Source organism: Brassica napus, chromosome C8, assembly GCF_020379485.1.
Source record: "Brassica napus cultivar Da-Ae chromosome C8, Da-Ae, whole genome shotgun sequence".
Classification (NCBI taxonomy): Eukaryota; Viridiplantae; Streptophyta; class Magnoliopsida; order Brassicales; family Brassicaceae; genus Brassica; species Brassica napus.
The window spans coordinates 22,593,171-22,839,816 of record NC_063451.1 but is presented as its reverse complement, the minus strand read 5'-3'; the positions used below and the strand labels follow the sequence as shown (position 1 = coordinate 22,839,816).

Sequence of the window (246,646 nt, the reverse complement as noted above, 5' to 3'; positions counted from 1 at the left end):
ATCCTGATTTAGTAGAATAAGAGCCTGATTTTGTTCCTAACCAAATGAGCTTATCCGGAGCCCCGGTTTGACTTGGCTTAATGCGTAGAATTTTCTCTTCATAGTCAGGTACCAAACGTTGAATTTTGAGAACATCCCACTCGCAGGATTCTGGGAGCATTAGATCAGAGACCAAAATCTCCAGATGAGCCTGGTTCGGCGGTCCCATTGGGCGCTCTTGGTTGCTTGTGTTCAGCCACGCATCATGCCATACCTGAATAGACTGGCCATTCCCCACTAGCCATCCCAAGTTTTTAATGAGTAAATCTCGGCCGAGGAGGACACTTCTCCAGCCGTGGGACATTGTAGAAGTTGGGGAGGCGAGGAGTATGTTATTATTGTCAGGACAATACTTCCCCATGAGTACTCGACTGAGAAGGCTATCTGGGTTTTGTAAAAGGCGCCAGCTTGTTTTCGCAAGCAGAGCGGTGTTGAAGGTTTGAAAATCTCGGACTCCCAGTCCTCCCAGTGCCTTCGGTTTAGCCATCGACGTCCACGAAACCCATGCCATTTTCTTTGTGTGTTCATTGTTGTCCTACCAAAATCGTGTAACTGTTGATTGGATTCTGCTGCAGAGGGAGACTGGTAAGGCAAAGTAGGACATAGAGTAAGAAGGAACTGCCGAGAGAACACTTTGAAGCATGACTAGTTTCCCGGCTGAGGAGAGAAACTTTGTGGAGAAACTTCGAGCCTTTTGTTTGATCCGATCGACAATAGAGGAAAAGAGATCCCACTTCTTCCGGCCAAAAGCCTCCGGTAGCCCCAGATATTTCCCGGTGCCGCCCTCTTTATGTATTTGTAGCTCATCTCTAACCATTCGCTTCAGGTCCGGCGGTGACTTCCATGAGAAGGTGACTGCAGATTTATCTTTGTTTATGGACTGGCCAGATGCTTCCTCATATTTGGCTAAGATAGTCTTGAGTGCTGTACAATTTTCCCGGTTTAATTTGAGGAAAAACATTGTATCATCCGCAAAAAGGAAGTGGTTGATCCTAGGGCATGTCCTAGCCACACGCAATCCTCTGAGAGAACCGTCCTCTTGCGCCCTGTTACATAATCCCGAGAGGACCTCGCTACACATAATGAAAATGTAGGGGGAAAGAGGGTCTCCTTGACGGATACCTCGACTCGGTACTACCTTCCCTCTAGGCAAGCCGTTAATAAGGAAGGAGTACGTAACAGATGTGATGCACTGCATTATACAGTCCACAAGTTTTTGGTGGAATCCCAACCGAAGTAACACAAGAGAAATGAATTCCCATTCTAGGCGATCATATGCCTTACTCATATCCGTTTTGACAGCCATAGCACAACGTTGTTCCGCCTTTGAAGTTTTGAGGTAATGAAGAACCTCGTGGATTATCAGCACATTATCCCCGATTGCTCGGCCCGGTACGAACGCTGATTGGTTTTCAGAGATGAGCTTTCCCAGCAGGGGCTGGATTCCTCGCGTGAGGAGCTTAGAAGAAATCTTGTAGTACACATTACACAGCGCTATGGGGCGATAATCTGATACCTTCTGCGGATTTGTAATCTTGGGAATAAGCCGGATATGTGTGTCGTTGATGCTTTCTGGGAGGGATTGTCCATCGAAAACCCCCTGCACTTCGTGAATAATATCCGGTCCTATGTTCTCCCAGTGGGTATGGAAGAAGCCCGCCGAAAATCCGTCTGGTCCTGGCGCTTTGTCCGCATTGATAGAAAAGCACGCTTCGCGGATTTCCCAGGCAGTTGGGATTGCTGTAAGGAGAGAGTTCTCTTCGTCGGACACTATCGGTCGGAGCGCTTGCCTGACTGTCTCTTCTCTTTCTCCCGGGCAGGCGGAGAAAAGCTTTTGGAAATAGGAGTCGACCACTTGCACTATTTCATTTTCTTTATGCACCATTTGTCCGTCCTCTCCCTCTAACACTGAGAAGGCATTTGCGCATTTGCGGGCTTTGGTGATAGCGTGAAAATAGCCAGTGTTTCTGTCTCCGAGCTTCAGCCATAGAAGGCGGCTGCGCTGCCTCCAATACTCTTCCTTGGCCAGGTAAGCAGCATTGAGCTTCTCGGCAATGCTTTGGATAAGAGAAGTATCATTTACTGGACTTGCTAGTGCCACATCTAGCTCTCGTTTCTTCTGTTCGATGGTTGCTTGACTATTTCTCTGCTGGGTTTTATTCCATGCCGAAATTGCACTCCGCGTAGAAGCAAGCTTAGCGCTCACCGCAGTAACTTGCGTATCACGCCATGTATCTGAGATTACTTTCTTGGCTTCCTCGTTTTTGCAGAGACGACGATCATAGCGGAAAAGACCACGGCGTCTTCCCACTCCATTGTCGAAAAAGACAGCAGGGGTTTATGATCAGACGTCAAGTCAACCTCCAAGTATTGGCATCTAGCTGAGGGAAATCGCTCTGCCCAAAGGGTATTAGATGCTGCCCTGTCCAGCCTGCAGCGTACTAAATGGTCTCCTCGTTTGCCTCTCCAAGAAAGCGGGTCACCCGAGTGTTGAAGATCGAACAAATCGCCTTCGGAGAAGAAGGTTCGGAGGTCAGTGAAAGATCCTTCCATGCGGTCCGGTCCTCCTTCCTTCTCAACATTGCATAGCAAATCATTAAAATCTCCGGTAATGAACCAAGCATCCTCACGCATAAGGTATTTGGAGACTAGTTGATCCCACAAGGAATTTCTCAGGTTCCTGTCTGTGCTAGCATGAACAAAGGATGAATAAAACTTTTTCCCTTCAAATTCAATGAGCGTGTCGATTACATGAGCACTAGAATCTAGTATTTGAAGGTTTAGCTCCTGCTTCCAGAATAAGCCAAGTCCACCAGCTCCGTGTCCGGTGGGAGAAACCAGATGGTGGCAATCGTATCGGAGGTGCTGTAGTTTCTTGAGCACCACTTCGTCGGGGTTTTTTTACTCCATTATGAAGATGATATCCGGTAGAAACTTTTTGGATACCTCTTTCAATCTTCGAACTGTCTGGGGATTCCCCAACCCTTGACAGTTCCAGCTCAATATCACTAAGGAACGGGGTTGGATGGAACCCGAAAATCCATCCTTCGTCTCGCAGCTGGTGGGATAATATGAGCTATCGGGAGATTTTCCGAGGAGGTTGGAGTAGCTGGGCGTCTGGTAGATCGTGGAGTCCTTCTTCTATTCTTAGTTACTCTGACCACTCTCCTCGGTCGTACTGTCTCAGTTGCTGGTTTGGTTCTCCCCGATGGGGGTTTGTCATGGGGAGCCTTTCTCTTTCGAGAGGAAGATTCTGGCGCTGGAAGGAGACTTGGAGTCACTCTTTGTTTACCTGGGGGCCTTCCCGGTTTTCTCTTTATTGGCATCGAGGGTTCTTTTTCAGGTTGTGCTATCACCATCGCCGTATCAGTGTTGACAGGTCCTAGTCGTGCAGCCAAAGGGACCCTGTCACTTTGCTCACCAACTTCAAGGTTACAGACTTTTTCAAGCTCCATTTGGTCGTCATTGACGGGGCCTAGTCTGGCGAATATAGGGGTACGCTCAGTTGGATCAGACACTCTGTTAGTTGGGCCCATCCTAGCAGAGATGGGAAGCCTCTCCTGGGAAATTGGATCTGATGTAATCGGGACCGTCTCCTCTGAAGCTCGCGCCAAGTTTGCCTTTACTATCTGAACCGCTGACTCCTCAAAATCCCCTTGCGCCCCAGCTTGTCTCATGCGTTCTTTGCGAGCTGCGCTCTCCGACGGGTCTGCACAATTGGTATATTGCGTCATGGCTTCTCTTATTTCTCCTATAGCAGCATTGACAGCCTCTTGAGGTAGAGTCGAGATACTCCTCCGAAGGGGAGTCCCCCTTACAGATGGATGTACTTTGTTTCTTGTGTCTGAACCAATCTCACGAGGAGAGTAGTGATGGTTCTGAGGAGTGAACAAATCATCAGCTTGGTTCTGCTCAATATTGTGTCGTTCTTTTGGCGACGAGTGTGAGTGGGAATCCCCACGAAAAGATGCAGAATTCCCCTGAGAAACTTCCTCATAGGGTCCTCTAGAGGTATGGTCTCTTGGGCGCCATTCCTGGGCCTTTGAGAGTCGTCTCCTGTGGTACTGGTCCAACTGATTGCTACGCGAGAGGGAGGGTCCGTGGGAGTGGCTAGGATACCGTCTCCCCTGATCTCGATCCACTCGTCTGAGGGGCTCTCGACGCCTTGATTCTATGAGAGAGTCTGCCCTTTTCGCAGGAGGGGCAGTGATCATAGAGTCTCCCGTCTTCCGTTCTTCATTCTGATCAGTAATGAGGGCTCTCCTTTGTGCTTTAGCTAGTAGGCAGTCGCGTAGTTCGTGGTCTAATTTATTACACTTGGAGCAGTGCTTCTCGAGTCGCTCATAAACTAGTGTGGCCATCACCTCATCTCCATTTGGATATTCAATAATTGAGCTCTTGATGAGGGGAAGTCTGCCATTGATATGGACCTTCATTCTTATGGATGTAGAGGTGATTTCTGCCTTCTCATAGGTTCCAATATCTTCCCCTATGCTGCGGATCGTTTCTTCTCTCCATAGATGGATTGGTATACCTTGGACTTTGATCCAAAAGGGGATCATAGATGGGAAGTCGGGTGAGACAATGGGCTCCCATCGTTGGAAGATTATCATCCACCGGGCATAGTGGTACGGTTGTTTCTCAAGCACCGTCATTAGATCAGACTCTAATTCAAAGTGAAATTGGAACATTCCTAGGCCGAGGTCTGATCCTACCGGAGGGATGTCGGCTTTCCAGTGTTCTGTGAAGAAGGGGATAAGGGACCACACCTTTTGAACTGATGGATTGGTGACCCTTCCTATGATAGTAAGGCCATGTTTCTCTTTCAGGGCTGAGATATCTGGGTCTGAGACTCGGACTCTTTCTTTCCGGGGGGCTGGTAAGTGTTCCAGCGCCACTGCTTTACCCTTGTCGGAGGAAGATAATCTTCTTTGCATTGCAGAGGTCATTCAGGTTGGGAACCAAGGGTTACTGTTGTTCCGCTAAAGGCAGAATCAGAGGCAGTCGCCTTCAATATAGAAAGACAGAGGACTCGTAGAGGAGGTTAGGGCTGGTGGTAATTCTATGGGAACAGGTAACCTTCAAGTCTTCTGATATCAAAACGGTGAGCACCAGTAGCCACTGGTTAAAGGATGAGGAAACCCTGTATCTTAAGAACTTAACGCCAATGCTCTTGCAACAATGGCAGAGCGGCAGAGCGGTTTACAGGTCGCCATATCAGTTTCGGGGAACGTACTCCAGTGATCTTTCACGGCGGCGACGGTCCCTCCGACCTGGGTCGGGGGAAGAACCCGGTGGAAGATGTCGCATAGTAGGGAACGGACCAATGGATACTGCCACTTAAGGGAATAATTTGAAAAAGGTATGGGAATTGCAGTAGATCTGACCCCAAAACAAGCAAAAACTGGCGGGTAAAGGGGTGATATCAGAAAGTCAAACAAACTAAGGACCTTTCTAGTAAAAAGTGCCTGGGAGAGAATTTATATTTTTAAGAAACGCTATATTACATTCATATTTGTAGACGTGTCTAATTGTGAGAATAAATGAAGACTCTAACATACATTTATATATCTACTAGGGTAAGGGCGGACAGATGTATAAATAATATTAATTTTGTAAGAGTATTTATAAATGTAAATATAATTTCCTAACATTAAATTTTACTATTTCATAAGTAACGGTTAACGGTTAGATGAACCGCAGACACTCCATATACTGTGGCATGTGTCTATTGGCTATAGGTGAAAACCAAATCGTTCCTTCTTCGACCATAAAACCAATACTATAAATAATTAAATATGATTCATGTCTCATCTAATCGAAAAATGTATCACGTTTTCAGCTCCATATTCTAATTTGAAGAAGCATGGTGGCTCTGATACTGGTTTTAGCCAGACTTACCATTACCAAGATGGTCCTGTCCAGCGTCTCCTAAAAGTAAACGACTCTTGAACCTTGTAAATAAGGCAGACTCCTCCTTGAACCCCACCACTTCAGAAGCGTAAGCAGAAGACTCTCGCAAGTGGCTGATGTATATATAATTGGCAGTTCTGATTACAAATGCAACTAAACTAACCAAACTGGAATACAACTGATGCTGCACAGATGCTGCACAGAGGAACCTTTTATAGAAGGAGATGACTTAATATTCTTACATTTACTCGAATAATTACATTGTAGTAATACTGAGAAAAAACCTTACATGAATTTCATCAACACAGTAATGAGAGCAAATAATATAACTGACTGCAGATCATTTTTTTTTGTAAGAAAGCATGCATTACAACTATGAAATGGTACGTTCCACCAAAAGGCAAATCACAAAAATGTTCATGGGACTTTGCATATTTAGCCACAAACATGTATATATGTATGTAGTATACATATATAGATGATCCAAACAAACAATCTCTTTATCAAATACACTAACACTAAAGACGTACATTTTAAGTCTTTTATTTTGGTGATTCTCAAATGTGGGATCCCATAACTTCATTATCATCATCATTAACGAATGTTTTTTTTATCAGCTTTAGTTTACTTTCTGCTTTCTCTTCTTAACCCGCTATTTCAAATTTATTTGTGTGCTTGATATTAACAAAGTCAACATCCATGTGAAGTAAGCTAAAGATTCCCACTAATTGACAAATAATTTGGCTCTTTTTTAATTTTTTTTTCATCAGATCAATGATAATTTACTTGATCATCTTGTTGATGTAAACATGAACTATTTTCCAGTGGAGATCACTTGCAAAGGTAACAAAAGCATTAGGCAAAATATCCAAGAAGTAAAACGTAAACTAAATAAAAAAATAAATGAAAAATCTTTACTACTGTTGGCAAACAAGTTTGAGACACAGCCTCTTGTGAGCCATTATTTGCTACCAGCTCCTAAGAAATTCTCTTGTATAAGTTCGCCACTGTGACTACTGTCTACTACTCGAACTTCCACTGCCACCACTATTAAGTCAATGCATCCTTCAGAAGTAGTGAGTTCTTTACCTACTGGAGTAACTGATGCAATGTTCCAAACTTCCTTTATATACCTCACTTTCCATTTTGCCACTCCTCTTAACACTGCACCAAATACCCAAACATTAGCTTTGATCTCTTCATAAAGTACCAATCTGAGTTAATCCCCGAATCTAGCTTTACATTTTCTTCATCAAAATAAAAACTTTAGCAATGATGATTACATTGTCAAGAAGAATTAAGCATGCCTCACATAAAATCAGCTCATTTGATTTTCTTTATCAAAATCGAAACTTTATCAAAACCTAAAATACATTTTGAAGTTACTTTACATGTGGCTTTGCCGGCAGTGAGTGTCATGATATCTCTGGAAGTACAGAAGTATAACATATATGCCTAATGCTCTTTCTTAGCTCCAATCACTTCAGCAACCTGCATTGACCGAGCGAAGGTCCGCCACAACGGTTTTAGCCATTTGCTCATCCTTCCCATAGCTAGAAGACGCGGCGGTGGCTCCTGCGATATCAGCAACAGCTGCATCCACACCAACTAAAGAGACAGCAGCGTGAATCTGAGTTTTGTGTGCTCAAGTCTCCTCTTTCTTCTTCTTCTCCAGTGAACTGTGTTTGCAAGTCAAAATTGTTGCACAGTAAATCCTATCTCTGGAAACAATTCCTGCAAGCAGAAAAAGGTGAGAATCTATTGTTTCACTGAAGAAAAAAATAATGGTCAAAATTTTAATCAAACTCATCTCTCTTATAAATAATTAAAATTTCAATGAGTTCTCAAATTTGAACAACCAAAGCTTATTTACTCGCATAGGAAACTCAATGATATACAAAAGCCTTCATTTGAACACATTTAAAAATTGGAGAAAACATACGTGAGAGCTCACAAATGGTCACGGACATAGCCATGGACATGTTTCAATCCACGACTCGTTGGGATATTAGAAGCCACGTTGCAGATGACTTTTTGAGCTACATAATTTAAATCAGAAACTGAGTAAATCTTCTACTAAAAAAGATTCACCACATCTGAAAACAGAGTAAAGCTTGCTCATATCACATAGTGTTTGATCCGCTGGAACATAAAAGTGAGGGATCTTCCCTATTCTTCATAAACAGTAAATGAATTGTATATACTTCACTGACCGAGACATAATTTCAAGGGGGAGAGATATTCATACCGGTTAAAGAGAAATACATGAACCATACTTGCAGATCTTTTAATGTTATGACTAGATTTAATTAAGAGGCTCTTTGTAAGGGTTAAGAGCAGACTCAATAAACGGATCATAAATTCATAAGGTCACCGGAAAAATAACATCACTATTATCAGAATCTCAAGAACGGACTGACCTTTCAATCAAGCAAGAGCATGTCGACAGACATGAGTTTAGCGCCTAACATTCCTCGCCTCCCAGAAACGAAGCAACCGAACTTCAAATCGGAAAGGAAAACTTGTGAGCTAGCCATTTTCCAGAAAATAAATGGATTTATTTGTTTGAATAGATTGGTAGGATGGAGTCGAGAATAGGGATGCTAACCTTTTTATAGTGAGATTTCCACCGCCTTGAAAGAACGAAGCAGACAATAAATATAGACTCTGGATGATGGAATCAAAGAGGACTTTAAGAATATGAATGTGAAACTGATGAAACTATGGGCCAGAGGAAGAAGATGAATGGAAACCCTAGAGCCTATATCGCTACGGCTGAGAACGATGAGGGTTCAATCCATAAAATAGAAAACGAAGCGTTTTGATAATGATGAGTTTCTCTTATTCAGGATAGGCTTTACCAAGTTTTACAAAAAAAAAAAATCTTGTGCAATCAAAAGCCCAAACGAAATTTAAACTCGAATAAATGAAACGCAGAGTTTCAATGAAGGGGACACGTTCCCAGAATACACGAATTGATGACGTGGCATCACAGGAGGGTCACCAACATCTTTTTATATATATAGATATTATTAAAAGAGAAGTACCCATTTGAAAATGTTCTTACTTCATTAATTAAATTTCCTATTTTTTTGCTTGTCTTTTTCAGTTTCATTTATGAAATATCCTAAAACGAATAAAATTGCCTAATTTATTATTTGTCTTTTCAGTTACATTAATGAAATATGCTTAAATAAATTTAAACTTCCTATTTTATTGTTTGACTTTTTTAGTTACTTTAATGAAATATCCTTAAATAAATTTGGACATAATATCATTTAATCAACCAAAAAAACTCATGAGTTATCCTTACGTGTATAATTTTAATAATGGAGATTTTAAAAAATGAGCATCATTAAAATGATACCTAAAATATGCAGCACTAATATATAACATGCATCAATAAAACTAGAATTTGACTCACACAACTGTACGGATATTATTTTAAGTTGATTAAATTTAAAAATAATTATTTATTCAAAATATATTTAAGAATGGCTATGCTTTTAAAAATTATATTGTATTATTTTCTCATAACTCATTTGTCATTTGCTAAATTGTTAGAAAGAAAATTTTAGCATAATATAACTCAGTTGTCATTTGCTAAATTTATGGTTTTTATTTATATTTTTTATTATTTAATTATAATATTTTCATTTTATATTTAAAATATAAATGAATTTTCTTTCAAATAATATTTTTGTAAATGTATTTTTTTAAAAATAATAAATTTAAAATAATTTGAGTTTTCGTTTACATCAAAACTTATCATATTTTAGGATAATTTTAATTTAAAATGTAATTTTCATATTTTTCAAACAAATTCTAAAAATATTTTTTAAATATATTGTTATAATTTTTAAAAAAATATTGAGTTGCATTTCAAATAAAAAAGGTAAATATATTAAAAATATTCTAATTAAAATATGTAAATTTTAATATAGTTTTAAGGAAATGGTCAAAAAAAATTACACATAAAAAAAATCATGATTTTTGTTAACTGGGTGGATCATTATTTATATGATATTGCACACGAAAAGAAAAATTTCTGTTTTTACAATTATCTGATTAACTCTATATACTCATTTTTTTATATGATATCGCACATTCGTAAAAGTATAGATAGTTTAAGATGCAAAAAAAAATATTTATTTAATAAATATAATATGAACAAATATTACAAATAAATCATTTAATAAAATAAATAATTAAAAAATGAAAATTCATATTCGCGCTGGCGTGTGGGTCAGGATCTAGTGTATATTATATAGAGATACATAGAGTGGATTGAAGTTGAGGATCTGGCCAGGGGATATATTATACTAATATAGTATGTATGGATATATGGACGCGGCAATGTGTAAATCACTTAGTTGTATGAGTATGAAGTAAAATGCAGTTGGATATCTGTATTCGCATTGAATGTTTGATGAGCTAACTTCTTCTAATGAATTTGATCCGTAAAGAATTTCTAATTAATATTCTATCTTTATAGTTAGCCGAGAATCTTGAATTATATTCTTCTCTCTTAACACTGATTAGTGGGTTAGTTTTTAGTACCTTGCGAAAAGTTGTATATATTCGGAAATTTGATAATTCATATTCCCTGGATTTTGTAACCTTAATAATAATCCGCGCACTGTTTCGTAAATATATTGTGCTTAAATATTATAAACAATATACATTTTGTTATTAATAACATTTTTTACATTTGATTAGAGGTGGACATTCGAGTACTATTTGGTTTGATTCAGATCCTTGAAGGTTTAGTTCGGTTCGGATCTTTGCGGATTTGGTTTCGGTTTGGGTTCGGATAACCTATTTAATTTTTTTTTCAAAAATTAAAGTTCATATATACTTTAAATTTTTCAAAATCTAAAAAGAAAAATAATATATAACATATAAATTTGAATAATGTATTCTAAAATACTTAAACTTAACATAAAAATTGGTTTAGCTTAAATATTTGGTTAGGAAATCAATAGACATTCTAAGTATTTTAGGTATTATAAGTATCGTTTAGCTATTTTAAACATGTATTTATAACTATTTGTATATATTTTCAAGTATTTTGGACTACTTAAAAACGTCTTATACATTTTGTATATTTTTTAAATATTAAATTTAAAAATAATTAATATATTTAAGTATATAAATCTTCGGTGTTTTGACGAATAGAAATGAGGTTAGGGTTAGGACAATAAATTTGTTGTGCAATCCATGTTTTCGCTAGGTGATTTCAATAACTTCTAAATAAAAGCAGTTGTATCGATCTCTTGTAAGATTTTCAAACAATATTAATTAATAAAATCTTACACTTTCTAGAGTAATCAATTGTTTCTCAATTAATATATATGAGATTGTAGTAATCACATAAATCAAAACAATACATCTTATTTGTTTACAATATATTTATGGTAAATAAATTAAAATAATCATTTCATTTATTTTATATGGTATATAATTTTATTTCAAAGATATTGACATAAATATATAGTATATTTTAATATAAATATTTATTATTGAGGCTTCCTACTAATATAGTTTTATTAACTTTTGTATATTTAATGTAACAAAAAAATTTAAACCATTAATCTCAAATTTTTGGATATGTTAATCATATATATGTTAATCATATTAGTTAATTCTGTAGCTTTTATTTAAGAAAATAATATATGTTTTTTATATTTTAGGTTAATATAATATTTTCTATTAATTGGATTTTGGACCAATATTTTTTTTCAATTGATTCTTAATATGTCATGTAATTACAGGTTAAATTTTTTTAAATGTTTCTCTATTAATATATAGAGGATTATCATAAATAAAACAATATCGGAGAACCCGAACCGTCAATTTGTCTTCGTCTTCACGGTGGACTCCATGTCTTATGGATACAGAGCTGTCCTGAAACATCGTCACGAGTTGCTCTAAATGAGGTGACTTGACTTAAACCAGAATGTACTAATTAAGATGGGCTTTTTGCAAAAGTGACTCAAAACTTGAAGTCAAACAGAAAACTAACCTTTTCTTTTGACTCTTTTTTTTTTGAGATTTTAACCCCACACCTGCATTTTATCTACGAAAATGCCATTAACATTTTTTTTTTTTCGAAAATGGCTTCTTTACTGTCTCAACCTCATCTTCTTCAAGTATTTACAATATTGCCACTGCAATGAATAGTGGCAACAACCTTGTACGAACTGTTTGGAGCTTTTAATGCCCTTTAATGCACGTAAATCTCTTTACACTCTCTCTGTTTCAATTGTTATGAACTAAAAACAACATTTCTTTCACTTTCTCTCTATATTCATCCAAAAAACTCAAGCTTTTGATTCAAAATATGGGCTATGGTTGACAGAGCCATATTTCTTTCGTTTTGACTTACGGTTGCTTTCGTTTGAGGTTCTGGGTGGTTGGAGAAGACCCTGTGTGCAAACGAAGTCATCTCACCTAGTTTAAGGTACGAATTTGAATTTTTTTTCAAGATCTGTTCGCGTAGAAGACTTACTAGTAAGTCATCTGTATGTAGAAGACTTACTGATGAGTCTTCTGGTCAAACGGACGACTTAAATTAAGTCGTCCAGCTTTGTTTGTTAAAAAAAAACACTCCAGACGACTTATATATACGTCGTCTACGAGAAACGGGCTAGTTTTGCATTTGACCGAATCGTGTCAGATCTTTGACTATTTCTGGACGACTTATAATTCAGTCGTCTCTGGGAAAGTTAAAATTTCAATATTTTATGAAAACTTGACGACTTACGTGTAAGTCGTCCTAGGTTAGTTTTGTAATTGAAAAATAAAACTTCATAATTTAACTTTAACCAGACGACTTAATATAAAGTCGTCCCTCCAGAAGACTTAATTTAAAGTCGTCCGGGGAAAGCAAAGTCGTCCAGAATTTTTCCCAATTTTCTGGTCAAACCTTGCTTATCCCGGACGACCTTAAATTAAGTCGTTTAGCTGGACGACTTTCATCTAAGTCGTCTGGAGAAAGTTAAATTTCAAGTTTTATTTTTCAATTACAAAACTAACCTAGGACGACTTACACGTAAGTCGTCAAGTTTTCATAAAATATTGAAATTTTAACTTTCCCAGAGACGACTGAATTATAAGTCGTCCAGAAATAGTCAAAGATCTGACACGATTCGGTCAAATGCAAAACTAGCCCGTTTCTCGTAGACGACTTATATATAAGTCGTCTGAAGTTTTTTTTTTAACAAACAAAGCCGGACGACTTAGAATTAAGTCGTCCCTTTTAATTTTCAATTGCAAAAGTGACCTCTTTAGACGACTTACCTTTAAGTCTTCTGGACGACTTAATGCTAAGTCGTCTGCGGCAATGTTTATTGAACTTCTTCATTTTCTCTATGTTTACTAATGTGTTTTATTTTGAATATTTGCAGATGATTTTTCAGTTACATGCAGTGTATGGAGAATGGTTGTTGAGAGATTTCCGTTGGGATTTTGTGGTTGATGATCTCAAAGGAGCAAGATTGTTTTTATTGAATGAAGATTCAACACATGCTGAACTTGTTGCAATGGCTCAAGAAGATTATAACCTGGACATGAGAACAGTGAGTGTGGAGATTAGCTACTCATTACCAGCAGAAATGATGATGGCTCCAGGCAGTCTTCCCATTCATGTTACAAGTGATAGACAAGTTCGAAACTTGCTGGAGATACTCAAAACCCATAGAGTATGTCTTTGTGTATCAAGCCGCAGCAAGGTCGAAACGGTTTCAGAGAAAAGGGATATTGATGAAGCTGGTGAATGGGAAAAAGATGTTGGTGATAATGATGAAGCTGGTGAATGGGAAGAAGATGTTGGTGATGATGATGAAGCTGGTGAATGGGAAGAAGATGTTGGTGATGATGATGAAGCTGATGAATGTTTTGAAGATGTTGGTGATAATGAGTTTGTTGAAGATGAAAATCAAGATGGGGAGGAGGAAAATGGGGAGGAGGATGCTGATAATTCTATTGTTGGTGAAACGGATCAGAATGGTGGGGATTACAGTCTTTATGGAAAGGTTCCAGATGAGGACGAGGAAGATGATGATAATATTTGTTTTGAAGAAATCCAAAAGACATATGCTAAGACAAATGCTATTGAAGGAGGAAAATCGAATGGTACCAGTATCTATGTCAACCAGAGTTTTGTTAGCAAGGGTGCACTGCTTTCAGAGCTGCGGTTGGCAGCAGTGAGGGGTAAGTTTTCTTTCAGATTATACAAATCAACGAAAACTCTCGTTGTGGCAACATGTCCGGTTAGCTATTGTGGATGGAAGGTCAGAGCGAGTGTCAAACATGGGACAAACACGTTTTGGGTAACAAAGTATGTGGAAAAACATTTATGCTCAGCGGGAGACCGAATCGCTCAGCGGAGACACTGTACTCCGAAGTATGTAGGTAGTCTTTTCATTGATCGTGTTGGAATCATTGATGGGATAACTCCGCAGCATATCACTGATGCAATGAGGAACATGTTTGGCATGGCGCTTGATTACACCACTTCATACAGAGCACTGTTATATGCACAAAGATTGGTGAGAGGATCAGCAGAAGAAGGGTATTCGCGTCTGGCATCATATCTCGAGCAAATCTCCATTGCAAATCCTGATTCTATCACGGCGATAGAACTTGATTCTATGAAAAGATTTAAGTATCTATTTCTCTCTTTTGGAGCTTCTATCAAAGGTTTTAAGTATCAGAGAAGGGTCATTGTGGTGGATGGAACTCACCTAAGTGGAAAGTATGGAGGAACTATGTTAGTTGCAGCCGCACAAGATGGCAATTTTCAGATATTCCCATTGGCTTTTGGGATCGTGGATGAGGAAGATATACCTTCTTGGGAATGGTTTTTCACAAAATTGGCTAGTTGTATATCTCATGACAAGCCTCTGGTGATAGTCTCCGACCGGCACAAGGCCATTAAAAGTGCGTGTGATAAGGTGTTTCCTTGGGCAACCCGAGGAATATGTTATTATCACCTTCAAGATAACATTGTCAAAAAGTTTAAAGGGAAACATCTCATGTACTTGGTGAAAGGGGCTGCTTATGCTCACACGGTTTACGATTTTGACCGGTACATGGCTGAGATACGGAGTGCAAACCCGGAACTTGCAACGTATTTGGAGAAAGCCGACGTCAGGCTATGGTCAAGGGTTTATTGTAAGGGGAACAGGTTCAACATAAAAACAAGCAACATTGCTGAATCTATTAATTCCGCACTGAAGCGAGCAAGAGGATTTCCGATTACGTTCCTGCTGGAGTTCATAAGGCAGAAGTTAGGAAAATGGTATTGGAAAAGGAGACAAGATGCTTTGAGTCTCACAACTGAACATAGCGGGGGTGTTGAATACTTGCTTGCTGTTCGAGAAGAGATAGCGGGTACGATGACGGTCGAACCAATTGATGGATGGCATTTCTTTGTCAAAGGTGGCAAAATGGACTGTGTGGTTGATTTGGAACATGCAAAGTGTGATTGTGGTGTCTATGGAGTGGAGAAAATACCTTGCTCTCATGCTATAGCTGCTGGAATACATGCTGGTTTGCATATCTCCACACTTGTATGTCCACTGTACTCAAAGAATTATCTGTATGCAGGATACTCAGAGAATATATATCCTATCGTGTCACAACATATTGAGGAACGAGAATGCTTTCCTCCAGAACTAAAGCGTGGTCGGGGGAGACCGAAGAAATCAAGATGGCAATCTTGGTTGGAGCTATCTAGGATGAGAGGACACAAACCCAGGAAGAAACACAGGGCACGGAGATGCTCAAACTGCAAGGAAACTGGCCATACGAAACCACAATGTACACAACCAGTTGACTAGTTGTCCAGACGACCTAAATTTAAGTCGTCCAGTCTTGATTACCCGTCCAGACGACTAAATTTTTAGTCGTCCAGTGTATTTTATTTTTAGACGACCTTCTACTAAGTCGTCCAGTGTATTTTATTTTTAGACGACCTTCTACTATCCCTTCAAGTGTATTTTATTTTTAGACTACCTTCTACTATCCCTTCAAGTCGTCCAAACCTTCTAGACGACTTATTTGTAAGTCGTCCAGTTGGAAAACCTTCCAGACGACTTATAATAAGTCGTCCAAACCTTCTAGACGACTTATTTGTAAGTCGTCCAGTTGGAAAACCTTCCAGACGACTTATTTCTTCCAGACAACTTATATATTTACAAATCTATACAAAGACAAGCTGAAATACAAATACTTCGCTCGTTAAGACAAGTTCAAAAATCATGTTCAAATACAAAGACAAGTTCAAAAATCATGTTCAAATACATCTAATCATACATGCCCACGAACTTATCACCATCCACATTTTCTTTCAGATGCTGATCAACAAGCTCCTTCCATATATCCACCGCCATATTATCCCTCATTTTCTTCGCGTTGCACCTAGCAAAGTCTTTAGGGTCAAAGGAGACCCCAAGAGCATGACATTCAATGTACTTTACAGCGTACACGCCACAATCACCATTGTTGGCCGTGGGTACACCTTTCAGCGGTCTCTCATATGTGTATGGCTCCAACCCGTATTTGACCCGTATTTCGTCGGTGGCTGCGCACTCAACAAGCAGATAAGGGACCATCTGGAGAAAAGGCTCCATTATCGCATCCCATGCGTCTGGTACACTAGATGAAGGTATGCTGTCCCAGACGACTATGTGCCTCTTAGGGATCGATATCCAAATAGCAACCCAATGCTTGTCGTCCAAGTTCACTGGCGCATAGATATCATCAATGTCCTCCCCCCACTTCTTGTTTGATTGGCAAAATGAAGGTATTGATCCGTCATAAAAATTCGACGCCCCACCAGGTAGAACTCTTCCTAAACCTTTGTGATCAGGTTCCGATGTTTTGAAGAGCTGATACTGCTCTCTCCAAGACTGGGAAAAGTTGTGATCCAGGAAGCACATTCGCTCGCTCCTGAAAGCTTGTGGGTTCTCCTGATACCTCTGCCTTAGCACATTAATCCAAGCATCTATATGCTGCATATTAAATATAACAAGTTAGAAGTTACCAGACGACTTAAATATAAGTCGTGTGCAGAAGACTTACGCAGTCTTCCAGCCATCCTCTGGCTGTCCGGAGGAAGTGGTACCACCTTGTTGGTGATGTACGTGGTTTGTCCTCGGTCTTAGTTAAATAATGACTGCAAACAAAAAAGCAATCAGTTTTGGACGACTAAATCAAGCTATTATGGGTAAAGCAATCACTTACGGATCAGTTTTCAACCAATCAGCGAGTTCCTTCAACTTATCTTTGTTTACTGGCGGAAATGGATTATAGGCTGCCACTTTATCTTTTTTTTTCTCTGCCGTATAAGGAGATCTCACAGTGGGAGCAGGTTTCTTCGCTCGTTTACTCTTTGCACGCTTGTCCAATACAACCAGGCTCGGTTCTGAAACTGGATCGCTTGGCTCGGTGGAAGCGAGGCTCGGTTGTTGATCGGTGGAAGCGAGGCTCGGTTGGTGATCGGTGGAAGTGACAGCAACAATCTCTTTGGAGGTGACACCATCTGCTTTATCCTCCGGCAAGATCTTATTTACCGAGTTCGCCTCGGTTGCTGTATCCTCCGGCAACCATCTCTGCAATAAAAGTTGCACACAAGTTAACCCTGGACGACTTAAATAAAAGTTGTCTGGACGACTAGTTGACCCTGGACGACTTAAAATTAAGTCTTCCGTGGTCAACTAGTCGTCCAGACAACTTACGTTTAAGTCGTCCAGGGTCAACTAGTCGTCCAGACAACTTTTACAGTCGTCTGGACAACTAGTTAACCCTGGATTTGATACTAACCTCTTTGATTTGAGGAGGCTGTTTCTTTTGAGGAGGAGGCTGTTTCTTTTGAGGAGGAGGAGGCTGCTGCTGTTTCTTTTGAGGAGGAGGAGGCTGCTGTTTGGTTTGATGAGGAGGAGGAGGCTGCTGCTGTTTCTTTTGAGGAGGAGGAGGCTGGTTACTAACCACGGTTTCATTGGCATGAGGGGTAGCCTGTTTGTTTCTACCCCCGGTTTCTTTGGCAAGAGGGGTAGGCTGTTTATCTTGAGGGGTAGCCTGATTGGTTAGAGGTGGAGGGGTAGCCTGATTGGTGACACCAACCTTCTTCTCCACAGCTTCCAATCTATCGGACAACTTCCTAAACTCCCTCATGCACTTATTAAACCCTTTTTTCATGCAGTCAGCTACGCCCTTGAACATAATTTCCAACTCCTCTCTGGTCACCCCTCTAGCCTCTTCTCTAGCCTCTTCACTAGCCACTTTAGGAGCCTCTTTACGAGCTTTCTTCCGAGGTCTTGGATTGTCTTCCTCCTCCTCCTCCTCCTCCTCCAACACAACCATCTCTTTGGCCTTCTTCGATGGAGTCACAACCTTAGGTTTTGTATTGACCTTAGTACCAGTGACTTCCCAGCAATCCATGGTCCACTTCCACGGTCTCCGCTCATACATGACTTTAATGATGTTCTCCGCGGGCAGGTCCTCAACCTCAGAGTCCCATTTTGGCCACATTTCACTAATGTCCTTCTCAACAAAGTTGATCACGCGGGTCTGCAGTAAATAGAAGAATCGAGTTAGATATTTGAAAAAAAATACTAAATAGACGACTTAATTATAAGTCGTCTACTAAGTCGTCCAGCTGGAAGACCTTCCAGACGACTTATAATAAGTCGTCTAATAAGTCGTCCAGATGGAAGACTTTCCAGACGACTTAATTAAGTCGTCCGATAAGTCGTCCAGCTGGGAAGACTTTCCAGACGACTTATTATAAGTCGTCCGATAAGTCGTCCAGCTGGACGACCTTCCAGACGACTTATAATAAGTCGTCTGCGCAGTCTTTTGGATTGAAGTAAATACCTGACTCAAGATAGCAGCTTTCATTGATCTGCGGCCTCTGCTGCCCTCGTAAGCCAGTATCGGTGGAGACGGACTGTCTGCTCTGGGACCACCAATACTAGCACCCAATTCCGGCATAGCTGTGTACGTCCAGACCTGAAGAACTTGTATAAACCCATCCACGGTGTAACAGCCAGCAATTTCTTTGTTCCACAAAGAGTCCATCAGCACCTTAAACGCGACTCTCCCCCATGGATAATTCTCAAACCGTTCTAAATCCATCACTAGCCTTGCCAGAGTAGATCGTGTAGCGGTTGAAAACTTTCTCCCTTCAATGAATCCAGTGAAGATGGAGAGGTACGCGAGCCGCTTGCGATCTTCCCTGGACCAATCCCCGCATCTCTTCAGTGCTGCTATTATCTGATCAGTAGTTGGCCCAGCTTCCAGATGAACTCCCAGCATCCCCCAGAAAGAAACCATCTCTGGGGTAACGTCACATTTTGGTGTCTCAAGGTCCTCGATGTACTCGCAGTTTAGACCAGTGAGGTTTTCAAACTCTAACAGTGAAAACCTCAAAGGTTCTGGACCAACGAGAGACCACATCTCATACTTCTTCTTAATGTCCAGCTTGAAACTGAGCATGTAGTGAACCAGCCTTGAAGCCCAACCAAATCCCTGCTCCTTGAACTTGATGAAAACTCCCAAACTCGACTCCTTGAGCTCTTCAAATTCGTCATCAGTAAGAGCTTTCCTAAGAGCAGTATGCAACTTGCTGTTATCCGTATGATACGAAATGCTATTGTGGGCTTCTGGCTCTTCCCCTGATGTGTATAACCTACGGGGGAGTTCTGGAATATCCATCCTTTTTGTCTGCAAAATAATCAAAGACAACAATATAAGTCCAGACGACTTAGTAGACGACTTAAATTTAAGTCGTCTGGAAAGTCTTCCAAATGGACGACTTATATTTAAGTCATCTACTAAGTCGTCCAGTTGGAAGACTTTCCAGACGACTTAAATTACTTACAAGTCTTCCAGTCGCAGAAGGAGTTGGAGTACTCGTCATTGCGGTTATAGATCTGAAAAAATAAACGTGAAACGGTGAGAATGAGTAAATTGATAGAGACAACGTTTTATGTTCATCTTTTCCTCGAGATTGATGACTTAGCGGCGTTAGGGTTTACAGAGAAACGGCGCTAAGGTTTACAGAGAAGAAGCGGCGGCGCTAGGGTTTAGAAGAAGCGGCGGCGCTAGTGTTTAGAGGAAGCGGCGGTGAGAACGTTGGTGACCACGGTGGCGAGGGCGACGGTTTGTTCGGAAATAGTGGAAGCGGCGGCGCTAGGGTTTAGAGGAATCGGCGGCGCTAGGGTTTAGAGGAATCGGCGGCGCTAGGGTTAGAAGAAGCTGCGGCGACAACGGTGAGAATGAAGTGAGATAGATAGCTGACGTTGAGAACGATGGTTTGTTCGGAAATCGTGGGAATTCGAAATCGCCTTTGAGAGAGAACTGTTAGGGTTTCTGAATTTCGCGAAAAATGAAACAAAAAAAATAAAAATCACCTTATATATTGGGTAAATAATCCGGTTAGCTTTAAAAGTACATTGGTAAACTTTAAGGTTTGGTCCGGTTTAGACGACTTATTCTGGCTGATAATGTACAACAGACGACTTAATATTTAGTCGTCTGTTTTCAGACGACAAAATATTAAGTCGTCCTAGACCCTAAAATGAACCCCTAAACTAAAATGACTAGATTAACTAACTAACCACGTTATAAAATCAAATTATACTTAAATAGTGTTTACTATACACAGAAATGAACACGCATAAGTAATTTTAAAAATTTTCAAAAACGGTTTTAATGCTTTCCAAAATCTAACCCTAAGAACACATACAATACTACAACATATGTTGATGAAACATAAACTAAAGAATATCATGACTCACTACTTTCACTCATCTATGCTGAAAACAATTGAAATTTGTTATATCTTAATTTATACCTCCTAAGACATATGTTAATTACATAATTCCCATTTTTCACTTATCAAAATATTTTTTACAAAATTTTTAAATTATGTTTAAGACTAACTGTCCAGACGACTTTCAGTTAAGTCGTCTGGACGACTTATTTTCAAGTCGTCTAAACAGACGACTTGCGAGGGGTAGAAACGTAAAAAAAATTCCGTTTTTTTGTTTGGTCACAAGGGGATAGTTGTAATTTCAATAGCCTTTTAGGTTACTTTTGCCTTTGACCCAAGTTGGGTATTGTTTTGGGTTTGACTCCAAGTTTTGAGTCACACTTGGCAATTCTCCCAATTAAGATAGAAAGTGACAAATTTATACAATCGATTCTCTTCAACCATTTAAACCTAGACTTAAACTTGTGTTCATTGTTTTGACCTCTGTTCATTATCTGTGAATTAAAACTGGTCCTTTTAGTTATTGTTACTAGGGATCGTTACCCGCGCCAAAGCGCGGAGTTTTTGCATTTTTATCTATTTTTATCTTTTGTTTATTAATCTAGCATTCAGTTTTTCAATGCATTTTATCTTCACCATCTTCTCTTGTCTTGTTTACATTTGTTTTCACGTTCTGTCGTTTGATTTGTCTTAGTTTTGGCTTGTGTAATAACTTAATTCTGCTCATTCTTCTTTCATTCTTTATTGATTGATATTTTTATCTCGCTTAGCTCTGTGTTGCCACTAATTTGCTCGAATCATTTTTCATCATCTGCTTCGTATTTTTTTTCATATTCATTAACTATTGTCTCCAATCTCTTTAAATCCTAAAAGTCCTACATGTTCTTTTATTTATTAAATCACATATTAAATATTATTGAAACTGTTTATTTATTCCAATAAATTCTTACGATTATAACTAAGATGATATGAATAAAAGACTGATTATAATTTAGTTGAAATTAAAGTCTAAAGTAGAAGTTATTAAACTTGCAATTCTTCTTTTTGTCATCCAAAATAGCTTTAGTCAAATCAATTATATTGATTTAGAAAACTCATAAGTTATTTCAATCCCAAACAACCAAAAAACATGCGCATTTGTTATTGACGTTGCGGCGGGTTTCCTTTACTATAAACATAATTTCTTGTCACAACTGTTAATAAACCCAAATGTGTTTACAAAAGCTACCCATATAAGAGTTTCATACTCATTTCTCTTTCTCTAGTCATCTCCTATGTTAGTAGCTATCATAATACAATCATCAAACAAAGGACATATCTCTTGGTTCCATATAGAATATGCAAAAAGACTGTTTTCTGCAGACTTCATGATCACTGAGTATTATAAATATCAAACTTTGTCTATGGTCTATTTATATGTTGAGGAAATGCCTCGAAATTTAGCTTCCAAATAATGATTTCCAGGTAAACACATTGAATGTTAACCTCCACAATGGGAACAGCGGATCTGCAGATACCGCTACATGTCGAGTCGAATACACATATGTTTCCTGCTTGTGCTTTTCATTCACAATCTGCAATTCTCCCAGAATCTATGTTAAATGAGGTAAAAGTTTTAGAGTCACAACAAATTGTGTATAGCCAAGCCCAATAAACCAAGCACCCAACATAACATCTCCACTTGCCTATTTGTGTTGGAAAAGGACTTGATCATTATATAGTAGCACCAAGAAGTTAGATGGAGAATGAGGTATGAATGCAAAGTAGACAAAACAGTTAAAATCTTACTGATTATGGGAAATATAAGAAATCAATTCTCTTGAAATGGCGTATAACTGTCCAATAGCGTGACAGAAGTACTTGTTCATGTTCTCACCAAACTTCCAATTCTAAATGTATATATAAATCTATAAGAGTTATTGCCAGCGCTCTGTTGCGATATTTGTTAGCTAAAATAATCCATCCAATATAATAGGAAAAAGAAACCAACGAAATTGTAAAGCTAACCATCAGCTAAGATGCTTTTGATGTCCTGACACATTGCAAACTTAGTGATTTCACTGTCAAAAGCAACAAACTAAGCAGTCATATACATCCGAGACATTTATTTACAAACGGTTCCTAGCACAGAAAAAGCATATTATTATGTTACGGATGATAAGTTTGATGCATAAATACAGTTTAGAATTTTTTTCAACTGAACATTTGTGCCTACTGAATTACCTTACAACACCCACTGCATTGTGATTTTGGCATGTTAAAGCTGAGAATCAACATTGGAGCTTGCGTTAGCATTTCGAACATGAAATATAGCACCATCAATTTCCAGTGTTAATTCCATTGACAATAGCTGTCCAAAAGAACTCTGCTAGTAAGATAATCGTGATTAGTAATTCTTTACATCTTAGTGTCGTACAACTTCAAAACGATAGACACTTACAATCGACGTCTCTCAAAGATGGACCGCAAACCATCTAATGATATGCTTACCTCGTCGTATAAGTAATCCATGTCACTTTCCTCCTACAGGTAATGTTGCTGGTGCAGATCAATTCCCTCCACCTCTTCCTCATCATTAGGATGCTCTGCAATATACCCTATGTAAGGTTCAAATTTATGTCGCTAGAATTATCAGAGAAAGAAATATGAAGTACCCTCCAAATCTTCAGGAGCATCGACATTTTCTTTATTCAATGATCTTCATTTAACCTAACAACCATCAAAATAAAAAGAGGCACATAATCTTCAAAATCCAAGTTTAATGAATGGAAAAAAAACTCAGAAAGACAGAAAATGTCAAACACTCACTGGTTTCTTCTTCTTTTACTTCTTGGCTCCCGTGAATGAACTGTCAAAGCCATCATTATTTGCAGGAAAAAATATTAAACAAAGCAACTGATGAAAAGAAACAAATATGTTTCACAGCACATAAACTCTTCTTGAACAATCAGGCAACAGATAATATGTCTTCCGTGTGAATCAGCTGAGTCCTCGATGGCATCCAGAACGACAAATGTCTTCTTCTTCTTCTTGGTTAGATCAAAGGGTGCAAGCTAAGGATGACCAAAGAAAATTAAAACCACACAATCATGATTTATCAGGCAAAATAAAAGAACCGATGATGAATTTATTAAATATGGGGAGATGTAGAGACTAAAGAAGAAAAACTGATTCATGAAACTCAAAGAGCCAAACTGTGTTTCTTAGATGAGTCATGAACCGATGATTAAAAATTGAAAGTCCTAAAATTCTATTGAAGAGAACGCTTACAGACCAAAGAGGTTTATTGAGCTTTTTTTTTAACGAATCCCATTTCAAAACGTGAGTTATAAAGTATTTATTAAATTTTTAGATAAAATAAATAAGTGTGGATCCCACAAAGAAAACCGAAGAAGCAAAGGTTTCCGACCTTCATAAATATATATTTGTTTCAGCCATCAATGTACAAAGAATCTTTTAACTCAGTGGTATAAATGTTGTTGTTTAGATCTCAATAACTCGGGTTTGAGTCACAGATTTGATATTTTTTTACACTTTTTAAAAGTGGAATCCACATATTGCTGACGTGTCGCATCAGGAGTGATGCAACTGCCCTATTATAACGTAGATTACGGATAATTAGATAACCAATTGTTTGGACATAAATTCTCCATATCAGTAAATTAGTATATGCATTTTCGGAAAACGCTTACATAATTGAATCCACGTCACTTTCTTCACTTATTCAACAGGTTTGGCTATTCAACCGTTGAAAAAAACTTTCGACAAGCCCATTGTAACTAGTCTAACAAAAGAAACATCAATGTCTAAATTATTCATTTAAATAACTTCTCAATAACTGAATATCCCTTTCTCGGCATATGAGTAAAATGTTAGTATGAAGTCTTGAACATTAATTGTGATCCTGAAAATGTAACTGAGTTTTTTTAATAGCAAGTAACTGAGTTATACGAAATGAAAAATCCTGGATACTGAAAATAGAAACTAACTTAAAACATCATTGTCGTAGAGGAAGTGAATAGGGTATTGAGGCACGTTCTGTGCTGTAAATTGGAGTCTGGACTGTCCAAAAAGATCATATGCTAATAGTGAGTCTTAAAGCCTTAAATGTTATGCTGTATTAGTTGGTTTTATATTATGTGAAATAATTTTACTAAAATCAAAGGCTATATAGATATGGTTTTTTAAAAATATAGAAAATTAAAGATTGGTATCATTCAAAAAACCCAAGTCGGTCACACAATAGGTTGAAAATATAAAAATATACAATATTGAAAGAATATACAACGAACATATTGGTAGGTATCATTAAAATTATTTGATTCATTTCATTTCATACAGGTCTATCTCCACTGGTGTGGGACGGCAGGATTGCGAGTTACGCAACTTGGTGGGCTAACCAAAGGCGGTATGACTCCTCACTAACCCACTCGTCTGGTCCATACGCTGAGAACTTGTTTTGGGGAAGTGGCTCAGACTGAACACCGACTTTCGCAGTGGAATCATGGACCGTGGAGGCTAATTAGTCCTATAACCACATGACCACTCGTGTGAAGGTGATATGTGCGGTCACTACACTCAGATCGTGTGGCGTAACACCAAACGGCTATGTTGCGCTCGAGTTGTCTGCGAGAACGGCGCAGGAGTTTTCATCACTTGCAACTACGATATCCACCAGGTAACTACTTTGGAGAGAATCCTTACTAACTTTGTCTAACACTTTGCTTTCATATCTAAGAACATCTCCAAAAATACACTCTATTTTAGATATTGTGGAGGTTTCGGATCAAATTTACCTGACTATTATCGTTGTTATAATATTTAAATTTGTGTAATAGTTATATCTTCATGTAATTTTTTAAAAGATTTTTTTGTTAAGTTTCTTTTGTATATTGTTGTTGTCTAAATCTAGTTTTAAAATATTTTAAATCTTATTTTAAAGTTTTATTTAATTTTATGTGTAAAAATTAAATTTATAATAAAAAGTTTGAAAAATTTATGAGATATTTAAGGATTAAAACGATAAACAAAAAAAAAATTTAAGAATTATAAATGTGATGTGTAATTGTAGGGACCAAAATGCAAACAAAAATATGAAACTTCAAATTTGAAGTTTTGATTAGAGAAACTTCAAATGTAAAGTTTCACTCCTCATGAAAAAAATATTTTCACAAATAACTTCTTCATTAAAGAGACAAAAGACCTTTTTATCCTTGTTTATAGATATATAAAAATAAACTATTGTTTAAATAAATAATAATAAAAAAATTAATATAATCTTCAAATCATACGTTTGAAAATTTGATTTTTTTATAAATGTTTTTGAATTGTTTTACAAATTTTTGTTCAAATTTTCTTTTTGAAATTCAAAAAAAAATTAAAACTATTTATTTTAAATTTTAATTACTTATTTATATATTTATAAAAATCCAAAACTCCACCTTCCAAAACTCCACCGTTCAAATATAAATCTTAATTCTAGATTAGTTAATCTTAGGTTTATAAGTGTCTATTTTCCTATTTAAAATTAATGGTAAATGTGGTTAAGATAAACATGAAAAATAGTATTAGGAATCTGGTAATTTAAGTAATTTCTATTATTTCTTTTTGATTTTAATTATGAAAAATTCTCTAGGATACCCATTTTTAAGTTTTTCTCACAAAAATAGCCCTCAAGGAGGAAAAAGACCAAAAGAAGTTTTATTGAAGGGGTTAACTAATCTAGACTTAAAGTTTAGAGTTAAGGGGTGGAGTTTTGAGGATAGGGTTTCAAATTTTAAAAAATAAAAAATAAATATTAAAATTTTCAAAATAAAAAGGGGTTATTTTGGTCATTTTCTTTTTTGAGGGCTACTTTTGTGACAAAAACTTAAAAATGGTTATTTGAGAGAATTGTCCTTTTATTTTTGTACTAGGATAAGATATGCACCTTGCGCATTGTGAATTTATATGAAAATTATTTAAGAAATATCGTATGGAAAAATAAAATTTATATTCTTGATCGAATTAATATTTTTGACTCTTAAACAATTTTAAAAATTTTTTTTGTTAATTACATAATTTATTTACTAATGAGCTGATTCCATTTTTAAAAACATTTTAGGTCAAAAAATCATTTATCACATAAGAACCTAAGGTTTAGGCCGAAGAATATCAGGCCTACTTTTTTTTTTGTCATCAACTTATACAGACTCATACTGACTCTGTGAACCACATCGAGAGATCTGCATCCATGTGAACGACGAAAACCGGTTGTTTCCTTACACAACGTGCTAGGCTATCCGCCTTAGTATTTTGCGTTCATGGTACATAGATGATATCTGATCGGATGAAACTTTCTTTCAGGATTTTAAAATCTTCCAAATAACTTGCAAAAGCTGGTCATTTTTCTGGTTCTGAAACCGTCTTCACCAATTGAGAACAATCTCTTGCAAACGTGACCCGAAACTGCCGTAAGTTCCTCATACATTTCATTGCCCAGTGTAGAGCTTCCTTCTCTGCATGGAGAGATAGACTAGCTCAGACCAACTATTTGGTTACAATAAAACTATGTGAGCTTGGTGTTGTACCATTATTTACCAATTTAAAAGCTAATCATGGTTACGAGGAGTTTACGTTCACGTGCCAATACTATCTATCTTCAATATTTTTTTTTTTTTGTGTCGTTTTTTTCATTTTGATTATTGCTCGATATAAATATTAATTTTTGAGTTTATTCTCATTTCGTTCTTTTTATTTTGACATGAGATTTAAAAAATTTGCTAGGGTAGTTAACAAGAAGAAAGATAACCATATATATATTGAATAAAGATCATTGATTAATGTTTTATATCAAATGAAATTTTTTTTTATTTTTAATATTAGGTCTGCTTCATATAATTTTTAAATTTTGATGGACTAGTTTTCATCAGAAAATTCTGACAATTCTTATTTTCCAACGACTCTGAATCATTGGATTGAAATCCATCAGACATGAAACATATAATCTTCTATATATGTTGTATATTGGGCATTCTAACGGATATATAAGTAACCGTAAATGCAGTTACAACCTTGATGTGAACAAAATCACGTATAGAGAGATACAAACGTATTCAATATCACAAACTCCACAACACACATCTATTTCTAGTAAAATACACAATACATCCACCTAACTTCCTTTAAAAAGTCATAAAAACTTCTAAAAATAAGATGAATGATCGATCAGTAGGGTTTCTGGCCGATGTAGTTACCGGGAGGATCATAGTTACAAGTCATGAAGATCCCACCATTGTCGCACACCACACGTGCGCACCCGATCCTCCTCGTGTTCTTCCACACGAGCTGCGTGTAATGCCCACACATCTGTCCAGAGTCGCACGAGTTGGAGCCATAATGATAAAACCTCTTCTCGCTAGCCCACGCGACCACAGCGTCGGCCGGTGACCAGTTGGCGCCGTATCCCCAGAAAATATTCTCGCCGAGAGTAAACTCTCCGTCTTGAAAGGAGTGTTGTAAAGCACAATCTGACTTTCTTTGATTAGCCCAGTTTTGAGCGTAGTTCTGGAGTGTTTGATCCCATATCAAAGGAGGTTCGAATCTCGCGGCACGGACCAAGTTGTGTCGGAACAAGAACTGTAACGAGTCGTGGTCACATCCCGGACATAAACTCCTACAGATTTCGAATACTTGACCGAGTGTTGCAGCTTTGGTTGTTGATATTGAAATGAAGAGGTTAATGGCACCTAAGAGTAATATTACTCGCAAAAAGGATGAGTTCATCATCCTTTTTTTGTCGAGATTTTATTGTCTTTTAGGTGCTAATGGTTTTCATGAGAAGTATGGTATTTAAATATAGAGCGAGAAAAGGAACAGAAATCAAATGTATGGATATAAATTTGAGCTATTTTTAGCGGCTCTTTCTATTATTTTAACCGTGTAAACTTGCATTACAAATGTGATCATTGTAAATTTGGCAGATTGCAAATTTGAGAAAGAAAGAAAGTGACTGAGGATAGGGTTGTATTATTTTATTTTATTTTTTGCTAGGGATATGGTTATATTATTGGAGGGATGATATGATTAGACATGTCAATTAGGGCCGAAGCCCGTAGCCCGAGCCCGCCCATCCCTAAAAATTACTGGGCTTGGGCTTAGCTTTATAAGCCCAAAAAAAATTGGGCCTTTCGGGCTAAGCCCATTTGGGCTTTGGGTATTTTGGGCTTAAGTCCGTTTGGGCTAGGGCCGGCCCGAAAACCCGAAATTTATATTTTAGCGTAAATATTATCCTTCTTTCTTGTAATCGAAACTATTATTAGTATTGATATATTATTTTAATATTTTTATCTAAACTCTAATAAAGCAAATATAAAAGTTTTTAATGCACTTTATTGTTTCATCATTACAAGTGTTACATTTTAAATTTTACAAAAGTACATTCTTCTTTCATGTACAACATGTTTTTATTTTCAAAATATAAAGTATAAAACGTTTGACCATGTTTATCATAAATTTTGTTCTCTTATATTTTTTGTTTTAATTGATATTTGATTATTTAAATCTTATTAAATTTGGTTTGTGTATAAAATGTTTTTAAAACATACGAAAAAATAAAAAAATTGTGATAGACAAGAAAATTTTAAACTCACTTTATACTTTTTTTATTTTTTAAAAATGAAACTCTTTTTTTAATGAAAATTCACATGTATTAAAACGATGGAAGTGACAATGACAAATTATTTTTCGAAAAGCCCACAAAAGCCCGAAAAACCCTGCAGCCCTATAAGAGCCGGGCCGGGATTTGAATTCTAGGCCCAAATTATTTTCGGGCCGGGCCGGACCGGGCTCAAATATTTACGGGCTTAGCGGGTTTGGGCCGGACCGGGCCGGGCCAGCCCGAATTGACACCCCTAGATATGATTATGTTATGTATAAGTGTTGTCCCGTGAATGCTAATGTTGTCTGTATTAGATAGGCTGATTTGGGAAGATAGTGGGTCGTTACTGGAACACTCCAATAAGTCAACATGCCAGCCCATTTTTGCACTCACAAGTCCCTACATTATTTCAATGAATTCTATAAGAATCTACTACATGCCTTTATTTGTGTTTTATAATTTAAAGAGAAGTTTACTAAAATGATACAAATTAATTGTGTTATTACTATAGTGACTCATATTTTCTTAAAATTATTAGAATATTTTTCTGGTCGAAATTGCTCTTGTCCATAGTTATAACAAAAAAACACATTACCAAAGTACCCTTTAACATTTGATCGACGGCAGATTTATTTTCAAAAAAATAAATCTATCGAGTAATAAGTCTATTTACAAAATCTGTACAAAAAAATAAATCTACCGTTAAAGTGGTGACAGACTTTCTTAAAAACGTCAGATTTGTTTCTATGGCAGAGTTAATTGTCCGATTTGAATAGAAATTTTTTTTTTTAAGAATATGTCTGTCGAATGAGATAGCAGATTTTTTTGGTCAACTTATTTTCTTATGTATCGATTTATTTTCTTATGTTCGACTTATTTTCTTACGACAGAGTTATATATTCGATTTAAAATTGTTGGTAGGTTTTTTTGTTTATATGGTGATAGACTTTTTAATTTATGTTGTGGCAGATTTATTGACAGAAATATGAGTTTATGTAAACCAAACTTAATTTAATATTTAATTTTGACCCGATTTACATTAATTTCGAATCTGGTAATTTTTAGGCTAATTAATATCAGAATTAGGTAATTTTTTGGTAACTGTCATCATCTTTTTCATCCCTCTTTTCTTCTTTATCAAGTTACTAGGTGTTTTCGTGCACCATGTGCAGTAAGGAATTTTTTAAATCTAACTTATATTTAAAAATAAATTTTATTAAATATTATAGATTTTACTATTTTCTTACTAATATTTAATATAGATTTTATATATATTAAATCAATTTTTATAAAACTAATAAAAATGATATAAAATTGTATAATTATCAAAATTTTAGCCTAAACAATATTTATAAAATTTGTAGATATATAAGAAATTAATGGTCTTACGATTAGATATTTAAATTTTTTTAAAATTGTAGAAATTTTTGAAAGATTTAGTAATACAAATTGTATAATTACACAAAATAATAATATTTCGAAATTTGAAATGTTATATATGAATATATTTATTTTATAGATGATTTATGAGCTATTATCATATTTAAAAAAAGTTTACCAAAAAGAAATATCAATATTGAATGTAATATATGAATTATTACCATATTCTAATAAGTTTGCCAAAAATATAAATCAACATTAAATAGAATTATCCATATCATTTTTTTCTACAAGCCATGTCATCAATTTTACTATCAATTCGCAAATATAGTCTAGTGGATTCTCTATCTCTTTCATCCCTCTTTTTCTTCTTTATCAAGTTATTCTCTTTAATGGTGATTTAATCACTTCTATAGAGATAATGAATTTGTTTAGAGATGCTCAAAGCAAAAATAAGTTTAACCTACTAAAATTAATTGAAAATACTATACTTAGCACCGCGAACTGTCAAGGATGCAGACAATTCATTATATAATACTAGTGACCACTTTCGTCTTGGTTGATTATAGTAATACACGATACACAACTAACTGTGAACAATATGTAAATAATTAAAAATACATAAACAAACAAGACGACAAAAAGTTTGGCAACCAAACACTCCAGTATAGATAAAAGTAAAAGTTTTCATTGGTAGCATGAATTTCATAGCAATCAATCAATATTCAGTAGCGTGTAAATGTGATAATCGATCACTGACTTCAAGAAAAATAAACGAAACAGCTCGACTACATGAATGTTAGATGTTGAGAAACGGATGACATAACTAAAAGAAACAAGAACAGATTATCATCGAAACGAGTTTCCACATTCCTAATACAAGTATAACATTCTCTGGCATATCTCTTAGCACGTCAGTTAGTGATTATTTATGTTTCCCATTTCAAGATGCAAATTGTAGAAGAGCCTTTCTCCATGATACCTTGAAGATGAAACATCAACAAGAACAAACCCATCTTCTTGCGAACCTGGGCAAAGCATAAACCGGAGGACATATCATAGAAGCACCACGAACTGTCAAGCGATGCAGACACAAAGTATTTATTCGTTGCATGGACAGTGACAGCTCGCACCTGAGAAGACATCATTGTTTTTACGTTATAACAGAACAAATGCAGTACTACAAGTAAAATTGTATGCGACTGTCGCCTAAGTTCTTCAATTTCATGCTTACCTCTGCAGAATGATATTTCAATATATGTCTACATGCATACTTCCAATCCTCAGAACTCCCCCAGATATGAACTGTCTGCAGAGTGTCAAAACACCAAAATCAGACGAACAATGATTCATATGATCATGATCAAACTTAATATAGAGAGACCACGAAACATCAATGATACAAAAAACAAAGTTATGTATGAAATGCATCAAGCTAGGTATTAAACAAACATTGCTTCATATCAATTTTACGGGGACGTATAACAACAGGGTCACTTTATATCAATTTTCAAAGATGATGACTTTACAAGAACTAGATTTCACAGTAGCTGCTTGAGCAGCAACTAAAAAGATTCTAGACTTTATATAGAGTTCATTACCTCTATACTAGGAATTAGGTCTACAAACTTTCACGATCAATAAAACAATAATCAAACAATATGTCATAACCAAATTAACTACGGAACAAAAATGTTGAAATTGAGATTTAGGATTTTCGAAACTAAACGCTCAATCAAACAATATATGTTAAAAATGTGTGATAACAACTTTGGAATTGGATAGATTTAGCACTTACAGTTTCAATTTCGTCAATTTTAAAAGGAAGACAAATCAGACCTAGGGTTTACACGACAGGGACGATGGCACTTGGCGAGGAGGTGTCGAAATCAACGACGGCTGTGACGGAGGAGATGTTGCCGGAGTGGGAAAGGGACCGACGGCAACTCTCAATCGGACATGGATCCACCTTCGGTTTCGTCGATGTCATGAGAGAGACTCGACAAACTATTTTCTCCCTTTCTAATTTCTTTTTCGTCACCTTCTTTTCTAATTATGTTTTTTTTTTATTATTTTAACATATATTTTCTAATTTTTTAACTTACTATAATGGCAAATTTATAGTTGTTAACCAAGTTAGAGATGGGCTTTTCGTAAATTTGCTGGTATCTCATTTTAGTCCAATAATTAAAATTTAATAAGAATCATTCTAGTAATTTTTAGATTAATTAGAGTTATTCTAATTAATTTCTCTAATTTAAATGGCCCTATATTTTGTATATTAGTTCTTTTTTTCTTGTTTGCTGTTCACTCTATCTATCACACATTTCACCATTGATTGCGATAGAGTTGAAAGTTAGCATTCTACGATCACATGGCATTTACCCTCGTGAAATGCCTCAATCGATCGCTGTTTATTTGACGAATTGACATGTTTTCCCAAATTTCTTAACATAAATAATAGGTTGCACAAAAAACAAGAATGTTATAATCCACGTTACAGTGAGGACTCACAATTTTTAAAAATAATTTTGAACTTGGAATTGAAAATTTGAATTCAAATCATGGATATGATGACAGTGTTGGTGACGTATACGTACGCGGTATCTGGTTTGTTAAGAAACTTGAGAAAGAAGCAAGATGTTGCTATGTTTCTTGAGATGCCAAGTTTGTTGGATAATTCCAATTAACTTGATTAGTAAGTTAACTCATTAAGCTGTAATTTAGGAATGTTTCCATATTATTACTAAGAAAAGATGTAACTTCGTCTTATATAAAGAGTTCTCATGGAGAGATGTTTCATCAAGAGAAAACATTGAAATGTTTAGTTTTGAAAGAGTTTCTAAATCTAATAAGAAGAGAAGTTCTTATAGTCTTTGTGTTTGTATAACTTTAATTGGTATCAGAGCTCCAGGTTTCAAAAATCGTTTACAAGAGGAGTTGTAATTCGATCAAAACATGGAAGACGATAACAATTCTCAAGGACGTGATAAAGATCTTGAGATGAAGAAGGACATACGATGTCCGATGATATCATCGACCAACCACACTGTATGGTCGATACGGATGAAAGTGATGTTTCGTTTATATGAAGTATGGGATATGATTGATCCAGGGAGTAACGATGCAAAGAAGAACAATATGGCGATTACTCTAATCTTTCAATCAGTCCTGGAGGTGCTAATACTTCAGATTGGGGAACATGATACATCGGAGAAGATTTGGGAAGCTATCAAATCTCGTAACCTAGGTTATGATCGTGTAAGAGAAGCAAGGTTACAGACTTTGATGTCTGAGTTCGACAAACTGAAGATGGCAGACACATACACGGTGGATGACTACGCAAGAAAACTTTCAGGCTTAGCATCGAGAGCAGCCGCGTTAAGAGAGATAATGGAAGAATCGAAGATGGTAAAGAAGTTTCTGAAGGACTTCCAAGAACGAAGTTCATTCACATCGTAGCTTCGTTAGAACAAGTGTTGGATCTAAATTCAATGGGATTCGAAGACATTGTTGGGAGATTGAAGGCTTTCAAAGAACGCATAAAAGAAGAAACCACGATGAAGATCAATCGAAGCTAATGTTTGTAAAGAATGATACGCAAGGTAGTGGAAGCCATAACAACTCGCGAGGAAGAGGCAGAGGTAGAGGTTATGGTGGAAGAGGAAGAGGAAGAGGACGAGGAAGGTCTAATGGTTCTGATGGTCAAAACAAAGGAGGAGAAGCTCCAGACAAGACCAAGAAGGACTACTCTAAAGTTAAATATTGGAGATGCGGCAAGATGGGGCACTTCGTGTGACATTGTCCTATACGACCAAGAGAAGAAGCTAACCTAACGGAAACACAAGAAGCAGATGCATTATATATGCATGAAGTAGTATTCCTCAACGAAGAGAGAGTGCTTCCTAAGAAGTTTGATGAATGCGATGGAAATATGAGTATATGGTACCTTGACAATGGTTTAAGTAACCATATCGCATGCAAGAGAGAGTTCTTCTCAAACCTAGACGAGAGCATCAAAGGCAAAGTAAAATTCGGTGATGGATAAAACATCGAGATTGTTGGGAAAGGTTCAATCACGTTCATCGGAAAAACAGGGGAGAGAAGAGCACTCATAGATATCTACTACATCCCAAGTCTTAAACACAATATCATAAGTCTTGGACAAGCAACCGAGATGGATTGTGAGGTTAATATTAAAGAAGACTTACTGATGCTGAAAGATCTCCGTGGAAGGCTATTAGTACAAGTCGTAAGGTAACTAAACCGATTGTACAAGACGCCAATGGAGGTTGAATATCCGAAGTGTCTTCAAATACAAGAAATTGATGTTACATGGACGTGGCATGCGCGGCTAGGACATGTGAACTTTGTAGTCCTGAAGAATATGGTAGACAAGGAGATGGTAGTAGGGATGCCTCAGGTGATACACGAGAAAGATGTGTGCAGCGCCTGCTTAGTTGGGAAGCAAACTCGGAATTCTTTCCCGCCCAAAGCAAAGTATCGAGCATCACACGCATTGGAGTTGATACATGGTGACTTGTGCGGTACGATATCACCACCAACACCAGCAAACAATAGATATGTATTTGTCTTAATTGATGATTACTCAAGATATATGTGGACGATGATGTTAACAGAGAAGAGTGAAGTGTTCGATCGGTTCAAAAAGTTCAAGGAGTACGTGGAGAATCAAACGAAGCTAAAACTCAAGACTTTTCTCACCGATAGAGGAGGAGAGTTCACATCTTCTGAATTCATTTGTTTTTGTGAAGAAAACGGTGTAACTAGACATCTCACCGCACCGTATACACCGCAACAAAACGGTGTGGTCGAGAGAAGAAATAGAACACTAATTGAGATGACTAGAAGTTTAATGAAAGCTATGAAGATTCCTAATCAGCTATGGGGAGAAGCAGTACGTCATTCAACATATCTCATCAACCGCATTGCTACAAAGGCTTTGGAAAAAAAGACTCCATACGAAGGCTTGTATGTTAAGAAACAGAACATTGAGCATCTAAGGATCTTTGGATGTGTAGCTTTAGCAAAAATCAACGGTCATCATCTCAAGAAGCTGGATGATCGATCAAGGATGGTGATCAACCTAGGCATAGAGCCTGGCTCAAAAGCTTACAGGCTCTATGATCCGGTCGCGAAGAAGATAATTGTTAGAAGAGATGTAATCTTTGACGAGAAGAAAAGTTGGGATTGGTCCACACTATCAATAAATGTAGACGAAGAACCAGGATCATTCAAGCTTCCTCATATCGATGTTACAGAAGAAGGAGATGGTGATGCGCATCAAGATCACCAACACCACGAAGAGCAAAACAATAACGAAGAAGAAGAAGCTATAGACACGGGTGAACAAGAGCAAGTAGCAGAGAACAACGATGCAAACCAAGACCAGCATGTAACATCGAGATATGGCTGTAACATCAGAAAACCAAAGCGGTTCGATGATTACATTCTACTTGCCAAAGTTGAAGGTGTTAGACTCTTGCTTACCATTGATGGTGAACCAGAAAGTTACATCAAAGCTGCAGAGATACTAGCTTGGAACATCAAACTCGACCGTGTTCTCAAGGAGATGGAGTTCACGAAGTGCACCAAGGAACATGCGGTATATCAAAAGAAAGAGAAGGGAGAGCTTCTGGTCATAGCTATATATGTTGATGACTTGTTTGTAACAGGGAGTTCGCTCAACATTATCCATCAATTCAAAGATGATATGTCAAGAACATTTGAGATGTCAGACCTCGGGAAGCTTACATACTATCTTGGTATAGAAGTAACGCAAGAAGCTGATGGCATTCGAATCAAGCAAGGAGGATACACGCAAGATATACTTGTCAAGATGAAGATGGAGTCATGTAACTATACTCACGTTCCGATGCACATGAGTTTGAAAATATCAAAGGCAGAGGAGGAGCCTGAGATTGATGCGACATCGTATCGAAGCACCATAGGATGCTTAAGGTATCTTCTTCATACACAACCGGACTTGGCGTTTTTCGGTTGGTGTATTAAGCAGATATATGCAGAGTCCAAGAGAGAGTCATGGAGAAGCGGTGAAGCATCTATACTCACGTTCCGATGCAACATCGTATCGAAGAAATGCGATGCACCTATTAATGGTCTGCGAAAGTTCATCGGAGTTCAGAAGATCAACATACCTAAGATTCAAGTTGGAATTAAGAGGGAGAATGTTGGATAATTCCAATTAACTTGAGTAGCAAGTTAACTCATTAAAGTAAAGGTTGATGGGTTAAGGAAAAAATGAAAACATATCGAGCTTATGAATGTTTTCATATTATTATTAGGAAAAGATGTAGCTTTGTCCTATATAAAGAGTTCTCATGGAGAGATGTTTCATCAATAGAAACACATTGAAATGTGTAGTTGTGAGAGAGTTTCTAAATCTAATAAGAAGAGAAGTTATTATAATATTCCTTGTGTTTGTGTAATTTTAAAGTTCTCGCTTGTAGTGACGATTTCTTAACACATACACACACCTCTATGCTCATTGATCTTGTACCGAATCCTATTTACTTTTTGAACATCTACCAAATACTGTGAGAACCGTGAACGATATAATTTAAATCAAGTTCAACCAGTTAAAAAGTTAAGGTCTAAACTCTAAAATTCTAAACTTAAAACAATCCATCTCAAATTGACAGTTTATTGTCGTTCAGTGTTAAGAGTCAGAAATCTAATTTGAAACCGGAAATCGAAATCAACAATCCAAAGCCCAACCTTGCATCAAACAACCATTACGATTCTTAGCCCAACTCAAGCCCAAGTCCATAATATATAAAACTCATTTTTTTATCAACAGAAAGCCCTAATTTTCCCACTCTCTCTTTTGACAAAACAAAAACAACTCTGTGTCTCATTGCAGCGAAAGCTCAACCAACAAGACAATGGTATAGACTCTGCTTTTGATCTGTTTCTCTATGTTTTACATGTTGTAGTGAAAGGACTTATCCGATTATGTTGTTCGTCTTCTTGCCAGATTATCACAGAGACCAATCGCAGAGAGATCTGCAAATACCTTTTCAAAGGTTTGTTGTTTTACTTAATCTAATGTTATCCTTGGCACACATTAGATGAACAATGTAAATGCTAGATCTAGTGAAATTTTGAATCTTGAAGATTATGAGGTTTCTGTATGGTTTATCTATCATCTGTAATGCTCTGCGATGTTTTTAAAAACTAAGTGATCTATGTCATATGATTTTTACAGAGGGAGTTTTGTTTGCGAAGAAAGATTTCAATCTTCCAAAGCATCCGTTGATTGAGTCGGTACCAAACCTGCAAGTGATCAAGCTCATGCAGAGTTTCAAATCCAAGGAGTACGTTAGGGAGACGTTTGCTTGGATGCACTACTATTGGTTTCTGACTAACGAAGGGATTGAGTTCTTGAGAACTTATCTCAACCTTCCATCTGATGTTGTTCCCGCTACTTTGAAGAAGTCTGCTAAGCCTGGTGGTCGTCCCTTTGGTGGCCCATCTGGTGATCGCCCGAGGTGATTTTTTAGAGCTCTTTTGTCGTTTTTTTTTATCCAGTAGAACGTGTCTGCTCTGAGGAATTGACTAATTCAGTGACATTGGTTTTGTTTCAGAGGACCACCTCGCTTTGATGGAGACCGTCCCAGATATGGTGACCGTGATGGTTACCGTGGTGTGCCACGTGGTGGTGATGCTGGAGGGGAGAAGGGTGGAGCTCCTGCTGATTACCAGCCGTCTTTCCAAGTACCATCCCTCCTAGTTTACTACGTTGCCTCATTAACTAGGAGATGAGTCTCTGACTCTGATATTGCGTTGTGTTTATGTTGGCAGGGAAGTGGTGGTAGGCCTGGTTTTGGTCGTGGTGCAGGTGGTTACAGCGCAGCAGCACCTTCTGGTTCTGGTTTACCCTGAAAGAATTGTTATCTTTAGACATTGGAAAGACAGTTTTGTTTTTATTTTGGCTTTAGTTTGTTTGTGCTAATGCAAATCCGGATTTATAATATATGTCTCTGACTTTGGTCTTAAGAAAAGTAATCCTATAGTTTACAGGATTAGTGTTGAAATGCATGCACGTTTATTATTCTTTTTTGTCCTTGCGCTGTCTCCTAATTAGACATGACTCGCTTAATGAGAACAAAAGAAGATGAACTTGTTTTGGGTTTCGAACAAAATCTGCCTTGTTAAGAAATGAAATTCAGGCTTGGTAAAATAAGTAGCGTCAATGTTTGTTGGACTATATTTTTCTAGCTGGTTATTCAATGTGTTAATTGGTTCAAAGTCAAGTTGGATTCCCAAACCAAACTGAATTTTATAAATTTCCAAATGTATGTTATATCTTAGAATTGAAATACTGAAACTAAACTCAGTTATCCGAGTCTTTCAAATGAAAAATATATATCTAGAAATATCGATTATATTTAATTTTTAAATAACCAATTTTTTTTTAAAATACTATTTCTAATCTGAATCATCCGAACATAGTTGATCCAAATATTTAAAATAATTCAAATTATCTTATATTTTTATTTGGATACTATAAATTATTTATATTTAACTTGGAAACCCCGAATTATCCGATGTTTTTATTTATATTATCCAAAATTATCCAAAAAGTTAGAACCGAATTGAAACCAAATTAGACTCGAATATTTTAGATATTAGCCGGTTTACAATTTTGCTAACACAATCAAACTGAAGACCGAACTGATTTTCACAAGTAACCAATGGTTTTAAAATATTTAATACTGAAACCCCGAAAATCAAAATACTCGAATCGAGACCGAATAAATACAGATACTAAAGGGAGTACATTACCTTTTAAGACATTTTCTTGTCTTTCTTTACTTTTTAAGACACTTCTTGCTAGAGAGACACTTTTCTTCTATAAAAGGCTGAAGTGAGACGGAAATGCCATTAGCTATGTAATCTGAGAGAGGGAATAAGATGGTGTCGTTATTCGTCTCGTGTCTAGTTGGTGTGGGGATCAAACTTAGTTACCTTTTATGTTTACTTTATATGTTATATTTTTTGTTTTTTTATTCCCTTTATAATTTCATTTACTTTTATTTCAATTTCTAACATATATAAAAGAAAATAATAATCAAATTAAATTATATATAAAATAATCTATTTTTTAACATTCATTTTCTATATATATATATATATTAATATCTATAAAAAATGTGAAAATGGACATTTAGATAATAAAGTTATAAACTATATGTGGACATGTATATCAAAGTTGGACACTGACACTAAAACATTAACATCTATACTTTCACCAAGTTTGGTCTATAGTAATTACATATGTTGACATAGTTATGAAATACAAGACCAAGTGAAAGTAGATACACCACGTTTTGGAGTCTGGATAGGAGGTGTTGAGCTGCATCATCCATGGACTCTTAATGGGTGGGAACAAGATTGATGTTTAGGACATTGTTGTTGTGGACCACATCATAGACTCTTGATGCGGTCATGTAGTCAAAATATCTTGCTGCATCATCCATAGATTCTTTGTTGTGGTCATGTCAAGTTTGGCCCAAAAATTCATCTAGTCATATAATCAAAGTATCGATGCAGAACACTTGTTGTGGGAGACCAAAAAATATAATTAAAGAAATGCTTTAATTAAAGTCAAGCACTTTTACTTTCAGATCTCTGATAGGATATACAAAGAAGAAGTGTTCAACATTTAGATCTCAGAGATTTTGATATGAAGAAAAGAAGTGATATTGGAATCTGTAAATGTCAAAATTGAGCTCTTTGTAAGAAAAGGAATGAAGCTAACCTTCACACCACGAGAGCTTGTCATCTTCTTTTCCACAACGAAGGTCGGACCTGCTCGTCTCCGCGTCATCTCCACACCGGAGCTTGGATCTGCTGGCCATCCTGTCATCCTCTCCACAACGGAGCTCGGACTTGCTCGCCGTCGCGTCGTCCTCTCCACACCGGAGCTCTCGGATCTGCTCGTCATCTCTCCCATCCACAAAATCTCAGAGATTCGATTCAATTGGAAAAATTACAACATAAACAAGAAAAACAAGAAAAACATAAAAAAAAGTTAAGGATTTCAAAAACTCTTGAAAGTCAAAGAGAGTTAAGGAATTCAAAATATAAACCTTCAATGTCGATCTGCGGTGAAGAAGGTTGACTATGGAGGCTCTCTTTCTTCTTCGACATCGATTTCACCATGGTTTCTCGAAACTGAACGAGGTTCAGGGATAGAGGATGAAAGGGGGTCATCGTAATCAGGGTTTGAGAAACTAAGAAAGTGATTTCAAATTTTTTTGTCTCAAAATATGAGAGATAAGGGATGAGATGTGATTGGACAGATTGTTGTTTTAGTTAGGAAAAGTTTAGTTACGAAAGAAAGAATGTTGAAGAGAAACAAAATTGGGGGTATAAGAGACAATCAACATAGAGAAAGTGTGCCTCCAACAACATGTGTTTGATTGTGTAAATCAAAAGTGGAAATCTTATATAAACTATTAAAACCGGAGTACATTTAGTACTTTTAGTACTTGACCCTGATTTTTCCTAAAAAATTACAATAGAATGCCATTGACATTATACAATGTCGTTTTATAACGTATTAAACCAGCTACTTAGATTGACATGCGTAAGAAATATCTTTAATAGCGTTTCATCTTCTCTCGAGAAATTTCTAGATCCATATAGAGTTTCAGCGGCCGGTGGTTCTTACTCTGTCGGTCGCCACCCCTTTTGTATTTTGCTCTTGTGATTCAGCTCGGATCTATCTTCGGCTTCGATTGTAAATCCCGGTTTATCGGACTCTTTTCTCTTTTAATTCTATGTATGTTATCTTATTCTCATTTGCTATGTTCTAAAAGATTAAGCCGAAAGATGAGATGTCTCTATTTCAACGGTTGCTTGCTCCCTCTCTCAAGCGAGTGTAATTCCTTGCTCGGTCAAAAGATGAATTATCGAGCTTAGGTTATCCTTGGGTGAAGGATCGAGATGATGTTGATTCAGAGCTTTTGTCGTGTTCAGATCATGTTTATGAAGAGTACTGTGCGACTTTCAATAGGGGTTATAATCACCGGTGAGATTTATGCTTCTCAAATTTCTTTTGGTCATCACTAGCAAGGAGATATAGTCTGGTACAATTAGAACAAAAGAAATCCTGGAGTTTTTATGAAAAGAGATTTACAGCTACTACAAATTTCTCCGGAGAAGAAGGACCTAGCAGGAAGATTTGTTCGGAGATGGCGAGGAAGAGTTGCAGCGGTGAATTCCAGATTTTTCTTTACAGACCACAAAATGGTTACCCGTAGATCGCACTTTCTTTTGAACCTTATTTTAAGTGTGTACTAGATCTCTACCACTGGATCGCGCGATTTTTTGTTTTTATTTATTTTTATATAAATATTTTGTTTTCAATTCTAAATTGGTATATATTATAATATATATATGTCCATCAATTTTTAAAACATAATAAATTTACTGTATATTTTTTTCATTAAATAGATTATTTCAAACTTTCACATGTATTTGTATCTTCTTCTATATATATATATTTTTTTAGATTATTATTTTATTATTAAAATCGTAACCATATATATAAAGATTAGTAAAATATTGATTTATTGTCATATTCAAAGATATTGTAACATTTCACAAATTTAGAAAGTTTTTAAAAAATTAAACCTTTCGCTTCATAGATTTATATTATCGAGTAAATAATTAAACATTTAGCTTTTATTTAATTTTAAAAATAAAATATATAGTTTAAAATTTGTTTCATTGGTTTAAGGTAGTAAAGATTAATCATTGTTAGATATATGATTTTTTGTTATTTAAAAAAATATCTTTATAATTTTAAAAGTTAACATCGACAAATATTTAAATATTTAGCATACGGATGTATAGTATTACAACATTAAATTATATCTATTTAATTTATATTATCTATAAATCTAATGAATCATCTATTGTTTAAATCCAATTATTGATAGCCCAATAAAAATTTTGGGATAAAAATTTCTGGTAGACCCAAAATTTAAATAATAAGATTAGAGATTAAATGTAACTTGACTTTATAGAAATACGTCCATTAAGTCTATTTTTAAAAAATATTACACATAAATCAAGGTTGTGATTTTTGTTTTAATATATAAGATTTGATGTGCAATTCCAACTAAATCTCCCGTCAATAAAATATGTTTTCACGTTCCATAAATAAATTTATGCATTTATTTGTTATAACTGATTCAATGTATTAGAATGTAAATATAGTATCACCAGTAACGATGAATTTCCGTATTTGACAATTGTTGATCTACTATCTTATGCAAAATCTAGAAAATGATTTAGTATATTACTATATTTTGAGCTAATTATTTGACTTAGATATTTTGAATGAACAAAATGACATAAAAATATTTGGATATTTTAAAGTTGTTAAGTCGAAAAAATAGAAAATTTGTTAAAATGTTATTTTTTACATTTTAATTAATTATAATACATATTTTAGATTCACCAAATGTTGATATGTGAAAGTTTGAAAATATATAGAACCATTTTTCTACCTAAACAGATAATCCATGAAGAGTATATGGTTTTTTTTTTTTGCATAAAAGGCTGAAGAGTATATGGTTTCGTAAATGATAACATTTTCGAAGCACCAAGTACATGATGCCATTATCAGAATCATCGCCTTTACCATTTGAAGTCGTGTAGATATTTATTTTGTAACACCAAGCTTCAAAGAATTATTAATATAGACACAGTGAAGCAATAAATATTTATTTTGTGAGTCTGTTTCATGCAGGTATCTTTTGCTGAATGAAAAGTTTGTATCAGCAGAAAGAGAACGAAAGAATATACGTGTTGAAAAACGTACTTATAAACTTTGGTTATATATAATAGAAATAATTAATAATGAGTAGGTAGATTTTTCGACTCATGGTAACAGTATTAGTGTAGACATATAGTCAGAGAAATATATGGTAAGATCTTAATAGTCAGAGACTAGGTGATAATCCGCGCCCTGCGTGGAGCGAGTAGATCTAAAAGTATTATAACTTTTAATATGTAAACATAATAAAAATTAAAGTCATAGTAAGAAAAACATATGTAAGAAAGTACGTGTTATAGCTAAAAATTTTAGTATCTCAATATAAATTTATATGCGATGGACTTTAAAATTAAATTGTATATTTGTTTGCATAAAGGTAAATTATAAGTATAATATTAAATGAAACATAAGCAATAGTCTAATAAAATATAAAAGGAACAATGTATCAGAAAACAAAAGAAAATGAAAAATAGAGACAAAATAACTGCTGTCAATAATGTCTTCAAAAGTCTTCGTTTGCAATCCTATTATGAGCAATAGCAAAGAGATCATCTTGAGAAATTAAAAACATTATTTAACAAAATATGTGAATGCATGTATTACATCAATCGTAAAACATTAATTTCTGGAACACCAGTGGGGTCGAAGACAATTTTGGAAAACCCATCAATGTTAGTAACCTTCTTAAGTCGGCTTTATTATGAAAGATGAAAAATATTAGCAAGATATACATATAATATCAGCTCCAAAAGATTTATTATATACAATAAATACAATAGATTACTTTATCCCCAATTAATTTGCCAACACTGTAAAACACATAACACTATGTCTGCATCTATATAATTCCATAAATCATTGAAAACATGAGCAAGTGCACCATAAGCGACACACTTAATGACGACGTTACTGTAAAAAAAAAGGGATCAAATCATGTGATACTATACAAGTTCTGGTCACGCAAACTTTATTTCACAAATATTCTCCGATCGATTAAGGTAAGTATTTCAATTCTTCGAATTTTGTTTCATTGAATACGTTAACATTCTCATTTTTCTTTTCTATAATATATTCGATCCCGTGATTAATTCAATTGTGTTTCCTTTTAAATTTGAAGCATTAAGTTTTGGGAATAAAAAAGGGATTTTCGATGACTTGAATCTAAAAGATCATAAAACGATTTGAAGCTCATATTAGTTTTTCAAAACATTATGATAAACATGGTTTACTTGTTGCAAGATTAGATATGAACAGCAATACATGTTATGATATTTTATTACAAATCGGCATATTAAGATAAAATAACCAATTCAAACCGTAAAGAACTTAGTTGTATGAAGTTTAAAGAATCAATTATTTACTCAAGCGTAAATGACTTAAAACACACATATATTTTATTGCCTTATTTAAATGAACCACTTCCAAGTTTTCGAACAAACAATAAAGTCTCTTTTTGAATGGTAATAATATGTTGCCTTAGTTAAATCCCCATTTTTAAAAAAAAAATCCGAGTGTAATGTTGATCGAAAATCTTATAGTATAATGTAATGACCAGTGGCATTTGTTTGTAATTATTCTTGTTGAGAAAGGGCTTTTAAAAAAATAAGGTGAGAGTGCATGTGGTGATGACATCTAGGAAATGACACACATGTAATAAACACATGAAGCCAAGGTTATTTTTTATCAATGCTCCTCAAATAATAAAAAAAGGGATAATTAGAGAAATATAAGGTGAGACCAAAAAATAGTTAAGTCTAATGAAAGGATCCAACAACTTTTCATAGGTAGATTTTTCAAAACTCCTTCCCTTTTAATAGTATAGATGTGGTTTAATTGAACCAAATGGTAACAAAACCAATTTCAAAACTTTTATGAAAATTTTATTGACAAAAAAAATTAACAGACTTAAACCGGCGAAATTAATTTGACAAACATAACCAAATTCTTACAAAACCGACAAAACATAAGTATATTAAACCGCTATCGATGATATTTTTTTAAAAGATATTATAGTTAGCATCTTTAGAATATATTGGTGCACTAAATTGGAAAGAGAGATAACTTCGTATTTTTTACCATTCAGAAAATTTACATATTTTTACGCTAGCATCATAACTAATACGATATCAATCATGAAACTACGAAGTTACCATGGAAAGTGTCAAAATTCTATATATTGTGTCCAATATTAATTATATGTAACACAATTATGTATTTAAATTTACCTTAGGTCTTATAAAATTCAATTTTTATAATAATATTATTATTAAATATACGTAGATATAAGGAATTCTATATATAAATATGCTAAATAATGTTAATATATTATATTTTTAATTTTTATTGATTCTTAAGAATAGAAAATTAATGTATGTAGTTTTCAAATTTAAAATGTACTTAAATAATTTCTTAAAATATTTCATTTTATATATTATGGGTGTTTTCGATTTTGTTATTTCATAAATTTTGTGTGAAAAGTTTGTGAAATTTGTTGGTATGTATTACCAACTGATAAAAAATTAAATTACATATAAAAATAAATGAAATAAGCTATATTTTGTAATAGATTTACATTATATAAAAATCAAAATGTATACGATATATTTAAATAGTTATTGCAAAATAAAAACTAGACATATATAAATTAATTAAATATATGTGGAGACAACCAAAAATGTAATTATACAAAAAGTGAATTACATATGATATCGTTATGATTGTTGAATATCCAAAAATGTTATTATGCATAAGGGTTGGGATAAAACTTGGATTCGGGAATCCGAAGTTCACACAAAATTCGGTCCAAAAAGTAGTATCGAATCCAAACCGAAACTGTTTAAATATTTGAAGGGATTCAAAATTTTGATATCTATAAAAAGACTAATGATCAAACCAAAATATTACGGGTATCCGAATATATCTAAATCATATTTATATATTTAACTATGTTTAGATTTAATATCTAAAATATATAAAATATTTTAAAATTGTTCAAAATACTTAAAAATATATACAAATAGTCAAAAATATGGTTGAATTCTTCAAACTCAACAATCCGAAATCCGAATAGACCGAACCAAATCTAAATGGGCATCCAAACCCGAATGGATACCAACATCGTAGAAATACTTTTGAAAAATATAAACAATCATATTTGATTTATAAAAAATAAAGCAAACACCCGCGCGGACACGCATGTCAAAATTTAGTGGGGCTTATTGGATTAGGGATTTCATAAAATTTTAGGTTTTTGCCAAATTCTCCCTTATTGGATTAGGTATTTATAAAAAAAATTACAAATCCTCCTTTATTGGATGTATCATTTATAAAAACTCTTTTAAATCACCCTTTATTGGAAAATATGGATTTCATCAATGAGATTCATCAAAAGTTATTTTGGATTATTAAAAACTATCATTTACCCTTCAAATCCAATAGAATAAAATACCATCTAAAGAGATGGAATTTAAGAAGAAAAAAAAGATTATTTCATATTTACTACGATCTCCACGAGATCTTTGCGCCATATCAAAACTATCGGAGCTTGTAGCCACAACATCGTCCACAAAAAGGTCTGAAAATGAAGATGGCGTTGAAGGCACGGAAGAGTTATAAACAAATTGAGCGTTGGTTTCGACTGATGGGGACATAGACTGAGAGGGGGAGGTCACAACATCCAGCTGTATATCTTCTTCTAACATGGCTAGATTAGCAAATCTGTTTGATCCTTTTGCATCACTTAACTGTAAGCAACTATCTCGGAGGCCATCTACACTGGATTTACATTTCAAATCCACCACAGGGGTAGACAGTGGTAGTTTGCAGCAGCAAAGACTAAAGGAGCAGAAGAAGTAGGTGAAACAGAAGTTGATGTAGTGATGTTCCCAATGAAACCAGAATCCGTGTTAAATTGTGTAGTTTCCGGAACACATACCATATCAGATAGAGAATCGCTAATAGATGTGGAATTATCTGCTGGTGAGCTTATAGGAGGGACAGAATCAGTTTCCATTGAGTCAGAATGAGTTATTTGGAGGGTTGAGACATTTGCATCAGTGTTGTATGCAGTAGCTTCAGATGGTACATGGAAACATACCTCTTCAGCTAACAAACCTTACTTCTCTTGCCGTCTTCAACATCTCCTAAAACAATATATCAGGCAAAAGATGTTGACGTAAAGTAGTTGCTATTGAACAGGAACGTATCAGAAGTTTGCGATCTGAAGAAGCGGCCATGCTCCGCCTTCAAGAGCTATAGCTGGTAGAAAATCTGTCTTGAGTCCTTCTTTAACTTGAGATGTGTTCTTGCCCGTAGCTTATCCCATTATGTGAAGAATATAAGTAGATCTATGGGGCCAAATATAAGACCATCCATTGCCACTTTGGCTGCCACTGTGCCACAAAACGTGTTGACTTCGGTACATATCAAAGCTTTTATATCAAGGCCTCCGTACCTGCGATACCGCAAGTATAACAGTTTTGCTGGATTAGGTGAGATGCAAACATGAGCATTTATAGCTAAATGATTATGAAAGAAGCAGGAAAGAAACCAGAAGTGGCCAACATTACCAACAAAACCAAGTCCAAACATGCTTGTGATAGCTACTCGCTTCCAGTTGAGCTTGAAATCTGCATCTTTATTTGTGTCCTGTTATATGGAAACATAGATTAGCAATATATTAACAGATCTACTCATCCGGCAACCTATATATATGTCAATACTTTAGCCACAAAATCAGAGCAATATATAACAACCGTAAATATATATTTTTCCACTACCAACCTATATCCATAGACCTTAGATACAAATAGGAATAGAAGGTTGTGGCCGAATTTATTATTAAAATATTTTAGAAATATCTTACCAACTCCTACCAAAGTTTCCTTTTAAATCTCCATCAAAATCCTTGAATTCAACAAAACCCTCCATCAAAATCATAGAATTCAACAAAACCCTCTAAATCTTAAAATCTTGAAAACCTTCTCAAACCCCTAATTCAATAAGCCCCCCTTAGTGTGTCTTAAAGGGTAAAAAATTCTACTAAAGGGGCAATCAGAATGAAAGACTCTGCCTGAGTCAGCAGGTTTTTTTAACTACTTTACAACGGCTCGCGTAAAAACCCTAAGGGCAACATTATCGGGGTATGATAGAGGAAGTCGTTAGGCTTTATTTGATTTTATCTAAATAAAAATTGTATAATATCGCTGGGACGGACGCGGTTTGTCGTTGGCTAACATATTTTTTTTTTTGTCCTTAGGTGATACGTGTCGGCAAGGGAATGGTGGAAGCGTTTTGGTTTGGGCAAAACCGAAAAGAATCGAGAATCAACTTTTCACTTCTTTCTCTTTCTCTCTCGCGGTGATCGAATATGCGATAGAGCTCTCATCAACGGCGCATCTCCTTCCCACCGTCGGATCTCCCCCCGATTCGATAACAGAACCACAGATCTCCTCCCGAGCGTCTCCTCTAGACGGTTTGCTTGTGGAGCATCTCTTCTGGACGCATCTCCTCCCGAGCGTCTCCTCAAGACGGATCTCCTCTCGATCGTCTCCTCCCGACCTTTATCGCTGCGAATCGAAGGTGAAAGGGTGATTTTAGGGATTTGCATGTATTTATACTTTGAATCATTTGCTTGATTTTCTATAGATTTAGGGATTTCGTATTTATATTTTCGTCTCTTTAGTCTTTGATGATAAATGATTCATTTGTATTTTGTGATGTTATCGTGTAGATTTAGGGATTATGATGTAGATTGTGTACGTGAGGTGAGATGAGTTTATCGATTCAGTAGACGTGTAATGTGTTCTTCGCATCTGGTAAATGTGTTCTGTTATAGACGTGTAGCGATTCAGTAGATTGTGTATTGTGTAATTATTTGTTGTTTAACTCTTGAAACTGAGAAGTGTGTTCTTATGTTTCCGAGTTTATTAGGTGAGGTGAGGTTCGATCACGAGGATTGTATTAGCAAGGAGATCAAAGAGAAACAACCATTTCCTCCACACTTGAAGGTAAACTTATTTCTCTTCAGCTACCAAGTAATGTAGTTTGTACAATAGTTAAAGGCGTCTAGTTTGTTTGCAAGGCCACACTTTCTTGGTAGTGTCGAGTCTGTTTTGATTGTGACTATAGTGTCGAGTCTGTTTTGATTGTGACCAAAGTGTCTAGTTTGTTTGCAAAGCTAGTTTGGAAAGTAGTTAATGCACTTGTAGATAGGTAATTATGGTTGTGTAATATACAATAACTGAGATGTACTTTTGTAGTTAGGTCATTATGGGAGTTTTAATTATCATTTTCAACTATTTAACCCTTCTTTCACGAGTTTATCTCCATCATCTTCGTTATCTTTTTTCTCTTGTATAACTCTGTCACATTCCTTCTTCTATCTTCTTTATTCTCTCACATTCCTTCTTCTATCTTCTTTATTCTCTCACATTCCTTCTTCTATATGGATCCAAAGAATCCGTATAGCCAGTCTGTTGGTTATACGGGCCTTCTTTACAGTCAACACGAAAGTGTTAATGATGGGAACTCTCCTTATGAGAGTTTTCCTTCTGGATCTTCACAGATCCCTCAATTCAGTTCTCAACAGTCTGTTGCTCCAACTCCACCCACAGATCCACCCATGGAGCGTGGGAGGAGACATAAATGGACCCCGGTCGAGGACGAGATGCTGATAAGTGCTTGGTTAAATACCTCTAAGGACGAAGTGCTTGGTTAAATACCTCTAAGGACGCTATAGTCGGCAATAACCAAAAATCAGGTACTTTCTGGAAACGTGTAGGAGATTTGTTCTTCGCAGCTCTTTGTGGTGGAGATTGTGTTGAAAGTAGCCAGCATCTCCACTATAAACAGAGGTGGCACAAAATCAGTAATGACACATCAAAGTTTTGTGGTGCATATGCGGCTGCAAAGAGACAGATATCCAGTGGTGAACATGAGAACGATGTACTCAAGGTGGCCCATGACATTTTCTTCGCGGATCAGGGGTCCAAATTCACACTGGAGCATGCGTGGTGTGTGTTGAGGTATGAGCAGAAATGGCTCAACCTCAACAGCACTAAAGCTTCTGATAGTTCTAAGAGGAAAACCGTTGAATCAGATTCCCAAACTGAAACCACAGGTGTTGGTGAAGAAGAGATACGCCCTGAAGGTGTAAAGGCTGCAAAAGCTAAACGTAATGGGAGTGGGAAGTCTGTTGATTACTATACAACGGTACTTGAACTGAGGAAGGTAGATTTGGATAGGAAAGAAAAGCTCCAGAAGCTTGCCATCTTAGACACACTCCTGGCCAGAACGCAACCACTCAGTGAGGCTGAGGAAGCAGCCAAAAACAAGCTCCTCGCCGAGTATATTTAGAGAAATATCTGCTACAACCTTTGTGTGTTTTCTGTCAGTTTGTTTTGTCTGTTTGGTTATTAAATCTAGGTTGGTTATTATGTTTTAAATGTGTACGGTTTCTATGTTTACTTGCTTGTACTAAACCCTTTATCAATTAATCTACGTTGTCAAATGTCTCATCCTTTGAATGTTTACTTCATTGTATGTATGTTTACTTGCTTGTTAACATGTTTACTTGATTGTATTTGTGTACATGTCTAATTCTTATCTTGTATTTTTTTTTGCAGTTTTCGGATTACACATGGGTCTTCACAGCTATTCACAACCTTCACAGGATGAGACATTTGGTGGGGCTGAGTCGGACAGTGACTACAACGAAGTAGAGTCTCTCATTCAGCAAGACCAAGCGCAGTTAGACCAAGCTCTCATTCAGCGAAACCAAGCTCTCATTCAGCAAGACCAAGCTCAGGCGTTTGTGTATCCTCCGCAGCCGGAGGTTGAATTCGGATTTCCACAGATATGCTACTGTGGGAGTGAACCGAAGATAGCTACGTCTCGCATCGAACCAGGTCGCAGATACTACACATGTACAAATGCAAACGATGGAGAGTGTCATGTGTAGAAATGGTGGGACGAGGCTGTAATGGAGGAGATGCGCGCCAGGGACAGATACACACTTCAGTTAGCCGAGAAGGTAGATTCTCTGACCTTCTGCAGTCACCATGATACTGAGCAGAAGCTCGTTAGGTTAGAGAACATGGCGTGTGAGTTGTCCAATAATAAATCTAAGTCTACCTTTGATTACTTAGTTGCGGGTATGATTTTGGTCTTAATTTTCATAGGTCTCATCCTTGTATTTCTCTATTGGCTTTGATTATGGTTATGTGTTTCTGAGAGACAATGTCGCCAATATGCATGTTTGTAATGACTTTCTTTGTAAACAATATGCATGTTCATCACCAACTTGCCGTTTTAAGTATGTGTTGTTGTTGCATTTTAAGGTCGAGTATTTAATATTGGTAAGCATATTTGAGAAATATTCAATTCAAGCATTTTCATCACCAATATGCATGTTTAAAATTCAGAAGAAGTGTACCTAAAAAGTAGTTGAAAGGTTCACATGTTGTGTACCTAAAAAGTTGTTGAAAGGTTCACATGTTTAAAATAACAACTCCTCTAACTTCATGAGCCTATAAATGTGACCAACATATTCTCGTTAAAATTACAACTCATCTACTTCCTTCTCATATTAAAAACATTGCCTTTTTTTTTCATTCAAAATGGCTTCATCTTCACATTATCATTATAACCAAAATGACGATGATGATGATCCATTTGAAAATATTTTACTAGATTTCTTACAAATCCCAGATATTATTCCTGTACCGAGAGAGCGAAAAAGACGTATCTTTATTGAGAGAGAGCGGGAAGAAGGCCAAGACCAGCTTTGGAATGATTATTTTAGCGATACTCCAACATTCCCACACAATGTTTTCCGGAGACGGTTTCGAATGAACAAGACACTGTTCTTGCGTATTGTGCATCGTCTCGAGCAAGAAGTGGATTATTTTAAACCATCACAAGATGCAACCGGTCGGTCTAGCCTAACCGCGCTCCAAAAATGTACCGCAGCAATTCGTCAGTTGGCGTATGGTGGTGGTGCTGATACCGTTGACGAATATGTCCGACTAGGTGAAACCACGGCAAGAAAATGTTTGCACCATTTTACCAACGGAATCATCCACTTGTTTGGCGATGAATACCTTAGACGTCCTACACCGGAGGATCTGCAAAGACTACTATATATAGGAGAACAACGTGGATTTCCAGGAATGGTTGGAAGCATCGACTGTATGCATTGGGAGTAGAAGAATTTCCCATCCGCTTGGAAAGGAATGTATTCACGAGGAACCGAAAAACCAACAATTGTGTTGGAGGCGGTGGCTGATTACGACCTTTGGATATGACATGCTTTTTTTGGAGCACCAGGTACGATGAACGATCTTAATATTCTTGATCGATCTCCAGTTTTTGATGACATTATTAACGGAATAGCACCAGAAGTTAACTTCTATGTTAATGGTCATACGTACCATTTGGCCTATTATCTCACTGATGAGATTTATCCTGACTGGGCGACTTTTATTCAATCTATCCGTCTACCACAAACTGAGAAACATTCATTATTTGCTAAGAAGCAAGAAGCTGTACGGAAAGATGTTGAACGTGCCTTTGGAGTTCTGCAAGCTAGATTTGCCGTCGTCAGAAATCCATCTAATTTATGGGATAAACACAAGATAGGAAATATTATGAGAGCATGTATCATTCTCCATAACATGATTGTGGAGGATGAACGGGCATCAAGGACACAATATGTGGTTCCTGGATTTCAAGAAAGTGATATGGAAAGATTTTCCGTCAATATGCCTTCGCCGGTCGGCAATACAATGGATCGTCGGACGAGCGTTCGCAATATACAAACCCATCATAATTTAAAATATGATTTGATTGAAAATATATGGGTAAAATTTGGACATCGTCCAGATAACATGTAATTTATAAGTTTTTATGAATTTAATAAAATATTTGTTTCCATTAAAATTTTTTTTTTTGTTGTAATTCTATTTTGCTTTCAATTTAATGTTAAACTTCTCTTTTATGTTTTATTTAAAATGTATCTTTTATATCTAATCACACATTAAAATAAATGTGTGAAAATATGCTAAGGACTTTTTTTATCCTACCAATAATCAACAAAATTAAAAAAATCCTTATGCATTTGTCCCTAACTAAAAAATAATACTAATTTATTCTAAGGACAAAATTTTGTCCAACCAATAATGTTGCCCTAAACCCATGTCTTATATTCTTCTCTCCGAGTCAGAACCAAGAACTAAACCCTAGAAAAATCTCATCTCACCATGGGTAAGGCCAAATATGACCGTCGTTTAGATAAGTACTACCGTCTCGCCAAGCAGCGCGGCTTCCGCTCCCGTGCCTCCTACAAGCTCATCCAAATCAACGCCAAACACTCTCTTCTCCACAAATCCCATGCCGTTCTCGATCTATGCGCCGCCCCCGGTGGTTGGATGCAAGTCGCCGTCGAGAAAGCTCCCTTCGGCAGCCTTGTTCTCGGGATCGATCTCGTTCCCATCATCCCCATGCGTGGCTGCGTCGCTATCCAGCAGGATATCACGCGGCCCGAGTGCAGGTCGAAGATTAAGCAAGTGATGGAGAAGCATGGTGTTAGGGCTTTTGATCTTGTTCTTCACGATGGGTCTCCTAATCTTGGTGGTGCTTGGTCTCAGGAACTTGTGAGTCAGAACGCTTTGGTTATCGATTCTGTGAAGTTGGCCACGGAGTTCTTAGCTCCTAGAGGAAACTTTATCACCAAGGTATCTGCTTTTGAAAGATGGTTTCTTGCGGCTCAAGTAATATGTTTTGACTGTTGTTATGCCTGTCTTGTGATGTTAGGTTTTCAGGTCTCGAGATTATCACTCTGTGCGCTTCTGTCTTCGGGAGGTACTGTCTTGCTTTATTAATCATGCGGATTTGTTTTTAATACTCTTTCTTCTGTTAATGGTTGTTTTTGTTTTTTGGTGAAGCTATTCGAGAAGGTTGAGGAGTTGAAGCCACCGGCTAGTCGTTCAACATCTTCAGAAACGTATCTTTTAGGTTTGAATTACAAAGCTCCTGCCAAGATTGATCCTCGTCATCTTGATTATAGACACCTTTTTAAAGAAACAGCAGAACCCACGAGAAAGGTAATTATTTTATTTTTTTCTTATTTAGTATTTGGGTCCCCCTGAAGTGTTTTGTAATAATTGTTATGTTTTGTAGGTTGTGGATGTGCTTGGAGGATCAAAACAGAAGAGAAACCGTGATGGGTAGGCAATGTAAACTAGCTATTTTTGTTTATTGGTATATTTGAACTTTTTATTAACTGTGGATTAGTATACAGGTATGAAGATGGAGAGTCCATTTTGAGAAAAGTTGCATCTGCTGCTGATTTCATCTGGTCTGAAAATCCTCTTGAGATTCTTGGCACAGTTACTTGTATATCCTTTGATGATCAAGCCTCTCTACCTTTAAAAGAACATGATTTGACTACAGAGGAGGTACTGTTCTCTCTAATTAGCCATACTAAACTAATCAAGGATTAATGACCAATACATGGTTGGTAACGTTTGTTTTCTTTTGGAGTCAGATTAAAATTCTATGCGACGATCTTCCTGTTTTGGGGAAGAATGACTTCAAACACATCCTAAAGTAAGAACTCCCTCGCTTGCTCCATCATGGAGCTTTTAAATCTTTGGAGTCTCACTTGCTTCATCTAAGTTATTCCAGTATAATGGTAGAGCTTTGATTCTAATCTTAGAGTTACTTAGCGCTCTATATTGGTTGGTTTAAGAATGTTCCCAGCATTTTAAGTTTTTACCAATGCTGTTCCGTAATATACTTTGAATTCTCAACCAGACACAGCATTTTGTGTAAAGTGGGTCAACTGGTGTACATGGATGTTAGAATTGGCTTAACTTATATCATATGTTGTCAACTATCCATGTGTGTGGAAATTATATTAATTTCATAATGGACACTAAATCCCCTTGTCTTGTAGATGGAGGATGCAAATTAGGAAAGCTCTGACTCCTGAAAAAAAGGAAGTGGCTAAAAAGGAGCCTGATGTGGGAAAGGAAGACGAGGAAAATGAGGATAATAGACTACTCAGTGAATTGGAAGAGCTCACTAACGCAGCAGACCGCAAGAAGAAACAGGCAAAGAAGCTTCTTGCAAAACGACGGGCCAAGGTTATTATTTTTAAACCTTTTGTTACATTCCAAATGGTCGTTTTCTCTGGTAAATGGTCAAGTGGACTTTCCAACTAGTTGCTTTCCCATCTATTACGGAGAAATTAAACTTGCTTTAGTCATGACAAGGTCGAATTAAGCAGGGCTTAGCCCATTTAAATTCACTTGCAAAACCAACTGATTAGAGTAATCATTTGATCATAGTACCAAAATAGATATTAGTATTCCGGAAGTCATGATTCACTTAATTAAGAGCACTTAATTTAGGTTGTGGCCAGTGGTCTTTAGTGATGGATCTTTTAGACCTCATCCTTATTTTTGCTTAATTCGATTTGATTTTGCTAGGATAAGACGAGGAAGGCGACAAATCCACAAATAGATGCACTTGAAGATGGTTACGTAGACCATGAACTGTTCTCTCTTGCTGCTATCAAGGTACTCTATTTTTGTTTCCAATCTCTGCGTTAATTTTTTTTTTTATGTCTGCACCAAAAGGAAGCTTGTATTGCTAGAGTTCAATTATTTAACATATGATTCTACTCCGAATTAGCGTGTAAAGACGTAAAGATCTTCATTTATTTATTCTTTACAGGGAAAGAAAGATCTAATGGCAGTTGACGAAGATGATAACGCCAACGCCAATGAAAGTGAGAACGAAGATCGTGGTGATGGAGCTTCAGATGACTCCAAAGACGGTGACATAGATTCTGATGAAGAGCGTCAGAGGTCATGCTGCCTGACTTATGCATTTTTTCTGTAGATTATAGAATGTTTTTTTCTTTCAAGATTGTCATACCTTGCCGAAGTTTGATTGGTAGTTATTTAATATTTACAGATACACTGAACAAATGGAAGAGATGTTTGACGAGGCATATGACCGTTATATGGCTAAGAAAGAAGGAAGCGCAAAGCAAAGGAAGCGAGCTAAGCAGACACACGTTGAGAAGCTTAAGGTACCATCATTGTTACTTTACCCTCATGTTCATGGATCCTACATATTTTTTTGGAACTTGCTATGTCTTTGCAGGAGGGTTATGGAGATGAGGAGATGAAACTCGATTATGATTCAGATATAAAGGAAGAGACGGACAAGGCAAACCCACTTGTGGTGCCACTGGATGATCGAGAGACCCAAACAAAGGAAGAAATCTCCAACCAGTGGTTCAGTCAGGATTTATTTGCTGAAGCCGTGGAAGAAGGAGACTTGGGTGAAGATGACAGTGATGACGTAATGTCTAAACAAAAGGCATCAAAAGCAAGCGTCTTGACTGGTCAGAGTTTACCCATCAGCTCCAAGAAGGAAGAAGATTTCGAGATAGTTCCTCCACCAGCCACTGATTCAGACTCGGACTCATCCTCTGAGGACGACGTTCATACAAAGGCCGAGATGTTGGCATGTGCCAAGAAAATGCTAAAGAAGAAGCAGAGGGAAGAGATGCTTGACGATACTTATAACAGACACATGCTTGCGGACGAAGGTTTACTACCTAAATGGTTTTTGGACGACGAGAAACACCACAGGCAACCGATGAAACCCATCACGAAAGAAGAAGCTAATGCAATGAAGGCTCAGTTCAGAGAAATCAACGCTCGTCCAGCCAAGAAAGTGGCGGAGGCCAAGGCACGGAAGAAGCGAGCGGCTGCGAAAAGATTTGAGAAGGTGAGGAAGAAGGCAAACGTAATATCCGACACGGCTGATATATCGAACCGTTCAAAGGACAAGATGATAGACAAGCTATACAAGAAAGCGGCAGAGACGAGGAAGGCTAAGAAAGAGCTGGTTGTGTCGAAGAAAGGAGTTGGGGTTAACGTTGGGAAAGGTCAGAAGAGAGTGGATAGGAGGATGAAGAGTGATGCTAGGCAACGCCGAGGAGGCAAGCCTGGTAGGAAGGGGATGAAGAGTGCCTCTGGTAAATCAGGCCAGAAAGGTAAAAAAACCGAGGGGTAAGAGACCCATCGGCGGCGGGTAAGTCCTCAGTGGACGAGAAGTAAGTTTTGTTCCGTTGTGTTTAGTCTGATTGATATTTATGCAATTCTTGACTACTGGTCTTTGTTTTTGTTTTGTTTTTTTTTTTTTTTTTTTTTTTTTTTTTTGACAACAACTACTGGTTTTTGTTCTTCAACTAATATCTATCTTGTTTTATTAATAGGTGGTAGTGGAAGTGCTTTCAATATGTAACATGGTTCTAAAATTCAAATCAGTATTATCTGAAACAATTTTTATAAATCCAAATTCTACAATTCAACTCAGTTTAAACTGTTTTGAATCGGTTTAAATCAATGTAAATCTATTAAATCAAGCAATAATATTAGTACAAATACATAAATTTGTCTAATTTTCTTTTATTTCGTATATATAATTTTAATAATTCATCAATATATTTTTATAATTAAAACTAAAACTATTAATATCTTATATAAATGTGAAATATATATAAACAAATCAATAATTTTAGGCTCCCGAGTTATCAACTTAACTATTTCTTGAGCATTGATATGTACCATTTGTTGGACCCAATTTTGGTTAATACCGAAATGGGCCACGATCCAAGGCATGGGCCGAGACAGGCCGAGGCCCACAACGAGATTCGAGCTCGAAACAAGAGTCGCGGAGGTCGCAGAGATCATATAACAAGAAGCTGAGATCACGGAACTGCCACATGAATCTTGGAGTCGACTTGCTATAAAGGAAGGAGAAGAAACATGGAAGATGACACGTTGAAAACCCTAGAGAGAGCTACACATTCACATCGATCTTATTGTCTTCCCACTTTTAGATTCTTCCTTTATCGATCTCCTTTGTATCACTCGGTCTAGTTCATATCATTGTATTCGATCCCAGTTATCAATAAAATCTATTTTCGCCTACCGAAAACTATTTAAACATCGTTGTGTTCTAAAGATATTGTTGCCTACATCATTTGTCTTCCCTAGATCAACTCCGATCACTATCAAATACTTTGTGTAGAATTTAGGTTCTACATTTTGGCGCCGACTGTGGGGAAGATAAACGAAAAACATATTTGCTAAGAAATCGATCTAAGTTTCCTAAGCGCGACTATGGATCCCAACCAAACATCAGGAACCACTCCGTCGGGAATCAACGACATCGATCCTATCAGATCCAACTCGCCAGCCGGAGTAACCCCAGTTGGATGAACGGGAACCGCTGATGCGACCGGAACGGCCCCAACGCAACGAATCCCTCCGATCGGGACTTCGAGTCAAGATCAACGTCCTCCGATCAACCAGACAACAATTCCGGAACGAGCTGGAGCTCGAGTTTGGAACCGTCCCGGAGACAGACCACCCTCTGACGATTCGACTCGATCCTAATCTAGACCGATTTCGCCGATTCCTCTAGCCCAAACTCGAGGAGAACTGACCGAACTACGAGGACAGATGACAACTCTAATCGACGAGATCCAAAGTCAAAGGATCACCAATCAAGCCCTTGTTAACAGGCTGGATCAAGCCGAAAAGGAACTCGCAGAATATCGAGCTGCAAACGTTCGAGAAAGAAACCGAACACCCCTCGATTCATTAAGGACGACGTCCAACGTACAAAGTATAGGACTGTTCGACACTCCAGAAATCCCAAGCGCCCGATCTGGACGATACACGGGAGAAAATTCGCAACGACCCCCACCGCAAGGCATCGCCCACCGAAGTTTAAGCTACAGTGGATTGGACGAAATCGAATCCGAACTCCAACGACCACAAAGCACCCCGATCCAATTCCATAATGGATCAACAGAGAGGCAAGGAGAGCCAAGGACGCGAATTTAACCTCCGAACCATTCCACCCCCGAGAATCGAACTCCATCCGCAACGAGGACCTTCCATCAGGCAGGGCTCGACAACCTAGCGGAATAAACTCGGAGACACGATCCCCGCGGTCCCATCAATATCGACCCCCAAAGGAAAGGTATGAGAACCCCGAGTGAAAACGGAACCTTCCAGAATTATATTGAAAGGAACGACGCCGAGCTCAAAAGAATACACGCGATCGTACACATGGCAACAAGCTCTGCTCCCGACATCGACATGGCCATCGAGGAAACAAGAAGGACCCCATTTACAAACAGAATCGCCAGTGTACGCCGGAAGCACGGACCCAAAAGCCCATGTACGAGCCTTCCGTCTAGCGATATCAAGGGCACACCTCACCGACGACGAAAAAGAAGCAGGGTACTGCCGTTTCTTCGCCAAAAACCTCACTGGAGCCGCACTAGAATGGTTCGTCGGACTAGAAGAAAACTCTATCGACAACTTCACCCAGTTGGTGTCCACGTTCCTAAAACAATACTCAGTCTTCATAGAGACCAAAGTTACCGAGGCAGACCTTTGGAATCTCAAACAAGCACCTTTCGAACCTTTAAGAACATACATAAACAAGTTCTGAGAGATCAAGGCCAAGATTTCGCACTCAAACGAGGTCGTCGCCCTAGCAGCATTAAAGAATGGCCTTTGTTTCTCATCCAAATTTAGGGAAGAACTGGCAGTTCGAACACCTGTGTCATTGGACGACGCCCTACACCGAGCTTCATACTTCGCCACCCACGAAGAAGAGGTCGCAGCATTAAAAGAACAGTATAGAGCAAACAAGAATAATGCAATCAAAAAGCCGGCGAAACCACCAAGGGGCAACACTCCTACTCAATAAATAACTTGCAGCAGAAATCATTGACATACGACCTCAGCAAATACTGCCCCTTCCACGACTGCAAAGGCCACTCGACCGAGGAATGCCGAGCCGCACTTCGCAATCAAAACAAAAATAAGAAAACTAACGAAGAAGCCGGAGAAGAAGAGGAGGAGCCAGTGCACCCGAAATCCACCCGAAAAACCAAAGTCCCAACGAACAAAAGAGGAAGAGAGATCGAGCAGGAGTCACCGAGCTCCCCACCCCCGGCTCCGAAGAAAAGAGTCGATATGATTTCATGGGGGCAGAACAACAAAACAACCGACGAAATCAAGAGCCAAACCGAGGGGAAAATCTGGTTTGAGATCTCAGTGGCGATTCGCACATTAGAAAAATCCGACGAAGACACTCTCCCTCCCCAGGTCGCGAAGTACAACCAAAACACAAGAACTCCTAGCGCAAAATTGCCCAACTCCAAGAGAAAGAATAAAGTGACCAAAATTCGCGAGCTTCTGGAGAAACCGATTCAGAAAAAAAGACAGAGTGCAGACTTTCAACTGCAATCTATCTGGGGGGCAGAGACATTACCGACCAGCACCGACTAAGAGGTGGAATTTCCAGAAGCACAATGAGGAAAAAAACGGATTGACTTCATTTACGGAGGCTCCAAGTTCTGCAACTCAGTCAACTCAATCAAAGCATACCAACGGAGAGCAGAAAACAGCGTAGGTATTAGAGAACCCTTGATAGGTCCTGATCACGAAATCACCTTCAACGAAAACGAAACCGCAGACCTCGATAAACCACATGACGACGCTCTCGTGATACGAATCGATGTCAGTGGCTGCGAACTATCCCGAATAATGATCGACACCGGAAGCTCGGCCGACGTCCTCTTCTACGAAGCGTTTAAGAAAATGGGATTCACCAAAGCACTCCTAAAACAAGAACGAACCCGCCCCCCTCATCGGCTTCGCAGGAGAGACAACTTACTCTATCGGATCGATTGAGCTCGCGGTAACATCTGGAGAAGTCAGAAAAATCGTAGAATTCATCGTGATAGACCGTCCAGCTCCATTTAACGCAATCCTCGACAGACCTTGGCTATACAGCATGAAGGCAGTTCCTTCGACATATCATCAATGCTTGAAATTTCCAACGTCAAAAGGAGTCGAAACTATCAGAGGAAGCCATAAAAACTCCATGACATGCTACCTCGCAAGCTTTAAAGACATCGAACAACAACTTTAATCACACAACCAAAATTAAACGACAAACGTACCTACGTACACGAGCAATCGAACAACCGACCCTTTCCTTGGGGAAACAATCGAACTACGTTATGACTTGATCGCTCGACGAGGGTATGTAGGCAACTCACGACACGAGTTCAGTCTCCTCCCACCCACAGAACTCAAGGTGGGCACACTGCAACACCCGAGGAACAGCAGCTTAACAATATCAAAAATTGTTTTCTTTCATAAATATGTAACGAAACAGAATCCAACATCTTAACGAATACAGTCCTTAGACGTTCGAACACAATTGTTTTCTCGTATCAGAAAATCGCATAACTTCACAGTTGACCAAAAACCAGGACCCTGATCAAGTCCTCGGTTGCAGGCGACTCTGCCAACAAGCGCAGCAAAACTAATTAACAAAATCTTTTGTTACATCAAAAGTGTCGATAAAGATATTTACAACAAATCGACACATGCCCCCAAAAGATCGGCCTTGCACGAAACATAAAGTGGCGACAAATAAATCGGGACCCACGATCACTTCTTTATTAAAAAAAAAAAGAAGCAAAAACAAAAGAAAAATCCCTAAATCTATTCTTCGATGCCAAATTCACCATCCTCAAACCGGTCATCCGAGCACTTCGCCGCGCCATCCTTCGCAAGAGAAACCTTAGCGAAGAAATTTTCTGGCAGATCCTCCGAAATCAGGGGTAAATCGAGCTTCCCGATTGAGAAATCCGAGGTCGCCATCACATCGACTTCAGATCCGAGCTCGACCTCCTTTGATTGGAGCCACAACAACTCGTCTGAAGCCAGGAGGTTGTTGTTCATGATCTCCTTCAAGAGATCTATGTTGGACATGACTTCCCGAAGACGAGCCTCACAATCAGTCACCGCCTTTTTATTTTCCCATTTTTCCTTCAGAGAAGCCAGCACTTCCAGGTAGCTGTCCGCCATAACCCTATTGGCATCATAGATCGCACGACGAAGGTCATCAGCGAACTTGTTGGTAGAAGATTCAACCTTCGCCTCCAAAATGGAAACTCACTCGAGGGCCGATCTCCTTTCATTACTCACAACCCGCAAACAAGCTTCGAGCATAGCAGCCTGATTCCCCAGCTTCTCGGCGACAACAAGCTGGGCAGCATTGGCACGCTTCCGATCTTGAGCCATCTTAAGACCGAGCTTTAGCTCGCGAACAACCTTCTTTATTTCGTTAAGTTCGTCAGAACGCAGAACATCCTGTAAGCGTTTTTCAAAAGTCGCCGCGAACTCATTGTTAGCCTCCATAGCCTGAAACACGGCAGATCAATACAGACAAAACGAACCAAAAATTCAACAAGGATCATATTTCAAAAGAACCACCTTAGCATGGGCCACGACCATCTTTACATAGGCTTCGCACTCCGTCATATTACGCAGAGAAGGAAGCGGACATCCAGCAGGCTTGAAGTGCCTCACCAAATGAGAAACACTATCTGGATCTTCAGTAATAGGGCAATCCTTGGAGTGCGAGAATTGCCAATGAAACGGCTTGGCAACAGCCGTATCATTCAGGACAATGAGACGACGGTCCGAACCATTTGTCTTAGCCTTCTTCGAAGGACGATCACGCCCATTCGACTTAACACGAGCAACAGATGTTTCACCTTCGGGATCTTTGATCCCTTGGGATGAAGACCGCGGAAGTCGGGTCTCCTCGCGCAGAACCTCTGTAAGCTCATCGCTCACATCTCCAGATCGAATACGTTCCACATTGGCAACATCAGTTCGAGTTCGCATCCTGTCAGAATCACGAGAGTTAGATCTTCTCGAAGTCATGTCTATTAGCAAGGAAAAACGAGACTGAATGAAATACTACGAAAAATCTCAGAACAGAGCTGAAAGCTTTATAAAGACCGAGACCTCGCAATATCCCAACAACTCGAACAAAAGAATCTCGAAAACTAGGGAAACTGGGATATTTCAAAACTTTATACTTATCCATTGGAAGATATTCAAAATATCGAGATCAAAGATCGGTAAATCCCGAAAGATATTAAACAAAAAAATGGCTAACTAGAAACGGAATCATCGGGGACAGACGACCCCCCGACTCGATCCACTGAATCATCTGAGACTTGAGGAAGATCGAACTCAAAGATCGACCAATCCGGCACAGCGGCCTCTGCGAGATGATCCACGCAATCTTTTTCCATTTCCTTTAAACGAGCAAGTTCTGCGTCCACAGTCAAGCCTTCATCCTTGAGCTCAGTCAGGAGATCGATATTCACGACCACTTCCTGCAGCCGAATCTCAGCAGATATTTCATTTTTCTTGCTCTCCCACCTACCCTTCATGGATTCAAGAACCTCCCAATGCTTGGCCACAGTATCGCGACGAGCATTACGAGAAGCGCGGCGAACGTCTCGATCTCTCTCGACCTTGAGCGCCGCAATTCTTTCCCTTTGAGCAACCATCTTGGATTCGAGAGCCTTATTTTCCAGGTGAACTCTCTTCCAGTCTTCGGTTAAAGCTTCGATCTTTTCAGCATCTTCCCTCCCTTCTCGCTTGGTGACTTCAAGCTCTTTCGAAAGCCTCTTGATCTCAGAACCAATGCTTTCGATTTCTTTATCATTCCGGGAAGCCGCGACATGATCTTCCATTGTCACGACATAATCGTTGAATGCCTCCATCACCTGAGAAGAAATCAAGATAAGCAAGTATTACAAAACAACTTCTCAAAATAAAGTAAACAAGAAACGAACCTTAGAGCTCGCTACAGCGACCTTGGCGTAGGCTTCCCTCTCGACTGATGAAGCAAGAGATGGAAGACGGCAACCCGCGGACCTCATACGACCAGCAAGGGAAATTAGATCACTTTGAGCTCCAAACGAATAACCATATCCCTCAGGAACAAACCTAGGACGAGATGGACCAGGCAAGGACCCCTCCGACGATCGACGTCGCTTACGAGTCACCACCCCGGTCTCGTCATCCAAACCAGGACTCAACGAAACAGGAGGACGACTCTCTTCTGAAGCATCTTCTTCGTCGGAGTCATGGATCGAGATTAAGGGAGACTTTCCTGAAGCTCGACTTCTCGACGCAGGCCCGAAAGTTCGGAACGACGACCTCCTCACGAGCTGTCTATTTAACCGATCCGAAGACTGAGCCCGGGCAGAAGGAGCCCCCACGACCTCTCGGGAATGCCCGGCCTCGTCTTCAGACTTCTCGATTGAAGTAGCTTTGCCAGTCCCCACCGGCGAGGCAAAAACAGTCTGGATCCGAGTTCGGTCAAAAGTGAACCAATTCGAGCGACCTCTCCGAAGGATCCTCATCAGACCGCGGATCTCATCCGACATTGAAGAACTTCCAGAATGAACTACATCAGGCAAAATAAACGAAAAATTTAGTCTTCGATCCCGAAAACCCTAGATACATAGGCAAGAAAAAAACTAACCGATATTCTCAGCCCAACGCTGAGAAAGCCGGGAGAAATCGAAGTCACCCATGGATGATCGATCCATCCGGAAAACAAAGAATTGTTCACGCCACTTCTCGTCACGGTAAGGAATATCCTCTATGACGTGACGACCTGGGCGTGGAGACACAAGGAAGGTCCCAGGGGTCTGATTGTTCCGCTTCACCAGAACGAACTGACGAAACTCACTAAGACCAAAAGCAAGACCCTCTTCCCTAGCCTTAACCAAAAAAGCGACAAGATGCCTGAGAAAATTCGGGAGAAGCTGAGTAAGCGATAACCCAAGCTCCGCCAAGATCTCGAGTATCGCTTCGGGGATCGGAAAGAGAAGACCGCACGAGTGGAAAAAGGAGAGATAAGCCCCGTAATAGCCCTCTCTCACGGTTCCAGGAGTCTCATTCGCACCGGCCAAATCAAGAACGACGGAACGATCAACCCCATAGACCTTGTAAAGGTCCTCGAGATCATCAGCTGTAGTAGTTGGGTGAGGAAAATTAAGAGACGAACACATCTTGAACTCGAAGAATAGAAAGATTCAGAGCAAGAGAGAAAGAGGTTTGGAATAAGAAACGAAGGTGAGGCTGAAAGAGAAACCCCTACGTATATATAAGCCACCGTAACGGCTCTATCATCGCTATCAAGAAAAGCAATTACGACCTAACCTATGCCCTAGCGGTGGCTAAAGTAGCTTTTATCGATAAAAATAATAATAAAAGAAAACGTGCCAACAAATAGCTCTTTTCGAAAACAGTCATTAAAACCAAGCCCGAACGATTTCAATTATCTAACCACAAAATCCGGACCGAAGGATAACCGCCCCCTTTTCCTTTTCGCTCAAATCAAAAGAGGCTGGGGGACAAATGTTGGACCTAATTTTGGTCAATGCCAAAATGGGCCACGATCCAAGGCATGGGCCGAGACAGGCCGAGGCCCACAACGAGAGTCGAGCTCGAAACAAGAGTCGCGGAGGTCGCAGAGATCACGTAACAAGAAGCTGAGATCGCGGAACTGCCATAGGGATCTCGGAGTCGACTTGCTATAAAGGAAGGAGAAGAAACATGGAAAAGGACACGTTGAAAACCCTAGAGAGAGCTACACATTCACATTCATCTTATTGTCTTCCCACTTTTAGATTCTTCCTTTATCGATCTCCCTTGTATCACTCGATCTAGTTCAATTCATTGTATTCGATCCCAGTTATCAATAAAATCTATTTTCGCCTACCGGAAAATATTTAAACATCGTTGTGTTCTAAAGATATCGTTGCATACATCATTTGTCTTCCTTGGATCAACCCCGATCACTATCAAATACTTTGTGTAGAATTTAGTTTCTATACAATTGTTACGTGTGTTGTGTTCAAATCGACGTCAATCTTTGTCTAGCATTGGCAAGTGCTTTGTGAGTTGTATACATCATATACCATTTGAATCACATATCTCAATGGCAACTAAATTTTATCAAAATTTCTTAAAAGCGGTATGAATATGTAGAATTGCCAGTAACAACGTGGTGAATGGTAACATAACAAAATCACACTTTCTGCTGAAAAGTAATAAACATGGCGTTCCAATAAAGGTACAAAAGGAATGGATACAGATGAGGAGAAGAATAGTACGTGTAACTTCTCGACCAATGGGATATACAGTTTTACCCAAATGCAGTAGGGTGGATGGGTACAGAGTCACGGCTTTGTTTTCTCTGATGATTGGGGGCTCCGTGATTTGCATCTCCATCTTTGCTCTCCATCTCTGTACTTGTGGAGGGTTTGGCAGTGTTAAGTAACCCTTTGAACCAACTACCTTGTAATCTCAAGTTCCCATTCTCTGAACTGCTAAGAGTTCCAGGCCGTTGCGGAGAGCCGTTGGTTACATTCGATGTAATATTTGAAAGGAAGCGATAAGCCACTTTACTGGCTGACACTAGCTCAGTTTTGGCTTGCTTTACCTGCAACATCCCAGTTCACAAGATTTTAACACCAAGAAGGCTGCATTCAAGTAAATCAAAATGAAAGAGAACCCACCCGCATTGCTGTGTTTCCTGCAACTTCCAAGGCTGTGTCGCCAGCATGAGCAAAGCGATTCACCCAACCTGTTAAGAGACAGAGCCCAAACAACCACATAAGCCTTCAAGACCAACACAAACACACAGCCTGATTGCCAAATAATGAATTTTACCTGGGAGTTTTGGCACACCAAGCCTGTCACAGAGTACATCACAGAAGTGATTACAATTTTTAGACAAGAGATCATAAGTATGTCCAGGCCATTCCCTGCTGAGCTCACGCAACATCTGATTAACCATGAATATAGTGCAATCCGTCTTCCCAAGAAGAATCTTCTCACGATAAGTGTACATAGGATTCTTGGTACTAGGACAGCTGAACACTCCGGTTGCTTGTTCACAATACCCAAAAGACCATTCATCATCCCCATACACCTGTGCGCAAATTCATAATGAGTAGTCATCTAAAAGAGAGACAACAACAAGACTAGTCAAATGTTATACACACAAGTCACAGAACCATTAGCACTAACTTGGAAACCAAAAGTCAAAAAGTCACACATAATCAATCAAGTAAAGGTGAGCACTTTGTAAACTAAACAAAGGGCTCAAGTCTCAGATCTTATAAGAGACAGTAAGACCTGGATGGCGCTGTGGAAGATGCCGCCGAGACCGATGCCGTCTTTGAAGAACCTGTTGATCTGGAGAATGGTGTTGTTAGTCTTCTCAGATCCACTGTTGGTCACATCGTATATGTGCACAACAACCTCCGTCATGATTCCTTTCAGCTCCAAACCCTAATTCCGAGCTCGCAGATTCTCTCTCTCTCTCTCTCTCTCTATAGCTTCTTCGGTGCCAAATCAGCTTTCCCTTCAACAAAAAATCCACTACTAGATCTCTCTCTCTGAGAGCACTCGGAAAAAGCAAATTTGGTTTTGGTTTATCTTGTCGCGATTTCTCGATTTCGGACGGACGTAGGTGATGAAGATGAAGAATGGTGCGGTGGTGGTGGTGGGGACTCGGGATCCTGGGAAATGACTCTTTTACCCTCGCGTTTCCTGTGTATTAATTATTTGCTTCACTTGTGGTTTACGCTAACTCAATCGGTTTAACACTAAACCGTTGGAATCGTGATAATCTGGGCCGTCGAAATCCACTACGAATCTAACAGCTGTTAATAGCTTTGTCACAACTGCTGGGTCCCACTTCCAGTTGAAAACTTACATTTCAGTAGAGATCACATTCGACACGTCGCATAGTTTAATAGGATAAATAGCGAACGGTCTATGATTTTGTTCTTGTAATAACTATCCTCTGATCATTAGGGTGATCTGGTTTTTCTTGAAGTTTTGGTCCTACTTTTAGTAATTAGGGTTGCGATGATCATTAGGGTGAGGGCTGCCGGCTCAAGTAAATTATGGGCCCTCGGGCAAAATAGTTTTTCAAAAAAAAAATTTACATATAGGCCTTGTTCGTTTGTACATCTGGAAGATGCATCCAGATGGTCTATCTAGATGTCTTATCCAGATGCTCCATCTGGGTGTTGTTCGTTTCTTCATTTCGTCCATGCATCCAGATGAATCATCTGAATGCAACTATGTTCGTTTTGCTTTTCATTTTTTAAGTTTCATCTACATCCAGGTGGACTTGTTAATAAAATGATTAAAATATAATTTTTTACGTTTCGGCGGAAAAGTAGCATTTTTTACGGTTTTTGAGGAAAAATGTGTTTTTGGCGAAAAAGTGCATTTTTGTGATTTTGGCGGAAAAATACATTTTTATGGGTTTGGTGGAAAAATACGTTTTTGCGGTTTGGACGGAAAAAGTGTGTTTTGCGGTTTTGGCGGGAAAAGTTTTTTTGACGGAAAAAGTTTTTTTCCACGATTTTGGTGGGAAAAGTTTATTTCGCGATTTTGGCGGGAAAAGTTTTTTCGCGATTTTGGCGGGAAAAACATTTTTACGGTTTCGACGGGAAAATAATTTTTTTCCGGTTTTGGGTGGGAAAATAAATTTTTCCGATTTTGGCGGAAAAATTCCGTCTTCCGGTTTTGGCGGGAAAAATGTGTTTTCCAGTTTTGGCGGAAAAATACGTTTTTCCGGTTTTGGCGTGAAAATTCTGTTTTCCGGTTTTCGCGGAAAAATTGTGTTTTCCAGTTTTTGCGGGAAAATGCGTTTTTCGGTTTTGGTGGGAAAATTCAGTTTTCCGATTTTGGCGAGAATTGTGTTTTTCCGGTTTTGGCGAAGAAATGTTTTTTTTTTGCGGTTTTGGCCGGAAAATGCTTTTTGAAGTTTGGCGGGAAAATGTGTTTTTTGGGTTTTGGCGGGAAAATGCGTTTATTTTTGTTTTGGCGGGAAAATGCGTTTTTCCGATTTTGGCCGAAAGTGCGGTTTTACCGGTTTGACCGAAAAGTGTGTTTTTATGGAAATATGTGTTTTACGTTTTTTTGAGGAAAACGCATTTTGCGGTTTTGGCGGGAAATTGTGTTTTTCAGTTTTTGCGGGAAAATGTATTTTTCGGTTCTGCGGAAAAATTTACTTGCAAAAAATAGAATTTACGGTTTGAAAATAATATTTTGATTTTAAAAGGTCATTTTTGTCATATATCATTTTGGACTGAACTAGATGCATCTGCATCCAGATGCACCATCAAGACTCACCTTCATTTGGGTGAGAATTTGAGAAGAGTTTTTAAAAATTCAGTTGAGTGATCCATCTGGATGTAGCACTATAATGCACAAAACGAACATCGATTTACATCTTTACTCAGATGGATCATCTGGGTGAGCAAACGAACAGGACCGTACTCTTGTGGATAACTTAAAAATTTTGAATCTCTTTTTTATTTTATTTTTGAAAATCAGGTCCCTTTTTAACACTAGTTATGCAAAAAAAATTTGGGACCTGGGTCCACGCCCTCCTTCCCCCTATGCCTCAGCCGGCCCTGTTTTCTTTGAGCTGTTGTAGACTGTGTTGAAATCTATATCTTTAATTGTTAGGTTGTACAGGTTTGAATGCTATCGTCATGGCAAAAAAAAAATGCTATCGTTATGGCCTAAAATTATGTCGTTTTTAGATTAAGGTTATCGGCTTTGCAGTTTTAGGCTAAAGTTGATCATTGTCAATGCAGAAAATGGGTGAGTTTAAAGTGGTATGGGAAAGGAAGACGAATGATTCTGTTGCTCTGCACGTCCTACTGGGCGAAGATTCTGATGATGATGATGATGATGATTCATCCCGAGTCGAAGAAAAGGGAAAAGAGTTTCAAGATGGATCTCTTTAGAGGTGAAAGAACCAACTATGTTCCTCGGCCAAAGTTGTGCGGTTCAAGGGAGATTGGGTTTGTGTCAAACGGTTATGGACTAGGAGACAGCAACTGGTCACCATACAAGAGGGGATCTCGGGATGTGAATTTAATTTTCATTGGATATAAGCGAAGAAGATTTTGTTTTGCTTCTTCAGTGGATGAGTTTGATGTACCAATTTTTGTTTCCACTGTCACGACTTTTACCAAAAAAAGCTGACCCAACTCTGATGGAGATCTTTATTACGGGACATGAACTCTAGTTTGTCGATGTTTCCGTCATTGCCTCCCAAGAAAAAAAAAACAGAAAACAATGAATACTTTGCAGAAGCATATCCCCCTTTCATTTTTATCTTCTTCCACAAAAGGAAAAACAAGAAGAAGCAGCGACCAAATACAGAAACAAAAACCTAGAAGCCCTATTGTGTAAGCCTGAGGTAAGTGAGGTAGAATGGGAACCAAACTCTAAACCTCAAAACCAGAAGAAACCAACGTCACCAGATTGTATCTCTAGAAAACACGAGAAGATGAAAACAAAACCTACCAAAACCCAAAAGTCTCATATTTTATTTGCTAATGGCGCATCGTTGCTGTTCAAAACCCAACAGCGCAGAGCCTCGTGGCTTATCACCACACCACGTATTTATCATCCTTTATACGCCGACATTGCCCTAACGGTTTTGCAATCTCCTTGATCATGGACTCATGGGCTTTTGTTCTTTTCTTTTGGGAAATAAATATTTATGTCATAGAAAATATTAAATTCTGGAATCTCGATTCGGCTGAAAAGTCAATGGTCAACCAGAGACATATGGCCTCGTGGAATTTTTAGTGATAATTCTGAAGTTACCCTTCTTTTACTTTTTTTCTCTCGCTTTCTCCTCAATATATTATATTTTATACTTTTGGTCCGTAAACTAACCTATGCTGTATGCCGCCGTATGCATATATATATGTAGCCTAAAAAGGATCGAGAATTGATATTTTTTTACCAAATTTAAGATAAGAATTTAAAAGTTTCATGAAGGCTTCAGGAAAAATTATGTAAAGTTCAATTTTATACGGGATTTTGAATTAGGATTGCCAAAAAATAAACAAGAGAATATGAACTAGGTGAGAAATTTCCTAAATAAAAGAGAGTTAAATGGTAACAGATCTTGACTGTGACTTTCGAATATATAATGTGGAAAAAAAAATATCTTTATACTCTATGTAAAGAGATTTGCTGAAGTACAAAAAAAAAAAAAAAAAAAAAAAAGAGATTTGATGAAAAAAGTATATTCTTAAAAAAGATAAATGTTTAAACGCTATGTTTTATTTAAATCTCTATAATATTATTTGAGAAGTCGGTTTCATATATATCGCTCTCACGTTAACTCTCACGATGGTTGATTACACTAATACCCTTAATGAATTAAAAATATTATATTTAAAATACTATTATTTATTTTTTATTTAGTTTCCTTTTTAAAATTTTTCAAAAAACATATATATATAATAAAAAGGAAATTTTTTATAAACTAAAAAAAAATGAATTGAAAAACGAAAATATATGTATATATAATATGATTTCATAAAAAAAGGAAAGTTCGCAAGATAGTAATATTACATCTAAAAAATATTTTCTTAGAATGCTGTTATACTTTCTTTATATCTATTTTTTAGATGAAAATATAATTTTTTATATACTGTGATTTTATTAAAAACAATTTACACAGATAATCTTGATATTATTAAACAATACAAAAAAATTGAAAGTAATAGAAATATTTTTATATATCTATCTATTTTCTTAGATGATTACATAAAATAATTAAGTAACATAAACTGATATATGTTTAAATGACTAAAAATAATTTATAATTAGTATCATTGAAATGTTTTATTTATTTTTCATATATTTAGTTGACTATAATATCTTTCAATTACAACAACAAAAATATCGATAAATTATATTTTACTTGTATAATATTATTTTCAAATACAATCACACTTTTGTTTACTGCTTATTTTTAAGAGTTATTAAAAAAACTTAAAATAAATTTTTAAAATAATCATTCTTTAATCATTCTTTGATCAAATAGTTACAAAATAATCAGAGTTTTTAAACGTTATGTTTGTAGAACTTAATGGAACCATAATCAAAATACCAAAGCAAAAATGTTCTCATTTTTAAGATTATTTAAAATAAATTTCAGTTTTCATCCAATAAATCAAAGGCATAAAGTTATTTAAAATTTATAAAATATTTTTGTAAATATTGATATGTGTTCATGAGCTTCCAAAAATGTATCAGCTACCTATACATGTAACTTCGTACTGATCATCGCTTTATTTTTCTAATATTTTTTTTAGAAACACATCAACATATAATTTGATAAATATTATGAAAATACATGGAAATTTCAGTGATAAAGAAAATTGATATGATTTGACAAAATTATAATAAAAATAATTATACTTCATTTTTAATTTGAAAGAATATATGTTACTGAATATACTCACAACATGAGTGACAACTCAAAACATATTAAAAATGAAAATAAAATATTAACCAACTGTTACAATTTAGTTCTTTTGTAAAATTTATATATATGCATGAGACTTAAGACTATTATCGTTATATTAATTTATGTAATTTAGAATCAGACACTTTAGTTTATTTTTTATTTCATTTTAAGCACAATACATATTAAGCTATACAAAATCTTCATAAAATATATTTAAAGTTCTAAGACAACAACCACCTAAATGCAAATAAGAAATTAATCAAAATTTTAATATAGTTAGAATAAAAAATATTACATTTGAATTCAGAGATGCAATATAATTTACCCAAATGATAACTAAATCGACTGTAAAAACAACAAAACTGATTAGATATAACATATATAAAATCATATGTATAATTAAAGTAATATAATGTTATATATAAATCATGCATACAAATTATAAACTAATTTAAAATTAAAAGTAAATAACAATTAATTATTATAATATATTTACTTTAGAAATATTTATACTCGTGCATGAGCACGGGAAAATCACCTAGTTTACAATAAGCTGAGGAAGAGGTTTATATCTGTGATATATGACAATTGTAAGAATTACATATAAAAAAAAAAAGAAGAAATCCCTGATAAAACAGGTTAAGATAATTTTTTTTTTGTCATCAAATACATACTCATACTGACTATGTGAACCACTCCGGTAGATTTTGATCCATGTGAACGACAAACGACGGTTGTTTCCTGGCACTGCGTGCTAGGCTATCCGCTCTTGAATTTTGCGTCCTTGGTACATAGATAATCTCCGAACGTGTGAAAACCTCTTTCATGGACTTAATATCTTCCAAATAACTTGCAAATGCGGGCCATTCTTCTGGTTCCGAAACCATCTTCACCAGCTGAGAACAATCCGTTGCAAATGTAACCTGAAACTGGCGTAAATTTTTCATACATTCCATTGCTCAAAGTAGTGCTTCTATCTCCGCATGTAGAAGGGATAGACAAGCTCGAACATTCCTTGCTCCTAACAACCCATCAAAGCCTTCTAAAGTACTTAGCCAACCTTGCCCAGAGAAAACTTCATTCTCCTTCCAAGAACCATCTGTAAAACACCATCTCCTCGGAATTGATGGGAGAGTCGTAACCTCAGCATGGGACCCTATCCTGGTCTCGGTCAATACATGTGCATCAGCCCAAAGTGTTACCTCTGTTTCTGCCAATTTGAGCGTGTCCCTTGGATCCATGTCCATATTACTGAACACTTTATTGTTCCTTCCTTTCCAAATATACCAAAGTATCCATGCAAATTGATGGTCCTCCATCGGTGGAGAGACTCTCCAGGAGAGATGATCCATATTTGTAAAAAAGGAGCTCGTTGGGAACATAGTTGGATTTGATGGTATCTTGGAGAGAGCCCAAACCTGAAGTGCAGGAGGACATTCAAAAAACACATGATTGATCGATTCCTCTTCCGCTCCGCAACGTGCACAGCAGGTGTCACCTTGTATTCCTCTCGCTTTCAGATTCTTCTTGACTGCTATACAACCTGTAACCAATTGCCATAGGAAATGTTTTAACTTTGGGGGGCACCGTATTTTCCATCAGAAAGCCTTCAAAACATCAACCGTGGGTCCAAACATTAAAGGTGGTCTTTCCATGTCTGGATAAACCCGTTCGATCTGATATCCTGATTTAACCGTATACTTCACATTGTTTGTGAAATACCATCCATCCCTGTCCACCATCTAGGTTTTACTCAGTGGTATACTTTCTATAATTTATACATCCTGAGGATCCATCATAGCCCTGAGTGCATGTGAATTCCATGTCCGCGAAGTAGAGTCAATAAGAGAATCCACTGTGAGGTTTGGATCGAAAATATGTTGATTTTTATTTGCTGGTCTCGAGCGAGTGGCTGGGAGCCATGGATCGTTCCATACAGATATAGATGATCCTGATCCCACCCTTTTGATTAGTCCTTTGCTTACCAGAGATCTAGCAGAAACTATACTCCGCCAACCATATGACGGAGAATAAGAGCGAATCGGTTCCAGGGGTGATGCATTCCTGTAATACCGTCCCTTAAAAACCTGGGAAAATAATGTATTTGGCTTCTCGATCAAGCGCCACAATTGTTTACCAAGCATTGCTGTATTAAAATCTGTAATATCCTTAAAACCTAAACCCCCAGCTTCCTTATCAAGACACACTTTATCCCATGATTTCCATTGCATACCTCTTGTCCTTCCCCCTGGGTTCCACCAGAATTGTGCGACCGCGGTCGTCAGTTTTTTAGTTGTTGTCTTAGGTAGACGGTAAACAGACATCACATGGTTTGGTAATGCCGTTACCACAGATTTAATAATCACTTCATTTCCTCCCTTTGTAAAGAACTTAAAAGTCCAACCATTAACCCTATTATTTAGCCGGTCCTGCACAAAGCTAAAAACCTGTATCTTGGATCCTCCCAAATTTTCTGGAAGACCTAGATAAGATCCCATACCTCCAAGATTTTGAATTCCCAATATATCTCTTAAGTCTTTTCTAGTTGATTCCTCCAAGGTTAAGATAATTCTAATAACAAATTTCATATCTGCTTGTCTTTAAATTCCATATGTTTTTGTTTTTAAATTCAATGTTTCAAGTTATATGTAAACAAAGATAGCAATATGAATTGGACATTCGGGAGTGATTTGATGAGATCAAACTATTAGGAAACACTATGTACTGTATTATTCAAAAGGGAGACTTGGAGAAGATAGAGATGTGTGTGCTCCACTAAAGTCATTGAAAATTAATACATGGATACCCCAGTGGATATGTTTGCTCTTAATGGGTTTAATATCGACGTTTGTTCCACGGCAAGAACCCCACCATTCTTTATAACACAAGTCAAGAAGATTCCTTTCATTTAGTTGAGTAATTCCAAGTCATAGGAAAAAAACCTTATACTAAAGCTCCAACACAAGCATTCTCTTTTTAAAAACATTATCCCAAATCCTAACTATAAGCGTTTACTTTTGATTCCATCTTTGTTGATAACTATTAAGTAATAACTTGAGTGATTGCTTGAGAACGTGGAAAGATAATGAAAGTATGAAACCATCAAGATCTGCCATGGTTTTCTTAGACTAAGAAGGGAAAACAGAAGTACGAGCCTACTACGACTTCAATGCTACAACAGACTTATTAAATCTGATTTACAAACAGAACCAGCTTAGTTATTAACCAAATAAGTAGAGAATCATGCGGGGAATAGATGTTGGCATAGCTCTATAACGATCAGTCTCTTTGAATACTCCGGTATGTAGCAAAACGAATTGAAATGATATAGTAGTAACATAGCAATTCAAAACATCAGTAGAACCTTATTAGAGAAAAATAGTGAGCTTAGAGAGTAATAATAACCTGAAATTCCTTGATGACCTATTTTCAGAGACCGTTAATAGGAGCATTTAAATGATCTAAATCAAATCATTGATATGAGCTGATCATTGGCAATATTTTGGCTTGTTGGACTTGTAGATGAATGGTTTGATAAGATGTTATCATGTTTTGTCATTTTCAATAAGTACCATCATAATAAGGGACTTGTGAATTATAGCTTGTGATACAAATTCGAAATAGGCTGGAATGGGCCTTTGGTGAACTAGGTGGGCTCGATTGACATGCAATAATTTTTCTTCTTTCTGTGACATGCTTCAGAAGTTCAAATAAGTCTGGCACTCTGGTTGATATCAAAGGTTTTACATTTTGCAGTAAATATAAATGATGACGAAGACCAAAAAGGAAAGCTAGACCATGTAGTTTCCATAGAAACGCACGAGGATGGTTACCTTGCCTTGCCGGACCAAAAAGGAAAGCTATACCGACTCTTGACGTGTGCTGGAAGAGCAAAAGCACCAGGTCCAATCTTATTTTGTGAAATTTTCCTTATAAATTAGGGCCCTTTTTCTGGGAAAGCACCTTTAAAATATTACACATATGCATAAATTAGTCAACTATATATATATATATATTTTTGTACATGGTCCATCAAATTTATGAGCCGGGATGTCAACAATGGTATGAGTTACTAAAAGTAGTAATTTTTAATTATATAATTATATTTTACCTTTTTAATAACTGGATGACTAGATGAATGTCACGTGTATTATAAAATTTTCATATAAAATATTATAATTTTATTATTTACATTTAATTATTTTTATATATCTTAATGATGTTAAGTTATTTGAAAGATTACCGATAACAGTGTGTAAGAAAAACAAGGTTAATTATTTAAAAACTGAAAAAGCTTTTGGGTCTTTAGCACGGCTATACATTTTATCCGTTAAATTTGATTTAATTTGTTATTCGTTTCGATTTGATCGAAAAATCTAAATATTCGTAAAGTTTCATGTCAAATCAAATAGTAAGATGTGATGTCCGTAAAAATAAATCAAATCTCAAATACTGATATGAAAATTTAAATACCCGATCTGATCCGTATATTTATATAAGTAATATAACTATATGCAAGTTATTATGCTTATACATGTATTATAATATAAATGTGGTTTATCTACTCATTTCTAAGTTGTTTAATTAGTTTTGGACCATTGCACATCCAATTTAATTTTTGTGATACAAATGTTAAGATATTAGTCTTTTTATTTGGCTCTTAAATATTAAATTATTTATTTTTGATTTATAATTTGCATTCAAATGTTATTTTCTTGGTCTAAACATACTATTTGTTAACTTATCTATATTATTAAAAGAGAAGTACACATTTGAAAATGTTCTTACTTCATTAATTAAACTCTCCTTTTTTTTTGCTTGTCTTTTTCAGTTGCATTTATGAAATATCCTACAACGAATAAAACTGTCTAATTTATTACTTGTCTTTTCAGTTACATTAATGAAATATGCTTAAATGAATTTAAACTTCCTATTTTATTGTTTGTCTTTTTCAGTTACCTTAATGAAATATCCTTAAATAAATTTGGACATAATGTCATTTAATCAACCAAAAAAACTCATGGGTTATCCTAACGTGTATAATTTTAATAATAGAAATTTTTAAAAACGTGCATCATTAAAATGTTACCTAAAACATGCAGCACTAATATATAACATGCATCAATAAAACTAGAATTTGACTCACACAATTGTACGGATATTATTTTCAGTTGATTAAATTTAAAAATAATTATTTATTCAAAAAATATTTAAGAATGACTATATTTTTAAAAGTTATATGGTATTATTTGCTCATAACTCATTTGTCATTTGATAAATTATTAGAAAGAAAATTTTAGCATAATATAACTCAGTTGTCATTTGTTAAATTTATGGTTTTTATTTATATTTTTTATTATTTAATTATAATATTTTCATTTTATATTTGAAAGATAAATGAATTTTCTTTCAAACAATATTTTTGTAAATGTATTTTTTTAAAAAATAATCAATTAAAATTGTTATTATCATTGAATATCATTATTTTTGACATAATTTGAGTTTTCATTTACATCAAAACTTATCATATTTTAGGATAATTTTAATTTAAAATGTAATTTTCATATTTTTCAAACAAATTCTAAAATTATTTTTTAAATATTTTGTTATAATTGTTAAAAAAATATTAAGTTGCATTTCAAATAAAAAGGTAAAGATATTAAAAATATTATAATTAAAATATGTAAAATTTAATATAGTTTTAAGGAAATGGTCAAAATAAAAAAAATTACACATAAAATAATCATGATTTTTGTTAATTGGGCGGATCATTATTTATATGATATCGCACATGAAAGAAAAATTTTTGTTTTTAAAATTATCTAATTAACTATATTCTAATTTTTTATATTTTTTATATGATATCACACATTCGTAAAAAAATAGATAGTTTAAGATGCAAAAAAAAATATTTACTTAATTATTTTTTTTACATGTCTAGTTATGATATTATGATAGTATCTATATTATTTATTTATTTATTTAATCTATTAAAAGAGAAGTACAATTTGGAATTAATCCTAAGAGTTGCAACTTATTTACATATATATGCCACAGAAGTAATAACTATACCTGACTTAAGCAATTATTGTTTTTTTCCTAATTTGACAAATAATGTCCTAAATCTAATGCACAATCAATTTGGTTTAATTATTTTACCAACATATAGTAATATTGAAAATTTATGTCGACAAATAAAACATTATTGTAAGTTGTTTTCAAAGCTAGATGGCCATCATCTCAATGATTTTATATATCTCGACCATTACAACTTCACAATACACAAATTCATAAACAACAAATGTAAATACAAATTAAAATAGCAATTACTCGACACTGCTATCGGTTCAAATCATGCACTCCAACAAAACAGAATAATGTTTAAAGTTTCTGCCTTATTAGTTTCTGTTTTCTATTTTGTATTTACATTTTTTATATAAAATTTCTATTTACATTTTAAGATTTGCTAACCTCCTCAAAACTATTCTTCCTAATAAAACTGAATTTCTTTACAAATGTCCACCCACGTAACTCTTCTTCTTCACACAAATATGTTTTGCATTAAAAAAATGTTTATCAAATTTATTATTCTATATATGTGTTTTAAAGCATTGAGTACTATATACTACTCTATATTTAGGTTACCTTACTATGACTAACAAGGAAAAATATCCCTCCACACATTCTTTAAAATCATAACTAACGATTTTATTGTTACAGAATTTTGCTATTTATTTAAAATAGTAAATAACAAACATAATCAATTTTTATCACCAAAAATATTTAAGAATATTCCTTATTTATCACAAACTCAAGCATTTAGTTAAATCGTAATCTTTCTATATATTGAGACTAAATTACTTTTTATAATATATCTTATCAATAAATTATATTCTGAAACTATGTACGATAGATTTAGCCTTTAGATAATACTTTCTATAATCTAGCTAAGCAAAAAATTATATTCATAGCAGTATCATCAATAGTATTGATTTAGGCAGACGACTAAATATATGGAACATATACCTCAACTATTTCGATTGATCCATTACATATATTATACCATTTATACAAAAACATTACTTATAAAAATAAAAACAAATACATGTACGATTTCATGATCAACCACCAACACATACATTTAAATTATAAATATATGAATATCATTTTGACAAAACAAAAATTTAGTTATTAAAAAAATAAAAACAAACACCCGCTCGGACGAACAGGTCAAGCTCTAGTTAAAAATTTAAAAGTGAAGTACCTTTTGGTACTTTTTGGAAACAAGAATAGCAGTATAAATGAGAATTGTTTGGAAACATGGATAGCAATAAAAAGTATAGTGTATTTCTAATAATTTTATTAATATAATTACATTAATTGTATTTTCATATTTCACTTAGTTTAACAATTTCATTAATTATTTTACCTTAACAATACATCACATCATTAATTATATTACCATAATAATAATAGTGCAGATTTTTATTTATTAGTTAATCAACATTAACTTTGTGCTAATTATAAAATCAAAATGTAAAATAACTAGATTTTGCATATGGTTAAACGTTCGGTTTAGTTTGTTTTACTGGATTTTTTTATTTATTTTAGTTTCAATTGGTGGAAAATTACGTAACCAAAAACATAATTCAAAGACATGTTTTGTGAATAAAATAATAATTTAAATCAAAATAATAAAAATATATTACATTTATTTTCACTTAATTTTTCACTCTATATAATTATTTTACTAAATAAAAAACTCTTTCTATTTTACTTAATTTAGCCAAACACATAGAAATAATATTTCTATTAGTTTATAAAATCAGTTAGGCGTGAACATTGGCTATCCATTTATGTACAGATTGTTCTTTTGTGGTATCTTTTTTTTTAAATTAGGCTCCGCTTGAATATTATAAATTTATGTGTGGGTTCTGATATGGGTAATTCTTTTGGGTTTGGATGAGTTCGGTTCTGATGTATATGAACATTAAAATATCTAAATAATAAATGTATTTGAAACGGATTCGGATATTTGTACCAAAATAATCATATTACCTGATTCAGTCTAGGTATTTTAAATACAATTAGTTATATTACGACTCATCTAAGATATATAAGACTAATTATGAAAAAATATCATTGTATAAATATGTAAGAACCAATACTCGCGCGGATGCGCATTTCAATTTCTAGTCTTTATTAAATTTGTAGGTTATATATTTTATTTTATTTTTAGTATATTTAATAGATCGAATCAAATAATCTGTAAATATCTAAAAGAACTCTGGATATCCACAAATTCGGATATCTAAACAATTTTGGATCGAACCTATGTCACAAACCTAACTGTTTGTCTCATATGAAACGGATTACGAATTACTACATATTTCAGATGTTTGGCTCGATTGACATGCAAGAGATTCTTTTTCCCTCTTTCTTTGACATACTTTAAATAAATAAGTCTTAAGTCAAAAAAAAAGTCTTAAGTCAATGAGAATGTTCTCATCTTCCCTCTGGCATTCTGGTTGATGTCAAATAGGTCTGGGAGTTATATCCGAAATCCGTTATTCGCTCCGGGATTTGTTCCGATCCGATCCGAAAAAATGAATATCCGGGGGATCTAGATCTGGATCTGGATCTTGATTTTACGGATTCGGCGGATCCAGATACGAATCCGGATAATGAAATTTTAGGTCCGGATCCGAACTTACTATTTATTTAAAATATTTAAAATATAATTATATTTATATATGTATACTATATATAATTTTTATATAAAATATTAAATTTTTAAATTTTATTCAATTTCAATAATTTTTCATTTAAAAAAATTAATAGGCTAATTAAATTAAATAAATCATTTTAGTTAGCTAGTTTTTAATTTAATTTTTAATTTTTTTTTTAAAGATCCAGATCCGGATTTTAGTCCGGATATCCGGAGAGCCTGAATCCGGATCTGGATAGCAATTTTTCGGATCCAGCGAATCCGGATCCGGATATCTCAAAATACCTGGGATATCCGATCCGTCCCAGCGCTAATGTCAAGGGTTAAAAAATGTGAAATAAATACAAATGATGACGACGAAGACCAAAAAGGAAAGCTGGAGCAGTTTCCGTAGAAACGCAATAGGATACCTTCTCTGACTCTTCTTCCTATATTATTGATCACGTAAAGACATGACCTATTTTGGAAACCACAACTTTTCAATTCTGATTCCAACTTAGATGGATTAAGCAACTTTCAATATATTCATTTTTTACTGGCTACCAGGTTCGAGCGTTGTCTTCATCTTTGGAAGTTTCTTTTCGAGACCACTGGCTAAATACTTTTTCCTAAAATCTGATTTACTTGCTAAATACTATCACTAGGGCTCAAATCTTTTTAAAATGATTGACTGGAGTATTTAGGCCTATGTCTGGACAGTAATAACGACTAATCTGATCACAGATTTTCTAATGATGTCTAAAACATAACTCAATTTTTTTAATTAACCAAACAGCAGCAACTCGGCAGAAGGATACCTTGTCTGACTCTTCTTCCTATATTATTGATCACATAAAGACATGGCCTACTTTTGGAAACACAATTTGATTCCAGATTAGATGGATATATATTTGGAAGTTTCCTTTTCAAGACCACTTGCTAAATATTATCACCACGGTTCAAATTTCTTTAAAAAGAATTATTGAATAATTATAAACTTTCATTTAGCAAAAAAAAAGAAGAATTATAAACTTTTTTGTAAAAAAATTATATACTTTCATGCAACGACTTTTCTCTGCCAAACTTTTACTAGTGAATGTGCCTGTGTCGTTAAAAGAAAAGCACTAAAGAGGAACATGACGCCTTCACTTCATGTCTCTGTTTGAAGTTCATTTACTAACACAGATTAACATATTTACTACAAACAAATAGACAGGACCAATGCATTATATTTCATGTACAGTTTTAAACAAAGGCGGCTGTCCATAATATTTTGTCTTTGACCAGTATACAAAAACGAAGGGGACAGAGAAGCGCGTGATTCAGCGCTGGCCTTTGTTATATAAACTACGTTTACTGCTGTAACCATGAACCACCATTGACTCAGAGATAGCCTTAGAGAAGTGAGAGAGAGCTTTGGTTTAACATTTGAGAGAGATGGACCCGAGGACACCGTTTCTTGCGAACGGCGGCGAGGCAGAGGAGGATTACGCGCCGGCTAGGACTTGGAGCGATGTGAAGATAGTTTTGTCTACCGAGTCGGGGAAGTTGTGGATGTTTGCTTGTATGGTTGCTTTCGACGCCATCTGCCAGTTTGGTGTTAGCTTCATGACCATTGTCTTCGTCGGACACATCGGCGAGATCGAGCTCTCCGCCGTCTCCATCTCTCTCTCCGTCATTGGCATCTTCTCCTTCGGCTTCCTGGTACTCAGTCTCTCCACTTTCTCCTTATAGCTACATGCTTTTCCGTCTTTCAAACCTCTCATATGGAATCAAGAATCAAAAATCTCAAAACGAGTATTTTAACCTTTCTAAGTTAATATTTTAATTTAGCTCATTATCTAATTAAATCTTTATTTTTATAATTAAATGAATCAAATATAAAGTGATTAGTGGCAGCATAAGAGCAGCATTAACAATTAGATACCATGAGAGTATATAAAAGAAAAAAGATAATACTATTATATTTAAATAACTAAATTTTAATTCTTATAAATCAAATAACATTATAGTTGAATGACACCTGTGATGTCTTTAATGAGTTCCAAAAAGTTTTTCTTTTAGAACTGATCTGTTTTCTCATTTCTATTATTTTTTCTTTTTGGAGGTGCTTTAAGTTTCTCAACTTAAATGCTATACTAATTAATATTAATATTTTAATATATTCAAATATTTGATTTAATTTAAATATCTTTAGAAAACTTAAAACCACTTAATTAAACCCAAACATGTGTAAATGAGATACTCTTATCCTCTATTTCATTTATTTTTTTAAGTTGAAATTTCCATTGAGTGTTTTACCAACGGAAATGCTATCAGATTATATTTCATGATATCTCAAATCGAATTATATTTAATTCTCTGTCTAACTTTGTAAGAAATTCTCAATGGAGTTGTTCCTATTGTGATATTAGTTGAAACAAGCTAATTATCTTTGGTTTTGAAACATGTAGCTTGGCATGAGTAGTGCACTTGAAACGCTCTGTAGCCAAGCATTTGGAGCTGGTGAAGTCAATAAGTTAGGCATTTACATGCAGAGAGCCTGGATTATCTCATTAGTGTCCTGCTTAGTCTTCCTCCCTATATACATCTTTGCCACACCGGTTCTGAGACTTCTCGGTGAATCTGAGGAGGTTGCGGTTTCAGCTGGAGAATTCACCCTTCTAACCATCCCTCAGCTCTTCTCATTGGCCTTCACTTTCCCTGCAACCAAGTTCCTTATAGCGCAGGGAAAAGTAGTCGTCATGACATCTATTGGGTTCAGTGCCCTTGTCATACACATCTTTATGCTATGGCTATTTATAATAGCCTTTGGTTGGGGAACAAATGGTGCTGCCTTGGCGTTTAACATCACCAACTGGGGAACAGCAATCTCTCTAATCGTTTATGTGGTTGTTTGGTGTAACGAAGGCTGGTCTGGTTTATCTTGGCTGGCTTTTAGCGATATTTGGGCTTTCGTTAGACTCTCCATTGAATCCGCTGTTATGATTTGTCTTGAATTATGGTATATGATGAGTATCATCGTCCTTTCTGGTCGCCTTGACAACGATGTTATCGCTGTTGATTCCCTTTCCATATGGTGAGTTTTTCAACATGCTTACCTCCAAAAAAACTTTGAATGCTTGTATTAACTCTTTAACACTTCCTACGTTTCAGCTTGAATGTCAACAATGTGGAGCTCATGTTGTTCGTTGGAGTAAACATTGCTATAAGGTATCATCATCACTACCTGGCACATCATTAGTTTTTAACCCATTGCTCAGCTTACTTCTTCAACTGATAATAACCAAGGCCGGCCTAGGTTGGAGGGCGGTCAGTGCGACCGCTCCGTGCCCATTCCAAATCTTGTAATATTAGAGGTTTAGATTCTTTTCATTAGCATGCTTGACATAGATTTGAACAACACTAAAACATGATATTACTAATTTTTAATATAAAAATATCAAATAAAATTTTATATGTTTTTATGCTCGAGTCAAAAACTCAAGAAAAACATAATATTTCTAAAATTAACTAACTATAGGGCTTTAAAATAGTTTTGCCCAACTTACTCTAATATATTGAGCCGGCCCTGCTTATAACCCACACATGTCTACTTTACTAGTATGATTGTCGGAACTGAGCTTGGCAAGGGCCGTCCACGAGCAGCGAAATACTCTGTCTATGTCGCACTGTTCGAGTCTCTCATCATCGGTCTTGTCTTTATGGTGGCTGTCATCATAGCCAGAGACCATTTCGCCATCATGTTTACAAATAGCCAAGTACTTCAGCGTGCTGTGTCTAAGCTAGCTTATCTTCTTGGTATAACCATGGTTCTCAACGGCGTGCAGCAAGTTCTTACCGGTACAAAAAGTCTAAAAGTCTTTCATGTAAACCAAACCAGAGGTATAATAAAATTATAATCATGTCGGTTTATTCGTCTTTTTAAGGTGTGGCTATTGGAGGTGGTTGGCAACGCACAGTGGCTTATATCAACGTGGCTTGTTACTTCATTTTCGGCATTCCCTTTGGCTATTCTCTTGGTTACGGAGCAAACTTAGGAGTGATGGTAAGTGAATTTATGGACTGACATAACAAACAGTAACAGCTTAAATCTACTCAAGTAGTGAAACTATCAAGTCGTTAGGACCCTAATTAAGAGAATTAATATCTCATCCAAGTTATCAAAATATACTCGAGTAAAAATTCTAAAATTTCATTATTTTTAGATACTCATAATTAACTATTAGTATCTCTATATATTTACACATATTTGTGTTGAAAATCTCAAGAATTCTCCATTGGAAATGCTTAAGGCATCTTTAAAAGAATAAACTTTCTTAAATTTCTAGACAAAAACTAATATTTTTGAATACTAACCACTAGGTGGATGGCCGCGGTTTCGCGGGTTTGAATATTTTGTAACAATATATTTATTATAATTTTTCAAATTAAAATATATTTTTATCATTATGTGTTTTTGTTAAATATTTATTCTAAGAATAATTGTTTTAAAAAGGATAAATATAACTATTTTAAATATTTTTTGATATTTTGTATTGATAATTGTACTAAAATTAGTTATGTATAATATTCATGATTCAGTTTTTAATAAAATTACTTAAGTTTTGAAGGTATATAATACTCAAAACTTTTGAAGTATTTTATATAGTTTAGAAATACTTGATTGCTAAAAATGATTTTATGAAGCATTATATATATTATATAAATAACATATTTAATTACCATATATTATTTTGTGCAATATATTTAGGTTTTGGATACTGATAAAACTATTTCTAGAACTAATTTTCATACTCATAAAATAAATAAAAATTGAAAACCCATTAACAAATCAAATTATAATATTTTTCTTAAATTCTATATATGATCGACACCTAAGAAAAAATCAATTAAGTAATTTATCATTTAATATAAAATTAAATTTAAAAATATATTTTATAAATTAATTTATAAGCTTGTATAAATAAATTAAAACCTCTTATCATAATTTAAAACATATGATAAAACAAGATATAAAATGTATTTATATTTTTATAGATGATTTATAAAGCATGTATGAATTTTATTAGATATTAATAGTTATTATAATACTTTATATACAAATATAAGGCCATAAACAAATATAAGGCGTTATATAAGAATATAAAATCATTATATCGATTTTAATTAAAAAAATTGTTTACTATTTTATGTAGTTTATAAATATGTACAAATTGATAAAACATTATTACTCTTTTTATAGTTTCAACAATTGGTTACCATAAATAATTATTTGTAATATTATGTAGATTGTTCGGTAAGTGACATTAACTTTTTATAGACTTATTTTTTCTTTTAAATCTAATTAAAATAAATAAAAATAAATTGAAATAAAAAATTATCGACAATCAATTTATAACAGTTTTTTAAGATTTCATAAATGATCCACACATAACCAAAAATCTCTTAAATGACTTCTCAATTAATATATGGTAGGATATATAGCTTTTATTTTAAGCTCGTATAGATGACTTACAAACTCTTATAATAATTTAAAATATACAATAAGCCAAAATAAATAATTTGATAAATGTTTTTATAGATGATTTATAAAGCATATCATATGAACTTTAGAAGATGTTAATAGTTATTATGATAATTTATATAAAATATAATACTTTTAAATAAGAATATAAAATCATTATATTGATTTATATAAGATGACTTACAAACTCTTATAATAATTTAAAATATACAATAATCCAAAATAAATAATTTGATAAATGTTTTTATAGATGATTTATAAAGCATATCATATGAACTTTAGAAGATGTTAATAGTTATTATGATAATTTATATAAAATATAATACTTTTAAATAAGAATATAAAATCATTATATTGATTTATATAAATGGTTTGTTGTTTGTTATTTTATGTATTTTTTAAATATAAAATTGATCAATTTATTTCACTTTCAATAATTTCAACAATTAGTTACCCTAAATCATTATTTGTAATATTATGTAAATTATTTGGCAAGTGATATTAATTGGTTGTAGACTTACCTTTTGTTTTTAGATCGAATTAAAATAAATAAAAATTAAAAATCATCGACCAATCAAATTATAACAATTTTGTAAGAGTTCACCAATGATCGACACGTAAGCAAAAATCACTAAATTGACTTCTCAATTAATATATAGTAGGATATATAGCTTTGATTTTAAGCTCTTATAGATGACTTACAAACTCTTAAAATAATTTAAAATATACAATAAGCCAAAATAAATAATTTGATAAATGTTTTTATAGATGATTTATAAAGCATATCATATGAACTTTAGAAGATGTTAATAGTTATTATGATAATTTATATAAAATATAATACTTTTAAATAAGAATATAAAATCATTATATTGATTTATATAAATGGTTTGTCGTTTATTATTTTATGTATTTTTTAAATATAAAATTGATCAATTTATTTCACTTTCTATAATTTCAACAATTAGTTACCCTAAATCATTATTTGTAATATTATGTAAATTATTTGGTAAGTGATATTATTTGGTTGTAGACTTACCTTTTGTTTTTAGATCGAATTAAAATAAATAAAAATTAAAAATAATCGACCAAACAAATTATAACAATTTTGTAAGAGTTCACCAATGATCGACACGTAAGAAAAAATCACTAAAGTGACTTCTCAATTAATATATAGTAGGATTTTAAATTAATTTATAATTTATATGCATCATTTATATTAATAATATTATATTACTTTAATTATACATATGATTTTATATATGTTATATATAAGTGGTTTTGTTATTTTTCAGTCGATTTAGTTATCATTTGGGTAAATTAGATTGCATCTCTGAATTCAACTGTAGTATTTTTTATTCTATATATTAAAATTTTGATTAATTTCTTATTTTCATTTAGGTTGTTGTTGTCTTAGATATGTAAATATATTTTATGAAGATTATGTATAACTTAAGATACATTATGATTAGAATGAAAAAAAAATTAAAGTGTTTGATTCCAAATTACATAAATTAATATAACGATAATATTCTGAAGTCTCATGCATATATATTAATTTTACTAAAGAACTAAACTGTAGCAGCTGATTAATATTTTATTTTTATTTTTAATATGTTTTGAGTTGTCATATGATTTATATTTATAAAATAAATTACTATTCTTATAAAATTATACATTCTTATCGTAGTTATATCTATGATTTTAGATATAAGTTGAATTAATCGAGTCACTCATTTTGTGAGTATATTGAGTTACATATATTCTTTCAAATTCAAAATCAAGTATGATTATTTTTATTATAATTAAGCCAAATCAAATCAATTTTATTTATCATTTAAATGTGCATGTATTTTCATAATATTTATCAAATTATATGTTGATGTTTTTTAAAAAATAATAGAAAATAAAACGATGATCAATAGGAAGTTACATGCATAAGTAGTTGATACATTTTTGAAAGTTCATGAACACATATCAATATTTGCAATAATTAAAATATTTTATAAATTCTAAATAACTTTATGCATTTGATTTGTTTAATGGAAACTGGAATTTATTTTAAATAATCTTAAAACTATGAATTCAGATTTGCTTTGGTATTTTTATTATGGTTCTATTAAGTTCTACAAACAAAATTTAAAAGTGAATTTAATATTAAGAAAACAAATAACTTTAATAATGATAAAATATAATATATCTACCTCATTAAACTTTTTTTTGTCATCATCTACCTCATTAAACTATTTTGTAACTATTTGATCAAACAATGTTTATTTTTAAAATTTATTTTTAGTTTTTTTAATATCTCTTAAAAATAAGCAGTAAACAAAATTGTGAATGTATTTGAAAATAATATATAAGTAAAATAAAATTTATCAATATTTTTTTGCTGTAAATAAATAAAGCATTTCAATATTACTAATTATAAACTATTTTTTTGTCAATTAAACATATATCAGTTTTAACTGTCTTAACTTTTATGTAATCATCAACGAAAATAGATAGATATATAAAAATATTTCTATTACTTTAATTTTTTTTGTATTGTTTAAAATTATGTCTTAAAAGCAATAATTTTTTTTTCTAATATCAAGATTATCTGTGTGAATTTTTTTTAATGAAATCACATTATATACAAATTTATATTTTTCATATAAGAAAATATAGATATAAAGAAAGTATTTTATTAATTCAAAAGTATATTTTATATTAGTTAAAAATATTTTTAAATGTAATATTACCATTTTGTAAACTTTCCTTTTTTTATGAAATCGTATTATTTGTACATATATTTTCGTTTTTCAATTCTTTTTTTTAGCTTTATAAAAAAATTCCTTTTTTTATAATATGTGTATATTTTTTGGAAAATTTTTAAAAAGAAATAATATTTCTTTTTCTAATATCAAGATTATCTGTGTAAATTGTTTTTAATAAAATCACATTATATACAAATTTATATTTTTCATCTAAGAAAATTTAGATATAAATAAATTATTTTATTAATTCAAAAGTATATTTTATTTTACTTCAAATATTTTTTTAATGTAATATTACTATTTTGTGAAATTTCTTTTTTATTTGAAATCATATTATATATACATATATTTTCGTTTTCCAATTTTTTTTTTAACTTTATAAAAAAATTTCCTTTTTTATTATATTTGTATATTTTTTGGAAATATTTTAAACGGAAACTAAATAAAAAAATAAATAATAGTATTTTAAATGTAAATTAATTCATTAGGGGTATCAGTGTAATCAACCGTCGTGAGAGTTAATGTGAGAGCGACACATAGGAAAGTGACTTCTCGAATAATATTATAGAGATTAGAAAAGTATCGAATGGCAGATAAGTTTTTCAAAAGCTTAGCTGAACTTCAAATAAAAACGATTGTCATCTTTCTCCTAATTTTATATTCTTTTGTTTCTGAGAGACTCATGCAAAAAAAATGTCATTGTGGATGGTCTTATATTATGGTTTTGTTACTTTGTATGTTTTCAGGGGCTTTGGAGTGGAATGATAGCAGGATCAGCGCTTCAAACGCTATGCCTGATGTTTTTGGTGTACAAGATAGACTGGAATAGAGAGGTAAAGAACCTAAGACATTAAAATCATAATTAATAGCCTATACACTTGTTCATTGAGATCTATTGAATGCAAAATAAAAACATGATGAACAGGTGGAGGAGACCACAGAACGCCTGCAGAGATGGGGAGGGAATGGAACAACAACAAAGGATATAATTGCATGATTTTGGTCTTCAATCTTCACACGAATTCAACTATTTAAGCAACCATGTACTAAATAATGAATTCATAACTTGTACTTCCCACATTAATGCTTAAGAAATCGTTTAATTTCCTTGTTATGGTAGTAGAGAATAATTCAATATAATATATATAATTTGTCAATGTTGGTTTTGACAAATAGTCAGGATGGCCGAGTGGTCTAAGGCGCCAGACTCAAGTTCTGGTCTTCGAGAGAGGGCGTGGGTTCAAATCCCACTTCTGACAAACAATATTTTAATAGTTTGCATTTTTTGTGTCTTCAGTTTCTTTCCTTTTCAATAACCCCTACCTTCTTAGTTAGATGTCGAGGGAATGCAGCGATTCTGATTTCGTATTAATGGAGTAATCAACCGTAAAGTAGTGGTGTCATAGCATGTTATATCTCTAGCTTTGATTTTATGTAATAACTAAGTTCTATGTAACTTGCAAAACAAGTTTTATCATTGTTGGTGTTTGTTATGCTTAGCTGAATGTTTTTTGCTAGAACTACTAGACTCAGCACAAGGATGAATGCATATGTTCTAATAGCCGCCAGCTTAGAACGGAAAGGATTCCACACCCTGTATTCAGTCTTAGTACCATCTTAATTCTACCAATTAAGATGCAGTTATTTAGTATAGGAGCTTATACAAGTGGTTCGAGTGCACACAAACACCAGTTTAGAGATATAATATGGATCACGCGGTGGTGTGAAAGAAAGTTGAGCAAGTCGCTAGGAAAGGGAAGAAGAAACATGATAAAAGATGAATTTGATCTGAGAAGAAAATGAGACGTTTGGAGATAGCTCTTGCTACTTCTGCAGTCATTCGGTGTGACGACGCTGCTCTGTTTTCTTTCCCTGCAATATATACAAAACTCTTCATATCTGCATTGCAGCCTGTTTTTCTTTTCCACATTTTCTCAACAAAAAAACTTTGAATTGTATGCAAAACAAATGGTTTGATACAGAATAACTGGATACACAGATGAGCAAATTTAAGACCAGTGAACCTCAGTGTCACACGGCTTTGTTTTCCCTGATTGGAGGTTGCATCTTCATCTTTGTTCTCCCCCACCCTTTTGAGCCAAGTGCCTTGCATTCTCAAGTTCCCATTGTCTGAATTGTTTGAGGTGCATTCGAAAGGAAGCCATACTGACAAGCTCGTAACACTTGGACTAGTTCAGACAATGAAAGGTTCAGTTTCCTGTTTAGCTTTAATAAGTTGTTCTTCTTTAATATTCCAAAGAGCTGCGGGTGGGGGTTACCTTCTGTGGTGTCCGAGGATCAGAGATTTGACACGCACGAGACTTCTCTAGAAGATAGAAGAAGCTCCAGATATTCTTCCTTTGCTGATTTCAGTAAATTTAACCAAAGCATGTTAAACAATCAGTGAAGTCCCACCAATGAATATATAGATAGATATGCTCGCTATTATGAGTAGATTTTTGCTAACCTTGAGTTGTCATTCCTCACAGTTCCTGCATTACCAAAGGCTTCAAGGGACATGATTTCACAGGACGCAGATATTAAAAAAAAAACAAGTTACTAGTTTAAACTGCTTATAAAATAAGAGATCACGGAGACAGAGCTCATTACTTCAAGAACTTGTAGCAATACAATGTTACGTATGTGGCAGCAAACCCACACGTATTATGGTCATACAAGCCTCTAGAAACAGGAGTGAACCAAACTCTAAACCCTAAACTAGAAGAAGAAGAAGAAGAAATCAACGTCACCAGGCATTTCTTTTGCCTCTCTAAAACTCTAGTGTCGTTTAACTGCTAAACACAAAAGATGGAAAAAAAAAAAAAGAGAGAGAACCAGACAAAACCCAAAAGTGTCATATTCTATTTGTTAATGACGCCTCGTTCTTCTTCTTATTGTCGTTGGAAACAAGAGTGTCTAGTTGTTCTCCATCTAATCTTAACCGTCCACCATCTTCTTCCATTACCTGAGCCCGGTGCACCATCTCATACATGCTCTCATTCTTCTCCTCCGCTCCCTCATACTTAAACCCTTCTCCTCGGCTTCCACCACCATCACCATCACCAAACCTTCTATTATTATTATGCCGCACATATGGTCTGAAATTACTATTGTTCTCCGAGTTCACCCTTCTCATGTTGTTGTCAAATCTCTGCTCTGATCTAAACATCCTTCCTGTTCTTCCCCTCAAGTTATTATGATGATGATTCTCCCATCCGCCATCATTGTTTCTCCCATCAAAACACCTTGAGTTTCGCTGGTTTCTTTGCTGCAACATGAATCCCGTCTCTTGGTTGAGAGGAAACCGTTTCTGGAACGGGAACCTCACTCTCTCCATCCTGTTTTCTTCCCCCCGGAACCCTTGAGGAGATCTGTTCCGCCCGTTCCATGAAACTGGAGAGCGACTTCTGGACCTGGACCGTGATTGAGGGTCGTGCAATCTCCTGAAGACGGGAGGGGAGTTCCTTCTCTCTCTCCTACCATTCATCCGGTTGATGTGCATGCGATTTGGATAGTCGTTCGCCTCACCGGGAGGGAAGGAACGATTTGCGTCTCTGAAATCACGATTCCCATTGCCATCTGGAAACCTTCTGAACCGACCCTGGTATCCTTCATTTGAGAAATGCCTACGAACATAGCCATGAGAACCAGGACTTGGGCCTGGCTGGTCAAAGCCACTCAGCATAACTCGGTCCTCCACAAGGGCTTGACGTCTGAAACGGTATTCACCATCTTTGTATATAGGTGGGGAGAAGCGACGTCTAGAATCCCAGCCGCTGAACTGTCTTCTCCTAGGACTCCTGTTTTGCATACGCATCTCTGTTCTCTCTCTCCCGACGAACTTATTTGGACCAACGTCTCTCTCACTAAGCTCTTCGTAGCTATCAGGCCTGAAATAGAGAAATCACTTTAGTTAGCAAAGGAACCAATCCATGATAATTAGATAACGAAATGACAGCCATGTTCAGCCGAAATAACTTACCTTCTCCTTCGGATGGGTTCATGTGAAGGTGACTCCCTGAATTGTTTTGACCTGAAGCTCCTTGATGGAGAAGACCCTTTTGAATGTGAATTATTCATGCAAACCACGACATGCTTCTCTACATCATTGTTTCCTTCCTGCACATCGCTAGATTTACACTTGACAGCTCCACACTTTGTCTCTGCCAGGATTTCCTTCTTAATGTCCTCTAGCTTATTCTCATTACTCTCAGCCAAAGAGTACAACCGCTCATTCTCTGGCTCAGACCCATAATCCACTTGTTCAACATCTTCACTATCACCCTCGTTTTCTTCCCAAGGGTATGGTTCTCTCAACTCTCCATCCTCGAACTGGGAATCATAACCAGATTGGCACTCCTTTCCATTTCGAACAGATTCTTCAGCACTAGGCCCAGACAACAATTGAGAATTCATGCAAACATCTGATGCAATCAGGCCAGTCGAGTAGTCCTTGCTACCCTCAACATGTCTGCTCTCAGTAATGGATTCGGTGACTTCTCCATCAGAGGATCTTCTGGATGTCTCATCGACTACATCACAAGGCTGACCCCATGCATCTGTTGGAAGATTTAAATCCCAATGTAACCTATCATCTGTAAGGCATTCAGAATTCTTACTCTTTCCAGTGCGATCATCACCAGATACATTTTCTGACACAGTAGCCGGCTCACTCTGAGGTGCTAAATTTCTGCTATCACCAGCTTCCAAATTTTCCCTTGGCCTATCTGTTGAGGATTCACTCTGATCAGCAGCCAAAGCGTTACCCAAAGTATCAACCAAAGCATTTTGAGGCACTACGATTTTGCTCTTGCCTTCCCCACCCTTGTCACTGGACACAATCGTAGTATCTTTCCCTGAGACATCAACAGTTCCGGTTGATGAATCATTAGGAGAAAAGGTCAAAGCATCTTGCTCTCGTACATGTTCAACAAGCTGACGGTCTACTGCGGATGTAATTTCGCTACTCATGCCACTACTGCAAGCAACCTCTGCAAGTATCTTAATACCAAAGAAGTCGTGACCACCGCAGTCAGGTTTATCATCAGAGACTTTTGATGTTTTCCCGCCCATTAGATTAGGGTTCAACCGTGAAACAGGCAGAGAGTGTTTGATCTGTGCACGAAGTTGTGAGTCTTCATCACGAGCAAAGGATCTATTCAAAGGTGATGGAGAGGGAACCATAAATCTCCGTTTCTTTAACGGAACATGCTCTACTCTTTCTGCGAAATGCTGGCCTAGAACAGAAACACCAAGCTGCCATAATCGAAAGAATTAAGCATTAGTATAACGAGACCAACTAAACCCCTACAGAAGCAGCCACGATAGCAGCACAAAACGGGGAAAGCAGTTAATGAAAACCTTTTCTGATCCAGAATCTCCTTCGGCTGATGTACTTGTTGCACTCTTGTATTCTGCTTCGACATCCTGAGAACGTGCAACTTGTTTCTTAGCACGCTTTGTTGAACTCCTACTACGTTTAGCCACCATTTTCCAAGAGCCTTGCATTTTCATTTTCCCATTGTCTGATTTGTTGATGGTTCCAGGCCGTTGTGGTGGGCCATTGGTGGTATTAGTTACGTCCGATGAAACATCCGAAAGGAAGTGATTCGCCACTTTACTAGTTGATACAAGTTCAGCTTTGGCTTCCTTTACCTGAAAAAAAATCCCAGTTTACAAGAGAACACACATTTACATTGCAGAGAAGCAAAACAAAAGAGAGAGAGAGAGAGAGAACCCACCGGCATTGTTGTGTCTACTGCCACTCCCAAGGCTGTGTCACCAGCATGAGCAAAGCGATTCACCCAACCTGTTAAGAGAACAATCACATTAGCCTTCGAGACCAACAATACAGAGAATGGTTATTAATATTCCCAAATAATGGGGTTATATTACCTGGGAGCTTAGGCACACCAAGCCTGTGACAGAGTACATCGCAGAAGTGATTGCAGTTTTTGGAAAACAAATCATAAGTGTATTCAGACCATTCCGTGGTGAGGTCACGCAGTATCTGATCAACCGTGAAGATGGTGCAATCAGTCTTCCCGAGAATAATCTTCTCACGATAAGTGTACATAGGGTTCTTGGTACTAGGACAGCTGAACACACGACTTGCTTGTTCACAATAATACCCATAAGACCATTCATCATCCCCATACACCTGCACAAACAAAAAAACATGAACAAGCCTGGTACACCAAAAAGTCAAAAGCGCTTGGAGTCTCTCTCGTCAATTGATCACACAGCGTATCTCTAAAAGGGAAGGGAAGGTGGTATTCGCAATCAGATTAGCTCAGATCAGGTCAGAGAGATCAATCAAGCATCACTGAATTTGACAAAGTCTCCAGAAACGTTTTCGAATCTAGTAGGAAACACAAGATAATGAGTGGATCTTGGAGGTCCAAGTCTCAGATCTTATAGAGAAGAAGGGCTTCGTTTTTTTGCAGTCAAATATACAAACAAACCAGATCCACACACAATAATCAAAGCAGAGAGAGAGAGAGACGTCACTAGAGACGATGATGACGTATGGAGTAAACCTGAATCGCGCTGTGGAATACGACGCCGCCGCCGCCGCCTCCTATAGGACCGATCCCGTCTTTATGGAACCTATCAATCTCCGATCCACTGTTTGTCGCTTCGTATATGTGCACAACAACCTCCCTCATGATTCCTGCTTTCACCTCCAAACCCTAATTCTTAAAACCAAAGTGAGACTTCGCTCGCAGATTCTCTTCCTCTTCCCTATAATAAGCTTTGGCGATGGATGGATGAATCGTGCCAAATCCACTTTCCTTTCAACAGCGCAGAGCCTCGTGACCTCCTCTCACCACGTATTTATCATCCTTTATATACCCTTAATGCCCTCCAATGTTATCTCAAATTACGCTTGTACCATCCATCCCATACCCTTCGTTATTTTATTTTCTTTTTAGGAAATATATATATTTAATTTGACATTCTGGAATCCTCAATTTGGTTCAAAAGTCAATGGTCAAGCAGGCAGCCACATATGGCTTCGTGGAACTTTTAGTGATAATTCTTTGAGTTTACCCCCTTCTTCTACTGTTTTTTATCTTGTACTTTTGGCCCCAAGGCTTACGAATGCAAATGTAGGCTCCAATTGATATTTTACCAAATTTAAAGAAAAATTATATGAAGTTCAATTTTATACTACTTGATGGGATTGTGAATTCGGATTTACAAAAAAAATATAAACGGGGATATGAACTTGGTGAGAATTTTCCTAAACAAAAGAAAGTTTAATGGGTTACCCTCCCTTTAAAATTAGTTATCTTTCTAGAGTTTTCTATACAAATTAAAAAATTAGTTAAATGTCAAATTTTTCATTATTTGACCTTGTAAAATATTTATTGTTTATTTTGATTTGATTTAGGGGTAAAAGAGATAAACTAATAGAAAAAAATTGCATTAAAATCATAAAATGACACTTATTTTGTAACAAATATTGTATACTACAAACGATAATTAATTTGAAATGGAGGAAGTAACAAATATTGATTGTGACTCTCGAACACCATATAATATGGAAAGACAATTGTATAATATTTATTGTTTATTTTGATTTGATTTAGGGGTAAAAGAGATAAATTAATAGAAAAAAAATGCATTGAAATCATAAAAGACACTTATTTGGTAACAAAATGTTTATGCTATAACAACAATTAATTTGAAACAAATGGAGTAACAAATATTGATTGTGACTCGAACAACATATAATATGGAAACACAATATTTATATTGTATGTAACTAGAAGTGATGAAAATCTATATATTTTTAAGTACAATAAGTTGAAGAACATGTTTACTATTATCAAAAACTCAGTATGGTATTTCCAAGAACTGAGATTTGGTAGTCATAACCATTTCTTAAAATAATTAATTAAAATATATTTTCAAAAAAAAATTGGGAGTTTATATCTATATTTTTTAACGTCTGATTAATTATACTACTACAACTATAGGAAATATTACATAGGCGATTTTACAACCAAAAATTCTACCGCCTTATGAGAATACACGTCTTAATGCGCCACTCCGAGCCGTCCTATGAGATCCATGTTCGAAGGTACGTCATGTACCAAGATGAAGCTCTCTTGTAACTTTTGTCTCGTAATTTGCATAAATTTGCATTTTCTGGAATTTGAATTTCATACCTCATGGTGTAGAAGGATTAATGAATCATTAGTCAAATCACTGGATTAAAAGGGCTGCCACATATATATATTATCTTTAAAAATTTGAGGACTAACATTAGTATTTTACTGGATTATATTGGTATTGTTCAAAAGGGAGACTTGGAGAAGGTAGAGATGTGCGTGATCCACTAAAGTCAATGAAAATAATAATACATAGATACCCTAGCGGATATGTTTGCTCTTAATGGGTTTAGTATGAACGTTTGTTCCACGGCAAGAAGCCCCACCATTCTTTATAACACAAGTCAAGAAGATTCCTTTAACTTAATTGAGTAATTCCAAGTCATAGGAAAGAGACCTTATACTAAAGCTCCAGCACAAGCATTCTCTTTAGAAACATTAGTTCAAATACTAGCTATAGACGTTTACTTTTGATTCCATGTGTATTGGTAACTAATAAGTAATAACATGATCGGTTTCTTGAAAAGGAGGAAACCTAATGAATGTATGAAACCATATCATCGGAAAGAATCTAGTAGTCCCTCCGTTTTATAATAAGTGGCACTTAGACACATTTCCCGCAAATTAAGAAATTACCAAAATATACTAATCTACTTTTATTATTATATAATTATTAAAATAAAAATAATTTAACTAAACATCTATTGGTCATTTAAAAGAATAAAAAAATGATTTAACGTGAAATTTACATTGGAAATATAGAGTAACACTTTTTTAAAAACAAAATAAAAAGTTAAAATGACTTTCTTTATGAAACATAGAGAATATTATATTAAAGATGGAAAAAAATAACTGAGATTAGGAGAAAATAACCTGAATTTCCTTGATGGCCTATTTTGGAAGACCTCTAATAAAAGCATTAAAAATCATCTAAATCAAAAATAAGAGAAATTCTCTAGGATAGACATTTTCAAGTTTTTGTCGCAAAATAGCTTTTAATGAGAAAAATGACCAAAAGAAGTTTTATTAAAGGGTAAAAATACATTTTTACCCTAGGGTTAACTAATCTATACTTAAGGCATGATTAACCCCGGTTTCTTAGCCGGGGTTTTTAACTCATAATTTGACACCTTTTTTTTTTTACAATTTTCGGTTAAGAGACGGCTTTTATATCTCTTAGCCGAAGTTAAGAACCCCAGTTAAGAGACTGAGGTTAATTATGGTCTTAGGGTTTAAAGTTAAAGGGTAGAGTTTTGGGGATAGGGTTTCAAATTTAAAAAAAAAATTTTAAAAAAAATTAAAAATTTCAAAATAAAAATGGACTATTTTACTTATTTTCTGTTTTGAATGTTATTTTTGTGACAAAAACTTAAAAATAGTTATTTGAGAAAATTGGCCGAAAAATAATATGAGCCAACTTATTGAATTTATATTATACTTAATGGTTTCGGTAAAATGTTATCATCATGTTTTGATTCATTTTCATTTTTAGTATTGATCATACTAATGGACTGTTAATTATAACTTGTGTGATGCAAAATCGAAATAGGCAGACTGGGCCTTTGGTGAACTCGATTGACATGCAAGATAAATGTTCCTTCCTTTTTGTGACTTGCTTTAAACAAGTCTTGAGTCAATGAGAAATGTCCTCAACTAGTGAAACTTTTGTTAGTGTGGTTTTTATAACGTTTTCAGGGTGGAATGATATGAGGACCAGCGCTTCAAAGCGTTGTGCCTGATGTTTGTGGAGTACAAGTAGACTGGAATAGAGATGTAAATAACCTAAGACATTAAAACCATACTAGCTGGAATAGAGAGTACACTTGTTTATTGTCATCGAATGAATGCAAAATAAAAACATGATGAACAGGTGGAGACCACAGAACGCTTACAGAGATGGGGAGGGAATGAAACAACATCAGAGGATGTAACGCGGCGTTTTAACTTGCAAACAAACTCTCATCGTTGGTGATTGTGATGCTATGTAGTGGTGTAAACACAAAAATAAGAACCCAAATATATCAAAGTCGGCCTTCATGTTTCAAATAAAAATTATTATCTAGCATAAGGATGAAAAATTAGTAACTCAGACGAACTACTATTAAAACTTTCTCAACGAGCAAAATCTGGTAATGAGTTCAAGGTCTCTCGTCAACAAAATTCTAAAGCACTACAGATTCTAAAAAAGAACACAAGACAGGAGCAGAAACTGAGAAAAAACAAGACAGTAGAAACACAAGCATTTTTCTAAGCAGCAGTAGCAGCCTTGGCTTTCTTAGGGGCACGGTAGGTACCAACGACACAAGCATGGTCACGCTCAAATGGCTCAAGCGTCACTTGCTCTGCTGGCTTGAACTGCTCTTGTTGCAGCTTCTTCACTTCGCTCTGAAACACGGCTTCTGCTGGAACTGTTGAGTCAATACAGTTTGCCTTGATTGAAATAACAAAGTGACCTCCTGTTTTGAGAAAGAAGCTTGCATTCAAAGCCACGATCCTAGCCTACGTTTAAGGACAAACAACATTTCATTAAACAACAAATGAATGATAAAAACACAATGCTGCCAGAAAAACTATCAAACCAAATAATAATATAACTAAAGAAAATGTTTGAAAACCAAAAGAAAAAGAAAAAAACTGAAATCGAAACAAAACCAGATCAAAATCCACTTTAAAAATAAGAAAACAAGATATTCTTAAGCATCAGAAACTTGGAGTTTGCATCACCCATAATGATCTGAAGGGGAATCCAAGTAAGATCATCATTTGCAATCATCAGAACACCGTTCAAAACCAAAACCACAATTATAATGCTACACAGTAGAAAAATACTAGGACTAAGTCATAGTGTAAAATGTAATAAAGAAGCAAACCTGATCAGGCTGAGCAACATCAGCGAAGATAACATCAACCATGCCAACAAGCATTCTGTATTTGGCAGGGTGTCTAGCATCTTCAATGATTGGGATAACATTAGTCCTCTTCTTCGCCATGTTCACCAAATCTCTACCACTTCTGTGAGAAAACTCAACCGCGTAGACACATCCCTCCTACAAAATTCACAAAGCAACAACATTATAAAGCAACAACACAACTCATCTAATACTAACCATAACAAATAAGGGCTAAGTTTTACTTACGGGTCCAACAAGATCAGACACATGAGAGACTGTGGTTCCAGAAGCAGCACCAAGGTACAGAACTTTAGCACCAGGTTTCTGAATCAAAACGGATAAAAAAACAATTCAGTATATATACATATATAAACAAGTCTCACAAACAGCATCATCAACAAGAATAAGACTTACAATGTAAATGTTATCAACACCACCGAGAATAGCAGCCGCCAGCTTAGAGCGGAAAGGGTTCCACACTCTGTACTCAGTCTTAGTTCCATCTTCATTCTGCAGATTCAACCACAAATCAATTAAAGATTCAATCTAAAAAAACATTAAATCAAACAGCAAACTCTCTTATCAATTATTACCGGAACAGAGATTCTCTTCTCGTTGTAGACAGCTTCACCAGGAACCAAGTTCCTAGTGACGAGAGCATCTTCTTTGCCCTTGGCAATGAACACTCCCGCGTGTCTGTGTGGCTCCACAATCACTTTGCTGCCTCCCTTCATCCCTCCACGTCCTCCTCTGCCACGTCCACCACGGTCTCCTCTACCTCCTCCTCTGCTCATGCCTCTACCGCCGCCACGTCCACCACGGTCTCCGAAACCTCTTCCTCCTCCTCTTCCTCTACCTCCAGAGCTACCTCCTCGTCCACCACTGTACCCACCGCCACCACGTCCACCACTGAACCCACCGCCACCACGTCCTGAATACAAAAACACCATTAAAACAGAGACTCAACATTCTCCTTAAACCCTAATTAGTCAATACACATTACATTTTTGAGCTAAAGGGTGAAACTTTGAGACAATATCCTTAAACCCTAAATAGTCAACACCCAATACATTTATGAGCTAAAGGTAACAACTTTGAGATTCATTTCAGCTATACACAAAGAGTTCAGTTCGCACTAAACAAACACAGACTTAGACATTGTTAACCTAAAAATGTAAACTAAACAAAAGGGGCGGCGGCTAGGGTTCTTACCACCAGTTAGAGGAGGCCTCATCTTTGCTTTGGAGTAAAGAGACTGCGAATAGCGAGAGAAAGCTGTTTGAAAGAGAGGGGGTGGCGTCGTGGCGTTGAAGCTGCACTTGTGAGTGTGGTTTTATAAAAGAGTGCTGCTAGGGTTTTTGTGGGTTTAGTTGTTGTCTTGTTTATTATTTATTATTTACGCATTGATACTTGCACTATTATGTATTTCGCTTACCGATGAATTGGGTTACTACACCTTTGGGCCTTCATTCTCATAGTTTGGGCCTTAATATGAAGCAACTCCCTATATCCTCTCCCCCAATGTTGTTCCAAAGTTCAACATTCTCGAACTAAATTTCCAAAATATATATTTATACATTAGAAAAGGTAAATGCTATTGTTCGTTTGTGGTGAAAAAATAACGACTAATAATACTATTGCTCAATATATAGCCATGATTGCCGGTTTGGTATTTTGCTTAAATATGCTCTTCTTCCATACTTCACAAGCATCAACTAGTTCGGTGATGAGCAGCATGACTATATGATCGAATGCAATGAGGAGCTAATAAGAGCGACTAGATAAACTGATCAACCTTCTTCAAAACACTACTTTATGTTCAATACGGGCTCTATTCTTGAGGAGGTCAATAACATATTTTTATATGTAGAAATATATATATATATATATATATATTATGCTTTGATCAAAAAATATATATATATATATATTATGCTTTTATATAATACATATATATATATATATATGCATTGTATATGCTATACATGCATCATAAAAAGTTAAAAAGAAAAATGACACAAAGATGGAAAACTGGAAATGAGCGATATGCAACTTAACGATCAATCAAATGTGAAAAATAAAAGAATTTAGTAAAAAAAACGGGAAAAATAACAAAACAAATGTTACGTGGACACTAATGCTAAACAAGCTGCCTTAAGTTGACCAAAAGAGAATCACAAGATTTTGGCGCGTCCACCTAACACGCCCCCAAATTCTCTCCTAAGCTCTAACTTCCTTCGTTCTCACCTCAGCCTCCGCCTTGCCTCTCCGGCGCCTCTAGGCGTTGCGAGAGGGCTCACGATGCTCCCGTCAAGTCCACCTTCCTCTCCGTCGTGGTCCGTTGGTGATGTGTCTCAATCTCTGGTGCTGTCGTACACGTTTTGTGGCTCTGTCCACAGTGATGTTACGAGTCCGGGGGTTCGTGTCTAGGCTCTCTGCGACTGGGTCAAGAACATGAATCTTCTTTCCACTGGTGTAGGTGACTCCTCTCCCAACATCAAAATCACCTCGACGGCGAGGTTCCTAAACGTCGCATCTTGCCATCATCGATTCAAAGGTAAATTGGGGTTTGCTGCGTCTGAGATGAGGTCCCGGGACCTCAGATCTCGATTGATGAGATGATTCTCCTTTCGGGTTGATCTAGACGTTCTGGCTATTGAGTCGATGCTCTTGTTAGCTCCTCTTCCCCCCCCCCCCCCTTTGCAGTTGATTGGCGTTTCTTGGGAGAATGGGTTTGATCTGCAGGTTTAAACGAGCATGGGAGTGGTGTTTTTGAGCTCTTCGAGATCAGGGTAAGCACCTTGCGGCTGGAGGAGGGAGTAAGACCCATGAAGTGGTGATGCTGCCCCTTCCATTAACCGGCTTAGAGGACGAGCGGTTAGGTTAGTTGAGCGCTATTAAGCTCCAGTGGTTTTGAGTTGTCCTGTCTGTACCAGATTTTGGGTTCAGTGTTTGCCCAGCCCGGACTTAGAGGGCGGTCCTTGAGTGGGCTTGTCTCTGTGTCTCAGAAGAAGGTATTGGTTCAGGCAATCAGATGAAACAACTTCCAGCCAGCAGTGTATCCCTTGATCTCTGGTTCTCGGTCTCCCCATCTGCCTACATTGTTTAGGTCCTTTTCACCCGACTCTTAAGTTTCTATCGATCCTTGTTATCCTGTTCGCTCCAAGGCATAACGGTTTCAGGCTCGATTGTCTTCTTGATTACATGTTTTTAACTTTTTTGCCGTGTAATCAAGCATAGAGGTCTACAGTTTATTTTAACATTTTGTAAACTTCAAAGTTCATTTCGTAATGATATTTACCTTTTAGCAAAAAAAAAAAAAAATTTGACCAAAAGAGGTTGCAATTGATTCCACGCCTGCAGATAATGAATCTCTATACCTAAACATGCATGCATGTTTCTGTATGAGTGTAATATGTATGCATGGTGTACACAACATACTTTAGATGCTAAAAATAGAGTGGGGCCTTGGAAGAAGGGATGGTTAAGCGAATTTTAAGGTTTTGAAGAGAAAAAACAATGTGTATCAGAGACCAATATTAAAGATAATAAATAGGAGCCTTTAGTTGTCCGAGTTCGTCTCGATCCTCTATTCACAAATCAGTTAAGCATTATCCTCTTTCACATTTTCCTCTTTTTCCAGAGGACATATCAAGATTCACACAAAACAACAAATCGATCTTCCTCAAGCCTTACCATAGAAACTAAACAAAAATAATGGTTTGTATTCTCTTCTCTTCTATTTATTTGCAAAAATTGATAATATTATAAGTCTAAGAACCACCCTGAGTTTTGATAGAACACCTGAGTTTTGATAATACGTATGCGCTTATGTAGACCTAATGGTTTTAAATCTGAAGTTTGGATGCGAGGATTGTCTAATCATGTTAGAGTTGATTTCGCCATGCTATTGACATGTTTCTCATTTGGTTGTTTAGTTTATCTCGTTTTAATTCATAAGTTAATTATTCACGATAACTCAATATCTAGACGTAAGACCATGTATCAGTACATATAATTATAACGGGACCAAAAACCTAGTTAACTTGAGTATAAAAGATTATGATATATGTGATGTGATGGTGATACAATGGTTATGGATGAACATGAATGAATGAAAAGGCGAACGCGGCATCGGGGATGGCAGTGGAGGACAACTGCAAGCTGAAGTTCTTGGAGCTAAAGAAAAGAACACATCGGTTCATAATATTCAGGATAGACGGGCAGCAAGTGGTGGTTGAAAAGTTAGGAAGCCCGCAGGAGACTTACGAAGACTTCAGCGCTTCCCTCCCTGCCGACGAGTGCCGCTATGCTGTTTTCGATTTCGATTTTACCACCAATGAAAATTGCCAGAAGAGCAAAATCTTCTTCATAGCATGGTACGATATTCCAATCTTCCTTAATTCATATTTTCAATCAGATTTTAATATATATATGAAAAACTACAAGCATTATTGAAGTAAGACGTTTAGAACATATACAACTTTGTAGCATTACAACCTTCAACGTTAGGAAATACGCGGTCAAATTTTGCGGTAAACCATAATTTATGTGAGCGGAAAAAAAGCACACACACCAAATTGTTAACGGAGTTCGGCCAATGTTGCCTACGTCTCCGGACCTGCTACAGATCTTTTATGGACAAAACTTAGGTTCACCCCCTATGGTGAACTTTTAAATTCACCACCCCTCTTAAAACTAATTAAATTGCCACCTAGATAAGTAATAAAAAAAATTAAATTTTATTTAAAAAATTTAAAATAGTTGAAAAAAGAATAATGTCTAACAAAACTCTAAATTCTAAACTCTAAACCCTAAATCTAAATCTAACCCTTGAATACTAAACCCAAACCCTATACCTTAAACCCAAATAGTAAACCCTAAACCCAAACCTTATACGATAAACCCAAATCCTAAACTCTAAACCCAAACTGTAAACCCAAATCCTATATCCTAAACTCAAACCTTAAACTCTAAACTCAAATCCAAATCATAGACCCTAAACCAAACTGTAAACCTTAAACCCAAATTCAAACATTTTGGGTTTAGGGCTTAGGGTTTGGGTTTAGGGTCTACGATTCAGGTTTAAGATAAAAGGTTTGGGTTTAGGGTTTATGGTTTAGGCTACAGGGTTTGAGTTTATGATCTAGCGTTTGGGTTTAGGATTTAGGGTTTAGAGTTTGGGTTTATGATTTATGGTTTAGAGTTTTGGTTTAGGATTTAGGGTTTAGAGTTCAGGTTTAGGATTTAGAGTTTAGAGTTTGGGTTTTGAATTTAGGGTTTAGAATTTAAGATTTAGGTTTTTGTTAGTGGCATTATTTTTTTTAATTATTTTTTATTTTTAAAAAAAAAATTATTTTTTTATTAATAATATAGCTGGCACTTTAATTGGTTATAAGATGGGTGGTGAATTTAAAGGTTCACCTTAGGGGGTGAACCTAAGTTTTGTCCATCTTTTATTATCAACCAGAGAAATTTTATAAGCTCACTACTCACACCCCGATCCCAAATACACTCAGAAATTACTCGTAATTTCTTAAAGAAGATTTTTTGTGAGAAAAAATATTTTTTTTTTCTTCTTCTTCTTATCTTCTCTCGTTTTCTCTCTGTTTTCTTGTTTTGGGATGGTTTGCTCTTCACCTTGCGTCTAGTATTTATAGAAGAAGCTTGGACATGTGAAAGCCATAATTATTGACAAAATGGCCTCCTCTTTTGTTGACTTCGTTGTCATTCTTTACCGACATCACCGTCCATCATTTTTTACATGTGCTTTGACTAACAATCTCCCACTTGAAGACTGATTTCAATCTGTCTTCACACTTTGATCAATGTAGCAGGTCTCCCCAGCTTGTTATTCCAACAAATCATCTGAGGTTGCACACAACCTCAGCTTATCATATGGCACGACTTTCGTCAACATGTCTGCCATATTTTTGCTTCCTGGGATCTTCTCAAGCACCAACATTTCATCTTCCAACGCCGATCTAATGAAATGATATCGACGATGTATGTGCTTCGTCTGAACATGGTAAACCGGATTCTTTGCCAAATCGATGGCACTTTTACTGTCACAGTACAACACAATTTTCCCTTGGTCATGGCCTAACTCTTCTAGAAAAGACTGTAGCCATATCATCTCTTTTGTTGCCTCCGTTACCGCAACATACTCTGCTTCACAGCTTGATAGAGATACAATTTTCTGCAACGTTGAAACCCAACAAATTGCAGTACCGCCAAAGGTGTAGACATACCTGGTTGTGTTCTTCGTGCTGTCAACGTCACCTCCATTGTTAGCATCAACATATCCTTGCAATCCCGTCTTAGACTTCGTGAAACATAGCGATAAACTTGGATTTCCTTTCAGGTATCTGAAAATCCACTTAACGACTTCCCAATGTTCCTTTCCTGGATTGCTCATAAATCTGCTGGCGACTCCCACTGCATGTGCAATGTCTAGCCTTGTACATATCATCGCGTACATCAGGCTGCCAATAGCAGAAGCATATGGAACTTTATCCATACATGCCATATCTTCTTCCGTCTTTGGAGACTGTTCTCTGGATAACCGAAAGTGACTTGCCAGGGGAGTACTAACTGGCTTTGCGTCATCCATGTTAAACCTCTTGAGGACTTTCTTCACATACTCCTCTTGTGATAGCTTAAGACCTTCCTTGCTCCTACTGATTCTCATCCCTAGAATCTGTCTTGCTTCTCCAAGGTCTTTCATCGCAAACTCTTCTGAGAGTTTCGTCTTCAAGCTATTGATCTCGTGCAAGTCTGCTCCTACCATCAGCATGTCATCGACATATAGGAGCAATATCAAGTAGGAATCTTCAAGGGTCTTGAAGTAACAACAATGGTCAGCTTCACACCTCAAGAAACCAACGCCTTTAATAAAGTTGTCGAACCGTTTATACCACTGTCTTGGGACTTGTTTTAAGCCGTACAAACTCCTTTTCAGCTTGCAAACAAGGCTTTCCTTCCCTTTGATCTCAAAGCCTTCGGGTTGATTCATATAAATTTTCTCATCCAAATCACCGTGAAGAAATGCCATCTTCGCATCCATCTGTTGAAGATGCAGATCTTCTTGTGCTACCAGCCCAAGAATCGTTCTGATGGTCACCATCTTGACTACAGGAGAGAAGATTCAGGTGTAGTCAACGCCTTCTTTTTGTTGGAATCCCTTCACAATAAGCCTCGCTTTATAGCGCTTACTCCCATCAGGTTCTTCTTTTATTCGGTAGACCCACTTGTTATGCAATGCCTTTTTCTCCTTAGGCAAATCTGCTAACTCCCACGTGTGATTGGATAACAACGAGTCCATCTCGTCATTCATTGCAAGCTCCCACTTGATCGACTCATCAACTTGCATAGCTTCCTCATAACATTCAGGCTCGCCTCTGTCTGTGAGCAGAATGTAGTTGAGCGATGGAGAAAATCTTACTGGCTTTCTGATGATTCTGCTTGACCGTCGTAACTCCGTGACTGGAGTATATGGGACCACTTCAGAATCATCACTTTCTTCAGCTTCACCACTCTCGTCTTGAGAGATTTTTTCTTCCGCTGTTGCGGTATCCTGTGGCAACTCCGGTGTCAGGATATCTTCTAAGTCAACAGCTCCAGGCTCTTTCCTCTCCGAGCCTTCTCTTAGCTTATCCTTGAACAACACTTCTTCGTTGAACACAACATTCTTGCTGCGGATGATCTTTCGATTTTCATCATCCCAAAACCGGTAACCAAACTCCGTGTTACCATAGCCGATGAAGTAACACTTCTTAGACTTCGAGTCAAGTTTACTTCTTGCAGCATCATCAATATGAACATAAGCTAAGCATCCAAACACCTTTAGATAAGAAAGGTTTACTTTCTTTCCGCTCCAAACTTCTTCAGGGATCTTAAATCCCAACGGTACAGACGGTCCTCTGTTTATTAAGAAGACTGCAGTATTGATTGCATCTGCCCAAAACGTCTTTGGCAATCCACAGTGCAATCTCATGCTCCTTGCACGTTCATTCAAGGTTCAGTTCATCATTTCCGCTATTCCATTATGTTGAGTCGTTCCAGGAATAGTCTTCTTCATCTTGATCTCATTATCAGCGCAATATCTCTTGAATGCGTTGCTGATGTACTCTCTACCATTATCAGACCTTAAACACTTCAACTTGAGATTCGTCTCAATCTCAACCATGGCTTTCCATATTTTGAAAACCGAAAACACTTCATGCTTGTTCTTCATGAAGTAAACCCACACCTTTCTTGTGGAGTCATCAATAAAGGTCACATAGTAGTACGAACCTCCCAGCGATGCAACAGGAGCGGGTCCCCACACGTCAGTGTGCGCCAGCTCTAACTTCTCAGATTTTGGCTCTCTTCCTCCTTTAGAGAAACTAACTCGTTTCTGTTTCCCAAGGATGCAACTTTCACACATCTGATGATCCACCTTCTTCAGATCCGGAAGAGCGCCATTTTCCACCATGAGTTTCATCCCTTTCTCACTCATGTGTCCCAACCTACAATGCCACAACTTGGTCTATTTGGCATTCTTGACAACATCAACAGTGTCTTGATAACTCGTCGTCATATAAAGAGTGCCTCTTTTATGACCTCTAGCCACCACCATGGAACCTTTCTTGATTCTCCAGGATCCACCACCAAAATTAACATCGTGCCCCGTATCATCAAGTTGACCTACTGAGATTAGATTTCGCATCAACTTTGGCACATGTCTGACCTTTGTAATCTTCCACACACGTCCGTCTGACATCTTCAGGTTGATATCTCCAATACCAACTATGTCCAAAGGTAATCCATCAGCAAGATATACCTTTCCGTAATTTCCCGCAACATAATTTTCCATGATGTTATGGTGCGGTGTGGTGTGGAATGATGCTCCTGAGTCAAGCACCCATGAATCGACTGGGCTATCGACATAGGAGATTGACGCCTTGGTGGTACTTGTAGCTGCATCACGAGCTTTAATTTTCCTCGGGGAATCAGCAGACACTACCAATGCATCAGTGATTTCACTTGTCACTGCATTGGCTCCGCCTCGGGTGTTATCTTCCTTCTTCGGTGGTGCTCGGCAATTCTTCTTAATGTGACCTGTGTTTCCACAATTCCAGCACTCTGCAGGCTGTCTGAATTTGGATTGACCCCGTCCATTCCTTGACTTTGATCTGCCATTACTCCGGTTATTTCTATCTGGGTTTCTTCCTCTATTTTCCACATTGAAAGCAGAGCTCGTTGATGTCTCCCCAGAGTCTATCCTCCGAACTTCCTCAGCAAGGATACGATCTCTAACATCATTGAATTTGAGCTTTTGAGTACCCACAGAATTATTAACTGCTGCCCTCATTGGCTCCCAACTATTTGGCAGAGACGCCAACAGAATCAGTGCTCGCACTTCATCGTCAAACTCGATTTCAACTGATGACAGTTGGTTGACAATCGTGTTGAACTCGTTCACATGTGCGGCAACCAGGCCACCTTCTTCCATCTTTAAATGGAAGAGTTTCTTCATGAGAAACACCTTATTGTTTACCGAAGGTTTCTCATACATATCCGAGAGAACTTTCATGAGCCCTTCTGTGGTCTTCTCCTTCGCAATGTTGTGAGTAACGTTTTTCGACAGTGTTAACCTTATAACACCCAGAACTTGTCTGTCAAGGAGCTCCCACTCATCCTGATCCATCTTCTCAGGCTTCTTGCTCAGCGGTTGATGAAGCTTCTTTCCGTACAGATAATCTTCAATTTGCATTCTCCAAAATGCATAATCTGTACCGTCAAATTTCCCGATACTGTGCGCCGAACCGTCTTCGCCTCCCATCGTTTCTGGAACCACCGTGTATTAGAACACCTTCGTCGACAAACCGATGTTACCGACAAAATTCACTATTCACGAATTACTGTTCACGTGAATAGTAACTCCGCAAAAAAAACTTGACCGATCACCGTAACTCAAGCTCTGATACCAGTTGTTAGGAAATACACGGATAAATTTTGCGGTAAACCAGAATTTATGGGAGCGGGAAAAGAGCACACACACCAAATTGTTAACGGAGTTCGGCCAATGTTGCCTACGTCTCCGGACCTGCTACAGATCTTTTATTATCAACGATGGAAATTTTATAAGCTCACTACTCACACCCCGATCCCAAATACACTCAGAAATTACTCGTAATTTCTTAAAGAAGATTTTTTGTGAGAAAAAAATATTTTTTTTTTCTTCTTCTTCTCTTCTCTCGTTTTCTCTCTGTTTTCTTGTTTTGGGATGGTTTGATCTTCACCTTGCGTCTAGTATTTATAGAAGAAGCTTGGACATGTGAAAGCCATAATTATTGACAAAATGGCCTTCTCTTTTGTTGACTTCGTTGTCATTCTTTACCGACATCACCATCAATTATTTTTCACATGTGCTTTGACTAACACATTAGAACATCTCCAATCTATTTTCTATTTTAAAATGGAGTAAATCTAAGATCAAAGTTTTATTTAAACCGGAACCATAATATAATTACATTACTCCATTTCGAAGTAGACTCATTTTTTTACTTCATTTTTGAATTTGAATGAAGTAAAGTTGGAATAGATTTGACTGCAAAAAGGGATTTGGAGTGAAAATGGAATAGAATTGGAGATTCTGTCATTAACAACTTATATGCAAGTGCACTAAACCGAGACTAGCCAGAAATGCGGAATTACATACAGTGAACCAGATTTAACCGAGTTCTTTAACGTTACAAAGACTATGACTATAGTCTACATGTTAATAAAATAAACTACCTTTCTCATACTTGATTTCGGACATACCAGACTTTGATTTTGTCAAGGGTGCTTATTTGTTTTGGGTTTGTTGGATGATTGTTGTAGGTCACCGGATTCATCTAGAGTGAGGATGAAGATGGTTTATGCAAGCTCCAAGGATAGATTCAAGAGAGAATTGGACGGCATTCAGGTGGAGTTACAAGCCACTGATCCTAGCGAGATGAGCTTCGACATTATCAAAAGCCGAGCTCTCTAGATCTTTTCCTTGTTCTCATCAAAAAGCACATATATATATATATATATATATATATATATCATCTTCCATATTTTTGTGATTCAAACAAATGTTTAAACGTTTTCCATTTTATGTAATTTATTTGGTTAAGAACTGAATTATTCATCATCTCCATTCAATTTTTCCATCTCTCTTTGTAAACAATTTGTTATGAAAATTTAACTGGCTTTCATATTTCCCACTTGGGAGAAGCTGAAACCATGTAGCATGTTTGTGTAACTTGTTACAATAAAACCAACATAGGCTCTGAAGCAACATTCTATCAAAATCGATAATTCCGAGTTGGTTAAGGAGACAGACTTGAAATCTGTTGGTGTGTTTTGTACTAATCTGCTAGTTTTGTTTCTAATTTGGTCTAAATAATATACAACCAAACTAAGGTCCAAAACAACCTATACCTCAACAATTTGACATGCTTCAATCCAAACGTAGTTTAGTAGTTTTGCATTCTTAGCCCAACTTATACCATATATTTACATGAGAACAAAGAAAAGCCATGGATCAAACTATAAACTACACAAACACACCATACATTTTAAAAAGACAAAACAAATCTCAATTTCCAGATTCTTGGAATCTCTGCTGCACAGGCACAGAGCCACTCTTGTCACCTCCGAGATGAAGTTTCTGGGTGACCACCTCCGACAAAGCCTTATCTCCCTCTCCAGGACTCAGTTTCTCTGTTAAATATTCTTTGGCTGAGATGCCCTTGTCTTGTCCTTGCTGGTTCTCCATCTTTGTACCGGTTCCGTGCCCGGAGAAAGGAAGCTTCTTCATCACGATAGCTCCTGTCCCTTTGACCTTCTCGTAAACTGGAGTCACCATAGATATAACCTTATTCCCGTATCCATCACGGGAGATCGAAGCTTCAGCTCCTTTTACGCGGCCAGACGGTTTAGTACTGTGGGAAGAGGACACGACCGGAACAAACTTCTTGCCTGGAGGCACTATCTCCTCTTTCATAGGGTCCGGAAAGAACTCTTCTTCCACCGGGTCCGAAATGTGGTGACCTTTTCCTCGTGCTAATAAACCGTTGTTAATACCAATTAACCATTTTCTCTGGCTCAGAAATAAAACAAAGAGCAGGCAAAACCTGGCGCACCACCGTGGAGTTCTTGTTCATGACCATGACCATGTTTGGTAAGAGCTTTCTTTATCTTCTTTGCTTTTTCCTTGGCTTTCTTCACAACTTTTGCTGGTCCTTTCTCATGATGCTCCTCTTCCTCTGCATAGAAAATATTCATTAGGCTCTTTTTACCTTCAAGATATATGTGATTCTGTAATTTGAACCTGGATGGTGAATCCTATTCTGTTCCTCTGCTTGATGGTGACCATGAGTACGTTGCAACTGCGCTTGCGAATCCATTAATTTATATTTTTTCTCTCTTCCGTTTCTCTGCAACCAAATGTCTTCTGAGGTAATCTTGGAAACCTTCTTGGAGCAAGACATTTAGCAGCACCACCTCTGGATGGCACCTGGTGTCCTCTCTTTCTCTGTTTAGAGAGTGACATGTGTAACTTGTTGCCACGTATCAGGCACTTCATTATGTACGTGGCACCGTCGGTCAACTCTTTTATCCGAGAAAGTTAGTCCACCGTTCAAGAGCGACAAGAGCTTAAAAGGACTTTATTCACATTTAACAGATAGTGTGGTAGCTATGGTTAACTGTTTTTGAGCATATAAGAGAACTTGTTAACTGTTGTTATGTTTCATTATGAAAATGAGACACTGTTTGAACCGAAAATGGTGTGTTTGTCGGATTCATACAATACAATGAAAAATTTAAGAAATAAATTTCTTAGATTCTTGAGGCTAAAGAGAAATCAACATAGACATCAAATGGAAAATGAACATCAAAAAGAATTTATTGATTAAAGATTATATTACATGTATGATTACAAGTGTAAATAAATCTAAGAATCAATAAGCTTTTTGTATGAAGTGTTTAATGTGTAAAATTGGAGAAGAGATCTCCCTCTCATAAGAACGTAGCTCTTTATTTATAAAAAGATGAAGCCTAGGGCTTCCTAGCAATATGAGCCTAGTTCAATGTCTAATGGGCCTTGAGGAGGATGTAAATCCATCCCCAACAGTAAGTCTCCCTAAGTTCGTTGAGAGAAATGTAATCGATCTCTGCGAAGTTTACGAATACGGTTTATTAGACAATGAACTAGACATACTCATGCCTATGACGGTTTAGGCGAGTTTATTTCGAACTTGTGCCTAGTAAAAAGCAAGTTTGCTTTAAACTCGTGCTTAGCGAAAGACGAGTTTACTTGACTCATGCTAAGACAGAGGCTAGTTTACTGAGAACTCGTGCCTAGTAGAAGGAGAGCTTCTGTAAACTCATGCCTAGCCAAAGATGAGTTTTTGTAAACTCGTGTCTAACAATAAGCGAGTCGACCGCAAACTCGTGCCTAATAAAAAGCAAGTTCAAATTAAACTTGTGCCTAAAGTACACGTTTACCGAACTATTGCCGACCCGAAGTCTCGCGTTGAGATCGTGTGTGCCGAGCAAGTTGTTGGAAGCAACAAGTCATGGCTTTTTGGAGAGATGATCTGAAGATAAGCCATGTCTCGTGTGCTGTTTCTTCTTGTTGTTTGTAGCGGGAGATGAGCTTGTTCTTGTCGAACTCCTCTTCTCTCGAGTTCGTGCCGGTTGCGGTAAGCTCATTGTGAGAATCTGAGCCTGTCGTTCTTGACGTGATGACCAGAGATTGATCCGAGCAGGTCACACGTCTGCCAATTGCAATTGAATCTAGCTCACAACAAATATTATGATGATCAGATCAAGAGATTAACCAAAACGAAATAGCCAAGTTTGCATAATTAATTAAGCAAGCCACATAAGCTTGTTTTACTCAAAGCTTCACAAGTTGCGTATAGTAGTAATTTATTTGCAACTAAACAGTATGCACAGGTTGCAAACAATGAAGTAATCAAGGTTATAGATCACTTATCTTTGATGACGAGTGGTCTCGGGTTGAGAAGCTTGTGCCAATTACGACCAATCTGTCTCGAGAGCTTGAGTGAAGAAGCAAGACCTTGCCGCCGCTGAGTTTGCTTCAAGCTCTGCTTCAGTCTTCGAAAAGGATAGAAGAAAACAGAGAACGTGGCCAGTGCAGTGAAACACAACCGAGATGGCACTACTCATCACCATCAACGGTATAGACGATCATGAGCTGAGCTAGCTTGTTCGCCATTGTTTCTGTACCAAAGCTGATATCTTTATCCAATCGAAAGCTCAAGCTACGGATTGAGATCAGCGTGGTGAGATGAAGGCAAGCCTCTGGATGGATGGCGAGTTCTCGCCTCGGTGAGATCGGTGATCTCAAGTCAAACTGATGCTTTGTATGAGTGGGAAGCTCAAGCTCGATGCTCTCCACCGACGAGCTCTTCTTGGACATGAAGCTTGTACCTTTGAAGTTCTCTGGTCCGGAGATTCAGAACTGAACGAGTGTTCGGTGAAGGCTGAAGATGGAGATCGACGACGTCGAAGCTCAAGACTCGTTCTCGGCCAAAACTCAAAACTTGACCTTTCAGCTTCTCCTCGCTATCAAGGCGAGCTCAATCGAAGTGAAGAGTCTATCAAACGGTTCTGTTGAGAGGAACGTGGCGTCTCCGAGGTCGCGTCGCCGACAAGCTGACGAGTTGACTGAAGACTCTGAACGGAGAGCTCAAGCTCAAGGTTCGCCGCCGGTGAGGTCTTCTCAGACGAAAAGCTCGTCACTTTTGTCTTGGCTTAACCTTGCCGCAAGCAGTTTCTGAATCAATGACGAAATCTGACCGCTTCTCCCTGAAAGCTCCTCGTTTTGCAATCAGATGGTGAGATACTTCTCCATGTTCCCTCGTGTTCTCCTTGTCGGTGTAGTGACGAGACGAAGAAGCGACGAGATGATTCGGTTCATCGTCACTACTTTCTTCACGGATTGGAAAGAAGCTCGAGTTTCACCGGCGAGGCTGAAGCATCATGAGATAGCCATGGCCGCCAATATAAAGTTTTGAGCTTTGTTGCAATCTCTACGAGCCAAGGGACGAGACGGCAAGCTGAGAATCTTCGGTTCGTTGGCGACATCAACGACAAGGTTTCGAATAAAGCTTCGTCCTTTTTCAAGACTCGTGTTTTTCCAGATTTTCTAGCCGTCGAAATCGAAGAAGAAAGAAGTCGGAGTCGAAGAAGAAAGAATCGATTTTGGATTTTTTTTTTTTACCCTAGATCTAGGGTTTTTCCAAGTTTGACATGCTATCAAGATTGTTCTCTTTGGCCCCCTCCTTCTAGCGCCAACTGTTTGAACCGAAAATGGTGTGTTTGTCGGATTCATACAATGAAAAATTTAAGAAATAGATTTCTTAGATTCTTGAGGCTAAAAAGAAATCAACATAAACATCAAATGGAAAATAAACATCAAAAAGAATTTATTGATTAAAGATTATATTACATGTATGATTACAAGTGTAAATAAATCTAAGAATCAATAAGCTCTTTGTATGAAGTGTTTAATGTGTAAAATGAGAGAAGAGATCCCCTCTCATAAGAAGATAGCTCTTTATTTATAGAAAGATGAAACCTAGGGCTTCCTAGCAATATGAACTTAATTCAATGTCTAATAGGCCTTGAGGAGGATGTAAATCCATCCCCAACAAGTGCGAAGATAATATTTTTCATTCTAAAGATATTTATTTGTATCACAGACTGAAACAGAGAAGGAAAAATGAAATGATCCAACAAATCAGTTTTAGGATGGCCTAGTTTGTTCTGTTTCATACATAGCACACACATAGAAAGTATCATTCATTCGACAAGACAGCCGTTAGTCAAATGAAGACGAATCCTTGTAGAAATTTAAGATCAATAATCTTCTTGTGCTGAAAATGAACCGAACAAGTCTATAATGTAAAGTAGCGACAGCTCTCTACTGTGCCTTACCATCAGGCACATTTCTTTGTTCCTGAACACCAAGTCGGCTCACGAACTAATCATGTTGAAATGGAATCTGGATAGCTGTTGAGGGATGGTGGATATAACGGGTCCATATCTCTGTTCCAGGAAAAAGCATTCACGGTCAGAACTAAAAAGTTTGGGGGAAAACCCATTTCCAAAAGAGGTTGATAGTATCTGGAAATATATAAAAACCTGAACATTGTCGTAGAGTTCGAACAAAGGGACGGCCAAGAGCTTCAAGTTTTTGGGCACTGCAAAGTACTCTTTCTCAGACAAGTGAACAATATAAAGTCTCTTGCATTCCTGTCATTCCACAAAAAAAAAAAAAAAAAAAGAGATATCAATGAAAGCTATTCAGGAGAAAGAGAGAAAGAGGAACACTGAGAAGCAACATTCTTCTATGTTTTAAAAATACCTTGGGCTTGGTTATGTGAGGAGGGCAATACGGGTACATCATGGTTTCAAAGTTTGGACGCCACCACGTCGCAACACATTCTCCTACCTGTTAAAAGGGAGGGAACTCATCAACGAACAATGGATCAGGGACAAAGCGATATACATAATAACTCATTCAGACATGTCTGGACTCGTGGCAAAGTGTCTTTGTTTCCTTCTATGAGTACCTCATTACTAGAATGTTAACGTGTAATATTGAATTGCTTCTCGTTTGTATTAAGAGCAAGCACATGCTACACTGACCGACCTAGTTCTTTTTAGGCATCTACCTACACCTAAATATCTGCTCGCTATCAGTCAAAGAAATAGAGAGAGGAAACAAGGATAGTACACCTTCCAGTCAGGTACAAGAGCAGCAGAATTGCCTCCAAGCTTACTAGTCAACTTTCTTTTCAAGCCTTCAACTTCTGCAAGAACATAACATAGTACGCCAAAAGATGAAGCAACCAAAAAAAAAATCAGAGTATAGAAAGTACTAATTGAAGATGGTTGCTGCATTGCATACCGTTTTCTCCAGGCTTCAGGCGTCCACCTGGAAGCTTGCAGAATGTGTTACCAATTTGCAGGAGAAGTATGTGAGGATGGTTGTGTTCTTGTACCTATAAAGGTTGATCAGCAAAAGGTATCAAGAAGAATCCTAGGGTCAGAGAGAGATATATAACAAATCTCAAATCATAGTAGGTGGTAACAATTTTCTAGACTTGACACTAAGTCACTAATCATCTACTTAACTTATGCACCAACGAGATACTTGTAGCTGTGGGTAATAATACGTTTATAAAATTGACTTTTAGGATGTCAATACATTTATATTATGTTTTAAGGATGGCAACACGTAGATGGCTTCAATCAAGTATCACATAGTTCCATACTTCTGCCACAGTTATAACGATACAACGGCAAAGCGCATGCTTACTGAGAAAGGCCAAGATAAACTACAGATAAGCTGACACTTCAGTAGCCATTATCTTTATGGTAATATAAGAATACAATACATTAACCAAATAGCTGTTCCACCGAATTTAAGACAGCGGGTGGTGATACAATTCAACATAGAGAAAACTACAGAGGAGTTGGATAACAAGTTTAGTCAACAGAAAACTACAAAACACATACCAGCAGAATCGCATCAACGCTAGTCCTCATGCCCTCTTTCATATAGCTGCAAAAACACCATCAATAAAACAAATATACTCCAGCTATCAGACTTGAAGAATGTATTTGAGTTAAAACTATAGAATTACAAAATAGAGCGTAATCATTATTCCTGGAAGAAAATCACGAGACTTTCAACGAACTTGCAGAACAAAACAGCTCTCTATAACATGGCCACTAACTATACCTGTTTCCTTCTTAAATCAATCACTGGAAAGTTAAATACTTTATAGCTACTGTGGCCAATCTTTCTAACAAGTTACAACGATATTCATCAGGAAAGAAACCCAGAAGATTTATGAAATCAAAGGAGCTCAAGATTATGATTAAAGGCTTTAGCTTTCTAGTTTTTTATTTTGTTTTTATTTTTATTTTTAATTATGGTTATCTTCTCCAGCAATACTACTAGAAGAAAAGAGAAGGAATCGTACTTGATTTTCATACGAGCGAGACGGTCGGCGACGGAAGTGTCCTTTTCGAGCTTCGGTTCTTTAGTTCCGAAGCTGTAGTTCGAAAGCGGGTACGTGTTCACCACCTGAGACATAGCCATCTCTCTGTTTATGTTCTGTCTCTCCCAGATCGAATAAGACAATGATTGTCGGAATTTTCTTTCCCCTGTCCCTCCCTGTGTATCGATCTACTAATCTCGAGGAAACAGAGGACTAATCTTAGACGGAGAATGAATTTAATATCATATACCGTCTCTGCTCTCTAATCTAGAGTCTTGTTCTGTGCTAGAATTTCCTTAAAAGAGATGTATTAAACTCTCTGTAGCCCAATAGATACATGGGCCGGATTTGAACAGGCCCATTTAAATGCTTAGCCCATAAAAGCCTCCCTGCCTTTGGTCACTTTGTTAACAGTTCTGTAGTAGTGCTACATTTATAGCCTTCTATTTCCTGTACACTTGTTTTAGCTTAGTAGCAAGCAACACTAATATTCTCTCTTGTATGTTCATTTCTTTGGCAAGGGACGCATACCATGGAATGTGAAGCCAATTTAGTGGAGACAGAATCCAACAAGCTAGAAGATAATTGATGTTGATGATGGTGGTTTATCCCATACTCCCTTTTGGATTTTTTTTTGTATTTTGTTTCCCTCACATATATGCTTTTAGGATTTAGTAAACACAAATACTAGCTTTGGAAGAATGCTTAGAACTCTCTCTCTCTCTCTCTCTACAGGTTACTTTGAAATGTTATCAGTCTAGTTGGAAGAGTGACTCTGAACTAGTACTGACCGCTGAACAAACAAACTTGTCTTTTTTTTTATCTATTGGTTTTATCAGGCTCTCTGTCTCCTAGAGGAAGAACGTTTGACAACTGTGCTTATTAAATGGATTTCAAGGAACATAGGCCTGCACACTATGAGGAGTTCTGAATGGTAAAGGAGCCGAGACCATCTTGGTCTTTCTACGGCGAAGATGCAGCAGTGGATGATGGAGCAAAAATGGGTCAATCAGTGAGCACTCCAGGTGTTAAAAGCTTGGATATATAGAATAAAGATCTTTATTGCATTTTGACCATGAGAGAAAAGCTGAGATGAAGTCTGGGTCACACAAATAACAGATAAAGAAACACATTACAACAACTTTACCCAGGTGCAAATGTCAAATCTCATACCAAACAACAAACTGGAGAAGCGTACCAACCTAAAATAAAAAATAAAAAATAAAAAAAAACCTAAAAACTCTTTCATATTGTTAAAGTCAAAGTAACCAATACCTCTGTTTCTGTTGGGGATATTACAAAGGCTACAAGCTACCATAAATATCACTGTTGTTGAAGAAGGCGTCTTCTGAGAAATCATGAGATAGTTCTGGGATTGATAAATCTTCTGGCAAATGATGATTGTTGTTGTTTGAGACGACTGCTTTGAAACTGTTGTTTCGGCTTGGAACTCGGCCTCCTCCTCCTCCTGAGATGCTGGAAGTGGAGGCAGCTGGGTTTCTCTCTGCGTTATTGTTGCCACCACCACTCTGACCTGAAAAGGCTTGTTGCTGTTGCAAACTCGGTCCGTTTTCAGATATCTCCTGTAACAGCTGATTAAGCATCTGCTGCCCCTGGTTGTTGCCATGTGAATGGGGTGGTTGCAAGTGATGAGGAGGGCCATTCATGTTGCGCTGCTGCTGCTGCTGCTGCTGCTGTTGCATCTGGGGAGAGCTGGGGAATCCAGGCGTTGCTAAGCTCTGCCTCTGATGGGAGGAAGAAGATGGGCTCTGGGTTGGGTTCTGAGTAGAGAACCCCTCTTCTTTGACCGCATTTGAGTTTGGGTTATTCATAGCGTTTTGCCTCATAAGCATGCTTTGGTAGTTGGTCAGAGCTGCTGCTGCTTGAGCCGAGCCATTCATAGCTCCACGACCAACAAGTTGATGGTGATTGTTGGAGTTGGAGCTGTTGTTGTTGCCAATTAGGCCGTTCATTGTTCCTGGAGTCAACGCCATCTGAGCTTGAGCTGACCCATTCATAGCTCCACTATTCCCCATATGCTCCATCTCCTGCACTTTCTGTCTCTGGAGCTTTGCTGTCGCTGTCTGTTCCAAAAGCCGCCTTAACCCCTCTGCATAAGAATATTACATTCATTCAGAAACTCAAATCACATTTCAACAGGAGAGTGTGACAACTTGGTTTTGGTCTCATTAGACTTACCAATTGGGCCAACTTTGTGCTCGCCAGTGAAGTTCATCAGGTCCTTCATGCTCTTGACAACTTCAGATATCTGCAACCACTCGCAATGGCTCGCTATTGGGACTTCTTAAAGACTTAAGATACAAGACTAACAGCTAATGAGTGAGTACCTGTAGAGTTCTGATATATCTTTTCGGATAGCCAAGATCATTCAGCGACTGTAACTCCATAAACTTCGCCAGCTGCCTTCCTGCTCCCAAGACCCTGAGACACCAATCAAAGCCCAATAAACAAATGTTCCAACATGGACAATAAAAGAAACACAATTCAAGTGCTACGGATTAACTTACATGTTACTGTTTGACTGTAGATCCTGCTGAGAAACTCCCTCTGACCCACTCTCCGAGATGGTGCTCTGGCATTTCTGTGCAACCTGAAGCAACTGGTTCACCTGCATAGCCAATAATACGTTTTCAATACACTTTCCAACACCATTGTACCATGTCTAGAACATCTTTTCAAAACAATAACCACAAACGTTTTGTGGAAAGTCTTAAGCTCAGAGTAAATAGTTCATGTCATCAGAGTAACACCTGTGGAGCAATAAGTCTGCGGAGAAGAAGCTCTTCATGACGCCGAGCACAAAACTCCCAAGTAAGTATCTAGAAAGAAGCAAGGTCAAAGATTAGCTCAAGCACAGCACACTGGTGATTACTTTTTTCTTTATTTTTCATGTTTAATGAATAGGCAGGGAAACAATAAATTGGAAGAATGTTCAATATTTCAAATTATAGGATTACTCTACCTTCAAATCTTGAGAGAATATGATGCGAAGATGGCCCTCACGGACAACGCGAAACTGCTCGTGTACAGTTTCCTGAACCGCTTTTCTGTACTCTAACATCATCAGTCCATTGGTAAATCTGTGTTCTCTTGGATGGTCCAGATACAAGAGCTCATCAATGATCCCACTCGCGAATTTGATTTCAATCAGTCTGGCAAGCACGTCGAAAGTTGCCTCTGCGGAAATGACACGAAGAAGATGACACCTTAGCTACTATCTCAACTAAAGAGTTTTTAACACGATAAAAAGGAGGATTTAGCATATGGAAGTTGCTTCATTGTGCTCAAGTGAAGGCATAGAACAAAACTGGCAACTCTCTTACCAAAGCCTTTTCCAGATTTGGTGCTGCAGAGATCACACTGCCACATATCCTGCAAGCAAAATTAGAACACAAGGGACTGATTAATAATGGGTGTTACTACAAATATGCTGAGGTTAGACATGTTAATATCAAACAAATATCATAACACACACAGGGATAAGAAGAAACTGACCGGAGCTGCTTGCTGAAACATGCCAAGCGCATGGTGTCCAGCACTTTCGTACTGTGACAAGCACAACCTTTGCTTTGCACGAGGTGAGAAGTACTCCGCCACAAACTTCCTCCAATAGCTAATGCAATTTTCCTACATAAAAAAAGAACGTATCAGACTATCAGATACGGAAGGAGAACTTGTATCAGTCCATGGACCAGTGTTAGCTTACGGCAGGACGTTGCTGTAGATGATACAAGTACATCATCATTTTCCGAGCACACACGCCAACGTCATAAGGACGCACATTAGGAGGGATCTGCTGAGTCCCTCCTGGTTGCTGTAACTGCTGTCTCAGCTGCTGCTGCTGCAACTGGAGTCTCTGGGAGGGTGACATGGACTGAAGAATCTGCTGCTGTTGTCTCAGCCTCTGCTGCTGAAGCAATGCTTGCAGCTGCGTGTTCCTTCCCGTGGGGTCCTGACGCTGGATCAGCTGCTGGAAAATCTGCTGCTGCAGCATACCCTCTTGCTTCACCTCAATCCTAGGCTTCTTATCCACATGGGAATAATCGTTTTCCCTCATTGGAACTGAGCTCTGCCCTGCTTGCTGTTGCTGCTGCTGCTGAGACAAGTGCTGCTGCATTGAAGCAGAGCCGTCAAGAACCAAAGAACCGGGGATGTTGATGTTGTTTGAGGAGAAGGACATTTGTGGTGGTGTTGGGATACGCATGTTGTTGATGCCACTGCTCCTCTGCAAATTTAGAGCTTCATGGCCAGCACCATCGGTAGTCGAATCGACCCCCGGTTTGTTCATGCCCCAGACCAAAAAGAAGGCTTCAGAGGAATGAAAAACTTGAAACTTTAAACCGCCCACTCAGAACAAAACAACAGAATCGGATCCTAAACCGGTTATGCTCTAAATCCACATCTGATCACCGACCAAACTGATATAGCTGTCGGAAACACAACGGTGCAGGATCCAATAGTTACAGTGATCTTCAAAGCCTAGTCACTCAGTGGTCAAAATCTGAAAATCAAATCTGAAAAACGGGTAAGCCTGTAAACAAGAAAAGCAGACTGTTCCTTTGATGCAACAAAGGGAAAAGATGAAATCTTTCACTACAATGGAAAGCCCTAATTATCAAAAGGAGCAAACTTGAAGTATCTCAAAAGGGTAACTCTTACCGAAAGGAAGGAACTTTGAATCCAATCTGCGAACTCAAATCACAGAAGACAGCGACTTTGAAATCAAGTAAGACTCGAATCCCAAAATCAGCAGGAATTCGAAGAGGTCAAGTAGAAGAAGATATTATAAACTTTATAGCAAAGCATTGAGGAGAAGAAGGGGAAAAAAACACATATTAAAAGCAGACGACTAATCTCGGCCATACGCTTGACCAACAAAAAGAAAAAAAAAATCAGCCATAGAAGAAAAAGAAAAAAAAAATAGTTTATATAATATGTTTTTTTTTATCACAAAGGAGAAAAAAAGTGTTGGAGTAAGAAGAGGATGATAGGTTTGTTATTAATCAACACTATAGTCAATTTAGATCTGCATGATAGCATCCGGAACAACTGCGGTGTGGTTCTAATAATGACATTATAATTATAGAAGTTTTTGTTGCTATTAGTTGCGATGCGGAGCGGTTAATTCCGTTACAATTTAATTCCGTTACGCTTTGAAATTTTAGTATCTGATAATTTTTTATAAAACAATATTCACTATATTTTTTATTTAAATAAAAATAGATAATTTAATGTGTATCTCTAAAATGGAAAAATATTTTTAGAGGATATATTTCTCTTTTAAATGAAAATAACATAAATTGAAAACAACATTTATATTAATTATTCTAAAACAAATTAAAAATCTTAGTCTTCAATTGGTAACCATATTTTTAGAAAAAATCATGGTGAAATTCTTATTCCTCAAATTTTATGCCATTTATGTTAAAAAAAAAATTGGTCAAATTATAGATGTGAGGGTCCTACATTTTTCCTCTCATTTCCTTATGAAAAATAAAATTATGAAGATTTTTTTTATAATATCAATGAGGAACAGATTGAATAGAAATTTACATATTTATGTTTATTCATTTCCTCAATTGGAATTTTATTCATCATCTATACTATTAAAAGGGAATGAATTCTAAAAAATCTAATAAAACAAGGTTGGTGGACCATTTCATTAGACTTAGCTATTTATTTGGTCTTACCTTATATTTCTCTAACTATATAAATATTTTACATAATTTAAATGAACTCATTTATTACTCTCCCATAATCTATTATATAATTATTCTAACAATAAATTCCTATGAATATATGTCAGATTATTTAAACATGTTTACACATTACCCATATAGTTTCATTATCCATATAGTTTCATTAATAGTATAATTTTTTTAATGGTTTAGCTATGTTTAATAGGTATATAATTTGCATTTTAAAAATTTAAGTACTCATTTGGTCCTTAATTCGGTTCTATTTTTCTGTTCCAAAGATATAGGATATGCTCGTTATTTATGAAATTTAGCTTAATTTAGGATTTTTTTTTTCATTTTGGTACGGTTCAGTGCATCTGGGTAGATGTACCTAAACCTAACACTTTATCTTATTTCCTCCTGTATATTAATTGAGAAGTCACTTTAGTGTCACTCATACATGCAGTTTGAGAAAAATTCTTATAATTTCATTGGTCGATGATTTTTAGTTTTCATTTATTTTAATTAAATCTAAAAAAAGGCAATCATAAAACCAATTAATGTTAGTTGCCAAAATATTTATATATTCTTATGCATAATCATTTATAATATTTAATGGTAACAACTATGGAAATTTTATTTAATACTTTATCATTTTTTTTGCACTAATAGTTTATTTATAAATTATACGAAGTATGTTGTCAAAAAGTAGTTAATAAAAATAATATACTAGCTTTATTTTCTATTATAAACAGTTGTGAAAAGCTTTATTTTCCTATATAACTCATAATATGCATATATAAAACATATAATTCTAATAAAAATATTATAATAACTATTAATGCATCATATAGTGAGTTTATAAATTATTTACATTAGTTTAAAATCATCGGTGATGATTAATATATATTTTGTAAGAAACAATTAAAGTCATTTATATTGATTCATTTATAATGGGTTTTAAAGGATATATAATAGCTTATAATTATATAAATATTTGGTAATTATTTTTAAGGCGTCAAATCATCAATAATGATTACGATATCGTTAATAAGAGTTTCAAATCAATATATAAAGATCTATAAAAATGTTATAAAGATTTATAATAGCATTTACAAGGAATAATTTCTCATCATTTATAGGAGTTTAGAAAATGTTTATAAAGGTTAACTGGTTTGTAAATTATTTAAAATTATTAAAATGATTTAATAATTTTCTATAATATTTTTGTAAATATTTTATAAATTTAATAACCATTGATAAGGTTAACATGTTTGTAAATTATTTAAATTAAAATAATGGTTTAACAATTTTATAAAATATTTTTCTAAATTCATATCGATGGTTTTTAATTTTAAATTAATATATAGGACTATTTTATAAAATTCTAAATCATTTTTTTAAGTTTATAAATTATTCTTCATAGATAACAAATTATTTTCTTGAGTTATAAAACCACTTATTAAGTTATATAAATCTTTATAAGGATTTTTAAATTTCTGGGAAATAATTCATAAAATGTAAAATTTATAAATATTTTATTAATTATTTATAGTCATATATTTTCCTTTCTAAGTGGTTATAAAAATGTTATCAAATCAGAATCAATCGCAAAATATTATTTTCTTCACAAGTTCATCATTTTCAAAACCTTTTTCAAAGCAAAATAACCACAAAATTACATGAGTCATAAAATAATCCAAAGAATATTATGAATAAAAGTACTTTCCTAAATTTATGAAATTTTTAATATTCTAATAATTTTATTAAATTAATAGAATTCACATATATATATATAGTTATGTTTCTTCTTAATAACTTTTGTGTTTTATACTTTAATTGCAATTGTAGGTCTATTTATCACATGAGTTCACGTTTTTTATTTTAATAATTTTTATGGAAGAAAAAATTGATATACAAACCAATTAAACTATATATACATGTTCTAACGATAATGGTATAAAACAATTTAATAAAATATTGTTTTGTAAATGATGTAAAAAATCTAGGGCAATTCTCTCAGATATACATTTTTAAATTTTTATCACAAAAATAGACCTCAAAAAACAAAATGACCAAAATATATTTTTTATTTTAAAAATTTTAATATTTTTTTAGTTTTTAAAATTTGAAATCATACCCCCAAACTCCACCCCTTAACTCTAAACCCTAAATCATAAACCATAAACCCTCAATTCTAAATCTTAAACCCAAAAACACACCACTTAATAAAACATGTTGGTCATTTTGATCCTTATGAGCTATATTTGTGACAAAAAAATTTTAGTGCTATCCTAGAGAATTTCTCAAAAATCTAACTAAATACTATATAAATCCTATTAAAGAATTTAAAAAGTATTAATAAATAAATAAAAATTATTAAAAACTTTTCTACCAAAAATTCACATTCAGTTTGAAAATATTAAACTATATTATTGCATATCGAGGACATAAAATATTATATTATATTAAAATTATTTAATTTTTTTTAATATTCTTACCTTTTTATTAAATTAATAGAATTCACATATATATAGTTATGTTTCTTCTTAATAACTTTTGTGTTTTATACTTTAGTTGCAAGTGTAGGTCAATTTGTCACATGAGTTTTTGTTTTTTATTTTAATAAATTTTATGGAAGAAAAATTTGATATACAAACCAATTAAACTATATACATATTCTAACGATAATGATATAAAACAATTTAATAAAATATTGTTTTGTAAAAGATGTAAAAAATCTTACTAAATACTATATAAATCATATTTAAGAATTTAAAAAAGTATTAATAAAAAAAATATTTTTATTAAAAAATTATCTATGAAAAATTCACATTCAGTTTTAAAATATTAAACTATATTATTGCAGATCGAAGACGTAAAATATTATATTATATTAAAATTTTAAAATTATTTATACCTGCAAATTTGGGGGCAAACACCTAGTAAAAATTATATCAGAAAAATTTATTTAATTTCAAAAATAAATCCGTGTTTTTTAAGCGCAGATCAAAATCTAGTTTTATTTTATTTTCGTTCAAATAAATTATCACCAATTAAAGCTTTACACTCTAACTGAGGATGAAAATAATGGATAGAATAAGTCATTTATACTTATCACTTAGAAAATTACCCTTTATAATTAAAAAATTTGTATATGATTCTTTTTCGTTTTTCTATTTTTATAAATATTCATTATCAAAAATAATAATTCTTGTTATTTGGTGTTCTACACCCTCATGAAAGTTATGTGTTTTGAAGAATATCTTCTTCTTTTTTTGTTCATGACTGGATTTCAACTGAGATGCGAATAAAAACGAACAATTCAGTAACATTGGAACATTTTAAGCACACAAGAGAGAGTTTATCAATCCAACAATAAAAGAGATCCGAGTTCAAAGGTATCAGAAGACAAAGAGACTAAACACAGGACACAGAGTTTGACTACAGAACAGGTACAACATCCTACTTTGATAGAGAAGGTTGGATCCACTTTTCATTCACTCTTCAGCTGACATCCTACTTTGATAGAGATGGTTGGATCCACTTTTCATTCACTCTTCAGCTGGAGGCGAACGAGACCGGCTGTTAATGCATAACCCAACAAAAGTAATAATAATTATTTTCATAAATCTCAATTTATATATATGAACATGCAACGAACTAACTTGACAATCTTACCTCTTCTGCATTGGGCTATCAGCACCATCATAGCCACCATCACTGTCCCTCCTCCCAATAGAGCCAGGGCTTTCAACTTGGCCATTCTCAGGGCTAGACCTCGACCTCTCCCTCCTTTCATTTGGGCTATCAACCTCACCATCTCCATTCTTCGAGCTCTCCTTCTTAAACGGGCTGTGATCAGGGCTCACCCTCTCTCTCTTGTTGTCAGGACTGCGGCTGTACCTGGGACTTGCACCCCTCTCCCTCCTCCGAGGACTCTCATTGCCTCTGTGGCGGTCGCGACCATACTCGGGACTGCTACGCCTTGTTCTCTTGTAAGGACTTGGGCTACGTCTTCTGCCGTAATCAGGACTGGTCCTTTCCCTTTTGTATGCAGCAACGGGACTACCACCTCGGCCATAGTCAGGGCTCCCTCTTTCTCTCTTGTAAGGACTAGGTGATCGCCTTCTCCTTTCTGGTGACCTGTCGCGGCGTCTTTCAGGACTGTGTCCGTTCCCTCTTGCATCATCATCTTTCATTGCATACTCCACCGAGATCACCTTATCCATCAGCTTACTGGATGAAAACACAAGCAGAAGGTGAGTCTTTAAGTAGTGAAAACACTTGGTTAATGAACAAAAACTACCTGTTATTGGTAGCATCCAATGCTCTAGTGGCATCCTCTTGCTCCTCGTATTGGACAAATGCAAAGTTCCTCCGGATCCTAACGTTCACAATTTTGCCATATGGTTCAAAGTGTCTCTCTAGATCCCGGGTCCTAGTGTTATCTGCATCGAAGTTGATCACAAACAGAGTCTTGGAAGGCCTCATGGATGAGGATCTCCTTGAACCACCACCAGATCTTCTATCACCTCCACGCTCACCCTAAAAAAAGAATCATTAACATGATCAGTATGTAAAACATCATAACAAAGACTTAAAAAGAAAATAACAAACCTACCTTTGTCCACTCAACACGGAGTCTGCGTCCCTTACGTCCAAATTCAATGCGGTCAAGGGCTCGGATAGCATCTTCAGCATCCCTCTCATCTTCCATGTACACGAAAGCAAACCCTGGAGAAAAAAGAGCCAAAAAGCATAGATCTCAGTAAATGAAAAGAGCAAAGTTAAGAACCTCCAGGGAAACAGGAAGACTTGTTCTCTCTTCTTCAGAGATAAAATAGCCTTTACTTACTTAGTAGAACAAATTATTTGAACAGCCACAGAACTCTGGAAACTAAATGACCAGTGAAGCAGTTACAGACCTTGCATTATGGGAAATAATATGTCAAGGAAGAAGTGAAAATGTGGAAGTCAGACGGGGGGATGTGAATGAAATGTTTCCAAGAGGCATGTAGAGTGGAATGCGATGAAGAATGAAATGCAGGTTAAGATGGCAAATGTCATTGTGGATGGAAAGTGAGACTCGTTTTGAGGGAAGAGAATGAGATGGATATTTCCTTAAGGTCGGTCCATCCATGGGCTGGACATCCTGCGCCAAAGAAAACGCTGAGAATGGCGGTTTTACACTATTATTCTCATGTATTTTGCAAACTTCCAGCACGCTGCGCAGATGTAGTCTCTCTTTGGGGAAATGATTATTCCAGAGCCTTCTCGTGGAATGAACATGACATTGCTTTCATCACATGGCACTTAGGATACTCCTTGTTCATCGAGTTCGACCACAAAGATAACTTACACAAAAGGCAGAAAGAAAGAAAGAAAGAAAAAGAGGCTTACCAGCTTTCATATCCACCCTCTCGACCCTTCCGTATTTCCTGAACAGCCGTTCAAGATCACCTTCACGCGCATCATACTCAAAGTTCCCACAGAAGACTGGTTTCATGATTCCTGCACCAGTCACCATGAACCAAAATTAAAAAAAAAAAAAAGAAGATTCATGAGGCTTCCTCACAACACCTTGACCACAGAAGAAAACTAGTAACATAAATTTGCATCAAGACTTAAAACTTTTTTCAATAATTGCAGCTCAGCTACGTCAAATCCAGACAATTAACATTAGAATCAAAAGGACCACAACAAACAAAGCATATCTAATCAGATCTAAATTAAAACACACAAACGGATTGCAAACGAGAACAATCAAGCAAAGCTTGATTCTACTTTGCTCCGACAAGAAACCGAAGGAGCAAAGAGATCAGATCCAAGATCTCTGAGAGTCATAAACTAATCAATTTACCTGTAGAATGTTGAAACTGAAGTAGTTGTTGGCAGCTGTTGTCGCGTCCAAGACCTAGAAGAAGCTCTTTAGATATTGTTCGCGTCTCTAAAGTGAAACAGTGTGGGTAGAGATAAGAGATATAACTTTTACCTCTTATATCAGTATTGGGCTAATCCGTTAAAGGTCCATTAAATGCCCAGTAAAAGCATACATTTTTATATCTAACAAGTTCAAACAAATTGAAACTTTCTTTTCTCCAAAATTGATAAACTGATGTTTGGTTAAATTAGCTTCATACAAAAATTAGAGCTTGTTATATGGGTTGAACTATATGTGGGATATTTAAGTTGGCCAAGTTTATTCATATTAATCTAATTAAACTTGAATTTGAGATTTTTTATTTAATAGAGTATAACAAAACTGAAAATCATCAAACAAGTAATAAAATAAAAATATAGTGAGTGTTTAGGGTGTCCACGTCTACAAAGAAAATCGGCCAATAGAGAGCTTCCAAATAGCCACATCATTCTTTTGTTACTCCAAACAGTTTTTTCTTCGGCCCATTCACGTAGGATCATAAATATTAATAAGACATGCCCCATTTTAACCGGCCAAGCCCTCTTTCCAAACACCTGCGCCTAAGTTTAACGATGAGTTCTTATGTTATCTTGGCGTGTAGTTTTAATTTACTAATCTATTGGGCTCTTAAAATATTTTGCATACAGGCCCATAGTTTATAGGTTTTTTCCACTTCTGATTTCGCGGAAAAGAGCCACCGTAACCTTTCAAATGACACCGGCTTAGAATTGTGACAGTTGCTGCAATCATTCACACACCACTCATCCCACTGCCTCACATTCAATCGGTTTCAATCTTCTTGAAGGTAGCGGACTAAAGCTCCACTTATATATAAGTTTGATGTCTGCGATGAACAACATCATCTCTACCAAATCTGAAATGATAATCTTTGTTTTGCACGTAATTCATCAACGGCGACTTCACACCTTCTTCTTACTGATTTGGAAGTTGGACGTTGACTGATAAGGAAAGAAGGAACGACGAGGATGGCTTCCTCAATGGGTTGTCTCACCGACTCGCTCCCTCAACTCAACACTTCCTTTCTTCTACTCTTCAACTCAAGCCCGAGTTATAGGTCAGAAAGTGGATGCTCGATCTATTGCTTTATATTTCGATTTAGATCTAATCCGACTTCTTTTATGGTTTCTCAGATAAGGATGAGAATTAAGAGAAGCACATGCCAAGACCAAATCGCTAAGGTTATCTCTCTTTGAAAAACCCTTGCAGCAACGTCTCATTCATTAGGTATATGGAAAACCATTTTCACTTTTGCTTAAAGCATCGAACTTGAAGTTTGGATTTTGTGGTTACCCTTCTTAGCTTTCTTAAGGTTCACACAACAACGTAACGGAGAGCCGGTGCTACAAGAACTGCTTGACAGATTGTGCGAGAGCTGTTCTTGCTGGTGGTGCAGCTGCAAAATCTGAAGCACTGATGGTATAAAATCTTAGCTACGAACCATATCTTTAAGTTTTTTTTTTATGTTCCTTGTATCAAGTCTTTAGTTAGAATTACTGCTTTTGCCTTCTCCAGGAAGAAGTATTAGCAACTGGTCTTCTCGAAGACAATCCCTTGGCAGAGCTGATATTAACAAACAAGCTACACTATCCTTAAGCATCCCTTTGCTTAATTAACAGAGCTCCACTTTTATATTGGGAAAGCGTTATTGGTGAGCTAAGTGCAATCAAAAGCACGTTCAACAACACGTCCAACAACACATGGTATAATGGTAACTCGACGTATAGAAAGGTACTTTGCACGGTTGATTCTATAGTGTTTGTCATTTTCTATTACTTTGTATGCATTTTGCCCTTCATGATTCAATAATTTGTGTGTTAGTCTGTTTGATGGACTGGCTCTTGCATTCCATAGAAAACTGGAGAGCTACGGGTCAGATCACAAAGTTTCACTAGCTACCAGCATAAATCCCAAAATAGTTGGAGGTGAGAAAACTATAACATTCTCATATCTCTGATATTTAGGAATAACTTATCCACTTTAAAATATACTGGTAACTGTTATATCTCACACCCTCCATATTTTCAGGTTCATCAGAAGATTGATAAGACTAAGAAAAGAGGTTATGCAGAATCTTGGACTGTAAGAAACTATCAGTAGACGCAATCAAGAACGCTGCACAGAGCCAACTGCTTCCACTGAGAGTGATAGTGCAAATCCTCTTCGATGGAGCAAGCACGAGCTGCGATATCTACAACAACAAACACTATTACTAAGAATGAAACATAAGTTTTGAGAAGAAGCTTTACAACAGGATGTAGAAAGAGTTGAAATTAAACCTAACGAAGGACTTCAGACCAGCATTCCTTTTGGGGTTTATGGCGTTTTGTACGATGCCAAAGCAATCTAAGACGATATTTTGCAAGTTGTTGATCAGTAGGAGTTTAAGCCAATGGATTTGAAAATAAAGATAATGGGAGATTTTTGTCGCTCAAGTCAAGCGTTTTTATTGTCTCTTTTTATTTGATTTGATTCTGGAAAATTCATTTCTCATACCACATTGTAAAAGCGAATAATAAAGAAAATATGTGCATCAGTTTTTTTATTGAGTTTTAGAAAATAGAAATGCATTTTGAAAGAAACATTTAAAAAAAAAATATTCTTATGTCACAAACTTGCACAAGAGTATAACCAAAGCCGAAATGATGTGTTGACAAGAAGTCAACCCCAAAAGAACTCAGATTTGGCAATAAAAATGCAGTTCTCCAGGCTTCTCCTCCAACTCCAATGGTCTGAGTCACACCAGATACAAGATTATTCACCATGGAGGTTCCCCATGATATCATGTTTGAGTTAATGTTGTCTTGATTTTCATTCGAACTAATCAAAGTTTAAACATGTTTATGTAAGATCAATAAAAATAAGTTACATAACAAGATTAAATGCTGAGCAAGTCAAGCATGTTGAGTTTGACGTTGCCATGTATGTGCTGAGAACTTCAGAAGTTGAAGTTTGCCATTCTACTTTAAAACGCCTGAAAAAACAAAACAAATTCTATAAAGTTATTTGTTTATAGAATTTGTTTTGTTTTATGTAATAAACAATTAGATTAAATTAAAAAAATAAAGATTAATAGTAGTATTAAATAAAGATTAATGCTTGATTTTAAGTTGTTTTTAAAAGAGAGACACTCAAGGATTTCATAATACAACTATACTAGAACCAAATTGGAACTTCAGATAATTAGATGTGGCCTAAGCCCAATGCTTTAACTGCCTTAAGGAAGGATCCAACATGTATGGAATCTTCACCGTTATTAGCCAACTCTGTTCATGACAACCGTTTCTATAAAAAAAAATCAACATCAACCTCTTGGCAGACCATCTTTGCATCACTCAAACTATCAAGACTTAACTACCAAATATCTTTCCGCGAGAAACGCTAAGATTCACTATGTCAAAGACAAATAAGAATATTTCTATTAAAACAACACTGCTTAGAAGTCTATTATCTCCAAACAGCCGCATAAGATTTATATATCAACATAGTTTACCTATACCGCATTAACAAGTTTTTTTCTTTTTGCATTAGCAAGTTATGCATGAGTGAAATGGCATTCGGAAAAATATACTTAGAAAAATTAGGAAAGACACAAAGGAAAACAACATGATATTAATGTTGGAAATACATCAATCAAGTCAATGCACTAAGCACATGTAAAAAACTCGAGTGTTACTTAACAACACTCACAGCAACATATGCAACCGTAATGTATCTCTCCAACAACATAAAAACATGCGATCAATATTACTATTACAAGCAAATAAAATAAATTATATATTCCATTTAAAACCCACTCTACAAAATTTTATATTTTATGCTCCAACTATTAACCATTCAATTTATGTATTCAAACAATATAAACATTATTCAGCTACTTTGAAATATTTTACTCACCTTGCATATGTACATAAAATAGCAAATCCCTCATAAACAAAATAGACATCCAATTGATAAATGCAAAGCTGATCCTCAACATCATTGATGAGACTTCCATAATAACGGCTCCACAACTCTGACAAATAGCAAGCATCAGACAATTTCTATTGGGGCGCCTATAACATTTTTTTCCATCAGAATCATTAAGAGAATTTAAAATTTAGCTAGGTTAAAAATATTTATTACCTTTGTCATATAAAAACCTCTGAATATTCAATCAATATAAAAAATTTAACTTATCAAACGTTAACTCACAAAATCAATAATTATATTTTTCTTACAAATTTGTTTTAAAAAATTCTTACAAATATCAGACATTCTACTACACAATTAACAAATATTCATGGTCGAATTTGCGTTTACCGTGGGACCATTGATACTATTCGTGAAGATTTTTTTGTGTTCTTATGTTGTCGATGTTTTTTGTCAAGCTAGGGTTAATTTGTTTATTTTTTCTATTTTTTTTTTGTTTTCATATGGTCAAAGCGAGCTTCGTAGTTTTTTGGTGGGGAGTGTTCTCTACAGGTCCGGTCCGCTGCAGAAGCAATGTAAGCGGTGGTGTGGGGCAAATAAAAGTGTTTCAGTTTTTTTTTACAACTAAATTTGTTCATTAAATTTTTTTAAAAGTTCATCCAGGTCATTAAGATGCACATTTTAATTTTGATTAAAGCATCAAATAGTCATGGACAGGCGCCGGTTCTCTATCAAAATATTTTCTACATGTTTGTGGAACTTCCATGGAATTTGACATATTTTGTTTACTAAACCATATAATATGAATTGTAAATACATTTAAGAAAAAAATATACGAACCCGGAATACCACTAGTATATATATCAATACAATACTAAAAGTTGAATAAGAGCTCCTCTCATGCTGTCCACGTCCTCAACAATAATCAACCAATAGGAAATCAGAAATGCGCCACGTCAGACGTGCTGCGAATGGTGTTTGGGCCTCGCATCCTAACGGCCCGATAATGTTTGGAATCTAAAAGCCTCGGAAGTCCATGTCTCGCTGAAGTCTCCTTTCCCCTTTTAGCGAAGAACAACCCTAATTTATCAAAATCGATCTTCGATCCCCTTTCTCTTCCTCTTCTTCGTTCCGTCGATCCCCTTTCTCTTTATATTCTCCGTTTACTACGTTTCACAAATCTTTATCGCGAACAATCAATTCTCTCCCCACTCCTCTAAACTTTTAATCTCATTAATGGATCTTTGTCGCTATCACCGCCTGCGATTCTATATAAATCTCTTAATCGATGTGTTTTTTAGATCTAAAACTGTTCTATCCTTTCAACTGCTCCTTGCGATGAAGTTCTCCGGTGTTTCCGACTCAGTGAAAAAAAACGGCGAAGCGGCAACCCCCTCCAATTCAGACAAACCCGTCTCTCAAACCAGTGTCTCTTCCGGCGATGACAATCCGATGAAATCCAAAGGTGCAATGGCTGTATCGAAGAGTCCGACCAAACCCGTCACTAAAACCGGTATCTCTTCCGGCGTTGACAATCCAGTGAAATCCAAAGGTGCAACGGCTGTATCGAAGAGTCCGATCAAATCACACGGCAAAACCAGTGCCTCTTCCGGTCCCATTCTCGGCGTTAGGGGCAGAACATCTGTCTCACCCGTCGACAAAGTCAAATCAATTGTCTCCGACGACGTAGGGGAGGTTATTACCTTCAAAGACGTGACATTCGGGCCCCATCAAGACGAGGTGCGGTTTCGATTGATCCATTTTTGGGAGGCTTGGAACGTTCAGACGAAGGTTCTTATCGGCATCGAAATGCTTCTCATCAATAAAGAGGTACAAACCATAATTTGTTTATCGAATAATTGATTTGATACATAACGTCTGATTGCTGTTTATCGCTTTGTTTGATTAGATGATTGATATTAAGATTGATTAGCAACAAAATAGATTGATTCGATTATGTATAATTATTTGTTGTTGCTAAACATATGTTGACTAACTTCTCTGATTAATTTTCTTTTGACAACAGGAGAGTGTAATCCAGGGCTTCAACCCCTATGGAAGGATTGTGACCTATTTGCCTCACATGAAAGCTGGTTGTACTTACCGGCTCAACAAGTTTTTCGGATCAAAGAACAAGACAATTTACCGGGTAGCTGATCCAGATGTCACTATTAGCTTCTCATGGAACTCTGCCCTCACTGCTCTCAAGGACAGTTCAATCCGTTTCCCTGAGGATCGGATCCGTATCCATGGATTCCGAGAGTTCGATGCTGCTTCCGACTTGAGAGGTGATCTTTATGGTAAGTTTTCGCTTCGTTAACCCCAATCACCGTTAATATTGGATAGTAGTCTAATCTGATCTTAGATAGTATGATATCATCTGATTAGTTATTGTATTGATCTTGGAGTGTTTGCTTACAATTTTGTATTGATTGCCGGATTTATAAATAAGGCATTGAGTTTGATGTCTTCTCTTGCAGACTATATTGGCCATATCAAACTTGTGAATGGGAAGGTTCCCAGTGACGGTCTCTTGCTTGATGAAGCTGAGATAGCTGTATCCCACCGAGTTGAGCTTCACGTCCAGACACATGAGTAAGTTATTGTGTTGTTATAGCTTCGTTTTCAACCACAATATATTAACTAAAAACTATATTCGCAATTATTTACTACACGAGTTTGTGTTGTTGCAGCGATCTTGTGATGAAGTTGTATCTCTGGGACAAGGCTGCCTTTGAGTTCAGTGAGAAGTTTAAAGCATCTAGAGGCACTGCTCATGTTATCTTAGTCACCACTTTAAACCCGAAACGGTTTGGAGGTTTGTATTGCTAAGTTACATTGCTGTTTATGAATTTATATTTGGTTGAGGCCCTTAACTTCATTTTATTATAAGTTTGCTGATGTGTCATGGCATTCTTTCTGTTATAGGTGTCCTGTCTTTATCTGCCATGGCGTCCTCACGTGTATTTGTGGATAGTGATGTCCAAGAAACACTCTTCTACCTCAGTTGGTAAGGTTTAGTTTCATGTATTGGAATGTCGTTCATGCTACTCCATATTGTAATGCCCGGGTTGACGTTTTATTCAGGTTGAACTCGAACTTGGATGTTGCCAGTAGAGTTAATGCAAAGGTGATTACCAAGCCTAAGCCAGCGACCTTGAGAGAACTCTTCTCTTATATGAATCAGACATCCTCTAAGGTATTATATCTGCAATATCTGATACATTTAATAAGATAAACTAAATTTCACATTGAATTTTCAAATATTTTTCCAGGTTGCTTTGTTTGAGTGTACATCAACTATTTATGATGTTGTGCACGGGTCTGGATGGTATTATATAGGCTGCGGTGTGTGCCATACTAAAGCAACCAAAGGGCCCACAACACTTATGTGTAAGAAATGTGGGAAGAGTGAGATTGTTGGTGTGGCGCAGTAAGTGGTTTATATATAGTTTCTACACATTCTTTGACTGCAATGGTTGTTAACACTATCTGTATTAGGTACTTGACGAAGCTATCTGTGTATGACCACAATAATCAAGCCGTATTTGTTGTCCTTGGTGATGCCGGTGAGGAGTTGACTGGAAAGAAAGCTAACGAGTTGGTCGAGAGATACTATCAGGTAATTAGAAAATTATATGGTTAGGAGATCTAGAATGTGTTCTTGCAAAAGTATTTAAAAACGTTTCTGATGATGTCTTATTGTGTGTTAGGCCAATGATAGTGTTGGAGGGGATCACATGGTTCCAGTTCCTCAGGCTATGGTTGATACCATTGGACAGACGCGGAAGTTTATTGTGAAGGTATCGAATCACAATCTGACTGCCAAGTCCCAGACTCTCACTGTGACAAAGGTGCTCCCACCTGATGCCCCAGAACCTGAAAGCAGTTTAGGAGAGAACGTTGATGAAAAAGGTGATACTGAGGGAGGGGATAATGCAGCTGAGTTAGGAAAAAGGGGTGCTGATGTGATGGAGTCTGAGGGTGTGAAGCGTGCCAAATGTGGCTAATGAAATTGCCTTGACTGGTTTTGTGTTCTTTTTTTTTTTTTTTTGAGACTAAGCTTTTTCATTATCTTTGATTTCTCTTTGCATCATTATACCAACCTTGGTTATAACCTCTTTTTTTAATAACATAAACTGTTAATCTTTTCCATGTTATATAGTTTGATCAAAATATAATAATTGCTAACTATATACTGTGATCTTATTATCTGTATAGGAACCAATGAAATGGTAATATCTATATATATTTACCACATCATTTGGTTGATGACAACCCAATTCAGAAATATTTCACGTAGTTTGGACAACGTTGGAAGCATGATATTATATGATTACTTATCACTGTTTAGAACTAAGTTATTGGACTCATTCGATCAAAAACTTAATAATTATAAGATATATGTGGACAACCTTGAATGCTAAAACAATTAGCATTGTTTTAGAACTAGGCTCTTTAACTCATTCGATCGAAAACATAATAATTATAAAATATATGTGGACAACCATGAATGATTAAAAACAATAACTCTTTATATAAGCCAAAAAATTGGAAATTTTAAACAAAATTAAAAAATGATGGGCTGAGGTTCGAACCCTGTTCAAGAGCAAATGCAGATGCTACTCTACCACAATACTAAAGACACTCATTGCAAATATATGCCCAACACTAAAGATATATATAAACCGCTCGGGATAAATTAATTGCTTCTTCATCCTTTTTAACGAGGGAACATATATATGTGGACAACCATGAATGATTAAATACAGTAACTCTTTATATAAGCCAAAATAATAGAAATTTTGACGAAAATTAAAAATGATGGGATGAGGGTTCGAACCCTAGACAATAGCAAATGCGAATGCTACTCTACCACTAGACTAAAGACACTCATTGGAAATATATGCCCAACACTAAACATATCTATGAACTGCTCGGGATGAATTAATTTCTTCTTCTTCTTTTTTAACGAGGGAAACTCGACCCTTCCTCTTCTATTTTCAACTGCTTTCCAATCCAAACTCCTCACCATGTCTGATCAAAATCCTTCTTCTTCTGTTCGAACTAGGATTCGGAGGTTTAACGAGATTGATAACGCACATGGAGAACACTACCAGTTCCGATCGCGAGTCCTGTTCAAGTCGTTTGATGATCGTATCCAAGAAAGTCGATTGATATTCTCCGGAACCGTTTCGCCAATCGGGGGTTACTCTCGCCGTCATCCTAACCACGAAGCCACTACCGTGTATTGCTCTCTTTGTCTTCGAGGTTTTGTGGTTCAAGGTTCTCTAGATCCTAGGAATCGTGGGTTAGAGGATGTGTTTAGAGTTATTGATGACATAGGGTGGTCTTACACGGTGTTGCATGTGAATCCATTCTGTCCTAGAGTTGTGAGAGAGTTCATCTCTAACATAGCATTCAACGAGGATGGAGCTCTTATTCGAGGATTTGTCTACCGTTTCTCCCCTTCGGTGATCAACCAATTGATGATGACACCGACTGTCGAGCACTCTTTTCAGTGGAAAGACGTTGTGCTGAATCAGGCAATCACACACCTCACCGGTGGTCAATGTGCTGGATGGACGGGGTTTAATCTGAATGCTCTGCTCGATCCCTTCCAAATTCTATACCGCGTGTGTGAGCGTAGTTGGCTTCCAGGTCCGGACTCTAATTTGATGATGAGAAAGCGTCTCCGCCTCATGTATGCTGTTACCAAACGCAAGCAAATCGACTTTGGCCAGCTTGTGTATGAACAAGTGATCGACATGACCCGCGTAAGAGACTTGGAAACTAACTTGATATTTCCAAATCTTATTTATCAGCTCTTAGTGCTTCAAAAAGAAGTCCCTCTGTTACCAGGAGATGAAGATCCTATCAGAAAAGGTATCCCCATCTATGACTCCGGAAGTGATGGAAGTGGTCCAAGGGGACGTAGAAGGCTTTGTTAGTGTAATAGGGAAACATTTTTTTGTGAAGTCAATCGTTCTCTCATGAATGTAGCTAACCTATGATCTTTTTGACAAGTAGCTTGTGTTCGAATCCTCTTCAAACGTTGAATCTCAATGAAGTTTATGTTTTGGTGTGATGTCATTGTCTCAATTATCATTTCAATTGTCTCAAATTTTAGAAATTTTTTATCAGTAAAGGAAAGAAGTATATTTCATTGGCTGAGCATTAACAATATTTCTATATACCTTTATAAATTAAAATTATGCTATAAACCCTAAAGCTGCCAAACACGTATCTTCCTCTCGCATAGCCGCAGGAAACGTTATCGACCAACATCGCTAGCCTGAGGCAGAGGTGAGAAAAGAGAGAGCCGTTGAGTTTGTAGGAGGACTGCCAAGGCTTTACAAGAAGGATATTTAAGCATAATGGTTACGCCACCGCCCGAGCAACCCGTTCAATCAGCAGGTACATATATTAACTTCGTTTACGGCAGTTCATGGTTATAAGTTGGCACAGCATGTTTCACGTATTTGTACAATTTTGAATATAAACAATCGATCCAAACTGTAGTTAAAAGAAAAAAAACCAATTGATCCCAATCAAATTGGTGAACTATTTTTCTATAGAAAATTATATCGAGTAAACGACTAAAACTTCCACAACATAGGACAACAATAACTACTTTAACTATTTGTTATTATGTGAATTTTACTGTCTAATAAAAATACTACGACCACCAGTCCAAGCCTAGATACAGAATTGCGTCCAATTACTTAATCTAATAAATAAATTTTGTTATACTTTTATCTCTTATAATGCAGTTTGTGTGTTTAGTTATATTGTTGATTCAGCATATTAGCAACTTGAGTTTATGCTACAATCCTTAAAAATCTTTAGAAAATTATCTATTCGATTTGACATCCTTTCTTTCGTTTATTGTAATTTTATTTTGAGATATTATTCAAACATAAAAATTATAAATGGTTTTTTTTATACAATTTGGTGAACCACAATTTAGAATAGCGTAGGATTATAGCATCATTAATTATAATAAATTTTATACTTACGTTAAAATAGAATGATAATTAAAATCAAAGAAGAAAATTAAATATTTTTTATACTTACGTTATACACACTAAATTTTTTTAAAACAAATAAAATCAATATACTAATTTAAATTTTTATTAAAAAAAGAATCAGTTTCCCTCTGATCTCGAGATCATATCTGTAAAATATTATTTATATATTTTCTGTAATTATAAAATATCATAAACAACTACATATATATGAAAAATAAAAGAACATTTCAGTAATACTAATTATACGTTTTGTTTTGGTAGCATTAATCTATGAGGAAATATATATTTTAACTGTCTGGCTATTATATATTCCGCATGACAAAAAATTTAATTTTCTAAATATATCCATGTGTGTAATTATTATAGTTGGAAATACATGTATCTTATTACAATTTATAGTTTTGTTTGTAAAGTTTTAAAGAACGCATGCCCTTAATTAAAATCAAATGTTTTACAGTGACATCTTACATGCAACACATTCTTCAAAGAATCCACCAACTTCAGGAAGGGATTTCAGTGCGTCCTATCACAGTATGTATAAGAAATGTTTGGGACATCAGAAAACACCAAACAAATAATACTCAAATTTGCATCGGCTTCCTGTGCTACGACCACCACGTAAGCCTTTTATTGACTTTAACATATGCATATATATATGTATTTTCCAATCCACCATATTTGATTTAAACTACTCACTATTTACTTAATTGGTTCGGCACAACAAAATTTGTTCACATTCAGGGACAACTATTAGAAGGCCGTCTCACCGGAAACATTCAGCCGAATGATTCAAAAAACTTAACTGAAGGAGATATATATGAGTTTTCAAGATTTTCTGTCATACATAATTCACGACTTCAGAAACTCACCCAACTGCCGTATTACATTCAGATCGACCAAAAGACAATAATATTGAACGTTACAAACATCGGTCCGATATTTCCAGTTCACAATTTATCTCCTCAGAATTACAGAAATCTATTGCGCTTAGCCACTATACCCACATACTTACCATGTAAGTAAGTCATTCCAGTATTAATTAAACAAACATGGATGTTTATTATAAAATCAATGTGCAGATGTCGTCGGGCAGATAGTCATAATACAAAAAATAAAACCAGACCACCCAGAACTCAATATTGATGCCACAATTGGTCTACGGCTGAACATGTCAGTCTAACAAAATAATTAAAAACGAAATAATAATTATCTTCATACATACATCTCTATCTCAGGTCGACAATTGTTAAACTCATATTGTGCGACAAGCAAGCAGCAGATTTTAGCATCCTACAAAGCAAGAAGAATAGGAAATTTAAAGTTGTCATCATCACAAGCATAATTCCTAAACTTTTGCGAGGTAAATAATTTTACTAAACACATCAAAAATAATACATAACTAAATTTTTTTTTATCAACATAACAATAATATCCAGTATTTTCCAGGCAAACTACTACTCCGTTCATCACCAGCAACAAATTTCTACTTCAACAAATCAATTGATTACATAAAGCATTTCAAAAGCCAAATAAGAGATCATGCAAAACCATGCAGCAAAGAGTGATTCTAACTCATGCATCATTCGGATTGTTATTCTCTTTCTCACATGATTTGATACCTAGATTTATTTACATTTTAAACTATTTTATCATTGTTTTTCTTTAGATCTCTACTTCTATATAAAATCTAAAACTCAACTTCTGTCTTTCAATCTTTGCTAAGCAATTTAAATATATAGAGAATAAATTAAAAGACACAGGTGATGTCTACGTGTTAGTGAGCAAGAAAGCATGATTAGAGTGAATAAGAAGTCTACTATAAAGATGAGGGTTACTGAGAGATAAAATTGTGTAGAGTTTGTGAATTTAAAAAGTTACTTGGATAAAAAATATATATATACACTGATTTACAAAATTTGATCAAACTTTTGTAAATTGCTACTTCATGAATATTTTTCGAATTATTTTGAATTTGTTTCATTATATTTTACAAATTGAAACTATTTTTATTTTAAATTTGAAAAATTAAAACATATAATTTCAATTATCAGTTTTCAACTATTACAAACGTAAAAAATAAGATTATGTACACTTTTTTTGAAAAGAGGGTTTTATATTTTAAGTAGGTTATTGGAGTACTGTTTATTTTCGTGAATTTATTCGAAATGAGATTCCAATCTTTTAAAATAAGAAAATTTATGTTCTATACATAATTATATTTTTTACAAAACTCTAAAATCTCGGACTTGGTTCTATATATATTATTAGTTAATCGTGTTACCATAATAAAAAAAAATTTAAAATTAGTTAATTTAAGTTAACAATGATAATGTAACAAATTTAAATATATTATCCGCGCGTCTGTGAAGAATATGAATCATAAATGATTTAAATTTGTTAATTTAAGTTAACAATGATAATGTTACTCTCATCAGAAAATAATATATATATATGGAATTTGTTAATTTATTCACCTAAAATTTGTTTGAATATTGTTATCTTAGCATTTGATTCAATAATTTATATATATATATCATTTTTTGAATTTCTCGGTTTTATTTACACTATTAGAATAATTTGGCAGACAATATAGTCACCTATTGAGTGATAGGAAAATATATTGTGCTCGCTCCATTAATCTGTGAGAAAATCTATATAACATCATTAAGAGAATTCATAAAAGGTATTAATATCTTGAATTTAGCAGTTAATTACATGACAACATCTTATTTTCACACACTTTTCCAATTTTTGATTGTTGCTGGTTCATAAGGTACTAAGATTTTTAAAGCTTTCAAATGTGAGTTTTTATAATAAAAGAACTAAACTAAACAAAATCTAATTGTCATGCTATTATATATGTTGTCCGTAAGTTAATATTGAGATATAGCACTGTACGTAATTATCATAGTGGGAAATATATGTACCTTATTACAATTTATAGTTTCTTATAGTTCCCTTGAAAAGTCACCTCACGTGGGTAATGATACCACAACTAATGTTACATATATTTTGATGTATATATATTATTAGTTAATTTAAACATAGGTTAATTATTTATAGTTTGCTCAGAAATTTCTGATAATGTTAAACCTTAAAGTAAAATAACATCACCATCACTGTTAAGCCCATTACACCTAAACCCAGTATGTAACTAATACTTAGAAATTTTCGATGATGTTAAACCCTCAACGAAACTGTAACACGTTAGGATAAAAGTCAATTCAACAGAAACAAATAACTCTAAAAAATTAACATCCATGAATAAATGATCATTTAAACCAACGTAAAAAGACAATAAAAGCATCTGTTTAAACTCACCCTATTTACCACATTTACACAAAGTCTTCAGCCCCCACAAATACCTCAACAGTGAGTAATATACCACTTATATCTCATCGGATTTCACATCAAACAAGATCTACAGGTGGAAACCCAAAGCGAACCCTCCAGATCTACATCCTCAGACCCAATACAACACAATCCGTGATTAATTTTCAATTTCTATCAATGATCGACAGCCAAGGTAATTTTAGTGACACCATATCTGAAATCATGGAAGATAAGTTAACATATCACGACATTCACCACCCCAATTCAACATACCTTATTGAAGAAACCAAACAATATGTGATGAATGAAGCTAGAGCCAACATCAATACCTTCGCTAATGATCTTCAAGTTACTCTTACTATCAAAGATTACAACCCAAATGCAACATCAAGACTAGACGTTGATCTGATCATTACTGATTTAGAGGATACTAATAGGCCTCCAACTACGGAAGAGGAAAACGATATATGTATTGTATGCTTCGGAAATTACAACCAACACAACAATCTTTGCACCCTTGCTTGCGGCCATAGTTTCCATTTCGCATGCATTGACCAGTGGCTTCGCAGAAACATATGTTGTCCAATATGTACATAAAGTAATCTATGATGCCAAACTTCTCTGAAAAAATAAAAAACGTTTATTGAATTCTAAATTGCCATATCAGTTTTGTCTTCATGTTAACTCCATCCTCCTAACCTGATGTTACCGATTACTTGGTGGCGTTTATCTATTTAAACTAAAATACCATTTTTAATAAAGATGATGTTTTTTTAACTTTTCCTATTGTTAACATATACTTTCAAAACTAAACATTAATCTAATATCATGTATTCAACATTTTTATGTTATTATCAATCTTTATTTAATTATAAAAAATCAATTACCTCAATTATTTTCTGAATTATTATTTAATTATAAGATTTATAGAAACACACAAAAAAAACTTTGTGGAAATTTTTTAGGTATGTGTTGGTTTTGCAGGAAAAAAACCTTCGCTTTATCATAATCATTATTAAATAAAATATATGGTTACGAGTTATATAGATAAACTTAGTGTATTAATTTCGGCAAAAATATTATCATTTCCTAACTAATTATTTTACACATTATTATCGTTATTAGTTTATTTAGATCATAGTTACATTGTAAAATGACTCAGATAATATACGAAGACTGGGAGAGATCTATCCTGATAATATAACTATACAATTATTTTTTTACGGTCCCTACTTTTTCAAATAATCTTCTTCCTCCCATCTTAAGCAATTGCACAAGCATTATATAACATATTTGGTAATAATCTTCTACTTTAACGTTTTTCTTTGGTAACAAATCGAAGTTCAGTCAAACCCCCACGTGGCCACGTTTTTGTCGGTCAGACGAGTTCACATGGTGTAGTCTTGCTTCAAGCACCTACTAACCTTTATATATATCTGTACCATATTTTATACTTACGTTTTTAAATTAAAACTAAGTGTTACCATATTTGAAATCCCATATCTCATTAACATTAATTTAGATTTACTGTATATAGAAATACATATATTAATATGTATAAATAAATACGTGTATCACATGACCATAAAAATATCAAATTAGATTAATACTATACACTAAACAGTGTGTTGTGTTTTCATTATGAAATTGGATTAATACTATATTTAAAGGGATGCTAAGATTTTGAAATTGGAAAAACATTATGACCCACATTTATATTATTTTATTAAACTTTTAATTTTAATTTTTATTATAACTACAATTACATCATTTAATATAAACAAAAAAATTAAAAACATAAACTAAATACCCCCCACTCAGTTCTTATATTTTAATACAACAATGTAGTGTTAACATAAATAGTTAATTGATGTTCACCATACAAAAATTACAGGAGGACCCACGCAAAAAAGGAAACGAGGCCGTCCACGTGGATCACGTAATAAACCAAAAGGTATATATTTACTATCAAAAATATTTAATACTAAGATCAAAATTGTCTCATCTCAGTGATTAAACTGTGTACGTTTTCAGTTCATCTGGTACAAGACCGACCAACATTCAAACCAAAATATTACGACTGTAAGTTTATATGGATCATAGTATTATATCCTAAACAAAACTTATTTATCAAACAAACTAACTTCCCAGATTTAATTTAATAGGTGGCTGTGATGAATGCGACTCTTACAGTGTGTATCTATTATGCTATATTCTTTTAAAGTGACAACTATTAATCTTAATAGTCAAGCAGGAAAATGCACGTAATATGAGAAAGGCCATCTTGCTATCGAGACGAACTTCGGCATCGCTACGACGTACGCATAATGGCTGATAAAATCTACTCAGATTTAATACATTTCTAATTCTAATTTACGTTGTTTATGCATAGATACAAATGCTCCACCACATCCACAAGGAATGCGTCGCACTCAACCAAAAAAGAAAGGTGCATACTGCTTAAGCCCCTATAGTTTTCGAGAAATATACATATATATATATATATATATATATATATATATATATAAACAATGATATTTGTTACCGACAATTGTGACTCGCTTAATACAAAAATACAATTTATACAAAAAGTAAATTCATAAGATAAAAAATTAAAATAACATATTTAATTTCAAAAATGTATTTTCCAACATAATGGTTTTCTTAAAAATCAACTAAAATTAAATTTTGAAAATAATTCATTTTTAAACATATTTTTTTTCAAAAAAAATATTTTCCAAAAAGTAAAACAAAAAACTTTTGTTTTTTAAAAAATGTAAATTTATAATTCCTAGGCCTCTTTTAAATTCTTAAGATGTTAAATAAACTATGATTTAACAATTCGTAACAAATATTTTTCAGAAAAAGGTTCAATGTCACAACTCGATAAAAACCCAATCGTAGCATGCTCAAAATGTGGTGCGTTAATGTGGACTTCTGAAAGCACTGGTACAGATCGCAAAATAGGTGAACCAACTTTCACCCTTTGCTGTAACCATGGCCAAATCAGGCTTCCACCGATCAATCAGCACCCAGCCCTGTTAGAAAAACTTCTTCAAACTAGATGGTTTCGAGATACTATCTGAGTCTATAATTTTGTACTTGCTTTTACATCCGTTGGAATGAAAATGGATTATAGTGTCGTCCACGCACCGGGTCCTTATACTATACGGATCCAAGGTCAAACCCACCACAGAATTGGCTCGCTCATACCGCGACAGGGCTGTCTCCCAGAATATCTCCAGCTTTATATATTTGATACGGGCAACGAACTCAGAAACCGCCTAAATGCGATGGGACAAACCTCAGTAGAAGGTAATCTCGATGAGTCAACATTAGCGCTCCTCATCGAGATGATTGACGAGAATAATTGTTTAGCTAAGATTTTTCGACGTGCACGAGACCACTACGAAAGCGTCGGGTCAGAGTTTGCTATTAGGTTAGTCCCAGATAAAGGGAAGGGGAAAGAATATGATCTTCCAAGTACAAGCGAGGTGGCAGGTCTTATCGTGGGGGATATAACATCAACAATTGGAGAACGAGATATAGTGGTCCAGTTTCAATCTGACACTTTGCAGCAGATACATGATGATCACCCTCTATACATAAGCCTACAGTATCCTCTTTTGTTTTCGTATGGTGAATATGGGTTTCACCCAGAGATCCCCCTACATCTTGAGACATGCACTTCAAGAACAAGGCAATTCATAACCATACGGCAATACTAAGCTTCTCAGATTCAAACACGTCCTAACCAAGGGATGACGTTGATTAAAGGAGGTCGTCTCCTCCATCAATTTATTGTGGACGTCTATACAACAATTGAAGAGGATCGACTGAGGTGGGCGAGAAATAACCAAGATATTTTGAGAGCCGAGCTCTACAGTAATGTCCTTGATGCTGTAAGCAAAGGTGAAACTGATGCTAATGTTATTGGCCAGAGGTTTATACTGCCGCCAAGTTTCACCGGCGGCCCCCGGTACTTAGTGGAAAAATACCACGACGCAATGGCTATTTGCAGGGAATTTGGCAATCCAGATTTATTTATCACAATGACTGCCAATCCTAACTGGAGCGAGATTAAAGAGCATATTGGGAAATATGGTGGAGATTCTCCTAATGATAGACCAGACATTGAATGTCGGGTTTTTAAAATGAAGCTAGATCAACTACTCAAGGATTTCAAAGCAGGAACTTTCTTCAAGCCATACAAGGCAGCTCTCCACCGAATAGAATTTCAAAAAAGAGGTCTCCCTCATCCACATATATTATTGTGGTTAGGAAACTCTACCAGAACACCGAGTGCAGAAGAAGTGGATGAAATAATTTTAGCCGAGCTCTCAAACAAAGAGGAAGACCCACCTGCTTACGACTTAGTCATGAAACACATGATCCAGGGTCCATGTGGGCTCTTTAATCCGAAGTCACCGTGTATGGAAAATAACATGTGCACGAAAAAGTATCCTCGGCCGTATAACGACAACACTTCAATTGACAAATCCGGGTATGTGTTATATCGTCGACGCCGAAACGACGATGCGTGTACATTAAAGGCTAGGGCTGTACTAGACAACACCTTTGTCGTACCTCATAACATTAAGCTTCTGAAGAAGTACGAAGCTCATATTAATGTTGAATGGTGTAATCGTACAAGCGCGGTGAAATACTTATTCAAGTATATAACCAAGGGCGTTGACCGAGCAACAGCTGTTATTGAGAAGGGAAATACAACAACTACATCTGACGCCACGGGATCCGGAGGATCAAAGGAGAAAGTCGTCAGGCAACGCAATGAGATCCAAGACTACATTGAAGCCCGATATTTGTCAGCTTGTGAGTCTATGTGGCGGACTTTCGCATTCCACATACACAAAAGAAAGCCATCAGTTGAAAAGCTTATCATTCACTTGGAAGACGAACATAATATTACGGTTAAATCAACAGATAACCTCGGCCGTGTAATCCACAAACCAGGTATCGAGAAGACAATGTTCACTGAATGGATAGTTTTATGCAGAAGGTCAGAGTTTGCGCGGACACTAACATATGTGCAGATTCCTGAATATTTTGTATGGAACAACAGTGCTAAGGTGTGGACTAAACGTAAGAAAGGAAAAACCATTGGCCGAGTCGTAACTGTCCATCCTTCAGCAGGTGATCGATACTATCTGAGGGTCCTCATTAATAAGATTAAGGGTCCTAGAAGTTACGACGAGCTAAAAACATACAACGACGTGAAATACCCTGACTTCAAATCAGTTTGCCACGCACAAGGCTATTTGGACAATGATGTTGAATGGCTCGAGAGTATGTCAGAGGGTGCTCGAATGGCCAGCCCATACCAGCTCCGTGATATGTTCGTCACATTCCTAAACAATTGCTTCGTTGCAAGCCCTAAAGGACTATGGGAACACTCATGGAAATCACTGAGCGAGGACATACTTCACAAGAGACAAAGGATCTTAGGTCACGCAAATCTGGAACTGGACGATAAGACCCTGGAGCAATACACATTGATAGAAGTAGAAAAGTTGATGCGCATGCATGACCGCTCCTTAAATGATATTAAAGATATGCCGAAGATCAACCTTGTTTTGCTAAAGGAATTGGGGAACAGTTTGTGGAACCAAGAAATAGATTACAATGTTGCCGAGGAAACACTAAGACATGACAAGTAGTACAACTTACTTAATGCTGAGCAGCGTGCGATCTATGAATCAGTCTTAGACTCTGTTGATAAAAAAAAAGGGAAAACTTTTCTTTGTATATGGCGCAGGGGGCACAGGAAAAACATACCTATACCAGACTATTATATCCGGGCTTCGCTCAAGAAAACAAATTGTTCTACCAGTTGCTTCTTCAGGAATAGCCGCCTTGCTACTACCAAACGGGAGAACATCTCATTCCCGCTTCAATATTCTGTTGAAGCTCGACGAAGATAAGTTCTGCAACATCAAACCAGGTACAATGCTGGCTGAACTAATTGAGGAAACGGACCTCATAATTTGGGATGAGGCACCTATGACAGACAAACATGCTTTCGAAGCATTAGACAAGACGTTGAAGAACATAATGTCTATGAAAAATCCACCCGCAAAGAATCAGCCTTTTGGCGGCAAAACAGTTATGTTAGGTGGGGATTTCAGACAGATCCTACCAGTCATTCCACAAGGTAGTAGAGCTGATACTGTATTAGCTTCGATAAGCCATTCATATCTATGGAATAGCTGCCACAAGTTCTCTTTGAAAACAAATATGCGAGTCAATCAGGATGAGAAAGAGTTTTCTGAGTGGCTTCTCAAGGTCGGGGAAGGTCGTCTAGAATCAGGACAAGAATATGAGGATGATGGGTACCATGAGTAATTCATAAATATCGATGAATCTTTGATTTGTTAGAGTTTTGTTGACCCATTAGAAAGAGTTGTTGATGCCGCATATGGACAAATCAACAGACCGATGAATTCCAAGACTTCCTACACTGATAAAGCTATCCTCACACCCCGTAATGGAACCGTCGATGAAATCAATGCTTACACCATCTCACGGACCGATGGGGTATCAAGAGATTACTTCAGCTCAGACAGCTTTGAGTTATCAGATACTACATCAGATCAAAATGATACATTATACGCCGTTGAGTATCTCAACTCATTGGAATTCTCGGGTTTGCCTTCGCACAAACTAACTCTGAAAGTTGGTGCCCCAGTTATGCTTCTCAGAAACATAAATCAGAAAAAGGGATTATGCAATGGTACACGAATGATCCTAACCCACGTTGGCGATCGCGTGCTCAAGGCCGAGATTATCACTGGCTCCCACATTGGAAAAGAGGTCTTGATCCCAAGAATTGTACTTTTGTATGATGAAACAAAGTTACCGTTCACATTACGTCGGCGGCAATTTCCTATCAGATTGTGCTACGCAATGACAATCAACAAAAGCCAAGGCCAGAGTTTAAAAGAGGTCATCTTATATCTGCCTAAACTTGTCTTCTCTCATGGTCAACTTTATGTGGCTCTCTCACGTGTCACAAGCAAAGCAGGATTAACGATCATCAAAACCGAAGATTCCCACCAGCTGAAAGTGAAGAACATAGTCTACAAAGAAATATTCAAAGGCCTTCCTCCCGACAAAAGTAATTTTAAATAACTTAGTAGTTTTCACTCCCATCATTTTCAGAGGTCTTCTGATAAAATATTATATTCACAGATTAACAATGCCCGACATATCAACCAAGCGCTGATACAATCCAATAAAGAAGAGACTTACACATAGGTTTTTCCCCAGCTAAGCCAGGTACAAACCTTTTTATATAAATAGCAATACTGATGTATTTACCTAAATTTATGCTAACTAACTTATTTTTATCCAATTTCAGGTCATTTCTTTCTTATGACCCTCAACACAACTTCTGATCAGAGAAAGATTTAATCTGTTTCTTACATTATTTATTTTATTTACGATTTTTTTTGCTTTTAAACAATTGCGTAAACTCAATATTCACCAATTTTTTAGACATTTTGGAACATGCTTCCATTTCAAACAAAAATATTGAAATTTATAATCAAAATTCGACTATCGACACACTTTTCTGCGCATCGCTCGGAGAGAGAACCTAGTATATATAATGGAGCTCTTTCCTGTTTTCTCGAGGCATCCACGTATGCAAATCATTAAGTATGTGGGTCCCATTTAGTGATTGGTTTTCCGGTTTATTTTTGTTCGGATGGTTTGTTGATTGGGCTTCGATTGTGATTGTCGTCTGGTCTAATTTCAGCCTTTAGCGCTTTGTTTAACACAAACGTTGCGTTTTGTGATTAATCTGAAATTAGGGTTTGGCCGTTGTTACCTTCCTCACATAATCAATCCGCCGTTATCCCCTCTCCGTAATGATCTGCAAACAGTTGTTCCTCTTCTCATCTCTACACTTCACATGTCCGTATCTCTTCATCTCCCTTGAGGATCGATGTCTCGCTTTTAATTCGTGAGTAATTGTTACTCACATTAACCCCAGTTACGATGTCGACGCTTCCGTTTCCTTCGCTTTTGATCTATATATCAGCGTCTTGAGAGGATGATTAACTTCATTGTTACCGTTACGACCCGAGCTGTTGTTCGTTTCCTCATTGAACCGTAAGTAGCCAGAACCGTTATTTTGTTTAAATTTCTTGGGGTGGTAATCTTTAGCGTAATAACCTATTTTGATTCGCAACTTAGGAGGGTCGTCGTTTACCTATCTTTGTGGGATGATGTTGCATCAATGTTTAGAGGACTCATCAGCTCAGGTGATAGGACACAGACAGTGATGGTGGTCACTACTGTGAATCCCAAAATATTTGGAGGTACGTAAACTGTTAACTTGGTCATCATATTCGCTTTGGTTTGCCGATTGATATAGTCATACAAAATTTAATGATGGTTAACCATATGACCTCTGAAGCACTTTTCATTCCTCAGGTAACCTATACCTCAACTCAACTCCATCGACCAAATTTTATTTTGACCCCGCCCTTCAAGCCAGCCAGGTTTAAACTCATTAGGTGTTTTGGTTGAATTAATATCCGGTCTTGTGGTTGATTAAAGTACCGTGCCATCTGTTTCCAGCTTAGAAGGACCAGTCCGACAAGCTTTTCCTTGTATCGATACCAAAGAAGGGATAAAAAAAAGGAAGTCGTCTGATTAGGAAAGCTAAACAAGTTCATTTCCAATTCTAACGAGCAGGTAGTATTCCAGGCACTAAGTATGTTTAAAATGTGATTGTGTAATAGACAAGAATTACTGAATGGTTAATCTCCTGCCTTTGTTAAGACACTTGAAGCTGAATTTATTTGCAAGGCTTGGGTTGTTGATGTCCTGCAACAAAATGGGTGGTATTTCGTCTCTTGCACTGGCTGCAGCAGGAAGCTAGACAAAGATGGGACTTCTCTCCGTTGCATCCGTTGTGTTAATCCCAACGCAACTGGCGCCATCAAGTATGATTTTAACTATTACTAGATGTATAAGATTGTCAACTCTTTCTACTGCTCTCTCTAAGGTCACCCTTATTTCAGGTATCGCGTTGAACTTTTAGTTGATGATGGAAATGATAATGCCACTTTTGTGGTGTTCGACAGGGAAATGCTTAAACTAACTAAGCAAGACGCAGCTGGCCTAAATCTCGATGAGGTTTGTTGTTTCCTTCTCGCACCATCTGCTCATTGCAACTAATTGTCACAAAAGCTATATATAATCTTCAACTTTGCAACAACTGCAGATAAATGGTGGTGGCAGCATGGAACTCCCACAATGCCTTAAAACCTTGGTGGACAAGATTTTGTCTTCCAGATACGTGTGACACCATTCAATTTTAGCCCAAGCCACCGTACTTTCACAGTTTCCGCAATCATTAACACCATCGGCCCCGAGGTATTATTATATACTATTGTTTACATGATGTTTATCTAACAGATGACAGACTAACATAAGTTCCAACTGTTTCACAGACTTTCAAAACCAATGCAGCTGAATTTGTTCCGGTGGAAGGTGGTGAAGCATCGGCTACGGGCAGCAACATGACTGGAGGTGAAGAGAAAGAACCAAATCCATCCGATGCTGGAGGCAAAGGGAGTAGCCGTAAACGTCCCCGTGAGTGAAGTTACAAAGCCGTCGCAACGTCAACCCACTTCTGCTTTCTTTTCTTTCCATTTCGTTACGTAGTATGCTTTTTTATTTTCGGACTTTGCATGAGTTTTCATATTTGAAGGGTTTTGTTTTATTAAGACACTTATGATTTGGATATTTATCAAAAATGGGTTGACGTAATTTTTAGCATGGTTGTTATTTTTTGGTATAACATGACAGCATTGTCAACCAAATCCCAAATAAACAGGATGAACCGAATAATACGTTGCCTTACAATTTGATCTACTTACAAGCATTTCTGGAAAAAAAATCCATCCTTGAATTTTCTGATCTTCAATAATATTATCTATGTTAAATCATAATTAAACACATCTTCGTACGTTAATGACTAGCTAATAAACTTTAAAACTCAGGATAAGTTAATCAACAAGATACAATCATACGAACGTCTAAATTGATTTTATAGTAATTTAAATTACTAAAAGCAGGGGTGCATATTGACGTAGTACCTTAATCCCACTTTGATTTGTTTAAACTATTTTTTAAATTTCCCGTTTCCCATTTTTTCTTCTGTCCTTGGTTTTTATTTAATCATATATTTAAAAAGGCAATTTTTAACTGCACAAAAAACAAAACTATTTCTCTTTAAAAATAGCGTTATTATTGAAAAGGACATTCAGTGAATCAAATAACACATACATAGCAAATACGGACAGCCAATATCATCATTAAATTATAATAAAAAATATATACTGTATAAGTTCCTATAAACATGGTATGATGGTGAAAAATATATTTTTAAACACCAAATCAAGCTACGGAAGATCGTCCACGAGAAACATATACACTTTTGTAAGAATAGGCATCAGACTGAAATCACATTCTCAAGCGTTATACGTGCCACGGTTCATGACACATGTACGAGCTTCAATGCCATCAAAACCTTTCCAAAACGTTAATACCTTCTGGATTGGTAAATGAGGAGTCGTCTGAACGTCTCAAGCCATCAACGAAATTAGAATGCCACCACCCTCTTCACTCTTCTTCTTCTACAACACTCCACCTCCATCAACATTTCCGAACTACAACTATTCAAGTATTTCTAACATCCCCGCTCCGCCCATAGTAAATATAATGACGTTAATTATCAACTGTAACTAGCATTATGGCAATTGTTTTAGTTGTGTTTATTTGATATATTTTAATGGTATTACTTAGGATATTGGAATATAATATGACATGTTAAGGTTTACATTTGATACTAAAACATTATAAAACTGGAATAAAATTCGTTTCCAGTTAGCAAATATTCGTAAGTTTAGCATTTGGTCCAAAAAAAACATTTGTAAGTTTATTTTTATTTGAATTATTTTTGTATTGCAAGTATATGAAAAGAAACTGAAAAAGAATCTGCAAATGTTATTACATTTACTCTAAATAAGTGTAACTATATTAGATTATAGTACTTGCATACTACTTTATTTTCAAACTTGTAACTTTGAAGAATGTCTTCGAAAAGTTTAAAGATGATTCTTGGACCTTTATTTAAAATACTCTCGGATGAGTGACAAGGCGAGTGTGGCCTTATTTATCAAAAGAGGTTTCCGAAAATGGAATAGGTAACCGAAGCAACCGCTTTAATCAAACCACGAAATTTAACAGAAACCAAAACGATATTCCAAAAACAGAAAGATGGGTTCCACAAGAGACGTCATGGGCCCGTCAAAATATCCAAACCGTGGCTTAACAGCGGAATACAGTGTCCCTACGAGCGTGCCTTTCCCATGCACTAGTCACTTGTACCCTACGTAGCCCCACTGTCACGTCACCTTCTAGTCTTTAGGGTTTTAAAAAGAGGTTCTTAAAAAAAGGAAAAAAAAATAAATAAAAAATGGTTTAAAAATACATAACCGGTTCTTAATATAGCATTTTTAGAATTGGTTAAAACCCCTTTGCGTGTCCCTTTATTATTGGGTGTCTATGTCTCTCTTCTTCCTCAATGTTCTTCGTATAATCAATTTCTCTTTTCCTTCTCCTTCGAGGTAACTCCGGATCCACCGAATACCACATGCTTGTTCCCCCTTTTCCCTACTCCGTCGAACTCCGTCTCAGCTATTTCAACCGGTCTTCAATGGCTTCGAAACGCCAGCTTCACGACGGATCTCTCTGTCATCGACGCCGCAGCTTCCACAGCTCCTTCCCTATCCGAGTCTGGCGACGACAAGGTGAAGAAGAAGAGGGATAAAAAGAAGAAGAAGCGGAAGAGAGATTCTGATGAATACTATACAAAGCCCACCAAGGATTTTTAGTTGGATACTCGTCTTGATCCGGATAATCTTGCTTATGGCTCCATCTACAGCCTACAGGTACTTTTAACATCTCTGTTGGTGAGAGTGGTGATCGTCTCACTTGTGCCTCTAAGGTTCCTTCTTTCTTTCCAAGAATGCTAAAACTCAATTCTTTACGGTTTAGCATTTACTGAAAATAGGTTGTTAATGTCATTGCAACTGAATTAAACCGTTGAAATCTGTATTGAAATGGGCTGTTAAAGCATTGGACTTTGTTGTCTGAACGATAGTTTTGGGGTAATTGTGTAGGTGTTGGAACAGTGTAAGTTTTTCTGTGTTTTTCTTCCGGCTGAGACTTTTGTTCTTGGATCCAACCAGTGTAAGTTTTTGTTCTTCTTTCTTTTTGCTTGGAGAGTGTAGTTTTGTGGTTTTTATTAATATGAGTTGAGAATTTTATACGTATGCTTATGGGTACAGAGAACAACTCATCTCATCATTGATTTGTTTTAATTCGGTTCCAAGTCCTGTAAGCAGTAGAAGTTGTTGCTTTGCAATCTCTGAAATTGTCATGTTGCTTTGTAGTCTGTATAATATGGGTCTGAGTTAGTTTGTTTGTGTCTGAGTTAGTTTGTTTCTCTTTATGCTGTTGCAGGTGGAGTAAAGACATGTGACAGCAGAAGCATGTGAGTCATAAAGCTTATGTTGGTATGTTTTAGTCACTCATAGATTTGTGTTCTGTTTATAAGAAATTAGGATTATAACTGATGCTTATGAGATGACACTCGGCTCTTTATCATGTGTTCTGCTTATCAGTCACTCAGACTTGTCTCTTTATCATAGATTTTGTGTTCTGTTCTTGCTTGTGTGTCAAGATAAACAAGTTGTGTACAATTAAAAGCTGATTTGGTTGAGACCATAAAAAAAAAAATTAAGAACTTCAAAGAGATTCTCCCATTGGACTATGAAAAATTTAATTACACTAGCAAAGGTTCTAAACTTTTCAAATCACTAAATTAACTACTAAATTATTCATTAGAACCAACAGGTTCTTATCATTGGAATTTGCTTTTACTTTCTTCTTAAGGAAAACATTTTCTTCTGACATCTTTACATCACCAATACTTTTTGGAGAGAATTGCCAAGTGTGACTCAAAACTTGGAGTCAAACCCAAAACAATACCCCAACTTGGGTCAAAGGCAAAAGTAACCTAAAAGACTATTGAAATTACAACTATCCCCTTGTGACCAAACAAAAAAACGGAATTTTTTTTACGTTTCTACCCCTCGCAAGTCGTCTGTTTAGACGACTTGAAAATAAGTCGTCCAGACGACTTAACTGAAAGTCGTCTGGACAGTTAGTCTTAAACATAATTTAAAAATTTTGTAAAAAATATTTTGATAAGTGAAAAATGGGAATTATGTAATTAACATATGTCTTAGGAGGTATAAATTAAGATATAACAAATTTCAATTGTTTTCAGCATAGATGAGTGAAAGTAGTGAGTCATGATATTCTTTAGTTTATGTTTCATCAACATATGTTGTAGTATTGTATGTGTTCTTAGGGTTAGATTTTGGAAAGCATTAAAACCGTTTTTGAAAATTTTTAAAATTACTTATGCGTGTTCATTTCTGTGTATAGTAAACACTATTTAAGTGTAATTTGATTTTATAATGTGGTTAGTTAGTTAATCTAGTCATTTTAGTTTAGGGGTTCATTTTAGGGTCTAGGACGACTTAATATTTTGTCGTCTGAAAACAGACGACTAAATATTAAGTCGTCTGTTGTACATTATCAGCCAGAATAAGTCGTCTAAACCGGACCAAACCTTAAAGTTTACCAATGTACTTTTAAAGCTAACCGGATTATTTACCCAATATATAAGGTGATTTTTTCTTTTTTTTGTTTCATTTTTCGCGAAATTCAGAAACCCTAACAGTTCTCTCTCAAAGGCGATTTCGAATTCCCACGATTTCCGAACAAACCATCGTTCTCAACGTCGGCTATCTATCTCACTTCATTCTCACCGTTGTCGCCGCAGCTTCTTCTAACCCTAGCGCCGCCGATTCCTCTAAACCCTAGCGCCGCCGATTCCTCTAAACCCTAGCGCCGCCGATTCCTCTAAACCCTAGCGCCGCCGCTTCCACTATTTCCGAACAAACCGTCGCCCTCGCCACCGTGATCACCAATGTTCTCACCGCCGCTTCCTCTAAACACTAGCGCCGCCGCTTCTTCTAAACCCTAGCGCCGCCGCTTCTTCTCTGTAAACCTTAGCGCCGTTTCTCTGTAAACCCTAACGCCGGTAAGTCATCAATCTCGAGGAAAAGATGAACATAAAACGTTGTCTCTATCACCGTTTCACGTTTATTTTTTCAGATCTATAACCGCAATGACGAGTCATATTTCGTAGATAAAATGCAGGTGTGGGGTTAAAATCTCAAAAGAAAAGGAGTCAAAAGAAAAGGTTAGTTTTCTGTTTGACTCCAAGTTTTGAGTCACTTTTGCAAAAAGCCCTGATAGATCTGAAAAAATAAGTCGTCTGGACTTATATTGTTGTCTTTGATTATTTTGCAGACAAAAAGGATGGATATTCCAGAACTGCCCCGTAGGTTATACACATCAGGGGAAGAGCCAGAAGCCCACAATAGCATTTCGTATCATACGGATAACAGCAAGTTGCATACTGCTCTTAGGGAAGAAATAAGTCGTCTGAAAGGTTTTCCAACTGGACGACTTACAAATAAGTCGTCTAGAAGGTTTGGACGACTTATTATAAGTCGTCTGGAAGGTTTTCCAACTGGACGACTTACAAATAAGTCGTCTAGAAGGTTTGGACGACTTATTATAAGTCGTCTGGAAGGTTTTCCAACTGGACGACTTACAAATAAGTCGTCTAGAAGGTTTGGACGACTTATTATAAGTCGTCTGGAAGGTTTTCCAACTGGACGACTTGCACTGGACTTCTAAAAATAAAATACACTGGACGACTTACACTGGACTTCTAAAAATAAAATACACTGGACGACTTAGTAGAAGGTAGTCTAAAAATAAAATACAATTGAAGGGATAGTAGAAGGTAGTCTAAAAATAAAATACACTTGAAGGGATAGTAGAAGGTAGTCTAAAAATAAAACACACTTGAAGGGATTGTAGAAGGTCGTCTAAAAATAAAATACACTGGACGACTTAGTAGAAGGTCGTCTAAAAATAAAATACACTGGACGACTAAAAATTTAGTCGTCTGGACGGGTAATCAAGACTGGACGACTTAAATTTAGGTCGTCTGCACAACTAGTCAACTGGTTGATACACAAAGACATACTCTATGGGTTTTGAGTATCTCCAGCAAGTTTCGAACTTGTCTATCACTTGTAACATGAATGGGAAGACTGCCTGGAGCCATCATCATTTCTGCTGGTAATGAGTAGCTAATCTCCACACTCACTGTTCTCATGTCCAGGTTATAATCTTCTTGAGCCATTGCAACAAGTTCAGCATGTGTTGAATCTTCATTCAATAAAAACAATCTTGCTCCTTTGAGATCATCAACCACAAAATCCCAACGGAAATCTCTCAACAACCATTCTCCATACACTGCATGTAACTGAAAAATCATCTGCAAATATTCAAAATAAAACACATTAGTAAACATAGAGAAAATGAAGAAGTTCAATAAACATTGCCGCAGACGACTTAGCATTAAGTCGTCCAGAAGACTTAAAGGTAAGTCGTCTAAAGAGGTCACTTTTGCAATTGAAAATTAAAAGGGACGACTTAATTCTAAGTCGTCCGGCTTTGTTTGTTAAAAAAAAAACTTCAGACGACTTATATATAAGTTGTCTACGAGAAACGGGCTAGTTTTGCATTTGACCGAATCGTGTCAGATCTTTGACTATTTCTGGACGACTTATAATTCTGTCGTCTCTTGGAAAGTTAAAATTTCAATATTTTATGAAAACTTGACGACTTACGTGTAAGTCGTCCTAGGTTAGTTTTGTAATTGAAAAATAAAACTTGAAATTTAACTTTCTCCAGACGACTTAGATGAAAGTCGTCCAGCTAAACGACTTAATTTAAGGTCGCCCGGGATAAGCAAGGTTTGACCAGAAAATTGGGAAAAATTCTGGACGACTTTGCTTTCCCCGGACGACTTTAAATTAAGTCTTCTGGAGGGACGACTTTATATTAAGTCGTCTGGTTAAAGTTAAATTATGAAGTTTTATTTTTTCAATTACAAAACTAACCTAGGACGACTTACACGTAAGTCGTCAAGTTTTCATAAAATATTGAAATTTTAACTTTCCCAGAGACGACTGAATTATAAGTCGTCCAGAAATAGTCAAAGATCTGACACGATTCGGTCAAATGCAAAACTAGCCCGTTTCTCGTAGACGACTTATATATAAGTCGTCTGGAGTGTTTTTTTTTAACAAACAAAGTTGGACGACTTAATTTAAGTCGTCCGTTTGACCAGAAGACTCATCAGTAAGTCTTCTACATACAGATGACTTACTAGTAAGTCTTCTACGCGAACAGATCTTGAAAAAAAATTCAAATTCGTACCTTAAACTAGGTGAGATGACTTCGTTTGCACACAAGGTCTTCTCCAACCACCCAGAACCTCAAACGAAAGCAACCGTAAGTCAAAATGAAAGAAATATGGCTCTGTCAACCATAGCCCATATTTTGAATCAAAAGCTTGAGTTTTTTGGATGAATATAGAGAGAAAGTGAAAGAAATGTTGTTTTTAGTTCATAACAATTGAAACAGAGAGAGTGTAAAGAGATTTACGTGCATTAAAGGGCATTAAAAGCTCCAAACAGTTCGTACAAGGTTGTTGCCACTATTCATTGCAGTGGCAATATTGTAAATACTTGAAGAAGATGAGGTTGAGACAGTAAAGAAGCCATTTTCGAAAAGAAAAAAAAAATGTTAATAGCATTTTCGTAGATAAAATGCAGGTGTGGGGTTAAAATCTCAAAAAAAAAAGAGTCAAAAGAAAATGTTAGTTTTCTGTTTGACTCCAAGTTTTGAGTCACTTTTGCAAAAAGCCCTACTTTTTGCCCTTTATGTTTGTCGTCTTGCTTTTTCTCCTAAGGTGTCTCTATACTCAATAGTGAGTAACGTGTTAAAATTAAGAGTGGGTAGCGACGAGAGTGACGTTCTTTTTTGTAAGCGAATATATGTTAGAAATGATACTCTCTATTATCGAGATACAATTATTGTTTTTGTATGTTGATTGAGCCCTTGACTCTAAAAGGCCTTCTTACACCCACGTGATTGGATTTAAACCACAAGTTTTTCATAGATAGATTTGAGATATTTTAATAGCTACAGTATTTGACCAAAAAGGAGATATTTTTTTATTAATATAATCGAGAGAGTGATGTATAACTCGATAATGTATCGGTCTGCTGCTCTCATCCATGGCTTCGGTCTTCAGACGAAACTAGATTCATTTGTACAATACGTCTAACACTATTTATGTTCGTATATTACACCAACTTAGTACTTTAAGAAACATCTGTCTGGGGATAAGCGACAAACACGATCGTATTCATATTATATTTGAACTTCAAATTCATACTGTGTGTGTACTTATAAAATTGTTTTGATTATTAAACAAGTACCAAAAGGATAGAGAACATGTGGTTTTATAGTGTATATATTGTAAAGAAAAACGAAAGAGCCATTGTCCATTCAAGAAAACAGCAAGGATTCTGAGGGAAAAAATAGTCGGAATTTCGTCGGAATATCGTTATTCCGACGACATACCGACGAAACAAGTCGTCGAAAATAATTCTTCGGAATTTTTTTTTCCTCGGAATTTTCCGACGGAATTCCGAGGAAACAAACTTCCGAGGAAATTCCGAAGATCACTAGTTTGTCGGAAAGGTCCTCGGTATATACCGAGGGAAATGTCCCTCGGTATATACCGAGAAACCGTTCCCTCGGTATATTCCGAGGAAATGTTTCCCTCGGTATATTCCGAACATTTTTTTATAAACAGATCGATCGATGGATTTATGTCCAAAAACGCATCGATCGATCGAGTAAAAAATATAATTAATTTCCTTGGAATGTAAAAAATATTAATTTAAAAAAAAAAAATTTCTGAAATTTAAATTCCAAAATATGAAATTAAAATTAAAATTGAAATCATATTAATTAATATTCAAAGTTTCACAAATAAAAGTAAAACATTCCGAGTTTTTGGAAAAAAAAAAACTACGGGTCTGGCACGTCCGGGAAGACCTCGTTCGGGTACATCCTCTGCATCATCTCCATCATTTGCTGGTTCAGCCTCCTCTGTGCCTCATAGCCCGCCTGTTGAGCCGCCATCTGGGTCTCCAACAAAGATATACGGTCATCTTTGTCCTTCAACTGAGCCGTAAGCACTTCTGGATCAACAAAGGGCGGTGGTGCAGAAGAAGGAGGAACCGACCGGGTGCGACGACCCAAACCGACCAAACGTCCCTTCTTCTTTGGAACCGACTGAATAGAAAATAGCGAAATTTACAAATTTAAACCAAGAAATAAATGAATTGAACTTTTAAAAAAAAAGAACTTACGGATTCAACGATTTCGTTGATTCGAAACCGGGACAAGTTGGTCGAAGCCGTCGAAGCGTCATCCTCGGTTTGAAGCTGAGACACTTCGTCTACCACCTGAGTTTGGACCAGGTCGACCACGTCCCTCACAAGACCGTCATCAATCTGGCCGGTCTTCTTGTTGGTATACGCCCTCCTCATTAGGGCGAGATCATCAACCGGCTCGCCATCATTTTCTTCCGCCATGAAAAAAAACATAAATTAAAGAAACATTAGAAATTAGAAGAAATGCACAATAAATTAAAATTCTGAAACTCAAATAATTGAAGAAAAAATGGTTGAACTTACCATGCGATCTCCCAGAGTGGCAATAGATTGAGCACCCAAGTTATGCTTGTAGATGCCCTTCCCTTTACGGTCGCTCCTGCGGTTGGTGGAGTTGGTGGAAGAAGTTTCTTTCGTCTCTTCTTTATCCCAATGCGCACACAACTCCTTCCAGACCGTGTCGTTCATCGACTTTGGGACCTTTTAATAATAAAAAAAAAGAAAATAGTTTAATAAATTAAAAAATAGTTTAATAAATTAAAAAATTGTTTAATAAATTAAATCGAACCTTATTGATTTCCCACTTCTTCTTCCACTCGTGGATCTGCTTCCCATAGTTGTCAATTACTTTATGGACGAAGTGGTGATAGATAAAGAGCGTCTCATCGGAATTCCAGTTGAACTCTTGCTGAAAAAAAAACACAATTAGTAGAAAAATTATATTAAAGATTAAAAATATAAGTAAGAAATTAGAATACTTACCGCAAACTGACGAAACCACAGAACCTGCTTCTCGGTAGAGAAGTGAGTGAAAGTCGGATGTCCACTGTCGAGGGCCGAGTACATCATACGGTTGATCCATGCGCTGATCCCGTTCCCGGATCGGTTGAACCTAATAAAAAGAATAAACGGTTAATAATGAATCCAAATTTAAAGAAAAAAATGTTTAATTACCATGTTTGACCCCGTCCATGTGGATACGGAGTGAGATACGGAAGATGGTCACGACCGGGCTGTTGAACCAACTCCGCAACATGCATCACTCCCGGAGGACCCGGAGGAACAGGAGCGGATGCAGCAGCGGGAGCGAGAGGAGCAGGAGCGGGTGCAGCAGAGGGAGATGTATGGTTGGAGCTGTGGGGCGAAGGGGAATCCTGAAAATGGCTGGAATCCCGAGACTGGCTCCCCGTACCACCACGACTACGACGCTGTCGAGGCCGGGTCTGATCATCATGAGACCTGTAAATTAAAAAAATATATTTAATAAATAGAGAAATATATAAATTAATTTTGTTTTTAATAAAAATCCCAAATAATATAGTCACAAAAAAGATTTATATATATTAAAAATATTTAATAAATATATAAAAATAGTTCTAATAAACAAAAAATAGTTTTAATAAATAAAAATAGTTTAATATTTTAAAAAAATAGTTTTAATAATATACATATATATTAAAAATATTTTTAAATCCCAAATAATAGTTTTTAATCACAAAAAAAGTTTTATAGATATTTAAAATGTTTTGTAAAATCCAAAAAAATCGAATTTGTATACCAAAATTTTTTTGTAAAATCCAAAAAATCGAATTTATATAGAAAAATCGATTTGTAAAATACAAAAATCGATTTTATATACAAAAATCGATTTTATAAATACAAAAAAATAAAAAAAATTATAAAAAAATTCTACATCAATTCAACAAAACAAATTATTCAACCAAATCATAATTCTAAACCTATTATACAACCAAATCACAATCCTAACCAATCACCCTAACAAAAATCTATCAAAACTACACAAAAACCTAAGAAATAGAACCTAAGAGAGTGGGATAGGGTCCTTACATGATTTGTGTAAGAGAAGGGGGAGATCGCCGGAGATATCGTCGTATTTCAGGGGGAAATCGCCGGAGAGAAGAGAGGAGTCGCGCAGAGGAAGAAGAGAGAAATGGGGAAGAAGAAGGGGCTCGTGGTTATAAAACCTAGGGTCCGACGGACATTTTCCGTCGGAATTCCGTCGGAATTCTAATTTCAATTTTCGCGAAATATTTTCCTGGTAAAATGAAAATATTCTGAGGAAATTCCGACGGATAGTAAAATATCCGTCGGAATTTCCTCGGAATATTACGAGGAAATACCGAGGAACTAGTGTTTGGGATTTCAAAACATCAATTTTTTTTGCCGTATTTCATTTCTTATACAATTGTAATGCATACCATTGAGAATTCTTTGTATAGATGAGCATAAACCATGAAATAACAAATTTCAAAACTAATTGAAAGTATTCCATTTACCGTTCATTAAAAGGTATAAGTGTTTCTCTTATGTTGTGGGATTTCGTTCATACAATCGGAAAAGTGTTAATTATACGGTAAGGAACAAATATTTGACTTCATAATGAACGTAAGACACTTAATAAGGGTTATATAGGTGTTATTCAAACCAAAAACAACGTTTTTGGTTTAAAAACCCTATTTCCTCGGGATTTCCTCGGATTATTCCGAGGGAACTCCGAGGAAACCCTCTTCTTCCTCGGAATTTCCTCGGAATATTCCGAGGAAATTACGAGGAACTAGTGTTTGGGGTTTCAAAACGTCAATTTTTTTTATAAACGCATCGATCGATGGATATATGTTCAAAAACGCATCGATCGATCACAAAGATGCACCGGGCCATAAGAATGTGATTGATCGATGAGATGATCCGATCGTTCCTCGGAATTTCCTCGGAAAATCTTGTAAGTTTTTTTATAAACGGATCGATCGATGGATATATATCCAGAAACGCATCGATCGATCACTAAGATGCACCATGCCGTAAGAATGTGATCGATCGATGAGATGATCCAATCGATCGATCGAGAATCTCAATTGTTCCTCGGAATTTCCTCGGAAAATCTTGTAAGTTTTTTTATAAACGGATCGATCGATGGATATATATCCAGAAACGCATCGATCGATCACTAAGATGCACCGGGCCGTAAGAATGTGATCGATCGATGAGATTATCCCATCGATCGATCGAGAATCTCAAGTGTTCCTCGGAATGTCCTCGGAAAATCTAGTGAGTTTTTGTATAAACGAATCGATCGATCGCTATATGTATAAAAACGAATCGATCGATCACTAAGATGCACCGGGCCGTAAGAATGTGATCGATCGATCTGTATGTGTTCAAAAACGCATCGATCGATGCGTGTGCGGGAAACATAATTATAAGGCAAAACCTGACCTTTTTTTGATCTAAACCTCAGAACTCTCATCCCCTCCGATTTCCCCTATAAATTCGCCCCCCCCCCTTTCTCTCTCTATAATCATCCGATTTGAACAATTTTGGGCTCTATCCCCCTTGATTTTTCGAGCTCTACCTGATTCCTACACTCGTTTTCACCCTAAGATAGGTATATTCCGCGAATCTCCACATTCTGAAATCGTGTTCTTGAGCAATATTTGGGTTTTGTGAATTTCTTATTTCCTTGTTGATTCCTTGATCAAATATGCATGAAACAGATGTTTAAACATGGAATAGAACACAATTGTCTGTGATCAACGAGTTTGGAACACAATTGAGATGATTTAGGGATTGAGAATTTTTTTCAATTTCGTTTTTTTTTATCACAACTCGATTTCGCCTTTCATTTTCATGTTGCTTTGAGTTCTTAATTGATTATAACCATGTTGAGAGCAATGATTCTATTTTGAAGAGAATGAAGCGCACGAAAACATCAGCAAAGAAGAACACACAAGAAGAGGGTTCGTCTCAGCGAGAGACGCAAAGGCCAAAGAAGTGGGATAAGTCTGATACGACCCACTACAACAACATGAAGAAGGTAGCCGTTCCGGCTACACAACTAGCATGTCCTGAGACGATGACAATATTGGGAATCAAAGCAGACATTGAAGGGTTATTCCAGAACATGGGTCTAGGCCAACTATGCAACCTCAAGGAACCCACTTATCCGGAGTTGGTACGCCAGTTCATAGCATCCGCATACGTCAGCTGTCCCGATGATAGCCATCAGGAAGGTTTTCTGGCATTCGTAGTGCAGAAAGTATACTATGAGGTATCTTTCACAGACCTCTGCAGACTATTTGGATTGAGTGCGGGGAGAGGACATCTGGTCTTTATTGGACTTCAGAGCTGTTGAACTTCTGGGAAACGATTGGCACAGGGGTTTATAGATCTTCTCAGGCAAAGGAGTCACTTATCCGGAGCCCAGTACTGAGATATGCGACACGCCTCATTGGCTCATTGCTATACGGGACAACCACAACCGCATCAGTCACGCAATGGGAGTTGTGCCTCCTGTACCAAGGTGTGAGGCATTTGCTACCGGCATTTGGAAACTCTACATTCCCACCTGCTACTGCCTTCAACATGGGAGCGGTGCTGGCCGCAAACTTAGCAGGATACAAGGGGAAAGTAACCAAATCCAAGAGCAATGCATGTGGATTTGGTGCAGTGATTACTCGGATCCTTAGACATGTGGGTGTAGACTGCCAGAACCAGCAGGTAGCACTGGACAAATCGAACAACATTGCTTGGAACTACCTGGATGTCATTTCTCTAGTAAGTAAGGAGTTCATAGCTGGTCCCCACTCGAGGATCGATCGGGATGGTCCTTACGTCTACGTATTCCAGGACCGAGCGAAGAAAACACTCTACTGCCACCTGCCTCAGATCGGCCTGACTGCTCTACTTTCAGAGGCTGCAGTTGAGTTCCTACCCCCTGCTACCGCACTAGTAGACAAGCCATCCTTCTTCACGCCAAAATATCAGACCAAAGGCAAGGCTGTGGTTGATGAAGAAGGAGAAGATGAGGCTGCACAAGCCATTCCAGATGATTCACAACCCCATCAGCTACTCCCATCAGACTCCAGCCAGTACAAGCTGCAAGAGCTTCCACCGAACGCCACTTCGCGCCAGCAACAACATTGGAGAGATCAGAGCATAAAGACAAAAAACGACATGCTACACAAGATCTGGGCTGCCATTTCACGTATCAGGCCGTGTCGTTGCCAAAATGATGATGTAGTTCATCGGGACAACTCTCCATCCAGCTCTGGTTCGGGTTCGAGTGGTACACACAGGGTAAGAAAGAGGTCCAAGAGACCCAACGATGCAGGAACATCTGGAGCAGGAGACGAGGAGTAGGAGCTATCACCGGCCAGTATTGCCATTTGATTTCCGACCGCGCTATTTTTTTTTTTTTTATTCTAACGTTTTATGGTCTTATTTTCTGTTAATTTTGAACTTAGTTTTTTTTTCTTAATTATGAGTTCGTATTTCTTTTACATGGTTTCTTCGTTTTATTTGGTTGTGTTTTGAGTAGTTTTTAATTCGTATTCAGCTTTGCCTTGCTAGATAAACCAAATAACTAATATCCGAGGAAAGAGGTTATATCAAGTGTTCCTCAGAATTTCCTCGGTATTTCTTAAAAAAAAAAAAAAAAATCAATGGTAGTCTGTTTCCGAGTCATCATCACCAGATGAATCTGAATTGGATCTTGGTGAAACTCTCCAATCACTGGTTCATCCTCTACGTGAACGACGGCTTCCTCTCCAAAGTCGGTTAAATCGACTACAAGGCCAACTCCAGCTAAATCTTCTGCTGCACTTAAGTTGCCGGATGTGCTTGGTTGTAGTGGGTCTTCCAGCTCAGAACTTCCCTGAACTCGGCCTCTCGGGTTGAGTCTTGTAACAGTAACCCATGGATCATCTCTGTTCCTCACCCGGGGGTACTTGATATAACAAACCTGTAACATTTAAAAAAATTATAAATTAATACACATGATGATGAATCATTCTGAATAATTAACATTTAATACCTGATCGGCCTGAGAAGCAAGAATGAAAGGATCATAATATTGCAGCTTTCGCCTCGAATTTACTGATGTAACACCAAATGCATCTGTTCTCACACCTCGATCTGGAGTGTTGTCGTGCCAATCACAATAGAAAACAGTACAGCGCAATCCAACCATGCCCAAATACTTGATTTCCAAAATCTCATGTATGTGTCCGTAGTATACATCATCTCCTGATGCAGAACAAACGCCAGCATCATAAATCGTACTCGAACGTCTCCTCTTCTGAGTTGTGAATGCATATCCTCGAGTACAAAATCTCGGATATGACTTCACAACAAAGTTTGGTCCAACGACCATCTCACGTATCCAATCGTCAAATGTTTCACCTCTGGCCAAACCAGCAGACACCTATTAATAGCACATATATATATATATGTTATATCAATAAATGTGAATTAGTATAAATATGTGATAAAATATATTTTAATTTGTTTAAAGCACTCACATAAGTAAACATCCATCCAGTAAATTCTCTCTGCTTCATTTCTTCTAGTTCGTCCTCTGTGGCGTATCTATACTCGAACCGCTTTTCTGCCATGAAAATCCTGTATATGATGACAATAATGTAATTAATTAAGATTTAAATTTCAACTTGTTAAAATAAAAATTTGTAAGCTCATTTATTTACCTCTCATATTGTAGAACGTCTTCGCAGTTGGTGAGCAAATATGTTTGCAAATGACTGCGCTCCTGCTCAGTAAGTCGACGGTCCTTTGGTTTTCCGCTAAGTCGTCCAACGTCTGTGAAAATGTCTGGAACCGTAACATGATATGTTGCCCGTTCGCCTCTATCATCATGCCGAGCAGGTCTTCTGTTTTTGGTCTGAACTTCTGCTGGAAAGTAGTACTCGGCAAAGTTTGAAGTTTCTTCATTGATCATCTGTGCGACTATAGAACCTTCCACCCTACTTAAATTTTTCACCATCTTTTTCAAATGGAACATATACCGCTCATACAGATACATCCATCTATACTGCACAGGACCACCAAGTTCCAATTCTCTTGCCAGGTGAATAACAAGATGCTCCATAACATCAAAAAATGAGGGAGGAAATATCTTCTCAAGGTTGCACTGAATCACGGCTATGTTAGTCTTCAAATTTTCAATACCTTCAAGAGTCACTGATCTCGTGCATAAATCGCGGAAGAAACCACTTATCCCTGCAATTGCTTCATGAACATTTCGTGCTAATAGTTCCTTGAAGGCGAACGGAAGGAGGCGCTGCATCATTACATGGCAATCGTGGCTTTTCAAGCCAGTAAACTTTCCTTCCTTTCTGTCGATACAGTTACGCAAATTTGATGCGTAACCGTCTGGAAATTCCACATCGTTTGAAATCCAATCAAAGAACGCATCTTTTCCCTCTGCATCAAGTCGGTATATGGGAAAAGGAGCCCTACCATTCTCATCAACATGAAGTTCTGAACGAGCACATATATCGACTAAATCCAGTCTTGACTTCAAATTATCCTTTGTTTTACCTTGAACATTAAGGATCGTGTTCATGAGATTGTCAAAAAAGTTCTTCTCAATATGCATGACATCTAAATTATGCCTTAGCAGATGATCCTCCCAGTATGGCAGATCCCAGAAAATACTTTTTTGTGCCAGTTATGTAGTTCTCCAACAGCATCTACCGGAAAACGCTCATGTCCACCGACGTCTGGCGTCCTTTCTGCACCAAAATCTCTTAGTTGTATCTTCAAATCTTTCCCAAAATTTCCGGAGGTGGACTGTCAAACACCCTCTTGTTCTTCGTAAACAAATTCCTACTCCTACGATATGGATGATCAGGTGGTAGGAATCTCCTGTGACAGTCAAACCAACACGTTTTCCTTCCGTGTTTTAGTTGGAAAGCATCAGTGTTATCTTGACAATATGGACATGATAGCCTTCCATGCGTTGTCCATCCAGACAACATACCATATGCTGGAAAATCACTTATTGTCCACATTAGTACTGCCCGCATTTGAAAGTTTTCTTTACACGAAACATCGTATGTTTCAGCACCTTGAGCCCATAGTTGTTGCAACTCATATATTAGTGGCTGAAGAAACACATCAAGTGATCTCTTAGGATGCTCTGGTCCGGGAACGAGAATCGAGAGAAACAAAAACTCTCGTCGCAAGCACAAGTTTGGGGGTAGGTTGTATGGTGTAAGAATGACGGGCCATAGAGAATACTGTCTTCCACTCTTGCCAAACGGACTGAAACCATCAGTACATAATCCAAGGTAGACATTTCTTCTCTCATACGCAAAGTCGGGATACTTTGATTGGAAATGCTTCCACGCTTTTGCATCTGAAGGATGTCTGATCTCACCATCTGTTGAGTGCTCCGCATGCCATCTCATTGGTTGCGCTGTGCGTTCAGACAGATACAACCTCTGCAACCTTTCCGTCAAAGGTAAATACCACATCCTTTTATATGGCACTGGAACTCTTCCACTCGTATCTTTATAACGAGGCTTTCCACAAAATTTGCATGTAACCCGCTGTTCATCCGCCCTCCAATAAATCATGCAGTTGTCGCTGCATACATCTATTACCTGATACGATAAACCAAGACCAGCTACGAGTTTCTGAACCTCGTAGTATGAACCAGGAGCTACATTATCCTCGGGTAGAATACCTTTTACAAAATCAGCAATCGCATCCACACAGTCTTCAGCCAAATTATAATCTGTTTTAATGCCCATCAATCTTGTAGCAGATGATAAAGCTGAATGACCATCTCTGCAACCTTCGTACAATGGTTGCTTTCCAGCATCCAACATATCATAAAATCTCCTAGCTTCTGCATTGGGTAAATCTTCCCCTCTAAAATGATCATTTACCATCTGCTCAGTACCTACACCATAATCTACATCCGTTCTAATTGGTTCTTCTAATCTAACCGCTGGCTGAGGTTCGCTAGTACTACCATGTTCATAATCAGTTTCCCCATGATGATACCAAATTTTGTAACTTCGTGTAAACCCACTCAAATATAGATGAGTCCAAACATCCCACTCTTTAATAACCTTTCTATTTTTACAATTAGAGCAAGGACATCTTAACATACCTGTTTTTTCTTCCGGTTGTCGGTGAACTAACCCCATGAATTCGGTTATACCTCGTTGGTATTCTTCCGTAAGCAATCTCGTGTTCGGATCCAAATGAGGTGGATCGATCCAAGAACGAAAATAATTTGAAGAAGACATATTTTTTATGAATCAAATTCGTGTGTAAATAGAATAAGAGGGAGGATGAAGATATGGAGTGAATGAAGAGGAAGAGGAGTGCTTGTATTTATAGTTTAAATCCTGCCGACAGACCGAGGAAATTCCGACGGAATTCCGACGGAAAAGGCTAGTTCGTCGGAATTTCCTCGGAATTTTGTAAAATCCCCCAACGGCTCTCCAACGGCTATAATATTTCCTCGGAATTCATCGGTTTTTTCCGAGGAATCCATTTTCGCTCGGAATTTCCTCGGAATATTCTGACGGATAGATATTTCCTCGGAATTCCGTCGGTATATTCCGAGGAAATTCCGAAGAAACTCAATTTTGTGCTTCCTCGGAATTTCCTCGGAAATTCCTCGGGATATTCCGAGGTTTTCATTTTCCCTCGGAATGTCCGTCAGAATACTGCTGTTTTCTTGTAGTGATTACTCTAATACCTAGTCAACCTTCCTTTCACATATATCCCTTAACTCATTGTGCAATCCAAACCATGAAGTGCTTAATTTTTAGCAAGAGACTTTCGTTGAGGAGTAAATTATCGAAAATATCTTTCTTTGTTCCAAAACCAAACTTGTTAATCTCTTCACTAAAAAGTAAAAACCCTATAATATGTCGACGTACGGCTTCCCTCTTCATCACCTCTCTCTCTCGTACAAACTTGTAGCCTTGACAGCAATTGAGTTAAAACTCTAATATCCTCTCTCACTACAATCACACAACACTTACCAACGATTTAGATTTCATACTCTCAAATCGATTCAAACCCTTAACCACAATGTTTGATTGTCTGCTAGTAGTTCATATGGTGACTTTGAATGCGACAAGTTTCTAGTTGAATTCATACACTTTTAACGGCTGTTTCTGTGGCGACAAACAAAAATGGTAGGTTCAGGACGTGCCAATATTTTTTTTCCTAGCTACAAATATGAAATAAACGTTCTTGTCCACTTTAAGAAGTGTCTTGCATATTAAAAGTGTTTATTATATAACATTTTAAAAGAATGCTTTTATATATTCTCTCAGTTCCAAAAAGATATATGTTTTAGAATCTTTACACTTATTAAAAATATATAAAATTTTAGTTATTGATCAATATTTTTCTTAGTTAACTATTTTCCATAATTTTTAACCAATAAAATTTTAATAAGCACAATTATATTTTTTGAAGTTTACCATTTATCATTAATGAATGCATTGGAAATATAAAAATGCATCTTTTCAAAATAATTTTTTTTCCTAAAACATGAATCTTTTTGAAACAAAAGTATACAATAACAACTCAAAATAATAACTAGACATAACTTAAGCTATTTTTTATTTTCTTTAGCAATGCACTTAAACCATTATTTCGCAGATCGGTCCGACTGGTGACCATTCTGGAAACAAGAGGAACGAATAGGAAACAAACATAAAGTAATAAAACAGCAGGAATAAAAATGAATGATTGTTTCTTCTCAAATTTAACAAGGAATAGTTTTGTTCTTTATTTCTATAAAAAAAAAAAGAGAATGAGAAAAAATGAGAAGGAAAAATTATTCCTTCTGAATGATGATTTTTTTTAAATAAAGTTAGAGAACGTATTATTCTTTAGTCGATTCATGCCCCCGATTCTAGATGGTTGATCAATAATAACATTTTGTTTATTCATGGAATTTAATAGATAAATACAGAGTTGTCCTATACAAAACAAACACAACAGCCACACACTCACACAATGAGAGTTAAAAACTCCCATAAAGGTATAACGAGTGAAGAGTCAAAAGCCATACACATAAAGGTCAAGATGTCACGTGGCGTCCTATGAGTGAATGAAAACAACGCATTCACACAAAACCGTGGGATCACTTTAGCTGTGTTCTGTCCACATGTCACTCTCGGAACCAAAAACACCGTGTTCTTCTCAAATTATACCCCACACAATTCCAAATATTCCAGGCCAATATAAACACCAACTCTTATTCCCACTTTTCGCAAACCACAAACTTTTAAAATCCACCTGAAAAAGAACATAAAGAGAGATAGATAAAATAGATAAAATAGATATTTTATCAAACCGGACAGAACAAAGATCTTGTTAGTTAGTTACTTACTGTACTCAGCCTTATCCAGTTTTTCTCAAAAGATTTTTCAACAATGAACACATTCCCTGCTTCCACTGAAATGGTTGGCTCCGAGAACGAGTCTCCGGTTACTACGGTAGTAGGAGGTGATTATTATCCCATGTTGGCGGCAAGCTGTCCGAAGAAGCCAGCGGGTAGGAAGAAGTTTCAGGAGACACGTCACCCCATTTACCGAGGAGTTCGTCTGAGAAAGTCAGGTAAGTGGGTGTGTGAAGTGAGGGAACCAAACAAGAAATCTAGAATTTGGCTTGGAACTTTCAAAACAGCTGAGATGGCAGCTCGTGCTCACGACGTGGCTGCCCTAGCCCTCCGTGGAAGAGGCGCCTGCCTCAATTATGCGGACTCGGCTTCGCGGCTCCGCATCCCGGAGACAACCTGCCACAAGGATATCCAGAAGGCTGCTGCTGAAGCCGCATTGGCTTTTGAGGCTGAGAAAAGTGATGTGACGATGGAGGAGACGATGGCGGTGGCTTCTCAGGCTGAAGTGAATGACACGACGACAGATCATGGCATGAACATGGAGGAGGCAACAGCGGTGGCTTCTCAGGCTGAGGTGAATGACACGACGACAGATCATGGCGTAGACATGGAGGAGACGATGGTGGAGGCTGTTTTTACGGAGGAACAAAGTGAAGGGTTCAACATGGCGGAGGAGTCGACGGTGGAGGCTGCTGTTGTTACGGATGAACTGAGCAAAGGATTTTACATGGACGAGGAGTGGACGTACGAGATGCCGACCTTGTTGGCTGATATGGCGGCAGGGATGCTTTTGCCGCCACCATCTGTACAATGGGGACATAATGATGACTTGGAAGGAGATGCGGACATGAACCTCTGGAGTTATTAATACTCGTGTTTTAAAAATTATACATTGTGCAATAATATTTTATCGAATTTCTAATTCTGCCTTTAACTTTTAATGGGGATCTTTATTAGTGTAGGAAACGAGTGTAAATGTTCCGCCGTGGTGTTGTCAAAATGCTGATTATTTTTTGTGTGCAGCATAATCACGTTTGGTTTCCTTTACACTCCAAATTTAGTTGAAATACAAATAGAATAGAAAAGAGAAAGAATGTTATTAAATGAAAACGGAGAAATAAAAAAATGGATCCAGTATAAATTTTAAAGTGATTGTGTATTAAAAGGATAAATATTTCACTATTTAGATTTAATTTGTAAAAGATTTTGAAATCCAAGAGTTATTAATTTGAAAACATATTTTCAAAGGTTATAAATCTTTTTGAATAGCATTTCTCTAAGTAGAAACAATATAGGGGTACTTCAGTTATTGGCAAAAGTTATGGGGTATCTAATGGATAGAAAAAGTTATGGGCATTACTATAAAGAGGAATAGCAAAAATATAGTGAACCTATATGAATAGCAGAAGATTTGGAGCAAAAGTTTCAGGAAAGTTAATACACAAAATTAGAGATATGGGTTGACTTATATGTAGGATATTTAAGTTTACCAATTTGATTCATTTTTTTTTTTGACAAAACCAATTTGATTCATATGAATCTGAATAAACTTGATTTGATCATTTATTTAACGGATTAGAGTTTGAGGTGATTTTGTTTAATAGAGTGAAAATAATTATAATGATGTCAAACACTAATTTTAAGCATGTGGTGTTTATTTTAGCTGTGTTATTTATATTTTTATATCTTTGATTTGTACTATTTAAAATTTAATACAGTATGATGTATTATATATTACTGTCTATAGTTGATATTAACACGTTATAAAAGAACGGCTCCATCTTACCAAGTAACTGTAAGCTTTATCTATGCTTAGAAAACCCGTAGGCTGTAACCATTGTCAGGGTTGGCCCTAATATGTTTGTTATGTAAAGCGGAACATATACCATACTAAATCAAACTTGGGTGTAGATAAAATGTTTGTCTCAAATAGTGTTTTAAAAAGACGTGTTCTGACTCCTAGCTTCACCGGTCTCTTATACAGAAATAACTAAATAGAGATGTTCACAGTATTCTACTTTTAGGCGTGGTGATCTCCAATTGGTAAATCCTTTGTCTTTAAAATAAAAAAGAATCACTAGGATATTGTTGTGAACAAAACGCAAATTAACCCAAAAAGAATAAATAGCTTAAGAGAGCAAAACATAATTGAGATATATACTCGTTTATGGTCTGCATATTGATTATGTGAATGAATATTTACAATTTTTTTGATTCGTATTTATACTAATCTCAAAATCTGATATTATTTACTCTTTAGATAAACATATTTAGCAAAAGTATATTTCCTAATCATAAAAGGCATATTGTGCTGCGGGAGCTCCCCCATATGCCGATCTTGATCTTCGTCTGTATTTTATTGGTGCATAGTGATTTTACTCAATTCCAAAATTAATAGAAAATCAACAAGATAATGATTTATGAGATTATGAGTCGAAACCAAGACTATGAAAAGGTTGTAAAGATTTGTCACTATTTTAATTTAGAAATTTTGCATTCATGCTATGACAACTTAATCCCAACGGCTCATCAAGAAAATGGTGAGTAATTTTCAAGTTCATCGGAAATTTGCAGAAACTTTCCGGAAAAAGAGATTCTCGACGAATTCTCGGTAAGTTTGTTGGAATTTTCTCGGAAAGAATATGAAGTTCCGACAAATACGTATTTTCGGAAATTTCTGGGTAATATTGTCGAAAAATCTCGGGTTGTACCGACAAATGAGCATTCTCGGTGTCTGCTTGGAGTTGCATCGGAAAGTTGACAGTATTAAAATAAATTATTTTTGTCCCTTTTCATTGAATTTCTAGATAAATGTTCGTCGGAAGTTGTCCACTACAAAAAGAAGTGCCAGTTCATTGCATGCATAAAGAAAATATAGAAAAATAAATAATAATAATAATAATAATAATAATAATAATAGCTAAACCTAACATTTGTGGTCGTAGAAGCACTATGGCTTAGCGGTCAAGGTTTAAACTTTAAAGGCTTCTATACCAAGTTTGCGGTTCGATTCTCAGAGGAAGCACAATTTCTTGCAGATTATAGTATGCATGCTTTTTGGAGGTTCCAACGTGCTTTATGCGGAGCCGTTCGTTGTAGCCGTGTGCTTTGGAGAAAGCATGTTTATCGAGAATGTCGTACATGCATAACCGTTTATCAATCCAAGTGTTATGGGGAGAGCTGTATAGTGGAATCGCTGTTCGTGAAGTTGTTCTTCATGCTCGCATATGCTGCATGTATTGTTCTTCAAACCAAAGTTCCTTGAACCACCACCCTTGAACTCCTTGCACCACCACAATGCATCTCCTTCCACCGCCGTCACTTCTCACTCCACCTCCACCATCACGGCCAGCTCCATATCCTACATCGGCACCATCGCCCACTACATCGCTACCGTGCACCCTACACCGGGCACAGTCGCATTCTAATATTTTTATTTTTACTTATTGTTTTATAGAAGTTTTATATTTAATATATTTATATGTATTGAATATTCAGTAATTTTAATATTATTTGAGTTTTTTTTGTTTTTCTTAATTAAAATATTAAGTTGTCGGAAGTTTATAAGAGTATATTTCTCGGAATATCATCATTCCGACAGATACTTCTAACGCTATTTATGATCGAAATTTACCGATTAATTTCTGACAAATGGAGTTTCCAAGACCCAAATTCCTACTAAAATTTGATTGTCGGAAATTTGTCAAAATATCTGTTACCGACCAACTACAGATGAATATGACTGTCAGAGTTTACGCTTTATTCTTGTAGTGGTAAATATATTATTTGCATTTATGCTTATATTAGTTTATATAATGTAATTTGTAATACAATTCAGACTGAAATACTCTCAAGCTACCGTTTTGAACCTTACGTTGATATGAGAAGCAAAAGGAGCTAGTCACCTTCTGGAAAAATTACCTTTCCCGGAGTTGGACGCAGTAGCAGCTTTGGGTACAAATTGTAGAGCATGTGCTTCCGGCCAGTTTTAAAATATCTTATATTTCGGCCTTTGAGTTGTAAAAATCTCGGGTAGCATAGTTGGTTTATGCTTTGTTTAAGTGTGTTTTGTATGCTAGGTTCAACGTTTGTCTCCAGCATTTCTATTTTTATTATTTTAGTTACTAAATGATAGGCCCATAATTTTTTTTTCATCCCACCCTTTATTTTTACGGACCGGGCCTGACCTGGTTGGACGAATCTTTTTATCTCAGAACCGTGCCTTTTTTTTAATTGTGCCCAGGACCGGTTTTACGCTGTCAGGGACCATAGGGCAAAAAATAATTTATCCTCTAAAATTTTATATAGATAATGTTTAAATATTTTTAAAATTTAATCAGTAATATTTTTAAAATTTTGTAATGAAAATAAAACTATATATATATATCAAATAATTTTGGCCCTTTTCAATTTTATTTATTATATTTATAATTTTTTTATATATAAAATATAGATTTATAAAAAAATTGGAGCCCTAATTATTATTATACGGGGGGACACGGGCTTGGACCCGAGGCGGTTGCACCGCTTGTCCCCCAATAAGCCGGCTCTGATTGTGCCCCAAGTGGCAACATTATAGCACATTAATTATTGTTTTATGGTATAATAAATTAGAAGATTTTCTAATCTAAAACCAATTGAAAATAAATGTATTAATTTTATATGTTAATGTTTTAAAAACTTTGATGTGAAACTTTATTTCTAATATGCCTTTTGGATATGATGATCTCTTAACCATTAATTTCGAAATATTAAGCAAGAAAACCAATTTTGGGTTGGAACGAATATGAATCGGATTAGATTGCATATATCAGGCTGTGATATTCAATTAGATTACATGAATTTACAACATAAAATTAATTGATAATAAATAGATTGATCCATTTTTATATATTAATTAGTTAATAGGTTTTCCAATTTTCTTATGTGTGATTTTGTTTCTAGTATGACATAATTTGTTTATATGCTAGTAGTTCATATGGTGTCATTTTGATTGATTGTGACGAGTTTCTGGCTGAATTCAAACATTTTAATGGCTCGTTCTGTGGCGACAAACAAAAACTGTAGATTCAGGGCGTACCATGTTTTCTCTGGGGTACAAAACTGTTAGGTTATTTATCCTACAAATAGGAAATAAACACTTTGTACACTTGGAAAAGTGACCCACACATCAAAACTCAAAAGTGACTAGTATAATACATATTTAAAAGAATGCTTATATATGTGTATGATAACAACTCAAAACAAAATGAGAGCACTTATGAGATCTTTCTCGCAGATCTTTTAGGTCCATTTGTTTCTAGATGGTTGATCAATGATGAGATTTTGTTTATACATGGATGTTAATAGTTATATACAGGATTGTCCTATACAAACACAGCCACACACTCACACAGGACAAGTCAAAAACTCTCATAAAGGTTTAACGAGTGAAGAGTCAGCAGCCATGCAAAAAGGTTCAAGATGACACGTGGCATGCTAGTGAATGAAAAGCCCGGTCGAGAGACAATGTGACTGGCCTTAAAGAAACATTTGTCAAAAGAGGTTTCCGAAAATGGAAAATAAAACCGAAGCAACCCCTTTCAGCAAACCGCGAATTTAATAGAGACCAAAACGGTATTCCAAAAACAGAAAGATGGGTATTATCCTACAAGAGAGCTCATGGCCCCGTGGCTTAAATAGTAGCTCTAATAGACTATTACTATCACGTCACCTTCAAGCCTTACTTTCTTGTTAAGAAAATCATTTAATTGTGTCATTTTTTTTCATCATTCACCACCACTAGTTTTTTGCCCTTTATGTTTTGTCGTCTTTGTTTTTTTCGCCAAAGGTGTCTGAGACGTGTGGGAATTGAGAGTGACGTTCCTTTGTATGCGAATATATATTGAGATACTACTTTTTTTACCATATTAAAGACCTTTCTCCACCACGTGAATATATTTAAACCACAAGTTTTTTTGGAACAAGAACAACAATTTTTTTTATTGATAATAATTGAGATATTTTATCTATATTTGACCATACAATAAAATATTTTATTGGTATAATGGATATTCGAGCTAGATTGTGTAGATAAGATTTTGATATTCTATTAAAGGTTTATTTGCGAAATAACCAAAAGAAAAAAAAAAAGTTTCTTAGTAAGATGGTAGAGAGATATAGGAAGAGAGATATAGGAAGAGAAACTAAAAAATATATGGAGTTTTGGTTATTTGGAGGTTATTGGGCTTAATTTCATATCTATTGGGCTTAATTTCCTTTCTATTAAACTAGACAAACTGTCAACAAACAAAAAATTGTGATAAACAGATTAGTTCATCTTTTATATGTTAGTTAATACATTTTCCAACTTATAATCTGTGACTTTATTATAATATGACAGAATTTTCTTATATGCTAGTAGTTCATATGGTGATTTTGATCGATTATGACGAGTTTCTGGTTGAATCCCCTGCATACACTTTAATGGCTGGTTCTGAGGAAACAAACAAAAACGGTAGGACTTGTCAGATTATCTCTGACGTAGAAAAATACTAGGTTATTTATTCTTCAAATGTGAAAATAAACGTTTTTGTACACTTGGAAAAAGTGAATCCCACATTAAAAGTGTCTATTATATAACACCAGGGCGGGATATACTTTATTTGTAATCAAAATTATTATTTTTTTATATGATTTGTGGTTTGTATTTTATATTTACATTTGCAAGAGATGTATATCAGATATAATATTTTATTAATTTAAAATTAACCAAAAAACTAATTTTTACTATTAACATAATTTTTTTTCTCTCTCTATTCAGCTACAGGCGTGTTAATAACCAAAAATACATAAATATATCAGTTAAATAGTTTTTCAAAATGTTTAGCTTACTTAAAATTTAAGGTGATATTAACTTTTATTGTGTATGTTTTGTTATTCTTTTTATAGATCATGATCATCTTAATATTAAAATGTTCATGAATACATAATAGTTTTACATATTTTCTTTGTTTATTCCACTATAATTATGATAACTTTGATAATAAAAAAAATAATTTTTAATACAAAAATCTTAGATTATATTTTTTCTTATGAATATTTTAAAATTTATGTCTTTGATATTATATTATTAATTATGTGCTAAAATAATGTCAAATGAAACATTATATATATATATATATATTTGAAACTATTGTTTTTCATATCGTATTAATTCTAGTTGTTTTTTTTCTGAAATAGGAGGTGCGGTTGGACGAATTTTCTTTCAAATGTGTCAACGCTGTGATTGTTTTTTTTATTAGGTTAGCATGTGCCATTTGTCGAGAAGAGAGTACATATGTTATGGGAAGTGAGTGTTCTGAATAAGGCATAAGTTAGTGTTTGGACAAAACTACAACGCTTCAATTTCATGTAAGAACATGTTTAGTATTCCACACTCAGCTCATTCGTCCACCGTTCTCATTTTATTGTGATATATGCAGACTCAAACTTAGAAGTTTAATAAGAAAAATGCATTTTATGTATATATCAAAACTCAGCCAATTTTGGAGACACAGAAGCAGCCAAGTTAAATAGAATTCACAGTCCAGTAGTCGATATGGAAAAGATGTAGTTGAAATATACTCACAAATCACAATCGTGCATACTCACACAAGATTCTATATCCATAAGTGTCTACACTAACTGTTGTATCCTTGAGATCAGGGCCAACAATCTTTTAGGAAGCCACAGTAATGAAAAATCAACACCAAGATGTTGAAAATTATTATGAGCTAAAGATAAATATATCTTTTTAAAAAAAGGTTCACTAAAAAAAGTCATCTCCCCTCTTCTATCGTCTTCCTCTTTTCTCTTTTTTCTTGTTTATTCTGTTTCTCATATCATTTTTTCTGTTTCTTATCATTTTTCTGTCACAATCTGTTAAGTACAACCATGGGTTTAACAAAAAAAAATTTCATCACATTTTTGTGTTGTTTATTAAGAGAAATGATCTAATGATTTTGTTAGAAGAAAACTTTCATATTTATAATGGAGGATTAACACAAAGGAATGAATGAAGGGATTCATTGAATGTAAGATCGTGTGAGAAGTAGAGAGTAGGTATTAATGTGAATGTTAATGAAGATGCATGAACCAAGTTAATTTCCGTAACGGCACCAGATTAAAGAAGTCTATTTGGCTTCCAACTGACATTGATCGGAATCGTTCGTCCGGTTGAATTTCTATTGACAGTTGACACCGAAGGGATGCTTTTGCCGCCGCCGTCCGTACAATGGGGACATAATGATGACTTCGAAGGAGATGTTGACATGAACCTCTGGAGTTATTAGTACTCGTATTTTTTTAAAAAATTATTTTTTGAACGATAATATTTTATTGAATTCGGATTCTACCTTTCTTTTCCGTTCTTGGCTTGTGACATCGACTCCGGTACACCGTGGTCTCTTCGACTGGGTGTAGCTGGCTTTGACCCTGGTGGTTCGCGATCTTCAAGGCGGAATCATCCAGCTTTGGCGTACTTCTTGGTGGTTTGATGGATCTCCCCAGGGGTTTTCCCGGGTACCAAAGCTCCGCAAGATTTGGCGTTTTGTCTATCCCTTCATCGATTGATCTCCTCGCCGGACAGACAGTCGAAGTTCGATTGGAGTTTTGATCTTGATTGAAGGTTGTTTGTTACGAAACAGAGAGAATGAGTTTGGATGAGATCTCGATTCTAATCGATTGATGCTCTCCAATGCTCAAGGTGTGTGTTGTAGCTGATAAAGCCTAAAACTTTTAATACAGTCGTTGGAGGTGGCTTTTTCGGTGGTCGTGGTTGAATTCCCGGTGGTTCCGGTGGTGAAGTTTGAAGTCGAAAAAGACAGTGGAGACTCATGTTTCCGAGTTGACTCCGGTGGGTTACGGTGGTTTCGGTGAATCGTCGGTTGTTCTCCGGCGTTGATCCTCAAAGCGGTGAAAGTGGTGGGGCATGGGCAACGCGTGTTTTACTCGGTGTCTGAGGTTCAAACACGTGTTTTGTCTTCTGTTCGGTTTTTTTTTGGTATGGGCTCCTTTTTGGTTTGGGCCTTTGTGTGGGGTTCCTTTGGTTGATATACTTCTGTTTGGGCTTTGTCCTTTTGGACTTTGACCTATAATAAAATTCATATGGCAAAAAAAAAAAAAAATTTAATGGATATCTTTTTTCTGGTAGTGTGAGAAACGATTGTAAATGTTTCCACAAAGGTATTGTCAAATGCTCATGAGTATTTTTGTGTGCAGCATAATCATCTTATATGCAACAATTTTTTTAAAAAAATAAATTTTACTCTAAATTAAAAATAAAAAAAGGAAGGAGAAGGAATTAATGCTATTAAATAAAAATGGACTCAAATTTTTTAAAACGATTTTGTATTAAAATGACAAATGGTTTCATTATTTATATATATATGTAAAATATTAGAGCTATGGGTTGACATCTCATATGTAATTATATATGATATTTAAGTTGACCAATTTGATTCATATTAATCTGAATAAACTTGATTTAAGAAAAAAATAACGAATTAGAGTTGGAGGCGATTATTTAATAGAGTATAAAAATGAAAATAAATATAATGATGCTTAACACTAATTTTAAGTAATGTGGTGTTCATTTTGGTTATTTTGTTTCTAATTTTATTTAATAGTTGTAAACTTGTAATGTAATAATACAAACCGTTTTGTAATTAGAAAAAGTGTGTGCGTATGTTTTTTGGTAAAAAAACTGTTGTGGATATATCTTTTATAGTGACTACACCTCACTGTGAACGGTGCCTTAAATAAAAAAAAACTTTTTAAGTTTTTCTGGAGAGTTATAGACTTATAGTACCATCTACCGATAGAAAAGCAGTTGTCTGTAAAAATGGAGACCACTGGGATATAAGCCCTTTTCGAAACTGCGCATGTGTTTTGATATCTACAAAACTCTAACAAGTATCTTAAGTATAGCTTGATAGCAGTTTTGTGAGAACAGAAAATTCAACAATGCTTTAAATAGCGTTAGGCAATAGGCATTTGCTTAATATTGGTTTCGTAGAATATATAGTCGAAATTCTCTATATTAAATTACTTGTATATTATTATTCTTTTTATTTCCTTTCAAACTTCTAACTTTGAAGAATATCTTCGAAAAGTCTAAAGATGATCCTCGGACCTTTATTTAAAGACTCTCGGACGCGTGACAAGGTGACTGGCCTTAAAGAAACATTTGTCAAAAGAGGTTTCCAGAAATGGAAAATATAACCAAAGCAACCGCTTTCCGTAAACTGCGAATTGAATAGAGACCAAAACGGTATTCCAAGAACAGAAAGATGGGTCCCATAAGAGAAGCTCGTGGGCCCGTCAAAATATCCTAAACCGTGGTTTGACAGCGGAAACACTTCCCTTTCGGCTTTTCCTTGCACTTGTGTCCTACGGGGCTCACTATCACGTCACCTTCAAGCCTTACTTTCTTGTGAAGAAAATCCTTTGCTTGTGTCATTTTTTCCATCACCACTAGTTTTTGCCATTTATGTTTTCTCGTCATGTTTTTTTCTCCGAAGAGCTTTAACGGAGGATTTTTATTTAAGAAACAGTTCTTAGTTTTTTAGTTAAAAATTAAGAGAATAGTTCTTATATTTCGGTAAAAACTTCATCCTAAGAATTTTCCGTTAAACATATGTTGAGATACTATTTTTGTTTTTATATTATCAAAGACCTACCCGCACTCACGAACCACGTGATTAGATTTAGACCACAAGATTTTTTGAGCAAGAACCCCAAGTTTTTCTCCATAGATAATATTGAGATTTGATATATTTTATAAATATTTGACCAAACAAAAAGAGATATTTTATTGATATTATCATTTAATCGATATTTGAGAGTGACGTAAATCTTGCTAATGTCTCAGTCTAATCCCTGGCTTAAGACGAAAGTAGCTTCATTTGTAATTTGGTACAATGTCTTTTTTTTTTTTTAACAACTGGTACAATATGTCTAATACTATTATTGTTATTATATCACACCAACTTAGTACTTGAAGAAATATCTGGCTGGAATAAGTGACAAACACAATCGAATGCCATATTCTAATTTGACTTCAGAATGAATCCATATTGTGGTACCTTATAGAATTATTTTTATAATCCATATCATTAAACAAGTACGAAAAGAATAGATAACATGGGTTTTTCTATTGTATATTGTTTTATTTATCTTTTCAATCATTTAACTGGTTTGCTTTATTTATCTCAAACAGAATTTTCACTTTTCTGTCTAGTGTTTTTGGCACCTGACTATGTTGGTTCCTATGTTCAGTACTCTAGCACTTTTTTCTTATGTGACTAGTAATATTAGTAGACCGTCTTGTTTCACAGGATACACATGTCTTTTAAATTAGTACTAGGCAATAATCCGCGCCTTACGCGAAATGTGATTATTAGTTTCGTTATTTTTAATAAAAGCACATTAAATCTGTTTAATCTGGATAGTGGTTCGGTTTAAGTTATTTTTTGGTTTTTAATCTCCTAAAATATAACTATTCTTTTAAATTAATATTTATTTTGGTTTATTCGGTTAGAATGTTTGATTTTTTAGTTTTTTTTCTGTATGAATTTTAGATAGTCTTCATGTCGAACCAATAGTTTCATATCATAGTTTGTAAACGGATAATAGTTCAAGAAAAAGAAAAGAAAATTATTAAGACAAATCATTTCACTACAATTTGGTCGGTAGTTAAAGAAGCATTAAGAAAAAAATATTTCAACTTAAAAAAAAATAGATATTTCAGTTGTGGTAAATACTTAGTTACAAGGTGCTCACATCAAGGTGCACATGTATGTGTATGTAAAAGTATATAGAAATAGTTGACAAATATATAAAAATATTGTTAATTAATATTAAATGGCATTTTTGTTCTAAATAATACATGAAAAATAAAATTAAAATTAATTAAAATTTAAAAAAGCGTTGACATTAGTGATTTTTTTTCATATAAAGAAAAATCAATTGTATCCGTAAATAGAAGTGGGCACAGATCGAATATTTGGGTATTTGGAGGCATTCATGTCGATTCAATCTTTAGCCACCACGATAGCCAGTGACTCTAATATCCAAAATGATTTTGAATTTTAAAGAATATTCGATTTGATCCGTAAATAAAATAAAATTTTAAAAATAATTGAAAATTTTAATAATAACATTTTATTACAAAAATAAAATATTATTTTACTTTTTTTACATTTTAATACCTAATATAATAAATTTAATTCATAAAAATATTGTAAAACTTATATAAACTATAATATATATAACATATATATATAACTCTGTACATATATGTATATATATGCATATAACATATCGAATTTGATATTTGTTCCTAAAAATATTGATATTTGTGATTTGCTTTTTTTTTATTGTATTTTAGTAATTGATTTGTTTCGTAGAGTTACAGATATCTATATTTTTTGGTTCAAATCAAAACGGATAACGAATCGAATCAAAATATATAAATATTTTTCCCAACTTTATCCGTAAACAATAAAAATAATATATATATAATTTAACTTTTGATTCGTTATTTGTTCTGATTCGAACCGAAAAATCTAAAGTTTTATTGGAACCATGCATGTGAGTTTTATATTAAAAAAATACAAAGTATATAGTGTGAACACATTTATGAATATATTGTGAAAGCATTAGCATATTTATTATCAAATCATTGTGAGGTTGTCACGTGTCTATTATAGTGTGAATGCATTTATTACAATGTTTCTCCTTTGATATATAAGAGATTTATGGAAATTCAGGTGAAACCATAATCATTTGCGAGGGTTGCCCCTAATATGTTTGTTATCTAAAGTGGAACATGAAAAAAAAAAAAATACATCTTACTGAATCAAATTTGGGTGAAAATATCCCAAATGGTATATAAGCTTTTGGTGCTTACAAATTGTTTATGATGGGTTTGCATTCTTGGCTTCTTGCCATTAGCTCTAGTAACGTGGCTCCGTTATGATGTGTGGAAGTATACAAGCATGGTTGAAGCTTTGAAGGCGAGTCAACCTTCCTTTCATTTATATTCCTTTAATTCATTGAAGCCCAGACGATGAAACTTTCCTCTTCAAGCTCCTATCTTCAACTGTCTCTTATACATACAACATGTAGCTAAATATATAGGTGTTCGCAATATTCTATTTTTCGACTTGACAATCTCCGATTAGTAAATATTTGGTGACTTTTGTTTTGAGATTACTAGGGGCATTACCTCCGCGCAAGCGCAGAGTTGTGGACAAAGTTCTTGTTTCATCTCAATATTTGTTAGGGTTATTGTAGCTGTGAATTTTGCGTTTTGGTTTGATCATTCTTTTTCAAGTTTTTTGTTGTTATAGGGTTAGAGATGTGATGATGAACTGTGTATGCACTGTTCTCCACTCATGGAGGACTAAACTGTGTTAGTAATGTGATTGATATAGTTCGTGGTGTTGCTTGTTGTGTCACTGAGACTTATTGTTTGTTTGTCTTTTTAATTTGTTACTTGTACTATTGAGATTACATAAATTATATTAAGGTTGTTGAGTGTACATTTTGTTTCTGGATATTTTTTTTCCAGTTTAGTTGTGTAAGTTGTGTGTATTAAGTAATAATTTTTTTCTTATTATGTTGGTTATATGTTTTATTTTTTATTTTTAAACTTGTTGTTTTTACCAGACCTTTAAAACAAATACATGAACACTTGTAAAAATAACTATAAAATAAGTGCCAATTAGTATTTGAGCCTTAAAACGAATATATGTATTTCTCATAAGAAGACAATAGCATTGGCCTGTTGACATTGAGCATGTAAGCTATTTTCATAAGACAAGAGGAGTGAGCATGTGGAGATGTTGTTGCCGCCTTTGTATCTGTTGGGATTGTCTCTTGTATCTACTGATGTGGCTGTGTTTGTCTCTCTTTTATTTGATGGGTAATATGCAAACAAAAATCATTGTTAGTTGTATTTATCAGAGTTTGTAACTTTCTCTGCTTTTTAGGTAATTTCACTAATCTTGTTTGTCGTCTTTCGTCTTCTTCGTAAGCATCTGCAAAAGTAAGTTTTTAAATTGTTAAATAACTGGCCCTGTAGTTTGTATTTGTTTAGCTGGCTCAATGTATGTGTCGTTGAGATTGAGTTGAGTTGATTGGTTTGGTATATTTTTTTTGAAGTTTATTTGTAAGATTAGATAAAAAGAGAGGTGATCATTAATGATTCGTCTTTTTTGGGATTGTAGTTTTTGGTGTTTTGATTGTTTGGGTTATTGTGGTTTCTTTTAAGCTGTAAAATAAATATTTGTGTAAAATTAGATTGATAAGTAAGAGAGATAAATAGACGACCACAAATCTTGGGTACGAAATATTTTTGATTATCGATGTTAGCACAATATAGACAGTAATATAAAGGGAATTATATGTTGATTGTTTCTTACGGATCAATGAGGAGACGGATAACGACTCGAGTTGTTTCTTTGGTGAGGTCAGAGCCCTGGACATAACATATTTGCCCAACCACATCTGTGAGTTTAAATATCAGTTATGATATCGAAACATAATATAAACCCAGATGCAATATGATAATATACCTGGGAGTTCTAGGTTTGTGTTCGCAATCACTTGGAGATTTCGAACAGTCTAATCTTGACTGGAGATTGATCTCAGGAGCACCCATGATGACTTCATCAATAATGGTTAGTGAGATGAAACGAATGAGGAATGAATGATCAGTTATCTTGTACATGCTTGAGCACATAGCAACCTCAAAACGATCGACTTTCACAATGGAATCTGCTTTCAAAGATGGCATGTAATGATTATCACGTCCGACGAGAGTAAAACCATGAATCACAAAATCTGCAAATAATATTATTCAACAAAGAATCAAGAAATCAATTAAAACAATTATGTTAAATAAGTGTGATAGATCTAACTTACCTTTTCATCAAGGAAGAGAACCGTGATTCCCATAAACTCCCTGTCTTTTTTAAAGTTCAGGGAATCCCAAAAGCGGAGGAAGCCAGAGGCTATGCTCTGACTACTACGACCAAGACGGAGAGACTCGAAGGTTGAGTGGCGGACGCCGGGACGCCGGTTTGAGGAACTGGAGAGGCAGAGAGAAACATTTTCTAGAAGATAGTTAAAACTAAGAGGAATTAATGAGTTTTGTGGAGATGCAGTTTGGGTTCATCAAATATAAGAATCATATATGTAGGATTTACAGAGGAGCTACAAATCAGGAACATTTATGATCAAGCGATTTAAGATGGGGACATGAAGAGTTCACCGGTGAAAAAGTAGATTACGAACAGACACACGACGCAACTCTGTAACTCAGACTTGTTTGAGACAATAATGAAAAGAACTCAAACTCATGTTAAACGACAACAATTTACAATATGAGAAAACTATAATTGTTGCAAACTTGAGTTTTTTTTTTAATATAACGTGATGAATTCCATTTAAAAATGAAACTCATAATACACTTGTAGGCCCAACCCTCAGAAGAAGCCGAAGAAGCAAGGATTTCCGACCTTCATAAATATATATCATTTAGCTTAGTGGTATAAATGTTGGTGTTTATATCTCATTAACCCAAGTTCGAGCTATGAGCTTGACATTTTTCACACTTTTAAAAGTGGGGCCCACAAAACACAGACGTAGCATGTTGAGGAGTGACCAAAAACTTAACTATTATAATATAAAACTAGATCTCGACTCGCACAACCGCGCAGATTTTTGTTTTCATTTATTTTTATATAAACATTTTGTTTTCAGTTCTAAATTTGTATATATTATAATATATATATATGCCTATCAATTTTTAAGAAATAATAAGTTTACGGTATATTTTTTTATTGAATAGATTGTTTCAAACTTTCACATGTATTTGTATCTTCTTCTATATAGATATTTTCGGATTATTATTTCATTATTAAAAACGTAACTATATATATAAAGATTAGTAAAATATTGTATTATTGTCATATTCAAAGATATTGTAACATTTCACAATTTAGAAAGTTTTTAAAAAGTTAAACTTTTCGCTTCATAGATTTATATTATCGAGTAAATAATTAAACATTTAGTTTTTGTTTAATTTTTAAAATAAACTAGATATTTTAAAATTTGTTTTCATTGGTTTAAGGTAGTAAAGATTAATCACTGTTAGATAATATGATTTTTGTTATTTAAAAAAAAATCTTTATAAATATAAAAAGTTAACATCGACAAATATTTAAATAATTAACATATGGAGGTATAGTATTACAACATTAAATTATATCTATTTAATTTATACTATCTATAAATCCAATGGTTCATCTATTGTTTACATCCAATTATTGATAGCCCAATAAAAATTTCTGGTAGACCCAAAATTTAAATGATTAAATTAGAGATTATATGTGACATGACTTTTTAGGAATATGTCCATTAGGTCTATTTTTTTAAAAAATCACACATGAATCAAGATTGTGACTTCTGTTTTAATATATAAGATTAGATATCAACGAGATCAAGATTGGTGAGATTATGAGTCGAAATAGGGAAATATTATGAAGATTTGCCAATATCTTAAAATATGAAGTTCACGTTCATGCATTAAGATATTATTTACATTTATGTGTATTTTAATTTTGAAAACTTTGTCTCTTTCTCGCTTAATATGTTAATGTAACTTGTAACACAATTCAGACTGAATTACTCTCAAATCGATTCAAACTCTAAACCGCTTTGAACCTTCAGTTGACATTAGAAGCTGAAGGAGCTAGTCACTCACCCACCCTCCGGACAACTTGCCTTGGCCTGAGTCGGATGAGCCATCTTCTGTCTCCTTGGTGTTTTTCAAAACCTTGCTTCTCTTTCCATTGCAACGACCTGAGAAAGAAACATAATGTATCTTTTACTAAATAGCAGAATATATTAAATTAAGTATTTGAGTTAATTATTTATGTAATAAATATTTAATTTAAGTACTTAATAATATTTTAGAGTATTTTGGTTACTTATTTGGGATTAGATTCGGTTTGGCATAAATTTCTTTTGGGATTTTGAATTTGTGAGTTTTTCAGATTTTTATTTGGGTTTGAATTTAATTCAGACAAAACTCATAACCTAAAATGCCGTAGAACAAGATTCATTTTGTGTTTATTTCGGATTCTGTTCAGATTTATTTTTATTTAGTCGGATGTGTTTTTGGTTTTGGAATTTGTTTTATTTGCGCACCCATAGTTATATAATCTTTTGTAAATAGCATTTCTGTAAACAGAGATAATATAGGGGCACTTAAGTTATCAATAGCAAAAGTTATGGGGTATCTAATGGATACAAAAATTTATGGGCATTATTATAAACTAGCAAAAATATAAGGAGCCTAAATGAATAGCTAAATATTTTTTAAGCAAAAAAAAAAAAATAATAATATATTTTGAGCAAGATGTACAGGAAACTCAACAAATATCAAAAGTTCCAGGAAATTTACTACTTCCTCATTTTTTTCAAGTGAAAAATTTAAGAGACTAATACAATATATATTGTTTTTTTAACGCTAGATATATTATATTATTACAAACTCTGAAAAATGTTATAAACGATTCTACAGCCGACAATTCTACCTGTTTTATGAGGATTCGCGCATAACTGCATCATTTGAGCCGTACTACCGGATCCATGTTTGACTGTATTCATTGCGCCTTGCTGCAGATCTTTTGTAAGCCGTTTTTCCATTAATTTGCATAATTCCGTTTTCTCTGAAAATTGAAACCTAGACTTCCTGGTGTAAAAACATTAGTGAACCATTGATCAAACCACTGAACCAAAGGGTTTCCACGATACAATATATATTCTGACCTTTACTTTATTAGTTTACTCTAGACAATTACTACTACAGATCATAATACAACGGTAAATGATGTCACTTTTGTTATTTTTTGCCTAGATTTTTTAAAACGATTAATATATTGAAACAAAATAAAAATCCTAAACGTTATTTTATAAATAACGGAGTGAATAAAAACCTAGAGCTATGGTTGACTTATATCATATGTATGATATTTGGGTTGGCCATTTTGATTCATACTAATCTGAATAAACCTGATTTGAGGAAGAAAAAATTTGGAACTAGAGTTGGAGGCGATTTTGTTTAACAGAGTATAACAAAATGAAAATAAATATAATGATGTCAAAAACTAATTTTTAAAAATGTGATTTCTACATTAGTTGCGTTATTTGTAACTTTATATATTAGATTTATACTATTTAAAATTTAATCAAACATGATGTATTATATTTTTATATTACGGTCTAGAGTTGATATTAACACGTTATTAAAAAAAAATCGGCTCCATCTTACCAAGTATATGTAAGTTTTATTTATTTTTAATATTTTTGAGTTATAAGCTTGAAAAGAAGCTGAAAAATAATCGGCAAATATTATAATTTATATTTCTACTCTAAATATAACTAATATTATACTTTAAGAAAAAGAAAAAAACATCTACTCTAAATAAAGCAACGACATAGATTACAGTACTTGTATATCCTCTTCTACTTGGGTTCTACTTTCTTCAAACTAGTAACTTTGAAGAATATCTTTGAAAAGTTTATACATGATCCTGGGACCTTTATCTCGGTCGAGTGATAAGGCGACTGGCCTTAAAGAAACACTAGATTTTGATCCGCGATTAAAAGCGCAGATTTATTTTCAAAATTAAATAATTTTATTTAAGATGAATTTGTAAAAAGGATAGTGAAAATCTAAATACATTTTTCCGGAACCGCGAACCAAACCGTACTGAACTAAAAAGTCGAGACCAAAATTAAACTAAATTTCATAAATATTGCAGAAATCTTATATCTATGGAACCAAAAAAACTGAAACATAATCGAAAAAGTGCGTACCTGAATTTTTAAAATAAAAACTACATACAAAAAAATATTAATTTTATTTAATTTCTGAATAACCAAATATTTTTAAAATACTATTAATAAATTGAATTACAAAAAAACTCGAATTACCCAAGTATTTTTATATTCAAATATTAAAATATATTCCAATTATCCGATATTTTTTATCCGAACAACCCGATTTACTTAATAGTTAAACTGAAAACCCCAAATTATCTGCTATTTTTAATTTATAAATCCAGAATTATCCAAGAAAGCAAAATTGAATCGAAACCGAATTGGACATGGTGTTTTTGGATATTAGTAGGTTCTCAACTTTTCTACCAAACTAAAACCCAAAACAACTCAACTGAAACCAAACCAAATGTGTATATACATGAATGGTTTAAATGGTGAGAGAAAAAAAACATTTTATTTCCAAAAAAAGTATTTAATTCATTTTAGTGGAGGTACATATGTGATTTATAGATTAATTAAGACATCATGTTTTCATATCCAATCCGGAGATGCGGCCTACCCTGTGGCCATATATAATATGAACTGACTTATGTTCTTCATTAAACATTCAATCATAGTTCTACTATTTGATATGATTCCATAAAATTTCGGACATAATGAAAACCTATTAATTAAAATTTATAAGAACTCAAAATTCTGCCATTAATCCATAAATCGACACAGGTTAGCCTGGCAAAACTGCATAAAGATCTGATAATATTTTTCTAAAAATTGATTAAACTTCTCATATACTTTATAATAGTACAATAAACTTAATAATTTTTTATTTGTCATATAAAGTAAATTTATTGTATTAATGATTATGCATTTTAATTTATAGTATTTATATAAATACTATAGAATAATTCATTGTTAAGCTGACGAACACTATAACACCAAGTGGTAAGTCGACCATGTATAATTAAATCGCTTAAATTGTGATTTTAGGTTGAATTATTATTAGGTGAAAAAATCATACGATTTGCACCAGAAAACATTTTTTAATCCTTGATAAGAAGACAAATTAATGCTACACGTTCTCATGCCTGCGTAAATATTCTATGAATTCAAACTAATATTCTATGAATTCAAATATAGTAAGAAGCCGGCGTTTATATTTCGGGTAGTAATCCAAATTAATGTAACGCCATTGTATTGTTAGGATAAAAGGTAGTAGTAAAATGATTTGGTCCAACGACCTTTTGTAAGTAGATTTTTTCAGAATCCTTCTATTTTAATAGTATAAATTTGTCAAAAGAGGTTTCCGAAAATAGAAAATATAACCGAAGCAACCGCTTTCAGCAAACCGCGAATTTAATAGAGACGAAAACGGTATTCTAAAAACAGAAAGATGCGTCCCATAAGAGAGCTAGTCATGGGCCCGTCAAAATTTCCTAAACCGTGGTTTAAGAGCATGATTAATCCGAGTTCTTAGGATGAGGTTCTTAGCGGAAGTTAAAAAACTGTTTTTTAACTTTTAACTAAAAAAAAGTAAGAACCGGTTCTTAAATAAAGACTTTGAGAACCGGTTTAAGTTTTTTTAGTTAAAAGTTAAGAAACAGTTTTTTAACTTCCGTTAAGAACCCTACTCTAAGAACCTCCGGTTAATCATGGTCTAATAGCCGAAAAACTGTCCCTACGAGCTTCCCTTTCCCTTGCACTTGTGCCCTACGGGGCCCACTATCACGTCACCTTCAAGCCTTACTTTCTTGTTAAGAAAATCATTTTCTTGTGTCATTTTTCCCATCACCACTAGTTTTCAGTTTTCACCCTTTATGTTTGTAGTCTTGTTTTTTCTCCGAAGGTGTCTATTATACTCAATAGTTACTAACGTGTGAGAGTTGAGAGTGAATGGCGCCGAGAGAGACGTTTCTTGTAAGCGAATATATGTTAGGAAAGATACTCTACATTGAGATACTATTTTTGATTTTATTTTATTAAATGATTTGATTTAAACCACAAGTTTTTGATTTGAGCAAGAACCGCAAGTTTTTTCATGGATAATATTAGATTTGAGATATTTTATAGATGTTTGACCAACCAAAAAGAGATATTTATTTTATTGATATAATTGAGAGGTGACAGTAACATATACCTTGCTAATGTATCGGTCTGATCCACCATCCATACCTTAAGACCAAACTATCATTTGTACAATATGTCTAGTACTATTTACATCAGTATATGACACCAGTTTAGTGGTCTTGCCCTCTCGGCGAGACTGGACGGGACAGCTGGTCCCGCCCTCTTGGCGAGACGGACTGGATGGCTGATCTTGCCATCTCGGAGAGAGGGGCACTACAAGAAAACAGCAAGGATACTGAGGGAAAAAATCATCGGAATTTCGTCGGAATATCGATATTCCGACGACATACCGACGAAACAAGTCCTCGAAAATAATTCATCGGAATTTCTTCTTTCCTTGGAAATCCCTCGGAATTTTCCGACGGAATTCCGTGGAAACAAATTTCCGAGGAAATTCCGAGGATCACTAGTTTGTCGGAAATCTCCTCGGAATATACCGAGGGAGAACTTCGTCAGGATATTTTCTCGGAAGTTCATCGATCGATGCGTTTTTGGACATATATCCATCGATCGATCGGAATATACCGAGGGACATATTCCGAGGAACCGGTCCCTCGGTATATTCCGAGGAAAGGTGTCCCTCGGTATATTCCGAGGAAGATGTCCCTCGGTATATTCCGAACGTTTTTTTATAAACAGATCGATCGATGGATTTATGTCCAAAAACGCATCGATCGATCGAGTAAAAAATATAATTAATTTCCTCGGAATGTAAAAAATATTAATTTTTTTTTAAAAAATAAAATTTTTGAAATTTAAATTCGAAAATATAAAATTAAAATTAAAATTGAAATCATATTAATTAATATTCAAAGTTTCACAAATAAAAATAAAACATTCCGAGTTTTTGGAAAAAAAAAAACTACGGGTCTAGCACGTCCGGGAACACCTCGTTCGGGTACATCCTCTGCATCATCTCCATCATTTGCTGGTTCAGCCTCCTCTGTGCCTCATAGCCCGCCTGTTGAGCCGCCATCTGGGTCTCCAACAAAAATATGCGATCATCCTTGTCCTTCAACTGAGCCGTAAGTACTTCTGGATCAACAAAGGGCGGTGGTGCAGAAGAAGGAGGAACCGACCGAGTGCGACGACCCAAACCGACCAAACGTCCCTTCTTCTTTGGAACCGACTGAATAGAAAATAGCCAAATTTACAAATTTAAACCAAGAAATAAATAAATTGAACTTTAAAAAAAAAAAAACTTACGGATTCAACGATTTCGTTGATTCGAAACCGGGACAAGTTGGTCGAAGCCGTCGAAGCGTCATCTTCGGTTTGAAGCTGAGACACTTCGTCTAGCACCTGAGTTTGGACCAGGTCGACCACGTCCCTCACAAGACCGTCATCAATCTGGCCGGTCTTCTTGTTGGTATACGCCCTCCTCATTAGGGCGAGATCATCAACCGGCTCGCCATCATTTTCTTCCGCCTTGAAAAAAAACATAAATTAAAGAAACATTAGAAATTAGAAGAAATGCACAATAAATTAAAATTCTGAAACTCAAATAATTGAAGAAAAAGCGGTTGAACTTACCATGCGATCTCCCAGAGTGGCAATAGATTGAGCACCCAAGTTATGCTTGTAGATGCCCTTCCCTTTACGGTCGCTCCTGCGGTTGGTGGAGTTGGTGGAGGAAGTTTCTTTCGTCTCTTCCTTATCCCATTGCGCACACAACTCTTTCCAGACCGTGTCGTTCATCGACTTTGGGACCTTTTAATAAAAAAAAAAAGAAAATAGTTTAATAAATTAAAAATTAGTTTAATAAATTAAAAAATTGTTTGATAAATTAAATCGAACCTTATTGATTTCCCACTTCTTCTTCCACTCGTGGATCTGCTTCCCATAGTTGTCCATAACTTTATGGACGAAGTGGTGATAGATAAAGAGCGTCTCATCGGAATTCCAGTTGAACTCTTGCTGAAAAAAAACACAATTAGTAGAAAATTTATATTAAAGATTAAAAATATAAGTAAAAAATTAGAATACTTACCGCAAACTGACGAAACCACAGAACCTGCTTGTCGGTAGGGAAGTGAGTGAAAGTCGGATGTCCCCTGTCGAGGGCCGAGTACATCATACGGTTGATCCATGCGCTGATCCCGTTCCCGGATCGGTTGGACCTAATAAAAAGAACAAACGGTTAATAATGAATCCAAATTTAAAGAAAAAAAAAGGTTTAATTACCATGTTTGACCCCGTCCATGTGGATACAGAGTGAGATACGGAAGATGGTCACGACCGGGCTGTTGAACCAACTCCGCAACACTCATCACTCCCGGAGGACCCGGAGGAACAGGAGCGGATGCAGCAGCGGGAGCGAGAGGAGCAGGAGCGGGTGCAGCAGAGGGAGATGTATGGTTGGAGCTGTGGGGCGAAGGGGAATCCTGAAAATGGCTGGAATCCCGAGACTGGCTCCCCGTACCACCACGACCACGACGCTGTCGAGGGCGGGTCTGATCATCATGAGACCTGTAAATTAAAAAAATATATTTAATAAATACAGAAATATATAAATTAATTTTTTTTTTTTTAAAAATCCCAAATAATTTAATCACAAAAAAAGATTTATATATATTAAAAATATTTAATAAATATATAAAAATAGTTCTAATAAACAAAAAATATTTTTAATAAATAAAAAATAGTTTAATAATTACAAAAAATAGTTTTAATAATATATATATATATATATATATTAAAAATATTTTTAAATCCCAAATAATAGTTTTTAATCACAAAAAAGTTTTATAGATATTAAAAATGTTTTGTAAATTCCAAAAAATCGAATTTATATACAAAAAGATTTTTTAAAATCCAAAAAATCGAATTTATATAGAAAAATCGTTTTGTAAAATACAAAAATCGATTTTATATACAAAAATCGATTTTATAAATAAAAAAAAAAAAAATTATAAAAAATTCTAAATCAATTCAACAAAACAAATTATTCAACCAAATCACAATTCTAAACCTATTATACAACTAAATCACATTCACAACCAATCACACTAACAAAAATCTATCAAAACTACACAAAAACCTAACAAATAGAACCTAAGAGAGTGGGATAGAGTCCTTACATGATTTGTGTAAGAGAAGGGGGAGATCGCCGGAGATATCGTCGGATTTCAGGGGGAAATCGCCGGAGAGAATAGAGGAGTCGCGCAGAGGAAGAAGAAAGAAATGGGGAAGAAGAAGGGGCTCGTGGTTATAAAACCTAGGGTCCGACGGACATTATCCGTCGGAATTCTAATTTCAATTTTCGCGAAATATTTGCCCGGTAAAATGAAAATATTCCGAGGAAATACCGAGGAACTAGTGTTTGGGGTTTCAAAACATCAATTTTTTTTGCCGTATTTCATTTCTTATACAATTGTAATGCATACCATTGAGGATTCTTTATATAGATGAGCATAAACCATGAAATAACAAATTTCAAAACTAATTGAAAGTATTCCCTTTACCGTTCATTAAAAGGTATAAGTGTTTCTCTTATGTTGTGGGATTTCGTTCATACAATCGGAAAGGTGTTAATTATACGGTAAGGAACAAATTTTTGACTTCATAATGAACGTAAGACACTTATTAAGGGTTATACAGTTGTTATTCAAACCGCACGGTTTAAAAACCCTATTTCCTTGGAATTTCCTCGGATTATTCCGAGGGAATTCCGAGGAAACCCTCTTCTTCCTCGGAATTCCGTCGCAATATTCCGAGGAAATTCCGAGGAACTAGTGTTTGGGGTTTCAATACGTCAATTTTTTTTATAAACGGATCGATCGATGTATATATATATATATATATCGAAAAACGCATCGATCGATCACTAAGATGGACCAAAGCGTAACAATGTGATCGATCGATTAGACTATCCCATCGATCGATCGAGAATCTCAAGCGTTCCTCGGAATGTCCTCGGAAAATCGTGTAAGTTTTTTTATAAACGGATCGATCGATGTTTATATATCCAAAAACGCATCATTCGATCACTAAGATGGACCAAAGCGTAACAATGTGATCGATCGATTAGACTAGCCCATCGATCGATCGAGAATCTCAAGCGTTCCTCGGAAAATCTCGTACGTTTTTTTATAAACGGATCGATCGATGGATATATATCCGAAAACGCATCGATCGATCACTAAGATGGACCAAAGCGTAACAATGTGATTGATCGATTATATTATCCCATCGATGGATCGAACAAAATCTCGGGAGCCTTTTTTTAAACGCATCGATCGATCTGTATTTGTACAAAAACGCATCGATCGATGCGTGTGCGGGAAACAGAATTATAAGGCAAAACCCGAACTTTTTGGATCAAAACCTCAGAACTCTCATCCCCTCCGATTTCCCCTATAATTCGCCCCCCCCCCTTTTCTCTCTCTCTATAATCATCCGATTTGAACAATTTTGGGCTCTATTCCCCTTGATTTTTCGAGCTCTATCTGATTCCTACACTCGTTTTCACCCTAAGACAGGTATACTCCGCGAATCTCCACATTCTGAAATCGTGTTCTTGAGCAATTTTTTGGGTTTTGTGAATTTCTTATTTCCGTGTTGATTCCTTGATCAAATATGCATGAAACAGATGTTTAAACATGGAATAGAACACAATTGTCTGTGATCAACGAGTTTGGAACAGGATTTGAGATGATTTAGGGATTGAGAATTTTTTTCAATTTGTTTTTTTTATCACAACTCGATTTCGCCTTTCATTTTCATGTTGCTTTGAGTTCTTAATTGATTATAACCATGTTGAGAGCAATGATTCTATTTTGTAGAGAATGAAGCGCACGAAAACATTAGCAAAGAAGAATACACAAGAAGAGGGTTCGTCTCAGCGAGAGGATTAAAGGCCAAAGAAGTGGGATAAGTCTGATACCACCCACTACAACAACATGAAGAAGGTAGCCGTTCCGGCTACACAACTAGCATGTCCTGAGACGATGACAATATTGGGAATCAAATCAGACATTGAAGGGCTGTTCCAGAACATGGGTCTAGGCCAACTATGCAACCTCAACGAACCCACTTATCCGGAGTTGGTACGCCAGTTCATAGCATCCGCATACGCCAGCCATCCCGATGATAGCCATCAGGAAGGTTTTCTGGCATTCGTAGTGCAGAAAGTATACTTTGAGGTATCTTTCACAGACCTCTGCGGACTATTTGGATTGAGTGCGGGGGAGAGGTCATCTGGTCTTTATTGGACTTCAGAGCTGTTGAACTTCTGGGAAACGATTGGCACAGGGGTTTATAGATCTTTTCAGGCAAAGGAGTCACTTATCCGGAGCCCAGTACTGAGATATGCCACACGCCTCATTGACTCATTGCTATACGGGACAACCACAGCCGCATCAGTCACGCAATGGGCGTTGTGCCTCCTGTACCAAGGTGTGAGGCATTTGCTACCGGCATTTGGAAACTCTACATTCCCACCTGCTACTGCCTTCAACATGGGAGCGGTGCTGGCCGCAAACTTAGCAGGATACAAGGGGAAAGTAACCAAATCCAAGAGCAATGCATGTGGATTTGGTGCAGTGATTACTCGGATCCTTACACATGTGGGTGTAGACTGCGAGAACCATCAGGTAGCACTGGACAGATCGAACAACATTGCTTGGAACTACCTGGATGTCATTTCTCTAGTAAGTAAGGAGTTCATAGCTGGTCCCCACTCGAGGATCGATCGGGATGGTCCTTACGTCTACGTATTCCAGGACCGAGCGAAGAAAACACTCTACTGCCACCTGCCTCAGATCGGCCTGACTGCTCTACTTTCAGAGGCTGCAGTTGAGTTCCTACCCCCTGCTACCGCACTAGTAGACAAGCCATCCTTCTTCACGCCAAAATATCAGACCAAAGGCAAGGCCGTGGTTGATGAAGAAGGAGAAGATGAGGCTGCACAAGCCATTCCAGATGATTCACAACCCCATCAGCTACTCCCATCAGACTCCAGCCAGTACAAGCTGCAAGAGCTTCCACCGAACGCCACTTCGCGCCAGCAACAACATTGGAGAGATCAGAGCATAAAGACAAACAACGACATGCTACACAAGATCTGGGCTGCCATTTCACGTATCAGGCCGTGTCGTTGCCAAAAGGATGATGTAGTTCATCGGGACAACTCTCCATCCAGCTCTGGTTCGGGTTCGAGTGGTACACACAGGGTAAGAAAGAGGTCCAAGAGACCCAAAGATGCAGGAACATCTGGAGCAGGAGACGAGGAGTAGGAGCTATCACCGGCCAGTATTGCCATTTGATTTCCGACCGCGCTATTTTATTTTCTTTTCTATTCTAACGTTTTATGGTCTTATTTTCTGTTAATTTTGAACTTAGTTTTTTTTTTTTTTCTTAATTATGAGTTCGTATTTCTTTTACATGGTTTCTTCGTTTTATTTGGTTGTGTTTTGAGTAGTTTTTAATTCGTATTCAGCTTTGCCTTGCTAGATAAACCAAATAACTAATATCCGAGGAAAGAGGTTATATCAAGTGTTCCTCGGAATTTCCTCGGTATTTCTTAAAAAAAAAAAAAAAATCAATGGTAGTCTGTTTCCGAGTCATCATCACCAGATGAATCTGAATCTGGATCTTGGTGAAACTCTCCAATCACTGGTTCATCCTCTACGTGAACGACGGCTTCCTCTCCAAAGTCGGTTAAATCGACTACAAGGCCAACTCCAGCTAAATCTTCTGCTGCACTTAAGTTGCCGGATGTGCTTGGTTGTAGTGGGTCTTCCAGCTCAGAACTTCCCTGAACTCGGCCTCTCGGGTTGAGTCTTGTAACAGTAACCCATGGATCATCTCTGTTCCTTACCCGGGGGTACTTGATATAACAAACCTGTAACATTTAGAAAAATTATAAATTAATACACATGATGATGAATCATTCTGAATAATTAACATTTAATTACCTGATCGGCCTGAGAAGCAAGAATGAAAGGATCATAATATTGCAGCTTTCGCCTCGAATTTACTGATGTAACACCAAATGCATCTGTTCTCACACCTCGATCTGGAGTGTTGTCGTGCCAATCACAATAGAAAACAGTACAGCGCAATCCAACCATGCCCAAATACTTGATTTCCAAAATCTCATGTATGTGTCCGTAGTATACATCATCTCCTGATGCAGAACAAACGCCAGCATCATAAGTCGTACTCGAACGTCTCCTCTTCTGAGTTGTGAATGCATATCCTCGAGTACAAAATCTCGGATATGACTTCACAACAAAGTTTGGTCCAACGACCATCTCACGTATCCAATCGTCAAATGTTTCACCTCTGGCCAAACCAGCAGACACCTATTAATAGCACATATATATATGTTATATCAATAAATGTGAATTAGTATAAATATGTGATAAATATATTTTAATTTGTTTAAAGCACTCACATAAGTAAACATCCATCCAGTAAATTCTCTCTGCTTCATTTCTTCTAGTTCGTCCTCTGTGGCGTATCTATACTCGAACCGCTTTTCTGCCATGAAAATCCTGTATATGATGACAATAATGTAATTAATTAAGATTTAAATTTCAACTTGTTAAAATAAAAATTTGTAAGCTCATTTATTTACCTCTCATATTGAAGAACGTCTTCGCAGTTGGTGAGCAAATATGTTTGCAAATGACTGCGCTCCTGCTCAGTAAGTCGACGGTCCTTTGGTTTTCCGCTAAGTCGTCCAACGTCTGTGAAAATGTCTGGAACCGTAACATGATATGTTGCCCGTTCGCCTCTATCATCATGCCGAGCAGGTCTTCTGTTTTTGGTCTGAACTTCTGCTGGAAAGTAGTACTCGGCAAAGTTTGAAGTTTCTTCATTGATCATCTGTGCGACTATAGAACCTTCCACCCTACTTAAATTTTTCACCATCTTCTTCAAATGGAACATATACCGCTCATACAGATACATCCATCTATACTGCACAGGACCACCAAGTTCCAATTCTCTTGCCAGGTGAATAACAAGATGCTCCATAACATCAAAAAATGAGGGAGGAAATATCTTCTCAAGGTTGCACTGAATCACGGCTATGTTAGTCTTCAAATTTTCAATACCTTCAAGAGTCACTGATCTCGTGCATAAATCGCGGAAGAAACCACTTATCCCTGCAATTGCTTCATGAACATTTCGTGGTAATAGTTCCTTGAAGGCGAACGGAAGGAGGCGCTGCATCATTACATGGCAATCGTGGCTTTTCAAGCCAGTAAACTTTCCTTCCTTTCTGTCGATACAGTTACGCAAATTTGATGCGTAACCGTCTGGAAATTCCACATCGTTTGAAATCCAATCAAAGAACGCATCTTTCCCTCTGCATCAAGTCGGTATATGGGAAAAGGAGCCCTACCATTCTCATCAACATGAAGTTCTGAACGAGCACATATATCGACTAAATCCAGTCTTGACTTCAAATTATCCTTTGTTTTACCTTGAACATTAAGGATCGTGTTCATGAGATTGTAAAAAAAGTTCTTCTCAATATGCATGACATCTAATTTATGCCTTAGCAGATGATCCTCCCAGTATGGCAGATCCCAGAAAATACTTTTTTTGTGCCAGTTATGTAGTTCTCCAACAGCATCTACCGGAAAACGCTCATGTCCACCGACGTCTGGCGTCCTTTCTGCACCAAAATCTCTTAGTTGTATCTTCAAATCTTTCCCACAAATTTCCGGAGGTGGACTGTCAAACACCCTCTTGTTCTTCGTAAACAAATTCCTACTCCTACGATATGGATGATCAGGTGGTAGGAATCTCCTGTGACAGTCAAACCAACACGTTTTCCTTCTGTGTTTTAGTTGGAAAGCATCAGTGTTATCTTGACAATATGGACATGATAGCCTTCCATGCGTTGTCCATCCAGACAACATACCATATGCTGGAAAATCACTTATTGTCCACATTAGTACTGCCCGCATTTGAAAGTTTTCTTTACACGAAACATCGTATGTTTCAGCACCTTGAGCCCATAGTTGTTGCAACTCATATATTAGTGGCTGAAGAAACACATCAAGTGATCTCTTAGGATGCTCTGGTCCGGGAACGAGAATCGAGAGAAAAAAAACTCTCGTCGCAAGCACAAGTTTGGGGGTAGGTTGTATGGTGTAAGAATGACGGGCCATAGAGAATACTGTCTTCCACTCTTGCCAAACGGACTGAAACCATCAGTACATAATCCAAGGTAGACATTTCTTCTCTCATACGCAAAGTCGGGATACTTTGATTGGAAATGCTTCCACGCTTTTGCATCTGAAGGATGTCTGATCTCACCATCTGTTGAGTGCTCCGCATGCCATCTCATTGGTTGCGCTGTGCGTTCAGACAGATACAACCTCTGCAACCTTTCCGTCAAAGGTAAATACCACATCCTTTTATATGGCACTGGAACTCTTCCACTCGTATCTTTATAACGAGGCTTTCCACAAAATTTGCATGTAACCCGCTGTTCATCCGCCCTCCAATAAATCATGCAGTTGTCGCTGCATACATCTATTACCTGATACGATAAACCAAGACCAGCTACGAGTTTCTGAACCTCGTAGTATGAACCAGGAGCTACATTATCCTCGGGTAGAATACCTTTTACAAAATCAGCAATCGCATCCACACAGTCTTCAGCCAAATTATAATCTGTTTTAATGCCCATCAATCTTGTAGCAGATGATAAAGCTGAATGACCATCTCTGCAACCTTCGTACAATGGTTGCTTTCCAGCATCCAACATATCATAAAATCTCCTAGCTTCTGCATTGGGTAAATCTTCCCCTCTAAAATGATCATTTACCATCTGCTCAGTACCTACACCATAATCTACATCCGTTCTAATTGGTTCTTCTAATCTAACCGCTGGCTGAGGTTCGCTAGTACTACCATGTTCATAATCAGTTTCCCCATGATGATACCAAATTTTGTAACTTCGTGTAAACCCACTCAAATATAGATGAGTCCAAACATCCCACTCTTTAATAACCTTTCTATTTTTACAATTAGAGCAAGGACATCTTAACATACCTGTTTTTACTTCCGGTTGTCGGTGAACTAACCCCATGAATTCGGTTATACCTCGTTGGTATTCTTCCGTAAGCAATCTCGTGTTCGGATCCAAATGAGGTCGATCGATCCAAGAACGAAAATAATTTGAAGAAGACATATTTTTTATGAATCAAATTCGTGTGTAAATAGAGTAAGAGGGAGGATGAAGATATGGAGTGAATGAAGAGGAAGAGGAGTGCTTGTATTTATAGTTTAAATCCTGCCGACAGACCGAGGAAATTCCGATGGAATTCCGACGGAAAAGGCTAGTTCGTCGGAATTTCCTCGGAATTTTGTAAAATCCCCCAACGGCTCTCCAACGGCTATAATATTTCCTCGGAATTCATCGGTTTTTCCGAGGAACACATTTTCTCTCGGAATATTCCGACGGATTGATATTCCCTCGGAATTCCGTCGGTATATTCCGAGGATTTCATTTTCCGTCGGAATGTCCGTCAGAATACCGCTGTTTTCTTGTAGTTGGGGAGACCTTTAGAAACATCTGACTGGGGGTAAGTGACAAACACAATCAAATACCATATTTTATTTCAACTTCAGAACTAATCCATATTGTGTGTTAAATACCTTTTTATTATATATATCATTGTTAAACAAGTACCAAAAGGATAGAGAACATGTGGGTTTATATTGGCTTGGGTCAAGCTAACGCCATTAGATATACTTTATATGGCCAGTCGTCTTTCAATGCTAAATCACCATGTTGAAAATCAAATTTCATGTGACGAAGAGGCAGCTTTATTTATCATTTCAATCATTTTACTGTTTTCGAAGAATCAAATGAAACGTTACTTTACTGTACTATTTTGGTTCTTAAGTTCAGTACCTTAGCACTCTTTTTCCGTATGTGAGAATTAATATTAGAAAGATCGACTTGTTTCATAGGATATGCATGTCTTTAGAATTACTCTCTTATGAAACTTTGTGTAAAACCGGTAATATATTTCTAATTCAAAGTGGAACATGAAAACAAAACTAAAAGGAAAATACAACGTCTTACTAAATCAAACGTGTAAGTAAATGTTTTCCAAAATGGTGTAGAAAAAGCTTTGGTGCTTAAAACTGGTTTTTGATGGGTTTTAGCGCAGTCTTGCCATTTTCTCTTGTAATGTGACTCCGTTCTGATGTGTAGACAAGCATGGTTGAAGCTTTGAGGGCGTGTCAACCTTTCTTTCGTATCTATCCCTTGTACTCATGGCAGCCCAAACGATGAAGTGTTTAATTTTTAACTACAAATCTAATGTTTTGCTTCTTTTCGTATTATATATTCATTAAGAACCCTAATATTTTGACGCTTCTCTCTCCACCACCTCTCTTGGTAATACATCAATTCAGTTGAAGTCTTATCTCCAATGAGGACAATCACATAACATGTACGGGCGATCCAGACTGACATACTCTCAAAACGATTCAAACTCTTGACTTAACCTTTCCATTGATTGATATGAGAAGCGGAAGGAGCTAGTCACTGTCTGGAAAAAAATTAAATTGGCATGAGTCCTCTTCTGTCTTTGCAGTGCTTTTCAAAACCATGCCTCTCTTTTCATTGCGACCAACCTGAGAACAGCAACAACAGCGTATTATACAATATATGGCGGAATTTGCTTGTCTGCTGGTAGTTTATATGATGATTCTTTGTGCGACGAGTCTCTGGTTGAATTCATACACTTTTAATGGCTGGTTCTGTGGCAACAAATAAAAATGGAAGCATTTCAGTTTATGGTATATAACAGAATAGCGGTTCTTGGGAACTATCCTTAAAAAACTTTCGATATAATAAGTAAGATATTGTGAAGTAATTTATAATATCGTGTGAGTAAAGTTTAAAGTGGTGGAACTCAAGCGTGAAGACCCACCGGCGGAGTCGGTCGGGATTTTACAAGAAGGTTCAAAACGTGTCATATTATCTAAGAGGTATAAGATGATTATGGTTATTTCTCCTACAAATATGAAAATAAACAAAAACAATACGACAATTCTCTAAAAAAAAAACCGTCGCTTTGGCCGAGTGGTTAAGGCGTGTGCCTGCTAAGTACATGGGGTTTCCCCGCTAGAGTTCGAATCTCTCAGGCGACGTTTTCCAATTTTTTTTAACCGGACCTCGTAGTCTGGTGGTAAAGGAACCTCGGCTGAGGTGCCCGCCATCACTAGATCGAGCCCCGGCCACAACGGATTTAACATGGTTTCCGTTTGGCCTCCAGGACCTTCTTCGCCAGTTCTGGTTGGACGCGGTGGGATAGTCGGACTAAGTAAGAGATCCGGATACCTGGATTATCAAAAAAAAAAAAATAATAATAATAATAATAATAAGAAAATAAACCATTTTGTACACTTAAAGTGCTTCACAAATTAGAATGTCTATTATATAACGTTTTTAAAAGAATGCTTTATATATATATGATAACAACTCAGAATAAATAGATAGCACTTGAACTATCCTTTTTTCAGATCTTTTAGATTTTTTATGTTTCTAGATGGTTTTCAAGATAACGATCTTTTGTTTATTCATGGAAGTTAATAGTTAAATACAAGGTTGTCCTGCACAACCCATGCATAGCCACACATTCACCCAGTACAAGTTAAAACACAAAGGTATAACGAGTGAAGAGTCAGCAGCCATACCACAAAGGTCAATATGACACGTGGCAGCTTATAAGTGAATAAAAACAACGCATTCACACAAACCGTGGGATCAATTTAGCTGTGTCCTGTCCACTTGGCACTCCCAGAGCCAAAAACACCGTGTTTTTTTCTAAAAACCAGCCCCACCCATTTCCAAATATCTCATGCCAATATAAACACCAACTCTCGCTCCACTTTTCTCAAACCACAAACTTTTAACTCCACCTGAAAAGAAGATAAAAGAGAGAGAAATAAATATCTTATCAAACCAGACAGAACAGAGATCTTGTTACTTACTATACTACACTCAGCCTTATCCAGTTTTTCAAAAGAAGTTTTCAACTATGAACTCAGTCTCTACTTTTTCTGAACTTCTTGGCTCTGAGAACGAGTCTCCGGTAGGTGGTGATTACTGTCCCATGTTGGCGGCGAGCTGTCCGAAGAAGCCGGCGGGTAGGAAGAAGTTTCGGGAGACACGTCACCCCATTTACCGAGGAGTTCGCCTTAGAAAATCAGGTAAGTGGGTGTGTGAAGTGAGGGAACCAAACAAAAAATCTAGGATTTGGCTCGGAACTTTCAAAACAGCTGAGATCGCAGCTCGTGCTCACGACGTCGCCGCCTTAGCTCTCCGTGGAAGAGGCGCCTGCCTCAACTTCGCCGACTCGGCTTGGCGGCTCCGTATCCCGGAGACAACCTGCGCCAAGGATATCCAGAAGGCTGCTGCTGAAGCCGCATTGGCTTTTGAGGCCGAGAAGAGTGATACCACGACGAATGATCATGGCATGAACATGGCTTCTCAGGCCGAGGTTAATGACACAACGGATCATGGCCTGGACATGGAGGAGACGATGGTGGAGGCTGTTTTTACTGAGGAGCAGAGAGACGGGTTTTACATGGCGGAGGAGACGACGGTGGAGGGTGTTGTTCCGGAGGAACAGATGAGCAAAGGGTTTTACATGGACGAGGAGTGGATGTTCGGGATGCCGACCTTGTTGGCTGATATGGCGGCAGGGATGCTCTTACCGCCGCCGTCCGTACAATGGGGACATAATGATGACTTCGAAGGAGATGTTGACATGAACCTCTGGAATTATTAGTACTCATATTTTTTTAAATTATTTTTTGAACGAATAATATTTTATTGAATTCGGATTCTACCTGTTTTTTTAATGGATATCCTTTTTTTCTGGTAGTGTGAGAAACGATTGTAAATGTTTCCACAAATGTGTTGTCAATGTTGTCAAATGCTGGGTATTTTGTGCAGGATAGTCATCTTGGTTTCCTTATATGCAACAACTAAATTTTAGTTTAAGTAAAAAATAGAAGAGGAAAGAGAATGAATGTTATTAAATAAAGAAAGAAAAATCTAAAGGTGGGTTTAGTATGAAATTTTAAAGTAATTTTGTATTAAATTAAAAAATATTCTATTATTCAAACATAAATTGTAAGATTTTAAAATCCAAGAGTAATTAAGGTTATAAATCTTTTGTGAACAGCAGCAGTATTCTGCAAAATAAAAACAATATAAGGCACTTCTGTTATTAGCAAAAGCTATGGGGTATCAAATGAAAAGAAAAAGTAGTAGGCCATTATTAAGAATAGCGAAAGATCTGGAGCAAAATTTCCAAGAAATTCAACAAACATCAAAAGTTAGGTCTCACTTGATAAATTTCAAAACTTCACGCCTTATTTTGTAAATATCAAAAGTAAAGGCACTACATAAATATAAATTAAAAGAAGTTGAGAAGCTCGTTGGACAGAGATAACAATGGCGTCTTCTGCAACCACTCTTCTCTTCCACCACGGCTCTACTCGACTCATCGCTCGTACACGATGCCAATCACCTCTACTCAGAACGTGCGGAGTAAAGCCATTTCTCTCATTCCGCAGCTCACGTGGTGGCTCCGGTGCGCCGCTCGGGATTCCGCTGAAGGCGAAATCGGTCGGATTGGCTCGCGCTTACGTCACCGGAGCGCCGCCGATCGTGGGAGAAGAGGACCCTAAGATCGATGGATCGAAATCGGAGCCCGAGAAGGAGGAATCGAAGGATTTGATCAAGTGGGGGCTTGTGTGGAGCTTGATGAGCAAGCACAAGCTCAGGCTCGTTGTTTGCTTATTGACTCTGGTTGGATGCAGCACTTGCACTCTCTCGATGCCTGTGTTTTCAGGTAATTGACTTCTTCGATTCAGCCTCACGCTCATCTATTGTGATTGTTTATTTTTAATGATTAGGAGGTTTTGGGTTACAATCTCTAGACGAAGTCCAAACCAGTTCTCCTGGAGAACAGATCGGTTCCGGTGGAATTGAACCTATGACCATTTAGATCCATAATAGGAAATTAAAAAAAATTAGTTAGAGCATTTTCAACCATCTAGTTCTCTTAAAATATAGAGATTGCTATTTTTCCTTCTATTTGTAGAGGAAGATATAACATTCCTCTATATTTAGAGTTTGCTATTTAAAAAAAAAAAAATACATTGGAAGACATCAAATGTCTGTTATAGAGTTCATCTATTTCAGAGAAAAAAATAGCAATATACGTTGAAGATAATTTTAGTAGGCAACTTCTCGTTGGTTTAGTTATTGTGATTGTAGTATGCTAATGCGGGATTGGCTTAATTTTTCTATTTTTCATTAGGGAAATGATTGCCATCTACAAGAATTATAAGCTACATAACCACACATGAAGATGTTAATAATATAACATATAATAATTCATGGATGTTTTGTTTGTGTAGTTTCAAATATATTATTTTTGTTCATGTGTGGTATGTATTTCGTTGGTGTAGCTGAGATTTTATTTTATTTGTTGATTGAGTTAAATATGTATTGATTCTTTGTGACAAATAATGGCAAGTGTTATGTTTGGAGCTGTAAAGGTAGATTCTTTGAAGTGTTGATTGGCGTGCGGCCGGATCCTCTGTGGCAGCTTCTGAGCAAAATCGCTGTTCTGTATTCTTTGGAACCCATCTTTACTATTGTTTTTGTAACCAACATGAATGCTATCTGGGAAAGCGTTATGGCAACGTTACGAGCTCAGATTTTCAGAAGGGTTTTGATCCAGAAGGTATGGTTTGTTTCCTGTGATCATAATTTGCTAAATGTTTATCACCTGAATGAATATCATTGTGATAGCTGCTTTCTTTTTGTATTTGCAGGCAGAGTTTTTCGACAAATATAAGGTTTGTCTTTTTTTTCTTCTTTGTTTTTTTGTCTCTTGGTCTGTTCAGGTTTGGGACTTTTGGGCTGAGTTCATTAATTGTAGGTAGGAGAGTTGACGGGGCTGCTTACGTCTGATCTTGGCGCTCTGAATAGCATTGTGAATGATAACATCTCAAGAGACCGTGGATTTAGGGCATTTTCTGAGGCAAGCCATTTCTTTACTATGCAAATGTGAGATTGGTGTTTGTGCTTCCACTTTGCATAATGAATACAGACTTATTCTTAGTCTGGTGTTGTGTTGGTCGTATTTTTGGAGTTCTATACATGACAAAGAGTATCCGGTTGCATCTCAAGAATGCCCAGCTCTTATGGCTTATGCTTTGTATATTTGTAGGTTTTTGGAACAATCTGCATTTTGTTCACCCTATCTCCTCAACTTGCACCCGTGCTTGGTCTATTGATGCTCGCTGTGTCAGTTTTAGTTGGTAAATTCTCCAGGCCTTGCTCATTTTTCCTGAACTTATTGGTTGGTACACCTTGGTCATCTCTGCTTACCTTTAAATCTGCTCATTTGGTCAAAAGCTGTGTACAAAAGATCGACGGTTCCTGTTTATAAAGCACATGGATTAGCCCAAGCGACAATGTCTGATTGTGTATCAGAAACGTTCTCTGCAATTCGGACTGTAAGTTCTTGACTTCATCGTGTTTGTATTTTTTGGGCAGGTTGACTATAGAAACTTTTTATTTTCCTTTTAACGAAGCAAGTATTTTTATCTCTTCATAGGTAAGATCGTTCAGTGGTGAAAAACGTCAGATGTCTCTTTTTGGTAGCCAGGTTACATTTCAGACTTCTTACTAGCTAAAAGTCAATTGTCTAAACAATTCTTGTTTTTTTCCTAACTGTTCCATGATCTTTTATTCTAACCATCTGTTTGATTTACAGATTCTTGCTTTCCAGCGTAGCGGCTTAAAGCTTGGTACTTTCAAATCTATAAATGAATCTATAACAAGAGTTGCTGTTTATATTTCTTTGTTGGCTCTATACGCTCTTGGGGGAAGCAAGGTCAAGACGGTAAGATATGCCTGCATATTAGACTTTTTAATTGCCTTACTGGTTGAAATAAAGCTTCTTGCACATTAAGGCAAAAAGAGAATGGTGATTTGCTTAATTTCTCTTTATAGAAGATTGTGTTATTCTTCATTCATATATTCTGGAATAAATGACTGGATGAGAACAAAGTTACTACCGTCAGAAATTTAATAGATCATCAAAACTAAACAATCAGATTTCTTTTATCTCCCCTTTTGTGTTGTTTCTTATGCTGTTACATTTTCGCTCTTTTGCACTTTATGTTTCTTGGTTCTTATTCTTTGAGCTTTTTCCTACGCAGGGTGAGCTTGCTGTTGGAACAGTTGTTTCCTTCATTGGATACACATTTACTCTAACGTTTGCTGTTAGTACCTCTATCCACATGCATTTACTGTTATCCATATGCTATACATGTAATTTGGTTTTACCATAATCGTTTCTTGTTTTTGCCAGGTCCAAGGGCTTGTAAACACGTTTGGAGATCTACGTGGAAGTTTTGCTGCTATCGAGAGGATCAATTCCATTTTAAATGCAGTGGACATAGATGAGGCTCTTGCCTACGGGCTAGAAAGAGATATACATACAAAGAAAGTCCAAGATGAAAACCTTAGATTGTTCTTGTCTTCTGGTCCTAACGTGAATATCCGTCACCTCGATAAGTACTACATGTCAGATCTGAAATCAACGAACAATCTACGTACCTTGACTTGGGCAGGAGATGTCTGTCTTGACGGTAAAATCAGACCAAGAAAACTCTCCTCATGTTGTTATACTTCAAGATTCCCCAAACCTCCCTTGAACTGAGGTTGTACTGCTTTCTAAGCTGAGGGTTTTCCATTTTATAATTTTGTCTAGTGTAGATTTGCATTTTGCTTATCCCCTACGACCCGATGTGAAAGTTCTTGATGGGTTCAGTTTGACGTTGAGAGCTGGGACCGTAACTGCTCTTGTTGGCTCTAGTGGTGCGGGAAAAAGTACTATTGTACAGTTATTGGCACGCTTCTATGAGGTTAATCGACTCCCCCTCTTCCCATTTGAAGTCTGTAAAGACTAATTCTGAAGCCGCTTTTACATCATGCTGATGGGTTTGAGTTTCCGATTTTCGCCAGCCCACACAAGGACGTATTACTGTGGCTGGAGAGGATGTGAGGATGTTTGACAAGAGTGAATGGGCTAAGGTTATCTCAATTGTGAATCAGGTGTGTACCCGTAACATGTATCGGGTCAGACTCGGTCGGATTATAATCTTACCTGTGTGACCTCAGGAACCCGTTCTCTTTTCTCTCTCTGTGGCCGAGAATATTGCATATGGTCTCCCTAATGATCTTGTGTCCAAGGACGACATCATTAAGGCAGCCAAAGCTGCCAACGCTCATGAATTCATAATCTCACTTCCCCAGGTTCGGATTCGTGACCTTATATGCAACAACTCACCTGTTCTTCTTGCAAATGAAGTTAATCACTTCTCACTATTACCGGTGTTTGTTAATAGGGATACGATACACTGGTGGGTGAACGAGGAGGCTTGCTTAGCGGAGGGCAGAGACAGGTATAAAGACATTAAGCGCTACGCGTTTTTTTGTTCCTCATAGACTTTTGCTAGCGCTTTGATGTGATTGTCTTAACGTTTCAGAGAGTTGCCATAGCCCGGGCTTTACTGAAGAACGCCCCCATCTTGATTCTCGATGAGGTGAGAAACTCTTTGTTAAATAATCTCATCTTTGATGGAGTGTTTGCTTTGCTAAAACCTTAGAACACTTACCTAAGTTAAAGCTTAATCGATGGGAGAGAAGGAACACATATACAAACAGTTCTGTGCTACATCTAATTGCATGGTTTAGACAAATTTGTTACTGGCACTGAAGCAGTTAAGGCTCGAAGATAAGTATGAACTCCTCTGCTTAGTCTCTCTTGCTTTCGTGTTGCAGGCCACGAGTGCGCTTGATGCAGTAAGCGAACGTTTGGTCCAGAGTGCGCTGAACCGTCTGATGAAAGACAGGACAACTTTAGTCATCGCTCACAGATTGAGCACAGTTCAGAACGCGCATCAGATCGCTGTATGCTCTGACGGGAAGATCATAGAGCTTGGAACTCATTCTGAGTTGGTGGCCCAAAAGGGATCATATGCTTCACTTGTTGGCACTCAGAGGCTGGCCTTTGAGTAGAGTCTAATTATTCTCTAGTTCCTTTACAAGTTTTACTCACTCCCGAGTAAGACCATACAAGCAGATTATACATTATAGATTGTTACATATGTGTAATCTGAAACAAAAATGACTATAAAATGATGTTTCAAGTGTTATATTCCAAGAATTTATTTCAAAACAAAGGGCAACTACCAAACAGTTTATCTAAATTTGCTTTCGACAATTAGACACAAAGAGAAGTATCACAGTCACAGAAATGAACGGTGGTTTCTATGATACTGACCTGCTGCTAGCCGTTGCACAAGTTAAAACTTTTACCCACTGTATTATTCGCTTAGAGGAGGATAACCTTACTGTGACTGTGACATGTAGCCCGTCTAGCTCAGTTGGTAGAGCGCAAGGCTCTTAACCTTGTGGTCGTGGGTTCGAGCCTCACGGTGGGCGAATAGTTTATGTTTTATTTTGCGGCCTAATAGTGGGCCGTCTGCTCCTGAGCCTGGTCCCCTTTCTCGATTCACTGCGCTTTTTCAGATCGATTCGGGTAGTTTGGGTAGAAATCAAATCTAATTTCGGTTCGGATCGGATAATTTTGAGTTCGGTTCGGATAGTAAAATTAGAAACAAAAAAAACTCGGAAAAAATTGGTTCTCATTTGGTTCGGATAATTCGGGTAAAATATCGGTTATTTATGGTAAAATATCAAATAATTAGGATGATTTAGATAATTTTTTTTGGATATTTTGGATAAAACTATCCAGATACTTTTGATTAGTTCAGATACTATATAATAATTTAGTTATCCTCAAATATTTTTAAATATGTTTAATAGATTTTTTTAATTATAAATATATATTTAGTTATGTTAAATGTATATATAATTAATATTTTTATATATTCTGGTACCCGTCCGGTTCTCATTTCGTTTTGGTTATCAAAATAAAGAATCATTTGGATATTCGAAAGTTTCGGTTTGATCCCAGTTTCAAATATTTCGTTCGGTTTTTCGGTTCCGGGCCTTTTTGCCCTGGCCTAGTCTCACTTCATTCGACGAGGTTAGTACGTAATCAGATATTACTGCACTCGAAGACCATGGTCTCACTGCCTTGAAGAAATTGTTTTCTTGCGTTAAAAAGTAACTTGAGCTATTGTTTTCCTTTCTTTTTTTTTCAGTTCTTCAAGTTTGATCCGTCTGCTCATTTAACTTCACACAGTCTTACTTTCTTCAGATCTAGACCTATGGGTTGATTTTGTTTGTAGAGAGAAATAAATTTGATTTTGTTTGTAGAGAATTTGGGTGAGAGAGAGAGGAGGAGCACTAAGTCCAAAATTTTAGAAAATAGATCAATGTAAAATTAGAAGGCAAGCAAAATTGTTGAAGTATTTTTTTTGAGAAGGAAAAAACTTTTAGAATAGTAGAAACTCATTAAAGTGTAGTTAAAAGTATTTTTTATAGAATTTTCTGTTGGATCAATAAAGCCCAATGGCTTTGTTCATAAGTGAAAAAAAAATGATTTTGGGTTTCATTTAAATGAAAAGCCCAAAAATAGTAATAGAAAAGTATGAGTTTGTCCCACATCGGGGAAGAGGAGCAAAAGTGAAATGTTTATATATAGGATAACATACTCACTTGTTTAAACGAGTCAGAGAAGGAAGAGACTCCCCACGCGCGGGCCGCCACCGTCGTCCGGCTTGATTTGGGCTTGGTCTTGGTCTTGGGTCTTGGTGGAGGGCCTCTGGCCCAATAAGAATATTCTTTTTTTGCCATTTCATTTCTAAAAAACAGCATGACTTTCGTGTATAAACGACACGTAGTTTGTCTAAAAATGACACAAAGTTTGTTTGAACGAGTCAACAGAAGAGAGATCTTGCGGAGAAAGTTTCTCAACTCACCACTCCCGAGATTTCAGAGAAATTTTCGCTAAACGTGTACAACAGTTTCGAAAATCAAATCCGGTTCTCTTCTTTAAATACTCGCCTCCTCTTCATTCATTTCTTAACTTTTCGAAAGCTAAATACCAACAGAACTCCTAAGCGTAGGTCTAGAGAGTGTTTCGTAGATTATTAGTTCGTAGAGGTTCTTCACGAGTGCCGCGTGATAACCTATCATGGTTTTATCCTGGGACTCATGTTCGTACAGATCCGTCGCACTAACGGAGCGAATATTAAGAGTTAAGGAAAGAGATTCGTCTCGACTCCATAGTTTCATTTTCATTTCGGTTTCGAATCGTCTATATTTTCCTTAACATCGTATTTATATTATCGTTAGTATCGATCCGGTTTTACGGCTTCTACAATCTTAACTCTTAATCGTTTTATGTCTAAAGCTCAAATCGGGTTGAAAAAAGATTTATAAAAACGGGTTTTCGAACGGTGTTTGCGATTTGCTTTCTAGCTCTTCCGCGAAACATTTATTCTTATTTCATAACGGGGTTTGTGATTTCCTTTCAAGCACTTCTGCGAAACGTTTGTTCTTATTTCATAATCGTGTTTGCGATTTGCTTTTTAGCACTTCCGCGAAACGTTTATTGTTCATTTCATTACGCTTTGCGGATTGCTTTCTAGCATTTTTCGTAAAACGTTTTTGATACAGTCTTAAAACGTTATATACATGAATCGTTTCAGTAACCGCTTTCTTAAGCGAGTTTGTGAAACATTCTAAGTCTATAAAAATGGTTTCTGCGAACGCTTATAAGCAAGTTTGCAAAACGTTTTCTGAAGATTTATATCGATATGATTTGGTTCAAACACCAAAAAATGAACATCGATTTTAGACTATTATTTTATTTAAAATAATATGTTAATTGTTGAATGGAGTACTAATCCATTTTTCATGTTTTCTCTACAGAGAAATGACGAACGATAACAACACCCCCATTGACACCACAAATGTCAATCAGACTCCACTCAACGTTGCAGCCACTGATGCAACTGTGACAACCGTTGGAAACATCACAGCGTCAACCGCTGCACCAACAACAAGCACTGCTGATGAAACCACTCGCCGGAGCCTATTTGGTGCTGGTCTTTATCAGACGGGTTCAGTTTCAGCAACTGCAAGTGGTCCGGTGGCAGTTCAAACTCCTCCGGCTGTCCCTAGTGTGTTCACTCAAGGACTGATGCCAAACAAGTTTGATGGCAAAGGCTTCAAAACGTGGCAGAAGAAGATGATGTTCTTCCTGACAACGATGAAGCTGGACAAGTTCATCCAGGAGGACAAGCCCCTTATGCCTTACATGATTGATGATGTTCACAGTCTTGCAACTGTTGACATATGGGTGCATTCCGACTTCATCTGCAAAGGTTACATTTTGGGTCGTCTCATTGACCCATTGTACCGTGTCTACTGTGAGACCCCCACGGCGAAAGAGCTATGGAGATCACTGGACAAGAATTACAGAGGTGAGGACGCTGGCTGCCAGAAGTACGTGGTCTCAAAGTTCCACGACTTCAAAATGGTGGATTCAAAACCCATCATGGATCAGGTGGAAGCGCTTCAGCTCATTTGCCATGAAATCGCTGCTGAAGGAATGTCCATTTGCGAGACATTCACAACTCTCAGCTTCATTGAAAAGCTTCCTCCAAGCTATGCAGATTTCAAGAACTACTTGAAGCACAAAAAGAAGAAGATGGGGCTCGAGGAGCTCATCATGAGGCTTCAGATGAACTCTAGAAACCGAATTGCTGACAATGTCACTGCTAAGGAGCACAGTGTCAATATGGCTGAGCACAAAGGCAAAGAAAAGACACACTCCCATTCTTCTGCCAAGCCTTCCAAAACTGCTGCAGCCCTGAAGGCTTCTAGAAAAAACTTCAAGAACGAAGACATTGAAATCAATGCGAATGCGAATGTGGAGAAGTTCAGGGGGAAATGTCACTACTGCCACAAAGTAGGGCACAAGACTGTTGAGTGTCGCAAAAAGATCAAGGATGAGAAGGCTCAGGCAAATCTCACTGAGGAGGATCTCGTTGCTGTGGTGACTGAAGCCAACATGGTTGAAAGCAACAACCCCAAGGAATGGTGATATGACACTGGTGCAACCACCCACATTTTCACCGATAGGGCGATGTTCAGCACCTATGAGAATAGCAAGACTCAAGAGAAGCTCAAGATGGGAAACACTGCAGTCTCCAAGATTGAAGGACGCGGCAATGTGATTTTGAAGATGACATCTGGACGTAAGGTCACTCTGACAAATGTGAAGCATGTGCCTGACATGAGGAAGAACCTTGCTCAGCAAGAATGAATTCGCCACAAGTTTTGAGGCGGACAAGCTCGTGATTAAGAAGAATGAGATGTATTTGGGAAGAGGGTATGTTCAGGGTGGACTTGTCAAGTTGAATGTAATGACAGTCCTTCCGAAAGTTGTAGCTCTAAAAGTTTCAATGAATAAGAAAGAGCCAGTTGCTTATTTGGTTGAGTCTTTTAATATATAGCATGAAAGATTAGGCTATGTAAACTTCAAATCTATACAAAGATTAATGAATTTAAATCTAATTCCTAAATGCAAAACAAGTAAACAAAAATGTGAAGTATGCGTACAGGCTAAGCTCACAAAAACGCCATCACCTCGTGTTAAAAGAACTAATAAACCTCTAGATTTAATTCACACCGATTTATGTGATTTAAAATACATACAAACTAGAGGTGGGAAAAAGTACTTTGAGACCTTCATAGATGACTGCACAAAATATTGTTATGTATATTTATTACGTAGCAAAGACGAAACCTTAGAAAAATTTAAAGAATTTAAACTCGAGGTCGAAAATCAGCTTAAAACAACTATTAAAGTAGTTAGAAGCGACAGAGGAGGCGAGTATGATGGTCCATTCAATGCATTCTGTAAAGAACATGGAATAATCCATTAAACTACATCTCCTTACTCACCAGAATCTAATGGAGTTGCTGAACGCAAAAATCGAACTCTAAAAGAGATGATGAATGCAATGTTGCAGGAATCTGGGTTACCCCAGAATATGTGAGGGGAAGCGTTGCTTACCACTAATTATATCCTCAACAAAATTCCACACAAAGTAACTGGCAAAACACCATATGAATTATGGAAAGGTAATTTACCTTCGTATAAATACCTCAAAATGTGGGGGTGCTTGGCAAAAGTTGCGGTACCGCCACAAAAAAAAAGTCACTATTGGACCTAAAACAGGGGATTGCATCTTCATCGGATATGCATCTTCATCGGATATGCACATAATAGTAATGCTTATCGATTTCTGGTACATAAATCCGAAATATCAGACATTCATGAAAAAACAGTCATGGAATCAAGAAATGCATCTTTTTCGAAAATATTTTTCCATATAAAGAAAAACAAGGTTCAAAACGAACTCGAGAAGAAAGAGACAATGACAAGAACTCAGAAACTGAGACAAATGTCGAGATTTCTATAAATGATATTTCAGAAAATGGAGAAAAAGATGAACCTCGAAGGAGCAAAAGAGCTCGAAAAGAAAAATCTTTTGGAGAAGATTTCCTAATGGCATTTTTAGTAGAAAATGTTCCAAAAAATTTGGCAGAAGTCATGGCTTCACCAGAAGCTCCATTCTGGAACGAAGCTGTCGGGAGTGAATTTGATTCGATCATGCAAAATTATACTTATTACATAACAGATTTACCACCTGGCTGCAAAGCATTAGGGAATAAATGGATAATGACACGAAAACCTAGTGGAAAATGCAAGTCTAGGCTTGTAGTTCAAGGATTCCGACAAAAGGAAGGGCTTCACTATTTTGATACATACTCTCCAGTGACGAGAATAACATCAATAAGACTGATGATAGCAATCGCAGCCTTAAGAGACTTAGAAATCCATCAAATGGATGTAAAAACTGCTTTTCTAAATGGGGATTTAGAAGAAGAAATTTACATGAAACAACCTGAAGGTTTTGTCATTCCCGGACAGGAAGATAAAGTATGTTGACTTGTAAAGTCACTTTATGGGCTTAAACAAGCTCTTAAACAATGGCACGAAAAATTTGACAATACAATGATATCAAATGGTTTCAAAATAAATGAATGTGACAAATGCATATACTACAAAACTACCAAAATGCGTATGTTTTGCTACGTCTATATGTAGATGATATGCTCATTATTGGAAGCAATAAAGACATTATCAATCAAATAAAGAACATGCTCAAAGAGACATTTGAGATGAAAGACTTGAGATTAGTAGATGTAATTCTCGCGGTTAAAGTCACAAGAAATTCAAAAAGAATTATCTTAACCCAATCTCATTATGCTCAAACAATATTAGAGAGATTTAAAAATTACTCTAATAGTACGGCAAAAACCCCGTTAGATCCCCAAATGCACTTGACAAAGAATTCAGGTGAAGCGGTTTCACAAAACGAGTGTGCAAAGTGTGATCGAAAATCTCATGTACTTGACCAATTGTACTAGACCGGATCTGGCGCATGCAGTAAACGTACTTAGTCGATATACAAGTAATCCAGGTCATACACACTGGAAAGCTATAACGAGGGTACTCAATTACTTGCGCTACACCAAAGATTTTGGGCTTCACTATGGTAAAGAACCAACATTTTTAGAAGGATAAAGTGATGCTAACTGGATATCAGATTCTAAAAACTCAAAATCCACGAGTGGATATGTCTTTACACTCGGAGGAGCAGCAATATCATGGAAATCTAACAAACAAACAGTGTTAGCCAGATCTACCATGGAATCTGAGTTCATAGCCTTAGACAAAGCAGCAGAGGAAGCTGAATGGCTTAGAAATTTTTTGGAAGATATTCCTATGTGGGAGAAACCTGTGCCAGCTATACGCATACATTGTGATAGTCAATCAGCAATAGCTCGGGCTCAGAATAATCTCTACAATGGTAAATCTCGTCACATCAGAAGACGACATAAAACCATTAGACAACTTATCTCAACTGGCATAATCACAATAGACTACATCAAATCGGCTGACAACCTAGCGGATCCATTTACTAAAGGTTTACCACGAGATGTTGTTGCTAAATCATCAAAAGGAATGGGTTTGAAGCCTATAACGAATGAGGATGCTTGATTGCAACCCTACCTATCATGACTGGAGATTCCAAGACGTAGGTTCAAAGGGAAAACAAAATCAAACAGAATCTAACCAAAGCACTTGAGACAAAGTAGTCTCTTCCCAGCTCCTAAGATGATAAAAAGTGCTAATGAATGTGTGAAGGATAAGCAGAAGCTTTTAATGATTCCATAGATTCTAAGCGGAGTATTACTCAATCATTTTCATGGTCAATCACCTAATGAGTGTGAAATGAGATCGTTTCTATGAGAATGAATGCAAGGCTATATTCTCTAAGTTCACTCATGAAAACCAGGAATAGTTCAGGGCCACAATGAACACAATAGAGAACTAAGTTCTACGAGAAAATGAAGTTGCGTTATGCCTGTTGTCTCAGTTTACATAAAACACCGGTTGGTTCAAGACATCATGTTCACCTTCTGGTAAAGTAAACCCGACAGATATTAACTATGAGTTGTTCAAGGTTTAAAAATGCCACCAACTCAAACACAGTGAATTTTTCGCAAACACTCTCGATAAGTTTGTCGAGTCTAGTCAGGATTAGAATAAGTATAGTTTTTAGAGTCTATTGAGTCGGCATTTAGTCTGCATATGTTTAGAAGAGTCATTTCTATTCATGTGGGGGATTGTTGGATCAATAAAGCCCAATGGCTTTGTTCATATGTGAAAAGAAATGTTTTTGGGTTTCATTTAAATGAAAAGCCCAGAAATAGTAATAGAGAAGTATGAGTTTGTCCCACATCGGGGAAGAGGAGCAAAAGTGAGATGTTTATATATGGGATATTACACTCACTTGTTTAAACGAGTCAGAGAAGGAAGAGACTCCCCACGCGAGCGCCGCCGCTGCCGTCCGGCTCGGCGTGGGCTTGGGCTTGGGCTTGGTCTTGGGGCTTGTGCTTGGGCTTGGGCTTGGGCTTGGGTCTTGGGTCTTGGGTCTTGGGTCTTGGGTCTTGGCGGAGGGCCTCTGGCCCAATAAGAATATTCTTTTTGGACCAAGTTAAGTTCTACATTTTTGCCATTTCATTTCTAAAAAACAGCATGACGTTCGTGTATAAACGACACGTAGTTTGTCTAAAAACGACACAAAGTTTGTCTGTTCGAAATGGATCAGAACAAGTCAACAGAAGAGAGATCTTGCGGAGAAAGTTTCTCAACTCACCACTCCCGAGATTTCAGAGATATTTTCGCTAAACGTGTGCAACCGTTTCGAAAATCAAATCCGGTTCTCTTCTTTAAATACTCGCCTCCTCTTCATTCATTTCTTAACTTTTCGAAAGCTAAATACCAGCAGAGCTCCTAAGCGTAAGTCTAGAGAGTGTTTCATAGATTATTAGTTCGTAGTGGTTCTTCACGAGTGTCGCGTGATAACCTATCATGGTTTTATCCTGGGACTCATGTTCGTACAGATCCGTCGCACTAACGGAGCGAATATTAAGAGTTAAGGAAATAGATTCATCTCGACTCCATGGTTTCATTTACATTTCGGTTTCGAATCGTCTATATTTTCCTTAACGTCGTATTTATATTATCGTTAGTATCGATCCGGTTTTACGGCTTCTACATTTTCCGCTTTTCTCGTTTGGGTGGGATAATAGTTAATAGAAGTAGCATAATAAAAATTTTCAAGAGCATTATATTAGCAGACTAGTTGACTTAGGGTTTCTGCCTACTGCTTAAAGAGTACTAAGAGCATGATTAACCCGGGGTTCTTAGGATGAGGTTCTTAGCGGAAGTTAAAAAACTGTTTTTTAACTTTTAACTAAAAAACTAAGAACTAGTTCTTAAACAAGGACTTTATGAACCGGTTCTTAGCTTCTTTAGTTAAAAGTTAAGAAACAGTTTCTTAACTTCCGTTAAGAACCACACTATAAGAATCCCGGGGGTTAATCACGGTCTAAAGAGAGATAGACCAAAGAGAGACTAAGTCATCGAGGGATCTAGTTCTAGTATACGAATCTTTCATCCATTTCTCTTAACTATCACCAACTTTATTGTTTTTTCTTTTCCCCCTTTTTTTGTAAAAAATATTCTTTGTTCATATCATAGAGTTTTTTGGTCGGATATGGGTCCGATTGGTAATGGCTGTAACTTTAAAATTTTTGCTGTAGAAAAAAATCTGTAGACTTTTTGCTGTGTCTTTAAATTTTATTGCTGTAGAATTTTATGTAAAGCACTAAAAAATTGCTTTGGATATTTGGATCTGCAGAGCACTTGTACAGCTGTAGGTTATTTCAAGAGCTGTGGCTTCAAAAAAAAAATTTAAAGCTTGATTGCTCTGAATTTGGTGCTGTGGAATTAAATATGGCGGTGGACAGCACCTACATCAACTACCAATCACCCCCTATATTTCTGTTCTTGTAGAGGTCTTCTGAAAGCGAATCTTGTCAAAAAAACTTAAGGCTACTTTACTTTTTCCAGATTAATTTACCAGCATATTTTCTAGGGGAGTTATCAGATCTACTCTTTGGGTCTCTCTCCAATATATTTTCAAGAAACCATTTCTTGGTTTTGGATTCAGATCCAAGTGAGTTCCTTTTCGTTTTTGAGAGAAACTAATTTTTTCTTTCCCAATAATCAGATTTTAGGGTTTCTTAGGGATTCATTAATCATGTCAGGAAAATGGTGAGAGGGAAGATCGAAATCAAAAGAATCGAGGACGTGACCAGCAGACAAGTCACGTTTTCCAAGCGTAGGAAAGGTCTCTTGAAGAAGGCTCACGAGCTTTCAGTTCTATGTGATGCTCAAGTAGCAGCCATTGTCTTCTCTCAGAAAGGAAGATTATATGATTTCGCTAGCTCCGAGTAAGTACCTCTCACTTAACCTTTTGATCCAATACTCATTAGTATACATACCATTATTTGTGATGTTAAGCTCTTAATTACTTAGGTAAGATTGTTTGTACTAGCTAGAGATTTCTAAACATTTAGTTGAGTTTAATTTCCCCAAAATATTCCCTTTGAAATTGCTTTGATTTTCTTTAATTAGGCATATGGCTTCTTTAAAGTACCACGGAATTGTATTTCTTAATTAAAACCTAATCAATTAATTGACCAAATGTGTTTGTAACTTGCATCAAGTTCTTCTTCAAGCACGAGCAAGTGATTTAGGGTTTTCCCAAAGCGTTCTCGAACTTTGAACCTAGTATACATTGGAACTCTCATGCTGAAACCACTTGGCACGTTATTATAATACAGTATATAAGAAAAGCTCAGTGATCATGTCATAAAAATAAATACCTGAAGAGTACAATTAACCGTTTTATGAATAGCAAACTACATGATGTATGAGACAATATCTTGTTGCTTTGTGTCAAGGTCCAAACTTCAGTTTTTTCAAAAAAAAAAAAAAGGTCCAAACTTCAGCCCTAGACAGTTTGGGATTCTTGAGTGTGTTGATCTTTCAGGGATAAGTGAATTTCTTGCACCAAATTCAAACTAACCGAAAGTAATAAAGTTGTGATATGATGCCATGTTGATCAAGTGTGCAACAAATGATTATCAAACCTCAACATTGATCACTATGCCAAGCCATATATTATGCCTCTTGGTTAAATTAACCGTTACTACTAATGATTTTTCCTTCCATTTTAGCAATTACCAATAACTACATTTGAGTGAGGTTAGATGGCAACCAAAAAAATATTCTTTTACAAATGTTAGTGTCAATGATAATTACGAGCTTACTAATTGATTTTGACCATTTAAGCAAAATAAAACTGTTAATAGTTAAAAAGGCGAGTCTATAAGTATCACTGGTGAGTATAAATAGGAAGCCAAGTCATGCAAATTAAAAGATGCATATTTACACTTTGGTATCTCTCAGATGTTTAGCATTCTCATCCCGTTAGGTCGAAAAACATATTAAACATGTACATTACGATGCATGCTTGGGAAATATTTCATGCTTATATATGTACATTACTACTCAGTAGCCATGAGATAGGCGTGGCTAGAAACATGTATTTGATTTACTAGGACATATGACTTGATGCTTGAATAACTTTTTCAGGTTAGAACAAACATGAATGTTGAATATGTGTGAATGCTCTGAATGCTCTTGTTGATCATGGTATATAAGTATTTCAAAATGAATTATATATATTATAATAAATAATACTGAAGAGGTTCTTGGAAATGTATACAGCATGCAGAAGATGATAGAGATATGTGAGATACATAGGGGTGAGTATTTTGGAGCACAGAGACTCCAAAAACAGCAATATGTGCAAGAGCTCAAGAACGAAATGGCGATAACGATGGACAAGATTAAACTTCTTCAACTTCATTGCCGGTAATATTCTGATCTTTCTATATATTGCATATATATGTTTTCTTGAAATGCAATATATGATTATATATATACACACTCGGATAACATCTCAAGGAAGCTGATGGGGCAAGATTTGTATTCGTGTTCGGTGGAGGAACTCAAGGAGATAACTACCAAAATTGAGAAAAGTCTTACTATTGTCAGATCAAGGAAGGTATAAATTCACTGAGTATATAATTAATACGGAGAGAAATAAAACTTTATTCTCATGCAGTTGTAATTATGCAGTTAGGCGTAGATCTTCATAAGGCAAGTAGTATTGTCGGTTGTCGAATCGTTTATGTAATATTTCTCATAAATATAATGTCATAATAAATCAGCGTTATAAAAAAATTACAGTCGTAATTATATAGTTGTCATAATGTGGTATCCGCATTTTTCGATTTTGGCAGACTAAGTTAAATGAAGATAAAATAGAGAAACTAAAAGCAGAGGTACTATTACTAATTAATTTTATTATTTTCAAGGGAGTTTTTTTTCTAAGATTTTTTCTTAAACTGGCCAGTTTTATTTCTAAGTTTCCTTGTGAATTTTGTTAATTTCACTTTATTAGATTGTAGCACAGAGAGAGGTCTTGAACGAGAAAAGCAGCCTGCGCCAAATGGTACACACATATATATAAATCAAGGACATGCATCTTTAAAAATTGAGTTTGTTTCTTCCATGGAATTTTTGGAAAATAATATGTTATCATTTCAGTTTGAAGAACACCCCTTGTGTATTCAGTCAAGGAGCCTAGAGAGTGAGAAGAGTGCACCTTCCTGTAATTGTGGAAACATGAACTTGTCGGATGTGGAAACTGACTTGTCCATCGGATTGCCTCAAAGTCGAGTGTAATCAATAGAGTTCTTGTTAATGTTAATATTATCCGGACATGCATATATTTCTACTTGTGAATGTTTTAATTGATTTTCTCAATGCTTGCATCAAGAATAAAATAGTGTAAAACTGTTAAGTATTCTCTACTGACTACTATGTTATGTATGCTGAGTTTTTTTTCTTACTTTGTGGAAAATTGGAGTTTTTAACATAATTTGAAAGTGTATATATAGAATTTGTGTTAAATTTTATATACTAATAATATGATCAATAGCGGTAAAAATAATATTTAAATTTTGTATACTAATTAAGTCTATAGTCTGCATTCTGCAATGTACTTTTGAGCTATTAAATCCAAACATTTAATAGTTTTGACTGCAAATTTATTATTCACAAGGCCCACAATTACAACCCAATAGATGACAAATGTTTTTATTAGAGTATTTATACTAAATGGCGGTACTTTTATTTAAAAAAAAAAGAATATAACCGCAAACTTTCAAAGTTTCAATCACCAAAATGTACACAATATATAATATACTTAGAAAAAAAGAGTATGGAATTTGTTCATGAGATTTTAGCAGGTAAAGCGCTATTTATTCTTGGAAATTCAGATGATTGTTTCGACAATTAGTAACAGCGATGGCAAAGCGAGATGCAAAACGCACACTGTCATGTTATGCGTTGAGTCTCTGGTTAGTAATAGTTGTTTAAGAACAAAACGCAGACGCTACTCTAGAATAACTCTCATCACGTTCCCACAAATAAAAAGCGTTCGTTATTACTAAAACGCCTCGTTTTATCCCCTCAAACGCAAGCCAATTTTACCGTTTCTAGCACGAGTGCGTCTACGATATGCCGCTCAATCACAGCGACCACCCTTTCCTCTTCTTTTTCAAGCTTTTTCATCCCCGGAAGATATTCAAAATAGATTTTGGTTCTTCCTACGTTGGAGAAGGTGGCAGAAACGGTTGTTGAACGGGAAGAACTGGAACTTAGAAGTTCTTGAGGAAGCTTCTCCTCGTAGTTATACATCTGACCGGGGCATATCGTCCCATCTTCTTTCTGTTCCGGTCCTTCCGCTCTTTCCATCTAAAACGTTACATGAAAAATCAGTGACTGCATTGAGAGAGAGAGAGAGACATGGCCGGATCTGGACACGCCAGTAAAACATTAGCTTTGATCCCCATAACTTTTAGAGGTAATATACATAGACATAAAATTTCAAATTATGTTTTAAAAAAATATTTAATTTTTAGTAAATATTTATGGCCTCCAAAATCTTAGAATCGACTCGACCCTGAAGAGAGAGTAAGAAAACATAGACATGTGTACCTGTTTCCGGGGACGTTCTGAGGCAGCGACAGCTGATGAGTTTGGGATTTGCTTGCATTCTTTCTTGTGTAAACGATCACATCTTGATGTAGAGATGAAAGCTTGTCTCTGCTTCTGTTGGTTATTGGGTGTTGAATGAGGAGAGAACTTTGATTTACTACACACTTTCTTGCATACGTTGGTAGGTCTTAGCGGCTGTTCATCCACGTTTTTGAGGTTCTTCTTGGAATGTTTTGAAAGGGTCAGCTTTCTTGTTGGTTCTTGAGAGATCTTATCATGTTTGAACACAAATGTGGGGCTGGAGCTTAGTGTGTTCTCTTTCTGTGAAGACATGCTTCTCACTTTCCTATGCTTAATCTGGTCTTGTCCTTGTCTCGCCCTTCTGTTCTCAAGCAAGTTTGTTATATCCATGCCAAGTCTTCTAGTGATGACCCTCTCATTATTTTCCGGGCTTTGATTTTCCTCCTCTTTCAGCCTCTGACACACAGAGTCTTCATGCTTATTCTCTCTGTTTAGCTGAAGAGAGAGGCGACGAACGTCGGAATCAGATTTACGAGCAGAAGAGACCCTGGGGCTCTCAGGCAAAGATCTTATCCCTGAGCAGTTCTCAGTGAGTCTATGTCCTCTTAAACTTTTTCTTGATGATCTATTAATGTCTAAGTTATCAGGAAGAAGATCAAGACCCATGAGTCTAGCCACCAGGTTTGGTGACTTGGCGCTAGGTGAGTTGTAGTTATCAGAGGATCTATCAAAAATAAGAGCTCTAAGGTTTGACCTTTTCCCGCCAACCTGAATTTGAATTTGTCACTTGGTTACTATTTTAGCTACTCTTGAAATGTAATAATAATTAATGCTGACTTACAGAGATGCGCTTGATGCAGTAAGCGAACGTTTGGTCCAGAGTGCGCTGAACCGTCTGATGAAAGACAGGACAACTTTAGTCATCGCTCACAGATTGAGCACAGTTCAGAACGCGCATCAGATCGCTGTATGCTCTGACGGGAAGATCATAGAGCTTGGAACTCATTCTGAGTTGGTGGCCCAAAAGGGATCATATGCTTCACTTGTTGGCACTCAGAGGCTGGCCTTTGAGTAGAGTCTAATTATTCTCTAGTTCCTTTACAAGTTTTACTCACTCCCGAGTAAGACCATACAAGCAGATTATACATTATAGATTGTTACATATGTGTAATCTGAAACAAAAATGACTATAAAATGATGTTTCAAGTGTTATATTCCAAGAATTTATTTCAAAACAAAGGGCAACTACCAAACAGTTTATCTAAATTTGCTTTCGACAATTAGACACAAAGAGAAGTATCACAGTCACAGAAATGAACGGTGGTTTCTATGATACTGACCTGCTGCTAGCCGTTGCACAAGTTAAAACTTTTACCCACTGTATTATTCGCTTAGAGGAGGATAACCTTACTGTGACTGTGACATGTAGCCCGTCTAGCTCAGTTGGTAGAGCGCAAGGCTCTTAACCTTGTGGTCGTGGGTTCGAGCCTCACGGTGGGCGAATAGTTTATGTTTTATTTTGCGGCCTAATAGTGGGCCGTCTGCTCCTGAGCCTGGTCCCCTTTCTCGATTCACTGCGCTTTTTCAGATCGATTCGGGTAGTTTGGGTAGAAATCAAATCTAATTTCGGTTCGGATCGGATAATTTTGAGTTCGGTTCGGATAGTAAAATTAGAAACCAAAAAAACTCGGAAAAAATTGGTTCTCATTTGGTTCGGATAATTCGGGTAAAATATCGGTTATTTATGGTAAAATATCAAATAATTAGGATGATTTAGATAATTTTTTTTGGATATTTTGGATAAAACTATCCAGATACTTTTGATTAGTTCAGATACTATATAATAATTTAGTTATCCTCAAATATTTTTAAATATGTTTAATAGATTTTTTTAATTATAAATATATATTTAGTTATGTTAAATGTATATATAATTAATATTTTTATATATTCTGGTACCCGTCCGGTTCTCATTTCGTTTTGGTTATCAAAATAAAGAATCATTTGGATATTCGAAAGTTTCGGTTTGATCCCAGTTTCAAATATTTCGTTCGGTTTTTCGGTTCCGGGCCTTTTTGCCCTGGCCTAGTCTCACTTCATTCGACGAGGTTAGTACGTAATCAGATATTACTGCACTCGAAGACCATGGTCTCACTGCCTTGAAGAAATTGTTTTCTTGCGTTAAAAAGTAACTTGAGCTATTGTTTTCCTTTCTTTTTTTTTCAGTTCTTCAAGTTTGATCCGTCTGCTCATTTAACTTCACACAGTCTTACTTTCTTCAGATCTAGACCTATGGGTTGATTTTGTTTGTAGAGAGAAATAAATTTGATTTTGTTTGTAGAGAATTTGGGTGAGAGAGAGAGGAGGAGCACTAAGTCCAAAATTTTAGAAAATAGATCAATGTAAAATTAGAAGGCAAGCAAAATTGTTGAAGTATTTTTTTTTGAGAAGGAAAAAACTTTTAGAATAGTAGAAACTCATTAAAGTGTAGTTAAAAGTATTTTTTATAGAATTTTCTGTTGGATCAATAAAGCCCAATGGCTTTGTTCATAAGTGAAAAAAAAAATGTTTTTGGGTTTCATTTAAATGAAAAGCCCAAAAATAGTAATAGAAAAGTATGAGTTTGTCCCACATCGGGGAAGAGGAGCAAAAGTGAAATGTTTATATATAGGATAACATACTCACTTGTTTAAACGAGTCAGAGAAGGAAGAGACTCCCCACGCGCGGGCCGCCACCGCCGTCCGGCTTGATTTGGGCTTGGTCTTGGTCTTGGGTCTTGGTGGAGGGCCTCTGGCCCAATAAGAATATTCTTTTTTTGCCATTTCATTTCTAAAAAACAGCATGACTTTCGTGTATAAACGACACGTAGTTTGTCTAAAAATGACACAAAGTTTGTTTGAACGAGTCAACAGAAGAGAGATCTTGCGGAGAAAGTTTCTCAACTCACCACTCCCGAGATTTCAGAGAAATTTTCGCTAAACGTGTACAACAGTTTCGAAAATCAAATCCGGTTCTCTTCTTTAAATACTCGCCTCCTCTTCATTCATTTCTTAACTTTTCGAAAGCTAAATACCAACAGAACTCCTAAGCGTAGGTCTAGAGAGTGTTTCGTAGATTATTAGTTCGTAGAGGTTCTTCACGAGTGCCGCGTGATAACCTATCATGGTTTTATCCTGGGACTCATGTTCGTACAGATCCGTCGCACTAACGGAGCGAATATTAAGAGTTAAGGAAAGAGATTCGTCTCGACTCCATAGTTTCATTTTCATTTCGGTTTCGAATCGTCTATATTTTCCTTAACATCGTATTTATATTATCGTTAGTATCGATCCGGTTTTACGGCTTCTACAATCTTAACTCTTAATCGTTTTATGTCTAAAGCTCAAATCGGGTTGAAAAAAGATTTATAAAAACGGGTTTTCGAACGGTGTTTGCGATTTGCTTTCTAGCTCTTCCGCGAAACATTTATTCTTATTTCATAACGGGGTTTGCGATTTCCTTTCAAGCACTTCTGCGAAACGTTTGTTCTTATTTCATAATCGTGTTTGCGATTTGCTTTTTAGCACTTCCGCGAAACGTTTATTGTTCATTTCATTACGCTTTGCGGATTGCTTTCTAGCATTTTTCGTAAAACGTTTTTGATACAGTCTTAAAACGTTATATACATGAATCGTTTCAGTAACCGCTTTCTTAAGCGAGTTTGTGAAACATTCTAAGTCTATAAAAATGGTTTCTGCGAACGCTTATAAGCAAGTTTGCAAAACGTTTTCTGAAGATTTATATCGATATGATTTGGTTCAAACACCAAAAAATGAACATCGATTTTAGACTATTATTTTATTTAAAATAATATGTTAATTGTTGAATGGAGTACTAATCCATTTTTCATGTTTTCTCTACAGAGAAATGACGAACGATAACAACACCCCCATTGACACCACAAATGTCAATCAGACTCCACTCAACGTTGCAGCCACTGATGCAACTGTGACAACCGTTGGAAACATCACAGCGTCAACCGCTGCACCAACAACAAGCACTGCTGATGAAACCACTCGCCGGAGCCTATTTGGTGCTGGTCTTTATCAGACGGGTTCAGTTTCAGCAACTGCAAGTGGTCCGGTGGCAGTTCAAACTCCTCCGGCTGTCCCTAGTGTGTTCACTCAAGGACTGATGCCAAACAAGTTTGATGGCAAAGGCTTCAAAACGTGGCAGAAGAAGATGATGTTCTTCCTGACAACGATGAAGTTGGACAAGTTCATCCAGGAGGACAAGCCCCTTATGCCTTACATGATTGATGATGTTCACAGTCTTGCAACTGTTGACATATGGGTGCATTCCGACTTCATCTGCAAAGGTTACATTTTGGGTCGTCTCATTGACCCATTGTACCGTGTCTACTGTGAGACCCCCACGGCGAAAGAGCTATGGAGATCACTGGACAAGAATTACAGAGGTGAGGACGCTGGCTGCCAGAAGTACGTGGTCTCAAAGTTCCACGACTTCAAAATGGTGGATTCAAAACCCATCATGGATCAGGTGGAAGCGCTTCAGCTCATTTGCCATGAAATCGCTGCTGAAGGAATGTCCATTTGCGAGACATTCACAACTCTCAGCTTCATTGAAAAGCTTCCTCCAAGCTATGCAGATTTCAAGAACTACTTGAAGCACAAAAAGAAGAAGATGGGGCTCGAGGAGCTCATCATGAGGCTTCAGATGAACTCTAGAAACCGAATTGCTGACAATGTCACTGCTAAGGAGCACAGTGTCAATATGGCTGAGCACAAAGGCAAAGAAAAGACACACTCCCATTCTTCTGCCAAGCCTTCCAAAACTGCTGCAGCCCTGAAGGCTTCTAGAAAAAACTTCAAGAACGAAGACATTGAAATCAATGCGAATGCGAATGTGGAGAAGTTCAGGGGGAAATGTCACTACTGCCACAAAGTAGGGCACAAGACTGTTGAGTGTCGCAAAAAGATCAAGGATGAGAAGGCTCAGGCAAATCTCACTGAGGAGGATCTCGTTGCTGTGGTGACTGAAGCCAACATGGTTGAAAGCAACAACCCCAAGGAATGGTGATATGACACTGGTGCAACCACCCACATTTTCACCGATAGGGCGATGTTCAGCACCTATGAGAATAGCAAGACTCAAGAGAAGCTCAAGATGGGAAACACTGCAGTCTCCAAGATTGAAGGACGCGGCAATGTGATTTTGAAGATGACATCTGGACGTAAGGTCACTCTGACAAATGTGAAGCATGTGCCTGACATGAGGAAGAACCTTGCTCAGCAAGAATGAATTCGCCACAAGTTTTGAGGCGGACAAGCTCGTGATTAAGAAGAATGAGATGTATTTGGGAAGAGGGTATGTTCAGGGTGGACTTGTCAAGTTGAATGTAATGACAGTCCTTCCGAAAGTTGTAGCTCTAAAAGTTTCAATGAATAAGAAAGAGCCAGTTGCTTATTTGGTTGAGTCTTTTAATATATAGCATGAAAGATTAGGCTATGTAAACTACAAATCTATACAAAGATTAATGAATTTAAATCTAATTCCTAAATGCAAAACAAGTAAACAAAAATGTGAAGTATGCGTACAGGCTAAGCTCACAAAAACGCCATCACCTCGTGTTAAAAGAACTAATAAACCTCTAGATTTAATTCACACCGATTTATGTGATTTAAAATACATACAAACTAGAGGTGGGAAAAAGTACTTTGAGACCTTCATAGATGACTGCACAAAATATTGTTATGTATATTTATTACGTAGCAAAGACGAAACCTTAGAAAAATTTAAAGAATTTAAACTCGAGGTCGAAAATCAGCTTAAAACAACTATTAAAGTAGTTAGAAGCGACAGAGGAGGCGAGTATGATGGTCCATTCAATGCATTCTGTAAAGAACATGGAATAATCCATTAAACTACATCTCCTTACTCACCAGAATCTAATGGAGTTGCTGAACGCAAAAATCGAACTCTAAAAGAGATGATGAATGCAATGTTGCAGGAATCTGGGTTACCCCAGAATATGTGAGGGGAAGCGTTGCTTACCACTAATTATATCCTCAACAAAATTCCACACAAAGTAACTGGCAAAACACCATATGAATTATGGAAAGGTAATTTACCTTCGTATAAATACCTCAAAATGTGGGGGTGCTTGGCAAAAGTTGCGGTACCGCCACAAAAAAAAAGTCACTATTGGACCTAAAACAGGGGATTGCATCTTCATCGGATATGCACATAATAGTAATGCTTATCGATTTCTGGTACATAAATCCGAAATATCAGACATTCATGAAAGCAGTCATGGAATCAAGAAATGCATCTTTTTTGAAAATATTTTTCCATATAAAGAAAAACAAGGTTCAAAACGAACTCGAGAAGAAAGAGACAATGACAAGAACTCAGAAACTGAGACAAATGTCGAGATTTCTATAAATGATATTTCAGAAAATGGAGAAAAAGATGAACCTCGAAGGAGCAAAAGAGCTCGAAAAGAAAAATCTTTTGGAGAAGATTTCCTAATGGCATTTTTAGTAGAAAATGTTCCAAAAAATTTGGCAGAAGTCATGGCTTCACCAGAAGCTCCATTCTGGAACGAAGCTGTCGGGAGTGAATTTGATTCGATCATGCAAAATTATACTTATTACATAACAGATTTACCACCTGGCTGCAAAGCATTAGGGAATAGATGGATAATGACACGAAAACCTAGTGGAAAATGCAAGTCTAGGCTTGTAGTTCAAGGATTCCGACAAAAGGAAGGGCTTCACTATTTTGATACATACTCTCCAGTGACGAGAATAACATCAATAAGACTGATGATAGCAATCGCAGCCTTAAGAGACTTAGAAATCCATCAAATGGATGTAAAAACTGCTTTTCTAAATGGGGATTTAGAAGAAGAAATTTACATGAAACAACCTGAAGGTTTTGTCATTCCCGGACAGGAAGATAAAGTATGTTGACTTGTAAAGTCACTTTATGGGCTTAAACAAGCTCTTAAACAATGGCACGAAAAATTTGACAATACAATGATATCAAATGGTTTCAAAATAAATGAATGTGACAAATGCATATACTACAAAACTACCAAAATGCGTATGTTTTGCTACGTCTATATGTAGATGATATGCTCATTATTGGAAGCAATAAAGACATTATCAATCAAATAAAGAACATGCTCAAAGAGACATTTGAGATGAAAGACTTGAGATTAGTAGATGTAATTCTCGCGGTTAAAGTCACAAGAAATTCAAAAAGAATTATCTTAACCCAATCTCATTATGCTCAAACAATATTAGAGAGATTTAAAAATTACTCTAATAGTACGGCAAAAACCCCGTTAGATCCCCAAATGCACTTGACAAAGAATTCAGGTGAAGCGGTTTCACAAAACGAGTGTGCAAAGTGTGATCGAAAATCTCATGTACTTGACCAATTGTACTAGACCGGATCTGGCGCATGCAGTAAACGTACTTAGTCGATATACAAGTAATCCAGGTCATACACACTGGAAAGCTATAACGAGGGTACTCAATTACTTGCGCTACACCAAAGATTTTGGGCTTCACTATGGTAAAGAACCAACATTTTTAGAAGGATAAAGTGATGCTAACTGGATATCAGATTCTAAAAACTCAAAATCCACGAGTGGATATGTCTTTACACTCGGAGGAGCAGCAATATCATGGAAATCTAACAAACAAACAGTGTTAGCCAGATCTACCATGGAATCTGAGTTCATAGCCTTAGACAAAGCAGCAGAGGAAGCTGAATGGCTTAGAAATTTTTTGGAAGATATTCCTATGTGGGAGAAACCTGTGCCAGCTATACGCATACATTGTGATAGTCAATCAGCAATAGCTCGGGCTCAGAATAATCTCTACAATGGTAAATCTCGTCACATCAGAAGACGACATAAAACCATTAGACAACTTATCTCAACTGGCATAATCACAATAGACTACATCAAATCGGCTGACAACCTAGCGGATCCATTTACTAAAGGTTTACCACGAGATGTTGTTGCTAAATCATCAAAAGGAATGGGTTTGAAGCCTATAACGAATGAGGATGCTTGATTGCAACCCTACCTATCATGACTGGAGATTCCAAGACGTAGGTTCAAAGGGAAAACAAAATCAAACAGAATCTAACCAAAGCACTTGAGACAAAGTAGTCTCTTCCCAGCTCCTAAGATGATAAAAAGTGCTAATGAATGTGTGAAGGATAAGCAGAAGCTTTTAATGATTCCATAGATTCTAAGCGGAGTATTACTCAATCATTTTCATGGTCAATCACCTAATGAGTGTGAAATGAGATCGTTTCTATGAGAATGAATGCAAGGCTATATTCTCTAAGTTCACTCATGAAAACCAGGAATAGTTCAGGGCCACAATGAACACAATAGAGAACTAAGTTCTACGAGAAAATGAAGTTGCGTTATGCCTGTTGTCTCAGTTTACATAAAACACCGGTTGGTTCAAGACATCATGTTCACCTTCTGGTAAAGTAAACCCGACAGATATTAACTATGAGTTGTTCAAGGTTTAAAAATGCCACCAACTCAAACACAGTGAATTTTTCGCAAACACTCTCGATAAGTTTGTCGAGTCTAGTCAGGATTAGAATAAGTATAGTTTTTAGAGTCTATTGAGTCGGCATTTAGTCTGCATATGTTTAGAAGAGTCATTTCTATTCATGTGGGGGATTGTTGGATCAATAAAGCCCAATGGCTTTGTTCATATGTGAAAAGAAATGTTTTTGGGTTTCATTTAAATGAAAAGCCCAGAAATAGTAATAGAGAAGTATGAGTTTGTCCCACATCGGGGAAGAGGAGCAAAAGTGAGATGTTTATATATGGGATATTACACTCACTTGTTTAAACGAGTCAGAGAAGGAAGAGACTCCCCACGCGAGCGCCGCCGCTGCCGTCCGGCTCGGCGTGGGCTTGGGCTTGGGCTTGGGCTTGGTCTTGGGGCTTGTGCTTGGGCTTGGGCTTGGGCTTGGGTCTTGGGTCTTGGGTCTTGGGTCTTGGGTCTTGGGTCTTGGGTCTTGGCGGAGGGCCTCTGGCCCAATAAGAATATTCTTTTTGGACCAAGTTAAGTTCTACATTTTTGCCATTTCATTTCTAAAAAACAGCATGACGTTCGTGTATAAACGACACGTAGTTTGTCTAAAAACGACACAAAGTTTGTCTGTTCGAAATGGATCAGAACAAGTCAACAGAAGAGAGATCTTGCGGAGAAAGTTTCTCAACTCACCACTCCCGAGATTTCAGAGATATTTTCGCTAAACGTGTGCAACCGTTTCGAAAATCAAATCCGGTTCTCTTCTTTAAATACTCGCCTCCTCTTCATTCATTTCTTAACTTTTCGAAAGCTAAATACCAGCAGAGCTCCTAAGCGTAAGTCTAGAGAGTGTTTCATAGATTATTAGTTCGTAGTGGTTCTTCACGAGTGTCGCGTGATAACCTATCATGGTTTTATCCTGGGACTCATGTTCGTACAGATCCGTCGCACTAACGGAGCGAATATTAAGAGTTAAGGAAATAGATTCATCTCGACTCCATGGTTTCATTTACATTTCGGTTTCGAATCGTCTATATTTTCCTTAACGTCGTATTTATATTATCGTTAGTATCGATCCGGTTTTACGGCTTCTACATTTTCCGCTTTTCTCGTTTGGGTGGGATAATAGTTAATAGAAGTAGCATAATAAAAAATTTCAAGAGCATTATATTAGCAGACTAGTTGACTTAGGGTTTCTGCCTACTGCTTAAAGAGTACTAAGAGCATGATTAACCCGGGGTTCTTAGGATGAGATTCTTAGCGGAAGTTAAAAAACTGTTTTTTAACTTTTAACTAAAAAACTAAGAACTAGTTCTTAAACAAGGACTTTATGAACCGGTTCTTAGCTTCTTTAGTTAAAAGTTAAGAAACAGTTTCTTAACTTCCGTTAAGAACCACACTATAAGAATCCCGGGGGTTAATCACGGTCTAAGGAGATATAGACCAAAGAGAGACTAAGTCATCGAGGGATCTAGTTCTAGTATACGAATCTTTCATTCATTTCTCTTAACTATCACCAACTTTATTGTTTTTTCTTTTCCCCCTTTTTTTGTAAAAAATATTCTTTGTTCATATCATAGAGTTTTTTGGTCGGATATGGGTCCGATTGGTAATGGCTGTAACTTTAAAATTTTTGCTGTAGAAAAAAATCTGTAGACTTTTTGCTGTGTCTTTAAATTTTATTGCTGTAGAATTTTATGTAAAGCACTAAAAAATTGCTTTAGATATTTGGATCTGCAGAGCACTTGTACAGCTGTAGGTTATTTCAAGAGCTGTGGCTTCAAAAAAAAAATTTAAAGCTTGATTGCTCTGAATTTGGTGCTGTGGAATTAAATATGGCGGTGGACAGCACCTACATCAACTACCAATCACCCCCTATATTTCTGTTCTTGTAGAGGTCTTCTGAAAGCGAATCTTGTCAAAAAAACTTAAGGCTACTTTACTTTTTCCAGATTAATTTACCAGCATATTTTCTAGGGGAGTTATCAGATCTACTCTTTGGGTCTCTCTCCAATATATTTTCAAGAAACCATTTCTTGGTTTTGGATTCAGATCCAAGTGAGTTCCTTTTCGTTTTTGAGAGAAACTAATTTTTTCTTTCCCAATAATCAGATTTTAGGGTTTCTTAGGGATTCATTAATCATGTCAGGAAAATGGTGAGAGGGAAGATCGAAATCAAAAGAATCGAGGACGTGACCAGCAGACAAGTCACGTTTTCCAAGCGTAGGAAAGGTCTCTTGAAGAAGGCTCACGAGCTTTCAGTTCTATGTGATGCTCAAGTAGCAGCCATTGTCTTCTCTCAGAAAGGAAGATTATATGATTTCGCTAGCTCCGAGTAAGTACCTCTCACTTAACCTTTTGATCCAATACTCATTAGTATACATACCATTATTTGTGATGTTAAGCTCTTAATTACTTAGGTAAGATTGTTTGTACTAGCTAGAGATTTCTAAACATTTAGTTGAGTTTAATTTCCCCAAAATATTCCCTTTGAAATTGCTTTGATTTTCTTTAATTAGGCATATGGCTTCTTTAAAGTACCACGGAATTGTATTTCTTAATTAAAACCTAATCAATTAATTGACCAAATGTGTTTGTAACTTGCATCAAGTTCTTCTTCAAGCACGAGCAAGTGATTTAGGGTTTTCCCAAAGCGTTCTCGAACTTTGAACCTAGTATACATTGGAACTCTCATGCTGAAACCACTTGGCACGTTATTATAATACAGTATATAAGAAAAGCTCAGTGATCATGTCATAAAAATAAATACCTGAAGAGTACAATTAACCGTTTTATGAATAGCAAACTACATGATGTATGAGACAATATCTTGTTGCTTTGTGTCAAGGTCCAAACTTCAGTTTTTTCAAAAAAAAAAAAAAGGTCCAAACTTCAGCCCTAGACAGTTTGGGATTCTTGAGTGTGTTGATCTTTCAGGGATAAGTGAATTTCTTGCACCAAATTCAAACTAACCGAAAGTAATAAAGTTGTGATATGATGCCATGTTGATCAAGTGTGCAACAAATGATTATCAAACCTCAACATTGATCACTATGCCAAGCCATATATTATGCCTCTTGGTTAAATTAACCGTTACTACTAATGATTTTTCCTTCCATTTTAGCAATTACCAATAACTACATTTGAGTGAGGTTAGATGGCAACCAAAAAAATATTCTTTTACAAATGTTAGTGTCAATGATAATTACGAGCTTACTAATTGATTTTGACCATTTAAGCAAAATAAAACTGTTAATAGTTAAAAAGGCGAGTCTATAAGTATCACTGGTGAGTATAAATAGGAAGCCAAGTCATGCAAATTAAAAGATGCATATTTACACTTTGGTATCTCTCAGATGTTTAGCATTCTCATCCCGTTAGGTCGAAAAACATATTAAACATGTACATTACGATGCATGCTTGGGAAATATTTCATGCTTATATATGTACATTACTACTCAGTAGCCATGAGATAGGCGTGGCTAGAAACATGTATTTGATTTACTAGGACATATGACTTGATGCTTGAATAACTTTTTCAGGTTAGAACAAACATGAATGTTGAATATGTGTGAATGCTCTGAATGCTCTTGTTGATCATGGTATATAAGTATTTCAAAATGAATTATATATATTATAATAAATAATACTGAAGAGGTTCTTGGAAATGTATACAGCATGCAGAAGATGATAGAGATATGTGAGATACATAGGGGTGAGTATTTTGGAGCACAGAGACTCCAAAAACAGCAATATGTGCAAGAGCTCAAGAACGAAATGGCGATAACGATGGACAAGATTAAACTTCTTCAACTTCATTGCCGGTAATATTCTGATCTTTCTATATATTGCATATATATGTTTTCTTGAAATGCAATATATGATTATATATATACACACTCGGATAACATCTCAAGGAAGCTGATGGGGCAAGATTTGTATTCGTGTTCGGTGGAGGAACTCAAGGAGATAACTACCAAAATTGAGAAAAGTCTTACTATTGTCAGATCAAGGAAGGTATAAATTCACTGAGTATATAATTAATACGGAGAGAAATAAAACTTTATTCTCATGCAGTTGTAATTATGCAGTTAGGCGTAGATCTTCATAAGGCAAGTAGTATTGTCGGTTGTCGAATCGTTTATGTAATATTTCTCATAAATATAATGTCATAATAAATCAGCGTTATAAAAAAATTACAGTCGTAATTATATAGTTGTCATAATGTGGTATCCGCATTTTTCGATTTTGGCAGACTAAGTTAAATGAAGATAAAATAGAGAAACTAAAAGCAGAGGTACTATTACTAATTAATTTTATTATTTTCAAGGGAGTTTTTTTTCTAAGATTTTTTCTTAAACTGGCCAGTTTTATTTCTAAGTTTCCTTGTGAATTTTGTTAATTTCACTTTATTAGATTGTAGCACAGAGAGAGGTCTTGAACGAGAAAAGCAGCCTGCGCCAAATGGTACACACATATATATAAATCAAGGACATGCATCTTTAAAAATTGAGTTTGTTTCTTCCATGGAATTTTTGGAAAATAATATGTTATCATTTCAGTTTGAAGAACACCCCTTGTGTATTCAGTCAAGGAGCCTAGAGAGTGAGAAGAGTGCACCTTCCTGTAATTGTGGAAACATGAACTTGTCGGATGTGGAAACTGACTTGTCCATCGGATTGCCTCAAAGTCGAGTGTAATCAATAGAGTTCTTGTTAATGTTAATATTATCCGGACATGCATATATTTCTACTTGTGAATGTTTTAATTGATTTTCTCAATGCTTGCATCAAGAATAAAATAGTGTAAAACTGTTAAGTATTCTCTACTGACTACTATGTTATGTATGCTGAGTTTTTTTTCTTACTTTGTGGAAAATTGGAGTTTTTAACATAATTTGAAAGTGTATATATATGATCAATAGCGGTAAAAATAATATTTAAATTTTGTATACTAATTAAGTCTATAGTCTGCATTCTGCAATGTACTTTTGAGCTATTAAATCCAAACATTTAATAGTTTTGACTGCAAATTTATTATTCACAAGGCCCACAATTACAACCCAATAGATGACAAATGTTTTTATTAGAGTATTTATACTAAATGGCGGTACTTTTATTTAAAAAAAAAAGAATATAACCGCAAACTTTCAAAGTTTCAATCACCAAAATGTACACAATATATAATATACTTAGAAAAAAAGAGTATGGAATTTGTTCATGAGATTTTAGCAGGTAAAGCGCTATTTATTCTTGGAAATTCAGATGATTGTTTCGACAATTAGTAACAGCGATGGCAAAGCGAGATGCAAAACGCACACTGTCATGTTATGCGTTGAGTCTCTGGTTAGTAATAGTTGTTTAAGAACAAAACGCAGACGCTACTCTAGAATAACTCTCATCACGTTCCCACAAATAAAAAGCGTTCGTTATTACTAAAACGCCTCGTTTTATCCCCTCAAACGCAAGCCAATTTTACCGTTTCTAGCACGAGTGCGTCTACGATATGCCGCTCAATCACAGCGACCACCCTTTCCTCTTCTTTTTCAAGCTTTTTCATCCCCGGAAGATATTCAAAATAGATTTTGGTTCTTCCTACGTTGGAGAAGGTGGCAGAAACGGTTGTTGAACGGGAAGAACTGGAACTTAGAAGTTCTTGAGGAAGCTTCTCCTCGTAGTTATACATCTGACCGGGGCATATCGTCCCATCTTCTTTCTGTTCCGGTCCTTCCGCTCTTTCCATCTAAAACGTTACATGAAAAATCAGTGACTGCATTGAGAGAGAGAGAGAGACATGGCCGGATCTGGACACGCCAGTAAAACATTAGCTTTGATCCCCATAACTTTTAGAGGTAATATACATAGACATAAAATTTCAAATTATGTTTTAAAAAAATATTTAATTTTTAGTAAATATTTATGGCCTCCAAAATCTTAGAATCGACTCGACCCTGAAGAGAGAGTAAGAAAACATAGACATGTGTACCTGTTTCCGGGGACGTTCTGAGGCAGCGACAGCTGATGAGTTTGGGATTTGCTTGCATTCTTTCTTGTGTAAACGATCACATCTTGATGTAGAGATGAAAGCTTGTCTCTGCTTCTGTTGGTTATTGGGTGTTGAATGAGGAGAGAACTTTGATTTACTACACACTTTCTTGCATACGTTGGTAGGTCTTAGCGGCTGTTCATCCACGTTTTTGAGGTTCTTCTTGGAATGTTTTGAAAGGGTCAGCTTTCTTGTTGGTTCTTGAGAGATCTTATCATGTTTGAACACAAATGTGGGGCTGGAGCTTAGTGTGTTCTCTTTCTGTGAAGACATGCTTCTCACTTTCCTATGCTTAATCTGGTCTTGTCCTTGTCTCGCCCTTCTGTTCTCAAGCAAGTTTGTTATATCCATGCCAAGTCTTCTAGTGATGACCCTCTCATTATTTTCCGGGCTTTGATTTTCCTCCTCTTTCAGCCTCTGACACACAGAGTCTTCATGCTTATTCTCTCTGTTTAGCTGAAGAGAGAGGCGACGAACGTCGGAATCAGATTTACGAGCAGAAGAGACCCTGGGGCTCTCAGGCAAAGATCTTATCCCTGAGCAGTTCTCAGTGAGTCTATGTCCTCTTAAACTTTTTCTTGATGATCTATTAATGTCTAAGTTATCAGGAAGAAGATCAAGACCCATGAGTCTAGCCACCAGGTTTGGTGACTTGGCGCTAGGTGAGTTGTAGTTATCAGAGGATCTATCAAAAATAAGAGCTCTAAGGTTTGACCTTTTCCCGCCAACCTGAATTTGAATTTGTCACTTGGTTACTATTTTAGCTACTCTTGAAATGTAATAATAATTAATGCTGACTTACAGAGATGTTTAAGCTATCTTTTTCCTTGTAATTTGTTGATAGTGAAGACTCCTCTGTTAACTCCAAGCTGTTTCGTGGCGCAACCAAGCCTGCAAGTTTCAATAACAACAACAACACTCCCAAGTGCTTTATACAACGAACCTAAATCCTCTATGAAACTAAGTGCTTGGTCCACAGACCACAATGAACATGTTTTTGAACTTACAAAATGATTACCAAACAGCAGAAACGTCTATAAAGAGAAGGCTAGTACCTTTTGGATATCTTGAGGGAGAATCAAAACTTGGTTGGTGGTGATGATGATGACGTGAAGGAAAGTAAAAATGGCGAGAATGAAAAAAGTGGTAAAGAGCAGGGATGCAGCCATTAGCTTCACTGGATTTGTTCCTGGATCTGCCTCCACTGGACCATTTTCTACCCATTTCCATTAAGACAAAGCCTGTCTTCTTGTTTTGTTATTACCTCTAACGTATAAAGACAAGTGGCATGTGAAAATGGACTGACAAAAGAAGAAAGAAGAAGAACAAGATTCTTTGCACGGGCAAAAAAATCCAATATGTATATATCTTATGTTATTTTGGTTCTTGAGCTTTTTTTTAACCTGAGGGAGCTATCAAAAGAAAGCTATGTAACTTTATTACTGCATTGCATTGGTAAACGAGCAGATGCTATTTAACAGTGTGACAGAAATACTTTAAAACAAACCGTATAAGCAAATTAATGCATGGTGAGATGATGATATTTAGCCACGCATCTTTCTGAGAAGAGACAGCTTGAGTATTACAATATGATTTCGACCACACTTTATGTTTCTCTGCTCTTCATTTTCTTTGGGGCTTTTCAGGTTTCGAAAACTTTACAAATTAAGGTTGTCTAGATTTCTTTTCTTGATGATTTCAAAGTAGATGAATATTTTTTTCATGGGTTACAAATTAAGGTAGTTACAACATGACCACATGTTTCAAACGTTCATCAATATATGAAGTATTGCAGAGCTGCAATGTCTTGGGCATTTACTAGGACTTGTCTTGTCTCACTATTATTTGCTCAGTTTCAAGTTTCAACCGACTTTTTAGCTCAACTCTTCTTTAACATTTTCTTTTTATGCATTTACTTTGAATACATATGTTAAAAAGTTAAATAGTTCCGGTAAGCTCTCCGGCTAAGCTCCGGTGGACGGTCATTGGCGATAGTCGGATCCTCTCAAGGCTACGGATAACCAGGGTCATCAAAAAAAAAGTTAAATAGTTTCAAGCTCTCCAGCTAAGCTCCGGTGGACGGTCATTGGCGATAGTCGGATCCTCTCGAGGCTACGGATAACCAGGGTCATCAAAAAAAAAAGTTAAATAGTTTATGTTTTTTTTTAAAACTTTTTTAATCATAAATTTAGTTGATCAGTTTAAGGAAACGATATTTGAATATTAATGTTGCAAATCACTACTATATAAAAAGAACTAATTTAGAGGTTCCTAAACCTGTCCACATAGGACAAAGTATTCTCAACCAATTAAACCACCACGTTATCACGGTCATTTCTTAATAATCAAGCTATTAGGCCACGAAAGCATCTCAGCGCTTCCAGATATTCGGCCCAATCGTAATACTTCCATAGCCCTAATATCTACAGGGATGCCAAATCTGTTTGTCTATCCCACTCTTCTGGTTTAACACTCACAGAGAGCCATGTTATCAATTATTTACACTCTTCCGCTATATTTCTTGCCGCTTGCAAAAATCAAAACCAGTCTGTTACAAAACTTTCTATCTTCCACATTCCACTTTTTTTTGCTAGATATTGGACTGCTAGATATTGCTGCCCAATTAAAAGTGAGTATTGAGTAACAACATCATCTCCGGACTCCAAGCTCTCTTCGTCTTCTCCCCTTCTCAATATATAAATCGATGCCTTTCTTTTTTTGTTGGAGAGAAGATCCCACATTGGAAATAATATAAGGGACTTGAGTAATATATAAGGGATTTGGGCCACTCCACTTATCGCCAATTGGTTTTAAGTTGGAAGCCCAAGAAACTTGTCATGGTATCAGAGCCAGCCCAACACCCTGACCCATTAATCCGGCCAGGAAAGTGGCCTGATCATCCCATTAGCTGATGACCCATAGAAGGCTCAGTTCTTCGAGATAGCTAGAAAAGAAGCATTATCTCGGAGGGGTATATGATGGATTCTGCGAGATTAATGGTTATACACACCATTATCTCGAGGGAGGGTGTTGGAGAGAAGATCCCACATTGGAAATAATATAAGGGACTTGAGTAATATATAAGGGACTTGGGCCACTCCACTTATCGCCAATTGGTTTTAAGTTGGAAGCCCAAGAAACTTGTCATTTTTCTCACCGATGGGTTTGTACATTTGAGACGAGCCACAGTAGAGCTAATCGTACGGCGGCTAGAATCTGATTGAGGTTAAACGCTTTACTCACGGTATAGAGGTAATGACAGTGAGAATTTGATTTGTGGTTAAACGGACTCATTCTCTTTTTATATTTTTAAACTAAAACCACATAATCTGATTTGGTGGTTTCACTTTCTTTTGCAGCCATTTGAGTTTGGGGAACGATGAACCATGAAGGTTTGTATCCTAGCTCCTTTATACATAACTTCATTTTCTAATCCTGGACACAGAGAGATTATGAAGAATTCAAGGTTAACATCAATGCTTAGTTGCGACTGCACTGCAAGAGAAACAAATGTCCCTGAAGAATATTTGTCTCTGTCCTGATCTAGGTGAGATTCTCAGAGGCGTTTAACTGTTTCATTTTTGTTATATGTGCTGAGTGTACACATACTCCAGAGTTATCTGTTTATTTTCATGTTTTCTCCTTTGAAACAATGGTGTTTGCGATGCACTCCTGGCCTGGAAGAATATTTGTGATCATCTGTCCTGATTATATTATTTGAATTCTAGGGGAGATTCTCAGAGGATTTTAACTGTTTCATTTTTGATTCATGTGCTGAGTGTACACATTACTCCCCGGTTATCATT

At 36.3% G+C, this 246,646-nt stretch overlaps 24 protein-coding genes, 4 long non-coding RNA genes, 5 other non-coding genes and 1 pseudogene across 45 annotated transcripts; 20 read left to right on the top strand and 14 right to left on the bottom strand.

Annotated features, from left to right (window-relative positions):
* The first annotated feature begins 24,841 nt into the window (after positions 1 to 24,841).
* On the top strand, positions 24,842 to 25,441 carry LOC111210475 (annotated as a pseudogene).
* Positions 25,442 to 27,705: 2,264 nt separating this feature from the next.
* LOC106417670 (pathogenesis-related protein PR-1) lies at positions 27,706 to 28,586 on the bottom strand. The gene has a single exon (XM_013858450.3). The coding sequence runs from the start codon at positions 28,499 to 28,501 to the stop codon at positions 27,941 to 27,943; it is 561 nt and encodes a 186-aa protein (XP_013713904.2). The 5' UTR covers positions 28,502 to 28,586; the 3' UTR covers positions 27,706 to 27,940.
* A 2,834-nt stretch (positions 28,587 to 31,420) lies between these two features.
* LOC106417694 lies at positions 31,421 to 32,837 on the bottom strand. Its single transcript, XR_001283391.3, has 3 exons — positions 32,551 to 32,837; positions 31,987 to 32,061; positions 31,421 to 31,885 (listed from the first exon to the last, which is right to left on the bottom strand). It is a non-coding gene; the product is annotated as an uncharacterized LOC106417694 (long non-coding RNA).
* Positions 32,838 to 37,591: 4,754 nt separating this feature from the next.
* LOC106416601 (40S ribosomal protein S10-1-like) lies at positions 37,592 to 38,849 on the top strand. Its single transcript, XM_013857522.3, has 5 exons — positions 37,592 to 37,681; positions 37,771 to 37,819; positions 38,002 to 38,284; positions 38,381 to 38,510; positions 38,598 to 38,849. Exons 1-5 carry the CDS (start codon positions 37,679 to 37,681, stop codon positions 38,676 to 38,678), a joined length of 546 nt encoding a protein of 181 aa, XP_013712976.1. The 5' UTR covers positions 37,592 to 37,678; the 3' UTR covers positions 38,679 to 38,849.
* A 1,113-nt stretch (positions 38,850 to 39,962) lies between these two features.
* LOC106417641 lies at positions 39,963 to 42,042 on the bottom strand. 4 transcript variants are annotated; one of them, XR_007327567.1, is made up of 3 exons: positions 40,889 to 42,011; positions 40,558 to 40,732; positions 39,963 to 40,320 (listed from the first exon to the last, which is right to left on the bottom strand). XR_007327567.1 is itself a non-coding variant. In XM_048765815.1 (3 exons), the coding sequence occupies exons 1-3, from the start codon at positions 41,010 to 41,012 to the stop codon at positions 40,172 to 40,174; spliced, it is 420 nt and encodes a 139-aa protein (XP_048621772.1). In that variant the 5' UTR covers positions 41,013 to 42,042; the 3' UTR covers positions 39,963 to 40,171. The 4 variants fall into 4 exon arrangements, 3 of the variants coding, with proteins under 3 accessions (XP_048621772.1, XP_048621773.1, XP_048621774.1); XM_048765815.1 differs by having other exon boundaries at positions 39,963 to 40,281; positions 40,558 to 40,743; positions 40,889 to 42,042; XM_048765816.1 differs by having other exon boundaries at positions 39,963 to 40,263; positions 40,558 to 40,743; positions 40,889 to 42,039.
* Positions 42,043 to 50,032: 7,990 nt separating this feature from the next.
* Positions 50,033 to 50,943, top strand: LOC125591912 (glutathione S-transferase T3-like). Its single transcript, XM_048766833.1, has 2 exons — positions 50,033 to 50,300; positions 50,348 to 50,943. The coding sequence occupies exons 1-2, from the start codon at positions 50,033 to 50,035 to the stop codon at positions 50,941 to 50,943; spliced, it is 864 nt and encodes a 287-aa protein (XP_048622790.1).
* Positions 50,944 to 52,580: 1,637 nt separating this feature from the next.
* LOC106417881 (pre-rRNA 2'-O-ribose RNA methyltransferase) lies at positions 52,581 to 57,841 on the top strand. Its single transcript, XM_013858605.3, has 11 exons — positions 52,581 to 54,320; positions 54,400 to 54,447; positions 54,531 to 54,689; positions 54,766 to 54,812; positions 54,887 to 55,043; positions 55,133 to 55,194; positions 55,544 to 55,733; positions 56,079 to 56,168; positions 56,326 to 56,459; positions 56,569 to 56,686; positions 56,761 to 57,841. The coding sequence occupies exons 1-11, from the start codon at positions 53,847 to 53,849 to the stop codon at positions 57,679 to 57,681; spliced, it is 2,400 nt and encodes a 799-aa protein (XP_013714059.2). The 5' UTR covers positions 52,581 to 53,846; the 3' UTR covers positions 57,682 to 57,841.
* A 5,832-nt stretch (positions 57,842 to 63,673) lies between these two features.
* On the bottom strand, positions 63,674 to 65,593 carry LOC106417467 (uncharacterized protein At3g60930, chloroplastic-like). The gene is made up of 3 exons (XM_013858267.1): positions 65,062 to 65,593; positions 64,367 to 64,983; positions 63,674 to 64,297 (listed from the first exon to the last, which is right to left on the bottom strand). Exons 1-3 carry the CDS (start codon positions 65,591 to 65,593, stop codon positions 63,674 to 63,676), a joined length of 1,773 nt encoding a protein of 590 aa, XP_013713721.1.
* Positions 65,594 to 66,597: 1,004 nt separating this feature from the next.
* Positions 66,598 to 68,120, bottom strand: LOC106418576 (deSI-like protein At4g17486). Its single transcript, XM_013859305.3, has 4 exons — positions 67,728 to 68,120; positions 67,260 to 67,521; positions 67,106 to 67,173; positions 66,598 to 67,029 (listed from the first exon to the last, which is right to left on the bottom strand). Exons 1-4 carry the CDS (start codon positions 67,860 to 67,862, stop codon positions 66,733 to 66,735), a joined length of 762 nt encoding a protein of 253 aa, XP_013714759.1. The 5' UTR covers positions 67,863 to 68,120; the 3' UTR covers positions 66,598 to 66,732.
* A 1,319-nt stretch (positions 68,121 to 69,439) lies between these two features.
* Positions 69,440 to 70,638, top strand: LOC125591521. The gene is made up of 2 exons (XR_007327589.1): positions 69,440 to 70,091; positions 70,214 to 70,638. It is a non-coding gene; the product is annotated as an uncharacterized LOC125591521 (long non-coding RNA).
* Positions 70,639 to 82,846: 12,208 nt separating this feature from the next.
* LOC106418320 (protein DETOXIFICATION 35) lies at positions 82,847 to 90,997 on the top strand. Its single transcript, XM_013859000.3, has 7 exons — positions 82,847 to 83,308; positions 84,058 to 84,683; positions 84,761 to 84,817; positions 85,209 to 85,447; positions 85,534 to 85,652; positions 90,637 to 90,723; positions 90,816 to 90,997. Exons 1-7 carry the CDS (start codon positions 83,042 to 83,044, stop codon positions 90,885 to 90,887), a joined length of 1,467 nt encoding a protein of 488 aa, XP_013714454.2. The 5' UTR covers positions 82,847 to 83,041; the 3' UTR covers positions 90,888 to 90,997.
* Positions 90,998 to 91,065: 68 nt separating this feature from the next.
* Positions 91,066 to 91,149, top strand: TRNAL-CAA. Its single transcript has one exon. It is a non-coding gene; the product is annotated as a tRNA-Leu (tRNA).
* A 1,301-nt stretch (positions 91,150 to 92,450) lies between these two features.
* LOC106418250 lies at positions 92,451 to 96,722 on the bottom strand. The gene is made up of 6 exons (XM_013858913.3): positions 96,430 to 96,722; positions 95,786 to 96,050; positions 95,632 to 95,699; positions 95,252 to 95,545; positions 93,873 to 95,146; positions 92,451 to 93,780 (listed from the first exon to the last, which is right to left on the bottom strand). The coding sequence occupies exons 1-6, from the start codon at positions 96,556 to 96,558 to the stop codon at positions 92,745 to 92,747; spliced, it is 3,066 nt and encodes a 1,021-aa protein (XP_013714367.2). The 5' UTR covers positions 96,559 to 96,722; the 3' UTR covers positions 92,451 to 92,744.
* A 3,325-nt stretch (positions 96,723 to 100,047) lies between these two features.
* LOC106426404 (rRNA 2'-O-methyltransferase fibrillarin 2) lies at positions 100,048 to 102,280 on the bottom strand. The gene is made up of 6 exons (XM_013867124.3): positions 102,114 to 102,280; positions 101,495 to 101,832; positions 101,316 to 101,411; positions 101,148 to 101,225; positions 100,881 to 101,057; positions 100,048 to 100,509 (listed from the first exon to the last, which is right to left on the bottom strand). The coding sequence occupies exons 1-6, from the start codon at positions 102,133 to 102,135 to the stop codon at positions 100,258 to 100,260; spliced, it is 963 nt and encodes a 320-aa protein (XP_013722578.1). The 5' UTR covers positions 102,136 to 102,280; the 3' UTR covers positions 100,048 to 100,257.
* LOC125592201 lies at positions 100,707 to 100,779 on the bottom strand. Its single transcript, XR_007328047.1, has one exon. It is a non-coding gene; the product is annotated as a small nucleolar RNA snoR60 (small nucleolar RNA).
* Positions 102,281 to 104,454: 2,174 nt separating the features above from the next.
* Positions 104,455 to 112,179, top strand: LOC106426412 (actin-depolymerizing factor-like). Of its 2 annotated transcripts, XM_022711904.2 has the most exons (3): positions 104,455 to 104,621; positions 105,024 to 105,280; positions 111,771 to 112,179. In XM_022711904.2, the coding sequence occupies exons 1-3, from the start codon at positions 104,619 to 104,621 to the stop codon at positions 111,919 to 111,921; spliced, it is 411 nt and encodes a 136-aa protein (XP_022567625.1). In that variant the 5' UTR covers positions 104,455 to 104,618; the 3' UTR covers positions 111,922 to 112,179. The 2 variants fall into 2 exon arrangements, with proteins under 2 accessions (XP_022567625.1, XP_013722588.1); XM_013867134.3 differs by lacking the exon at positions 104,455 to 104,621 and having other exon boundaries at positions 105,012 to 105,280.
* A 201-nt stretch (positions 112,180 to 112,380) lies between these two features.
* On the bottom strand, positions 112,381 to 114,056 carry LOC111210476 (low-temperature-induced 65 kDa protein-like). Of its 2 annotated transcripts, none has more exons than XM_048766224.1 (3): positions 113,251 to 114,056; positions 113,063 to 113,185; positions 112,381 to 112,982 (listed from the first exon to the last, which is right to left on the bottom strand). In XM_048766224.1, exons 1-3 carry the CDS (start codon positions 113,408 to 113,410, stop codon positions 112,516 to 112,518), a joined length of 750 nt encoding a protein of 249 aa, XP_048622181.1. In that variant the 5' UTR covers positions 113,411 to 114,056; the 3' UTR covers positions 112,381 to 112,515. The 2 variants fall into 2 exon arrangements, with proteins under 2 accessions (XP_048622181.1, XP_022566601.1); XM_022710880.2 differs by having other exon boundaries at positions 113,054 to 113,185; positions 113,251 to 113,904.
* Positions 114,057 to 116,679: 2,623 nt separating this feature from the next.
* LOC106426406 (pre-mRNA cleavage factor Im 25 kDa subunit 2-like) lies at positions 116,680 to 119,242 on the bottom strand. Its single transcript, XM_013867128.3, has 7 exons — positions 118,946 to 119,242; positions 118,476 to 118,521; positions 117,865 to 117,958; positions 117,693 to 117,766; positions 117,319 to 117,405; positions 117,096 to 117,206; positions 116,680 to 116,999 (listed from the first exon to the last, which is right to left on the bottom strand). Exons 1-7 carry the CDS (start codon positions 119,062 to 119,064, stop codon positions 116,928 to 116,930), a joined length of 603 nt encoding a protein of 200 aa, XP_013722582.1. The 5' UTR covers positions 119,065 to 119,242; the 3' UTR covers positions 116,680 to 116,927.
* A 764-nt stretch (positions 119,243 to 120,006) lies between these two features.
* Positions 120,007 to 123,891, bottom strand: LOC106418256 (probable transcriptional regulator SLK1). 2 transcript variants are annotated; one of them, XM_013858919.3, is made up of 10 exons: positions 123,644 to 123,891; positions 122,691 to 123,485; positions 122,480 to 122,611; positions 122,308 to 122,356; positions 121,947 to 122,161; positions 121,735 to 121,803; positions 121,492 to 121,592; positions 121,312 to 121,405; positions 121,163 to 121,232; positions 120,007 to 121,073 (listed from the first exon to the last, which is right to left on the bottom strand). In XM_013858919.3, the coding sequence occupies exons 2-10, from the start codon at positions 123,270 to 123,272 to the stop codon at positions 120,268 to 120,270; spliced, it is 2,118 nt and encodes a 705-aa protein (XP_013714373.2). In that variant the 5' UTR covers positions 123,273 to 123,485; positions 123,644 to 123,891; the 3' UTR covers positions 120,007 to 120,267. The 2 variants fall into 2 exon arrangements, with proteins under 2 accessions (XP_013714373.2, XP_013714374.2); XM_013858920.3 differs by having other exon boundaries at positions 122,691 to 123,498; positions 123,644 to 123,865.
* Positions 123,892 to 127,973: 4,082 nt separating this feature from the next.
* Positions 127,974 to 130,651, bottom strand: LOC106418442 (serine/arginine-rich splicing factor RS40). 3 transcript variants are annotated; one of them, XM_048766222.1, is made up of 7 exons: positions 130,526 to 130,651; positions 130,066 to 130,176; positions 129,287 to 129,399; positions 128,972 to 129,210; positions 128,344 to 128,901; positions 128,210 to 128,247; positions 127,974 to 128,156 (listed from the first exon to the last, which is right to left on the bottom strand). In XM_048766222.1, exons 2-6 carry the CDS (start codon positions 130,169 to 130,171, stop codon positions 128,217 to 128,219), a joined length of 1,047 nt encoding a protein of 348 aa, XP_048622179.1. In that variant the 5' UTR covers positions 130,172 to 130,176; positions 130,526 to 130,651; the 3' UTR covers positions 127,974 to 128,156; positions 128,210 to 128,216. The 3 variants fall into 3 exon arrangements, with proteins under 3 accessions (XP_048622179.1, XP_048622180.1, XP_013714606.2); XM_048766223.1 differs by adding an exon at positions 129,591 to 129,817 and having other exon boundaries at positions 127,974 to 128,247; positions 130,526 to 130,614; XM_013859152.3 differs by having other exon boundaries at positions 127,974 to 128,247; positions 130,526 to 130,650.
* Positions 130,652 to 130,757: 106 nt separating this feature from the next.
* Positions 130,758 to 133,143, top strand: LOC106417855. Of its 3 annotated transcripts, none has more exons than XR_007327759.1 (6): positions 130,758 to 131,660; positions 131,737 to 131,784; positions 131,906 to 132,022; positions 132,119 to 132,334; positions 132,458 to 132,528; positions 132,632 to 133,143. It is a non-coding gene; the product is annotated as an uncharacterized LOC106417855 (long non-coding RNA). The 3 variants fall into 3 exon arrangements; XR_001283482.3 differs by having other exon boundaries at positions 131,737 to 131,830; positions 131,916 to 132,022; XR_007327760.1 differs by having other exon boundaries at positions 131,737 to 131,830.
* A 15,497-nt stretch (positions 133,144 to 148,640) lies between these two features.
* LOC106417468 lies at positions 148,641 to 151,242 on the top strand. Its single transcript, XM_013858268.1, has 2 exons — positions 148,641 to 150,495; positions 150,656 to 151,242. Exons 1-2 carry the CDS (start codon positions 148,641 to 148,643, stop codon positions 151,240 to 151,242), a joined length of 2,442 nt encoding a protein of 813 aa, XP_013713722.1.
* Positions 151,243 to 151,317: 75 nt separating this feature from the next.
* On the top strand, positions 151,318 to 154,707 carry LOC106417937 (ATP-dependent DNA helicase pif1-like). Its single transcript, XM_048766606.1, has 8 exons — positions 151,318 to 153,012; positions 153,097 to 153,221; positions 153,337 to 153,404; positions 153,484 to 153,600; positions 153,688 to 153,851; positions 153,930 to 154,044; positions 154,133 to 154,284; positions 154,362 to 154,707. Exon 1 carries the CDS (start codon positions 151,336 to 151,338, stop codon positions 152,026 to 152,028), a length of 693 nt encoding a protein of 230 aa, XP_048622563.1. The 5' UTR covers positions 151,318 to 151,335; the 3' UTR covers positions 152,029 to 153,012; positions 153,097 to 153,221; positions 153,337 to 153,404; positions 153,484 to 153,600; positions 153,688 to 153,851; positions 153,930 to 154,044; positions 154,133 to 154,284; positions 154,362 to 154,707.
* A 1,346-nt stretch (positions 154,708 to 156,053) lies between these two features.
* LOC106417867 lies at positions 156,054 to 157,732 on the top strand. Its single transcript, XR_001283496.3, has 3 exons — positions 156,054 to 156,866; positions 157,098 to 157,167; positions 157,441 to 157,732. It is a non-coding gene; the product is annotated as an uncharacterized LOC106417867 (long non-coding RNA).
* A 15,059-nt stretch (positions 157,733 to 172,791) lies between these two features.
* LOC106426439 (dehydration-responsive element-binding protein 1B-like) lies at positions 172,792 to 175,621 on the top strand. The gene has a single exon (XM_013867159.3). It carries the CDS (start codon positions 174,614 to 174,616, stop codon positions 175,445 to 175,447), a length of 834 nt encoding a protein of 277 aa, XP_013722613.1. The 5' UTR covers positions 172,792 to 174,613; the 3' UTR covers positions 175,448 to 175,621.
* A 32,008-nt stretch (positions 175,622 to 207,629) lies between these two features.
* On the top strand, positions 207,630 to 207,711 carry TRNAS-GCU. Its single transcript has one exon. It is a non-coding gene; the product is annotated as a tRNA-Ser (tRNA).
* Positions 207,712 to 208,547: 836 nt separating this feature from the next.
* Positions 208,548 to 209,400, top strand: LOC106426436 (dehydration-responsive element-binding protein 1B-like; the record flags this gene model as incomplete). The annotated part of the gene is given in 1 exon segment (NM_001315843.1): positions 208,548 to 209,400. A coding segment is annotated over 1 exon segment (753 nt). The 3' UTR covers positions 209,355 to 209,400.
* Positions 209,401 to 209,993: 593 nt separating this feature from the next.
* Positions 209,994 to 214,812, top strand: LOC106361330 (ABC transporter B family member 28). Its single transcript, XM_013801060.3, has 16 exons — positions 209,994 to 210,425; positions 211,138 to 211,325; positions 211,417 to 211,440; positions 211,524 to 211,625; positions 211,815 to 211,905; positions 212,003 to 212,103; positions 212,205 to 212,255; positions 212,364 to 212,492; positions 212,812 to 212,874; positions 212,964 to 213,243; positions 213,371 to 213,519; positions 213,620 to 213,709; positions 213,776 to 213,910; positions 214,003 to 214,059; positions 214,144 to 214,200; positions 214,439 to 214,812. The coding sequence occupies exons 1-16, from the start codon at positions 210,026 to 210,028 to the stop codon at positions 214,673 to 214,675; spliced, it is 2,154 nt and encodes a 717-aa protein (XP_013656514.2). The 5' UTR covers positions 209,994 to 210,025; the 3' UTR covers positions 214,676 to 214,812.
* Positions 214,813 to 215,028: 216 nt separating this feature from the next.
* Positions 215,029 to 215,101, top strand: TRNAK-CUU. The gene has a single exon. It is a non-coding gene; the product is annotated as a tRNA-Lys (tRNA).
* Positions 215,102 to 222,162: 7,061 nt separating this feature from the next.
* Positions 222,163 to 227,000, top strand: LOC125591653 (MADS-box protein AGL71-like). Of its 2 annotated transcripts, XM_048766227.1 has the most exons (7): positions 222,164 to 224,235; positions 224,327 to 224,512; positions 225,855 to 226,001; positions 226,095 to 226,194; positions 226,433 to 226,474; positions 226,594 to 226,644; positions 226,740 to 227,000. In XM_048766227.1, exons 2-7 carry the CDS (start codon positions 224,331 to 224,333, stop codon positions 226,875 to 226,877), a joined length of 660 nt encoding a protein of 219 aa, XP_048622184.1. In that variant the 5' UTR covers positions 222,164 to 224,235; positions 224,327 to 224,330; the 3' UTR covers positions 226,878 to 227,000. The 2 variants fall into 2 exon arrangements, with proteins under 2 accessions (XP_048622185.1, XP_048622184.1); XM_048766228.1 differs by having other exon boundaries at positions 222,163 to 224,512.
* A 595-nt stretch (positions 227,001 to 227,595) lies between these two features.
* Positions 227,596 to 228,989, bottom strand: LOC125591911 (the record flags this gene model as incomplete). Its single annotated transcript, XM_048766831.1, has 2 exons — positions 227,596 to 227,951; positions 228,195 to 228,989. Coding segments are annotated over 2 exons (1,080 nt in total), but the record flags the coding sequence as incomplete, so codon positions are not given.
* Positions 228,990 to 229,643: 654 nt separating this feature from the next.
* On the top strand, positions 229,644 to 229,716 carry TRNAK-CUU. Its single transcript has one exon. It is a non-coding gene; the product is annotated as a tRNA-Lys (tRNA).
* A 7,044-nt stretch (positions 229,717 to 236,760) lies between these two features.
* LOC106426445 (MADS-box protein AGL71) lies at positions 236,761 to 241,618 on the top strand. Of its 2 annotated transcripts, XM_022711903.2 has the most exons (7): positions 236,762 to 238,853; positions 238,945 to 239,130; positions 240,473 to 240,619; positions 240,713 to 240,812; positions 241,051 to 241,092; positions 241,212 to 241,262; positions 241,358 to 241,618. In XM_022711903.2, the coding sequence occupies exons 2-7, from the start codon at positions 238,949 to 238,951 to the stop codon at positions 241,493 to 241,495; spliced, it is 660 nt and encodes a 219-aa protein (XP_022567624.1). In that variant the 5' UTR covers positions 236,762 to 238,853; positions 238,945 to 238,948; the 3' UTR covers positions 241,496 to 241,618. The 2 variants fall into 2 exon arrangements, with proteins under 2 accessions (XP_048622525.1, XP_022567624.1); XM_048766568.1 differs by having other exon boundaries at positions 236,761 to 239,130.
* A 563-nt stretch (positions 241,619 to 242,181) lies between these two features.
* Positions 242,182 to 246,135, bottom strand: LOC106426430. Its single transcript, XM_013867153.3, has 4 exons — positions 243,896 to 246,135; positions 243,643 to 243,731; positions 242,781 to 243,569; positions 242,182 to 242,537 (listed from the first exon to the last, which is right to left on the bottom strand). Exons 1-4 carry the CDS (start codon positions 244,068 to 244,070, stop codon positions 242,253 to 242,255), a joined length of 1,338 nt encoding a protein of 445 aa, XP_013722607.2. The 5' UTR covers positions 244,071 to 246,135; the 3' UTR covers positions 242,182 to 242,252.
* Positions 246,136 to 246,646: the final 511 nt, after the last annotated feature.

Coding starts and splice junctions, on each gene's coding strand:
- LOC106417670 (XM_013858450.3), bottom strand. CDS start 28,501: ATGATGAACTCATCCTTTTTGCGAGTAATATTACTCTTAGGTGCCATT.
- LOC106416601 (XM_013857522.3), top strand. Junction 38,285..38,380: donor CCATCTGGTGATCGCCCGAG/GTGATTTTTTAG, acceptor GTTTTGTTTCAG/AGGACCACCTCGCTTTGATG. Junction 38,511..38,597: donor ATTACCAGCCGTCTTTCCAA/GTACCATCCCTC, acceptor TTATGTTGGCAG/GGAAGTGGTGGTAGGCCTGG.
- LOC106417641 (XM_048765815.1), bottom strand. CDS start 41,012: ATGACCCCCTTTCATCCTCTATCCCTGAACCTCGTTCAGTTTCGAGAA. Junction 40,744..40,888: donor ACCGCAGATCGACATTGAAG/GTTTATATTTTG, acceptor TGGATGGGAGAG/ATGACGAGCAGATCCGAGAG. Junction 40,282..40,557: donor CAAGCTCTCGTGGTGTGAAG/GTTAGCTTCATT, acceptor ACCACAACAAAG/AATCTATGGATGATGCAGCA.
- LOC125591912 (XM_048766833.1), top strand. CDS start 50,033: ATGGATCCAAAGAATCCGTATAGCCAGTCTGTTGGTTATACGGGCCTT. Junction 50,301..50,347: donor CTCTAAGGACGAAGTGCTTG/GTTAAATACCTC, acceptor ACCAAAAATCAG/GTACTTTCTGGAAACGTGTA.
- LOC106417881 (XM_013858605.3), top strand. CDS start 53,847: ATGGGTAAGGCCAAATATGACCGTCGTTTAGATAAGTACTACCGTCTC. Junction 54,321..54,399: donor GAGGAAACTTTATCACCAAG/GTATCTGCTTTT, acceptor TTGTGATGTTAG/GTTTTCAGGTCTCGAGATTA. Junction 54,690..54,765: donor CAGCAGAACCCACGAGAAAG/GTAATTATTTTA, acceptor TATGTTTTGTAG/GTTGTGGATGTGCTTGGAGG.
- LOC106417467 (XM_013858267.1), bottom strand. CDS start 65,593: ATGTGTTCGTCTCTTAATTTTCCTCACCCAACTACTACAGCTGATGAT. Junction 64,984..65,061: donor GCGTTGGGCTGAGAATATCG/GTTAGTTTTTTT, acceptor TGCCTGATGTAG/TTCATTCTGGAAGTTCTTCA. Junction 64,298..64,366: donor TCGCTGTAGCGAGCTCTAAG/GTTCGTTTCTTG, acceptor ATTTCTTCTCAG/GTGATGGAGGCATTCAACGA.
- LOC106418576 (XM_013859305.3), bottom strand. CDS start 67,862: ATGACGGAGGTTGTTGTGCACATATACGATGTGACCAACAGTGGATCT. Junction 67,522..67,727: donor TCTTCCACAGCGCCATCCAG/GTCTTACTGTCT, acceptor ATTTGCGCACAG/GTGTATGGGGATGATGAATG. Junction 67,174..67,259: donor TGGTGTGCCAAAACTCCCAG/GTAAAATTCATT, acceptor GTCTCTTAACAG/GTTGGGTGAATCGCTTTGCT.
- LOC106418320 (XM_013859000.3), top strand. CDS start 83,042: ATGGACCCGAGGACACCGTTTCTTGCGAACGGCGGCGAGGCAGAGGAG. Junction 83,309..84,057: donor TCTTCTCCTTCGGCTTCCTG/GTACTCAGTCTC, acceptor TGAAACATGTAG/CTTGGCATGAGTAGTGCACT. Junction 85,448..85,533: donor CGTGCAGCAAGTTCTTACCG/GTACAAAAAGTC, acceptor CGTCTTTTTAAG/GTGTGGCTATTGGAGGTGGT.
- LOC106418250 (XM_013858913.3), bottom strand. CDS start 96,558: ATGAGGGAGGTTGTTGTGCACATATACGAAGCGACAAACAGTGGATCG. Junction 96,051..96,429: donor TATTCCACAGCGCGATTCAG/GTTTACTCCATA, acceptor TTGTTTGTGCAG/GTGTATGGGGATGATGAATG. Junction 95,147..95,251: donor GAGATTCTGGATCAGAAAAG/GTTTTCATTAAC, acceptor CGATTATGGCAG/CTTGGTGTTTCTGTTCTAGG.
- LOC106426404 (XM_013867124.3), bottom strand. CDS start 102,135: ATGAGGCCTCCTCTAACTGGTG. Junction 101,833..102,113: donor GAGGCCTCCTCTAACTGGTG/GTAAGAACCCTA, acceptor TTTTGTATTCAG/GACGTGGTGGCGGTGGGTTC. Junction 101,412..101,494: donor AGAAGAGAATCTCTGTTCCG/GTAATAATTGAT, acceptor TTGAATCTGCAG/AATGAAGATGGAACTAAGAC.
- LOC106426412 (XM_013867134.3), top strand. CDS start 105,012: ATGAATGAAAAGGCGAACGCGGCATCGGGGATGGCAGTGGAGGACAAC. Junction 105,281..111,770: donor AAAATCTTCTTCATAGCATG/GTACGATATTCC, acceptor TGATTGTTGTAG/GTCACCGGATTCATCTAGAG.
- LOC111210476 (XM_022710880.2), bottom strand. CDS start 113,410: ATGTCTTGCTCCAAGAAGGTTTCCAAGATTACCTCAGAAGACATTTGG. Junction 113,186..113,250: donor GAATAGGATTCACCATCCAG/GTTCAAATTACA, acceptor TTTTCTATGCAG/AGGAAGAGGAGCATCATGAG. Junction 112,983..113,053: donor ACTCCACGGTGGTGCGCCAG/GTTTTGCCTGCT, acceptor ACGGTTTATTAG/CACGAGGAAAAGGTCACCAC.
- LOC106426406 (XM_013867128.3), bottom strand. CDS start 119,064: ATGGCTATGTCTCAGGTGGTGAACACGTACCCGCTTTCGAACTACAGC. Junction 118,522..118,945: donor CTCGCTCGTATGAAAATCAA/GTACGATTCCTT, acceptor GTGTTTTTGCAG/CTATATGAAAGAGGGCATGA. Junction 117,207..117,318: donor CTCACATAACCAAGCCCAAG/GTATTTTTAAAA, acceptor GTGGAATGACAG/GAATGCAAGAGACTTTATAT.
- LOC106418256 (XM_013858919.3), bottom strand. CDS start 123,272: ATGAACAAACCGGGGGTCGATTCGACTACCGATGGTGCTGGCCATGAA. Junction 121,593..121,734: donor GCAGACTTATTGCTCCACAG/GTGTTACTCTGA, acceptor TTGGCTATGCAG/GTGAACCAGTTGCTTCAGGT. Junction 121,074..121,162: donor GCACAAAGTTGGCCCAATTG/GTAAGTCTAATG, acceptor ATTCTTATGCAG/AGGGGTTAAGGCGGCTTTTG.
- LOC106418442 (XM_048766222.1), bottom strand. CDS start 130,171: ATGAAACCAGTCTTCTGTGGGAACTTTGAGTATGATGCGCGTGAAGGT. Junction 129,211..129,286: donor TCCGTGTTGAGTGGACAAAG/GTAGGTTTGTTA, acceptor TTCTTTTTTTAG/GGTGAGCGTGGAGGTGATAG. Junction 128,248..128,343: donor GATAGCCCAATGCAGAAGAG/GTAAGATTGTCA, acceptor ATGCATTAACAG/CCGGTCTCGTTCGCCTCCAG.
- LOC106417468 (XM_013858268.1), top strand. CDS start 148,641: ATGACGTTGATTAAAGGAGGTCGTCTCCTCCATCAATTTATTGTGGAC. Junction 150,496..150,655: donor GCTAAAGGAATTGGGGAACA/GTTTGTGGAACC, acceptor TATATGGCGCAG/GGGGCACAGGAAAAACATAC.
- LOC106417937 (XM_048766606.1), top strand. CDS start 151,336: ATGAATTCCAAGACTTCCTACACTGATAAAGCTATCCTCACACCCCGT.
- LOC106426439 (XM_013867159.3), top strand. CDS start 174,614: ATGAACACATTCCCTGCTTCCACTGAAATGGTTGGCTCCGAGAACGAG.
- LOC106361330 (XM_013801060.3), top strand. CDS start 210,026: ATGGCGTCTTCTGCAACCACTCTTCTCTTCCACCACGGCTCTACTCGA. Junction 211,906..212,002: donor CGCTGTGTCAGTTTTAGTTG/GTAAATTCTCCA, acceptor TTTGGTCAAAAG/CTGTGTACAAAAGATCGACG. Junction 213,710..213,775: donor TTATCTCAATTGTGAATCAG/GTGTGTACCCGT, acceptor GTGTGACCTCAG/GAACCCGTTCTCTTTTCTCT.
- LOC125591653 (XM_048766228.1), top strand. CDS start 224,331: ATGGTGAGAGGGAAGATCGAAATCAAAAGAATCGAGGACGTGACCAGC. Junction 226,002..226,094: donor CTTCTTCAACTTCATTGCCG/GTAATATTCTGA, acceptor TAACATCTCAAG/GAAGCTGATGGGGCAAGATT. Junction 226,475..226,593: donor TAGAGAAACTAAAAGCAGAG/GTACTATTACTA, acceptor TCACTTTATTAG/ATTGTAGCACAGAGAGAGGT.
- LOC106426445 (XM_048766568.1), top strand. CDS start 238,949: ATGGTGAGAGGGAAGATCGAAATCAAAAGAATCGAGGACGTGACCAGC. Junction 240,813..241,050: donor CTATTGTCAGATCAAGGAAG/GTATAAATTCAC, acceptor CGATTTTGGCAG/ACTAAGTTAAATGAAGATAA. Junction 241,263..241,357: donor AAAGCAGCCTGCGCCAAATG/GTACACACATAT, acceptor TTATCATTTCAG/TTTGAAGAACACCCCTTGTG.
- LOC106426430 (XM_013867153.3), bottom strand. CDS start 244,070: ATGGAAATGGGTAGAAAATGGTCCAGTGGAGGCAGATCCAGGAACAAA. Junction 243,570..243,642: donor AAGATAGCTTAAACATCTCT/GTAAGTCAGCAT, acceptor ATTCAAATTCAG/GTTGGCGGGAAAAGGTCAAA. Junction 242,538..242,780: donor CAGAACGTCCCCGGAAACAG/GTACACATGTCT, acceptor GTAACGTTTTAG/ATGGAAAGAGCGGAAGGACC.